At 36.1% G+C, this 288,358-nt stretch overlaps 1 protein-coding gene and 1 pseudogene across 3 annotated transcripts; one reads left to right on the top strand and one right to left on the bottom strand.

Annotated features, from left to right (window-relative positions):
- The first annotated feature begins 75,422 nt into the window (after positions 1–75,422).
- Positions 75,423–254,655, top strand: SEMA3C (semaphorin 3C). 3 transcript variants are annotated; one of them, XM_027574510.2, is made up of 19 exons: positions 75,426–75,728; positions 77,745–77,885; positions 151,837–152,018; positions 161,702–161,862; positions 163,054–163,116; positions 171,441–171,560; positions 178,867–178,957; positions 182,394–182,513; positions 183,994–184,136; positions 185,403–185,517; positions 187,913–187,982; positions 189,957–190,101; positions 198,479–198,701; positions 224,514–224,602; positions 229,103–229,144; positions 232,335–232,492; positions 245,400–245,467; positions 247,769–247,899; positions 251,824–254,655. In XM_027574510.2, exons 3-19 carry the CDS (start codon positions 152,003–152,005, stop codon positions 252,232–252,234), a joined length of 2,166 nt encoding a protein of 721 aa, XP_027430311.2. In that variant the 5' UTR covers positions 75,426–75,728; positions 77,745–77,885; positions 151,837–152,002; the 3' UTR covers positions 252,235–254,655. The 3 variants fall into 3 exon arrangements, with proteins under 3 accessions (XP_027430310.2, XP_027430311.2, XP_027430312.2); XM_027574511.2 differs by having other exon boundaries at positions 151,796–152,018; XM_027574509.2 differs by lacking the exon at positions 151,837–152,018 and having other exon boundaries at positions 75,423–75,728.
- A 7,157-nt stretch (positions 254,656–261,812) lies between these two features.
- Positions 261,813–275,312, bottom strand: LOC113911115 (annotated as a pseudogene).
- Positions 275,313–288,358: the final 13,046 nt, after the last annotated feature.

The following is a 288,358-nucleotide window of genomic DNA, read 5'->3' as shown; positions in this document are numbered from 1 at the left end:
AAACAAACAGGGGTGCTTGGGTAGCTCATTGGTTAAACATCCCATTCTTGATTTTGGCTCAGGTCGTGATCTCAGGGTCATGTGATCCAGCCTGCATCTGGCTCCATGCTCAGCATGGAGTCTGCTTGAGTTTCTTTCCCTCTGCCCCTCCCCCCACTCACATGCACGCTCTCTCTCTCTCTCAAATAAATAAATACATCTTTAAAAAATTAAACATACAAAAACAAATAAAAATTGTGTAATGTGAGTTAGGTGTACAAAAGAAATTGGAAGCAGAAAATGAAGAAACACTACTTAATGTTCTTTCACTTCTTAGTTTGTCATGAGTTACACACATAAACCTAAAGTATATGTTTCTTTTTACTACTTTTATGAATAATCCCAAATGTTGGGTTGATCTTAAATTCCCATGCTCAACTGCCCCTTCCCTGTGGACTGCTCAATAAAACTACTTAAAGAGGAGGTGGATTGAGAGCCAAGGCTCCAAAATTTGAAACTGTGAAAGCACTTAAGTTGCCTTTAATATGCTAAAACATAGGTTTAACAGAAATACTTCAGGTATCTTATGTACCTGAGACTCATAGAATAATGAGTATATCCTTTGCATTAAGAAGTTATAGCTACTTAAAGTTATAAAAATTATGATACATTAACTATTGAAACAATAAAAACGAACAATAAATAACATCAATTTAGCTCTGTAAATCTTACTCTGAATGCAATTTATATGCATGTGCAAATTGTATAAAATCACAACATAGATTAGGGTTTTAGGTTATTTTTTTTTAGGAAAAAAAGATATTTGTTCATAAGACCAGATAGTAATTGAACATGGCCATTATCTTTTTTAGCAGTTAATTTATCTCTATGGAGGCTATACATTCTCATAATTTATGTAATTCTAAAATCTCATACATTTCACAGTATTGCAGTTTCAAAGGATCATCAGCAATAAAAACATATTTTGGTAGAGTAATTCAAATACATTTATCTAATGAAATAGTGTTCACGCATTTCCTAAGCCAATTAAGAACCTAAAAATTAGATTCTTATGAGATAGGACATTTCTGTTACTGTTTTTATTTATTGGTGTTTATACAACCATTAATAATAGCGCAAAACAGATGTTTTCTATATTTCATTGATTTTTTGGCAATTTTTACTTTCCTCTCACTGAACAATTATGTTTGTATCTGTTGCGTTTTACGTTTGTATGGGCTCGTAAAGCCCTGAAGAATCATTTTACAAAAGCAAGGCATAGCCACAATCTATACCCCACCCAGGGAAGGAATTTTTAATATAATGGCTTTAAAGTATTTATTAATGCTTGACTTTGTCATCACTTCTTATTGTTGATATATAAAATTTGATATGTTATTATTTTTAAGAGCTATAAGGAGCCATACAGAAAAATGAATAAACATTGATATCTCAGCATCCTCTAGAAAATGTAGCTATTGTCTCGATTACTTTTTTTTTCTTCCCTCATCCTCAAAAGCATGCGAGGGCAAACCTTAGTGAATCCTAGAACATCCAATGTGGTAACTTAGAATGAGCTAGCAATGATGGTAATTGAAATAGTTGAAAGAAAATAGCATTTAAAAAGTTATATGTAGGGCGCCTGAGTGGCTCAGATGGTTAAGCAAGCGTCTGCCTTCGGCTCAGGTCATGATCTCGGGGTCCTGGGACTGAGTCCTGCATCAGGCTCCTGCTCAGCAGGGAGTCAGCTTCTCCCTCTCCCTCTGCCTCTCCCCCTGCTTGTGCTCTCTCTGTCTCGCTCGCAAATGAATAAATAAAAAAATCTTAATAAAAGAAATAGTTTTATGTATGTGAAAAGAAAAAAACCTTGTAATCTCCTTGGCCTCCTTATTCAGAGACAATTAGAAAAATTGGACCCATAAAGGGACAAAAGAAGAAAGATACCTCAGGAAATATTGCAAAGAATCCATTTCCAAATTATGCCAGCAGTAAAACAAATGGATTCTTTGTTCTCTACTACTTGCCTGGGATGAGTAAAGCTTGTAATGGGTAATAGCTATTTCCAAAGTTAACTAGTGAGAAGGGAATCATGCATTTGTCTCATTTCCCCCTCCCTGCAACTAGGCTGGTTCCTTAAGTTAAACTCTAAAATGCAGTGTTCTTAAAAAGAGAGAGAAATGTATACTTGATTTCTGAGAAACTGCATTCTAATTGCCTTTTTAGATCTTTATAGCAAGATCCAAAGCAATTTATAGGCATATATATATGCGATTTCAAAAGTCCCTTCAAAAAAAAACTCATAGAATATTTGATAATAAATGGCAAGGGGATGGTAACAGTGTGTTTCATAGGTTATTGTGTATTTGTGGGCATTTTCTTTCAGCTATTTTTCTATGTATTTTAAGTATATTTAATGATAATATATGTGTACTTATTATTTCTTACTTAGAATTCAAATTATTTCATTTTTCTTAAATAGTCACAGGGAAACCATTTTTTAATAGTTTCATGATATTTCACTTGATAAATGTTTACTATTAAAACATTATGATGTTATTAGACAATTGCCTCATCACTTATATTTTGCTATTAGAAACACTCTGCCATAAACATTTTATGACATACAGCTTCCCCCCAGTCCTATATTTTAAGATATTTTACCATAGGTTAGTTTCTGAGAAAAAGCATTTTGGTATCAAAGGGCATGTACATATTTGGTACTACTGATATTATAATGGACTGAATTTCTTCTCACAAGATTGTACCAATTTCCTCTATCACTAGGCAATACATGAAAATGCCCATTTCAATGCATCTTCATTGGGAAAAGTGTTATAAACAGGAAAAAAATTGGCTTGAATTCACTGAACACAAAATCCAGAATGTAATATTCACATGACATGCTTTTGAAAGGATGCGTGGTTTTCCAAGTAATTAATTTTTTACAATAATAGCAACATTTAAAAAATGTTAAATGTAAGATTCCCCAATTTTTTCTTTGGTGGTAAATATCAGTCTTGACCTATATTTAGAATTTGGATCTGGAATCTAAAAGTTTAGCTCTTAGATTTTTGAAAGAGTGACTATAAGTTGACTCGTGATGGGCATTTTAGTAGTACACATTGATGTGAAATAACGTGTTTAGGATTTTAATGTTGCAATTAAGAAGCACCTCTGTTTCTGCAAGGCTAACCCCTTCACTTCCATCCAGCCCAGTTCCCTCTCATCTCACTCTGGGAAGTTGTCCTGCAATTATCCCCACACTTTCCTACTTCATAAATTTCTGTATCATGATTGGATCATCAGCACATAAAAATACCTTAAAACTGTCCCTTTAGAAACGAAGTATTGTCTTTGACAGAAATTACCCTACATTTATCCAAGGGGTTACCTTTTCTTATTTTAGTACCTTTATTTTATAACCTTCCATTTTCTTCTCTACTTAATCTGATCATACTTTTGTTCCCATACTTCACCATCATGACTCAGATTGAGGCTGTTAAAGATCTTCATATTGAGAGAAAGTGTAATTTCTCTTTTCTCATCTTTTTCAAACTTTAGTTGAAAGTGGAGTTGACAAGTTAAAAACAAACAAAAAAAGCTCTATGCTGATAATTCTGAAATACCAAGCTCTTTTCTGTGTCTTTTTCTACCACACATAGCAGACAGTGATCTTTTAAATACATAAGTAAGGCGATATTGTTCATTTGCTTTAAAAAAAATCCCAGTGGCTTGATTTTGAAATTAGAATGAAATCTTAAATCTTTGAAGATCTCCAACCAAGATGCTGGTCTGCAGCATCATCTCCTAATCCCTCTGACCAATTCACCCTCCTCTTGGGTTTAAGAGTATGCCTTCTTTCTGACCTCTATCATGCCACCTATGGCAGAAACCACTGCAACTACACTGTCTAATGTTCACCCAACCACATACACAGAAAATGTCTGGTCCCTCCAGCAGGTGCCTACAAAGGGCAGGGAAGATAAGGGAGGTAAAACCTCATGTGGCAAACTTTGACCACTGAAAGACAGAATATGAAAGGAGCGGAGAAATAGTTTTTGCTTTCTTCTATCTTCCCTAATAGACTGTTATGAGATTCCATATGAACCCTACAGCAACGTACACCCTGAATGAGCAACAATTTTTAATTAGCTTAATAAGGCTCTCCTTGTATTTTAATTTACTCCCCTGCCTCATTTCCTTTCCGCCCTCACATTTCCTACCCTGAGAGTATACTCTTCCTAATACAGTGTTAGTACATAAGCTTGCCTCAGGCTCTGTTTTCCAAGGAAACCAGGCTATGCAGTGTGCAAGGTCAACAAGATCAACCCACAGCTGACCTACCCTTTTTCGTTCTCCACCAGTATGCCTGATCCATTATATTCTAGCTGCACTGGCTAATTCCTATTCTGGAACCGTTTCTTCTTCTTCTACCACTCTTCTATATCTTCATCTGGCTGCCTCCTGTTCATCATTTATGTCTCAGCTCAAATATGAGCTCCTCAAAGAGGCTTTGCCAGCCCACCCTGCCTAAAGAAGCACCCTCCTGCCATTCTGGCACTTCTCATATCCTGTTTTATTTTTTTCATTTCCCTTGATTGACTTTAAGAAGAAGGTATCAAAATTTCCTTCTGCCAATAGTAGAACATACTACCCACAATCTCACCAAATGGTTGTTATGTGTCTTCTAGTCAAGTCATTTGACTTACTGTCATTTCTTGCTTTGCCTGAAATAGTCTTAGCAGCCTTTTCTTCTCTTTATGCTGCATGGACCCAATCATAGGATATTTTCTTTTCTTTTATTCTTCAGTTGCATTTATACAAGGTATTTTTAATTGAATTTTATGAGAAAGGAGTAGAGGTTGAAGAGTATGTAAAATGGAGGGTTACTTTTAAGTGTACAAAGCAGAGCACAGCACAACTATCTACCACACTTACATTAAAAATTGGACACATGTGTCCAAAATATTTGGGCTACACCCACAGCTGTGACTATCTCACTCTTTTTCTTAGGCCCCACATCCCTACCATCTTGCTGGACCTTCTCCTTACCTGTGCTTCTCACCAGTTCCAACTGCTTCAGGTCCTCGGGTGATGTCATTCCTTTATGAGCAGCCTTGGGAAATCTTGAATTATTCTAACTTTATTACGGAGAGATATTTGGTGAGTTTGTTTGTTTGTTTGTTTGTTTGTTTGTTTTAGTCAATCCAGCACACCTCACCCTTGTGAGAGGCCTAGAGTCTATCTTTTCCTAACTGAACAGGACTCATAGAAGTACTACTCAGGAAAAGACAGATCCTTCCCTGAATAATTCTGTCACTAGTTCTCAAATGGACTATTTCTCACAGCTACACCCACAAGCATCTTTTTTGTTACTGATGTTTATGAGATAAAGATTGGTTCAAATAAATGATGGAGCAAGAATGCCCCTGTAGAATAAGCACTATGTTCCAGAAGAAAAGACTGTTTACAGAATTTAGAGTCAATCTGTTTTATCAGGTCACATCACCACGAAAGCATAAGTTATCCAAAAAAGCTAATGTTTGCCACTGATCCAAAGATGCATTTATTCCATCCTCTACCTCTGCCTCCCTTCCCCTAGATGGTGTTTAGACATAAAAGAGCCTTTCAGTGCTTTTTGGGTTGAAATTGTGCTGGCAATTTTTGTTCCTTGCCGTGGTTAAAAATGTAGCTCACTTGTTTATTTTTTTCCTGTGTATCATGCTTGTATGTGTAACAAGTTCCAGACCTCAGATCTGGCAGAAGCTTCTAAAACAACATTCAGGAGTGATATTACTATGAGACACTCTTAGATTTAGACTCTATGGAATGTGTGGTTTGTCTTTTAATCTAGGTGTATACTCTGAGTAATTCTGCACCATTATGAATCCCTTAGCAGTTATAGAATTTAAAATTGGAAAAATGTATGTGTGTAGGTATGTATTTATATAAGTTTAAATGTGTATCCAGTGGTCTTGATGATATATTACTATACAAACATAATTCTTGTCTTAATGCTGAATAAGCACTCTAGGAAAAAATGAACGGGACTAAGACACTGTTCCTTTGAGGACAAGATAATTCCAAGGGAAATTGGGAAATGTTCGTACAAATCCTCAACATTTTTTTATCTATTTTTTAATTTCCTGTTAGTGTGTTAGGTTTCAACTGTTTAATAAACTTGATAATTAAATTCACCTCTAGCCAACTCTACTGAATTTTTGTGTTCAGTCTCATTTGGACAATTGCAATGTGTTCTCCATAACAACAAATTTACAGTCAATATTGGTATGAACTGATTTTTTGTAAAGTGGCATATTTAAAGAAAACCAAGTTGAGTTATTTACTTTGCAATGCAGTGAAGTGAATTGAAATGAAAACAAGTAGAGTCTGGTTACCTGGGTCTGGTCCTGTTTCTTACTGGATCTTGTTTCAATCTGAGAAAATTCACATAAACTGTCTGGTCCATTTTAAATTACATATTAATTAAAGGAGTTAGATGAAATGATTTCTCTGTCTGTATATCTAGTTGAGGTAACAAAAAGATTATATTTAAGGTCAGAATTAGGCTATCTTGTTGGGTTTTTTTTGAGGTATAACTGATATATTAGTTTCAGGTATACAACATAGTGATTTAATGTTTGTATATATTGTTAAATGATCACCTTAAGTCTAGTTAACACCCAACACCATATATAGTTAACAATTTTTTTTCTTTTAATGAGAACTTTCAAGATCTGCTCTTTCATTTTTGTTATTTTTTAATTTAATTCCATTATAGTTAACATACAGTGTTATATTAGTTTCAGGTGTACAATATAGTGATTCAACAATTCCACACATCACTCAGTGTTCATCATGATAAGTGTGCTCTTAGTCCCCTTCACCTATTTCACTCTCTCCCCACCAACCTACCCTCTAGTAATTATGTTTTTTCTCTATAGTTAAGAATCGGGGGGCTCCTGGGAGGCTCAGTCATTAAGCGTCTGCCTTTGGTTCAGGTCATGATCTCAGGGTCCTGGGATTGAGCCCCACGTCGGGCTCCCTGCTCGGCGGGAAGCCTGCTTCTCCCTCTGCCACTCCCCCTGCTTGTGTTCCCTCTCTCGCTGTGTCTCCCTCTGTCAAATAGATAAATAAAATCTTAAAAAAAAAAAAAAAAAAGAATCGGCTTCTTGGTTTGTCTTTTTTTTTTTTCCTTAGTTTGTTTCTTTTTTTTTTTTTTTCTTAAAGATTTTATTTATTTATTGGACAGAGAGAGACAGCGAGAGCAGGAACACAAGCAGGGGGAGTGGGAGAGGGAGAAGCAGGCTTCCTGCTGAGCAGGGAGCCCGATGTGGGACTCGATCCCAGGACCCTGGGATCATGACCTGAGCCGAAGGCAGACGCTTAACGACTGAGCCACCCAGGCACCCTCCTTAGTTTGTTTCTTAAATTGCACATATGAGTGAAACCATATGGGTTTTGTCTTTCTCTGACTGACTTATGTCACTTAACATAATATACTCTAACTCCATCCACATCACTGCAAAGGGCAAGACTTCATTCTTTTTTATGGCTGAATAATATATATATGTCATCTATCAATGGACACTTGGGTTGCTTCCATAATTTGGCTATTGTAAATAATGCTGCAGTGAACATAAGAGTTCATATATCTCTTTGAATTAGTGTTTTTATATTCTATGGGTAAATACCCAGTAGTGCAATTACTAGATCGTTAGGGTAGTTCTATTTTTTTAATTTTGAGGAACCTCCATACTCTATTCCACAATGGCTGCACCAGTTTGCATTCCCACCAACAGAGCACAATGTGACATCCTTGCCAACACTGTTGTTTCTTTTGTTTTTGATTTTAGCCATTCTGACAAGTGTTAGGTGGTACCTCATTGTGGTTTTGATTTGTATTTCCATAATGATTAGTGATGTTGAACATCTTTTTATGTGTTTGTTGGCCATCTGTATGTATTCTTTGGAGGAATGTCTGTTCATGCAAGATCTACTCTTATAGCAACTTCCAAATTTAGAACTAGGCTATCTTTTGACTTTTTTCAAATCCATCCCCCAATTTTTCAGTATCTCCTTCTACTTGTTTGTCCTTCGCTTTCCTTTGGACTAGACATACAATACCTCCCTTCCAACCTTCTATATAACTAAAACCTTTACTTTGCTAGATTTCTTCCCAAGATCATATCTATAGGCCTGTTTTTCTAACTCATCTTTTATTTACATTAACTAAAAGGAATAATAATGACTCATAAAGGCATAAGTAATTATATATTACCTTTTCCAGGCTGTTTTCAATGTAAAACAACCAAAAATCTTAACTCAAAGAAATGAATCGCTAGTAGAGATTTTTAAAGAACTTAGTGAAACATAATTGAGAGGGATTCTTCCCAGTATTCCTTAAAATATGAGACAAATTTTTGTCTAATGATGGCAAATCATGTACCCTTTCATATTTTTTTTTCTCCAGGTGAAATGCAAAACTCAATAAGAAAACACAATTCCTTCCACCAAAACAAGTATTATAAAATTAACATTCAAATTGATACTATAACATGCTATTTTCTTTAATACCTAAAAAGTTAAAATCCCATTTATTTGAAAATGAACTATTTTCATTGGTAGAAACCCACTCCTGATAAAAAGTATTTTATAAAATTTATGTAATTTTTTATAAAATTATATAAAAGAATGGTCTGTCTCAGAAGCAAAGAAGAATATTATACTGCAATGTCAAATTTTTGGAAAGAAGCAAGTGGGTACATTCATCTGTGCCACTCTTTAAAGTTAAACAGCAAAATATTTTACATATTTTATGATATATATAAAATATTTTATATTTTACAGTATATAGTAGTATTTTTTTCAAATTTTTATTTAAATTCTAGTTAGTTTACATACAGTGTAATATTGGTTTCAGGAGTAGAATTTAGTGATTCATCACTTACATATAATACCCAGTATTCAACTCAACTGCCCTCCGTAATACCCATTATCCATTTAGCCCATACCCCACCCAACTCAGTTTGTTCTCTATAGTTAAAAGTCTTATATGGTTTGCTTCCCTCTCTTCTTTTTTTTCCTTTCCCCTATGTTCATCTCTTTCATTTCTTAAATTCCACATATGAATGAAATCATATGGTATTTGTCTTTCTCTGACTGACTTATTTTGCTTAGCATAATACACTCTAACTCCAACCACATCATTGCAAAGGGCAAGATTTCATTCTTTTTTGAGAGCTGAGTAATATTCCATTATACACACACACACACACACACACACACACACCATGTTTTCTTTACCCATTCATCACTTGATGGATATTTGGGCTCTTTCTATAGTTTGCCTACTATTGATAATGCTGCTATAAACATCAGGATGCACATGCCCCTTCAAATCAGCATTTTTGTATCCTTTGGGTAAATACCTAGTAGTACAATTGCTGGGTTGTAGGGCTGTACTATTTTTAACTTTTTGAGGAACCTCCATACTGTGTTCCAGAATGGCTGCACCAGTCTGTATGCCCACCAACAATGTAAGAGGGTACCCCTTTCTCTGCATCCTCACCAGCAACTGCTGTTTCCTGTGTTGTTAATTTTAGCCATTCTGACAGGTGTGAGGAGATATCTGATGGTGCTTTGGATTTGTATTTCCCTCATGATGAATGATGTTGAGCATCTTTTCGTGTGTCTGTTGGCCAACTAGATATCTTCTTTGGAAAAATGTCTATTCATGTCTTCTGCCCATTTCTTGACTGGATTATTTGTTTTTTTGGATGTTGAGTTTGGTAAGGTCTTTATAGATTTTGGATACTAACCCTTTATCAGATAAAGTTATTTGCAAATATTTTCTCCCATTCCATAGGCTTTTTCAAAGTTTTGTTGATTGTTTTCTTTGCTGTGTAGAAATATTTTATCTTGATGAAATCCCAATATTTCATTTTTCTTTTGTTTCCCTTGCCTCCAGCAATGTGTCTAGTAAGAAATTGCTACGGCCAAGGTCAAAGAGGTTGCTGTGTTCCACATTAGGATTTTGATAGTTTCTTGTCTTACATTTATTTAGGTATTTCATCCATTTTGAATTTATTTTTGTGTATGGCTTAAGAAAGTGGTCCAGTTTCATTTTTCTGCATGTAGCTGTCCAGTTTTCCCAACACCATTTGTTGAAGAGACTGTCTTGTTTCCACTGGATATTCTTTCCTGCTTTGTTCCAGATCAGTTGACAATATAGTTGTGTGTTCATTTCTGGATTTTCTTCTGTTCCATTGATCTATGTGTTTGTTTTTGTGCCTGTACCATACTGTCTTGATGATTACAGCTTTGTAATATAGCTTGAAGTCTGAAATAGTGATGCCTCCTGCTTTGCTTCGCTTTTTCAAGATTGCTTTGGCTATTCATAAAATAGCCATAAAAATTTGTGGTTCCATAAAAATTTTAGGATTGTTTGTTCTAGCTCTATGAAAAATGCTGTTGGTATTTTGATAGGTATTGAATTCAATGTGTAGATTGCTTTGGGTAGTAGAGACATTTTAACAATATTTGTTCTTCCAATCCATGAGCATGAAATATTTTTCCATTTCTTTGTTTCTTCTACAATTTCTTTCATAAGTGTTTTATACTTCTTAGAGTACAGATCTTTTTCCTCTTTGGTTAAGTATATTCCTAAGTATCTTACAGTGTTTGGTGTAATTGTAAATGGGATCAATTCCTTGATTTCTCTTTCTGCTGCTTTATTATTGGTATATAGAAATGCAACAGATTTCTGTACATTGATTTTTTTTCCTGCAACTTTGCTGAATTTGTGTATCAGTTCTAGCAAATTTTTGGTGGTCTTCGGTTTTTCTACATAGAGTATCATGTTGTCTGTGGAAAAGTGAAAGTTTGACCTCTTCCTTGCCAATTTGGATGCCTTTTGTTTCTTTTTGTTGTCTGATTACTGAGGCTAGGACTTCCAGTACTATCTTAAATAGCAGTGGTGAAAGTGGACATCCCTGTCTTATTCCTGACCATAGAGAAAATGCTCTCAGTTTTTCCCCATTGAAGATGATATTAACTGTGGGTCTTTTGTATATGGTCTTTCTGATGTTGAGGTATGTTCCCTCTATCCCTACTTTGTTGACATATTTTATCAAAAAAGGATGCTGTATTTTGTCAAATGCTTTTTCTGCATCTATTGAAAGGATTGTATGGCTCTGATCCTTTCTTTTATTAATGTGTTGTATCACGTTGATTGATTTGTGAATATTGAACCACGTCTGTAGCCCAGGAATAAATCCCACATAATCATGGTGAATAATTCTTTAAATGTGCCATTGGATTCAGTTTGCTAGTATCTTGTTGAGAAATTTTGCATCCATGTTCATCACATTTACCTTATGAAATCAAGGTAAATCTGGCCTTGTAGAATGAGTTTAGAAATTTTCCTTCCATTTCTATTTTTTGAAACAGTTTGAGAATAGGTATTAACTCTTCTTTACATGTCTGGTAGAATTCCCCTGGGAAGTCATCTGGCCCTGGACGTTTTTGTTGGGAGATTTTTGATTACTGATTCAACTTCTTTGCTGGTTATGGGTCTGTTCAAATTTTCTATTTCTTCCTGTTTCAGTTTTGGTAGTCTCCTTGTTTCTAAGAATGTATCCATATCTTCCAGATTGCCCAATTTGTTGGCATATAATTTTTCATAATATTCTCTTAAAAATTTTGTATTTCTGTGATGTTGGTTGTGATCTCTCCTCTTGATTTTATTTATTGGGGTCCTTTCTCTTTTCTTCTCTTTTGTGTAAGTCTGACTAGGGGGTTATCAATTTTATTAATTCTTTCAAAGAACCAACTCTTAGTTTTGTTGATCCGTTCTGTTTTTTGTTTGTTTCCATATCATTTATTTCTGCTCTAGTCTTTATTATTTCCCTTATTCTGCCGGCTTTAGGCTTTTGCTGTTCCTTTTCTAGCTCCTTCAGGTTAAGATTAGGTTGTGTATTTGAGGCTTTTCTTCTTGAGGTAAGCCTGTATTGCTATACACTTCCTTCTTATGACAAACTTTGCTGCATCCCAAAGGTTCTGGACTGTTATGTTTTCATTTTCATTTGCTTCCATGTACTTTTCATTTCTTCCTTAATTTCCTGATTAACCCATTCAATCTTCAGTAGGATGTTCTTTAACCTCCATGTATTTGTGGTCTTTCCAAATTTTTTTTGTGGTTGACTTCAAGTTTCATAGCATTATAGTCTGAAAATATACATGGTATTATGATTTCAATCTTTTTGTATTTATTGAGGCTTGACCCAGTATGTGGTCTATCCTGGAGAATGCTCTGTGTGCACTCAAATGTGTATTCTGCTGCTTTAGGATGAAATGTTCTGAATATATCTGTTAAGTCTATCTGGTCCAGTGTGTCATTCAAAGCCATTGTTTCTTTGTTGATTTTCTGCTTTGATGATCTCTCCATTGCTGTAAGTGTGGAGGTAAGGTCCTCGACCATTATTGTATTATTATCAATGAGTTTCTTTATGTTTGTTATTAATTGTTTTATATATTTGGGTGCTCACATGTTGGGGGCATAAATATTTACAATTGTTAGATATTCCTGTTGGATAGACCCTTTATTATGATATAGTGCCCTTCTTCATCTCTTATTAGTCTTTGGTTTAAAATCTATTTTGTCTGATATAAATATGGCTACTCTGGCTTTCTTTTGATATCCATTAGCATGATAGATTGTTCTCTGTCCCCTCACTTTCAATCTGGAGACATCTTTAGTTCTAAAATGAGTCTCTTATAGGCAGCATATAGATGGGTCTTGTTTTTTTAACTATTCTGTTACCGTATATGTCTTTTGATTGGAGCATTTAGTCCATTTACATTCAGAGTGATTATTGATAGATATGAATTGAATGCTATTGTACAGCCTGTAAGTTCAGTGTTTCTGGTGATCTCTGGTACTTTCTAGTCTTTGTTGCTTTTGGTTTTTCTTTCTCACTCAAAGAGTCCCCTTTAACATTTTTTGAAGGGCTGATTTAGCGATCATGAACTCCTTCAGTGTTTTTGTCTGGGAAACTCTTTATCTTTCCTTCTATTCTGAGTCACAGCCTTGCTGGATAAAGTATTCTTGGCTGCATATTTTTCCCATTCAGCACACTCTTTCCCATTCATGCCACTCTCTTCCGGCCTGTCCGGTTTCTGTGGAGAGATCTGCTTCTAACCTGATTTGTCTTCCCTTATTAGGGATTTCTTTTCCCTTGCTGCTTTCAGGATTCTTTCCTTATCTCTGTATTTTGCAAATTTTACTATGATCTGTATTGGTGTTGCTGGCTTTTGATTTTGATGGGAGTTCTCTGTGCCTCCTGGATTTGGATGTCTGTTTCTTTCCCCAGATTAGGGAAGTCTTCAGCTATAATTTGCTCAAAGAAACCTTCTGTCCCTTTTTTCCTATCTTCTGGGATTCCCGTGATACAAATGTTATTATGGTTTATGGAGTCACTGCATTCCTTCAATCTACATTTGTGAGCCAATATTTTTCTTTCCCTCCTCATTTCAGCCTCATTATTTTCCATGCTTTTATCTTCTATATCACTTATTTGTTCCTCTGATTCTTCCATCCTTGTAGTCATTACATGCATACAGTTGGTTTTGCATCTTGGTTATAGCATTTTTTATTTTGGCCTGACTAGTTTTTAGGTCTTTTATTTCTGCAGTAAGGGTCTCTCTGGTTTCTTCTATGCTTTTCTCAAAGAAGCCCACAGAAGGCCAAAAAAAATCTCCCCTCTTGTGTCCTAGGATTCCTTCAGATCCCTGCCTTCACCCTGTCTGTGTCCTTGCCATCTGCCTGGCCAGCAGTGGTGCAGTGCTCCTGTGTTTTATCTCAGGTGCATAGCTGTGTTTCAAAACTCCAAATTTTAGGGACCCACAAGGTGTAGACCCATGCTGATACTCTGGGGGAGTACTCACCACACTGTCGCTGATACCGGTTTGTCCCAGAAAAGGAGTTGCCTGACTGTGCAGAGGCTTGAAATTTATAGTAAAGCATAGCAAAAAGCTGGCATCCAGGTCAGCCGCCCTCAGTGAGCATCTCTGCTCATATGATAATGAATGGGGCAGCTCAATGGCACCTGCTGGCTCTTTTGTTGCATGAGAGGAAGTGCCATCTCTCCCAAATGCACTCCAAGAAGGGGAACTAGCTCTCCCAGCATGGCCCAGGGGATTCTCAGAGCACTCTGTCCACTCCCAGGCTTCTGCCCTCCTTCTCTGCAGAAACACCACTATGCCCACCAGGCTCAACCCTAGTGATAGTGTGGATTTCTAAACTTCAGACTTTCTGTTCTGCTGCTTGTAAAACCTTGTGATAATCAGCCCCCTTGTTGACCCAGTCAGTGGTTTTGGGGTATTGTTTTTCTTGTGCAATCCCCTATGTGCTGCTTTATCTCTCTCTCCCTTTCTCTCCTCTCTCTGTGATCACCCCTCTGCAGCACCTGCAGTTCTTTTCTCCCCGCAGTCACATCACAGCCCCTCCCACTTTCCATAAGTGACCTCTTTCCCCCTCTAGTTGTGCACTTTGTTCTCTCAGTCCTCAGAATAATTTCCTGGGTGTTCAGAATGATTTGATAATTATCTAGCTGTGTTTGAGGGATAAGGCAAGTATAAGGTACTCCTACTACTCCGATATCCTAACGCCCCTATATAGTATTTACTGCTATCTTATGCAATGATGCTTAAAGTGATTATATAATAAAATAGTTATTGTATTTACTCCATAGTGACTTTATTTTAATTGTTCTTTTTTTAAAAAATATTTTATTTATTTATTTGACAGAGAGAGACACAGTGAGAGAGGGAGCACAAGCAGGGGGAGAAGCAGGCTTCCCGTGGAGCAGGGAGCCCTATGTGGGGCTCGATCCCAGGACCCTGGGATCATGACCTGAGCCGAAGGCAGATGCTTAATGACTGAGCCACCCAGGTGCCCCTTAATTGTTCTTTTTGTCATATTCTCAACTTCAGGAGATTCAAAATACTTTAATTATCCCTATTACTAGGAATCTGGAGTGAGAGGACTCTAAATAACAATTTCAGTCAAAATTTTTGATGGCCAAAAAAATATATAAATTACACACCTTAGCAAAATGTTGAAATAAAGTTACTTTTTTCTACCTGGGAGTACTACTCATTTCAGTATCATAGATGTATGAATAAAGAAGTTTGCATATAAAAAAAACAGAATAGATGAAGTTACTAAAAATTTTACCATAAACTTTATCATTAGTTATTGACTAAGGTTAAAATTCAAAGTCTGGTGCAGCACATGTCATGATATTACTCAAAATCTATTGAATAAATGGCCTGCTTTAGTGATTTCCCAAATTACTCTTAGCAGATTTTATTTTCTAAACAGAGTCTTACAAGAAACAACAATTATGAATAAAATAAGACATAAAAAAAAGAGACTGGCTTTCTGAAACAGCAATAGGAAGATGAGACTCCACCAGCCTAAATTCTCTATCATCATTTGCAGCTGTTTGTGACCTTCCCAGGGACTCCCTGTGTTTCCAAGAATGCAGTTCCAAAACTTGTCATTTTCAGTAATGTCTAATGACTTAGATGAAATTAACTCTCCTGCAAATAACAATTAAATATGGACCAATTGTATTTAAAAAAAAAATATTGAAAGCATTGGAAACTGACACAAACCAGGCAGAAACTTGAGGGAAGTTGACCCTTGAAAAAAAGAATTTCACTGGGTGAGTTAAATGCTTATATGTTGTTGTTGTTGTGTTTTTCTTGAGCCTTACCTAGTCCAACAATGTTCAGGAAAACTTTAAAGATCAAACAGAAAGCTGTGGTGTTATTGTTTTGAGGTGTAGTGTAAGAGGGACAGACTTTGGGGTTACCAGACAGCTGAAAATTGAGATTAATCCAGGAAAGTAGGGATCCACAAACATAGAAACCTGTAAATTTTCATATAACTCCCTCATATCTTTGGCTGAACTTTTAACTGCATGAGCAAGAAAGACTATAAGAAATCATGCATGGAACTAAAACTATAAAGCAGAAAATGTTAAGTGGGTGCTGCTCACTACAGGGGAGTTACAATCTGAAATTTGAAATGTACTAGATTAGAGGGGTTTCTGCTGAAACCTAAGATGGTGCACACCATCACATAATTCTGTGTCTTAGAACTGAGAATTTTCCTTAAGACTAAGGGCAAAACTTAAACTGATCCTTTCTAACAAAATGTAAAACCAAGGCTTCAGTCAGTAATTTAATTCCATGCCAGAAGATTAATTACCACTTTTCAGAGGAATATAACAGTATCCAATGTCTGTACAATGTATCACCCACAATGTTCAGTGTCCAGTAAAAAAGATTAGCGACTGTGCAAAGAAACAGGAAAACAAGTGATCCGCAATTAGGATAGAAGGCAATCAATAGATCCAGACCATGAGATCACCCAGATATTAGAATTAGCAGACTTGAACTTTAAAACAGCTAATAGATATGTTCAGTGACTAGCTTAAAGAAAATAATTATTATAAGTGAACCAGAGAGGAATCTCGGAGGATAAATTGGAACTTTTTAAAAAAGACTCAAGTTGGAAATTCTAGAACTAAAAATTACAGTATCTGAAATCTAAAAATCCATTGTGTGGTCTTAGTATTATATTGGAAAGAACAGAAGGCAAGGGCAATAAACCTGAGGGAAAATCAATAGCAACTGTCTAATATGAAGAATAGAGAGGGAAAAAAGTTTGAAAATAAAATGAACAGAAAAACTGTGATCTGTGAGACAATATAATTTTTTTTCAAATATTTTTCTTTCCCAGTCTCTTTACACTCTCTTTTTTGAACTTCAAGTACAAGTACATTAGACAAATTGATATGTTTGTTAGACTGGATTAAGAAGTGAGACCTAATATTCAAAAAAGAAACAAACAAATAAACAAGACTCTACTACATTTTGTCTACAAAAGATGTACTTGAAATATAAAGAACAGAGAAAATGTAAAATGATAGAAGCGTTCATTTTTTACAAAGATAAAGCAAAATTTGACAGAGCTAAAAGTAGAAATTGACTAATCCAAAATCATATTTAGAGATTTTAGCATCCATCTCTAAGTATATGTTTGTTCAATAACTACCTACCTAACTAAAGTATTTTAATAATACTATAAATCACTTTGACCATACCCCTATGTTGTAGAATAAACATTCTTTTAACTGCACCATAAGATGTTTCAATAAATTTGAAAAGACTTAAGTCTCATAAAGTATTTTTTTCTGCCACAGTATAATTTAATCAGTCACACAATAGGATAAATACAAAATCACATAAGTGATTTTTAAAATCATAAATCTTTCATTACAAATATGAAAGAAGAGTTTTCAATTTAATTTATTTGAGGAATGGGATTAATGATTTAAAAACTGTATATATATTCAGGATTTATATTATATGAGGAAAGTAAAATATAGAATTTCCTTAAAATGATCCTTTGTCACTCGGCTGTTTAAATAATTTTAGTGAAATATCTTTTTAGATAAAGTAATTGGTTATTTGAAAATTCAAAATATAGTAAATAGTTCTGAGTCCCCATTCAACCACCTGATTGCATGGATTGAGCTGCTGAACCAAGTTATATATTTAGTTTACTTTTGTTATTTCATATAAGATACTCAAGGTTAGGAACCATTCTCTTCTGATCCTTAGGAGCTAGTTTTGTGGCTTAAAGGTGTTCAATAAATATTTGTTGAATAGATGCATATATTTTTGGTTCAGAAAATGATAAATATTTATCAAAAGAAAATGAAACAGTAAACAGAAAGAAATTTAGAACTCATACAGTATAAGATGTAAAGTATAAGTGAGAACTACATTAGCTAGAACAGAGAAAGCTTTTGATATACAACCTTGTAATAAGTGAAATATTAGGCTTTGCTGAGATTCTTCATCCTATTTGAAGTCCCAATCTGCAACATTTTGGATGGTGGAAGAAAAAAGTTTATGATAAAAATGAGACTATATTATTTATATCTTAGGAGATTCAAATTCATAATATGAAGTTGCTTTTGGACAGTATCTATGAAATTATATTTTTTAGCATTCACCTCTTATTTTTCTTTGTACAGTGAAACGCAGAGAATAATCCTTTGTCTTTCCTGAATTGGATGAGAATTGAAGACCTTAGGATAAATGGCTGCACAAGAAAGTAGTTCTCTTTATAAATAGAAAAAAAAAGAATTATAGCATAAGCCCTTAGGACTGAAAAATTCTCCAACACACTCTATTATTCTTTATTCTTCCTTTACCTCTTCTCCACCAAGTATCTGGCTCAAATGTACTTAGTCACTATGTAGCCCAATGCTGTTACTCTTAAATTATACACCACGAAAATTCTATTTAAAACCTTTATCTCTTACCACTTTGTCTTCACATCAACAACATTTCTGTGTTTTTATCCATCTGCATCCCACTGTGATGAGGTGGGGAAAAAAAAGCAGAGTTATTAGTATGGAAACAGAAGCAGAAAGAAAAAGCAATTTATCAAGATTATGTATGTTATCAATGATAATGGAAATAAAGCCTAGATATCCGTCCTCAGATTCTCGAGATCTTCTGCTGAAAGTTGAAAATTACATTTGAAACAAAAGGAGTCTTAAGGATGTCAAATAAATTGGTTAGTCTCATGAAGCATCTAGCATATATTTAATATGGATGTCTTAATTTGGGGCTAGAAATATGTTTAGACCCAAGTAAATAAAGTCCATTGAAATTAGAATTACATAGCATGACTTTTAATTAACTCAAATTATTTTGACTATCCCTGGACTTATCATTTTGTTATTTCATGGAAATAGCATTAAATGGGAATACAGAACTCTAAGTTATAGCCAACTAAAACACCATTTGACCTTGGGGAAATAATTTCAGTTTCCTGAGACTCAATTTATTTGTAAAATAAAACTTTAGACCATTTTTAGGTATAAAATTCTGAACCTTTTACTCTCTAGATAGCAGCTAAGTGATTTGGATTGGGAATATAGGCTTGTGTTTTCAGCCTGTACCTAAGGACAGAAAGCAAAAGAATATTATTATATGTTTGGTATATAGATAGATAAGCAGAGCCCAAGTTCATTTTTGTTGTTGTCATTTCCGTTATTGTTCTGTTGTGTTATTTTGACATACTTGTACCTAAAACAAAACAAATTGTTATTTTTCTGGATCCATCTAAATGAGAGACCCAAATCATTATGTACGAGAAAAAAGGTGAAGCTACATCACTGCTGATGATATCTGCTAATTCAAGGGAATCTTTGAAAATTTTAGTGGGAAATTTTAGTTACTTATATCCCTATAATAGTTGCTGAATGTTGGTTCTTTTCTAACTACAACCATCTTTATTCCCTATTAATTAACTAGATTTTACAGGAGAGCAAAGTGATGTGTAAAGAGTTATGGAAATACAGAACAATGATAGCTCTTAACCCACAAACAAAGGACCCAATGTGGGGTTGTACCAACTACTAAGTATTTCTAGTCTATTCTAATTATACATTCAGGGACTGGGCAATAACCACTAGGTGGGTTCTGTCATCCCCTTTTTGTCATCAGTGAGCCTAGTTCTGTAGTGGCTTTTCTTTTTGTCACCCCTGGCTTACAGCCATCAATTAACCCATCTTTTGGCAAAGGTACATCATCTGTCCCCTCCACAGTGGGTTTTCTCTACTCTAGCATGGCTACTTCTCTGAGTCTAGCAGGTTTCTCAACCTCAGCACTGTTGATATTTTGGACAGATAATTGTGCAGGCTTGTGTGGAAGCTGCTGTGTGCATTGTAGGATGTTTAGCAGTATCCCTGACCTCTATCCAGTTGCTACTACTAGCACCTCTGTAGTTGTGACAACCAAAAATGTCTCCAGACATTGTCAATCCTGGGGAAGAAGGTAGTGGCAAACTTATCCTCAATTAAGAACTACTACGCTTTGGCAGTTCTGGAATTGAAAGCTGACATAGCGTGGGCCATATCTTTATGCTTACTTCTACAAATATCCAGTCTTAAATTTTGCACTCTACTATCAAATGCTAGGAGAATGTGGGAGGAACTTGATCCTGAGGGATCTTGAATGAATACAGAAGATACTAATTTTAAGTTGGACTGGATTTATTGATATGGGCATCCTTATGGGTTGTGATTCAGAGTGCTAACATATAGAACTGAGACTGATTTAAATTGTTTGCCTATTTGGTTGACTGAAAGCAGAATCCAATGGGGGACTATTCCAAATAAAGCTCAAATGCCAAACTCATGAAGCTCAGAGCAAGAGAAAGCTCTCCAAGGGATCTAGTCTGAAGTTTAAGTCGCTTTATTTCTGGGTGCCTATGAACTAATATATTCAAATGGATTTAAACCATGTAAGGCATTTTGGGATCCTCCAGTGAAAAGATCTTTGTGCAGTGTACCTGGTCATCCATTTTGTTTGAAACAAGAAGTGGCTTTAGATTAGGAGATCCATGAAATCATGGGCAGGGACAATGGCTTGCCTGGCTGATCAGGGGCCTGGAAAGAGAAAAAATAATGTCAGAGACAAGAAATTCTGGCGTAGAGATGTGTGAATGTACATACAGAAGTGGGAATGAAGTATGAAGATCTATGTAGCACACACTCATACCCACCAGAGAGTATTATTCACCAGAGAAGAGGTGCTAAACAACTCCACAGACAGAATGATTTGTCCCTTTGTAGTTTGTCAAGCCTTTCCATTGATCACTCTAATGCTGGCACAATGGGCACCTGAGTATAAAGTGGCCTTTGAGGTGGAGATGAAACTTATACATGGGACCCTGAATACAATCGTCCAGAAACAAAGACTAATGTTGAGTTCCTTATTTAGTACAATCCCTTAAGGATTGTATAACAAGACAATGAATGGCAAGTTGACCACATTGGACCTCTTCTACCCAGGTAGGGACAACCAGAAATTCACTCTGACAGGAAAAAATAGCTACCCTGGTATGTTTTTGTCTATTGTCTAGAGGATTTACTTGCATGAGGTCCCACATGATTATGACATCAGAGAAGGAAACACATTTTAGAACAAAGAAGATTCCAGAGTGGGACCATGAGCAAAGATTCTATCACATACCACACCATCCAAAAGCTGATAGCCTGACAGAACAGTGGAACAGCCTGTTAAAGTCATAGCTAAAGTGGTAGTTTGAAGATGACACATTATGGAAATGGGACACTGCAATAAAGAAGTATACACTTTAAATTAAAGACCTTTATGTGTCACTACTCCCAGTAGGAAGAATAGATGAATCCAATAGCAGTGAAACGATAGTAGCAGGAATAGTTCCACTCACCAGTGGTCACTTCCACAGACCCACTTGGGAATTTGTGCTATCTGTGCTTGCAGTTCTGCCCATTGTAGATTTAGAAGTCCTGCTTCCCAAAGGGAGTGAGGGAAATTTTCACATAAGGACACAGCAAGAATTCGATTGAATTATTTTAAAAAATGATAATATTAATAATAACATACATTCAAGACTTATTTCTCAAGCACCTATTATATGCCAGGCACTGCCTCAGTTTTGACAATACTTGGACAGCTATATCCAATGACAGATCAATGCAGGGGTGTAAAGGACCAACTATCTCAGTCCAGCTTGGGACAGATCCAAAGGAACATTCAACTCCATCTTGATTCACTGAATGAGATTCCAAAATAATGTGTTGAATTGATGTGAATAGAGACATTCAGACATCAAAATCAACAATTGAACATAGATGTATATTGCCTTTTAGCTCCAAATCCACATTTCATTACCTGTTCTGCAAAAATATAGATGAGCCCTTTGAAGATTTTACGTTTACCAGCGGGACTGATGTTAAGCTTTGTCAGTAAAAGAGGCTGGAAAGATATTGCAGGTGGGGGTTTTCCAGTGTGCTGTCTTAGAAGACTTTTACAGTGCACAGCTTCTCTGGTACCTGGTTACTACAGTGAGGGCAAGCTGATCTGATTCTAACAGTGCAGGCAGCTTCCCAAGTGCCCACCCTCTACAGTGGCGGTTGTGTATTAACCATGCCTTTTATTTTCTATACTGATGCTTTGACACACTGGGGCCTTGCTGACACTGGAGAGATTGCCCCTCCCAGGGTTAGCGAATTCCTATAGAAAGCAAACAACTTGTCTGCAAGAGCTTCTTTCATATGCATAGTGACTAATCCAGAGCCCATATCCCTAAGGATTTCCTCTACCAGGCTCACACTCTTGAGCCACTATCCACCTGCCCTAATCATCCCTGTGCCAGGTATCAGACAACTAGGGACAGACCCTCTGTCCCAGACGCTATTGAAATTATTCAAACTAGCCAATCATAAGCCTGCTTACCCTGCCTTGCCTTTACCTTCCCTTGGAAACAACAGTAAATGTTCTTACCACATTTTCTTCTCTCTCTTTGCTTCTCAACCGACACTGGTGTTCCCCCCATGATATGTCCCCTCCTCTCGGATGTATGAGTATAACAAACCATTTTTTTCGATGGCCATCATCTGATCCACTGACCTCACCATACCTGAATAATAAAACCTACATTTTTAAAATAAGTAGCTTCTCCAGCACTAGACTTCTGCAGGGCAGTAATCAGTAGCACTCAGGGATCCGAAGCTTCCCCAGCACACCCCATGGGCAGTCTCACAGTACAGTGCCTCTGGTGACACAGTTCCCCAAGAACAGCTTTCCCCAGATAATCACCAAAAGAGTGATTGCTGGCAAGTTCTGAAGGACGTATTTCCTCTAAGTTTCACCACAACAACTACCCTTCCAGTGAGCCAGGATTATTTTCTCTCCCACAAAGTCTGGATCTCAGGCGCCGCTGCAGGGGGAGACTCTTTTGTGGATACCTTATCTCAGCCTTTGGGTGCTAACTGTTCCTTATATGTTCCATTTCCAAATTTGTTAGAGTTCTTTTTAATTCTTACTAGCCAACCCCTGTTACTCCAAACCCTGTTATATTTAATAATTCTTTATATTAAATTCTTCCTGCTCAAATTCCTATGTAGTTTTATCTCCTGATTGGATTCAGATTTATACATTGTTAAAATATATACAATTATGAAGAGATGACTTTTTCCTGTTAGCAAACCCAATAGGAATTATACATTTTTTTAGCATTGGTGTTGGTATTAAGTGTTCAGCAAATGCTTAGAAAACACAGTCCCTTCCCTAATACTTATACTGATTTGCCTTTTAGTATTTAACCAATTGTCACAAAAGTAATAATAATACTCTGTGTGAATGAAGAACCAAATATTAACTTTTCACTTATATATAACTATTGCTATTTAATTTTATTAAAAATTATTCTGGACTAAGGAAAATTTAAAAATCTATGTGTCCATATAAAAAATCGAACTTGGGAAAGAAACACCATGAAATCTTCATGAACTGCATGAGAGTGTGGGATATCTGAATGAAAGTCATAGTGCTCCCAGTAATGCAAGCCAAGCAGTACCTTTTACTAAAGAAAAATCTAATTGTTCACATTATCTTTGATATGCTTTCTGGTTACCCTTAGACTTAGATGACCTGCTGCTTCCATCGATTAACTGAGTTTGGCTTCCAAACAATTCATTCTACAAACAGATTAAGAGGTCATGCCATGTGCCAGGCACCCTGTGGAAGATAAATTTTAGCGGAGTCACGCTGATAAAGCCTAAATCAAAGGAGTAATAATGTAGACTTTCAATTTTATGGCATGGTTATAAAGTTGTCTTTTTCTATTAATGTTCTTCCAACAAGTGAACAATGGGGAAGCCCCAAGGTCTGTGACCAATTTCTGTAGAAAAATTATCAGTTCTTAAATTTTCCTCTCTCTCCTTTTCTGGAAGATTCACTATTGTGAATCTGTTTAGAATTAGTATTAAATTCTATAAAGAAGTTAGAAGATAAAGATCAGGGATCAAACTTCATGAGTTTTATTAATTGTCCACATTATTTCTGCTATTGACATTCTGTTTCCCCATAGCTAATTAGTAGTAAAATCCTTCACACAAAAAGGAAAATAAAGGAGTTTATGTAAGCCAGATATATCAGAATCTGGAAAAAACAGGTGTTAGATGACCTCAAGATTGTTTTCTCCATGTGTGAAACACCAAACTGTTAAATGCTTTGTTCAACACAGAGGTTTTTTCCCCTCCTTACCACTACCCCTATAACTACAAGATTTCTTTGTCATAACTCAGAAGCGTTCCACTTGGTCTTTATATATGATTAAAAAAAAACTATAAAAGGAGAAACCTAACAGATGGTAATGGGGAAATAAGTAGGTTTTGAAAAATAAAATCCCTGAATTCTAATTCCAGATTTGCTTCTCACTTACTACACTACTGAATTTTAATTCTCTACGTAGTAAAACAAGAAATACTATAAGGTCATATTATAAGAACATGAAAAGAACACCTTTAAAAGATATCTTCTTATAATGTAAAAGAACTTATACCTACCAGTAGAAATGCTTTTTTGATAATTCCAAACACATGTTGTCTTAGTCTGTTGGGCTACTATAACAGAATACCATAGACTTGATGGCTTATAAGCAACAGATACTCATTTCTAGCAGTTCTAGAGTCTGGAAAGTCCAACATCAAGGCACCAGCATATTCAGTGTCTAGTAAGAGCCTGTTTCCTGGTTCACAGACACCTGTCTCCTCCCTGTGTTCTCACGTGGTAGAATGAGAATGGGAAGGAAGCTCTCTGGGGTCTCTTTTATAAGGGCACTAATCCCATTCATGAGGGCTCTGCTCTCATGACCTAATTACCACACAAAGTCCCCACCTCCCAATACCACCACAGTGGGAGTTAGGATTTAACATATTAATTTGGGGGTGTATAAACATTCAGTCTATAGCACATATGATAACGCCTTTCAACCACCTACATTTTAAGGTGTGGTTGTTGAGTATTTTTTTACAGTAATATACTACACTCATTCTACTAAGCCTTAAAAAATAAAACAAATAGAATATTTCATATCACAGATTCTATTTTCCTCTCCATCTTTTAATGTATTTTATTTGTTTAGAATTTATGGTGATTTTCAGTTTTCATGAATATTTGATTGTAATATCAAAAAATCATCAGGATTATGTTATGGTATTGTGGATAGCTCATAGTTACTAAAATCTGTCCCTTCTGATAAGTTTTATTCCCATATACAAGGACCACCCACTGAGGTAATTAGGCAATTGTTTTCCAGCTCATTCCTTCTTCATGACTTAAGTGAACATCTTAGTTTACTATCCAAATCCTGGGAATACAGAGAAAAAGCAGAGATTCTTTAGGATGTTTACTATGGAAGCAAAGAAGAGAACAAGGGAGGGGAAAAAGCAAAGGGTTTAGAGGTTTTATGGGGAAAGCAGAGAATTCATATCATTTGATACATTTAAATCAGACTGGGCAAAACACTTGAGGAAAAATGGTTGTGGTCTCAAGGGAAGAGGAAAAGTGACTTAAGGTGGTCTTTTCCATTTCTTATTGATGTGATTAAACAACTTGATCTCTGGCCTTTTCACTGACTTCACTGAAGAAGAAACCAATTGGTGGCAATTAGAATGTTGGCTTTACCACGTAGACACCTGCTCTAATAGTTAAGCTGAGAGTTGATGAATTTCAAATATGTCAGCAGCTGTCAGGTGGTAACAATTTCAAGTCATTTCTAACCTCAGCTGGGAGCAAACCAGGAGCATACGAGTAAAATTTAGCTTAAGAATCCATGGATATATCAAATTCCTACTACATAAACATTTTGGTCTTATCTTCAGTTCCATTGTTTTAATTAAAGACATTGGATCATTCCTAGTCTTTAATTTATGGATTATTTATAAAAGGACTCTGGGTTGCCATTTTATCAGTCATATCATTCAGTCTCCAAATGTCAGCACAAAGAACATGCTTTTGAATTATAACTTAAAGTGCTTTATATCAACAAAATAGCATAGCATTTAATGGGCCTTTTAACAATTCCCAAGTATTTACTCTTATTGTGCATGCTCTAAACTTACAAATTTTATATTCTTAATTGCCAGTGAGTATTGAGTCTTATTCTGCATATATCACTCCCCCTGTTTAAAGCCCCTCATTGGCTTCCCTGTGCTCCTAAAGTGATAAATCTCATTACAGGGGTTTAGCACAAAGCTGGCAGTTGCTTCCATCCTTTTATTCAACCTCATCTTCCATCACATTTCCCCTCCTTTTCTCTTTTCCAATCACTCTATTCTTCTTTCATGTTCTGAACCAGTCATGTACCCTTCTACTGCAAGATCTTTATACGTGCCATTCCTTCTGGTAGAACACTCCTCCCTGCCTTCTTTAACAGATTAATATCTGCTCATGCTTCAGATTTCAGAGCAAGATCACTCCCTCGAGGAAGTTCCCTGAGGTTTCTCCCTAGGTCAATGCCCTATTGTAAGCTTTCATAGTGCCTCTTTTTTTTTTTTTTAAAGATTTTATTTATTTATTTGAGAGGGAGAGAATGAGAGACAGAGAACACAAGAGGGAAGAGGGCCAGAGGGAGAAGCAGACTCCCTGCTGAGCAGGGAGCCCGATGCGGGACTCGATCCCAGGACTCCAGGATCATGACCCGAGCCGAAGGCAGTCGCTTAACCAACTGAGCCACCCAGGCGCCCCCATAGTGCCTCTTTATCCCCTGTCATATTCACTTGGGTTATTGCAGATTAGTACCTTTCTGCCCCACTATAAGCTACACTCCAGAAGGTTAAGACTGGTTCTCCTTTGTTCACCAATATATCATTAGCAGCCAGAACACTGCACAATACATATTTGTTAAACAAATGAATTACACAGAAGTATCTAATTGAACATTGTTACAGAAATCAAATGAGCTTTAATCCCCATAGAAATTGGTCATGTAAATCCAGATTACTCCAAATTTTACTAGATAAACATTAAACAATATTGTATGAAAAGATCTAAGCTAAAATGCTGTACTTCTTTTTATACATGCTCCCCATTCAAAGAAAAGTCTGACAGAAGATAAGCGAAGTACATCTGTCAAAATATTTGCCAAAATTCAACCAATCTAACAACAAATTTAATAGCCAATAGTAATTTAGAATTTGTAGAATCACACATTGATTCATGTTTTAGAATCAATATTGATTTGAATGGTTTTCAAAATGTAAACCTAAGTCTTATGGTGATGTTTGGGAGGCTCTTTAACCAATTAATTAGAATTTAAAATTTTAAAAGTACATTTTAACTTTTTAAAAGTTATAATGAGAGACAACATCCATAGCAAATGTATTTTGTATTAAGTTGCAACCCTGTAGAACCACTAACACATCAACATGTTCTTCAGTGTTAACTCATCTTGTGCAGATCTTAAAGCATCTCCAGTCATTTCTGTGCATGCACTTGAACTTCTTGTAAATGTTCTCATTAATTAAGAAAGCACTGTGTTTCTCAATTTTTAAAAAAATTCAGGCCTCTGAGCATATTCATTATTGCAAATCAGTATAAGTGAGTTTATTATTCAGGCAAATTACCTGTATCAAGCCCCATCAGCAAGGTCCAGATGCATTTGCTCAGGAGTTGCACATGTCAGGATAAAAGTGCAAATGGCTAGGAGCACCTGGGTGAGATCGAACCCCGCATCAGGCCCCGTGCTCCGCGGGAAAGCTGCTTCTCCCTCTTCCATTCCCCCTGCTTGTGTTCCCTCTCTCGCTGTGTCTCTCTCTGTCAAATAAATAAATAAAATATTTTTTTTAAAAAGTGCAAATGGCTAAATTACAAGGAAACAACATTTTATTATAGAGTATTACCACTAGTCAATTTTGGGGTTTCTTTTCTGATTTTACATTTATGATAAAGATACACTTATGATAACACTGCTTCAACTTCAGTATTTCCTACCACCTACTCATCCACCAAGTCTTAAAAGAAGATTATTCTGAAATTGCAAGGTAAAGTCTGGAAAAAATTATCTTTGCAATTACTAATCTATGTCAATCAAGATGATCCATATATGGTACAATCAAACCAAAATAAAGCAATAACAGATATTATCTACAACTGTGTTTTCAAGCCTTTGATTTCAATTTTTAACATCTTTAAGACAACCAAATTGTTCTCATTGACATACACTAAATAAGGAAAAGCTTTACATGTGAATTGAGGTTTACCTATTATTTACTTTAAAAAGAGTTTTTGCTGAAAAAAAAAAAGGATAATCTAAACACTACTAAAATATGTGCAAAGGGTTCAGTAACACACTCTTGCTTTTTGAGTTTTACATGAGAAGATGGATATGCTCAGGACTGGATATTTTTAACAAAAGATATAGAATTCTACATTTACAGAGAATTAAAGAAGATTCACGGTGAAAGCAGAAGCTGCATTGGTCTACATACTGAGTTAACCAGCCAGCATAGCTTAATACCTCGATTGCTTCTAGTTTATATCAATTTATTTTACAATACACTAGAGTGTGAGAAGCATAGATTATGGAGCTAAACTGCTTGGGTTCACAATTCCAGTTCCATCACCTAATCCCTGCATAGTCATAGGCAAGTAATCTCACCTCTCAGTGCCTTGATTTCCTCATCTGTAATTCAAATTGAATGAGGTCAAAAAGAACCATAATCCATATAATGCTTAGAACAGCACTGGACACTCAGTAATTGGTAAATAAAAGTCATCTTGTAACAGTTTTTTAAAAGACTAAGCTATGTAATAATAAATAAAATTCTAATCCCAGATTTGTGGAACTACTAATATGCCTCAGAAGACACCATGTTTTCTTTTTTTGCAACCATTGGTTGAACTCTACTTTTCTCAAAATGATTTGTGGATTTCAGAGATAACATTATCTGATTCTCAAAGAGCAAAAATGATTCTATATACCCTTCTCATCCTTATTTACATGAGCTCCAGATTTCACTCCCTGAACTGGTCTATGACAGACAGGTAAGTTGGTAGACACACTTGCATATTCTAAAGCTTAATGTTCCACATCTGACTTCATTTGAAACAAACCTTTCACTGCATATAAACAACAACCCAAAATAGTGGAAGACCACTGACTAGTATAATTGCCAGTTTGCAGAAGAAGTAAATGAGGTTTAGAAAAATGTAATGGCTTACCTGAGGTCACAAAGCTTGTGAGGGAAAACACACAAAAATCTCCTGATCTCCATATCTTTGCTTTTGCCAGTATATGATGTCACCTTTTAAAAATGCTTGATTCATGTCTCTTTTTTAAATTAATTGATAGATTTTTTTATTGAAGTATGATTAACATACAATATTGTATTTGTTTCAGATGTACAATATAATGATTCAACAATTCTATACATTTCTCAGTGCTCATCAAAGTAAGTGTCTCAATCTCCTATATCTATTTTATTCATCCCTCCACCCCCTCCCCTCTGGCAACCACCAGTTTGTTTTTTATATTTAAGAGTCTGTTTTTTTGTTTGCTTTCTTTTTTTATTTGTTTTGTTTCTTAAATTTAACATATGAGTTAAATCATCTTTCTCTGACTGACTTATTTTACTTAGTACTGCACCTTCCAGTTTCATCCATCTTCTTGCAAATGGCAAGATTTCATTCCTTTTTATGGCTGAGTAATATTCCAGTGTGTGTGTGTGTGTGTGTGTGTGTGTGTGTGTGTGTGTGTGTAGCAGAAATAATATATATATTATGGATGGAAATTTAAATTGCTTCCATATCTTGGCTCTTGTAAATAATGCTGCAATTAATAGGGGTGCATATATCTTTTTGAATTAATGTTTTGTTTTCTTTGGGTAAATGCTCAGTAGTGGAATTACTGGATCATATGGTATTTCTATTTGTAATTTTTTGAGGAACCTCCATACTGTTTTCCATAGTGGCTGCACCAATTTGCATTCCCATCAACAGTGCATGAGGGTTCTTCTTTCTCTGTATTCTTGCCAGTGATTCTAATTTCTTGTATTTTTTATTTTAGCCATTCTGACAGGTGTAAGTGATATCTCATTGTGGTTTTAATTTGCATTTCCTAATGATTAGTGATGTTGAGCATCTTTTCATGTGTCTGTTGGCCATTTGTATGTCTTCTTCAGTGAAACGTCTGTTCATGTTTTCTGCCCACTTTTAAATTGGAGTGTTTTTTCTGCATTGAGTTGTATAACTTTTTTATATATTTTGGATATTAACCCCTCATCAGATATAAAATAAATAAATAAACAAACAAACAAACGAAGGAGGAGAAATGACAACTTACATTACAGAAATACAAAGGATTATAAGAGAATATTATGAAAAATTATATGTGAACATATTGGACAACCTAGAAGAAATGCATAAATTCTGGAAACATATGACCTTCCAAAACTGAATTAGGAAGAAATCAAAAATTTGAACAGACCAATTACTAGCAATGGAATTGAATCAATAATTTAAAAATTCCCAATAAACAGAAATCCAGGATCATATGACATCACAGGTGAATTCTGCCAAACATTTAAAGAGGAGTTAATACCTATTTTTCTCAAATTATTCTAAAAAAATAGAAGAGGAAATAAAACTTCCTAATTTATTCTATGAAACCAGCATTACCTTAATACCAAAACTAGATAAAACCACTGCAAACAAACTACAGGCCAGTATCTCTGATGAACATAAATGCAAAAATCCTCAACAAAATATTAGCAAACCAAATCTAACAATACATCACTCACCACCATCAAGTGGGATTTATTCCAGGGATGAACGAGTGGTTCAAGAGAAAGGATAAGAACCATATGATTATCTCAGTAAATGCAGAAGAAGCATTTGACAAAGTATAACATCTATTCATGATAAATACTCTCAACAAAACAGGTTTAGAGGGAATGGACCTCAAAATAATAAAGGCCATATATGAAAAACCCACAGCTAATGTTATACTCAATGGTGAAAAACTGAGAGCTTTTCCTATAAGATCAGGAACAAGACAAAGATGTCCATTCTCATCACTTTTTTCCAACATAGTACTGGCAATCGTAGCCATAGCAATCAAACAAGAAAAAGGAATAAAAGACATCCAAATTGGTAAGGAAGATGTAAAACTTTCACTATTTGCAGATGACATGATACTATATGTAGAAAACCCTAAAGACTTCACCAAAAAATCTAAAAGAACTGACAAATGAATTCAGTAAAGTCACAAAATACAAAATTAATATACAGAAATATGTTGCATTTCTATACACTAAAATGAAGTAGGAGAAAGAGAAATTAAGAAAACAATCCCATTGATTTACACACAAATGATAAAATGCCTAGGAATAAACTTAACCAAGGAAGTGAAAGACCTGTACTTCAAAAACTATAAAACATTAATGAAAGAAATTGAAGATGACACAAACACATGGAAAGATATTCCATGCTTACAGATTGGAAGAAACAATATTATTAAAATGTCCATACTACCCAAAGCAATCTACAGATTTAATGCAATCCATATCAAAATACCAACAGCAGTTTTCACAGAACAAGAACAAGTCATCCTAAAATTTGTATGGGGAAACACAAAAGACCCTGAATAACCAAAGCAATTTTGAGGAAAAAAAAAACAAAACTGGAGATAACACAATCCCAGATTTCAAGATATACTACAAAGCTGTAGTAATCAAGACAGTGTGGTACTGACACAAAAACAGACACATAGATTAATGGAACAGAATAAAGAGTCCAGAAATAAACAATATTAATACAGTCAATTAATCTATGGCAAAGGAAGCAAGAATATGTAATGGGAAAAAGACAATCTCTTCAACAAATGGTGTTGGGAAAACTGGACAGCCAGATGCAAAGGAATGAAACTGGACCTTTTTCTAACCACCATACAAAAAAAATAAACTCAAAATGGATTAAGGACCAAAATGTGAGACCTGAAACCATAAAATTCCTAGAAGAAAACATAGGCAATAATTCCTTTTTTTAATACGGATTTTTTTTTTAGATTTATTTATGTATTTGAGAGAGAGAGAGAAAGGTGTGGAGGGGCAAAGGGAGAGAGAGTGTCTTAGGCACAATTCGAGCTGAGTGCAAGGTTCAATTTCACAACCCTGAGATCATGACCTGAGCTGAAACCAAGAGTCTGACACTTAACCTTCCACATCACCCAGGTGCCCCAGGCAATAATTCCTTTGACATGAGCTGTAGAAACATTTTCCTAGATCTGTCTCCCCAGGGAAGGGAAACAAAAGAAAAATCCAACTGGGACTACACCAAAATCAAATGCTTTTACACAGTGAAAGAAACCACCAAAAAAATCCAAAACAGCAACCTACTAAATGGGAAAAGATATTTACAAATGATATATCTGATAAGGAGTTAATATCAACACATCTCTTAATGTTACTATAAAATTGTAGATTTCTAGAGGGCTATTTGTGAAAATGACATAATTTTGGAAGTCTTATCAAAATGTGTTTTCCCACTGATGATGTTTAAAAAAAAAAGCTGTGTTTATCATATCCCAATTTTTCAGCTTTGACCTATATCAGTAACCTTATTGTGGGGATAAAAATATAATTGATTTGTTTCTGTTGCTCTATAGAACATGATATGTGGGTGACAATGGATTGGGTAACTACTCGCTATGGTCCCAGGGAACACTGTTTTGCAGCAGTTACTGCACATTTTCTTCAATAGTTTTGTCCAAAGGTTGATGTTGAAGCTTCATGTGCATTTTCTAAGAGCCTGTAAAATTTCTCCTATTATTTGAAATGTCATGTCAACAGCTATTCCTTTTGAATGTGTAACACTGTCAGCCACATGATTATGAAGATACCAGTTCAAATTGGTCAATTAACTTTCTAATCTATCAATTCAACTTTTGCATTATGTTTCTCTCACAGGGCAGTTAGGACTCCAAGATTTCATTAAACAATCCAACACATGTTGGCTTATTACATTTTAAAACAGTATGATATTTATTTTTTGGTTTCCTATTGGAAACCACTAAATAGTTTTCCCAGACTCTTAGCAATGTGATTTCAAGCCATATGTTGCATTTTGCTACCAAGTTCCATTGAAAAGGAAATATCTTAATTCTCTTTATTTGTATTTTCTACTTTGGATTTATAGTAAACAACTCTTTTTTTCCCCTCAGACTTACATAGCATTTTAATTTGCTCTCACTACTGTCTTCTTTGGAAATTTATGACTCATACCACATTCTGACCAATTATTTCCTGGAAGTCATTTTTATTTTTATTTTTATTGTATTTTATTTATTTATTTATTTATTTATTTATTTATTTATTTATTTATAATTATTTGAGAGAGAGAACACGAGCAGCAGGGAGGGGCAAAGGAAGAAGGAGAAGCAGACTCCCCTTTGGGCAGGGAGCCCAGCATGGGGCTCCATTGCAGGACCCTGGGATCATGACCTGAGCCTAAGGCAGACACTTAACCAACTGAGCCACCTATGTGCCCCTGGAAGTCACTTTTATATGGTTTGAGGCAAAATAATAGGTTTTACAACAATCCCTGTTATATCCAATTTGTTTTCCCATCTCTAGCCATTTTTTAAAAATCTCTAATTTTTTATTAATAAGGCAACTTGAGGTATATAGATAAATTATTTTAACAGAATCCATCCTTATCATAGACTTTAATTTTAATGCACTTTTGAAATACCAGTTATTTTTCAAGTTAGCCCTTTACCTTATAGACACTGTATATATGTATTTACTCACACACATATAATTTTTTATTGTTATGTTAACCACCATATGTTACATCATTAGTTTTTGATGTAGCGTTCCATGATTCATTGTTTGTGCATAACACCCAGTGCTCCACACAGAACGTGCCCTCTTTAATACCCATTACCAGGCTAACCCATCCCCCACCCCTCTCCCCCTAGAACCCTCAGTTTGTTTTTCATAGTCCATCATCTCTCATGGTTCGTCTCCTCCTCTGATTTCCCCCCCTTCATTCTTCCCCTCCTGCTATCTTCTTCTTTTTTTTTCTTGACATATATTGCATTATTTGTTTCAGAGGTACAGATCTATGATTCAACAGTCTTGCACAATTCACAGCACTCACCATAGCACATACCCTCCCCAATGTCTATCACCCAGCCACCCCATCCCTCCCACCCCACCCCCACTCCAGCAACCCTCAGTTTGTTTCCTGAGATTAAGAATTCCTCATATTAGTGAGGTCATATGATACATGTCTTTCTCTGATTGACTTATTTCGCTCAGCATAACACCCTCCAGTTCCATCCACGTCGTTGCAAATGGCAAGATCTCATTCCTTTTGATGGCTGCATAATATTCCATTGTATATATATACCACCTCTTCTTTATCCATTCATCTGTCGATGGACATCTTGGCTCTTTCCACAGTTTGGCTATTGTAGACATTGCTGCTATAAACATTGGGGTGCACGTACCCCTTTGGATCCCTCCATTTGTATCTTTGGGGTAAATGCCCAGTAGTGCAATTGCTGGATCATATGGTAGCTCTATTTTCAACTTTTTGAGGAAGCTCCATACTGTTTTCCAGAGCGGTTGCACCAGCTTACATTCCCACCAACAGTCACATACATATAATTTTAAAGTGTTAAAATTTCTAGTTTTTCAATAAAATGATACATATTAATACTTGTAGGAATATGAAACATAGGTGACAATAACTAAATTGTTCAAAAGTAAAAAACATCAGGTTATTTGCAACAAATTACACAACAGAAAAACTATTTTAAGCAAGAATGATTTACTGTGCACATACTACATATGGAATTAAACATATTACTGAAAAAAATGACCCTACACTTACAGTGTCACAATCTAATAGAAAACAGCTACTATCCAATATTTAGTCAGCAGACTACAAGAATTAAATATTATAATAAATATTTTAGTTAAAACTGGTACAAATACAGAATGATAATGTAAGAAAATGATCAGAATAGTATTGGTTTGGATAATCAAAGGAAATATCCTGTGAATGGTATATCAGAGATCAGGTGAGAAGGAAGAAACAAATAAAGCCATATTTTTAGAATAAAAGAAGAAGATGATCTATGAAGAATTTCAAGCATAATTACACAAATAAGATCATGGGATGGTACAAGATGTCAAGGACTGGAGAATTCTTGTGTTGCCCCAGTGCACCATGCACTGTTTCTCCTCTGTTGTGCATTTGCACATTTTTATTCATATTTACCTCCCTTCCCTACTCATTCTTTTCCCCATGATTCCTTGGCATAATTTTCACCTTTAAAAATCAAGTAAATAATGACCTCTTCTTTGACGGCTTTCCTGACCCATCTGGAAGATTGGGAATTTATTTCTCCAAATTCTAATTGGTTTCAATTAGAATCATTGTTCTGTTTAGAAACTCCTGGTTCTCAATCTCCTCACATTGAAATCAATAAAATTTTAAATGCTTCAATCTCACCCTCAGAAACTTATATTTAAGTAGTATAGGAATACCCAGGGCATTGCAACTTAAAGAAAAAAAAATTAAAAATCTGCAATCCCAAGTGATTCTGAGGCTCAGCAAACTTTGAGCACCACTGGTATGTGAGTTGGTAGTTATATTTGAGATCTACACATAAAGCTTCCCCCATACTCATGTGAGTTTACAGATTTGTGCAGAAGGGACCTCCTTATTTTTATGGTACTGGTTGGATCCTGAATTGCATACTGCTAAAAAGCAGAGGTTTTACCATGAGACCAGCTGAGTTGATATTGCAACTCCCTGACTTACTAAGGAAGTGACTTCAGGCAAATAATTTAATCTCTACAAACTTCAACTTTCTTGTGACTTTATTGGGATGATTAAATGAGATGTAATATATGTAGTATAGAGTGCCTAACACAAAGGTGGCCTTAAATAACTACTATTGTTGTAATTTATTCATTGAACATATGTTATGGGCCAAAAACCGTTCTAAGAGCTTTAATATATTTCACTAATTTTCAGACAAACATTCTAAAATAAAGTTTTAAATAAATTATAAATATTTTTTCGCTTTATTTTACATATAAGGAAATTGTCATTCAGAGAGGCCAAATAATTTGCCCTAGAATCCTGCTGAAGCAAATCAGGTTAAGAAGAAGTGAGATTTGAAACAAGTGAGTCTAACCCCTGACCCTGTGACTGATATCACTATACTTTATTAGAAAAGGATAAAACTTTTAAAATATATATATTTTTATTTATCGTATGTGATATGTGACATATGAGTGTTGGAAACAAATATTTTAGAAGTATAGGAGGAAAGAACTATTTATGTCTGAGAGCTCAAGAGAGGGTTAATGGAGGAAGTGAAATTTGAGCTAAATTGCTAGGCTGTTCCAATAATATTCATAGATATTCATGTACACACACACAAACACACACACTTGAAACACCTTATTTAAGATATGCATAACAGCTATTCATGAATTGAAGTGTTTTAGGTGAGAAGTAGCATTTCTTGGAAATATATAAAAAGCAACAATTGAATAAGAATGAATGCAGCTATATTTGGGGTCATGAAGTACAGTGGACAACTGTTATTAAAAAGCACAGGATGTGATTCTATGCTAGAATGAATATTTTAATCTTGAGAATAGACGCAGATTGTTAGATGATTTTACAGGAAGCGTTCTCTTTCAATGGGAATACCATTTTCCTGAAATCACAAATGGAGAATTATTCACCAAACACTTATAAATTACTACCCTTTAAAATTAGGACAAAGGCAAGGATGTCCACTGTTATGAAGACTGTAATATTACATTAGAAGTTCTAGAAAATGTAGTAGGATAAAAAGCAAAACAAAACAGTAAGAGATTTAGAGAAGGATAATCTATATTTTTGTTATTTGTAGGTTATACAGAAAACCCAAAAGAATCAATTTTATATCTTTTAGAATGAATAAGAGTTTGACAAATTGGAGAAAGCAGAAGGATAAATAAATAGCCAACACTAACCTATTAGAATGATAACTAGGAAAGACTACATTTGTGATAACCTCTAAAAATGTATGGTGCTAGGAAAAACTTTAACAAGAAATGTACAGAACATATAGGAAAAAATATATCAAAGAGAGAGAATACTAGGTCACTGAATGAAAAGATTGATTTTGTAAAGCAATTTTCTTGATGATTGTATAGATTTAATAGTATTCAAATCACTATCTCAATGGACTATTTTTGGTGACTTGACAAAATAATTTCAAAATGTACATTAAAAAAAAGAAAATGTAAAATAGTTAGTTCAGCTATTCAAGTTCAATATAAAATTACAAGAATTAAAACACCAAGGGGTTGGTATGAAAAACAGCACATAGATTAGAAGATTATATTGAATATCCCTGAAGTAGATCTTAACAAGTATGGGAACATGATACGTAATAAAAGATGCTTGCAGTTGATAATGGGGGTATTTATCATTCAGTAGATGGTATAGGAAAAATTGAGTCTTACTTTATGCTACGTACCAAATAAATTATATGTACTTAAATAATTAAATTTATAATTAAACCACCAAAAATGAGAAGAAATTATAGGTAAATATTTAACTGATATTAGTACATTAAACCATTTTCTTTTGACAATTCTATTATTCTTGGCCCAGATCGATTTCAAAATTAAGTGAATGATGGTTACAAAGCCTCCCTCTGGGGGGAGGAAGAGAAATATAGATATGCACTCATAGAAATTCCTGCATAGAATTATAGATAATTCATAAATATTGAAGGGTGATAAATGGGTAGAGGATAAGAAGAACTGGTAAATCATGTGCGGCTACTTTCATTCCATCCCTCAACAATCAATTTTCTTTTAATTAATCTTACCCCACTCCTGAATTAAATTGAATCTTGCTTAAGTTTGGGGATCATAAAAGATAAGGTTATGATTATGAGATGGGATGGGGGAGTGGAGAAGAGAGTGTCAAGTGTCAATGTATTCTCTTTACTTCCCTCAATAAACACTGTTGGTGGGCGTGCAAGTTGGTACAACCACTCTGGAAAACAGTATGGAGTTCCTAAAAAAACAGTTAAAAATAGAACGACCCTATGAACCAGTAATTGCACGACTAGGTATTTACCCAAAGGATACAAAAATACTAATTCAAAGGGATACAAACACCCCGATGCTTATCACGGCATCCTCAATAGCCAAATTATGGAAAAAGCCCAAATGTCCATTGTATGATGAATAAAGAAGATGTGGTATGTGTGTGTGTGTGTGTGTGTGTGTGTGTGTGTGTATGCATCCATATATATTATATATATATAAAGTGTGTATGTGTACCTATGTATATGTATATTACATTATATATATATTCCATTATATATATATATGGAATATTACTAAGCCATATAAAAGACTGAAATCTTTCCATTAGCAACAACAACGTGGATGGAGCTAGAGTGTATTATGCCCAGTAAAATAAGTCAGTCTGAGAGAGGCAAATACCATATGATTTCACTCATATGTGGAATTTAAAAAATGTAACAGATGGACATAAGGGAATAAAAAGAGAGAGACAAACCATGAAACAGACTCTTTAACTATAGAGAACAAACAGGGTTGATAGAGGGGAGGTGGGTGGGGGATAGGCTGCATGGGTGATGGGGATTAAGGAGGACACTTGTGATGAACACTAGGTGTTATATGGAAGTGATGAATCATTAAATTCTACTCCTGAAACTAATATTACACTATGTTAACTAACTGGAATTTGAATAAAAACTTGAAACTACAAAAAAAAAAAGAGAGAAGAAAAAGTGGTGCTGACTGCATGTTTGCATCCTCCCAAAATTCATATGATGAAATCCTAAGCCCCAGTGTGATGGTATTAGGAAATGGGACCTTTGGGAGGTAATTATATAATGGGGATGGAGCCCTCATGAATGGGATTAGTGTCCTGATAAAAGAGACCCTAGAGAGCTCCCTTCACCCTTCTGCCATGTGGACACAGCAAGAAAACCTGTCTGTGAACCAGGAAGCAGAGTCTCAGCAGACAGCAAATCTGCCCATGCCTTGATCTTGGACTTCTTAGCCTCCAGAATTGTGAGACCATCTAGTGTATGGTATTTTGTTATAGCAGCTTCAACAGACTAAGACAGTGGTAAGAAGACAACTGCATAGAATACAGATGAAAAATAAAGATGCCTGTAGCCTACTGATACCGCCTCCCTTCTTTGTTTATATAAATACTTTGATTCCCTCCATCTTGAGCAGAAACATCACTTCTTTTGGAAAGTGTTCCCTGACTTCCCCAAACTATGTTAAATCCTGTGTTCTTGATTCCCACTCTATCTTGTGCTTCTTATAACACTTACAAAGCACGTATAATTATTCTCCAATACCTGTCTTTTCCACAACACCGCATAGTTCCCTGAGAACAAGAAATATGTCTCTTTTAAAAAATCACTGATCCTTAGAGTCTATTCAATACGCAGCACATTCTAGGTACATGAACAGTAAATATTGAATAAAAAAGGTAGCATAAATACTAAATCATCATTTTCATAATTTTGCATAGTTTTGCTTCACTCAAAATTAGCTCAGCTACTATGGGAGGCACTGGCTCTTGGCCCTTAAAATAGGATTTAATCTCAAAAATTTAAAATCATATGAAATGTTTACAACATAGAAATAACATCCATTTTGTCATTCAAGTAAGTGCAGCAAATTCTCATGGGTAATGATATATCGCTTTGTTCTGTTTTATGATTCTTTAAGCCATATCATATGAACTAAGTGCCAAAACTATGGGGCCCTCTGGTTCTATCCTGGGAACATCATGGGCAGGCATTGGATTAGTAGATCTACAAAATCAAAGAGGGTTTTGTGATGTGATAGACACTTTGGAATTTGAGGATCAAGTTTCAAAAGCGGCAGGCATACTCTGGCAATTCTTGGCAATGAGGCACCATACTCAGAATAGGAAAGGGCAGAACCACTTATACTGGACTTTAGAAGATAACAGTATTAGAATTCTGATGGTCTGTATTATCAAACTGTCTCTCTTCTCTTATAGCTCTTTTAAGAGAGATTCTCCACAAAGTCCTCTAAAAATATCCCTGTAAAAATACTGTTTGGTAAGTGACATTTTTTATTAGCTAGTTCATTATCAGTTTAACTTAACACTACTATGATAACTTATTTTAGCGTTTTCAGTGATATAAACGGAGTAGTAATTAAAGAAGGATAAATTAATTTGCACCTGTACCCTAGCCATGAATGAATGTTTAGATCTCTAAAAATTAATAAATCATTAATCACCCAAGCCAAACACTTATAACCAGGCAGAAACCTCTAGCAATTAACTTATGAGCACTTGCTTTCATAAGTATATTCTAGAATTTGAACCTTGTTATATGTATTGGAATGAAAAGAGTTCTATTTCAAATTCTATAAAATATAGATTTAGTAGTAGTGTCTAGAAAATTGAGACAAAAACTTTTTACTGTATCTTTTTACTCTTAGTTAAGAAAGTTACTTATTGACTAAAACCATTAACAAAGCAAAAGGGATTCCAGGGGTCAGAATTCAAACGCAATACATGCTAGAGGAATTCAAAGAATAGCATTTTAAAAACAGAAAAATCCAAAATTTGTACTGTATATACTATGTGTATTATGTCAATACATGGTTGTACTGTTTCCTGCTGGGGTTTTTTTGTGTGTGTATTTTCTGAAGGTTTGATAGAATTGATCCTTACAACATTCAGAGACTGTGACTAAATATTGTGCCAGGACTGAGTAAGAATGACACTAAAATGACAGCACGATGATAAACAAGTAACATTTTGTTGAAGCCCTAGGCGAAATAAGGATTTTTGGTATGGGATTGGTAAAGGTCTTTATTTTTTTTTATTATGTTCAGTTAGCCAGCATATAGTACATCATTAGTTTTTGATGTAGTGTTCAACGATTCATTAGTTGATGACTTCCTCTTTCATAACACCCGCGGAAGCTCTTTAAAACAACAAGGAAACCATCTTGAATTGAAGTGCAGGTATTCTTAGATCAGACGATTTCAAGCTACCGACAGTTTACCAACTGGCTACCACAATTACCGAATATTTAACAACCATGTTCTCCTGGACATAACCTGTCTCCACCCTGAACTCACTAGTTAGTCGAAAGAAAGAACGAAAGAACGAGAGAGAGAGAGAGAGAGAAAGAGAAAGAAAGAAAGAAAAAGAAAGAAAGAAAGAAAAGAAAGAAAGAAAAGAAAAGAAAGAAAGAAAGAAAGAAAAAGAAAGAAAGAAAGAAAGAAGAAAGAAAGAAAGGAAAAAAAAAGAAGGAAGGAAGGAAAAGAAAAAAGGAAAGAAAAAGAAAGAAAAAGAAAAGAAAAAAATGAAAAAGAAACACATACACAGAGACAAAAAGATTCTTTAAATTATCATTATTTTGACATCAAATGCATTCTGGGAAGTCTAGTAAAAAGCCCTTGTGGTATGATGGTTACTTAACATTTTCATTATGTTCTCATGTGCCTGACTCAATGCTAACTCAAATGGCTGGGAATGTTTAAGAACCTGCTTGGTGAGGGGACCCATTTCTATAGCATATACTCCCATCACGGCTGATTGAAAATTGCCAACCTGCTGTCTATGAGCGGAGTTGAAAAGTGATGTGCAGGAATACACCATTAGATAGTATTTTTACTATAGAAAGACCATAGATTTAAAAAGCCTCAAAGCATAAATAATAGTAGTGTATAGTAAAATAATTAGGAAGTCTTAAGTTCTGGTTGGTTATTACCTTTGCTTTTAATATAATTGAATTGTAAATGTATATAATACAAATTTTAATAATGACTGTGTGGACAATTGTCTTCCAAAACTTCTGAAAATTTAACAACCCATTCTACAAGGCCGGTACAAGCCTACTCAGAATGCTACTACCTTTTACAATCCACCCGCCTCCTTGACAATCATATAAAATAATGGAAAGACCTGGAACCTCAAGCCAAACTGAGAGACCTCTACACAGAGAGATGCCAAAGGGTCACTGAATGAATCTGCCAAAACTTGGACCCAACCAACCAGGATATCCTATGATAGTTTCCTATCCCTTTCTATAAACAACAACAGCAACAAAGCTTTGGTCACCTATCATTTTAGGCCCAGAAATGTCATCAAGTTCAAATCCAAAAGTAATGATACTAGATACAGGACTAGGGATGTAAGCCAAGACCAGTCACATCAGATACATTCTGCTCTCTCTTGTCTCTCCATTTCCTGAAAGCACCTGCTGACAAATGCTAGTCCTGTGAACAGAGCCCAAGATTCAGAATGCCTAATACTCAAATGATTGGCTACAGCTAACTGGGAGCAGATTGATATCTCCTCAGCTAAGATTTTGCCCTGCTCCAGGCACTATGATAAACTCATACATAAAACAGATGTTTTCACTTAATCTCGTTACTTTTTTAAATATAAGTCTCATATTTCCATTTTTAATAAGAAGAAATTAAAGCTTAGAGAAATTATATGACTTGCCAGGACCCACAGCTAATAAATGACAGAGTAAGGTTTAAAGTTAGGCTTCAGAAACTGCTCCTCACGATTTCACTATCTTGCATAAGGTAATCAGGGTGATGTTTAATATAATAAAGACTGACATTTGTTGAGTGATACTTACATACTAAGTACTATTCTGAGCGCTTTACTTGTACTTACTCATCTAATCCTCAAGACAACTAGACATTAATTAGCACATTTCCTCAATTCTAAGATATTATCAATTGTAGACACATTATTCACCTGACACTACCATTCAAGGAAAAATAGGAGCATGACATGTACTATGTTAAATGTCATATGGATTATACTATGCATCTTATCATCTTATCTTTTTTTTTAATTTTATTTATTTGACAGAGAGAGAGACAGCGAGAGGGAACGCAAGCAGGGGGAGTGGGAGAGGAAGAAGCAGGCTTCCTACTGAGCAGAGAGCCCGATGCGGGGCTCGATCCCAGGACCCTGGGATCAAGACCTGAGCCGAAGGCAGATGCTTAACGACCCAGCCACCCAGGCGACAACTTATCTTATCTTATCTTATCTTATCTTCTTATCTTATCACCTTGTTTTTTTGAGAGTGGGTGAGAGAAAGAAAGGAGGGGCAGAGGGAGAGGAAGAGAGAGAATCTTAAGCTGGCTTCATGCCCAGCATGAAGCCCAAGGTGGAACACAGTCTCGCAACCCTGAGATCATGACCTGAGTGGAAATCAAGAGTCAGACGCTTAACCAACTGAACCACCCAGGCACCCCTATACTATGCATCTTAAATTATTAAATGTTTTTAAACATATTGCTTATGTCAGGGGACCAAAGAAATATGGTACCTTAACCCCTGTATTAACAAGGACACCAAAGGAAGACAATCTGTCTCAGGAAGCCCAAGATGTGAGGGAGAATGGGAAACTAAAATTCTAAATTACTTGAAGACCAGTCAGTTTCTCTTAAGTTTCTGAAACACTGGTATTCACTACTCTGACATCCTCTTCTGCCTTCCTCTTCCATATTCAAGTACCCCGTGATTCTGCTGAGCTCAACTGGAGACTCAGGATGATCTATTTTAACGTCGAAATACTAGCAAACTTGGGGCGCCTGGGTGGCTCAGTCGTTAAGCGTCTGCCTTCGGCTCAGGTCGTGATCCCAAGGGTCCTGGGATTGAGCCCCTCATCGGGCTCCCTGCTCCGCGGGAAGCCTGCTTCTCCCTCTCCCACTCCCCCCTGCTTGTGTTCCCTCTCTCGCTGTGTCTCTCTCTGTCAAATAAATAAATAAAATCTTAAAAAAAAGAAAGAAAGAAATATTAGCAAACTTTACTCAATCTGCAACCTTAATTTCCCCTTTGCCATGTAACCGAACATATTCACAGGCTCCATTGATTAGGACATGGACATATCTGGGGGGCTGTTATTCTGGCTACTACAATGGTCAAACTGCAGAAACACAAGCTGTCCTTCATTTTAACTTAAAAACAAATCTAGAGAAGAATTCTAATCAGCCTGGCAAAGGGCACCAGCCCATTCTTGGGGCAAGGATGGGATTGGGAGCCAGACAGTGTATTATAATTGGCAGCCCCAAAGAGAGTCACATATTTTTTAGTGAGATGTGCAGCAGACAATTGAAAAGAGAGGATTTTTTTTCTCAGAAGGAAGGAAAGGTGGTAGGGAGATCAAATGGTGGCTGGCCAGTGTGCTGCCATTTTACCCTGATCTCTAGCTACTTCCTTTTAGGTACAAGATGTTCTAGACACACCGTAATGCTAGCTGGTTCCTCCAACCCCCTTTCATTTTCATACAACCCTTCATAACTTCTTTTAGACAGTACAGCCTTCCTGTCATTCTCTGCCTATAGAAATCTTCATTCTTCTAATTATACCTCAAATGCTAGTTCTTTTAGAAGAGAAGTGAATTTCTGGAACTGCTTAGCTCTCAAACATTCAAAACATTTACTACTGTATGAAAGGTTTAACAATAATATTGCCATTATTCTGAGAGCAAATGTTGTCCTTTCTCATTCCTTGAATGTTTCCGAAACCCTCCTAACTCTTGACTTGGAAAAATTCATTGATATTTGTCTGCCTTGTTCTTGTATTGTCCTCTGCTTCAAGAGTTATTGCAAATGCTTTCCAGAAGTCCAGGGTATTTGATTTTGCTTTAGAGTGATTTATGAATGCCAAGTTTACTTTCTAGTCCACATCTCTTCTCCTATAGCACTAATAGAAAATAGTGACAATGCCACACGTCCAGGCCATTTGACTTGTTTTTGCAAAGGGAAATTTAATCCTCACAGGGTATGTTTTTTATTAGAAAGGAAGTCATTGAATCAAAATTAGATTTTACTAGGAATTACTTTCTAAAATAAATGATTAAATTCTGACATAAAAATCTAAAAAAATAGTATTTCGGCATATGCTTCATCATATGTTATTTATGTATAAAATGAAATTTGTCTTAAACATAAGAACATCAGTTCACTGCTCTAGCAGGGAGTTCTAAGACCAGCGCAATACTGTGTTTCAGAAAAAGGTGTCATCTCATTATAAGAAGGCAAATTTAAAAGCCAACTCTTATTTCTAGGCAAATGAGATGGGGTATGAAGTCAATATTTGGTAAAAAAAAAAAAAAAAAACAATTAAATTCACTGAGAACAATATAGAATGTCAAAATGGTGACAAATAGCATAAAGGTTTGACATTTTAGCCCAGAGATTTTATCCATGGGATGTTAGATCCAAGGTTAACTTTTAAAACGTTTTAACTCTTCTAATAATTGTGGGCATTTATGATTATATTATTTTTCTCAAAGATTTTATTTGTTTGACAGAAAGGTAGAGAGCACACACAAGCAGGGGCAGAGGCAGAGGGAGAAACAGGCTCCCCGCTGAGCAGGGAGCCTGATGCAGGGCTCGATCCCAGGACCCTGGCAGATGCTTAACCAACTGAGCCACCCAGGCACTCCGACTATATTATTTTTCTAATAATATAGTGTTAATAGTCACATGAATAATTTACTAGGAAAATAGTTTTGCTTCTTTTCAGAAAATGCCACCCACCCCTGTTAGATTTTATACTATTTGGACCAATATTATTTTTACAATTAGATATCTACTAACAGTTTTCTTGTTAAATTACTTAATTTGAACTTAAATTCCTTGAATGTGAAACAAAACTTTTGTTGGACCTTGACAAAATTCACTTTTGTAAAGTTCTTTGTAAAAGTAGTTGGTCCTTTTATTTTTTTTAAAGATTTTATTTATTTATTTGAGAGAGAGAATGAGAGATAGAAAGCACAAGAGGGAAGAGGGTCAGAGGGAGAAGCAGACTCCCCGCCGAGCAGGAAGCCCAATGTGGGACTCGATCCCGGGACTCCAGGATCATGACCCGAGCCGAAGGCAGTCGCCCAACCAACTGAGCCACCCAGGCGCCCCAAAAGTAGTTTGTCCTTTTAAATCACTAGCTTGCTAATAGCTGGGACACTACTTCCCATACACTTTCAGTCTGATTAACTGACACCTCCTTCTTTATTACACTTTTAAATGCTGAAGCTCCTTAGGGCTCTCTCCTAAACCTACTTTCTTTAACACTCTGCACTTTTTACTATACCATCTTCATTTATTACTTTATTATCTTCATTGATCCTCTGTATGTGGGAGATTCTAAAATAGAAATCTGAACCCTGTAACTGTCATCCAAGCTTCACACTAACGTAATCATTTGCCTACTGGACAGCTCCACCCAGATGTACTATAGCTACCTCCCATTCAGTGGACCACATTCAGTGAGCACATGACTTTCTCATAGCCAGCAGGCCTCCTCCTGTGTTCCACTGTCAAAAAGGGACTTTGACATCCACCTAGTTGCTTAAGCCAGAAAGCAGATAATAATCTTTGATACTTCCCTCTTTCTTAAACTTTCTATCCAATCGAGCTTTAACTCCTGTCAAATCTGTATCAAATATATTTCGAAAGTTTACAATTTTCATATACTAACTGGATTCCACACATCAACATTATCCATCTCCAAGCTATAATTCCTTAGTCAGAAAATCTGATGAGATCAATATTCTATTTGATTTTTTTTCCTCTTAAAGGAAAGAGAAATGCCTACCCATTGCTTCTATAATAAAATTCAAAATCCTGAATATGACCTACAAAAGTCTGATTACTCTTTATATCGCTAGACTCAGCATAACACGTTAGCCATAGGTTTCTGCTTTCCAACCATATCTGCCTTTTTCATCTCTTTGAATGCATTCTATACCATGCAACCACGGGGCATTTGTATAGACAACTCCCTAAGCCTAGAATGCTCTGTCATCCCCTCTGCACCTAACTAATTCCTGCCATTCCTCAAATCATGGCTAAGTATAAGTTCCTCACAGAAAATTTACCTGGTTAGATTGTATTGTTCTATTCTATGCTTTCTTCCCCCCAAGTCTCAAAATTATAATAACATAATTATCTGATTATTTGTAATTTATGTTATAGCACATTAGTTATTTTCTTTCTTTGCCTTGGGAATATAAACTGTATAAGAGATTATATCTGTCTGTTGTGTCAACTCTACCTACCACAATCTTTTACACAGAGAAGATCATCAATAAGCATTTGTTGAAGAAATAACAAATAAATGCATACTAAGTTGCTGTTTAATGTGTTATCCCTTCTAAAAGAATTTGCGTTATTAAGGGAATAATTCTAATGGCATAGCTTTCTTCTAAAATTATATCATAATCCACTTCTCTTAATCACCTGATGTTTCTCAGTCCTATACTAACTTTGCTCTAAAGATAATAGCCAGCTCATCCCCAGGCTGATGTACAGCAGTCACTACATTTCAATAAATTTAAAAACTTATACCTATTTGCAACTCTGGTATACCTATTTGGAACACTGGTATAAAGAAAATGTTTATCTTTAATGCACTGACCAATACTCAGCTAACAATGAGAAGGTCCCGTAATGCCCTTTCTTATGTGTACATTCTGCTGTCCTCTCAACTTTGGTTTGCTTGTGGCTTCCAGTGACTTCTGACTGAACTTCCAGACTGATGTTGACAAATTCTACAAAGAGCCCAGAGATCAGTGAGGACTGTTCAGAAATAATTAAAGTATAAGGCAAAAAAAAAAAAAAAAGAAGTTGTAATTGAAATATCTTCATAGCCCCAACAGTTCATAATCTTTCAAAGGATGGCAACCATGTCTTTTCTTTAGTAGAGCAACCTAAAACAACCTAAAACAGTTTAGACATTCAGTGTTTTTGTTGGCTTCTGAAAAGCCAAGAGAGTAAATAATTATCTCTGTCTGGGAGACTCAGGGAAGACTTCTAGATGTGATAGCATTTAAACTAAGTCCTAAAACTGGGAAGAAATGGTAGTATGAGGGAGGAAGTTATTCCAGCTAAAGGGAAAAGCAAATGCAAAGGCATAAAGACATGAAAGGGAACCATGTGTTGATAACAGTGAGTTGATTTAGAACACACTGAGCTTGGAACCCATAATGTGACAGACAGAGAAAGAGGCTGTTACAGTTACGTTGGAGAGCCTTCTTACCATGCTAAAGAGTTTATCTCTTATCTTCTAAGAAATTGTGTGCCAAACAAGACTTAAACAGGGAAGTGGAATATGCAGATTTATTTTTTTAAAAAGAAACATTATTGGTATTTTGAAGCATGGACAAAAAAGATGAATGACTACAGTTACTGGAGCAAATAGGTTTTATCTTTTTTGCCCATTCCTATAAATCACAGGCACTTAGATACATGTCTCAAGTGAAATTTCTGCAGAAAATGTTGTCAGTCCAACAGTGATGTCTACCATATGTGAGGAAAGGGCGTGGTGCGTGAGTACAGGAGCATCAACACACTGGGTAGAGGGTGAGGTTTCTGAGGGAGCAGTGCCAATAGCACAGGGACATTTGCAATGGGGACCAAATGGGGTGCTTCAACTGAAGAGATATTTTAGAAGTTAACAGCAGTATGGCATCTTGAAAAAGATAATTAAGAAACAGTGATAGGAAACAGTTTTCCTGAGTCTGAAAGAACATTTGTCCATTCTTATACTTTGGTTTTGGTACAGATGGGACTACTAATAAAATAGGGATGAAAAGAAGAGAATGCTTCTGCATTCTCTCTATATTTCACTATCTCTAACATATTCTTGTTGTATTTTATTAATTTGTTCCTTTTTTTGTTTGTTTTTAGATGACTGTCTTTCTAGATAGGCAGCAACAATTTTCTTTTGGAGGCTCTCTTGGGGCAAAAATAGAATATTGGTTGAAAGAAAAGAATATAGCATTTATAGAACCTAACTAATATATTTCATATATGAATCACCATGTTATTTATTAAAGCAGTAAATGTTCATTCAGTAACTCTTTTGAATCATTTTAATTATTAAAATCAGTAAATATTTGTTCATTGACTCTTTATTACCTGAGTACATACTCATTAATCCAAGGGAGGAAGAAAAAGAAAAAGAAGTAGTGTAGTCCCTCCCCTTGAAAGGGGTGTTTTCCATATTCTCAGAGTAAAATTAACTACTTAGAAACTCCCTCTCCCGTAGCCCTCAAAGCCAACATATTAACCACTATTTGTTCATAGGAAGGAAGTGGTTTCATCTGGGGCTAACAGCCAAGAATCCTGCATTCCATTCCATTCATTGCTTCTGTTACTGATTTATTGAGCAATATTAAATAGCAATTCCGTAGACTTTCCCTTTGTCCTTCTGAGTGGGCAATGCACTGGAAATTCCACTAATGTGGGCATGGGCTTGGGGCATGACAAATAAATAGGTGGAGACCAGAAGTATATCTCTGGCATGTCTCAGGAATGTCCCTAGAGATGGTTCATTTCTGAGTAGCTGAGCAGAGACATGACTCAGCCAGTTTCTGCAATGGGCTGTCTGGGCAGCTATGAAAGTGCTGGCAAGAGCCATGGATCAGCCAGTGTTTCCTGGATGTAGAAGAGAAAACTGAGCCTTCTATTTAGAATCGAAGCTCTTAAATTGCAATCTGATTATACAAACTTACTTGAGTTTTTTGTCAGCACTGCAATATTAATATTAATTCTATCTCCTTACAGTAACTTTTTCAAGTATTATAAATGTATTTGATGCACATTGAAAACAATTATTATGTAATCAGCAGACATTAGAACTTCTCTTTGGGATGGATTTGTTAGAAAAATACCTTGTTTTTACAGCTGAGAAGTGAAGAAAGTCTGTGTTGGCAAAGAGATAACTAAGGGATATGTAAACTTGTTTCTTAAGAAATAAACACTAAACTGGAAATGGAAAAAAAGGGGAGAGGAAAGAGAAGAGGGAGAAGGAAGGTGACCAAACAACAGAACAGAGAGGATAAAAGCTTCTATTGAACAGGAGTGTTTAAAAAATGGTGCTTATGTAAATTTTCCTTGTAAGTGATATGATATCCATATAGAAATGTATTTTGCATTGGGGTTTTGATAGTTTGATACTTGTTTTGAAATTGTGTTCAGTCTCTGATATGAAGAAATTAAAAAATTTCTCTCTTCATTATGCATCATTGTGTTTTTCAGTGCCTAATTTTTTATGACAGAAACTGGGCAATTCAGAACAAGTATAATCATTCCATTTCAACCTATTGGGCAATAGTTGCATGATCCTCTGTTTGTAGGAATTTGTATGTCAAGGCTCATGTGACAGTTTCTTTATGGCACTGAAAGAAGACTGTAATTGTCTTTGTTGTGTTCCTCCTGCCTGCCCTTGGTGTATTCCTTATAACAATGAGTTTGCATTTATGAATCAGAAAATGACTAGTTCCTAACTCCAAAGTTAAATTTAACCCCCCATGAAGGTACCAGCTGTCCCCAAGTGAGATAATTGCCATTATGCTCAGACCAAAAATTCCAGTTCTCCTTGAGACAGAGCCTTGAAATGAGAGTCCCCCAAGAGGCCACTTTTGATCCAGTGATCTCTTATCAGAGTATAAGAGAATTTCCACACGCAAGAGCAGACTCATTTTCTTTTGTGATAAAGACCAAAGATTCCCAGAGGAGGCTATTCCAGACCCATTGCTCAAATCTGGCTTACTTGTTCCTGGTTTATTATCCAGGACATAGTAGAATGGTCACAGAACAGAACACAGTGAGCAGACGGTAAATTTTATGGTAGAGTTGACTCAACATCTGAGAAATATGCAATGGACAGTGTAGGGACTCTTCACAGATCCTTTTGGACCCTTTTTACCATTCCTGCGGGAGGGGGGTAGGGTGTTAATGGTTTGTTGTGTATTCAACAATCTATCTCCTACCTCTCAACAATGACAGAAGACTGTCAGATGCTATGAAAACCAGCTCTCTTGCCTTCAGTTCAGGCACTTCTAAGGCATAGTGTATACTTCAGAGCTCCCTGTAGGCTGAAGACTTATGCTTGAGACTACATCTGCACTGTTGCTTGGCTTCCTTCCCTTCTCTCTCATGCTTCCTCCAACTCCCTAACCAGTATCCCCCTGGGGGCACTTCCTTAATAAATCATTTACACGTATGTCCTTGGCTCAGGGTGTGCTTCTTTGGAACCTGACCAAGACAAAAAAGTAAATGAACAGGGAGGAACAGGGAAAATAGGAATTTTCAAGTGTGAGATAGGAAAATAGATTACCAGAAGCCAGGATGGGAGAGAGTGAGATAATCTGGGAAAAAAGGAGTAGAAGTCGGGTGACGGAGGGGACAAAAAAGCAAGTCACTATAGTTTGGGACCACGGTATGTGGGGCCTTCACTTAGGGGTCCTGAAACATGATTAAGTATGAGCCCTGAACTCATACTGATTGGGGATAAAATCTAACTTTGCCACTTCATAACTGTGTAACCTTTGGCAAGGTGTTTTACTCTCTAAGCTTCTATTTTTCCATCTATAAAACGAATCTAAAATTTAACCCTTAGAAATACTTTTACATATGGAAAGTTTTATACCTAAAGGTATTTATTAGAGCATAATTTAAAGGTGAGATTCCCTACTGGGGGTGATTTTTTTCCCTAGGGCACATTTGGCCATATCTGGAAACCTTTTTGTTTTCACAACTTGGGGATGGGGAAGTTACTAGTTGCTAGTGGGTTAAAGGCCAAGGATGCCACTATACTCTTAGATGCAAGAGACAGCATCCCACCTTCATCCCCAACAAAGAAATATTTGGACCAAAATACCAATAGTGCCAAGATTTTGAAACTTTAGAGCAACAAAAAGTTGAAAGCTAACTATTTTAAAACAATGAAAAATAGGTAATGATTAAGTAAATTATAGCATATCTTCTAGATGATGTGCCATAACTGAAAATACATTATTTTGTTAAAGATTTTCATTGACTCCTATGATGAGACTATAATAACATAAAAAGTGCTGAGAGTCTGTAAATCATATAAGCTCATTCATTCATTCAAGTCATAATTTTTGAGAGCTACTTCATGCCAGGCACTGGACTAGGGAAATTATAGTTGTGAAAGAGACAAGTTTATTGCTATCATGAATTTACAGTCCAGTGGAGAGAAAGGACCATGAAAGATGAAAGGGATGAAAAGAAGAGAATGCTTCTGTAATAGATGATAAATAGATAGATAGATGATAGATAGATAGATAGATAGATAGATAGACAGACAATAGATAAAAAGAAGTTATGGAAAATTTACTCATTAAAAATAAGAATATAAAGTAAATGTCTGAATAATTAAAATAATGAATAAAGTATGATAAACATAAATAAATGAACAAGAAGCAATTCTCTGAAGAGCTGACATTTCAACTGAGATCTTAATGACTAGAACCATGCAAAGATGGAAGGGAGAGCATTCCCATGCAGAAGACCCCAAAGTGAGGAGAACAAATTTGGCAGTTTGAAGAACATAGATGTGAAGAGCCAAAGCAAAGTATGGTTAACAATATAGACTATGGAGAAAAATAGACTTGAACTGGAATTCCTGCTCTGTGTGATATGAAGTGAGATGTTCACTCAACATTGCTTCCTCATCTATAATTGGAGATAAGAAAACTTCTCAGAGTCATGGTGAAAATTAAATCAGATAATATATGTAAAGTGCTATGCCTTTTATGTAGTAAGTACTCAATAAATAGTTTTAATTAAATAAAAAAATCAAGATTTAAACATATGCATAAGATATAGACTGAATACAAAAAATATTCATATATTAAACCTACATAATATTAAACATAACACATACTATAAAGGTACAGAAGGTATAAGTATAATAGATTTCATGACCTCTAAGATCTTATCTGATGATACCAGGTCTGTGAATTCTTATACAACAGTAAGTGACGAATTGCTGTATAATAATTAATGACATGTTTACCTGTTCATCTCAGTTCTCTGAATCAATGAAGAATGAATATCTAGTTTACTAAAGTATGAAAGTGTAGTGAACACAAAGTGGCAATGGGAAGAGCTGTGGACCTGTGACCAACAGATATTGGTTCTATCTTAAGCTCTAATGCATATAGTTTTATTCTAACAAATCACTAACCAACTCAAGCATCAATAAAGAATACATTGGACAACATGATCTCAAAGATCCCTTCTAATTCTAGGATTCTAAATATCACAGATAATTTAGGAACAAAAGGCAGTTTGACCAGATATTAATTTAATAAAGTATAAAAGTAGTTTTATATAATAATACTATTTGTTCCAAAAAGAAAAACTAAAGAAATCTTCTGGATTAAGGAAAGTGTTTATTAACAACTTGTGTAAAGTTATATTAATTATGAGAACCAAAATACAGTGATTATAAACTTTTCTTTTATTGCATTTGCTTTTAATTTAACTTTTCAAACAGAAGTGAAGATGGCCAGGTTTTTACAATAAGTAGTTTAAAAAGACAAGGCAGTCACACAAGGAAACTCTATAAATACTCGCAGTGGAGAAAGACAAGTTGGCCTAGACATCATTGAAATAGCTGTACATTAGACAGAGGCCATTCCTAACATTGGAACACATGGAATGTTCAGCTCAGATGCACAGATCCAAATTGGTGTACCAATATTCTTTTCATGCCATAATTTAAAATAATTTTATCACTAATTCATCACATCAGTAAAAGTGATTTATAAATATTTCATCGCATAGCAAAAGAAATGAATGGAAGTGAGGAAGGTACTGGCTTTGTTTCATACAATTTAACTGAATAAAGAACATAGGTCTAATGCTTTACAGAAAGTCACATACAAATAAGATAAGGTCAGGGTCAGGATCCACTTAAAATCCATTAAAATGTCATGAAGTAACTGCTCCACTACACATGAGAAGGTAATTGTGCTGTCAGGGGATAAAGAAAAATATCCTTACAGGGAGATATAGAGACTTGCATAGTCTTCAAGACTGGAGAATACATAAACAATTTTACATACATGTGTTTAGTACATATATCCTTACTTATTATTTACATATTAATTTATTAAATTAGAGGAAATAGTGTGTAATGAAACCCTATTTAAGTTCATAGGTGAACTTAATTCACTTCAAGTGAATTAAAAGGGTGGGGGAGCTTTGTTCAAAATAGTAGATGGAACATATATATTTATGTCCTGTCCCAGTTAACTTTACTTTAAAGTGATATTGAAGGGATAACAACAGGTGAGCAGAATGGGACTATTCATGAGATTTTGACACACATCTAGAACAGAAAGCATATGATAAAGTGGTACTATTGCAAAAGGATAGAAAAACTGTGACCTAGAGAATATGGGGACAAGGCAGCAGTTGGTGAGGAGGGAGTCGATATGTGCTGCAAACTACAGGAAGGTTCAGAACTGGGGATACCAGTAACCATAAAAAGTGGAAGATAAATTTAAAGTCAGTAGTTGGAATAATTAGCCCACTCCATTTATTGCAACTGAATATAGAACACTTGGCAACAGATTTTTAACTCTGAGATCAAAAATTAACCTTTAAGTGTTGTTGTATGTCTGGAAATAATCATCTTAAGACCAGCTACCATAAGACCATCAATTTTCTGATATTTAGGGATCCCAGTATGTAGCAATCCAATTTTCTGACTTTATTCCAAATAGTCTGGAAATCGGCAAATACCTCACACATCAGAGAAACTCATAGCCATGAGTCCACATAAATGGACAACCAAAGTTCACAGGAAAGTTTAGAAAAAGATGAAATATGAAAAAGCCAAAGTGAACAAACAAATAAATGACCCCAGGGAAACAATTCACAAAAGAAAATAAAATGTAAAAAAAATGTAATAGGGTCATTAGACTTTGGTAAAGAATATACTGTACCCATCATGTAAGAATAGGATTCTGTGAGGCAGAACAAGATGGCGGAGGAGTAGGAGACCTGGATTTCGTCTGGTCTCAGGAATTCAGCTGAATAGGGATCAAACCATTCCGAACACCTACGAACTCAACAGGAGATTGAAGAGGAGAGTAGCAACAACTCTCTGAACAGAGAAGCGACCACTTACTGGAAGGTAGGACGTGCGGAGAAGTGAATCCGAGGCGATATTCGGGAGGATAGACGGCGGGGGAAGGGGCCTCCGTCCGCCGCTTCTGGCAAGTGATAGAGCCGCGGAGCACAAAATCGGAACTTTTAGAAGTCGGCTCCGCTGAGGGACGTCGCTCCAGTGGCTAAGCGGGGGGTGGAACACTCGCGGGACAGTGTGGTCTCAGGACCTCGGGGTCACAGAAAGACCGGGGGTGCCTTAGTGCGGCAGAGCTCCCAGGTATCGGAGCGGGGAAGCCGGCTGCAGAGACGGAGCCGAGGCTCGGGGTCTCAGCTCGGGGTTGCCATAAACCGTGATCCACGGCCCAGTCGGGCCACTGCTCCTCCAGCAGGGACCCAACAAGCGGCAGATCCGGGGAGACTCCCCTTCCTCCCCCGGGAGGAGCGGCGCAGGAGCGCACCGCAGGGATCTGCTGGGTTTGGAGACTCCACATGGGGTCGGGAGCCAGAGATAGAAACGCTCGGTCACAGGCCGGGTGAGCACAGAGTGCGGCTGGAAACCAGGGAGAGGGGAGTGACTGACTGCTTTGCTCTGGGGGCGCACTGAGGAGCGGGGCCCCTAGTTCTTGCCTCCTCTGGGGCGGAGATTGGGAGGCCACCATTTTCACTGTCATTCTCCAATGCTGTATAGAAAGCTTGCAGGGAACAAAAGCTCCCGAGAGCAAACCCCAGTAGCTTGCTTAGCCCGGACCGACAGGGGCGGGGCAATTCCGCCTCCAGCAAAGACATTTGGGAACCACGGCAACCACGGCAACAGGCCCCTCCCCCAGAGGATCAGCACGAACAGCCAGCAAGCCAAGACCAAGTTTACCGATCAAGGAGAACGGGAGAACTCCAGCGCTGGGGGAATACTGCACATAGAATTCATGGCATTTTTACCATGATTCATTAGGCTTTCAAAATTAATTTTTTAACTGTCTTTTTTTTTGAATTTTTCTTTTTCCCTTTTTCAAACAACATCTTATCAATCCCTTTTTTTAAAAAAAAATTTCTATTTTTCATTTTTAGAGTCATATTCTATCCCTTCATAGTAGTGACCCTTATTTTTGGAAGATAGGTATATAAGTTGTTCTCTCTTTAAAACTTTGAGATACAGTTTCTTCTAAAATATCAAAATATACCCTAAATCTCTAGTGTATGGCTTTGTTCTAGTCTCCTGCCTGATCACAGTCTCTCCCCCCCCTTTTTTTCTTTCTTTCTTTCCTTTTTTTAATCCTCTTCTTTCTTTTTCAAACATCTTCTTATCAATTCCTTTTTTAAAATTTTTTATAATTTTCGTCTTTACAGTCATATTCCATCCCTTCATCGTATCAACCCTTATTTTGTACATATATAAGTCTTTCTTGCTTTAAAATTTTAGGAGGCGCTTTCTTCTAACAGACTAAAATACACCCAAAATCTAGTGTGTGGCACTGATCTATGCACCAGCCTGATCATATTTGATCATATTCTGTTTCTTTTTTGTTTTGTTCTGTTTTTGTTTGTTTTTATCTTTTTTTTTCTCTTTCTTTCCCTTTCTTTTCTCCTGGTTTCAGGTCTTTTCTGATTTGATTAGAGTATACTTTCTGGGGATGTTGTTAACCTGTTAGCATTTTGTTCTCTCATTCATCTGTTCTCCTCTGGACAAAATGACAAGACAAAAAAAATCACCACAACAAAAAGAACAAGAGGTAGTACCGTCTGCCAGGGACCTACTCAATACGGACATTAGTGCGATGTCGGACCGAGAGTTCAGAATCATGACTTTAAAGATACTAGCTGGGCTTAAAAAAAGCATGGAAGTTATTAGAGAAACCCTTTCTGGAGAAATAAAAGAACTAAAATCTAACCAAGTCGAAATCAAAAAGGCTATTAATGAGGTGCAATCAAAAATGGGGGCACTAGCTGCTAGGATAAATGAGGCAGAAGAGAGAATCAGCGATATAGAAGACCAAATGATGGAAAATAAAGAGGCTGAGAAAAAGAGAGATAAACAACTACAGGATCACGAGGGCAGAATTCGAGAGATAAGTGATGCGATAAGATGAGACAACATTAGAATAATTGGGATCCCAGAAGAAGAAGAAAGAGAGAGAGGAGCAGAAGGTATATTGGAGCAAATTATAGCAGAGAACTTCCCTAATGTGGGGAAGGAAAAGCCATCAAAATTCAGGAGGCACAGAGAACCCCTCTCAAAATCAATAAAAATAGGTCAACAACCCGACATCTAATAGTAAAACTTACAAGTCTCAGAGACAAAGAGAAAATCCTGAAAGCAGCTCGGGAGAAGAGATACGTAACCGACGATGGTAGAAACATTAGATTGGCAACAGACCTATCCACAGAGACCTGGCAGGCCAGAAAGGACTGGCATGATATCTTCAGAGCACTAAACGAGAAAAATATGCAGCCAAGAATACTATATCCAGCTAGGCTGTCATTGAGAATAGAAGGAGAGATAAAAATCTTCCAGGACAAACAAAAACTAAAGGAATTGCAAACACAAAACCAGCCCTACAAGAAATATTGAAAGGGGTCCTCTAAGCAAAGACAGAGCCTAAAAGCAGCACGGACCAGAAAGAAATACAGACAATATACAGTAATGGTCACTTTACAGGCAATACAATGGCACTAAATTCATATCTCTCAATAGGTACCCTGAACGTAAATGGGCCAAATGCCCCAATCAAAAGATACAGGCTATCAGATTGGAATAAAAAACAAGACCCACTGATATATTGTCTGCAAGAGACTCATTTTAGACCCAAAGACACCCCCACATTGAAAGTGAAGGGGTGGAAAACCATTTACCATGCTAATGGACACCAAAAGAAAGCTCGGGTGGCAATCCTTATATCAGACAAATTAGATTTTAAAACAAAGACTGTAATAAGAGATGAGGAAGGACACTATATCCTACTTAAAGGGTCTATCCAACAAGAAGATCTAACAATTGTAAATATCTAGGCCCCTAACATGGGAGCAGCCAATTATATAAGGCAATTAATAACAAAAGCAAAGAAACACATTGACAGCAATACAATAATAGTGGGGGACTTTAACACCCCCCTGACTGAAATGGACAGATCATCTAAGCAGAAGATCAACAAGGAAATAAAGACTTTAAATGACACACTGGACCAAATGGACTTCACAGACATATTCAGAACATTCCATCCCAAAGCAACGGAATACACATTCTTCTCTAGTGCCCTTGGAACATTCTTCAGAATAGATCACATCCTAGGTCACAAATCAGGTCTCAACCGGTACCAAAAGATTGGGATTATTCCCTGCATATTTTCAGACCACAATGCTTTGAAACTAGAACTCAATCACAAGAGGAAAGTCGGAAAGAACTCAAATACATGGAGGCTAAAGAGCATCCTACTAAAGAATGAATGGGTCAACCAGGAAATTAAAGAAGAATTAAAAAAATTCATGGAAACCAATGAAAATGAAAACACAACTGTCCAAGATCTTTAGGATGTAGCAAAGGCAGTCCTGAGAGGACAGTATATAGCAATACAAGCCTTTCTCAAGAAACAAGAAAGGTCTCAAATACACAACCTAACCCTACACCTAGGGGAGCTAGAGAAAAACCAGCAAATAAAGCGTAAACCCAGCAAGAGAAGAGAAATAATAAAGATCAGAGCAGAAATCAATGAACTAGAAACCGAAAGAACAGTAGAACAGATCAACGAAACTAGGAGCTGGTTCTTTGAAAGAATTAGTAAGATTGATAAACCCCTGGCCAGACTTATCCAAAAGAAAAGAGAAATGACCCAAATCAACAACATCATGAATGAAAGAGGAGATATCACAACCAACACCAAAAAAATACAAACAATTATAAGAACATATAATGAGCAACTATATGCCAGCAAATTAGATAACCTGGAAGAAACGGATGCAATCCTAGAGATGTATCAACTACCAAAATTGAACCAGGAAGAAATAGAAATCCTGAACAGACCTATAACCACTAAGGAAATTGAAGCAGTCATTAAAAATCTCCCAACAAACAAAAGCCCGGGGCCAGATGGCTTCCCAGGGGAATTCTATCAGACATTTAAAGAAGAATTAATACCTATTCTCCTGAGACAGTTCCAAAAAATAGAAATGGAAGGAAAACTTCCAAACTCATTTTATGAGGCCACCATTACCTCGATCCCAAAACCAGACAAAGACCCCATCAAAAAGGAGAATTACAGACCAGTATCCTTGATGAACATGGATGCAAAAATTCTCACCAAAATCCTAGCCAATAGGATCCAACAGTACATTAAAAGGATTATTCACCATGGCCAAGTGAGATTTATCCCTGGGCTGCAAGGTTGGTTCAACATCCGCAAATCAATCAATGTGATACAATATATTAACAAAAGAAAGAACAAGAATCATATGATCCTCTCAATAGACGCAGAGAAAGCATTTGACAAAGTACAGCATCCTTTCTTGATCAAAACTCTTCAGAGTATAGGGATAGAAGGTACCTACCTCAATATCATATAAGCCATCTATGAAAAACCTACAGCGAATATCATTCTCAATGGGGAAAAACTGAGAGCTTTCCCCCTAAGGTCAGGAATGCAGCAGGGAATGTCCACTATCACCACTGTTATTCAACATAGTATTAGAAGTCTTAGCCACAGCAATCAGACAACAAAAAGAAATCAAAGGCATCTAAATCAGCAAGGAGGAAGTCAAACTCTCACTCTTTGCAGATGATATGATACTGTATGTGGAAAACCCAAAAGACTCCACCCCAAAACTGCTAGAACTCATACACGAAATCAGTAAAGTGGCAGGATATAAAATCAATGCACAGAAATCAGTGGCATTCCTATACACCAACAACAAGACAGAAGAGAGACAAATCAAGGCGTCGATCCCATTTACAATTGCACCCAAAACCATAAGATACCTAGGAATAAATCTAACCAAAGATGCAAAGGATCTGTACTCAGAAAACTATAAAATACTCATGAAAGAAACTGAAGAAGACACAAAGAAATGGAAAAACGTTCCATGCTCATGGATTGGACGAACCAACATTGTGAAGATGTCAATGCTACCTAGAGCAATCTACACATTCAATGCAATCCCCATCAAAATACCATCCACTTTTTTCAAAGAAATGGAACAAATAATCCTGAAATTTGTATGGAACCAGAAGAGACCCCAAATAGCCAGAGGAATATTGAAAAAGAAAAGCAAAGCTGGCGGCATCACAATTCCGGATTTCCAGCTCTATTACAAAGCCGTCATCATCAAGACAGTATAGTACTGGCACAAAAACAGATACATAGATCAATGGAACAGAATAGAGAGCCCAGAAATGGACCCTCAACTCTATGGTCAACTCATCTTTGACAAAGCAGGAAAGAATGTCCAATGGAAAAAAGACAGTCTCTTCAACAAATGGTGTTGGGAACATTGGACAGCCACATGCAGAAGAATGGAACTGGACCATTTCCTTATACCACACACAAAAATAGACTCCAAATGTTTGAAAGACCTAAATGTGAGACAGGAGTCCATCAAAATCCTAAAGGAGAACAGAGGCAGGAACCTCTTCGACCTCAGCCGCAGCAACTGCTTCCTAGAAACATCGCCAAAGGCAAGGGAAGCAAGGGCAAAAATGAACTATTGGGATTTCATCAAGATAAAGAGCTTTTGCACAGCAAAAGAAACATTCCACAAAACCAAAAGACAACTGACAGAATGGGAGAAAATATTTGCAAATGACATATCAGATAAAGGGCTAGTATCCCAAATCTATAAAGAACTTATCAAACTCAACACCCAAAGAACAAATAATCCAATCAAGAAATGGGCAGAAGGCATGAGCAGACATCTTTCCAAAGAAGACATCCAAATGGCCAACAGACACATGAAAAATTGTTCAACATTGCTCGGCATCAGGGAAATCCAAATCAAAACCTCAATGAGATACCACCTCACACCAGTCAGAATGGCTAAAATTAACAAGTCAGGAAGTGATAGATGTTGGCGGGGATGTGGAGAAAGGGGAACCCTCCTACACTGTTGGTGGGAATGCAAGCTGGTGCAACCACTCTGGAAAACATTATGGAGCTTCCTCAAAAAGTTGAAAATAGAACTACCATACAATCTAGCAATTGCAGTACTGGGTATTTACCCCAAAGATACAAATGTAGGGATCCGAAGGGGCACATGCACCCCAATGTTTATAGCAGCTATGTCCACAATAGCCAAACTGTGGAAAGTGCCAAGAGATCCATCGACAGATGAATGGATAAAGAATAAGTGGTATATATACACAATGGAATATTATGCAGCCATCAAAAGGAATGAGATCTTGCCATTTGCAATGACGTGGATGGAACTGGAGGGTGTTATGCTGAGCGAAATAAGTCAATCAGAGAAAGACATGTATCATATGACCTCACTGATATGAGGAATTCTTAATCTCAGGAAACAAACTGAGGGTTGCTGGAGTGGTGGTGGGTGGGAGGGAGGGGGTGGCTGGGTGATAGACATTGGGGAGGGTATGTGCTATGGTGAGCGCTGTGAATTGTACAAGACTGTTGAATCACAGACCTGTACTTCTGAAACAAATAATGCAGTATATGTTAAGAAAAAAAGAAGAAGAAGAAGATAGCAGGAGGGGAAGAATGAAGGGGAGTAAGTCGGAGGGGGAGATGAACCATTAGAGAGGATGGACTCTGAAAAACAAGCTGAGGGTTCTAGAGGGGAGGGGGGGGTGGGGGGATGGGTTAGCCTGGTGATAGGTATTAAAGAGGGCACATCCTGCGTGGAGCACTGGGTGTTATGCACAAACAATGAATCATGGAACACTACAAAAATTAATGATGTATGGTGATTAACATAACAATAAAAAATTATAAAAAAAAACTCACCCTGAACTCCAGTAAAAATATAAATAATGGAATGAATGACTGAATGAATAAAACTAGATGGAAAAGAAAATGTTATCACACCATAACATGGTTCCATGATAAATACTATTTAGGTTATCATGAATAAGAACCTCATACTACCTTTCAATTTTAAAAAGTAAGCTATAGATGAAGACCAGAAGCATTAATTATTGTTGTAGAACTGAATAAAACATAACCAACCTTAACAACATGTAAGAAAATGCTTACATAACTGAAGAGAGCAAGTTGGAGAACTGAAGAAAAGGTGGTGTGTGGTAGTAACATACAGATCCTACAAAATGAGAATTCAAAGCATACTGGCTATTGTTGATGGAATAACAAATAAGAGTATAAGAATATAATTTACAACAGAAACAAAACTAAAAGCAACAATAGTCATAATCTCACTCTTTTTCTTAAGATTTTATTTTTTATTAGAGAGAGAAAGCAATAGAGAGAGAGAGCATGAGCAGGGGGAGAGGGGCAGAGGGAGAAGCAGACTCCCCATGAGCAGGGAGCCCCATGCAGGGCTTGATTCCAGGACCCGGAGATCATAACCTGAGCTGGAGGCAGATGCTTAATGGACTGAGCCAGGTGCCCCTGTAATCTCATTCTTATAGAGAAAGGAGATTGAGAATAAAATATTGTATGACTTCTCTGCTTCCACCTATCATTCTATGAACACAAAAGATCACTTCTGAAATTGAGTAAGAAATATTAACATACTTTTACACATGTTTAAAAGTAGAGAGCTGGGGAGGGGGCCTGGGTGGCCCAATCAGTTGGGCACCAGACTCTTGATTTCGGCTTAGGTCATGATCTCAGGGTCATGGGATTGAACCCCATGTTGGGCTCTGCACTGGGCATGGAGTTTGCTTGGGATTCTCTCCCTCTCTCTCTGCCTCTCCTCTGCTATCTCTCTCTTTCTCTTAAAAACAAATAAATAAATAAATAAATAAATAAATAAATAAATAAATAAATAAAGCAGAGAGTGGGACAAGAGGAAAACAGGAATTAGCCAGAGAACTGTTATTTTTTTTTTTTATTATAAGTCCATCTGTACTATTTGCTTTTTAAAATTGGTGCTACTTTTAAAAAAAAGCTTTCATTTTGTAATATTTTAGATTTATAGAAAAGTGACAAAGATAGTATAGTACACTGTTCTTTCCAGTGTTAACATTTTACATTACCATGGTACATTTGTCAGAACTAAGAAATTGACATTGATACATTACTATTAACTGAACTCCAGACTTTATTTGGATTTCACTGAGTTTTTCATAATGTCCTCTTTATGTTCCAGATCTAGAATCCAGGGTCATACAATGCATTTAGTTTTCAGGCCTCCCTAGTCTTCTTTGGTCTGTAGCAGTTTCTCCGGCTTTCCTTGTTTTTCACGACCTTGACAATACTAAGGAGTACTAGACAGGTTTTTTTGCATAATGCCTTCTAATTTTATCTGTTGTTTTCTTACTATTAAGCTATGGTTATGGGTTTTGGAAAGAATACAACAGGTGGAGTGCCCTTCTCTTCACATTATCTCAGAAACATGCTATCTAAATTACATCCTTCATGATGTTAATCTTAATTACTTGGCTAAGGTAGTGTTTTCCATGGTTCTCCACTGTGTAAGTCCCTATTTTCTCTTTTGTTGCTCTTTTCTTTGGAAGTGAGTTATTAAGTCTAGGCCACAAGCATGTGTGAGGACAGGAATTAATCTTCACCTTCTGTAGGGAGTAGTGACTATACATCTTATTTGGAATTCTTCTGGGAAGGAAAAATTTTCTCTTTCAACTATTTACTCATTCAGTCATTTACATCAGTATGGCTCGTGTATACTTATTTTATACTTTAGATTATAACCTAGTATTATGTTACTTATTTTGTTGCTGAAATTTTTCCAAGTGTGGCCATTTGGGAACTCTTTTAAGTGGGGTTTCTTTGAAGTTTTTCTGTCATTTCATTTTTGAGTGTTTCCTTACTTCTTGGAAATACAAGATGATCCAGGCTCTTTTGTTGATTTATTTTTGACCTGGTCTTAGAACCAGCCATTTCTCTTAAGTACCCCTGTTCCTTTTTATTAGAGAATAGTATTCAGAAACCAAGGTCTAGATATTAGATGTGCTTGTTGTTACTGTGGTGTTATTGCTTCTAGGACTTTTCAATGTATATAGCTAGGTATTTTATGTGTATATCCTAATCTATGTATACATACTGTATTAAGGTTCTCCAGAAAAATAGAACCAGTAAGATGTGTACATTGTAGAAAGAGATTTATTTTAAGGAATTGACTCATGTTGTTTTGCAGGCTGGTAAGTACAAAATCTTCAGGATGGGCCAGCAGGTAGGAGACCCAGAGAAGAGCCCATGTTTCAGTTCAAGTTTGAAGGACATCTGGTACAAAATTCCTTTCATGCTCAAGAGAGATCAGTCTTTTATTTCACTTAGCATAATACCATATAGGTTCATCTAGGTTATTACAAATGGCAAGATCTCATTCTTTTTATGGCTTAGTAATATTCCATTATATATATGTGTGTGTGTGTGTGTGTGTGTGTGTGTGTGTGTGTGTGTATATATATATATATACACATACACAACCACATATGTATTTATATATATGTACCACATATTCTTTATCCATTCATCTACTGATGGACACCTAAATTGCTTCCATATCTTGGCTATTGTAAATAATGCTGCAATAAACATAGAGATGCATATAAAAAAAATAAGAGAGAGAGAAGGAGTCTTTTTGTTCTATTCAGTCTTTCAACTGATTGGATGAGGCCCATCCTCATTATAGAGGGTAATCTACTTTATTCAAAGCCACTAATTTAAATGTTAATTTTATCCAGAAGCATTCTCATAGAAATACCCAGAATAATGTTTGCCCAAATATCTGAGTACTGTGGCTCAGTCAAGTAGACACATAAAATTAATCATCACACATACATATCATAACTTTGTTTCCATTATAAATATATTTATATATTAAGCTAAACGTGAGTTGATATTTATGTCTCTGACTCTAATCCAGTCTCAAGGTTATTTTTATAAATATGTGTTTTTATTTTTTATTAAATATTTTAAGACATGAAACATCTTGACTTTCATTAATAAATATAAAATTGAGAATTTTAAATTATATATAATCAGAAAATGTTTGAAATTAGTGAAGCAGGGAAATAATCAATGACTCCTAATACATGTCAGATATTTCATACTTTTTATTTGGTTTAAGCTACCCAATTGTGGGAGGGAAACATCATTGGACAAGTTGGGAATCTGAAGCTGAGAGAAAATAAAGAACTTGTTCCAGTTCTTATAGAATGTTAATTTACAAGTAGTGGATCAGAGGAAAGAAAATAACAAAGTGCAGGCAGCAGGAAAAGAAAATTAATTAACACTAATTAAGTTCCTGGGGCTGCTGTAGAAAGTGCCACAAACTGGGTGTCTTAAAACATCAGAAATGTATTCTCTCACAGTTCTGAGGTTAGAAGTCCAAATTCAAGGTATCAAGCAGTGCCATGCTCCCTTTGAGTCCTCCATCAGGGAATCCTTCCTTGTCTCTTCCAGCTTTTGGTAGCCTCAAGTACTCTTGGGCTTGTGGGAGCTTAATGCCAGGCTATCACCTTATTTGCAAGGCCTTCTTCTTTTAAAGATATAACTCATATTGGATTAAGGCCTACTCTAATGACCTCCTCATTTGGTTATCTGCAAGGACTGTTTCCAAAAGGTCCATTCACAGGACTTCAACATATCTTTTTGAGGAACACAATTCAACCCACAATTCCTCCTGAGTGATGCTAATATAATTCAGAAAGCCACTGAGATTGTAGTCAAGACAATGTAGCCATGATTTGCATGGAGAGAGGACATCCCAGAGGATGCAGCGGGGCTAGATGGTGGTGTTGACCTAAAAAGGATAGGGAGGGATGGAGATTCTGTCTTTCCTATGTTTCATTCATAGGAATAAATTCCATTTATTTCCTTACCTAGTTTTCATTGTTTTCAAATCTTGATTGAGGTGTAGGAGCGTATATGCTAAGAATATAAGTTGTAAATGCTAACAGAGTTGTTCCTTGCAAAATTCCTTGGGACAATCTGGTGTAGGCTCAGTTGGTTAAGCGACTGACTTCGGCTCAGGACATGATCCTGGAGTCCTGGGATCAAGTCCCACATTGGGCTCCCCGCTCAGTGGAGAGTCTGCTTCTCCCTCTGACCCTCCCCTCTCTCATGCTCTCTCTCTATCTCATTCTCTCTCTCAAATAAATAAATAAAATGTTTAAAAAAAAAAAGAAAGAAAGAAAGTATCAGAAGTGGGGTATAATGTATTTCCCTGCACCTCCAACGTACCTTGGAATTGTACAAAGCAAAACTTTGATTCCCTAAATGTTTCAGCAGCAGGCATGGGGGTTTTTGACTCAGAGATGAGGGTGAGAAGTAGACAGTATAAAAGGAAAGAGACAGTAGGTGTAGGTGCCAGGGTAGCTGACTGTATTTATTTGTAACACCACACCATTTAAGAAACATTTCAAGAAATGCTATTATACTGTACATTATTTGGGTTAAACTATTGTACAAATTGGGAAGTTCATAAAATATGGATCATCAATGTGATCTGATTAGTCACCAGGTTGCAATGTCCAAGGAAAGTACATTTAGAAAAAAAAATATTTTATTTATTTATTTGAGAGAGTAAGAACGAGAGAGAGCACAAATAGTTGGGAGGGGTAAAAGAGAAACAGACTCCCCACTGAGCCGGGAGCCCAACGTGGGGCTCCACCCCAGGACCCTAAGATCATTACCTGAGCCGAAGGCAGATGCTTAACCGACTGAGCCACCCGGGTGCCCCGGAAAGTAGATTTATATTTAAGTTTCTGTCAGTCTGTGATATCTTAGCTTAGAAACAGTAAAACTGAACAGTGGAGAGATTATTTCTTTCAAGTCTAAATATGAGGAAAATGTTAAACTTTAAAAGCAAAGAACATTTATTTGCCCTTCCAAATCTGAAATTAAAACATGGCACATTCAAGACTCCACTGACTGTTAACAGAGCACTGTTTAATGACTCATTGTTTAAAGGTCACTTTCTCCATTAAAAGTAATTTCTTGTGTTTAATTTGTATATACTCCTACCATATTTTAGTTTGATTCAAATCATTATCCTAAATAAAATTTTTAAAAGGCTGATAAGGGAGGAATTGAAAAAAAAAAGAATAAAAACAACAGATGATTATGGGTTTAGAGAGTTTTAAATGAAAATAGATGGTAAAAAGGATCAAATATGCATATTCTGTATAAATATGTCATGTAACCAAAAGGTACCCCAGGAGATACATAAGGTATATAAAGAACATAAATCCCGTGGAGAAACAATATATTGTGACCAAAGAGTATACACACTCAAGAGATTTAAATTAAATGGAATTCAAATAATGAAGTATTTCCTAATATTTCCTTCAAAGAAATCTTTTTTTTTAAAAGATTTTATTTATTGATTTGACAGAGAGAGATGGCGAGAGCAGGAACACAGCAGGGAGGGTGGGAGAGGGAGAACAGGCTTCTTGAGGAGCAGGGAGCCCGATGTGGGACTCAGTCCCAGGACCCTGGGATCATGACCTGAGCCGAAGGCAGACGCTTAACAACTGAGCCACTCGGGTGTGCAAAGTATTTCCTAATATCGAAGACTGTTGCACTGTAGAAACCTTTCCACTGGTCTCTCTATACACATATAGACAAATGACAACAATATAATAGACAATTAATGGATGCACAAGTCTGATTTGTACTGTCAAAATTGAGGTTGTATCTTTAGTATGCCTATGTTGTAGGAGAATTACAATATATTTTTGTGTTTGTTCTTAAACACTGCAGACCTAGGGTCAGAATATTCCTAAAAACTTTTAATAGGACACTTTTTCAAAATATATGCATGTGTATTGGTGGTTGAGGGGTGAGCTTTTTAAAATCAGGAAAAAAATGTTTCATATTGAAAAGGGAAGTTTTCTAGAAGATATCTTACCCATGTAGTGAATTTTTGGAGTTACAGGTGCACACTGTATGCCTTCTAAGATATCAAGGAGAAAAATATCCAGTAGTAGCACTTGATTCTGTGGTCACAGATCAATACTTCTCAATAAGTTTTACTTTTGTAAAATTTTCATATTTTCTATAATTATGAAGTACAAATGATTTTTTCCTAGTTGATATGGATTTGCTGTAGATAAATACAAAGAATATACCATATATTCCTGAAGTAATATGCTTTAATTACAAAAGTTTTGTTATTAATTTCTTTCATTGCATTTTAAAACTGAATATTTAGTATCATTGATGATATGTATTATAACTTTATTTGAGAGAGATAGAGCTCAAGTGGGGGGTGGGGTGGCAGAGGGAGAGGGAGAGAGAGAATCTTAAGCAGGCTACATGCCCAACCTGGAGCCCGATGCAGGGCTCGATCTCTCAACCCTGAGATCATGACCTGAGCCAAAATCAAGAGTCAGACACTTAACCAACTGAACCACACAGGCACCCATGTGACTCTTCATTTAAATCATAGCTATTTTTTTTGAAAATCAGTGTATAATTTTTTTTAACTTGAATGTATTAGGGTAACATGCTGATCAAAAGAATCTTTTGGATAAACTGAAGAATCCTTTGGTAAAGCAAGTTTTTTAAAAACCATGCTGTTATTAATGTATTAGTTAACTCTAGATTTTTAATATATGAGATTATTTCAAATGATATATACCTTAAAATCCAGATTTTTAATATATGAGATTTCAAATGATATATACCTTAAAAATAAAGAAATGGAGATGGAAATCTACAAATTGATAGATTAAAATATGAAAATACAATTAGAAAATTGATTTCTTAAAAGGTGATATTCTTGTTGCTTCAGATTAAGACCTTGATAGAAGGAAGCTGGAATGAAACAAATCTAGAATGAAACATGAGAAGAAACATAATTATATCCAATTTCTAGAAACAGATTTTTTTTCTCTTCTACGCCAAGAATGGCTGCTATTAGTTTCTTTTTAATCTGCTTTTATTTTTATGTTTAATGTGACAAAATTTTCAGAGAATCCTGTTCTAAATTTTAAATGGAGAACTCAAAACATATTTTCCAGATTTTAATTTTAAAACTTAAATGAAAAAGAATTTAAGATTAATGCAGACCACCTGTTCCTATAGTATTTGATTATCAAGAATCATCCAGTTCAAATGTTCCCACAGTTTTTACAAACTCAAATTAAAATTCAAATATGGCCTAAAGGGGAAAAACACGACATAATTACCATCGAGAGTAAAGTTACGAGGCTTGGAACATGGTTACTTAAGAAGCCTGTAAGAAATTGCATGTGTTATAATGCAACACCAACAGTGACAATAAAATATGTTATTTAGGCTTTTTAAGGTCCACAGAACATCACTGAAAGAAAAGTTTAGTTTAATTAATTGAGCGACCGTTTGTCCAGCAGTCACTACGTGACAAGACTTGGCTTTGCTGCTGGCTACAAACCATCCAAGATTCCTATGTCCTGCTCTGTAGGGGTTAGCCATCAATGGACAAAAGGTTCACACAACTGTAACATTAAATGATATGGCAGAGGGATAAACAAATTTGGGGGAATACAGAAATGAAGGAATAGGTGTTAACACACCTTATGGTATCTAATTAACCAAGCACCTAACAGTAGTTGTTATAATTCTCATTTTGCAAATAACAAAACACTGGCAAACAAACAATACTCCAAATGATATAGTTAGTAAGTTAGGTATCAGAGATGTAAGTAAAAATTTATTTGACATCAAAACTGATAAAGTTACCAATCTATATATAACATCCAGGACTTGACTGCTTTTGCCTAGGATTATAGAAAAGGAATGTTCTACACAGAGGATTTATTTGAGGTGAGTTTCAGTGAATAAGAAAGAATTTGCCAGGTGGGTGAATTCGGGAAAAACAGGGAAAATAGCACGTGCAAAACCACAAAAGTGTGAGGAAGCGTGGTGTTATCAGAGAATTGTAAGGTAAGGCATTTGATACATATGAAGTTTAAGGCTCCAGAGGAAGGAATGGGTAAGAGAGAGTGAGGGATTAACACAAAACAGTGAAAGGGAATATAAGAACCATGAAAATAAGCTGGAACTTTATCCTTCAGTAAACGAACAAAAGATTTTTTGATAACCCTTGTGACAATCGGCATAACAGGTAATCAGTGACTTGTAATTTTAAAACCAGACTTGACCTTCCCCGATATTGATGAACCTCATGTTACTTAGCTTGACTCCACTGTGCAAATTCATTTCTGGATTAGCATTTACTAATGCTAAGTTTACCTAAGTAACAAACTCAGCTTTAAAAGGAATAAAAACAACTTATATAACTATAGAAGTACTTGGATGGATGATGAAAGAATTTGCATGAATTTTTGTTTTATAATTGTGTGGTCTTTTACCCAGCCAATTTATTATTGGTTCCCTCTTCCGCCTATATTCCCTAAATCCTCTTCCATCTATATGCTGATCTGTTCATTAATCATCAGAGTTCTAGCATTCTAATAGATACCAAGGAGGATTACACAGTGATTCTGCTTTCAAGCTGTCTAGAATTTCATGATGAAGATAGGATGTCCGCATTTATCATTCAGATCTCTGAGGTGAAGTGTTAAGTATCCAACAATAACAGAAAACCTTCTTCAGGACCTAAATAGCTTAGAAGAGGTGAGGGTCCTCACTCCCCTTTCCTATTTATTGGACTATTAGATTGATGCACCAAAGGCAGTGAAAAACAGGAAATATATGGACTCTGGAAGAGGCAAATCTGAATTCATTGCCTCGGGGGAGGGCCTAGGAAGGGGAATAGGGTGCCTCAAATTTCTGAATTGGCCTTCTTGTTTGCACAATGGAGATACTTATAACTACTTTTAGAGACTAAAAGAAGTACTCTTTGTAAAATATTTATTAAATAATGCGTGCTCTTTCAAGCATTATCCGCCCCCCCCCACCCCTGGTCTGAATTTCAGTGAGCCCATTGCAATGGACACAATCCCTCAGGGAAAATTATTTCATTGAAATGTATCTTGAGAGTTGCATATTTTAACTTATGTCATGTTTGTTAAAACGTAAAAATTATATATTCTTCTTTAAAGTTGTTAAATGTCACCTGAAATTTCAAAGCATTAAGTATCATGACAAAAAATAAGTAAGTAGAATAAGGAATTGATGCTTTTCAAATTTACTATACAGCTCTATATTCTGGAAATCACTGGTAATAGAAGACAACTGAATTTACCATATGATTTTCATCATGAGAATGCCTCTGCTAGGATGTGAAAGTTGCTGTTTACACAATTTAATTCTCTACTTTCTAGTCAACCATTTAAAGTCCACAAAGAGTAGAAAAATGGTAAAATCTGAAGATTACATGGAAAAGGCCTTTGACCATGTTGAAGGGCTGTAGATGGGAGTCAATTAGCCGTTACTAACAGTCCTGAAGTCATTACTCCAGCTGGTTATTATTTTTGAGCCTCATTACACACATCTGACAATCAGAGGCACTTACACAGCCCTCTCCTGGCTCTCCTGTGAGAATAAATATGGAAAGGGTTTTGTACTCTCAGGTGAAGAGAAAGAGAGCTTTAGATACAAGAGGTCTATAAAAATAGTTTGCCTTTCTTTAAAGAAATCTTATTGTGGATGCATGTATATACATTCAACTAATAAACATTATCTATTAAATAATGGTGGGTTACATTGCAACTGTAGTTGTAAGGTTCATCTTAAAGACATATATTTCCCCCATAGAGGTTTCACATGAAATATTACAATAAGGACAAAACAGAATTTTCATTTTACGCCTGTGAGGAAAGTGTGAATGATTACAACACTCTTACAACTTGGTCAGGTGCAGGTACTAAAAAAGTAAAATCACTAACAGCCTCTTCTACTGAAATTCTTTATAATTCTACTTTTACATTTGAAATATTGTAATATGTAAACATTAGAGATGATGCGCTCTTATTTTGGTTCAGTCAGAAAATACAGCACTTTATGATGTTTGAGATGTTGAAAGGTATTTAAAAAATGCTGAAGAATTAAACTTTGAATTTTGTTAAGAGCTTATACATTCACCTGGTTTAAAATTACAAAGGTAAAAAGAGGCAAACAATGAAAATTCTGTCTCTGTCCAGAGAAAACCACTGTGACTGTTTTGTTTGTTTGCTTAATGCCAGTGACCCTATAGTTTGAGAAGGCTAGTCTAGTACCTATCAACAGAGAAAGAGATCAAGGGTCAGGGATATAAATTAGCTATGTGTTAAGAACGAAAGTTGAGATACACTCATCTTACTGAAAAATAAGGAATGATTTTAATGAAGGAAATACTAAAGCCTATCAACTATGCAGAGAGTAGTTGCACACACAGATTTCTAGACCAGACCTGTTTGACCGGCTTGGTCCCAGAGCAGCTAAGGTAACCCCAGGAGAAGAAAGGCTGATGTAAACAAAGTAAATAACCATTTGAAGTAGAGACTTTGAAAGGTACAGTTCAGGAAATTTAAAGTGCTAGCATCTGGAAGTTGAGAAGCGGAGAAAGATGGAGAGGAAACACTTGCTCAGGTTCATATTCAAGGCCCTAAGGCGGTGAGTCAGCCATGCTTGAGTTTCTCTTTCTGTTCCAATATTTACTATCCATGTGTGACTTTGGACAAAGCTTCAGTGTTCTCATTTGTGAGATAGTAACATAATTAAAGAATGCTGTTCATATAATATACAAAGTGCTTGGAATATATATGGGCTATCCTCTCCTGAGACATATATTAGTTATGACAATAAGGAGACAGCTTTCAAACTCTGGAGGATTGAGATTCTCTTGTTAGATAAAGTTGACTCATATAGCTCATCTATATGATGGAGAAAAATCTGAGAAAGTCTATTTTCTTTAAATTTGAAACAAGAGAATTAGGAATAGTTGGGTACCTCGCTGAAAATCAGTCCAAGAGTTTAAGGTAAATGGCTTTTTTCAGGATCACCAAAAATGTAAAATATTAAAAATAAGGCCATTACAGAAGAGAAACCTTAGTGTATAAGATGTCACACCATTTCTTGAACATCTTAATGAAAGTGATTCTAAGTATTTTAACTTGGATGTTTTTTTTTTCCCAAGACCTTGATGAGGGCAAACTTTGTAATTAGTGGCCTCTAAATTGAATTGTGTCATTACTTCTGTGGATCTATTTAGTGTCCTCCTTTCCCAAACTAGCTTGCTGAGTTAGCTCATATTATTTCCCACCTATCAGGAAAGAGTCAAAGACTCATCCTAGAAAAGGGGCACTGGCTACCTATAAAGGTACTGTTTCGTTAAGGTGTTTTAGGTTTTTAAGTAGTTTGGAGAAATGGGGGCAGAGATTAGGGGCAACTATTGCCACTCTTAAAATTTCACTATGCGGCCCAAGTTACAGGCAAGCGTGAGCACTCATTTCATCCGTGTGCTTGCTTGAATCTGCCTTGGCTAATACTCTCATTAATTTCATGACTTATTTCAAGGTGAGGCCAATGGTAAATGTCTCAGTACTAAGCAAATACCATTAAGGGTCTCAGTATTAAGCAAAGAGCATTCAATTAAATACATTGAAAAGAAGTTTAGTTAGGCAAGGTAGAATCACAGCACAAAATGCATAGACTGCAACTAAATCTAAGCTATTTGTCATAGTTTCCAAAGCCTTGTGAATATGTGTGAAACGTTGATTTAATCCTTTGGGTTTTTGCAAATTGAGATAGGTAGTAAACTTCCTTGTAAAAACACCATTTGATATGCATTTCACTTTGCCTTTATCTTGGTTCCCTGAAACTTAAAGGTAAAATGTATAATATATTCTACCTTACATGGATTAACAGATCAATCAGTGTCTAATGGTTACACATTTCTAAATTAACAATTACATAATTTGTGTGAATGCTCACAGCAATCTTCTAATGATTTATTCTTATCCCTCCTTAATTGATAAATGCTGACTCAGACATCAGTAGGACAATAATAGTGCTCAGTATAGAGCGTCTTGATCAGTTTCAGAAGGATTTCAGAGAAATGTGCTTGGTGCTTATTCATGTTTGCATCTGCTCTTTAAAACTGTCAGATGTTTTGTGGTTAAATTCATTATTATAAACTTAAGGAGCTGCTCACATTTTTATTGCACTAATCACAAAAATAGTTTAAACTGTATTAAACTTTAAAAATAATCCATCCATTGAATTAGTAATTTCTTTCATAAACATAGACATTTGCCCTGGAATATAATTTTTAGTTTTTGAAATTTGCATTCTTTTGAACTCTTAAAATTACATTTGATGTCATCCCTTCATAGCTCATCTGTACAGAAAGAGTTAAAGACAGGTTTATGTCAACTGGACATAACAGGTGATGCTTAGGTGCATGAAAGATAGGTCTTAATCACCTGTTCACTTCCTCTCACCTGAGATTTAATTCGACTGTCCCACACCAGCAATGATTTTGCACTCTCAGAAGTATTTTCTATGATTCAGTTTATAAGAATTTAGTGATCTGCTTTATTTCATAAAGAAAATTATAAGGAACAAGGTGGAGAAATCACATTCCATATTCTTTTTGTATAGTGACATCTGTGGGCTGTTGTAGCCCACAGTGATTTTTAAACAAGTACCTGCTCATTTTATGGGGGTCAAAACTCATTTGTCCTGCTGTTCAAATATCTAGTCCATTGTGGTCCAGAAAAATAATTTTCACTTAAACATTAAAGTCAGTTCCAGAGTGTAACAAGTTTTCCTGAAAGTAGTGCTGGAAATATATCCCTAATGCCTAGATGTGTAAACTTCTGCTGGCCTAATTCAAACAGCCTTCTTCCACAGAATTGTGAAATAATTTCTTGTAATTATGTTTTGAGACTATCCTAGAGGGAAGAATTCTGAATGTGAGTCAATGTGGAGAGGTCAACAGAATTACTGCCTTTGGGATATTAAGGAAACGCAATGGGAAACAACACCCATTAAAAGGGTAAACTGCGATGAGATAGTTGGTTTATCTCTACCGGTTTTAGAAAATCTGCTGCAGGAAAAGGATAAGACTCATGCCCTTTTACAAACACATCTCTTTGCCTTAAAAGGATGCAGGGATCCTTTTCTGGCAAAAAACTGCTTTGCACTTTGATATTTACGGCTAAGCAAATCCTGAATGCCTTCCAAGAGCTGCCGGTAACAAAATCCTTGGAGCGCACCCTATGAGTTGCTCACTCCACCGCGGACCGCGAAAAGATCAGAGTTAGCGAGCTGGTTCTCTAGCCTGCAGCAGCGCATTCCTGCATCTCCGGGCAGTGTGTCCTGGGGTCGGCCCCGCCCGCCGGCCGGACGGATCGCCGACCGCCCTCGCGGCTCCCTGCCACCCTCTCGCGGGCGTGCTCTGGGTGGGGCCTCGCGGCAGCGGTGATGCGGCGGGTGTGCTGGGCGGGTGAGGCGAGCTGGCTGGGCGGCGCGCCCCGGCAGCCCGAGCCGAGCGCTGCGTCGCTGTAATCGGACACCCGAGCGCTCGCCCCCGGTGCCCGGCCACTTTCCATTCACTCCGAGGTGCTTGATTGAGCGACTCAGGGTAGGTAGGGCTCCGGGTGCCGCGGCACTGCGACGCTGAGGATTCCTTTACAAAGAAACTCAGAGGACCGGGAAGAAAGAATTTCACCGCTGGGACGCTCTAGAAATTAAGGTCTTCTGGGAAAAAGACTAGAGAGACACGCGGAGCCACACCGGTAGCAAACTGATGACTTTTACGTGCTGATCTCTTCCCATCTCGGTAAGCCGCATTCATTATTTTTGGCATTACAAGTTTAGCAAAATACAACTTTTGGTTCTCTGTGTCGACTTTTTACACATCGGTGTGCTCAAGTCTGGACATTTTCTTAAGAGCACATGCAGTTTGTCAGGAAAGTGTTTCCCTTCCTGAGAGCCCTGCTTGAGTTGTTTCTTTAGGTTATGACACCTGCGGAGAGTTTAAAGTTGAGTATTTCACTGCCTTCTAATGCAGGATTGCTCCAGAGGACGTAAGATTCCTTTTCTTACGTGTTATTAGTGTTCCATTAGTAGAAGTGAAAACAAGCAGCATGTCTAAGTGTCTCAGTTAAAGGGAAGTTATAATATACTGGGGGGGGGGGCACGTGTAAGACCCTTCCTTGGCTTTCCGTCACTTCTCATCTCTAGGTAGGCTTGAAACCACATTGCTCTGTATACTCACTTCATTTGACCTGTCATTTCATCTTCACTATTATTCTTTGCAATTTTTAGCATATGTTGCTTTTGGTGAGACATACCAGATAAAATGCTAATAATAGCAATATGTAAAAATGTGTAAATATTATCTGCCTGCTTAATAAAGAGACAAAGATTAGTCATATTTATAGCCTTTTTTTTTTTTAACTATAAAGTCAATAAAACCAGGGAGCAAATTACTAAGGGAAAGTTACCCCATAAAATCAATTTTCTTCTAAGGTAATTTAGGGATGACAAGGTGAAGAGGTTGTGGAAGCAGGAAGAAACTGTTTCGCTTGAAAATTACCAACACAAACATCTCTAGGGTTTCCTCCATCTGTGTGGTAAAAGAGGCAAACAGTTTTGTTTCTATGTCTCATACCATATTACCACCTAGGAAATCAACTGTTTAAAATGTTTAAATTGTTTAAAGTGGCATGTTCAGTTTAACTGTACTTTTTCTTCTGTATTCATGAAGCAGTCTTTTCAATTTTTTCGTGGCATTTCTTTATTGAATAAAAAATGTTAAGATTCTTAAAAGACATATAATAGTGAACATTAGCATTGTTGTAACCGGTAAAAATAAGTTTCTAGATTAAACTCTGTCATTTTATTGTATAATTACATCAGACTCAAAACAATATGATTTCTTTCATGGTCCTGGGTTTATTTTGCATATTGTGGCCACTAGAGCTACTGTAATCTCTAGTTACCCACTACCTGATCTTCCTTGATATTCAGACATTAGTTAATAGCATGTATCGATGTTATAGCTACAGTTTCAAAAGGCAATGCTTTTCTCTCTGATTTATCTTTTGGAATTTTGACAGCCTGCTTTCTGGTTGATTTATTTTAAATATGCATTGAGGGATACATGGTTCACTGGATTGTTCACCACTAAGTCATTGGTTTGAATTTGGCACTAGTCCATGGTTACCTCATCTGCATCGTTTAACAGCTGCATGGTCATCTGTATAAATTGGCAGATAACTAATTTGAGTGATTTCAGTGGTCAGGGATTGAGCACACATATTTATGTGTAGAAACCCCATTTCAGAGATGATTACTTCAAAAGAGCTAATGAGGATGTGAGTGAGTGCACATGAAAGTTCATGTGGCATTTTCCTGCTACTACTATATTTATGGTAAAAAGATAAGTTTTCATCCACTAATACATATTGATAACCATTCTCAAGTCTTTTCAATGTTATGTGATTGTTAGAAGATCAAGTTTAAATATTGGGTTTTCCTTTGGGAACCAATACCTTTTTCCTGGATGCTTTGTTCTGCTTTAATATTAGCATTATTTGCTGAAAGAACAAACAGTTTCTTTTTTCGCAAAGAAATCACAGACACAAATGAATCAAATCCAAATTTTCACATCTAAGAAACAAAGTCAGAGCACCTCCTACTGTTTGCATGACTGTAAAAGTTCAGATAAGTCTTTTGTGAATAAGGTGCTTTGTCTAGATTGCTAGTTTTGTGTGTATCTGTGTGTATGTGTGTGGGTGTGCTTCTAAAATGTTTAATGAAATATAACAAACTTGTTACCTCTCTTTTAAAGGTACTTTCCCTTGGATGTTAACTTACAAATCTGAAGAAATGGCATTCCGGGCAATTTTCGTGTTGGTTGGAGTATTTGTTTGTTCTATCTGTGTAAAAGGATCGTCCCAGCCCCAAGCAAGAGTTTATTTAACATTTGATGGTAAGAAAGTTGATAAATACTCTGGGGAAAATGTCATTTGAAGTCTTCTTTAAAATTTCACATCCGGATCCAAGCATTAATAATAAAGATAGTAAAATATTACCAACTATTGATTAATGTTGAAAATATTTACTGGACTGTTTTTTTTTATGGCATGGCTATTTTAAATTATTGGTTCATAGACAAAAGCCTTCTATTGCATTTGTTTACGAAAATGCTTGAAGTATAATCTGCCCATTTTGAAGTATCTTCTTACTAGGCACCTGGTGTTTGAGAAGCACCCTCTATATGCTAATCCTCATCAGCAGAGAAGTCTGTGAAGGTTTAATTACTTAAAATTTTTCTTAATACATTTTGGTCTTAGCCTCCAAACTGGTTTCTCCATATGTTGTTCTAATGGTGCTTCTTCCATGTCCAAAAGGAGTTCCTGAGATTGGCAAAATCTCCTAATTAATTGAAAAGAATAGTTGGAAATATATTTTTGATTGCTGTTGTGTACAAATATTATCTTCAGAAGCTTAGGAAAATGGATGTGATTTCAAATTTGCACAAACGTAAAAGGTGTAAGACCCTCTGAGGATGGTTTGCAAAATGTATGCATGAGCTTTAATGTAGATGGTTCAAACAACTTACAGATGGATGACTTTGGTCAATCCATGCTAATTGGATAAGAATAAGAAATGGATCAAGAAGATCATCTTGCCAATCAGGGTTATTTGTATTTTTATTACTTCTTTCAACTTACTTTTTGCATAAACCTTAGTATCATTGAGCATATTTTCATTTTACTTGAGAAACAGTATACTCTCAGAACTTTCTATAGCAGAATGTCTTTGAAACGCTTTATTATCTTGAATTTCTAACAGCAGGATGACTGACACTTACCAGTCAAATGGATATCTTTTTTTTTCCTTTCCTCCTTAAGTCACCAAGGGCTTTCCCCAAGGTTATCATAAGCACTGAAAGAGCTTTATTTAAATAGAACATAAAGTGTGTGAACTTCTAATTGCTTCCTTAGCTTCTAATCCAGGTATTCTCCCTTAAAACCCATGGCTGTTCAGTTAAGTTGTAAAGAAAGGAAAAAACAGACCCTTGGAAGTGTCTTTTTTTTTAATTACTGTAACATCTTGTAGTCTACTTACACCTTTTCTTTCAAGTTGAGAACTAGGAAGTATCTAATGAAATGAAAAATAAAGGCATTAGGTAGTAGTACAATTTGTCTCCTCTTTTCTATATTTCTCTCAATATATATAGGAAGATGGAGTGGTCTCATAGATTAGTTATCTAAACCTGTTTTGGTACATCAAAACTAACCAAACTTTTTTTAACCCAAACTTAACTCAAAATGTGTAAATATTAAAAACAAGTGTGTCACTAGAGATAATCCATCAAGTCCATTATTCGAAGACTTTACAGTTTATCTTTTATAGAGGAAATTAAGTAGTATAAATTTTTAAAACCAAACTTCAGTACTAAGTGGGACAGTAACTGCTATGTATAGAGTGACTAGAAGTTATGATGGGCTTTTTAAAATACTCCATGTCTAATGCTCTCAAACTCAAAACAGATTCTTGCAGGATAAGACTTACCTTAATTTATAACATATGTAGAATATAGCATAAGATAAGCTATTGATCTGAGAGTTCTATAGTATTTTATTCTTTCTAGGAAATAATCAGGTAGAATATCACTTAATTTGTTTTAAAGAGATATATCAACAGGGAGAACAAATAATGAAATTCCATAATTTCTAAATTAATAAAAAAATTTCTACAGTGAACTATATTTTAGGCATAGTATCATAGAAAAAATACCTTGGACAAAAATAATTGTTAAAATGTATAAATTTTTAACCATTAGTGCATAGTCATTTTCTTAAGAGATGTAACAGTATATTTGTTTCAGATGCCTTTCCCGAATTTATTTAAAGTTTCTCATTGATTTTATGATGACTTTTCTGTGTATCACAATGAAGAAGTAACTACATTTCTTCCAAAATTATTTAGTCTTGACATTAAAATATAGAACTTTGTACAGGGTTGACACATATATTAATATATATTAATTAAAATATGTATGATATATACTTTCATTTATTTCAAAATTTCTATCACTATTTTTCAGCCAAAACTTATGAGATGGAAAATGATTCTGAGGAAATTCAAATAATATCAGGTTACATCATACAGAAGTCATTTGCATCTTTATATTCTCTCATAATTACCTTGCCTCCTGACTCTTTTGTCTTGAATTCTTTTCCTTCACTATTACTTGGTCTTCTGCCAGTCTCTTTCTGGATGGGACTTCAGAAGAATCCCCTCAGTCTTGTCTTACAGTCTAGTTAACAATCAAAGTCAATTTAAAAATGTGTGAAATAAGAGATCTCTTTTCCCATCCAAGTTTTATCCCTCCTTTTTGTGGTGGAATGATGGAGTGATAACATTTGGGAAACAATGATTTACAGATTTGCCTCCCCTATTGATCTAGTGCAAGGTCAACCAGATGGTCATGTGTCCTATGGGAGAATGTACTTCAGATGTTATTAATTAGTTACATTTGTACAAGCTAAATCTTGCAGGTTAAAGAACTGTGATTCCTATTAGATACTACATTTTGTATTGTTATCATTCTAATTTTATGCCAAGTAGCTTTCCAAATAAATATAAAGTTCATACAAAGACTTTTTGATTAAGTTGAATGTTTACTGAAAAAAAATCCAGTAGTTTGACAGATTCACATATCATAGCATTATTGTCATTGTATTTTTTTCCTCAGAAAATCTTTAGAATCTATAAGGGTCATAAAGAAAGTCAAGGCTACTTATGTACAACAGACAAATTTGTTTTGCTTGTTAATATAGAGGGAAAGCATTGTTGAAATGATTTTGCCTTTATCCAGTAGGGATTTTAGAATGTAGTATTTTACAAAGCCAGGAATAAATACTGTACAATTTTATAAAAGGTATCAGTTGCATGTCATTTTACAAAAAGTTTTTGAGCTTGAGAAGAATGGAAATATTGTCTGTATTTTAGAAGATATAAAATGTGATTCTGAGTTAAATGTGTTAAGTATTGTTTCTGTTTTAAAATGAGGTATATTCTTATAATAAGATTACTTTTTCACTTAGTAATTCAGATTATGAATCTAAGATACTCAATTTATTGGCATGAGGTTGTCTATAATATTACCTTACTAGCCTCACTATGTCTGTAGGATCTGTAGTAATGTTCTTTACTTCATTTATGAAATTGATAATTTGTGTCTACTTCCTTTATGTTCCATGCAGAGATCAGTTTTTTCCTTTTTATTGATCTGTTAAAATAATCAGCTTTTGGTTTTGTTGTTTTTATTATTATTATTATTATTATTATTATTCTGTTTAATATTTCTTTGGTATATGCTCTAAAATGAAATTGTCTTATTTCTTCTTGCTTTGTGTTTAATTTGCTCTTCTTTTTGGAAATTCTTAACATGGAAACATAGGTCACTGATTTGAGAACTTTTTTTCTAATATAACCAGTTATGCTACAAATTTCCCTTGAAATAGTATGTAGCCGTGCTCCACATATTTTGATAAAATGTGTTCTGATTTTCAATCAGTTCAAAATGTCTTCTAATTGCTCCCCTTATTTTTTCTTTTAATCACAAGTTATTTAGAAATATGTTGTGTAATTTGAAGATATTTGTGTATCTTTTATTTATCTTTCTGTTGTAGGTCTTTGTTTCAGTCTCTTGTTGTCAAAGAACATACATAATATGCTTCAGGTTCTCTAAAAACTATTAAAACTCATTTTATGGCACTTACTATAGCCTATATAGAAATTAATGTATATTCTGCTTTTGTCACATGGACTGTTCTATTAATGCCAGTTAGAGTCAATCAGTTGATGATTTGCAATGTTTTCTATATCCTTACTGATTTTCTCTCTACTTGTTCTTTCAATTACTGACAGAAGAAATTGAACTCTCCGTCTATAATTATGGATTTGCCTATTTCTCTTTTCAAAGAGGTCTATCAGGTTTTACTTCATGTTTTTGATTTCTGTTATTAGTTACTGACATATCTCTGATTATCCCTGTAATAATTAGAGTTCTAAAATGTATTTTTGTCTGTATGTAAGATTTCTATCTTTTTGTATAATGAAAAATACCAACAAAACTTTAGTTATAATTAAGTGGGAAAAATGTTTGTCATGATTCTAATGCCCTCTGGGAAGTTTTTATTAAAATATTAGGAAATATGTTTAAACATATATTTTTGATGTTTATGAAAGTGTAAACATTTGATTGGCAGTGTAGTGTCATGAGAACAGCATTTACATGGATTATCAGGATTTTCAAACTTTGGTCCCTTGCTAATTAACCCTGAAACTTTGTTAGGGCCTCAGTTCTCCCAACCAGTTAAAAAATTTGGAGGCTAACTTAACTCTAAGACCTCTTATTACATTTGATGTTTAAACTTAGTTTTGCTTTATAGTATCATCTCCTTTGAGGAAGTCTTCTACAATAATTCCTTTCAGTGCTTTCAAAAACATTTTGTAGGAAGGATTTGGGCAAGGGAAAGAACAAAACTAAACAAACAATTTTTAAAAATTCATGGATTTTGAAGTCATACGGAGGTGGTTTTAAATCATAGTTGCCTGCTACTTTCTAGGGATGCTACATTGGGGTAGTTACCTAATCTTCCTAATGCAGAATTTTATCATCTGTAAAATGGGAATAACACATAGAACTGTTTTGAAAATGAAATGAATTAAGTTTGTAAAATGTGTTGTGTAGTATATAGTGTGCATCTTATTAAAATACACAAAGACTTGTATTAGAGTTAGTATTTATAAATTCTTTTAGGGTAAAATTATGGTCTTCTTTTGTACCATAATTACTTCCACTCCACTTAGTGTAGAGACTGCCATTTGTTATTGTTCAATAAATGTTGAATTAATATACATTTTGATCCTTCTTAACCACTATACCTCCCCAACTGATAGAGCCTTAGTACACTACAACAGTGCTTCAGTGAATCTTGGTTAATTTTTTTTTAGAGATTTTTTATTTATTTATTTGAGAGAGAGAGAATGAGAGATAGAGAGCACGAGAGGGAAGAGGGTCAGAGGGAGAAGCAAACTCCCTGCTGAGCAGGGAGCCCAATGTGGGACTCGATCATGGGACTCCAGGATCATGACCTGAGCCGAAGGCAGTCGCTTAACCAACTGAGCCACCCAGGCGCCCCGAATCTTGGTTAATTTAAAACAATGATAGTTACTAGGTAGAATGCAAAATTTCTTCATCATAGCATTAAGATACAAATACCATGAGAGAAGAATTTTTGTTAATTTTTGCACAGATAGCTTTATACTCATATCCTGGTACATAGCTGATGGTCAAATATTTTCTATCTACTTCCAAACTTTTTCCCACATTATACACTAGAGATTCAAAGTAGTCTGGGAATTCAACTTTTATATTTACTCTTTCCAGTTAATTCTCAAATCTCTTTATCTGTTTTCTTCCCTAAAAGACATTTCATCTCTATAAATTTTAGATGTTTTCTTCCAGAGAGTTTTTTGTGTGTTTTGATTGGAAGCCTAATTTTCTATATTAAAGGGAAGAGACCTCATACATACACATCCTTCCACAGTGTCTTTACTGGTGACCTGTCAAGGATGTTGCCTTAGCATGTCTAGATATGTCTAGACTTTTAAAGTAATGCACAACTGCATTATTTTTTTAAGATTCTATTTTTTAAAAGTCCAATTTTTCATGATAACCTTAATAAGAACCCTACCTGCTTAGTTAACTTCTTATGATTATCATGGCATAGTTCATGGCTTGAAATTGTAGACAACTATTTGCCACTCTTGGGACGTTTAAGAGTACCATAAAACCTCAGGAATGTGGAGGGCATGTAGGATAATTTCTCATCCACTTCTGTACGATGATATGAAATATATCTGTATAAATATACCCATAAAATAAAATACAAATATAAATATATCCATATAAATACCAAATATAGGTCATGTGAATACTCCTAAAGTAATGGCTATTAAATAGTATATTAGATTTTTTCCCCCTTTTCCTTTGATGAGTACATTGAAATTTATTCAGGAATATTTGGTCTTTGGAATACATTTTGTGTACAGAAATTAATAGATCCTAAAGTCAATATTTTAATTGAGACTTATTTATTGAACCAGTTGATCTTACATGAGCTAATGAGTGTTATTAAGTTACTGAAATAGCAAAATTCCTTGCTTGCTTATGTTTAAGATTGGATATCAGCTGCCATTCAGGAGTTAAGTTGTCCAAAATTACACAGTAGTTCCACCTCTGTCTGTTACCATAAAGGCAATAATTCAGCCATGTACATATTTTATCTCTCCAGCACAAACCTCTAAGATATCGTTTTGTTTTTTTTTAAGTAATCCTGGTAAATATTGGATTATCATTTATATTTGCATGTTTTTAGATCTAGAAACAAAATATCCTGAAATAAAGAGGTGGGATGTCCCCACATCCCTCATCACTTTTCTCTTAAATAAAGAAGCCTGGGACACACACACACACACACACACACACACACACACACACACACAACAAAACAAAACAAAATAAAATAAAATAAAGAAGTAGGGTGCACTCGATATCTCATAGACTTCAAAAAGCCTGAATATCATTTTACTGAACAGGCAGCAGTCTGGCTCTACTTCAAATTTTCCTTTGGCTCAAAACTCATAAGTTTTCAAGGTGGCCATGGAACTATATAAAGCACTTACAAAGCTCTGAAAACTCAAAAATAAATTCACCGATACTTAGATGCATGGCAGGAAAGCCTTTTATTTGTGATTGTTATTAATTCTTTGCTTGTGTTCACTAGAACAGTAAAGAGTCCCTACTACTAAACTGGCCCCCACTCCACTGAAGCCTGTGACTAATTGCCTTAAACTCGAAAGGAAAATGACAATTAAAAGATTAAAACTTTATAAAAATTTCTGCTATTTGGATACACTTTTCCTTAGCTTATATTTGCCAGTTTTCCGACTCAGGGTTGACTTTTACATTTACATGTGCATAGCACTGGCTTAAAAACATAAAAATTTCAGCTTGAGTGCTATTGGGAAACAAGTATATGAAGTGTAGAGACTAAACTTGCATAGGATTATCAGTTCTTTCAGTGATTTACTTTGTGATTCTTTTTTGCCTTCTTTCAGTGCTCAATTTTCATTAATAAAATTGTCAAAGACTCCAGGTCATCAATAGTATATAAATGAAAGATGATAGAATTTTACAAAACATCTTTTATCTTTTAATATCTGCCTCATTTGACAAGAAGCTTAATTAAACAACAAATAGAAGGACCCCTGTGAACTAGTGAGCTAAACCCGAAAGCTGATGAATTGTTGTTGGACAATAAACTCAAAATAATAAATTGTCTCTTTATGAACTCTGGTAGCATTAACATTACAAGGCACATTTGTTGAAAACAGTTTGTCTTATGGTTGCCCAAGAGATAAAAATAAAGCCAATTGTTCTTGATATCTCCATTAATCTTGGAGAATGCTCATTCTGGTTGTACTGAATTTTCTGAAATATTTAGTTCTTGGGAAAACTTGTGTTAATGCTCTTTGTTTTAATTCCCCTTCTGATAGTTTCATTTAAATGTCAGTTAAACATCTTTAATAACACCTGCATGTTTAATAAAATCAAACTCAACAAGAAATGCTGCTGTGAGTGAGAAACTCTGCATTCTTTCCCCTGTGAGAGTGTTTTTGAAATCAGGAGGGGATTGATGAATTGTGAGTGGGACATCGCCTAAATCATAAAGTTTTAAGTAGAGTAGCACTAAATTTGTGATATAAAGAGCAAGTTAAAACTGTTATAAATACAATGAGGACAGAAGATGAGAAGAAATTGCTAAGAAATTTTGTATGTCTGTTTTTCCCTGTAATGTATATTGGTATAGGATTCTAGTAGTCAAAATAAAATGAAATCTCTTTCATGGCCTTGAATTAGGGAAGTTTTAAGTAGTGCAAAGAATCTCCCTTGAGAAGTATTAGGATAGAAATACATTACAATGATGTGTTCTTTTACAGATTTTTAGAAAAAAGTTGAAAACTCTTATTTTCTTGTCATGAAAAAGTAATTCTTACCCGCCGTGAGTTTTGTCAGATTCCAATAAGCTTAGTTCTGTTGCCAAAAGATGATGCTGTGATGTTAAGCCGTTTCTAAAGGTACAAGGTTCCTGCAACTACAAAGACAGGATGCTCCAGTGATATGAAATTAAAAGAGTGAGCTTTTGTGCTATGTTTATTCAGTCATCTGACCAAAGCAATTCCTAAAAAAGTGTGTCCTATTCCATGATTATCGATAGATATGTGTAAACAATTACGATCGAACTCTCTGTTGAATGAAGATAGCTCAAGTAATGCTAGATTGCTTAACTAATTAATGTTATTGAAGTATAATTGATACACAATATTAACTTCAGGTGTACAACATAGTGATTCAATAATCCTATATGTTACTCATTGCTCACCATGATAAATGTAGTCACCATTTGTCACCATAAAACGTAATTACAGTATAATAAATATATTATACTCCCTATGCTGTACTTTTCATCTCTGTAACTTGTTTATTTTATAACTAGAAGTTTGTACCTCTTACAAACTTTTGTACCTCTTATTCTGTTTATTTTATCACTAGAAGTTTGTACCTCTTACAAACTTTTGTACCTCTTATTCTGCTGCAGTTCCCAGGCATCATATCATTTTATCTATAAATATTTCAATAAAGTGAGAATCTTTATTTTTATATATAATCACGATTCTGTGAATAATTTTAGTGTGGTGGGCATCTAATTCCTACATATTTTGCTTTCTTAATCCAACAGGGTTCATTACCTCAATTCATTATAGAATTATTTCCTATTTTTCTTTGTGGTGTTTCCTTTTACATCCTTTTTTCCTTCATCTGTTTTGCTCACCCCCCCCACCTTCCTCCTCTCTGGCAGTCACCAGTTCTCTGTATTCATGAGTCTGTTTTTTGTTTGTTTGATCATTTATTTTGTTTTATAGATTGCATGTGTAAGTGAAATAATATGGTATTTGTCTTTTCTGACTTATTTGACTTAACATAATGCCCTCTAAGTCTATTCATGTTGCAAATGGTAAGATTTCATTCCTTTTTATAGCTAAGTAATATTCTCTTGTGTGTTTGTATGTTTGCATATGTGTATGTCTATACGACATCTTCTTTATCCTTTCATTTATTGATGGACACTTAGGTAGCTTCCATATTTTGGCTATTGCAAATAATGTTGCAAGAAACATAGGGGTGCATGTATCTTTTCGAATTAGTGTTTTTGTTCTCTTTGGCTACATATCGAGAAGTGGAATTCCTGGGTCATATGGTATTTCTATTTTTAATTTTTTGATGACCCTCCATACTGTCTTCCCTAGTGGCTGTGCCAATTACAATTCCAGCAGCAGTGCATGAGGTTTCCCTTCTCCACATTCTTGCCAACAGCTGTTATTTCTTGTCTTTCTGATACTAGCCATTCTGACTGGTATAAGGTAATGGCTCATTGTGATTTTGGTTTGTATTTCTGTGATGATTAAGTAATGTTGAGCATCTTTTCGTGTGTCTGTTGGCCATCTGTATGTCTTTGGAGAAATGTCTATCCAGGTCCTCTGCTCATTTTTTATTGGATTTTTTTTTTTTTTTTGGTGTTGAGTTATATGAGTTCTTTATATATTTTGGATATTAAGGTCTTATTGGATATGTCATCCGCAAACATATTCTCCTACTCAGTAGATTGCCTTTCCATTTTGTTGATGGTTTCCTTCATTGTGCAAAAGATTTTGAGTTTGATATGGCCCTCCTTGTTTATTTTTGCTTTTGTTTCCCCTGCCTCAGGAGAAAGATCCAGAAAAATATTGTTAAAATTGATGTCCAGGAGATTACTGCCCATGGTTTCCTCTAGGAATTTTATGGTTTCAGGTCTCACATCTAGTCCTTAATCCATTTTGAGTTTATTTTTGTATATGGTATAAGATAGTGGTCCAATGTCATTCTTTTGCATGTGACTGTCTAGTTTTCCCAACACCATTTATTGAAGATACTGTCTTTTCCCCATTGTATAGTCTTGCTTCCTTTGCGCAGATTATTTGGCGCTGTAAGTATGGGTGTATTTCTATACTCTCTGTCCTGTTCCATTGATTTACGTGTCTGTTTTTGTGCCAGTACCATACTGTCTGTTTTGAAATCTAGATTGTGATACCTTCAGTTTTGTTCTTCCTTTTCAAGACTTCTCTGGTTATTCAGGGTCTTTTGTGGTTCCATACAAATTTTAGGATTATTTGTTCTAGTTCTGTGAAAAATACTATTGGTACTTGATAAGGGATTACATTGAATCTGTAGATTGCTTTAAATAGCTTATTTTAAATTTGTTCACATGTTGATCCAATATTATGTTATTCACATATGTAGATTAAAAATGTATGTTACATAGCTTTCTTTGCAATTTTGATTTTGAAGAATATACCTAGGACTAAAGATATGCATTTTTCCATTCTTTGTAGATGTATGCTACTTTGCCTTCTGTTTTTCCAAAATACTTTTGATAATTTATTTGTATTTATTATAATAATCACTAACATTAATATTGCCTCTGTGCCAGGCATTATTTTTAATTCTGTAAACAACACTGTGAATTAGGCACTATTTTTATCCTCATAAAATGGAGAATCCAAGAAAGTAACTTGCCTGAGGTCACAGGGATGGAAAAGGACACACACATACACAAAAAAAGAACACATCAGTCAGACTCCAGAGCCAGAGCCACTTTGGTAGATGATGCTAGAATTAGTTTTAAGACTCACAAAATCACAATGAAACTAACTTTATCATGTTAAAGGTGTCACAATAGACTTCTGCTTTTTCTCTTAGAATATCATTCCTTCCTGAAAATAGAGGAAATAAAATTCATTCTCTGTACCATCCCTAATTATCCCTTCAGTTTTGGATTCATCAAGGTGAGGATGAGGGAATTACTCCTGTGGCACATGCTTCTTTCATTGCGGTAGGTAAGGTCTCCCTTTGTGGCTATGGGAGCAAGTCTGAGCTCAGACAAAGGATAACTATAGGGAAATTTATTATTCATTCCCTTCAGCTGACCGTGCAAATTTATCAGAGTAGTGTCTTCATAAGTTCAATAGAGCCTACATTTTCTCTTAAAAAAATGATGCAAACGTTCTTTTTTATGGATACCATTGCAGCCTCCACTAAAGAGAGCACTGAGATGCTCAATTTTTCCGTTTCCTAAATATCTTTTATATGATAAGATATAAAAAACTATCATTTTGGTTTTAGTTCCATTACTGTCAAAAATAAAAGCATTGAGAAAGAGAACTGTAAGCTTTGGGCAATTTCCAGCACTCTTTGGCCTTCTGCACTTTCATTTATATGTCCCTGAGGATCACCATTGTTAATGAAAACAAATTTAAAAGCAAGGAACAGAAAAGTTAGACATTTTCTGCCACAGAGTATGAGTTGGCAAGAAGGGCACATAAAAGGCAGAGCTGAGTGCTGAGCCACAGTGTGCTATTTTAGGGCAGTGCTCTCCCTGAAACAATGTGCTGAGATGCAAAAGATGGAGAGTTCATCCTACATTTCCAAGGTGCATGCTTCTCCAAAACGATCACTTCAACCTTCCCTCCTTATTCAGTGGGAATTAACTGCCTTTGAGAACTCAGTTGTGAAATGTTACTGTTGCAGAGTGCTTTTCACTTTTTGGAGATTTCCACTTGTTATGTCATTTGTTACAGAATGCCTATGAAGTAGTTAGGCATGAAGGCCCAGAGAGGGTAAGGACCTCCAGCCCGATGGTGGCAGAGGCACGACTAGAGGAAATGGTATAAGAAGAGAAATATCAATTATAGCTGTGCTTGTAGAGAATTCTGCAAATGTATATTGTAAAATCTTCAGAAATACCAAGCCGTTAATAGGAATTTTAACAGATTTGCCTCATGTGATTTGCTACCCAAAGTATGTGTAACATGGTACCTTTAAGTCCCTAAATTTTCAGTTAACTACTTTTTTTTTTTGTTAGCAATAATTTGTGGATTATTATGTCAAAATTTAAATATACTTAACACTATATTAGAAATGTTTCTGAATTCTCTTTGGAAAGAATGAGGCTATACATAAATATCAAAAATTCATATTTTTATTTGTGTCTAATTCATGTTAAATTAATAAACATATTGCCTTTCCCCAATTACAACTCCCATAGTCAGGAGTTTTGATTGTTGTGCTGTGTACACCAGGATACCATTTTCCTCTTTGTCAACCCCTAGAATAGAGTATTCTACTCTTTCCATTTATGTATTACCTTAGAAGGAAAACAATCATTAAAGTAATCTTATGTCCTAGTTTGAAGTGATGTCAGTGCAAATGCCTAATATTCTTGCCTTTCTCAATTTTAGCACTTGCCAGCATTTAAGATTCTTGATTAAAAAGTGTGAAATATTCTACCTAATTAATTCCTAATTTGCTACCTCACTGAAACGATTTTTCAATGAGCAGGTGCCAGAGTTTGAATATCAGATTGTTCGTATTTAATCTTCTATATAATGTAATGGCTAGTGTCAAGTCTCTAGTTTCTATGGACTTGATAGACCAAAGGAGTCAAAGCAATATAATTTTGCAACAGATAATTGCTGTTCCTCTAGGAGGAGGGTCAGACTGCTGATCTCATCAAAACAAAACAAAACAAAACAAAACAAAACACCTTGATTCTCTGCAGGAGTAATAGCACTAAAGAAGCAGTTGCTAAATTCTTCATGAAAAACATCTTATTTCTTTATCATGGTGTTTCACTTCCTAAAGATACAATCAGTTATGGAGAGGGGATGTATGTCTGAGTAAAAATAAATGTACTATCTATATACACACACATACATGCGTACACATACCCTGTGAGTAAAGATCTGTTGTGTTTCACTACCGATTAGGTCTTTCCTGAGTGTATACTGTCTTGTAAATGCACAAAACAAAAATTGAAAAGTTAGAAGAAAAGCTCTTGCATTCCTGGTATCGTTTTTAATGTATTATTTATGTTTTCTTATGTTCAAGTTTCAAATACCGCAAATTTATATTCATATAGTAATTGGGTGATTAGCTTGGCAAACCCTTTAGTTCTTAACATATTACTGCAACCCAGATGTACATAGAGTAACAGCTCAGTGCAAGTGAGCTGAGGTGCAGAGCAAGAAACTCTAGTAACTTCTGTCTTTGAGCCTTGCCTCCTTCCCATCACTGATGGTTAGTAATGGTGAGAACAAAGGGACTTGCTGAACCTGCCAGAAGGAGGTAATCCATTGTTACTAAAGATAACAGGAACAGGAACCTAAAGGGAATGAATGGGGCAAATCGTATGGGAAGACACCGCAAATACCTAAATTTGTTCCCTACACTTGCTGCTTTTACAGCCAGTGAAGTCTTGCAGCCCAAGTTGCTCGTGTTACTATAGTTAGCATGAATTGCCAAGGAGTTAGCAGATTTCCAGTTATAGCATATGAAACATAATCTTTCTTTATGTGCTTTGTTTTCTAAAATCTTCATTTCAGAAAATTTAGATTAGAAAAGACCTCTTCTCGTCTATAAACAGACATCATTTTGTACAAACTGTGTGAGGTGCACCAAGCTGGTGCTTCATTCATTACTGAAATTTGATAGTGGACACAAGTCTGAAGATTTTGACTGTACTAACAAAATTAGAAACCGAGAGTAAAGGGAGTCCAGTACCCTGATATTACTGACCTTCCTTATTTGGCTCAGGTAGAAGGGGGTATGTGTGGCCACCGTTCTCTCAAGTGTTAGAGACCATTACATGTAAAAACACAATTCCAAAAGAACTGCCATTCTTAACACAGGGACCTTTTGTTTAATGAAAAGTGAATAGCACCAAAGTGATTATAAAATGGACTTGTATAAACTAAATAACATTTGTATTGAATTTCTTTATGAAATTAGAGTAATGTTTCTAGGTATACAAATCATTCAATACACTGGCTTGAAAAACTTTCAATAAAGAAATTTAAGAATGATAACCAGGCATGTAGAAATTCTGATAATATGATGCACTGAATATTTTGGAGCTCTTTTTATAACTTTCCAGCCTCTTAAATACACACTAGTTGTTATAATTCAAGCAAAAACAAAACCTCATAACTTATTGGACTTATTGGATAATTTATTTTGGGTCAGTTGCCAGTAAGAGCCTTAAACATTCTCTAAACATTATCAACCTAGCTCTGTTTTTACACGTAACTCTTATTAGTAATAATGACGCAAACAGTGGGAAGAAATTGGAGTCTCATTGGTATCATATACAAATCTGGGTTTAAATAGAAGCCCTCTTTCTTGCATCAAAAGCTTCCAACTTTTGCTGGTCCATCCAGCTAGATTGTTGCTACATAAATTCAGACTCATGAGCTATTTTTTTTTCTTCCCTGAACAGTAATACTCACAACATTCCAAGAGACCAGAACATTAAGCCGGAATAAAACAATGAGTGTATTGTCATCACCAAAAGGAACATTTTGAATTTTATTAGAAGAAATCAATTAAGATGTTATTTTCAAGCACAGGGCTTGGCATGGCTTCAGAAAGTTACTTCCTGGAATCGGGCAGGGGTTTAGCTGGCACAGAGAGAAGATCTTTAGCTTAACGTCTTGACAGCTTTAATGCACATGCAACTGGAATTTTTTTTCTTTAAGCTGATTCTCTTAAAAGCATGCTTCCTGCCACTGTTCAACATAATTGCACCAATTCCATTTTCCATTAGTACTCAAAACCTGCTAATATGACTGGAGTTGTAAAACCTTTGTGTGAAAATCTAATTATGCATCTTTTTTTTTTTTCTGGAGGATCTTATAATGCATATGTTGTATGCAGTTGTATGTTTTTTATTTTCATATCTAAAGTAGGATAAGCAAAGAGATCTTTATGCCAGTGTTATATATTTTGGTTATTCGTTTAATTGTATCAACAATAGTGGTGTAAACAATTTTCTATTACAGGAGGAAAAGAACATTCAATAGGCTATATTTTGTTGAAGAAGAAAGAGCACTTATATGTGTATTAATAAAATATGCTCATTTCAGGTGAAAGGAAAGGATTGCTTCTCTCCCCATTTATGCCTGTAATAGCTATGTCTCTTATAATTTATTTATTTTCAGCAGTTTGCCTTTATAGAATCTTGTATGATCATCTGCATTGGTTTAGTTCATCTCATATCTGTCTACTTTTCTGATATGTATTTGACACTTTCCTATACATGCACAGTTATGTATAGAAATTTCAGATATTACCTTAGAAATTTAAAGTGTAAAATACACTCATCCAGCAGTTTATCACCTTGTGTTTGTTTTCCTCACGTCCCCTCTTTGGTTTTTCTTCTTCCTTAATTGAAGTGAGAAAAAGATTGTCAAAGTTAACCTGAAATTATTCACAAAATGGTGAAAGCTTCAAAGCCCAGGTGCTGATGGAATGTGTAGCAGGAACGGAGTTAAAGGTGGCCTAGAGTTAAGGTGTTTCATTTATTTATGCTTTGGAAATGAAGTTCAGTGTCCTCAGCACTTAGGTGAAATGATCTTTAAAACAAATAACCATCTTTGGTTTCCAATTTTTACAATAAATTTTTGATACTAAAATAGAGTTTTAAAACGTTTTCTAAAATTGCTTTTGGGCAAAAAAAATATTGGATTTTTTTTTTATAACTAAAGATAAATTTGATGAGGTCCTTCAATAGCTTAGATCTCTTTTGAGGTATACAAGTATCTTTATTAATTGCCAACAGTACAGATTTTGTTCACTTTAAAGTGAAAGCTGGGAAATCTGGTTAGAATTGATTGTTGGCAAATTAAGGGTCAATATGAGAAAAAGCTTTTAGGCTTTTTATAAACGATGTTGTGTCCATCTGTTTCTTATTCCTTTGTTCCCCATTTATCCTCCCTACTTGAGATAGATTCCATTAATACATCATTTAAATTAAAAAAAAAAAAAGACCCAAAGAACTGCATTGAATTCCAGGAATATTTTAGAGTGCCCACCTTGTGCGATGTTGTGTGCTACCTCTTTCAGTACAAAAAGAAGGATGGCATGAATCCTGTCCTTGGTGACCACCTGTTCTAGTCAGCAGGATATGCCAACTACATAAAGAACTATTATACCAGGTGCACCAGGCCATAAAAGAGGCACAAACAACTCATAGAAGAGGTCAGTTTTGAAATAAAAACATTACCTTAAATTGGTTTAGATATTTATTGGCTTTAAACCCATTGTAGGCATTAATCATTCTGCTAACAGGGTTTAGAATTTTTATCATGGTTATAAACTAGATTGAGAGGGGAGTTCAGTTGGAATGCCAAAGAAGAGGCATTTGCACTTGAGGAAAGGTCCCCAAGCCTCTGAGGGAAAGCACTTTTGCTGGGTTTTCTTTTGTTTTGTTTTATTGAGCTCCAAATTCCCAGCAGTGTCTGTAACTATGCAGAATCATTATCATTGCTGACTGATCAATTGACTAACAACTTGACTCCAGTTTGCCAAATTGTCTTTAAATACCCTGCATTGAAAATCCTAAACTGTATATAGTGGTGGTAGCGATGGGGAACTGGTTTTATCCTCTCCGTTTCTAGATTTCCAAATCTCTTGTTTGCTTACTCTCCAACTCATGTGTGCACGCTCTCTGTGCTCTCTCTCCTTCTCTCCTTCCCTCCCTCTCCTCCCTGTCCCCCACATTCTCAGCCATATTTGAGGGATAGAGCAAAGGCATGAAGGAGCCAGACCCGAGGTTCAAAATGATTAGGTCTTCAGAAACATCTTCCATGCCCCAAAATGAATTCCATACCAGAGGTCATTCTCTGAGCTTTCATTCTCATCCCCAGTTTGCCACTACTTCATCATAAGGCTACAAGACAGAAGAAATTAAGCCAGGGGGAAAAAAAAAATCAATAATTCTGAGTTTTGGGAATGATGGCTTGGGTTAAACCTAAGACCTCAGAACAGTGATTCTCAACATTGTCTACACATTAGAGTCATCTGGGAGCTTTAAAATCCTGATGCCCAGACTACACCCAGAGCAATTATGTCAGTATATCTAGGAATGAGGCATAGTATTTTTAAGATACTCCAGGCGATTCCAGTCTTCAGTCATGTTAGGAATTACTGTCCCCAAATCCCTAAATTTCACTTTCTGTGAGAGAACATGAAATCTCGGAGGAATTTTTAACAATGAAAGAGCTGTATTCAACCTATTGCTCTAATGGTGTCCAGGATAGCGCTAAACAGTAAATTTTAGCTCCTTTACTCAGCAATTAGGATTTTCAATGCCAGAGAAATCGTCATTACTGTAGCCATAATGCAGCTTGAGTGTTGACAACCCATTAAGAGTGAACAGATACCCTTCACTTAACTTCTATGTGAAATGTGAAGATCCATTTCAAAGCCACGACCTAGAAAATTATGTTCTATTTTTATTTCCTTTATATTTTGAAATGTGGGGACATCTCAGTGAGGTTCTTGACAACCTAAGCTAGGTCTTGATTTACGTTACATCACTGGTCCGAGTCTGCTGCTAAGAAAATTAAATAAAAGTTTGTGCAATTGATACTCTTTCCTAGACAATTTCATTTGTATGTACTTTGTGTCTGATTGTGGGATAACAGACCCTCCAGAAGGTGAAGAGCTTACAGATAGTAGTGGTAGAGGTAGGGAGAGTGGGGGTAGACATAACATAGGGAAGGTTTCGTCTCAAGAAAAAAAAAAAAGTATGTCACCTATGCAGTGGGAACAGGTTCTGTTCTTTTTTCCTGTATCCTTCTTTTCCAGCCTCTTCAATACCATGATGCATAATAGATGCTTAATAAATACTTGAAAATCAAAGAACAAATGAATTATATTTGCACTAGCAATGTAGAGTACTGGAGGGGAGCAGGAGTAGGTTAAAAAGCACAAAAATAGTGAATCAAACTTTGTCTGGCTCTGAGTTCCAGGATCACAAAGGGCCAGTGATTCAGAGAGACCTTTCTTAATATGCTTTTAACCTTCTTCTTAGAGAATTACCTTGGTTTAGGTCTCTGAGCTTAGCAGTGTCATCCTATTATTGTTATGTGGGCAGAAAAGACATGGCTTTTATTAGTTAATGAAACCTGTATACTTACAAATCAGATTTCTGGAGTAAAATACCCTGTGTAAGGGTAATGCGAGAGAAATAAACAAAGCGATGTTGTAAGCAGGTGAGTAAACAGAACACAAAACCGAGTGCTTGGAGCCTTTGAAGAGTCAGTATTGACTATAAAGGATAATGTCATATTTACTTGGTTATATTAAAACAACATGAATTAAAAACTTGGCCATTCTCAAGAGCTTTATGGTGTATGTTTCAATGTACCAATATGATGTCTTTCATTAGAGGGGAAAAAACTGTTTTTGTGGAAGATAGAAGTTTAACACCTTGAAGTGCATAGTATACATAAAATGGGCAAATTCTGGAAAACACAGTTTGCTCATTGGATGCAGTTCATGAAGGAGAAGAAAATTAGCTAGTTATTGAGTGAAACAGCAAACGGTGTTCTAGGACATTGTGTGTTTTTAGGATTCCAGTCACATCAAACTAAGATTTTTTTTTTCCTAAGCTTCCATTTATAACTTTATTGACTGATCTTTAATGGAAAGATATATATTTTGCCTTTAAAAGAAATGATTAGATGTGGTGTGCTCCTATTATTTAGGACTTGGTAGCAAGTCTTGGGAAGTATATAAACAAACAAAGTAAATGAAGAACTGACAAATAACTAATAAAGGCTTAAAATATTTCCAGGAATAAAATACCAATATCTGGCTTCATAAACTTTATGACTGCAACTCAGTGTATCAAAATGCAAATTTCACAAATGGAAAATACTTTTGTAAAATACTAAATTAGCCACATTGGTTAATTTTAGTGTCATGAGTCAAAGGAATATTTCCCTTATCATGTATTTGTTTGAGAGTATCATTGATAAAACTCAAGTCATCATTTAATTCTAACATGACAAATGGAAAAATTGCTTGACTTTTAAAATAATATTCAGGTTCCTAATATATTTCTGGAGTTCATCCACTAAAATGAAGTGCAGTAATTCCTTGTACCACCCTCTTTAACAGGCAAAACTGTGACTCATTTCCCCCACCCAATTACACCAGATTGTTTAGTGCAGTGTACAAAATGAGGTGTTATAGCTCAGCATTTCCCAGCTTATTTTTAAGCCACTTAGGTAATATATCCAACATCTTCTCTTCCAGGGAACACATACTAAAATACAAATTATCCATTTTTCCATATTTCATTCTTGGGTCTGTGCTATCTCAGTAGTAAAGAGGAAAAACGTGATGGAGAATTTATAGGACAGTGCAATGAACTAGTCATGGAAGAACTATATTTTATGCACTCACTTGTTATGTAGAAGGATTTTATTTACTTAAATTTAATGGACGATTCACAGGACAATTGTGAATAGGCCCTCCTCACGATTACCTTTGCTTCGTTTAAACCAAAATGGAACAACCGTTTCTATTTTGTACACTCTATAGCTAAGGCAAATAGGTCAGGCTTAGGAGCACAGTGCCTGGGTTTGAAATATTTCTCCACCAGTTAGGAGCCATGTAACTCATGGCAATTCCCTCAACTTCCCTGGACTTCATTTACTAGGCTATAAAGTAAGGATAAATTAGTTCTTACCTAATACTTTCATCATGAATATTAAATGTGGTAATGTATGTAAAACATTTAGCAAGACATGACACAGTAAAAATACACTAAATGTTAGATGTTATTTTTATGATTTTGCATAAAGCCAAGGGAATTACAAGATGACTAGGATACACTCCATGCCCTTAAGAAATATATTGTCTGTGTATATTAAGAAACATCATTCTAGAGGTGGAAAACTTGTGGGTCACTGGCCTAAAAAAGAATGTTCTTGGCGCCATAATATTTAAAAATGAATTAGCTGCTAACATTTAAGACTCAGATTTTTGTTGATGGTGTGTATTTCTCATTGCTCTTGAGAAGTCAGAGGATCTAGGAAGGATAGATGGGGGACTGAGTAGGGCTGTCCCCTTCTAGCCTGGTTTCCTTTCATTTATATTCACCTGTCTAAACCTTGCCAGCATGAAGTTTTCTACTCTTGGTCTAGAGTTGGGCACAATGACGGATAAAAACTCATTTATGGTTAAAGCAAGAGGTCATAGAAGAATGCTGTCTCTTTGGTGGCATTAGGGCATAAAAGAGAAAAAAATAGAACTCTTTCAAGGATATGTAATTAGAAAAAAAGGAAATAAAAATAACAAAACAAGGTTTATATCGTATCTTTCTAAAAAAAATATACACCATGTTCATGATATTGAACATGAATAGAACCAAATTGAACAGAATAATACATTTACTTTTGTCCTTATGAAAATATTAGTTATGAGAAAGTAAGTTGTGAAAGAGCGTGTAAGAAAGTTTAGTGAATGGAATCAAAAACAGCACTTCTTTTTTCATAAATATGTAGGTATGTGAGCATATATTGAGGTTTGCATGAAGACACAAACTGTCCATACAATAACATAGGCTATGTTGACAGACTTTGGGATAGAATTTATCAAGGCACTAAAATCAGCAGAAGTTAGAGAAGGTTTGGTTAGGCTGTGATTAGTGATGTGATCATATAGCCTGTTATTTTGTGCCTAAAAAAAGTTCATAAAACTTTTTATTCAATCATTTCATTGAAGATCTAGTGTCAGATATCCTAGGTTCGTACGTATTTATTTAAGGAAAGAGGGATCTTACGTTAAGTATTCTGATACTCAACACAGTGTTATTATGGAAGTCTGATTCCCAAGTACTGTGAGCTGCAGGACTGATGTGATTTGGTTCTGCCCATATTTTGCTAAATATTGACAAAACATTGCCCGAAGCATATATATACTATTAGTATAATAATTCTTGTTTTATTATTATGATACATATCTATCTCTTTGTTTCTATTATTATACACTGAGCTCAATGTTACTCATCTTTAATAAGAATTGTTTCAGATTGAGTCCTTGGGTTCATATACTTTTCATTTTTTAAATCTGGGAAATTATTTAGAAAAAACAAATCTTCTGGATATGGTCTCCATAAACTACATCTAAATTCTCTCTTGTTATTCTTTGTGTCAATTCTTATTGACAATTACATCAAGAGGTAAGTACAAAGAAAAAAATATTTCCAAGTTCATAAAGAGTTTAGAAATTTTTACTGTGTATTCACTCAACATGGTTATGACCCATTGTTCTATACTATCTGACTGTTCTATCAATTAATAAAGGTACTGAATAGCAAATTAAAAAGAAAATTAATTTAAAAGTTGTAGTTAAACCAAGTAACACAGTAGCCTTAATCTTTATTTTTTTTATTATGTTATGTTAACCACCATACATTACATCGTTAGTTTTTGATGTAGTGTTCCATGATTCATTGTTTGCGCGTAACACCCAGTGCTCCACGCAGAACGTGCCCTCATTAGTACCCATCACCATAGCCTTAGTCTTTAAACTGTAAATTCAACCTTCTCCTTAATCTTCTTTGACTGAATTTCCATTCAATTCTTTGTTTTCCCCCGTATCCAATCTTCCACTCAGTTAAACAGCTTCAGACTGTATTCCAGCAGCTTTCCTCAGCTGGCTACCTTTCCGCTCTTCAAGTTCCTGACTCTCACTCTTTCCTCTTCTGCACCTCTGAGCACTCTTTTCCGTCTCTGTGCCCTGCCATGCACACCTTCTCTTGTTTTCATTTATCCTTCCCTTCAAATTGAGGCCAGAATTGACCACAGTTCTGAAGACTGTGGTCTTCACCAAGCAGCCCTTTTACTGCTAGTCATCTCCTACGGTCCCCAACCTTAAAAGAAGACATTTCTTCCCTCCAGGGATCTACTTACCCCACAAGGAGCAAAAGAAAAGAATATTGAGTTTTAATGGACTTTCTGTTCTTTGTTTTAATGGAAATTTCCCAATTTAATATTTCTGGTCACTGCCCTACAACCCCATACACTGCCCCACAGTCCAGGAGACAAGAATGAATAATTTTGTCATTCTCATTCATTTTAGATCCTTATTTTTCTAATAATTACTTGAAGAAAATTAGGGGGAGAAGAAGTGACCAGAATTGCTAACTTTCAGAACCAGTAGGCCACTGGATCAGGCAGGCCACACAAGCTGCCGGACAGTTTCCCCAGCCCCATGCTGTCCTCAGGGGTCTCTGTGACTCTCTCCCTCCCCTCTCCCTCCCAGGGTGGCGCTCCCAAGAGCCTACCACGCTGCCATACACAGTCTCATCAGCTTTCCTTTACTGGGAGGTTGATTCAAGAAGAAGCAGAATATTTAAAAAAAGCTGGCACAGAAGGAAGAGAAGCTAAGATGTAGGTTAGCCGAGTTGCAAGATGGCAAGACTAGAGTAGGGCCCAGCAGACAATCCTGCGACAGCCACTTCTGAAGGAACAACCCCTATGGTTGAACGAGGGTCATTTGAGAGCCTGTCTGACTATTGGAGCTGAGGTTTAGTTCACTATTATTAGGCTGATCTAGGTGGCTGCTAAGATGACTTTTTGTTTCCCTTTTTATCCTTTTATTTATTTATTTTATTTTTTAAATGTAGACCCTTTTACAGAAGGTAACTTGAGGTGGACCTGCTCTTGATAATAGGTGTATGATTGAGACTTGGTTAATTGACAGCATCAGGAGACAGTAAAATGAAGAATTCCCACAGTTGGAATGACTAAAGGTTAGATGACAAGAGCTTTTACTGTTACTTTGATTTGACACAAATGATGACACCAGTGGGTACCCTGAGTAATCACTTTTAGATGCTGATTTGATTGTAGTTTGAAACATTTTCAAGTTCTCTACAGTTGCATTGTTATTATGGAAGAATAAACAAATCTAATGTTTGTAGTTGTAGGGCTATTTAAAAGATAATTTAAAAATCATATAGTAATATGAATTGTAATGTGATTATGCTAAAAATTGTGTGGGAATACTGAGTATGATTGATATGAAAAACTAAACACAAATCTTACATTTACATTACTGTAGTCTCCATATTTTCTCTTTTTATTTCATAGCATTTTAGAAAATATAATGAAAAACATTAATTAGGGCGTGCCTACACACTTTATTCATATAGTAGTATCTTAAGCCTAAAGATCAGTCAGTCAGTGTTAAGGATGGATTGTGGAAAAAAACCTTAAAAATGAGAACAGTTGACATAATTAATTTATGTAGGATAAACTTTGTTTTAGACAGCCCTAAATTGAATCATCATCTTGATTTTTGCAGATCACAGAGATATTTTAGAAAATGAGGTAACTGTTTGGATGTTTCCAAAAAGATTTTTTGAAGCATTCTCCTCTGTGTGTTTTTGAGGTAATCATTGTTTCTACCTAGATAATTAATAGATTCCATATATTACTGAGACCCTTTTATGTTTAAACTTATAAATCTCTGTAATATTCTAATCCCTCTGTGCTACTGTATAATTTGATGTGCATATTAGGAATTGAATTTGTTTTATTTATCAAGGATTAGAATTTCTGCAGATTTTCATTTAACATTTTCCATACCTTGCCACTTTGTTAAGCATCATCAGGAAATATATTTTAAAAATTAAAAGATTACTGTATCTCAACATTGGATTCAGGGAACACTGCCCTGCATTGTCAGTTTACATAGGGAAAACTAATGAGGCTATAAAGAAATACTATCTGTTTTATTAGAATTTCTTTTACCAGTGAAACAGCTGGAAAAACAGAGTTAGTCGGCAGGCTTCCATTTTCCATTGCTTTCTGCCCTTTAAATTCAGATTTCCTCTTGTTCGTAACCACATGCTCACCACACACAGACTCCTTGGTTTGTACTTTAAGCCACATGGAGATTAAGCACCATTAGTAAAGACTAGGTTAGGAAAAGTTTTAACTAAAATAAATGGCACTTTCAGAGTGTGGATTTATGGAGAGTGTGTATGTGAGTGTGTGTGGGCGGGGGTGTGGGTGGCTAGAATAAATCAATTAGGAAGAAATCAGGTGGTTGGGTTGGGTGCCATTAGTGATTGAGGCATGTTTTATGTTGCAGCCCCATTTCTAACAGTCTAATTGTAGTAAAATGCCACGTGGCATTCCGGTAGCCAGAAAGAATATGCATCACTTTCCTATATTTAGAATCATATTGCTGAAAGAAAAACTAGAGGTCATTTAATCTGGCCCTTTTATATTACAGCTGAAGCCTAAGAGATTACATGTCTTGGCCACTAGGCAAGTAAATAGAACTTGGGTATATTTGTTGCTTGTCTACGGCATTCCCATATCATCATCCCTCTCTTCTCTACCTATCCATGTAAAGGGTATATGGAGAAATTAGAAAGGCAGCGTGAAGAAGAGAAAGAGTGGATCTAATCAGGCTTTAAAAAGACATAATCATGAAAGATAAATTGAGTACTGTGAACTAGGAAAGTTTTTGGACCAAAAACAAATAAAAATTTGTTGATGTTTTACACCTACTGTTTATGGTTAGTATCTAAAAAGAGAAAAAAAAGAAAGCATTTAAAGTCATCTGCCTCCACAGCTCATGAAGTGCTACTTAGTCAGTATCAGAGAGGGCCCAAATCCTTCTACTTTGGAAGCATGTTCTTTAGGGAAATAGGTGAATTTTGTTTAAAAAAAAATTTGGTAGAAACATGCATCCATAACCTCTGCATTTCAAAAGAACTTCCATAATAATTGTGATAAAAACTATTAAAAAATCATGTAAGGGTTAATTCCAGTAAACATTCTACTAAGAGGACAATGAAATAACTGTATAAGATATAAAGAACGATTTATGTTCTAGTTTTTTAGGGAGGCACAAGAAGTTTAAATTGCACATATGCAAATCTAATTCACTATGTTTTTTAATACTCTTTAGCAATAGAGGTCCCCCCATTTAAATAAGAAAAAAACATAGTATATCCTAACACACTCCCTTATGCAACTGCCACAGTTAAAACTATAATTCATAATATTCAGGAAGTAGTTTGAAGTATTTGTATTGTCTATGAAGGAAATAATTATCTCATTGCGCTATAAACTGGATATTTATATCATAACAATGACAAAAACAGTTTGGGCCATAGGGTTCGTTTTCTCAGCATTCATGTGTGACAACTGAAGCAAGTTACAGCAATATATTCAAAGTAGAGAAATGTCTTCAGTTACCTTTCAGTCATAACACAGCATTAAAATCCTTGTAACTTTAAGGTTTGTTTACATTTTTAAAATGCTTATCTGTTTCATAATGGCTGAAGGGCAATTTAAGTTAAATTTTTTATAAGGTCTGGCTGGTCTTTAGTTTTGTTTTCAGGAATTATTTGATATACCTTGGAAATATCCTTAATGTAATTCCCTGCATTATTCATGTGATCTGCAAGCTAGAATCTACATAAACACAGGATGGCAACTAACACAAAATACACAACGCTACATATCAATATGATACCCCCATCAGCCTTTCAAGATATTTCCTACTCTAAAAATTTCTGATTGAGAACCTACCACATTTAAGGCATCCTCTCCTGTATTGAGCGGAACAGTAAATGATGGACATGTTGCCTTCCAGAGATATACAGTCCCATTAAGGAGATGCAGAGAATAATAACTGTACAATATGACACTAAAGAGATAAGGAAAAAACCGAAGAGGTGGGGTAAAATCTGAGTTTTACCTGAATAAGAGTACAGTTTAAGAATATGCATCCAGGAAAGAAGGTAGAGAGTCTCTCTGATAGAGCAATGGCGTAGACATCAATTTCCTAGGTTCTGTTTGAGTCTAAGACATCATGTGATGGATTGGAGCAATGTTGATTCCAGGGGTTAGGATGATACGGGACTGCAGAAACTAACCTGGCTAATGTGTTTCCTGGATGTCGAGGTAAACCGATTGACATGACATGACAAGGCAGTTGGTTGGAGTTTAAGGTACAACATTAAGAGAAAGGGAGAGCCAGACCAGGAGACCAGTGTAAATAAACTAACAAAAGAGGATGATTATGATTTAAAAATAAGGAGAACTTCTGGATATCACATTTTCTGCCTCTCTTCCATTGATTATCCTCTCATGAAAGAGTTTAGGTTCGAGAGGTTGAAGTACAACTTTTAAGTATCTAATACAGCACCATTCCTGACTCCCATTCTTTTCTGGAAAAATAGGGAAATACTCTAGGAATAGTCAATGTCCTATATTCTTTTAGAATAAAATGACAAGAAACAAAATATTTTTGCACTAGAGAAATGAAAAATGGTGGGGAAAAAAGATCATAATACAACCACACATCCCAAATTTTAACAGAGGAGTCAGTTATTCAGAATGGGAGCTTATTTAGGAACTTGAGTAGATCCAGAGCAAAGTACTTACACCTGAATCTTTAGAAATAACTTATAGAAAAAAAAAAAAAAAAAACGAATGTTAGAGAACATGCTTTTGAAGAATCTGTGTTTGTGAAAAATGATCTACTGGCTTATATTCTTCAACTCAGAAAATATTAGAGTGTCTGTAGGATCTGTTAGCTACAGGATGCTCTTTCTCTTTTTTCCCCTTGGATTTCGGAGCTTTTTAGTACATCATTTTCCTACAATGTCTGGGGCCTACTTCTGTCTCCTTTTTTAGAAAATATACACACTGAACTTAATCACAGGTCTATAATAAAGTAGAAAGTCATATGAAAAGAAGAAAATATGATGACTATCTTTGAAGCATTGTACATAAAAGACTATATAACTGTGAGATAATAGATGACCTTGGTATTAGAATAAATTTTTTTAATTTATTTTTTATATTTTTTTATTTTTTTTAAAGTTTTTATTTATTTATTTGAGAGAGAGAGAATGAGAGAGATAGAGAGCACGAGAGGGAAGAGGGTCAGAGGGAGAAGCAGACTCCCTGCTGAGCAGGGAGCCTGATGCGGGACTCGATCCCGGGACTCCAGGATCATGACCTGAGCCGAAGGCAGTCGCTTAACCAACTGAGCCACCCAGGCGCCCTAGAATAATTTTTTTTTTAAAGACCCCCATTAACTGTTAAAGTGGAGGATGGTCTCTCTGTAAATACATTTCAGTAATCTGTGCTAAGTCTCCCATTAAAACGTTGGTATGTATTCAACATTTAACTGTGGAAGAATACAGAGGACTGCAAAATAAATCGAATGTCACAGTGATCTTAGTCAATTTGTAAAGCAATAGATTATTGTCTCTTGTAAAGAAACTCCGTACAAGCCAATGATTTTGTATGTGATCCTAAGATTTTAACATTATGCAAGGAGTAGTTACAAAGCTGTATTTCTAAATAAAGCAGCCTATAACTAATAGAAATATAAATGGAGGAATGTATGTTCTTTTAAAAGACATTGACTGTTTCAAACTTTTGCAGAGGTTATTATCCCAAGCTTATGGTATGTACTTTTAGAAGAATCAGAGGGAAAAAATAAATTTTCCTAGGTAATCATTCTTGTTTGAATTCCACGATTTCAAATGCTTTTTACATTCAAGAGTAAATGTCATAGTTATACAGTTTTCTAGTTAATGTGGGAAAAAGAATCATGATTTAGGCAAAGTATAATAGTTCAGTAGTCAAGAGAATGTGTTTTAGTTAAGTGGGTGAAATTACGAGTCCTAGTAGTTTTGTAGTTTCTAGTCTGATTTAGACTATTATATTCAGCAGAAAATGTAGACTATTTTCCCCCAGGACTCAGGAAAATAATTTGAATATTTTTGTTTGTTCTTTAAAGAAATTTGTTACTTCCCCTTCAAAAAAGTTTTTTTTTAATCAATCGATCATTCTCATGTATTTTATCATTTAAAACAAGAAAAAAAATGTGAAAAGAAGCATAGTTATGTTTTCTTGATTTTCATTGCTTTTCGGTTCTCTTTTCCTCATTCTCATTCCTCTGTATGGGTCCCAAGTTATTTGAAGATTTTATGTGTGTATGTAATACAATGGATAATGTCCATTTATCAGAATTTCGGGGGTGGGTGGAGAAGATAAACTGGCCTCATAGGCTATTTCTAGTACAGAAACCGTAGAGGTATCATGAGAAGGGGTAGATAAGGGTGGAGGGGGGTTAGACCCACTGCAGTAGATTGTGCACAGTAAGGAGGGACACATATCAGGAGTTTGGGCTCAAGAAGGGGTTTAAAGGAAAGATGGCAAACATGCTTTAATGACTGATGAGACTAATGAGTTATGGAACACTACATCAAAAACAAATGATGTACTCTACAGTGGCTAACTGAACGTGATTTAAAAAATAAATAAAATAAAAAAATAAATAGCAGTTTTTACTGCTTAACCTGAAAAAAAATAATAAAAATGACTGATGAGATACTCCTGTCTCACTCATGGACCATCTAAATTAGCTGAGCATCACAGAATGCTGAGTGTGTCTGAAATTTCTGTGGAAATCAGCAGGAAGGTGGAACATCCAAGCCCTATCTCACATGGGGTAGAAGTATACAGATGTCTCTGAACCAAGAAGTGAAACAGACTTTTAATTGTACCAGACTCAGAAATTGGGGTCTCAAGTAAGATTCATTAAATCTTGTTAGTTTAGGGAGGCTTCAGTTAACACAGATTACGTGTGCATGTGCTTTGTAAAGAAACACACTAAAATACAATACTGCAAAGGTCATAAAATAATAGCATTATACCTAGATAATGCATTTATTTGTTACACAGGATATTTGCTGTTTTGGGTTTTGGAGAAAGTGATAATATGCTATAATATATGATTCAGGACGGTATTTAGAAAACAACAACAACAACGTTGCCAGAATCTGAACTTTCTCTGTAGAGAGATTACTGAGCTCTTGATTCTTCTTTGGTATTTTTGGAACTCCATGAACTGTGTAGTTAGTTCATTATGTGCCAAGCTAGGGGGAAAGTTTAGTCACTGCTGAACGTGCGTGTTTCAGCCTTCAGACCAACAGATTTAAAAAGTAGAAAGTATATATAATAAAATAACTCTGCCAAACCTCAAGTGAAAAGCAACTTTGGTCATTTTTGAGCCTTTAGGTTTGGTTGTTATAGAAGTGGTTTCTAAAGTTTATTTTACCAAGTACTCTTTCAATATTTTAAGCTTTCTGAACTTACTTTCATATTCCTTTATACACTTTTAACCTTGTCATTAATCTTTTTATTGAGTTTTATGGTCTATGTTGAAAAGGGTGCGGCAGGTAAAGGGTACCTTTGGAACCTTGGAAGACCCTCAGCTCTTCCTTCAGGAACATTTGCCCATATCAGCCACTGAGGAGATCAAAACTAAAAATGAGCTTTCTTTTTTTCTTGTCCTTGATTGAGCCATGGTAAAATTTTATCCAAAAGTGACAGCAATAAATGTTAAAGATTTACATATTGAAAATGTGATAGATTAAATTGGACAAGCGCCCAGATTGTCAAAGACAACATACTTCTTAGCCACAATGTCAATGCCTCAATATGTTAGAGTTCTGAAAACAAATGGTTTCTCTTAACACACATCTAATCTGATTCACTTCTGCACATTTTAATTAGTGTTTCCAATTATGAGAAAAATAGACTGCATATGAGAACATCAAACATCTAAAATCTGAATAATATGGTTACTAATTTTGCTTAAAGTGCAAAGATATAATTTGAATGGGTATTCGCCCTCTCCCAACTCCATGATTGACTTGACTAAATAAATTATTTTTGACTGTGTTATTAAAAATTGTCATAGATACAAAAATATTTTTATCATTGGGTATTATTTAGGAGGGTGCTACACAAATGAATTCTTTTTTCTTTTTACACTATATGATGTGTCATCATTTCTGTCATCACATTTATGCTTAAAATAACTACATCTCTACCTTTACAACACTGCACTGTATTTGGAAATGTATACAATTACTTTGATTTGTTTTTTTATCTAAAATACACATTTTTACTAACAATGCATACTCAATTAGTAACCATACCTCTTTGAGAAGAATGTATTTTTTTTAAGATTTTGTTTGAGAGAGAGCACAAGCGGGGGGGGCAAAGGAAGAGGGAGAAGACTCCCTGCTGAGCAGGGAGCCTGATGCCCAGCTCTATCCCAGGACCCTGAGATCATGACCTGAGCAGAAGGCAGACACTTAACCGGCTGAGCCACCCAGGTTCCCAGAGAAGAATGTATTTTAAGGTTAAACTAAATTATAATGTAGAACTTATACGACCAGCATTTTAAGTCAATCACAGGGACAGGTGGTAATACAAAAAAGAAAATGACACTTTCTGTATTAGGAGGGAATCATCGATGATAAGTAATTGTTTGCAGATTTATTCATAATACGAAAAGGAGATTGTATGTATGTGATTATATGTAATTCAAATTATACAAGATTAGGAATACTGAGGCCTAGATTCTAGTTTTAATTTGACTATTCCAGTCCCTTAAACTTCAGTCTTTCTTTTTCCTTATCCAAATGAAAATATCAATAACTGTCCTCTCTCAACAGGGTTATTGTGAGATCAAATGGGAAAAAAAGACATTTATTTTTGTAATATAGAATTCCAGATATACAATTTCAAATATATGATCAAATCAAAACACTTTTTAGCATTAAACTATGAGACAAAATACAGCATACTTTGTCTCCTTAGTTGGACTTAGCATATTTCTTTAGTTATTGTGGTTATAAATATTCAAAATGTTTACTATGTCTAAGCATAATCAAAGCCAATTCGAGGATCATTATACTTATGAGACATGGAACAGAAGTAGTGGCATAGACAAAAATTCAGACACTTAAGAATGATATCAGATCTTCTGTGTTGTTCATTGCTATATAAATACATGTCCAGGATGTATCTCCTTCCTTTCAGATGTCTCTTCACTACATTAGTATTATAAACTTAGTGTTCATGTCAATACTTTCATATTAACTACAAAATTATTTCTTTTTAAATCTCCTAGAGGCCATCTCAGGAATTATCTCTGACTTTAAACGGTGTAAGGGGAAAACAATGTCAGGAGACATCTTTCTAAAACATTTTATTTTATAATGTATAAATCTGTAATCTTTAAAATATGCAGAGACTTCTTTAGACAAAGAATATTAATCTATATTTCTGTCCCCCAAACTACATTTTTTTTTTAAGATTTTATTTATTTACTTGAGAGCGAGAGAATGAGATTAAGAGAGCGTGAGAGGGGTAAGGGCAGAGGGAGAAGCAGACTCTCCGCCGAGCAGGGAGCCCGATGTGGGACTTGATCCCGGGACTCCAGGATCATGACCCGAGCTGAAGGCAGTCGCTTAACCAACTGAGGCACCCAGGCGCCCTTCGCCCAAACTGCATTCTTCATATAGACTATTTACTATTGTTAAGCTAAAATCAAATTATAGTCTTCGGGATGTCTAAGATAACATAAAAAATCAATTTATAAAGCCTTTATGCTAGACTGTGTTAAATGTTTCAATATTGCTTTAGAGAGATGTTTGGAGTCTTTAAGAGTGTTTACCAAAGGGGCACCTGGGTGGCTCAGTTGTTGGGCATCTGCCTTTGGCTCAGGTCATGGTCCCAGGGTCTTGGGATGGAGCCCCGCATCAGGCTCCCTGCTCGGCGGGAAGCCTGCTTCTCCCTCTCCCACTCCCCCTGCTTGTGTTCCCTCTCTCGCTGTGTCTCTCTCTCTCTGTCAAATAAATAAATAAAATCTTAAAAAAAAAAAACAAGAAAGGGTCTTTACCACAATATGCAACTGCAGGTTGGTATCCAGTCTCAATTACTCTGTATACTCAGGGCAGGCAGTGCTTTCAATTCACAGAACAAATCCATGTTATAATTAACTCTAAGAACCATAAAATCTGTAACCAGCATCTCAAAACTGGTTTGGCGGATTGAAGGTAATATTCTTTAACCTTTGCCTTGAGGCTACTGTATTTTTTAATGCTGTAATTTGTTAGACATACCTCCAAAGCTTTGATTTGGGAATTTGTTTCATCCATTTAATCTTGGTTTAGGGAGTTGAATCGTCAATTTAATCTTTTTACTTTATTCTAAACTTAGTGTTTACTGAAGGTAAAACCTCAGTGAGAGGTGTTCAGTGGGTCACTCTTCTCAACTTATTGACATTTGTTTTCTCAACCTATTTCTGGTATACCAAATTGAAATAATTGTTTTGGATGCTATGTACAAATTGGTAAGCTCAATCTGTTTCAACATTTAATAAGTCTTTTCATTTAAAACTTCATCAACATGTTAAGTAAGGAGTCCATGTGAGAATATGTAAACTTCCTTGATAAATCATGCCTTAAATTTTGGATCTGCTCTATAAAATTACATTAAAGCTACATTAAAATAGAAATCTTTTCATTGGATAATTTAACTATCTAGTAACTGTATGTGTAAGCTAAGCACTGAGAAGCTGCAAATATATGCCATAGTTTAATTAACATAAGCTATTAGTGATTTTACACATACATGCACACATTTAAAGATCTTAGTGGTCAGTGGTGGAATGAGAGAAAAATTGACCAATATCTGTTACCTAGAAATATCCTAATTCCTTTCTTATTGGTCTTGTTATAAGAAAATACTGACCAAATTCAACCATATTATTCAGCATTGAGGACTAGACTACATGCTGGTTACTTTTTAGCACAAAGCTGACTTCATCAATTTTAGATATTACATTAACTAGGCTCATAGAATTCTGAATCCTTGCTCACCAAGCAACTTCTAATAGTCACTTGCCCTAGGTAACCTTCTGAATGCAAGTGGCCCTTAAGACTTAATTTCTGACTGTACATACATGGTCAGCTGAGCCTTTTCTTCATAAATACATGGACATATGAATACATAATGCATAGACAGTATATGTTTATTGCACAAATGCCAACTGAGAAGCGCTTTACCAGATGTTAGAAATAAAATAAACTCACAAGAGTAAAAAAAAAAAAATGACTCGATATGTGCCAAGCTATAATTAATTAATTTGCTGACTGGTCTTTGCTGTTAGCATCTTCAACAGGGGATGCATTCGCCAGTGATTAACTATCCCTCCATTTGAATTACTTTGAATGGATAATGTTGAATATGCTCAGGGCTCGGTGGAATCTTACAAAAAAACACAGCTGCTCTCTAAAGTCTCGAGGGAGACAACTGAAACTAAAAAATCAATATGTCACCAGCAGGGTTGTTGTCATAGATGCTTAGCACAGTAGGTTTATATAAACTAATGGCTCACTAGGCAGTGACAAGACAGTTAAAGGACTGCAGAGGCAGAATCACTGAGGCGGCAAGGCACGCAAATACGTAAATGTGGGATTTGGGGCGGTGTTGGGGGGCAGTGTGGCTGGAGGTCATAGGCGCCTATGCTGGGATATAGTACTGAAAACAGATTTGAAACTTAACAAATTTATGTGGGTATAACAATCTCTTTGAAGTGACTCATGTATTTAAAACTCATCAAAAAGCTGTTACATTTTTTGCTTTATTGGAATTTATACAAATTCATCAATGGACAGGTTTTTTTTTTTTTGAAAAAGAAGGCAAAAATTATTCTTTACACAATTGACCTAGGGATTAAAGAGAGAAAAATGAGAAGAGCTATGTTCCTAATGTCTGAAAGTATATTTACATTTCAGACATCAGGTAATATTCTGCTTAAGAACTAAACTATAGGGGAAAATTCGAAGTTGCAAAATATTCAACAAGTTAACAAATTTGAACAAAGAAACACCTTCCTTCTCTCATTCTAAAGAGAAATGTTGTCACAAAACTGTAATCTTGTGAAAGTTTGCAACAGAAATGACTTCATAAGAAGAATGACTTCAACTCAACAGTAAAATATTTTACTTGTATCTGTGGGAACTAAAGATTTCCTTAGAATCCTTTTTTTTTTCTTAATTTTAAAGGACATCTAATCTATTTTTTTTGTAATTCATACACTAGCCTTAATGTTTATTATTCTTCAGGTCTTTACACAGTTTTCCTCAACAGTCAACATATTAATTACAACCTGGCTTGTGATGTGTCATCACAATCTTGTGACCTTTAGGCAGAAATTTATGATGTACATCAAAGCAGTAATAAACACATGAAGAGATTCTACAAAGAAACAGTCATTTCAGTATTTCCGCTGAACATGTGGCAGCAGCTTCTATCTCAGTCGCCTTGCACCAGCCTCCGTGAACAGCAATGCCGCAGTTTGAGAGGGCACGGCTTCTGTTCTCGATGTCCACGTTCCCTGCAAGTCAGAAGTTTCCCTCTGCCTGGCCTTTCTGTTTACACTGCTGGAAGGTATTTGCTGCTCGTCTTCACTCTGGAATTGCCCATACAGTAGTCTGTAGAACACGGGTTTCATTCATTTCTTTGCCAAATTGGAACATAGTGGTATTTTTAAGATCAGATAGTCTCACAGCCTATCTCATGTTTGAAACGTTAGTTAAGGGGGCCTCGAATTTTTGTAGCAATTAAAGAGAGGCTAGTTATGTGGTTAAAATCTTCTGTGATGGAGTCAAAAAACTTTACCTTGATTCTCTCCTTAATAGCCTTTTGATCTTGGACCAATTTCCACTTTCTACCTGTAAAATGTAGAAATTCAAAGGGATCTTTCTATCTAAAATATTTTCTTAATATTTTCAGAGAAATGGGTTTATTGCATATATGAAACTTTACTGAACTATGTTCATATATAAAATCAGGGATACATTTCTTTTGCTTAGAACTTTTTTATGACTGTAAAGTCAAGGAAACTTACTAATAGATTAATTAAGAAGTATTAACATTCAATTGAAGAGGGCAGTTTAACATAGCAGATGTTGTTTTTTTTACTGAAATGGAATTTCTGCTCACAAAGTGGCCATGATACTGACTTTAACCCAGACTAGGGTACAGCCTCTTGCATTTACCACAGTGCCTCACACTTAGTGTGGATTCTGGAAACAATTCTTGTAGGAAATCATGACTACCAAGTGAAAATGAAAGATGAGTGATGATTCTTGCAAATTATGGTTAATTGATGGTATGAATTCATTTGTAATGACATCTTTGGCCTTTTCCTCATGATTTAAGGGTATGCTTTAATACTATGAAGGACCACAGAGAGGTGAATCACCGTAAAGCTGCTTCTGAAGCATATCTTAGGGCGAACTGTGAGCCTTTATTTGTGTCCAGGGGCGGGGGCGGGGTGGGGGGGAAGGGCAAGAAGCATGCATGAGTCATGGGACAAAAAGACAAAATGTCACTCCAAGGAGAGGGTGAGAGACCTGATGTCTGAGTGTGCAAGGACTACTGGAGAAGTGAACAGCCTGTTCTCAAAAGTTCATGTAATGAGAGTAAAACCAGATTTTTCCTTTAGAAGTTTATTCCACTGGATTATACAGTTACTTTTATTTGAAAGTCCAAATGAGCTGCCTCTGATTCAGTTTGAAACTACCCCAGATCAGGCAGAGTCCAGACACAGACCTACCTGGGCCTAGTTCTGCTCTTTGTGATTTGGAACAAGAGGGCCTTAGTGCTAAGGTATGTGCTTCTGCCCTCTGAGATTTGGAACCAAATCTACATTATGTGTATGCTGTAGTGCGCTTAGGCAGACTCAACCTGTCTTTTAATTTTGGAAAGAGGCTGTTGATTTGTCAGAATTAACATTTCCTAATTTGTACATTTTGTGTTGATTGTTAACTATGAAAAGCATTACATATAGGGAGGGCTGTGGCATGTTAACAAACATTTGAGAGCAAAACATAGAGTATTATAATAGTAAAATGTGAAAGAAGTCATTTAAACGAACTTACCTGATGGACGAGAACGTCTAGTTTTCTCAGAGTCCCCTATCACGGACTGTCACGCCGTGGGGTCCTCATTCTTTTAATCCATTCCTTCTGCTCGATACATGAGTTTAGGGGAATGCCACTTTCTAGTAGGAGCCTCCTCTTCAGGACTTTTTCTTTTTTTAAATTTTCATATGTGCATATCCGTTTTTTTATGTGGAAACTGTCCAAATGAAACAGTTATGTATAAAAATTTTCCAGATAACTCTGAGACTTCTATTGGATGTCCTTACTGTATTACAGGACTTCTACAAAAAAAAAGGAACAAAGAATATATCCAATTAAAACAAGGAAAGAACTCTTGAACTCAGCCATGCATACAAGAAAAATAAATTGTTTGAAGTGAGACATGAGGTAATCGTGGCTCCTCAAGGGGGAAGCCAATACTAATCTGGCTTCTAATGTCCCTGTTGGAGATGAAATGTTTCATTGACATTAGTACTTAACAAGTCACCAAATGTTCAGTGAATGCCTACTATGAGTCAGGAGCTCTACTAGGGGCTTGTTTTTTATATGATTTCATTCAAGCCAATATGTATATTATATGAGGCATAGTTGACATGTAAAATATCAGAAAAAAATGCATTTTCTAAAAATTCCAGAGTGTACTTTGAGGTTTCACTCAATGCTCTACAGTGATTCAAAGCTCGCAACAGTCCGGCCTCTGAGAAAATAAAACTGCCAGAAGGTGTCCTGCATTTCAGGCCAATAACGTACCTCCCAGGAAATAAGGACTGTGTTCATAGATAGGATTAACACCTCTCGTTTTATAAATCAAGGTTATTTGAGTCTTGTAGGGGGACATTTTAGTGGTCTAATCCATACAGCATTTAATCATAGCATTTGGGAAACTAGGTGTAGTCATCTATACTGTCAGTTATAATGACTAAAGTCCACTGTGATTGAGGTTCCTTTTCATATGATCATTGTAAATTTTGAACTGCATACATAACGCTTAAAAGAACCCAGACCCTTCTTGTGTGGCTACATGTTTCTATATGCTACTCTTTTTCCTCTTAACTGATATATTTATGTCTTATTTAAATATAGTGCATTCCAAAATATTTATTATTAGATTAAATCAACAGAATCACATGGGTACTTTATTTCATGATTTTTCCCTCATAAATGATACTTGCATCCCTATATGGATGAACTTCCTCAGCCTTTTATGATTTTCAGTAAGCCTTCTTTGTCACTACAAACTTTATGTGGCTTGACATTTTCCCCTCACACTGTCATCATGTTAGTGCACTGGCTGATTAGAGGTTTTCAGCCGTAGTCATTGGTTATCTGCACAAGGAACAGTATGAATCTAATTCTCTAACCTTATTTCAACTCATTGCTGCTGGTGCTGTGAAGCCAATTGTAAATGCAGATAATAGTTTCCATGATTACTAAGATAAACACCACATGTTGGAGAGGTTTGATTTTTCCATACTACAAAAGATAAGCTCTGGGAAGAATGTAGCAATTGTAGCATTCAGTTTCCTAATCAATTACATATGCAAAACTCTTTCAATGGTGCCAAAATTTGTCTATTATTTCTTATAAGCACTGGATAAAACTCAGAGTGTGCTTAGAGGAAGTATCAACCTACTTTCTTGGAAGCTGGCGTTGTTGTTCGTGGTAAAAAAAAAAATTCATCATAAAGCACAGCATAAAGCATATCTTACAGGTTGGTTTCTGAATATAAAAAATGATGCAAAAGTAGCTAAGAAATTATAGATAGAACAATAGCTAAGTTTCCTTTGGAAGAAAAATCATGTTAGTCTTGTTGACTTCTTGGGTAAAATGATTGATAAACTTGAGTGAGTGAGTGTGTTTGTCTCCTTCCCCAGGAGACAAGAATAACACTCAGGAATGACATATTTGGTAGAAGATCATTCTTTTTTTTTTTTTTAAGATTTTACTTATTTATTTGACACAGAGAGAGAGAGAGAGAGAGAGAGAGAAAGATAGTGAGAGAGAGCACAAGCAGGAGGAGCAGAGACAGAGGGAGAAGCAGACTCCCAGCCGAGCAAGGAGCCCGACGTGGGACTTGATCCTAGGACCCTGGGATCATGACCTGAGCCCAAGGCAGACGTTTAACTGACTGAGCCACCCAGGCGCCCCTAGAAGATCATTCTTTATCAGAAACACCATTGTACATCCTAGCAATCAAATTAACTTTAACTATTTGTCATCAAGGTAATAGTTCCATAACAATGATTATTATTGAATATTTACAATGCAAGAGACTCCCCTAAAGGATAAGCTGATTCATTTCTTGTTGTAGTATGATCTACTTTTGGATAAGGGCATTATTTATAAGTGCAAGTAAGAGTGAGCATTTCAATTGCATTTCTCCCCCAAATACACTAAAGGACACAGATCTTTGGGAAGATTTCCATAAATTAGGTAACATGTATTTCTAAGATAAGCAGCCAGTATGATTTTTTAAACATAATAAATCACAACATCATTCAAATTCATTTATTCATGTAACAAATAGTTATTAGTGCTTATTATGTGCCAGATACTATTCTAAGTGCTCAGAATATCATTGAAAAGCACAAATGCCCCTACCATAGTGGACCTTATATCCTTGTGGAAAGAGACATAAAAAAAAAAACACTAAACATGACAAAAAAATCCGTGTCTTAGACTGTGATAAGTATTATGGAAAAGAAGACATAGAGTAGGGTAATGGTGTTCTACAGGGCTGAAGGCAGGGCAGACTGTGGTATTATGTGGCAACCAGCGTAGGCCTTCTTGAGCCTGAGTCTGAGCAGAGATTTGAAGGAGATGAGTGATAATCAAGGGGGTATCTATGGGAAGAGCATTCCAGATGGAGCAAAGAACCAAAGCAAAGGGCCAAAGCTGTGAGGGAGCATTCCTGGCATATTCCAGAAAGAAGGACAGTGTGGCTGAAGCAGAGTGAGTGAGAGAGCAGCAGGGGATAAAGTCAAAATGGTATTGGTCTGAATGCAGGGTTGGTGCAGATCTTAGCACAGTACCATGATGAACCTACTACAAAGAGAAGAATGGGATGTTCTGTAAATTGGATAGAGAAGCCTTATGGACTTTTGACTCAAGGTCATCCTGGATTCGGTTTGGCTATGTGTCCAAACTCATTTTATATAGCAGTTAACCTCTTTGTGGTTTGCCTCCTTTATTCTTATTCCACATTTGTGTTTTACATTATGGCTTTAGCTCAAAAAAAGAAAAAGTAAAAGAAAACTATATATACAAAGAGAAGAGTTCATAGCATAAGCCACGGTATGGAGTTGCTAAGATTCCATGTTCAGTACCAGGCTCTTTGGATGCATTTCTGTACTTGCTGTTTGCGTGTTGTCTCCTCCCTGTTAGGCTTCAGGTCTCTGCAGTTGGGATTCTTCCCCATTACTTCACTGAAGGGTCACCAGTCTCTACTGCTACTTTAGGCTACTTTTCACTTCTTACCTAATTGGATCTCTTTATAACATTTGACACTTTAGGCCACTTTTCTCCTTGAAAATATTCTTTAATGACACTATTCTTTCAAGTCATTTCGCACCTCCACGGTAATTTCTTTCTAATCATTTCAAATCCTTCCTTTTGTGCCTACTCTATAAACATCAGTGTCCCTGAGGTCACACTCCATACTCTAGGCAATCTCATTCCCTGGCAAGGCTTCCTATCACCATCTTCATGCTACAATCCTTTCCAGATATATCTCCAGTTGAGGTCTCCCTTGAACCCAAGGCTCTTACAGACAACTGTGTACCAGACACGTACCTGAACATCCGCATCCAATAGGTGCCTTACAACTCAAGACGTCTAACTCTGAACACCGATTCCTCTCCCCAAATTCCTTTCTCTTCCTTCTGTACCTAGTAAATGACAACCTATGTATCCCAGGGTCCGAGCTAGGAACCTGAGTCCCATTTTTATTATTATTGTTATAATTATTATTATTATTATGATCATCATTATTAGAGCAGTTTTAGGTTCACAGCAAAATTGAGAGTGAGGTATAGATTTCCCCATAAACCTTTTACCCTGACACATACACAGCCTCCTCCATTATCAACCTCCCCCACCAGGGTGGTACATTTGTACAATTGACAACCCTACATTGGCACATCATAATCACCCAGATTCCGTAGTTTATGTCAAGGTTCACTCTTGATATTGTACGTTCTAAGAGTTCGTACAAATATATAATGACATGTACTCATTACCATTGTGTCATATGGAAAATTTGCCATCATGGGCACCATTGTTGATTCCTTTTTCACTCCCTGCATTCCTCCCATATAATCGATCACCTTGTTCTTTATAGCTTACAGCATAAAATTCCCTAAATTACTTCAGTGTTTCAATGTCAATTTTTGTGAGATTATATTCATTTTTATTCTATAGAACTTGAAGGAAATATAATAAATTCCATTGTGAAGATAAAATTCACATTAATGGAAGAGGCTGTAATCATAAAAAGTTATTAAATTTGAATGAAGTTATAAATTTTAAACTTGTCATTACAGAACTCTAACCAAAAGTGTGATTTAGGTTGAAAGGAATAATTTCACCCTGAGTGGGGAATTCAGTACATAGGATCCATTGAGAGGAGTTTTGCCTTCTTTCAGTCATATTGCTTCTAACTATACTACATCAGATCTCACACATCATAAATTATCTCTTACATTCTGCAAAGTTTGCAGAAAAGTTAATTTGGGAAAATTTTTTTAAAGTGCAAAATACTCCATTATAATCAATTATCAATACAGAACAAAAGACTAGATAGGAAAATACATACTTAAATGATATATTTACTAAAACTTTTTAAGAAAAGAGGAAATTGTTGGGGTGATAATTTCTTTACTTCCATCCATCAACTAATAAGTATATTTAAGGAAAAATGTAGTTAAAATACTTTTTGAAATATCAGTGGCTGTTATCACCAAATGGCATGAAAACATTGAGACAAGATTAGGTGATGGAGTATATGATCATGAAAATCACACTTTAGATGGATATTTGCAGGGATTTAAAAAATAATCCTTCAGTATGGAAGAGCGTGTTCTGTTGAAGTTAAAGAACTTCAGCCTACAAAGAGCTTGGCAGTTGGAGGAGAATGAGGCAGAACATTCCAAATTTGAAGACTTCAGTAGGGCATGACTAACAAATATCATATCTTGGAATACATAATAAATTAGGACACTTGTGAAAAATATATGGTAACCACTGTAAAGAAAGTTTGTAGTGTAATTAAGAGGGACCTATGCATGTTTCTGGTGATACTGTGCTCCAAATTTTGTAGCTATGTATTTTCAATGTATACTCACAATCTTGCTATGATCTTTTGCCAAAATAACTCTAATTGCTTCAGACTTTACAAGGTTGGCTCAGTAGCATGTCAGAAAAGTAATCTTCATCACTTATAGCTAGCTAGTGGCCATCTAACATGACAGATGGCACCCTGCCCGTCCTCGGCAGCTTGTGGGACAAAGCTGAATGTCAACACCACTGGGATGTAATTATTGCAGTCTCTTGGGTCTAGTTTGGTGTGACCCTGAAAGCAATTCCCCAGGAACTGCTGGGAGCAATGCAGTGATGGAAAGCGCAAAGAAATGAGAGCTTTTGGAGACCAGCAGCATTTTTGTTTTACTGACAAGTGCTTTCACACTGCTTATGAATAAGTATTTTGCATGTGACAAATCACATTGACAAAGAAATTTAAAAATTTGTGGGACTTTCAGTGTGGCCTGTTTTAAATATTATCAAATGGCTTTCATTTATGTTGCAGGAAGGGGCTTTTTAATTATCAAAATGATTTTTAAAAATATTTTTAATGATTTAAAAGCAGTATCATTTTTACTTAGTTGTTTGCTAAATAATTTAATAATTCTCTCTTATATTTTGGAACATAAATCATACATTACCACCAAAACTCACTTAATCTGAAACAACCCTACAGGTTAGATATTGTTATTAGCCCCAATTTATAGATGGAGTGAATGAGGCACAAAGAGGTTAGTTATGATAGAAAGCAAGCGGTAGGTCCAGGACCCCAGCCAAGCCATCTGGTCTCAGAGTCGCTGTTCTTAATCATTTCACTTCTTCTATGCTGCCTTCTGTATTTCTTTACAACACTCAACCCACCTGTGTAGGGTGGTAGCAGCTATAAAGGTTATGGAGCTTGATACTGGAAACAGATACTGTGAAAAAATCTGAAATTCCAAAGTTAGTAAAAAAATACACCATTAGAGAAATTATTAATGTATAAATTGACTAACCATAAATTTCTCCCCAGAAAGGCATCTTTTAAGTAATGTATATTATATATATAGTAATAATATAGTAACATATATTAAGCAATGGGTAATATATATAATGCATGATTATAAAGTATATATATTCTGAGGGTGCTAAAAATTTTTTTAGTAAAAAATTGATATTGTGAAGGCATTCTTCCATATGCCATTTGGTGAGGAGGACTTTATAAAAATGTCAATATTTTTTTCTGATTTATGAATAGCACAGACATTTCTCTTACATACAAGGACAAGCATCTGGAAGCTATGCTGCTAATGATAGTTAATAAGAACTGAACATGGTGTATGTATTATCTCATTTAATCTTCATAACAGCCCATGAACGAGGTGCTATTTATTATAACTACATTTTACAGATGAGGAGACTAAAAGAGAATTTCAATGACTTGCCCATGGTCTTTTAAATAATACATAGAACAAGGGAGTACCTGTGGTATAAAAGCAGTTGCTTATAACGTAGATGTAATTCTGGTCATTTCTCAAAGTTCTGCCTATTCTGATCAGTCAACCACTGAACAAGAGATCATGGGAGCCTAGACAGCATGAGGAAAGCACCTCAGGGACTGTAAATGCCGTAAACACCATGGCTAGTTGTTGTGATTTTTCTCGGGGTTGGTAGGAGCAGTCAGTCATTTCTAGACAGTAGGAAAAGTGGAGAGGTAAGTTCAGGTCCTCAAGGAACTTACAGTCTAATTGATAAGTATGTTCTGATTGTGAAGAGGTATAAAACCACGGATTATAATGTCTTGGGGTAAACAAGGAGTACTGTAAGAGCCTCAGGAGGGGATTGTGTTCTGGGAATACCTCCCACCCACCTCTCCACTCTGAGGAAGGGGCTCTGAGGTGGATCTTGGAGGAAGAAAAGGTAAGGTGAAGTGCGAGTTGGGGGAAGGAAATTCTTGTTGGGAAAGGCAGGAGAAAAGACAGAGTTTGTGATGTACTTGAGGGCTGGAGGAGGTGCAGGTGGTGAACATTTCAACAGGAGCTTCTACTCTTGCCCCCTACAGTCTATTTTCCAGAGAACATCTGGTTATCTTTTAAAAAACATAAATGAGAGCATTTAACATACCATAATTCAAGGATTTCCCATCTCACTTGGAAGTAAAAGCCAAGTGCTACAAAGCCAGTGAGTCCTTTGTTAGAGGTCTTACACATACCACATGCCTGTGGCACGTGGAAGATAACTTTAATGAGTGAAACAGGCCTGGATGAATGGAAGCAGAGAGGGCTTCACTTTTGAGGAGGCAATAAGTTATGGTGGGGACTGTGGCTCCCTGTCATGCAGTAGAGTCCTGCCCCACGTGGAAATAGCCCTGCTATTGCCTGGTGCTCTGGTCTATTTAAGAGAACCCAGAAATACAAATTTTTATATGAAATTCCCATTTAAAAAATATTTGTCTCAATAAGAATAGTAAAAAGTCACTGTACAGACAGAGTACATCTGTGACAGATGTCCGGATCAGAACCACAAGCCACTAGTTCATGACCTCTGCCCTGTTCAGTCTGGCTGTGCCTTGCTCTGCAACCACAGTTCATAGCACCCTTTCCCCTGCTCACCACATTCTCACCGCAGTGACCTCCTTTCAGGTTCTCAATTTTTTTTTTTTTTTTTAGCTCTTCCCTACTCTGGGTTGTTTGTGTGTTTGGTTTTCTCTATGCCTACAGTTGTTTGGGGCCCTTCTCATTCTTCAAACCTCGGCTCAGCTTTCACTTCTTCGGCGTGGTATTTGCTGACCCCTATCTAAAATTCCTACGCCACTCCTTAGACCTTTGTTTCTTTCCCTTATACCAGTGGTTCTCAAAATGTGGTCCAGGGGCCCCTGAAGGCCCCAAGATCTATCAGGGGGGTTCACAAGGTCAAAATTATTTTTATTAGAGAATAAGATGTCGCTTTCTTTTTTTTCACTCTCATTATTTCATGACTGTATAGTGAAGTGTTCTAGAAATTGTATGACGTGGTATTGCAGACTGAATTCAGAAGATACGAAAATTCAGGTCTCTTCTATTAAGCCAGATACTAGAAAGATCTAAAAAAAAATGTAAAACATTGCCACTCTGATTTTTTGCTTTGAAAATATAGATATTTTCATAGAATCACATCGTTTATGTTTTTATGGGTATTTTTAATGTTAATGCATATTTAAACTTTTCCTCCATTTTAACTTCTGTTGTAACAATCAATAAACATAAGACCAAAACAGGTTCTTTGAGGTACATAATCCTTTGTAAGCGTGCAAAGGGGTCTTGAGACCCAAAATTTTGAGAGATGCTTTTCAGATAGGTGTCAAACACTGAAATTACCTCTTATTTACTTGTTTCTTTCACTAAAATAAAAGCACTGTGTGGGCAGAGACTTTGTCATATTCACCACTTTAACATCCTTCAGCACCTGGAACGGTGCCTGAAGCATTACAGACACTTAGTCAACATGAGAACAGGTGAATTAATGTATGAACAAAAGGGGTTTGAAGGAGAGTTACTCCTAGGATAGGTCTGAGCCCGCTCTGTAGGAAGCTTTGTATATAAGGCAGCATTGTAAAACTGATCATGCCGCTAAGGCAGAAAAAATTAAGCTTTCCAAATGGGAAAGTAACAGGATAAAAGCTGGGCACTGGAAAAATGATCCTATAGTGACAGTTAAATTTGTCTTCCTTTTCACATCCATCTTTACCAACTCTTCCACTGACTACCCCCTTGACTTTTTGAGGGGGCGGAAGTTTGTGAAACCCTTGTATGTTTCTTACAGCTATAAATACATTTGTGCTAATGAATGAGGTCACATCAATTTAAATGGAACATGGACAGAGAACACAATTTAGTTCGTTAGTAAGACATGACAAATTTACAGCCAGAAACTCATGTTGACTTTTATAGAGCAACATAAATTAAAGGTGGCCGGTATTAAAGTCTGAACTCACTCAGGCAAAAATACACTTATCCCTCCAAGGCAAGCAGTTAATATAAAGCAAGGAGGTGTGGTATCTGTGGTGTGATCCTAAGGGCTCTAGGGGAGGTCTTTCTCTCTCCCACCCAGGGGCACAAGTCTCTAAACTCTACCATTAAAGAGACATTCTTTAAAGTGTCTCTTTCTGTTGTGCTCTTTTAAAATACAAATCCCAAAAAGAACATTAAGAATTGGGGCTTGGGTACCAAACTCCCGTATTTAATTCTGGTTTCATGTTATAGTAGCTACATGATCCTTGCACAAGAAGTTGAACATCTCTTTGCTTCAGTTTCTGTGTTTGTAAAATAGAGATTTCTAGAGTGTCGTTGTGAGAATTAAATAACACATGTAAAAATAATTAAGACAGCCCCTGACCCATGGCACGTCCTTTGGCAGCTTTAGTGTTTATTGTTTCGGCATAGTGGGTAGCAGAGCAGGCTGGGTGTCAAGGAGGACTAGCTTTACAGCTACATGGCCAAGAAACTCTTACTAAGTCAGTTATCATGTCGAAACTTTGGTTTCCCAATCTAAAATAAGAGGAGAGAAGAAAAGCCTTGCTTTAGTTCAATTAAAAGGGAGAGAATCTATTTAACAAATGCATGTGCTGAGGGAAAGGAATAAATCATGACTTCTAAAAAATTAATAAGATCCTTAGTCTTGGTCAGGTTCCAGTCGAATGGGAAAAGAAAATATAATATAAACTCTGCAGAGAGCTTTAATGGAGGCATCTCCAGAGGTGCTATGGAATAATGGAAGAGGAAGATGACAGTTTTGATTAGTGGCATCAAACAAGACATGGAAGGGAAAGGAGCTTTCTGGGTGGACTTTGGGCACATTAGAATGGCGTTGTCATGCTATTCAGGTGGAGCAAGGTAATTCCCAGTAGGAAAAGAAGGCACTGATCGAGCCTCTTTCCATACTGAAGAGTGCACAGTGCTTCATTCCCGGTAAGAGATGGCGCAGTAATAACGTAGCCTGGGAGAAGCAGCTCAGAAACAGCATGGAGAACACAGAGCTCTCCAAGTTACAAGCTGGGCTTTGGCTCTGCAAGGAAGAGGGAGGAGGGAAATTTCTGAGCGTGGGAATTTTTGATCATCTGTTCTCTCTTCTGTAAGAAAGTCATCTTTGGTGTCAAGGTAAAGGAAGAAGTAGTGCCAAGAGAGAGTCAAGTTTGAGAAAGTAGCCGGAAAGGGAAGGAACCTGAAGTTGGAGTTTAAAGATGAGGAGATCCCAGGATTAGATCCCACAGGACACGGGCCCTTTCTGAGTTGGGGTGGGGGGGGTGGCTAAGGGGTCGGGGATGATACTGAGGTCTGAATCCCAGAAACTGGAAAGAGGCTATTAAGTGAATAGTGCTTTACGGAAAAGGAGACACTGGTTTGGGGGAGAAACTAATACATCTAGCAATAAATTCTATGACTTTTAAACACCAACAGGAGGAAAACATATTAATCAAAAGCATATCGTGGCTCCTCTGATTCACTTTCCTCCTGCCACGGTGCCTGGCACGGAGAATATCAATAAATACAAATCCAACCCTGCTGGATGGGCTCTGCTGTGGGATCTGGAAAGGCAAAGAAGAAGAATGTAGAAATGGGAATGAGAAATGGCTGTGCAGAAAAACATCACCTACTGCACATTTTTACTTCTGTGAGAGCTTTTATGTGGCTATAATGTTAAAAGTTACACGGAAAATTCGTGCTTTTAACATTTAAGAACCAATCTATAAACACGTAGGTTTATACATCAAACGCTTTCTGCTGGTCTTGTAATGAGATGCTGATTTTCTTTGCTGCTGGAAAACGTACTTTCATTAATATTTTGCTAGTTAATTACAGTTAATTATGAACATTAAATCATATGTGATTACCGACAGCATTGCCAGATCCGTGTGTGAGAGGGGGAGGGCGGCATTCTAGTTCATTCATCTAAGTTACTAAAAATTGCACTCAGTTGTAACACCAGGATTTTATATGAAAATACCCTTTTGAAAAATCTCCACTCTCCTTATTGTAGTTACAATTGTAGTTGCTCAAAATTTATCCCATTGAGATAATGCAGGGCATTTTATGCTCTTCAGAATACCATTAAGTTAGGTTTGGGGAATAGTAAATAGTCTTTCCTAATTATAAATGTCTATGTTAGTGTTATAATATAGCTTTTGCTTTGACAAGATAAGCTTGTTATGACTTTGATATGGGTAATTCCCAATTTACTGATAAATTGTCTTCCAAAATGTTGTCGGTTGTTTGTTCTAGTTCCTTTTCTGACGCCTGGACTGGTCACAACAGCAGGCTGTGGAACCACAGAGTCATCAGCTGTAGGTTCCTGCTATCTGCTTGCCGGGTGTGGAATTTCCCCAGATTATCCAGATTACAGTCACCTCGCTTCCCTCTAACCCAAATAACAGATTTTGACATATCCTATAAATGTCACGAATAGTCTTTGCCTCCAGAGAAAGGAAAGTATGTGGTCATCAGCTGGTTACAAATACATGACTAATGAATACAGATATTAATACTCAGTGTCCTGTTTTAAAATATAAGGGCGGGAGCTAGGAAGGGAAGGAGTATTTGCTGTTCCTGGTGCTGCCTCAAGTCTGTCATTTGTTTTGTTTGTCTTCACTGGAAGAGAGAAGTGCAGCGTTTTCTATTTCAGAAGTCCCAAATTGCTGCCTGCAGGCCAGATTGACCCACAGGCATGGATAGCTCAACCTACATACAGAGTGTGAGGAAAATGGAATAGCTGTCAACGTTTTTAAATTGCAAGATTTCATAATAAAAGTTAAAATATCTGCTTCTCTTGCAAAACTGGAAAATCTGGCCATACAGAGACCAGAGTAGCTGAGAAATAGCAACCCCCTTCAGACGGCGCCATGCACTTCTCACTTCCAACTGCTCTTATGTCTTCCTGTTACCCCAGCCCTGAGACCAAGGCTCAGTTCCTACTGACCATCCATTTGTAACATCTCCTGGCCCGCTTCATTCATTTGCATTACATACTTAGTCTCTAGGGGATGGAGTGCTTCTCTCTCATGATGTCTTCTACAAGGAGAAGGTTAACTTGTTTGTCTGTGTGTGTGTGTGTGTTTATATAGATAGATAGATGATAGATGATAGATAGATAGATATAATATATGTAATATATATATGTAATATAATATGTAAAGAAATGATAAATACGCTCCTAACATCATAATGCTACTTTGCGCCCTCATTTTCCTCGTTGGTTTCAGCATCACCGCATGACTCCTACCTTTACTAGCAAAATTCACAAAATTTCACAAAGCACCTGTGATAACACAAGGGAAACATGGGGAGGTCAATTGATTCAACACGTAGACAAAAGTAAGAACAGGGTTAATTTCACAAAATCATTTTTATTAGTAATTTTCCTATCATGATACTTTGAAATACTGCCACTTTTATCAGGAGGTGGGTCCCATTTAAAAATTGCCTTATGTATACACCAACATAAATGTATCTTCTCTTCGTTTGACAAGAAATATTTTATTTATTTCAAACTATTTTCCAATAACCACTAATCAGAAGGTATTATTATGGATTCCCATAATGATATGTTAAATTGGTAATTGGTTGTTTGTTTCATGTATTAACAAATAAATGCTTTCCAAACAGGCATTCCTCCAATAGGCATTCTAACAGGACTCCTTCCCTGGAATTCTCTCACTTTTTTCTGCTTATCTAAAACTTGTTCATCTTTGTTGGTTCACAAACTTCATTGTTTCCACAATTTCAGGCTCACATTGCTCTCTGCATTTTCTCTAAGCATATCTAGTTGGCAAATAGGTCAGCTTTTAAGCTATATAAGGATGAGAACGTACTTTTGTGCCAAGTTTATATTCTTGCTCGATATTTCTACCATAGAAATCTTACGTTAGAAATGCAGTGTCTACAAGTGCAAGTGAAGGTTCCATCTATTCTCATGCTTCATGTTTTGAGTATTTAAAATAAACTAAAATTACTACTGAGTTGTAAAAAGCTCTAAGAATGAGCTCCTTCAACACCAAGTTAATATTTGTTTCTTCAGAATGCACAGATAGTTTTCAGTAAAAACAAACACCTTCTCCAGCTGCCCTGGCACCTTGCAGGAGTGGTGATTATAATTATGCGTAGGCATCATGGAATTTACTGATAAACCACGCTTCAACCGGGCGACATGACTACTTCTTAAACAACTGTGAAAAGTAAGATGTAAAAATAATTGTGTTAGAAGATTTCACTCCAGATCTTTTTTTAAACCAAGAAACTTCTTTTTTTAAATTAATTAATTAATTTATTAGAGAGAGAGAGTGAGCAAGCCAGCACACAGAGGGAGAGAGAGAGGGAGAAGTAGACTCCTTGCTGAGCAGGGAGCCTGATGTGGGGCTCAATCCCAGGACCCTGGGATCATGACCTGAGCCAAAGGCAGATGCTTAACCAACTGAGCCACCCCGGTGCCCCCCAAGAAACTTCTTAAAGTGAGGTTTTCATTGTGCAAAAGAAACTTGTTTTAATTTTAATTTTGACCATAATATCATAGACAAAACACTGAACTCCTCAGAAGACAGTCTGTCTTTAATCTCGGGCCTGGATATCACCATCTAGTTATATAATCTTGACAAATTACTTAATTTGCCTGAGAATCAGTTTCCTTATATGCAAATTGAATCTGTGGTCTGCATCATAGAGTTTTATGCAAATTATTGAGGAAACATATCTGAAAACACTTTGTAATCTTTAACCCGTTATAATAATATGTAAATTATTTCATCCCAATTGTCAGGTAAATGTTATTAAAAGGATACTTACTTAGTACTTTCTATATGCAAAACACGAAATTAGGCAATCCAGGGGATAAAAAGAATAGCAAAATATAATACCTCCTCTTACTACATTTAGTCGGGAACTATAATGTGTGAAATTATCTCCTTACAGATCAGGTAAAGGAAAAGCAGTATAAACTAAGTGCTATGGACATTGAAAAGAGAGAGATCAGAAAAATCTGGATGTCTGATAGCATTCTTAAAGATAGAAAGATGAACTTCGGGGAAAGAATATTCCAGAGAACAAAGCCAAGACACGGAGATAGAATGATTGGAGTATGTTTGTGGCGTATTAAGTAGACCACCAGGACAGCATTCTGATACGTTTAGAGGTGTCATGGAGGATATGGCCAGAGAGGTTAATTAAGTATTTTAGGGTCTAAGTGTATATTTAGCATATATGGAAATGAGGTCTTTTAAAAAAATATATCTGTGTGTCTCTGTCTCTTTTAGATATCATTTAATTTCACACATTTGTTTTCAGAGAGCTTATGTGACCTGTTTAAGATCACAAAGCTAATTAAGAACAAATTTATAGACATGTGATGTAAGGAAGACTCATATTACCCCAGAGCATATGTAAATGCTACAAATGATTAAGATAGTAAAAAAACATTTAAGAAATCATTTCAATATTCAGATGATGAAAAGAAACATTCAATATGTGATGTCAGGTAGTATCAAATCCGACAGAAAGGATTCGTTAAGAGCTGGGGAAACATTAGGAGAAAAGGAAAGATATTGGGCGCCTGGGTGGCTCAGTCAGTTAAGTGCCTTCAGCTCAGGTCATGATCTCGGGGTCCTGAGATGGAGTCCCACATCGGACTCCCTGCTCAGCGGGGAGTCTGCTTCTCCCTCTCTCTCTATCTCTCTCTCTCAAATAAATAAACAATCTTTAAAAAAGAGAGAAAGTGAAAGATGTTGATGGAAAGCATCTGGGAGAATCACAGCACCTTTAACAGCAGAAAGTAGACAAGGCTGGTTTGAAGGAAAGATAATAAGTTCCGATCAACATATGCTGAGTTGGGATTATATTTACAAAGATCAGGAAGAGATGTTTAATAGACATTTGGGAAAGTGACATTTTTGTAGCTCAGGAGAGAAGTAGAATCTAGAGTGATCGACTTAAGAACCATCTACATCTATATGACTTTTAAGGGAATAAAAATTATTTTATCTGATAATATTTTGGAGTCTCTAAGGTGTTCATGGGTTTTTTGGTATGTCTTTATTATTATTTATTAATCTCCTACCTTATATCCAGTGTTTCTTGATATTTTTCTCTAATCATTGTATAATTGAAGATTACGTTAGTACCGGCTTAATAACCCTGCAGCATTAAGTTAAACATTGAATAAAATCTCCATGAGGAGAGAGACATGGTGTTTAAGTCAATATTATATTCTTGGAGCCTAATGATTGGCAAAAAATACACACTCAGGAATATTTTTGAAAGAATGAATGTAGCAATTTAATAATAGTTATATTTTTTCAACTTTGAAATCATTTTGAAAGGCTTTAACCATTTAAATTTATAGCTATTTAATTTGTATGAACAGAACTAGATTCTGGCTTGATACGTATTTGACTTGATGGATTGCCACAAATACTTCTTATAAAATTTGATGTAGCCATAAAATGAAGTAACTTATAAAGTTTGGGTATTTTATTGGATATTCAAAGTGGGCATGTAATATGGAAAACCAATGCAAGTAAATATGTGACATCATGCTATTTAGTGACAAGTTTAACTGAAAATTACGTTTATTACATTATTACAAATGACAACAGGATTATTTCTAATGTGTTTATAATAAGTTTTCAGAAGCAACTGATCTGGAAGCAATGCCTTTTAGAAACACTTGTTTTTCTTTTTAAGGATAGACTTTTGTATGGTTTAGGAATAATGGATGGATGCATAGATTTAAAAATCAAAATTTTGCTGAATATAGGAGAAAAACAACTTTTTAATGTGCCCTATATTTAAAATCTGTTCTGTAGTGTTGTCAGAAAAAAAAAATGACAAAGTAATGTTCTTATTGATATGTTCCCATTTTTTTTGTGTGTCTGGTCAACTGGATAAAGATCTTTGTTAATTAGGTGAAAATCCATATTACTTCTTCCCGTGTGCCTTTGACTTAAAGTCAACATATAAAGCTATGTCAACATTGCTGACACTAAATAAACAAACTATAATTAAAGGAGAAATGCAAAAGTATGCTTCAGAGGTACCTATGGAAGAAAAAGCACTCACCAAGCCGTGGGTCTCCCCGAACAGAATTTTTTAAGTCCCACAGCACCTGTCTTCATGGTATTCTATGAAAAGAACCAAGCAAGCCGCAAAGCTTTGTGTGGGTGGCCTCCTACTCAACTGTTCATCCCCTTTGATCGAATACACTTGCTAGTTCTGTTTCTGCCACTGCTGGAAGAATAATGACTGTGGGCCCTTGACCTCTGCAGTTTTGGATCTCCAACCTGTACTCTGGCTTTCTGCCAATTAAACTTAGATCAGGCTCTCGGATTGAGCTTATTTGCATACTATCAAATGGAAACGGAAACTGCCTCTGTAACAATCAGGGTGTTGGACAGAGCTCAGGCTATATACACAGGTTTTACCAGGCCAAGTCAGTTTTCTCTGCCATGTTGTAGCAGGGTTTTAAGGGCTGCAGTTTGGACCTGTTGTAGGACCAGAGCCCCATGTTAGCAGAAATACGATGGTACTCCATTCTGAGAAGTAGCTATAATCAAGATGGTATAGAATCTTGGGAAAGCAATAGCAGTGCTCATGTATGCCCAAAATATTAATGAAGAAGCCAGAAAATGGTTGGCCATTGGGAAGATACATAACCTTTTTAAAAAACATATTTCTATGATTATAAACTTAAGCTGCTGGGCCATAGTTATAGTTTACTTTATTTGGTAAAAACTAGACCATAGTTTATTTCCTCTAGGGAAGAGGATTGTTGCTGAATGGTAAGTGGGGTAAAAATCCTGGCCTATATGCATGTGCTGGCCATGCATTTAATCACAAGGATTATCACAGAAAAATTAAGACTTATTTGAATAAAAGCTAAGTGAGTATTATGTAAGTAGCCTGTATAAATACCTCTTCATTAAAATACTGTTTCCCAAGTTTATACATGAATTTATAGCCCAATAGATGAGACATTCTTGAGACTGATTATTTAAAACATAAATTGTGTTTGGCAGACTTACAAAGGGGCTCCTAAACCAAAGCATATGTGAAAGGTGCTGGAGATTTCTAAATTTCAGTTCGGCTCAGAAACATTTTTTGTGCCAGCCCCGGAGCTGGAAGCTGAGCTATCATCACCAAATAAGGCCTCATGCCTTGTCTCAGAGAGGAGCTTACCATCCAGTGAACCCAAGAGACACCCAAACAGAGGCTGTCAACATTCGGTGGCAATGGTTTCAGTTTCAAAAGTTGTGCCCCTCAACAGTTGTTAACATAACACTCCCAAAATCATGTCAGCTGTATATTTGATTTAAATTTCCCTTTCGGTTGTTTTCAACATATGGAATTCAGTTCATGTGTTCCCATAGCCATGATCAAGAGGGCTGGGTGATACCCTGATTTAGAACGGCCCTTCTTTGCATTTGTGAGCTTACTGGATCCACCTGAAGCTTGATGTAAATCTTTAGGATGAACTTGGAAATGACTGATCAGGTATGCCTCCTGTGGATGTGTTGGGTACTTTTCCAAAGCAACCACAAACTCTAAGACAGGCATGCCAAAACTTAGCAATATACTTGCTATAAACAACAATGGAAATGATTTCTAGACCCACAAACGTTAAGGGAAAAAAAAATCATCGAAATATGTGTCTGGGCATGTAACTAGGATAAACCATTATAATGCCTAATTTATATATTTCAAGTAAATAACAGTTTTCAAATACAGAAAAAGAATGGGGAATTACCTTGAGTTTTTTTTTTATTTTTTATTGTTATGTTAATCACCATACATTACATCATTAGTTCTTGATGTAGTGTTCCATGATTCATTGTGCATAACACCCAGTGCTCCATGCAGAACATGCCCTCCTTAATACCCATCACCAGGCTAACCCATCCCCCCACCCCCTCCCCTCTAGAAGCCTCAGTTTGTTTTTCAGAGTCCATCATCTCTCATGGTTCGTTTCCCCCTCCGACTTACTCCCCTTCATTCTTCCCCTCCTGCTATCTTCTTCTTTTTCTTTTTTCTTAACATATCTTGCATTATTTGTTTCAGAAGTACAGATCTGTGATTCAACAGTCTTACACAATTCACAGCGCTCACCATAGCACATACCCTCCCCAGTGTCTATCACCCAGCCACCCCATCCCTCCCAACCCCCACCACTCCAGCAACCCTCAGTTTGTTTCCTGAGATTAAGAATTCCTCATATCAGTGAGGTCATATGATACATGTCTTTCTCTGATTAACTTATCTCACTCAGCATAACACCCTCCAGTTCCATCCATGTCGTTGCAAATGGCAAGATCTCATTCCTTTTGATGGCTGCATAATCCATGGTGTATATACACCACTTCTTCTTTATCCATTCATCTGTCGATGGACATCTTGGCTCTTTCCACAGTTTGGCTATTGTGGACATTGCTGCTATAAACATTGGGGTGCACGTACCCCTTCGGCTCCCTACATTTGTATCTTTGTGGTAAATACTCAGTAGTGCAATTGCTGGTTCGTAGGGTAGCTCTATTTTCAACTGTTTGAGGAACCTCCATACTATTTTCCAGAGCGGTTGCACCAGCTTGCATTCCCACCAACAGTGGAGGAGGGTTCCCCTTTCTCCGCATCCCTGCCAGCATCTGTCGTTTCCTGACTTGTTAATTTTAGCCATTCTGACGGGTGTGAGGTGGTATCTCATGGAGGTTTTGATTTGGATTTCCCTGATGCCGAGCGATGTTGAGCACTTTTTCATATGTCTGTTGGCCATTGGGATGTCTTCTTTGGAAAAATGTCTGTTCATGTCTTCTGCCCATTTCTTGATTGGATTATTTGTTCTTTGGGTGTTGAGTTTGATAAGTTCTTTATAGATTTTGGATACTAGCCCTTTATCTGATATGTCATTTGCAAATATTTTCTCCCATTCTGTCGGTTGTCTTTTGGTTTTATGGACTGTTTCTTTTGCTGTGCAAAAGCTTTTTATCTTGATGAAATCCCAATAGTTCTTACCTTGAGTTTTTACCACTGTTTACTTCTCTTGGATTTATGGTTTTAGAACTTAAAGTATGACGAATGTCTGTGTTAGGAGGGAGTTTCAGACAAAAATTTCAAATGATGAAGGTTTCAAATGATGAAAGATAAAAACAAGAGAGAAAAATAAGTTTCGAAACCAAAAGCTCTTATAAAGTCCAAGTGTTGCAGTGAAGGGAACAAATAATGTAACTCTAAGGAAGGAGTCCAAACTTCATCCTTTTTAGTTACTACTCTGTTCTCACATGTCTAGGATTCAGTTATATTCCAATTTAAGTTGACGTGGCAAGATTTGTTATCTCCCTAAACTAAGACTCCTAAAATAAATGGAAAAGGAAATTGTAGAGTTACCTCTACTCTGAGGTTGGACCAACCCCATCTAGGTTAAAATGCATTTTATCTAATTAAACATCCCGGGGCTGTGTGGGAGTATAGAAGAAGAATGGTCTCTGCTTGACATCTAGCAGCTTCATGAACTTGGATGGCTCAACCAGATACAACTTAAATCTTCTTGTTTCTATTGATCTTAGGCATTTTTAAAATTTCCTATTCATTTTTTGCACCCTCATGTGAGCATGTGTGATTTGTAAACACTGATATTTAATGCCATCATCTACTTTATTCAGTGGTTTCCTCATCTATAAAAATAGGGACCGAAATTCCTCCTCAAAGTTCTGTGGTTTGATGAATTTACAACATAAAATTCATCTCAAACTATCTTAAGTACTCTAGTTTGCTACATTATTCACAGAGGTTTTCCAGTTTGGAATATATCTGGACATCTACATAACCAAACATCTGGCTGGGGTCTAGTGTCAGGCCATCAATTAAACCAGATGGAAGTCCTACAGGCAAACATCTTTGTTCTGTCATGATATAGATCAGTAGGACTCAAACCTGCTTGAGATTCAGTATTGTCAGGAAGATTTATCTGAGGTATACATTATTGAGCCCCACCCAAAGGAATTGTGATCCAGTGGTTTACAGTGGGGTCCTGGCTACATATTCTTATAAGACTCTCCTGAAAGCCTTCCTCATACACAGATGGATTTAGTAGTCTACACTATCTAGGGTAGCAAATGGCTAATGGTATTTTCAAGATGTCAGTACTTTAAGTGTCATCGAGTCCTAATTAGACATATTAAAAATAAGATGAAAGTAAAACAGTATCCAATATCCAAACACTATGGAAGTTTCAGGGGAGGAGAATAGTGTATGTCTCAATCAGGCTGTCAGATTCAGTTTCCTATTTTGTGAACATAGAATAGCCTTGGTCATATTTAGAAACACCACATTTAATGACAAGATATTAATAAACTTGTCCTGCAACTAAGACACTAGTAAATGCTTAACTGTTAAAAACGTTTGAGCTGTGCGGTGCCTGGGTCACTCAGTCGGTTAAGCGTCAGACTCTTGATTTTGGCTCGGGTCATGAGATCGAGCCAAATGTTTGAGCTGGTAAAAATTCTTAGTTTGCTTAGTTAGAAAAGAGCTTTTAGTTCCTTTATGTGTTCTTCATGCTGACTGTAAGCTATAACTGGTCTGATCAAAATATTTCCCTGAATGTTACTGTCAGGTGGTTGGGGGTCTAGAGAAAGGGAAGAGCAAACCATACTCTGGATAAAATTTTTGATAATTTTAAATGTTCATAATGATGTGATTTTAATTTTTTTTATGATGTATTCTTGGATGGAGAGAAAAAAAACCTTTGTATCAGGTTATGGCTACTAAGTTTTTTAAAAAAATTTAATACACCTTAAGTCAAAAATTAATACACCTTGAGCAAATATTTTGTCTAGTTATTACTAGGCAATTCTGAGATGTCCCATCTGATTGGGGAATGAATCATGTATTCTAAACAGTTTTTCCTCACTTTTTTTGGTCTTTACTAGCTTTTTCCTTTCCTTCTTTAACTGTCGAATATTTGTGAAATTATTTTATTGCGTAATTTGTTGGGTTTGAGAATATATGGCATGTGAGTATGTTCTGAGAGTTCAAATTCCCTTCAGTCAAGGATCCCATGTCACTGCTACCGAAGCCAGCGTCATTTGAAGCATTGATGTCCTCTTCTTGGAAGGCAGGAATTTGACTCTAATTTAAAGAAAATATGTGCATATATAAGAAGACAAAAAGAAATGAAAATGGATTAAATTCAGGAATTAATTTAATGGAAGGCGTAGGTGGAGGTGAAGAGAGGTGTTTTTCATTAACATATATTGATGATGAAATTTGTAAGGTTAGGGCCTCAGTGATTGCTGCTCCTGATCCCATTATCCAGTGGCATGTGGTTGTTAGAATGAAATAAGAGGGAGGAAAGGGAGGTTGGGGATAATGTTGATTTTTGCTTCAGGCTCAATCCCAAGGCTGTAATTTTCATTCCAAAGCACAGGGGAGGCGAAGAAAGTGACCATTTAGGTTGATAACACCCTTGAATTTCTGCCATACTTGGAGGGGGTGGGGTTCCTCTTGGTTTGCACCATGGGCCATAGGCCCAGATAAAGGATCAGGTCTGTTTTCTTTTCAGTTGACTCCTTCAGCAGTAGAGATGTGTAAGTGGACGAGTTTTACCCAGTAACAGGAGTCAGTAAGATAATAAGATAGTGTATATAACATATTTTTCTGGAAAAGAATTTATATGCACAATGCTTCTTTGTTTATTAATCCTTAAACTCTAAGCCTAAAGTACACAGTTTTTATCGGCATAAATTCTTCTGACCTACTTTCCCAAACAGGATTATGTGTCCTTTGCGAGTCTCTTGTTGGGGTGCCACCATTACTTTGAATGCTGTGCCGCGTGGCAGTGCCAACCTCTCCCTGCTTTTGCTAATCCTTGTTCCTTCCAGGTTATCATATTGTTAGTTCACCATGAATTCATGTTCATGGGTATTTTTTGTGTTTGAGTTGTTGATGTTGTACTGTGCATCACAAGCAGACACACTTGGTCTGTTCCACATAGGAGACAGCAGACAGAGAAGAGCTTAATGTGCAGCCTCAAGGGGTCACGTTTGAAATTCAGATTATCTATCAAATCCATTGTTATCTGACTCCTTTAAGAAATTGGAAGAACAGTGAATTTTTACCTTATATTCATAGAGAGCCCTTCAAGAAATAATAACAATTTTAAAACTTTAAAAAAAAATTGGTAACAGTATTTAATTAAGAATTCTTTTATTTATGAAAAACTATTTAAACCGTGTTATCTGAATATATTTAATCCAAATATCTCCTCACACACAACCTCTTTTTAAGAAGCAAGTAATAAATTCATACACACTTATGTTTTATATAAACACATGATAATGGGATTGCTTACATACATGCCAAGTCTAGCTAAAACAACCTGAGTGAGGAAAGTTTATTTTTTTTTAAAGAACTTCATGGTGAATTGAAATCTAAACACCAGCAAAACAAGTAATCTCCCCAGCTCAAACTGGTGTTAACAACCGAATATCAATGAAGGTAAATTGTTAACAGGATAATCTCCTTTTATTGCCCTTAGTTACCTTGAGTTTATGTCTGTGGATTCTAGTGCAGTCGTCCAGGCTTGTGACTAGGGTCAAGGACTCTGTGAGACTGCTCAGGGAGTCAGTCCTGATTCTGTCACTTCATAGATGCTGTGAATGTGGGCATGTGTTTTTGTTGTTGTTGCTTTTGGATTTTCTAAAAAGATTATTTATTTATTTGAGAGAGCGAGCAGGAACAGGAGGGGCAGAGGGGAAGGGAGAGAGAATCGCAAGCAGACTCCTCACTGAGCATGGAGCCCAATGCAGGTCCTAATCTCACCTCCCCAAGATCATGACCTGAGCCAAAACCAAGAGTTGATCACCTAACCAAATGAGCCACCCAGGTGTACCGTGGGCATGTGTTTGAAACATCTGTACCATAGGTTCCTCACCCATATAAGGATAAAGATAGTTCCCATCCCTAGGGTAGCCATCCCTCTTAGTTTGCCAAGGACAGCCCCCATTTATACCAGTTGTCCTGAAGTAATTATTACTAGTTCCCCCTTTCACATTCAAAAAACATTCCATTTTAGGGGCTCCAGGTCATGATCCCAGGGTCCGGAGATCCAGCCCCATGTCGGGCTCCATGTTCAGTGGGGAGCTTGTTTCTCCCTCTCCCTCCACCCCTCCCCACCCCCACTGGTGCTGTCTCTCTCCCTCTCCTCTCCCTCTTTCTCTCTCAAATAAATAAGTAAAATCTTTTTAAAAAGTTCCATTTTAAATGATAAATTGTAGTGTCTTTTCTTACACAGCTACTGTGAAGATTAAATGAGTTGATCGAGAATTATGTAAAGCACTTAGAGAAATGTTTCTTATTAATACAAGCTTATTATATTTCTTATCGATTTTAATCCCAATATAAAGAAACAGAATTGACAGCGGAAATCCAAAAGAGCTGCACATGCCCTTGTATAGTAACAGAAGAGAAAATGGAGGAACATGGCACCGTCAGCACTCTGAAAATATCTGTTTTCAAAAGATCTGGTTGTGTCTTTTCTTGACCTAAATATCAAAACAATTTGTTCTATCAGTAGGTCCACATTTTAATAATTTCAAATCACTAGAATAATGAAATACAAAATCAGGAAATAATGTTATTGGTAGAAAACATATATGGAAGTTAGTCTTGGTCTTTCAAGCAGCTATTATTTCAGGCAAATAATAGGTTATATATTAGCCATAATGTAACTGGATTTAACTGTTGGGTAAATATCCTCTCCATAAAGGTATAAAAGAGCACAAATGGCCACCCATTAATACAATGGATGCAGGCCTGATATTTAGCTGATAAGTAGCAATATGCCTGTACTGCTATTAAAATATTGAAAAACCCCAGGTGACTCTTTTCTACCTTGGTCACCTCAGCCCTACCCAAAATCTTGGTCTCACCCAGGATCCAACAACTAAGAGGTTCCTTTCTGGCCCAACAGTGGGTCCAGCTATAGGCTGTGACCTTTCTAGTGGGAGATACCTATGCTGATCCCTTAAAACTCTCCAAGTGGGGGGTGCCTGGGTGGCTCAGTTGGTTAAGTGACTGCCTTCGGCTCAGGTCATGATCCTGGAGTCCCGGGATCGAGTCCCACATTGGGCTCCCTGCTCAGTGGGGGGTCTGCTTCTCCCTCTGACCCTCTTCCTTCTACGTGCTCTCTGTCTCTCATTCTCTCTCTCTCAAATAAATAAATAAAAAATCTTTAAAAAAAATTCTCCAAGTGGATGGCAGGGAATATTGTTCCAAAGCATGATCAAGTAGAGTACATCTCCTCTCTCCATGTAGACTCATAAGCTGCCTTCTTGTGTGGAGTCTGTTCTAAAGTTCACTTCAAACAGAGAAAAACAGATGGGAATCCTTGGAAAGGCTTTCTGTCATCTTCTTTGACAGCATTTTTTGGTGGAGCAGATGATTTTCCAAAATTATAAGAATAACCTCAGTAACTTCACTTAAAACACATAACCTTCTTTTCTGGATCATCTTGATATCTAATTTGTAATCATACTCTATCAGTTAGAGAAAAACCATTTTTTGTAAATCGCATAACCTGAATTTTCATTGTGGAGAGTGAGACAGCGAAATTATTTTATTTCCCTTTGAAAGTGATGACAGAAAAGAATATCCTTTTCTTTTGAAGAGCTTGGTGAATAACAAGTGACACCAGGTACTGTTCCAAGGGGATACACATGCATTTCAAACCAGTGACATTGAGAAGATCAGGGCTTAAGCTGCACGTGTAACACTACTGCAACAATGATGCAGGAGTAGACATAGGATTGTTTCTTGACTCTCCACAGGATTGCTCTCAGGGACCTGACTAGGGAATGGAATGAACCGGTTCTTCTGCTTCCAAGAAATTGTGCCTGAGTCTTGGTGTAGTGCCAGAGTGATGGTGAAACGCGTGGCCCCCAGCAGCATGCTGTCAGTGTGTTTGCATCAGCAGCCTGAGTAACTGCAGAAGAGTAATAAGCACAGGCATTTAGAGATGGCAGAGGGTTGCTAAAGTGTGGGGGAAAAAAAAAACCCAACAAACTAAAGTTGCCTGTGATTTTCGCCTTCCAGTCATGTTTTTATCATACTGAATGAAGATTTTCACTGGTGCGATTTTTGATGTGTAAGAACGGCTAAAATTGATATTTTCTCTTTTGTAATAATGTACCCCATTTTAGGCACATTTCTATTTGTCTTTACCCGTAGTGGGTTATATTCTATTTTTTTTTTTCTTTATTGGCATCCTCTGTGGCCATTTTGGACTGTGACTCCCTATTCTTTACATGTTTTGATACCATTATCCATAAACATGCAGTTCTCCCTTCCTGCTAGCTTCGTGGTTACTGTCAATGACACTACGTATGATAGGCAAATGGTGGCTCCATGAAAGACAGCCACAGCCTAATCTCTGGAACCTGTGAATGTTACTTAATATGGCTAAATCGACTTCACTGGTATGGATAAATTTAAACTCTTGAGATCTGGAGATTATCCTGGATTATCCAGGTGTGCTTTAAGTTCAACCACAAATTTGCTTATAAGACAGTAACAGAGAAATTTGAAACAGAAGAGGAAGAGAGGCAATGTGATCACAGAGGGAGAGACTGAAGGGAGCTGATTTCAAAGCCAAGAAATATCAGGAGCCCCAGAACCTGAAAGAGACAAAGAACAATTATCTTCTAGAGCATGCAGAGGGAGTGTGTCCTGCCAACAGCTCCCTGCCAGCCTACTGATACTGATGGTGGACTTCTGGCCTCCAGAACTGAGAGAATACAATTCTGTTGTTTTAAACCACAAAGCCCATAGTAATTTGCTACAGCAACTCAAAAACTAACACAGCCTGATTCAGAAACTATGCATGTATAGATTTAAATGCGTCTTCTTTTTTACAATGCAATTTTCCACAAATCAAACATAGGTACCGAAAAAGTGCAAAAATCTTCCGTATAAATGAGTTATCATATGAGTTAGAGCCAAGCAACCGCACTTTCACCGAGATTGAAAAATCTCTGTGTCCTCTTTTGTCCCTTTCATTCTTCCCGAATGTGACCGCTGTCCCAACTGCTAACACCATAGTGCCATTTTGCCGGATTAATTTAAACTTTTTATAAATGGAATTGTGTATTTTATTTTTGTCTAACGTGTTTTGCTTAATATTTTGTTTGAGAGATTCATTGACACTGTTATGAGGAGAAGTAGTTCAGGGTTTTTTTATTGCTGAGTACTACCCCTTGTAGGAAAATAGAGTGTTTATCCATTTTCTGTTCGTAGACAATTATGTCTTTTCCAGTTTGGGGCTATCTTGAATAAAGCTGCTGTGAACATTCGTATACATGTGTTTTGGCACATACCTAAGAATTGAATTGCTGGGTCATATAGTATGCATATGTTCAGATGGAGCAGATAGAGCCAAATTATTTTCCAAAGTAGTTATTACGAAGTTATATTCCTTTCAGAAGTAGATGGAAATTCCATTTGTTCTATATCCTTGCCAAATCTTGGAAATTACTGTCTTTAAAATTTTTTTTTATTAAAACAAAAGATTTAGCTAATGGCATACAGTGGTATCTCATTATATTATATAGAATTTCTATTCTCTGCATGATTAATGATTTTGGATAGTTTTTCAAATGTTTGCTATTCACTTGGATATCCTCTAGGGCAGTTATTTCAAGACATTGCACATTTTGTTTTAGATTATATTTTTCTTACTGATTTTCAGGAGTTCTTTATATATTCCAGATATCAGCCCTATGTAGGTTATAAGAGTTACAAATATTCTTCCATTGGGCTTTCTTTTTAGCAGACTTGTTGTTGCATAAATGGAGATTCCAACTTTAATGTATTCCAATTCATTATTCTTTTCTTTTGGTTTATACTTGTTTGCCCTATTTAACAAATCTACCTATTCCAAGGCCATGAAGATAGTCTCTCATATTATCCTCTAAGGGAATTGTTGTCTAACTTTTCAATCTATAATTGACCAGCCTTTCAGAAACAGTATACAAATATATATTTGTACCAATTGAAGTTGAGAGTATCTGTTACTCTATACCCTCATCTATAGGGTTTATTTTCTTTTTCTTTGCAAAACTATTATGAAAAGGCACATTATTATCCACTGTACTCTGCAGCATCCCCCTTTAAGAAAATGTATTCTCATGCATATAATTTTTTATTATACATGGAGTAGAGACCTTGATAAAAGTAATATATAGTCTATAAATTTTAAAAATATATTAAGACTTTAAAATCAGAGAAAAGCATTTTTTCAACAATACTAATTTTTCTTTGTATGTGTCCATTCAGCAAAAGCATAAAAAGTTCTTTAATTGCCACCTTTAGTAAAACTTAGTCTTGCTGTTTCTCTGGTTTGAAATTTTAGGTGGAAAAGCTGTTTATAATTATATAAAATAAAGGCTAAATAAACATTCTTGTATTATTTTTCATGGAGAATAGTAACTGTAGGAGATTAAGCAATGATCTCCTCAGGGTGGAATTAGATGGACATTCTTAAGGCTAAATTTGGAAACTTATCTGCAAGATGATGTTTTGTATGACATTCAAGTGCTGGGTTAAAGAGGCAGTAAAACTTTTTAGATTAAGAAACGTGTGTTGCTGTAAAACATAGTAAGGTATGGTGCTGAAGTGGGTTTATGAGTGGTCTTATCATCTCTTCTGCAAGAGATTGTCTTCAGTTTCAAGAGGGATTCCAGAGTCAGAAAAAGAATTCCTTGATCTAGATTCCACAACAAAATCATCATGAATAGATCCATCATAGATTAAAAAATGAAAGGAAAACATGGGATGAAAATGACTACATTCTACAAACTACATAGGCTGCAGAAATGATGTGTAAGAAAGAAATGATAAATTAAAACAAGATAAAGAAAAGCCTGATAAGAAAGAAGCTTGATTTGGAAAAAAAAAAAAATTGGACTTGGAGTATTTTGCCTGTTTTCTAAATATACTTACCAGAGGAATAGAGAGAGTAGAAATCCTTTGATGAATGAAACATCAAAAACTGTAAAAAGGTTGGGACTAAGAAGTTGTTTTAGACTTATCTAATGGAGGCTTTTTTTTTTTTTTTTAATGCATTAAGAAACATTTGACAGTGACCCATGACCTGACCTTGAATGCTAGTCTATGTCCAGGCTATGGAGACATAAAAGTAGTAAAGTTATCACGTAATATATAATAATTTTTAAATTGCTTGACTTTATGCACAAGTATGTACTAGACAGGGAAAGGGATCTCTTTATAGATGGAGGATTTTAGTCAAGAGAATATATGACTTCCTAAAAAAAAAAAAAGAGAGAGAGAGAAAATGTGACTTCCTAAGGGCAAGAATTAGAGCTTTAAGTTAAGTTATGAGACTAAACAGGGGGCATAGTTCTAGTCAAAATCCAAAATATTACTTGAAATGGTTTTTTGGGACGCCTGGGTGGCTCAGCCAGCTAAGCGTCTGCCTTCAGCTCAGGTCATGATCCCTGGGTCCTGGGATGGAGCCCTGCATTAGGCTCCCTGCTGAGCAGGGAGTCTGCTTCTCCCTCTGCCCGCTGCTCCCCCTGCTTGTGTTCCCTCTCTCTCTCTCTGATTAAAAAAAAAAAAAAAAGAAATGGTTTTTTATTTTACCAAAATTTAGTTATGTTTTTATTCTCATCAAATCCGAGGAAACTAGAAATATACAAATTGAAATTTAGTTAAGTATACATGTTTGAGCAGTGTTCAGAAATTTTGTAACGGCCTCCTAGACACTGGGATTAATTGCATGTGTAGTGGTGGAAATAATACCGGGAAAGAAGAAAAAGCATATTATAGATAAAATTAGAAAGAATTCAGTTTATGTTGGGGTAGAGGTTAAGGGTAGTTTTAGAAAGTCTAAAAGTTGGAAAAGACCAATGCTAGAAAAGACCTTATTATTTGGTTCAACTTATGCAAAACTGAGGCTGAGTTAGATGATACGTGTAAGAGTAAAAAGCTGGTTATAAGCATGTGATGGTGGTTTGTCTGCTACTGATTCTCTTTCTAGTAACAGCCTTCCACAATGCCACCTGGCTGTTTGTAGCAAGAGTAGCTCTGAAGCCTGCTGCCTCAGTGAGCCCTGTGTAGATTGCTCAGTATTGGGAGCTGTGTTGACGAATTACATTGTTGACTCATTCGTTCTTTGTCCTAATTGTTGCACAGGCAAAATGAGAATGCCAAGTGAATTTGCTCTTACTACTTTTAGAAAAGGAAAAAACAAAACAAACTTGTTCGTACCAGCACTATTCAAGTGTGGTCCTCCATAACTGGCGGAGAATGCCAGGAGTTGTTACCAGTTCAGACCGTGGTAAATACAGGAAATCATAGTACAGATTTTGACAGAATAATGTCTCCTGGATCTAATGTGAAGACATCTGGGCTTTTATTTTGTATGGTGGAGTTGTTGTTAATTTTCATTTGCCTAGAAATTCACTTTTATTATATGTTAAAAAAATTTTTTTTAAAGAAACAAAAACACTTGTCCTTCACCACTGATCATTTGAAAAGGATTAGTCTAAAGCATTCTCTCCTCAAATTCCCTCTCTGGTAAATGACAAATACTAATTTAAGTCAGGCAACACCACCTGCTGGGACAAATAATCTTTTCTCTTCTCTTCTCCCTCCCCTCTCCCAAATTGGGTTGAGAACTTAAGGACTTTTACAGATCATTTCAAAGAATTTTCATTGAATAGGTACAGTTTTCCCATCTCTTTAAGGCATTCTGGAAGTTTCTAAAAGAAATAATAAAGATTTTAAAGAGTGCCTAGATTTGTGGGACAAATGAGTCTGGTTAGGTCTAATATGTGTAAGAATGGATGTGTACTCAACAGTGTTACAATGGAAAAAACTTCAGAGTCGAGCTTCCCTGGATTCTGGATTCCAGTTCTGACTCTACCACTTCATAGCTACAGTGGATCAGCCCATATTTAACTCCTCTAACAGTAGTTTCTTTATAAGACATGGAGTACGATATATAAATCTCATGGTGCAGGGATTAAATATAGGTAATTAAAACACATCTCAGTGCCAGTAAAATCATATATTATCAATAAAGGTAAGTCATTATTCTCATTTCTCACAGGAGAAAGTGAGAATTGGGAAAGACTTTATAGAAATTATATGATTAGTTAAGCCTTAAAAACATGGAAAAGTTAGCCAGGCAGATAAGACAAAGAAGACTAATATGAACATAGCTGAGAAGCATGAGGTAGTAAAATGTTTTTGTCAGACATTGCAGGAAGCTCAACTGCAGAAACAAAAAGATCAAGGAGGAAATACCAGGTGTTAAGGAAGTAAGTAAAGTAAGGGAAGGTAAGTAAGGAAGTAAGAAGGAAGTAAGAAAAGCTTAAGTCATGAAAAGCCTTGCTCAGCAAACTTGTAGACATGGAATTTTCCCTTTAGATGGGACATTTATAGCCTGGGTGCATGGACCCTCCTCATTCAAAATGGAGGGATATTGAATGAATTCCAAGGTATCAGTGACATCCTGAAGTTGTGTGCAACATTTTATGACTATAATCACATAGGAAATTTTTGAGAAAAAAGAAAGGCCCTAAGATTTGCTAGATTCTTAAAGTGCCCCACAGCTTCTAACAAGCTCAGAACAATCAGGTTAGGAAATAGAAAGTCACTGAATAGACTTAAAGTCGGACAGGAGTGCTGTGTGTGTAAAAGACATGGTCACACTTAGCTTTTGGATGGTAGTTAACTCAGGTAGAAACATTAAGCTGATGTGAGAATTCCACTTGATTTGTAGGTTAGGGTCACAGTCTTTGTATCCCTAGCACCCAGAACACAGAATCCCTCATGGTGCCCATGTTTTCCCAACGTTCAGTAAATATTTGAACAAGGGATAAGACTAATGACAGGAAGAGAAATTATCTATTTCATGCAATTATCCAGTCAGAGATGACAAGTGTATAGAATTAAAGAGTGATAATTGGGATGGAGAAGAAAGGACAGATTAGAGAGACATTTTAGAGGTAAATCAGCGACACTCGGCAACTGATTGATTGGCTGTGAGGGAGGAATTGAGAATGATATCCTGGTTTATAGGTTGGATAATAGATTCCTGTGCCATTCTGTGCCTGTCTTTAAGGACAGTTATTTTCTACTGCCTTGTATTATATTACTATGAACATACTATATCTCCTCTTGAAGACTCTAGGTTACTAGGAGACATGATTTATTTTTTAAATTTTTATGCTATTTGCAAGAGCAGTTGGTTTAGTGATGTCCAACTAAGAAGACTCAGGAAGCATATGTTTAAAAAAGTTAAAGATGCCATAAGGGATGGTGTCCAGTTTTTAGTACCTATGGGGATGATTACTTTTTGTTTCCCATTTTTAAATTTCCTGACAGTTTTTGCCTCACAATAGTTTTCAGTTTATGTGAGGGAACAGTTGTGATGCAGAAACCTCTTGTGGACTGGGAGTAAAAAGTTGAGTAGTACATCTGTGCTTTGTAAACAGTGAAGTGGGAGAGGTTGGACCCCAGGGTTCAGGAGCTCCTACTCAAGACTCAACACGAACCATTTCTCGCTGATCTGTCGTTGAGTTTCTGATTTCATTTGGTGAGTTCTGCTCCTTAAGCATGTAGGGAATGAAATTCTTTGACAAAGAGAAAGATGTTTTTACAAAACTAATACAGAGATTTAGAGTGATATTTTCATGATGTCTATATTATATATATTATATGTCTTGAAAATTGTTGCAGTGATGTGCTTAATTAGCACTTTGCATGCATTTTCTTAAAAAGACCTGGTCCGTTGGCGGTCAGGTAGAGTTCAAAGGGTGGTGCCCTGACAATGTAGAAAGATGGTATGGTGAGTTGGAAAGGACAGTGGCTCTAGGGACAGAAAGACCTAGTTTCAGTTTTCTCCCATTGGTCATTTTTCACCGTGTCACCTGGGGAAAGAAAGATGTCTGACTTTCCTGGAGGATATTGCTGTTATTCCCTGAAAATAAGAAAAGATAGCACCTACTATATTATGAGCAATATAATGTGCCTGTAACTGTTCTAACTACTTTAATATATTAATTTATCCTAACAAACCCATTAGATATATGATTTCATCATCCCCAGTTTACAGATAAGTAAACTTAGTCTCCAAAGAATTAAGTAATTTTGCTAGATAACACAAGATGTGGCAAGGAGGGTTTTTACCCTGACAACCTGACCACACACCAGATCACTACAGTCCTTGTAGGACTGTAGTGAAGATAAATGATCATTTATGTAAAATCTTAGAAAATAATATTGGACATATATTTGCTTCGATATCATTATTAGTAATATTAACATAATAGTTAGATAGACTTTTTTGCAAGGGAGAACTGTGGACTTCAGTCCCACTTATAACAATGGTTTCTCTTCTTTTTTATCTTCATATTTTTTATTGAAGTATAGTTGATACACAATGATTTACAATGTTAGTTTCAGATGTACAACATAATGACTTGACAACCTATATGTCATGCTATGCTCACCACAAATGTAGCTATTAAAGGAAAAATTAGTTTTGAATCTCAAATAATTAGCTTGCTCATGAACTTTTGGATCTTATTTATATATCAGTTAGGGATATTCTGTACCAAAAACTGGGGAGAAAGCTTTTCTGCACAGACATTTCTATCCCATGCATTTTTGGGACTCTCCAATTCTTGGTGGAAAGAGGAAAATTGGGCCAAAGTATAAATCATCTCTAATCTTCACACAAATCTTTGTGAAGAAAAACAATTTCATCTTTTGGAAGATCTTGAGTTCTTTGTGAGATGATATTTTAAAAAGTCATTGTCAAAAATTCACATGTAATGCATGGACTCTAATATTAATATTAATTCTATCCCAAACAGCCTAATATTTAAAATAAATTTGAGACTTAAGGCTGGAAAAAGTTTTAAGCACTTGAAGATAATAGAATAGAGCTACAATAGAATAGGGCTACGACATAGAGAATAATATGGAGGGACATTCTTATTTTAAGATTTATTTATTTATTTATTTGAGAAAGAGAGAGGGGGGAGAGAGAGCGAGCGAGCAGGGGTAGGTGCCCAGGGAGAGGGAGAGGCAGACTCCCCACTAAGTGGGGAGCCCAATGTGGGGCTCAATCCCAGGACCCTGAGACCATGACCTGAGGCAAAATCAGACACTTAACCAACTGAGCCACCCAGGCGCCCCTGGGAGGGCATTCTTTAGGTAAAGCGAGCACAGGTAACCCTTGGAATAGGTGCCAGTTAAAATCTGAATTGTAAGAAGGAGGCAGCCTTGGGAAGATCTTGGTTAATCTCCTTGGCAGTCACCCTGGTACTACCACAAATTTCATGTGTTCGACAGAGAGATCTGAGAAGACTCTCTGAGTAAGTATTTCTGGAAGGAACTATTTTTATTCCTATGGATTTTTATTTTTAATAAGCAATTTACACATCTCTTCTTTGTATATCAAAATTTGAAAACCACTGCTATACCCAGAGAAGAATGAAGGAGACCAAGTCCTCCAGCTGAGTATGTTCTCGTCTTCCGTGAAGGGCTAGGGACCATGGACAATAGGTCACACAGACTTACATCCAAAACTAGGGAAAGTTACCCAAGATTCATCCACAAATGTTTTCATATATTAATGCAGAAAACAGTAGGACCTAGTTAGTAGGATTGCTGTGAAGATTAAATAAGACAGTGTAGACTTTTTTAGTAAATTGATAGGTACTTCATATATTCTCAATAGGTGGAAGGTAGCATGAGTGGTAACTTAAGAGAGGCAGACTGAAAAAAGATGAAGAAAAGCTGTATTTTTAAAAAATCATTTGCTTTTGTGATGGAATTTGAGAATTATTTTTGCTAGAACTTGGAAACATCCTAACTTTTTAATCGGTACACAAATTATACTTCAGTATAAATTAGACTTTAATTCACAGACTTTTTTTAGCAGGATTAGTTCAGAAAACAATTGCAGACTAACGGCCTAAAGCTAAGACAGTGTACAAATATCCTGTTTAAACTGAAATTTTCGTCTTGGCATGGGGACCATAGTGAGAGCTACTATGCTTGAGGTGCTTCACACATTTTCTCTGTCTATTAGCATAATTGTCCCAGGAGATAGGTATTACTTCCATCATTCAGGTGGGAGTACTTAGGTACCAATAATTTAAATAACTTGCCCAAAGCCCCATAGCTAGTCAGATGCAGTGCCAAGATTTGAGCATAGATCTCTCTGTCTTTAAACATCAGACTTTATTCCAGAAATGCATTAGGTTAAAAAAAAAAAAAAAACCCAAAAACAAAACGAAAAAAAAAGTTTCATTTTAATTATCTCTGTGTTAGGTTAATAAGATTTTGGACTTGAATTGTACTAACTTGAATTAATTTTCCACTTGGATGTTAAAAGACAGTCTTGGTTATTCTTACATTCATTATTTATGAGTAATAAAACTTGCAAAGCTTTAAAATTATGGAGGTACAACCTGTGCATCTCTTTGATGCAGAAGAACCAAAGGCAAATGCCTAACTAGAAACCTACATATCCACTCTTCTGGTTTTAGGGCATAAAGTGGCTTGTTTGACTTACTCTTGCTAAGTCACTTGAACTGTGTAATGTGAAATCCCTCAAATAACACCATCCCAACTATCTGCACCTGTCGTTTTGTCTAGTAAAATATGTTTTGCTTTTTGCAATTCAGGAGAAAAACTGGCTATAAATCAGTCGAATGAAACTTCCCTCCACGTTAAAAAGATGACCGTGAGCTGTTAATACTCAGCTCAAACTTTTGGTTTCCCGTAAGCTTGTCAGTTCCTCTTTTAAGTGTGCCTTATTTCCACAAAAAGATTTTACTTGCACCCTGAAAATTAAAGAGACAGTCTTGGCTAATGCTTACCTCGTGGAGGCAATAGCATTTTGTAAAGTACATACACTCTGAGTCTGTATTCTGCTATTCTCCTTGAAGTACCTCCAGGAGTGATAAATATTTTGTTTCCAGAGCAAAAACAGAAAAGCGCAACAGTGATCTCTTTTGAAAGATTGAATGATGCCGCACCCACTCCATCTCAAATACCATCATGTGAAATTTGGAAGCAAATGGTTTCCAGGTCTAGGACGAAGAAAAAAGAAATGTGTTGCTTATGCATTGTATATGCAAGCCATTGTATACATGATGAGTCTTAGGCTTTTCAAAGCTGCAGGAAATGCGGTGGGATCCTTTGTGTTTCTCTTGAAAAGAATCAAAGGGGAGCTCTATTACTATGTAGAGGCACACTCCCAAGGACTCCCTTTAAATCTCTCCTCCAGCAGCTGAGCACTGAGAGTCACTGACCTTGTATTTTAGACAATGTCCGGGGACAGAGATACAAGAAGAACGGAGAAAATGAGGCTTTTGCACTGAATGACTGGCGAATGTGTTTAAAGTGAAATGAACATGTCTCTACTGTCCTCTTCATTTCTCCAACTTATATCTTTGTTTTGAAGCCAGAAGCAGTAACTTGGCTAAACAATGAGTCACACTGAATTAAATAATGTTTAGATAAAATAGCTGTCTCTTTAGGAAAACATCTCTGCATTTCTTTGTTCATGAAGCCCGGTTCTTTGGATGTGAGAGTTTATTGTATACAGTTTATGTTTTTCTGTGTGCAAATGAAAATGGGTTTAAGAATGCGTCAAGTGAAAGCAGAGTTCAAGAATTTTGGTTGGTGGGGGTGCTGGGTTATTAAAATCCAAATAGTCTGTCTGTGTCTGTCTTACTAAAAGTTGTGGGTGGTCCATCCTGAAAGAATCTAGAGATCAAAAAATTTTGGCAATATACAGCAGTTTTCCAGTTAGTGATAACTGGTATTTCTTCCTTTGTGTAGTTCAGCGTTTAGTTAGGTGCAGTGCATCCAGACTTCTGTATGAAAATATATTTAAATCATAAAGGTCTGTAGAGAAAGTTTGCACTGCCTGGCTCTTGATTAAAGAGTAATTATAATTCTTTAAAACTGACACAAGGTTAAATTGAGCCATCAGTACTATCAGACTCTTACTTTTAACTGAGCACATCATGAAGAAGAATGTTAACAAGTTGAGTATCTTCCAAGACTTTTATCTATGCATATGTATTTCTATGCGGACATCTTATAGTTTAGTTATGCAAATCATTTTATTCTGTACTCACTCAATATTGTATTGTAAAATAATCTTGCTCTTGAGAACTCTTTAGTAGCAGAATTTATCTAACAAACTTGTAAGTGATCATGGCCTGCACTTTCTCAGATTTTTTTTTTTCCACTGGCACCTTCAGCAACTTTGGAAAAATCAACCACTTCGGTTTGATACACGAGGAGTTTGCATCGTTGCTGTTGCTTGTGTGACATCCAAGAAGTTTGCTTTCTTGCATGTTGGTTGACTCCTTACTTGTGCTTGACAAAGCCTGCTCAAATTCTCCTCTTTATCAATGGCAGAAACTTCTCATTATCCTTGAATCTCCCATCTCAGGGTTTCTATTGAAGTTCTTTCCACTCCCTGGAAAATGTTTCTTTATTAACCCATATTTATTCTCAGGTCACGGCTTATATGACACTTGCCTACAGAGGCTTTTTCTGACTCCTGATGTAGAGCAGCTGCCCTTGCCTTAAACACTGATCCTGCCTTTACCACACTTTGTTGGCGTTTGGTAAATGTTGGCATTTATCACTGTGATTATTAGCTTAATAGACAAAGTGGCTCAACTAATATTTGTTGAATGAAGACATAAGGTCAAGCATTTCCTTCTGTTTAAGATTTCCTTGTTATTTCCAGGAAGCCTTAACCTTCCTTCAGTTCTCCCTTAATTTCCTGAGTCCTCTTTTTTCTTTCTTTCTTTCTTTTTTTTTTAAAGATTTCTTTATTTTAGAGAGAGAGAGAGAGAGAGAGAGTAAAAGGGGGAGGGGCAGGGAGAGGGAGAAAGAATCTCAAGCAGACTCCGTGCTGAATGCAGAGCCCTCAGCCGGGGGCGGGGGGGCGGTGAGGGGGGATTCAGTCTCACGACCCTGAGATCATGACCTGAGCAGAAACCCAGAGACCCACGCTTAACCGACTGCCCCGCACAAGCACCCCCTGAGTCGTCATCTTGTGCTGCAGTTGTTTGTGTGCCTCCATTCTGCACCATCCACTTTGAAGACAGCAACCAAGAATGTTTATCTTTTGACCTAGCCCTGGTTTATATACTACCTGTTGGATGACTGAATCAATATACACCACAAGGAATATTTTAACTTTGTGTAGAGCCTACTGTATGATATAAAACGTAAGCTTTGTGTCATAGAAAACTGTGGCATGAAAGTTACAGAACTTTGTGGGGATGAGAAGTGACAAGAGACCCCCCCCAGCACACGGAATCTCACCCTATCCTCCTGCCCATTGTACACATGTTGGTTTGAGGGATTGTCTTCTTGTCTTTAAATTTCTATATCTCACCGCTGAAAGACTTTCCATAAAATAGTTCCTCTTACTCTTATTTTCTGTGAAAAATTTTTAACAGTTTTCATATTGAATATGACCTGCTTTTAAAACTTAGTAGCATGAAAAATGTTTTCCATATCTTCAAATCTCTACATAAATAATTGTAATGAAAGCATAATATTATATTTGGTAGAGACATACTAATTTACACCATTCTCCAATTGTTATTATATCCCCTTTAGTTGTTTTTTGTTTTGTTTTGGTTTTGGCTTTCTGTTGTTAGGTCTCTACCTTGGACTGATTGATTTTGAATACCTTGCCCAGGGCAGCTTTTCCAGAAGTGTCAAGAGTTCTAGAAAGGAGGTGTCAGATGAAGTGTTTCCTCCTCCGCGAGTTATCTCCCTTGTTTACATCTCAAGTGGACACTCTGAAACTGAGACCTTCCTGACAGTAGGAACACCAGTGATGATAATGATGGCTCAGCTCATCCATGCTGTCCTCTACAGGTTAGCAATAGATTCAGATTTGGTGCTACTTTCCAGAAGTTACTTCCTTCCAGTTCAGAGACTCTCAAGACATCTTAGCTATTTCCCAATTGTATATTCTTCACCCTGAGATAGAATCTAGCCACCACTTCCCATACAAGGAGCCAGAGATTGACACCTAACATCCTTGAAGTGTGCTTTCATGTCTCCCAAGTGAGCTTAGAAGAAGGGAGGTCAGTCAGAGTTTGTAATTCTTCAGGTGATTGAATTACACAACACAAATCGAATATGCTTTAGGTAGGGGACATGTACACCTTAGGTTTTGGGTTAGCCTCATTTTTTCCAGAAAAGACACAGTTGTATTTCTGTGGTCATATTTCTAAGATAGGTTTTTAAACATACCCTTTCTTCCTGTGAGATTTATAGTAATGTGAAAGATTACATTAGCTTTACAGATATTCTACAACAGTAGGTAATACTTACAAACAGTGGAAAAGGAATTATTTTCATGGACATTTTTATTGCTGCAGGGAACATTGGAGATCATTCTCATTTATAAATAATCTCATTCTTCCTTTTATTTTGTAGATACAAGACCCAAGTTTGGGGCGGGTAGAAGGGAGTGATTGGGAGAAAGGGGTCAAATCAAACCCTGTATCAACAAATGGTGAGGCTAGAACTTTAGCTCCAGTTGGCTAATTCCAAAAATGATCCCCCCCTCTTCCCATCCATACACCTTACCTTTTAACAGGAATAGATTATAATCATGTAAGCCTGAATTTTTGAAATTTGATAGCATTTTTTCTCATTTTATTGGCTCATGCTCATAATTGTTTTTGTTTTTGTTTTTGTTTTGTTTTTTTAGAGAGAGAGCATGTGTTAGGGGAGAAGCAGAGGGAGAGGGAGAGAAAGAGATTCTCAAGAGGGCTCCATGCCCAGCACGGAGCCTGATGTGGCCTCAATCTCACGACCCTGAGATCATGACCTGAGCTGAAATCAAGAGCGGACACTTAACCGACTGAGCCACCTAGGCACCCCTCATTCTCATAATTCTTAGTTCATCAAGATTAAAAGATCCTAAGACTCAATATAGCAAGATAAAGGGTAGATTGTGAATGGACAAAGAACTTTGTCTTGTATTCAGAGGCAATTTCAGCTGTAAAACTATACAGAAGACAGAGAGGGTCTTAGCAAGTCATAGAGTGTAGTCCCCCACCCTCCACCATGGTATTTTAGAACATTCCAAGTGATCTTCCAGGCAGTCTTTAAGAGAAAACCACAAAGGGAAATTGAGCATATATCAACAGACCTGAGATGTGACCTCATCTAGAGGATCAAGGAAGCCTTTATGAAGCATCCAATTTAAGTTACGTCGAAACTACTGCTTGAGTTATGAGTGGGGGTTAGAAAATGGCAGGAGGAATCCTGTCAGCAGGAGGAAGAACATGTACAAAGGCCCTGAGGCAGAAAGGAGGAAGGCATGTTTGGAAATGCAAAAAGAAGGGTCAGAAGGGTGAGAACAAAAAGAAAATAGGCAAAAAATGATGATTGAGATTTTTAGTGAGGTAATCTCAAACCAGATCATGGTAAGGACACAAAGAATATTAGATGTTGTTCTAAAAGTAATGGAAAGCCATGCCAAACAAGAAAAAGGGGCTTAAAAGTGGAGTGACCATATAATTTAACATCCAAACCACGAATCCTTTCAGAGTACAGAAGCGACACTATAGATAATTTTGCTGGGAAAACAGCCACAAGCTGGACCATCTCAGGCAAACTAGAATGAGAACAATCCTCAAAGGCTTCTGTATATTGGCTAATTTTCCCTCTGACACAATTCCTGGGAGATAGTCTGTATTCACTGTTACCCTTCCATGGCCAGGCTCACTGAATAGAACTGTTTCCCTTATTCCTGTTCTCATCCACTTGGCATTTTGCCTCCACTTCGCTAATTATGCCCATCCATCAAAAAACACAGAAAAGTAGAACTTTTTACCTTTACGTGAAAGTATGTTTGACTCTTATCTCACTTTCATAGTAGCCTTTCTCAGATTTAGTATGATGGTTTAGTAAGAACGGCATCCTTGAGAATTTTTGATCATTCTCAAGTTGTTTGGAGTGTGGTCACCCCTCCCCCTTACTCTGTGACACGCTCCTCAGACTAACAAAGACAATTTGAGGGGCAGAGGCATTCCTTAGACTACATTTGATATTGCACAGACTCATGTACAGGATGAACATGCTAGAAGCCCAACAAATAGTGTTAAAGTCTGTCTGATTTGAAAAACAAGAGGGCATTCAATTGAATTCATGGATTAAGGAACTCACCTTTCCTTGAATCCTGGCTCTAGCCTCTTTTACTCATTACTGTGTGACCTTGGTTAGATTGCTCAAATTCTGTGAATTTTAGTTTCATTATGTGTGGAACAGGAATAACATTAAGGCCTAACACAAAGGCTTTGAATGCCAATTAAATGAAATAAGTTTAAAAAGCACCTATAACCATTACTCCTACTGGTAAGCCCACAAGTGGTGGCTATTTGGGGCTATTATTTTAAAGCAAATGTGGTTTTAACAACATGCCTTCTGACCTCTCTTTGCTGTAAGAATTAGGAGCTATGTTTTCATTCTGGTGAAGTTTGACTGCTCTAGTCTTTGTCTGCCTGTTTGTCCTAAGGGGACAGGTGAAGTTCAGTTTCTAACCCAGTTTCACAAAATAGTGAGCCTCAGGGAGAAGATGGGTCATTTAAGCCCACTCTACTTAAAATACTTCTGAGATAAGACATTCTGGAGAGGAAATTATCCTGTCAGTGGCAATATCTCTGAAGTAAAAGATATCCTAAGGATTTACTTTGAAATCTGTAGATGCGCATTCTGCCTGAGAGAGAGCTAGGGTTTATGTTGAGAAGGTCACGGTGGGCTAGCCAAACAGAGTAACAGAATGTAAGATAAGATTTGGAATTGTTGTGAGGGCCTGGGATCTTCATATTTGTGTCCTCGTATTTGAGCAGTGACTAGTCGGCTATGGTAAGGACTCAATATATATGTATCAAATACATAAGTTAATAGTATATCATGAACTTCAAATATAATTAATAAGTAACCATAGCATATGCTTCTAATAGAGAGACCCTGGGAATTGATTTTCACTCAAGTAATCTTCTACTTGTCATTTATAAAAGGCCAAAGATAATGTAGTGTTCTGAGTGAATGAGTTCCCCTACCTAATAGTTTAATAGCTATATATTGTTCGTGAAAGAGAAAAACTCTCCACCCTCCTCTACCAAGATCACATTTCTGAGCACACGAATGAGTTTTTATTGACTTAGTCACCACAGAAATGTTAAGATCTCCGACTAGTTCAACAGAGAACAAACGTTAATTCTTACATGGTTAGAGATAGAGTGTTATTTATAGACAATATATTACTGTATATTAAATTATGTTGTAATTGCTACAGCAATATATTGACTATATTCAAGTGAACACAGAAGCTTATATTGCTAGAGTTTATATTTGGGGGGAATGTATTGTTCTCCCAACCCTGGTTAAATTCTCAAGGCCCACAGTAGTTTCTGTTACAAAGGAAAATCCATGTCAATACATGAATTTCAGGTGAGCATATTGTGCTGCAAATTTTCCCTCAGGGAGCATTGGCATGGAAGGCAATACAGTAATTTTCCATCATAGAACTCTACAATAATGCAGATTTCAAGATAGAAGCATGCAATTTTTTTTTTTTAAATACTGTTTCCCAGGAGACTTTCCCAGGGACTTAAGAGACCTACAGTGCCCTTTGTGGGGCACTGCATTTTCTAACACTACATTCTCTCAGGCAAGGTTCCTTCTCAGTCAGTTGAGCATGTTCTGAGAAACAGCACAACGAGTGGTACCTCCAACACTTACAAAAACGGTGACATCATTGTTAAAATTTAAAGAAATAAAAAGACGGTGCTTTCTTTGACGTGTTTAGATGAAAGACCAGTAATTGTGATTTCCTTCTCTCACTAGCCAAATCATTAAATCAGTCATTTTCTCTCACTGTGACCAAATCATTGAATCATTCATTTGACTTATGTTGGATCTACATTAAACCAAAATGATGGATTGTTTAGTCATTCTTTTTATAGATAAAAATCCTCAATTCTTTGAACTCATCTCTTTATGCTAAAAGAAAGTTTGTTTTGTTTTGTTTTTTCCCAAGCTCTAGAGTTCAATTATGGCTAACTAACAGCAACTTAAATAGCATTTAAACAAAATAACCTTGTCTTCTAGGTTTCTAACAGGGCACTTCCTAAGTAGATCTTCCTTGGTTAACAGCTGTCAACTGTCGATGGGCGGTGGGTAATTAAATTTGAAGATAGCTTTATGGCTCAGAAAAATAGATAAAATCCTTGGACCAGAAAGGTCTTCAGCTAATGCGGTTATTGCTCCCTCTGGTATTTGAATTAATGCAAGAAATTGATTATTTTCTAATGAAACAGATAAAGAGGAAAACTGCCATTGTTTATTACTTGCAAGTAAAATTTGGTTGAGGCTGTTTTCCTGGCTAAGATCACACTCTTGGTTTTATTTCAGTATAGATTAGGAAGAGAAGGGAAAAAGAAAAAATGATTATTTGAAAAAATACTGGAATGAAACAAACCATGATAGAAAGAATGAGAAAGCAACAGGTAGGGGCTGTGAATACTTGGAAGATGTGGCAGTTAGGAAGGATTTCTTTTTCTTTTCTTTTCTTTTTTTTTAAAGATCTTATTTATTTATTTGAGAGAGAGAGAGGGTGCACAAGCAAGGGGGAGCAGTAAATGGAGAGGGAGAAGCAGGCTCCCCACTGAGCAGAGAGCCCTACACGGGCTCAATCCCAGGACCCCAGGATCATGACCTGAGCTGAATGAAGGCAGATGCTCAACCTCCTGAGCCACCCAGGTGCCCCTAGGAAGGGTTTCAACAACAGGAAATGCAAACCTCAGTGTGTCTAAAAAAAACATGCGTGTTTTTTTTTTTTTTAATTTTATATAACAGAAGTAGTCCAGTGATAGAGCAGTTCCAGGGTGAGTTCAGAGATTAAATCATTTCTTCAGCCAGGTTTTTTTCCTAAATTTTGCTTGCCATTCTCAGCTAGCAATCGGCTTGGTAAGCCATTCTCAGCTAGCAACTGCGGCACATATCATATCCCTCACGTACAAATGTCCAGAGGCAGAAAACGAAATCACCTCTTTTCTTGTGCCAGTCTTAAGGAGGAAGAAACCTCTTGCAGTACCCCTGCAGAAGGCTTCCCTTTAAATCTCATTGACCAGAACTCATCACATGTCCCGTGTAAACCACTCCCTGGCTGGGGGTGAGGTTGGACGACTATGTTCTATATAGACCAGCTCTGCCTACGGGGAAGACAAGGAAAATTCTGTTAGATGTAAGGTCAATAATGTCTCCTGCTCAAACGAGCACACCCTGATCCTCTACTGTGTGCTGGTGCAACATCCCTTGAGGGTATTAATATAACCGATTTATAGATGAGGAAATCAAAACTGGGCAAAGTGTGGTAGCTTTCTTAAAATAATATACTCAGTAAGTGATGAAGCTAGGATTTCAAGTCAGAACTGTCTGACTCAGATTGTATACTCTCACCCCAATACCACACTGTTGCCTATACATCATGATTTGCTTTCAGTTTCAGTTACAGAGCTGCTCTTTTTGGATGAAACAATCAATGCATCTCTATGTTTTGCTTTTCACTTTAGATATACTCCCCTCAGAGCTTCTTCTCAGGGCTTCCTCAGAGCTGTCGACTCTCAGAGACTCACATAACCCCTGAGAAGAATAGGAAAAACTCCACCTGCAGATTTGGTATTTCTAATGGCAAATTGCTATTCTAATTTTACATGTTTGTGGGACATATCTGCTTTGATTTGAATTTAATCTGTCAACACTCAAGCAATCTCTTTACCAAAGAAATTTCCTTTTCAAATCCTCCAAAACTAGTTAAGGGCATGTTCATTTCTCCTTTTTTTAGTTTACAGCTTCCTTTTACCCCCAGACCATCTTCATATAAAGTGAATGCCAAATCCTTTCTTTTAAGCATTCTGCCCATCAACTCTTCCTTTCCACTTTTAGCATATCAGCGTCTCTATCAACATACCTGGAATATCCTCATCTCTTAGTTTTCCAGGCTCACATAATTTAATATTATCCTGCCACTCAAACAAATTATTTTCCTTAAAAATGACTTATTTTATCATTTCACTCTCCTGTTCAAATACTTTGAGTACATTCTACATGTAAAAAAAAATGAAGTATTAAATATATCAATACATAAAAACCAGGCAAGCTGGTCCTCCATGTTTCCTCCATGTGTAAGGAATTATTCTTACCTTGCTGGCTGAAGTTTGATGTCTTTTCCCAAGTCATAATAATGTAACCCATGTCACTATGGGACAGGCACTCTTTTAAGTTCTTGATGTATATCAACAATTTAAACCTCACAACACCCCTGTGAGGTAGATACTATTATTATTCTGGTTTACACATGAGGACACTAGAGTGCAGAGGGATAAACGCACCTGCCAAGAACATATAGAAACGAAATGGCAGAGCTCGGATTCAGACTCCAGTGGTTGGGCCCCAGAGACCATGAACTCAGTCACATTTTCCTTCTATAGTCCATGTATTTCACTGGAGAGTTATTTATTGAAGAGGTATATGTTGAACATCTATTCTTCACCCCAAGCTATATCCTTCTCCAGATGTTTTTATAGAGAAATTATACAACCATGAGTCTCCTCCATATGATGAAAAGCAAGCTTTATGTAAATTTTAGGCAAAATCAAGGCAGCCTTTATCTTTGCAAACTCTGAGTGACATTTGTTGGATTCTATATTCTCATGTTCTGAGCTCTTGGATTTTTTTCCCCCTATTTCAGCAATAACCTCTGGTCTGGCAGGGGCTGACTTTTTTTCCTGAATGACATCCCTCTCCCCTGTCTTGCTTTCCTCATGAAAGAAGCAGTTCCAGTTTCTGGGCCAGGGGTACCACTGCTGCCAACTGCATCACCTATCTGTCTATGATGCCTACCGAGGCTCAGTAACTTAGAACTAGGTTAGCACACCACACAGCACTCTGCATCTCAAATCTCCGAGTTCAAGATCTGTCATCTAGTGCCTTGTTTAAAATCATCTTTCAGGGGCCCCTGGGTGGCTCAGATGGTTGGGCGTCTGCCTTTGGCTCAGGTCATGATCCCAGCTTCCTTGGATCAAGCCCCACATCGGGCTCCTGGCTCAGCAGGGAGCCTGCTTCTCTCTCTCCCTTTGCCTCTCCCCCCACTCATGCTCTCTCTCTCTCTCTCTGTGTGTGTCTCAAATGAATAAATAAAATCTTAAAAAAAAATAATAAAATCATCTTTCAATGTCTTTTGTTCTTGTCTTCTCTCATGATTGACTTCTCAAGACTCTTCCGAGGTATTTTTATAACTTCCACATAAAAAAATCCTACACTTTACTGTCATTGTATGGGCAAAATATCACAGGCTATGTTTTATGATCATGTGTTAGTAATTTTAGGAATCTAGTTCCTTAAAAGAAAAAGGGGAAAAAAAAAAGAAAAATGTGTATCTATTTATCTAATTCCATATGTCTTTTTGATAGTAATTCAAATTTGATAATACTATACTAATACTAATAATTATTAGAATTTATTGTATACTTTTTCTGTCATTCATTTCTAATATTTACATGTATTAATTCAATTGATTTCCATGGGAACTCTTGGTAGAGGTGATATTGTTGCTTTTTGCAAATGAGAAAATTAAAGCCCAAAGCGGTTCTGTAACTTGTTCAATGTCACAGGAAGTTTGGTACCACAGCCTGGCTTCATACTCCCATGACATTTTCAGATTCTTGGCTAGATGTAGAACTGCTTGAAGAATATAATGGCAAACATTCTGAACTGATATGCCCAGGAAATAGGTTAAATTTGTGACTCCTCTATCTTTACATATGGGATATGGCCCAAGAGTTCACAGAGTATAGTTCATGGCTTTCTATAAGAATTCTTATCATTTCAGATTTTGGTTTAAGTCACACCACAGCCTATGAGAATTTCTAGAAGTGTATTTGTGATTCAACATCTAAAATTTAGAAATATTTCAAAATTGAAACAGTAACTTATGAAAGCAAACTCCTTTGTACAGTTTGTCACTCTCTTAAGATCATAATCTCAAGAACAAAGAAATAGTGAACCATTTGAATGGGAGAGGTGTAAATTGTACAAAGGAGCATTTTGGCTGGGAAGAAAATTGAATCTGCTATACTGATTATAGATTTTATTAATTGTCATGGTGCATTCGTTGTCTTCAGAGTTCAGCTATACAGGCACAAATTTTACACATAATGTAGAAGTTAAGTGAGCATGAGTCAGTGATCATTGAGATACTGAAAATCTAAACATTCAGGTCATCTGAATATTTATGGTTTACTTTTTGATATATACATAGGTAGACTGTCATTTAAACAACATAGCCTTCTGAAAGAGGTATAATGGGCAAAGAGTAGATTTGTTTTCAAGTAATTTCTAGAAAAAGACATCAAACTAGTTAGAATTATGTTGAGAAAGTAAGGTAAATATTTAAAGTAGAAAATACCAATCCTAAAATGATGAATGTATTGATTACAACCATAAAACAGAAGAGAAGCTAAGAAGACATCACACTGTCATTACTTTTTGTTTTTTTTGCTGTTGTTCAATCTGTTCATTTGCTATATTTTGCTATAGTTTTTTTTTTAAAGATTTTATTTATTTATTTGAGAGAGAGAGAATGAGAGATAGAGAGCACGAGAGGGAAGAGGGTCAGAGGGAGGAGCAGACTCCCTGCCGAGCAGGGAGCCCGATGCGGGACTTGATCCCGGGACTCCAGGATCATGACCTGAGCCGAAGGCAGTCGCCCAACCAACTGAGCCACCCAGGCGCCCTTTTACTATAGTTTTTTGGCTGATCTATTTTAGTTTTGAGCTGATGATAGCCAGTGATAAAACTGAGTTGAGATTCTTACAAAATGTGAATAATTTTTCAATAAAATAGTATAAACTTCAACGTTGCATTTATTGATTTATGTTTTACTTCAGTATAGAGGCAATAAATAAAAACAAACCACTAACATAATTCTATTTTATTTATTTATTTTATTTTATTATGTTATGTTAGTCATCATACATTACATCATTAGTGTTTGATGTAGTGTTCCATGATTCATTGTTTGCGTATAACACCCAGTGCTCCATTCAGTCTGTGCCCTCTTTAATGCCCATCACCAGGCTAACCCATCCCCCCACCCCCTCCCCTCTAGAACCCTCAGTTTGTTTCTCAGAGTCCATAGTCTCTCATGGTTCGTCTCCCCCTCCAATTCCCCCCCCCCCCCGCTTCATTTTTCCCTTCCTGCTATCTTCTTCTTCTTCTTCTTTTTTTTTTTTTAACATATAATGTATTATTTGTTTCAGAGGTACAGGTCTGTGATTCAACAGTCTTATACAATTCACAGCGCTCACCATAGCACATACCCTCCCCCAATAATTCTATTTTTAAATGAATTTATTATTGTAGGAAGGAAAATATATCTTAACTTTTTTGGTAAATATTTCTATAAAATAGTTTTCATTAAAATAATAGAATCATGGAACCAAAATCCTCTATTTTCACTGTGCTGTTCACTATTTCAGAGCTTCGAGAAACCAAGACCTCTGAATACTTCAGCCTGTCCCACCACCCTTTAGACTACAGGATATTATTAATGGATGAAGATCAGGACCGAATATATGTGGGCAGCAAAGATCACATTCTTTCCTTGAATATTAACAATATAAGTCAAGAACCTTTGAGTGTAAGTTTGTCATTTCTATGAGAGCCATGTTGACTTTGTTAGGTTCCTTTTTCTTTAAACATTTCAAATATGATGAAAAAATTGTGTATTCCATTAGAACTATAGAAAATACAGGCCACATGTCATAAATAATTGGAAGTTCATACTTACCTCATGGACTGAAAATATAATCAATTCAGTTTTCACTGTCTGGCTTCATAGATTTTAACACTTCAAAACCTGAAACTAAATGAGAAAATACTTCCATGTATGTGTTTGCATACGAGTGTGTGTGTGTGTGTGTGTGTGTGTGTGTGTGTGTGTGTGTGTGTATGAGTGTATACAGAGAGATAGAGTGATAAACAGACAGAAAGAAGCATACAGTATAACCTGAAAAAAATGATCAGACTAAAGGAAGATCTACCTTGTCATCTGTATGTAATCCAAGAAGGCCTTAAAAGGAGCAGTTATTAAGTGCACTGTTCTGTGAACAAGTATGACCTCTATTTACCTTCTGTTTCACAAGAAGGACGTAAATTGATCTTCATTGGAGTAAAGAAACAAAAGTAAATTAGTTATAAGTTTAATATAACAAGGAGAATTCTGAATTTATTATTTTAACAAGGGTCAGTGGCTGACAATTAAAAAAAAATAATCATCACTGTCAGACTTGACCCAAGGCTACAGTGACTTAGAACACTAGCTGAATATTTCAGAGAGGGAATCTCTTGGATTCAATCCAAGTTATTTTAGCTGTTGAAGTACCTAGGGGCCTGTTTTAAGTAAATCTACCAGCCCGGCTCTGTGGTTTACCAAAAACAATATTAAACCAAAATAGCAATGTAAATGTAAATTCATTGTGATGTAAGCAGTTGAGAAAAGTATAGTAGGAAAGGAGGGAAATATACATTTTATTGTACACATGAATGACCTTATTTTAATATTATGTCATTAGGAAATGGGCACATGTTATTGAAATACTTTTGTTAAAGGAAAAATTGATGGGAGAAATAAAAACAATTATTAGAATAAAATAATAAAATTTTTATGAATTTAAGTTTATAAATTTAAGTTTATAAACTGGAAGAAAACTCTTGAAATATAAATATAGAAATGCCTTAAAGAAATGTGTTAGCATAAAGTAAATGAAGAGCACTGAGTTTTCATACGTATAAGTGAGATTATGCAACCTTTATTTTCCTTTCTGAGCAGGTTTTCTGGCCGGCATCTACAATCAAAGTCGAAGAGTGCAAGATGGCTGGCAAAGATCCCACAGTGAGTGCCTAGAAAAACTCCAAAACTTAAATATTTAGTCTTTGAATCCATGTACCTCGAGTGCAGCCAAGAGTGAGACAAAGGGTGTTGGTATTTTAAATCCTCGGCTGGACACATGGTAAAAAATGTAAATGCAAAGAAATTGGAACTCTTAAACACTGTAACTTAGGAATTCTTGACTGGGTAAAAATTTCTTGCCTTGCTTTCATTATTGCATTCTGACACTTTGCATGATGGATTTCAGTAATAACCCCTGTTCCAGTGGATCCAACCTGCAGAATTCTCAGCAGGCCACTGAAATAATGATAATGCAAGTGTCTGGAGAAGCTCCCAGATACCATGTGGGCTTTTCCAAAGAAAGGTCTCGGCAAAAGGGTACTGGTGAGCCAGCACATTCCAGAGGCATAAATCACCAATGATTACTGGTATCTTTGTTAGTTAAAAATAACCACGGAAACAAAAATCAAGACAGATATGAATATCAATAAATGTTCAGTGTGCAACATTTGTACAAATTGTGTATCTTTAGGCGGAATTCCATATAAAGAGTTAAGAAAGAAATCTGTATGGATTTCTGCAAACAACTTGCTGAAACTGACACATTCAATTATTCTCGAATATTATAAAACAAATACATGGAGCTGGTCTTTAATTTACACGTTATTTAATTTTATAATGAAGCATGTATGTCATTTTACCTTCTTGTCTCAAAATGCGAAAAATACAATGGAACCGTATATCAGAATTACCCGTTCTTACACAAATAATTTGGTAAAAGAAGGGTTTTTTTTAATGGATTTATTCACTTTTTCAGTCATTCATTCCACCAATATAGATTGAACCCCTATTATGTATCTGGCATAGTGTTTATTGCTACAGACATAATGTATACTGAAATAGACAGTCTGACTTTCCTCAACTTTATTATCTTGCTGGAGAAGTCAACATCCGATCAAATGAGCCTGGAAGTATGTGCTTATGCAGGTATGAAGTTGAAATATGGTGGCTGGGTAGAAAAACTAGTATTTGTACACACACATACACACCATCAGCTCTGAGGTCATAAGAAATAACAGGTTTGACTTCGTGTAAAAAATGTTGACTAAGCACACATTGTAAGTGTAGAGGTAAGAAATGCTATCTTCAGGGTCCAAGGGTATGCGCTGAGCTTTGATAGTGAGGGTTTCAGAGATTCATCACGGTGGTTCAAGGAAAAGAATGATCCTTGTGAAAAGAGAAAGTGTGGAAATTAAACTTTTATTTTCATTGACTCTTAACCATCCAGGTATGAGGTTCTGAAAAGGTCTGGTGCGAGACAGGGCCATGGAAGATTCTGGCGTGTAGTATCTCTGGGTCTCACTGGAGGGTGTTGTCGAGAGGTCACCAGGAGTGACTCAGTTCTGGGTCTTATGTTTTCAGTTTTAGAATTCAGCTTTTAAGAGAAATTTTCAAATGGGCAGAAGGAGCTTGCGGAGGCATATTTGCTCCCCATGGGATCTGCTGGGCCGTAGTGCATAGGAAAAAAATCCAGAAAAATGTGTAAGAAACACTCAAAAGAATACATTATGCTTGTCTTCTAGGGAACAAATAGTAGAAAGTATAATGTTGTGGAGAAGTCTTTTTTTGTCCCATGAAGCTATTATTTCAATAATTGTGCATGAATTTGATTGTTTTCTTTCATTCTCTAATGTAGAGATTTGGCCCACTGATGTGTATCCTACCATGTCTTGCCTTTTGCCACAATAATATCCTGTGGCTGTAATTACTGGATTTAGTTGTCCTCTTTGTTCAAAAAGATTTTACATTTCCCATTCATATGAAGCATCACAGACAGAATATGTAGGATTTAGATACCATTGCACATTCTCTTTTCAAAGATTGGTGCTGATTTTCTGAAGAATCTTAGCCAAGTAATTTGATGTCTTTCTCCCTTTGGCAAAATAGAAATGCTCTGTCATTTGCTTTCTTGTAATTAAGAGTCATTAGATAAAATCTTCAATACATGCTTACATTTTCCCATAGTTTTATCATGCTGTAATATCATTCATGGATATCTTTAAATTCTGCTACGCAGCCAATTAGTATACATAAGAGAAATAACTGGTGGAGGTTTCTGTTCTAATATGGCCAACATTGTTGGATCCTGGGAAATAATCAAACTAACTCTTTCAAATACATGTTCTGTCATGCAAGAGAAGAGAATGTTTGACAAATCCAGCTCATTTCATACATGTGAAGAAATAGTTACAGAGAAGTGTCCTTTAATCAGGCCACAAGAAAAAGACCAGTGGTAGGAAAAGAAGGCAAAATAGTCTTTAGAAATTCTACAGAACAACATATTTTTATTACATGCTTTAATGAAATTAAATCGTTAAGCATCTCCTAATTCTGTTAGAAGAAATATCATCTAATACTCAATACTTTATTTAAAAACACTGGAATTTTAATTTGTGCAAATCAGTTACCTATTATGAAGGAACCAAAGGTGAAGAAGATGGAGTCTCTATCTTTAAGAGTCTTTATAAGATACTAGACATGATGAGACATATATGCAATAACTACCAAATAATAATAGCCAACATTTAATGGAATGGGCCAGGCACCGTTCAAAGTCTTTCTTTTAATCCTCGCAATAGTGCTACGAGACGGACAGTATCGTCACCATCCGCATTTTTAAGATAAAAAACAATCACTAAGAGAGTGAGGAACTTACCACAGCTGCCCTGCTAGCAAGTGGGAGGTGGCCCACTCTCTGTCTTGTCTGATAAAACATGCCATCTCAGTAGGAAGAATTCGGTAAATGCTAAGGATACCCACAAAAGACAAAGAAAAACACACTGCAGCTGGGATATTTAAGAAAGTTTTGATAGATTTGTTGGCAACTACATTAGGTCTATGTTAACTTTTTCTTTATTTTATTTCAATGATACTGAAATTGAAATAAGTTATACCCTTTTCCTCTTTTAGCCTTTGACCCCAAGTACATGTGACTCCCTTCTTATTCAATCATCTTCCCATCTTTTTAACCTGGGAATCATCTACTCACCCTCTCAAGTGACAGTGCAGATGTCATTTCTCTGTAAATTCTCGTCTGCCCGCCCGGGGCTAGGCTGGCTGTCCCTCTTGGTACACCGGAAACACTGGCATATATTGTATTGTGTCTGTAACTATGACTCTCCCTTACTGATTGGAAATACTGGGTAGTGTCGTTATTCACTGTGCTCAGATCCATATCTAGGCTCTTACTAAAGTTGAACAAGATCTGAAAAAATTCAAACCAAGCATGAGAATCTGTTCCAAGTGATTGTCAGAAGTTGAGGGTGGGACGCGGTAGATGGTGAGTTTATTGATGCCTTTAAATTAATAATATTTTTATGCACATATTTTAGAATTTCATTTTGATTAAATTAAAATATTTTGATGTTAAATATTATATTAATCATCTACTTAAGCAAAACATAAACTAGTGACAATTAAAATCCATACTGCTGTAGCAATTAAAAGAAAATATACAGCATGGACTCAAGCATCTCTTATTCCTTTAGATTTTTTTAATGTACCAAATTTTAATTAAAGTTAGAGAAAATAACACTTGTTAGAAAATAATTCCAGATAAACTAAAATTTGATCCCAGTAGTCATATATCATAATAAAGTAATGTTTATAAAGGAAATACATTTTCATGGTGGGAATATAGCTAATTTTCTGCCTCACTAAAGAGACTATAACCCACCTCCCATTTCCCTCTCTGTCCCTATATATTCACATTCCTCCATGCTCCATTTATTTCTAAATGTTAATATTTTATTCATACTCTAAATAAATTGAGCTTACACAGTAGCACATATGCTGTCAAACATATCCAATGAGATAGGGCATAATGAATGCACTAAGTAAATACTGTAAGAGATTGTTGGAAAATTAAGTAGGATTACATATATTTAAACACGTGCATTACATGCACACAGTGTCAAACTTTATTAATCGAGGAATATCAGTTTCCCTATTTATGTGACCAAAGGATCCCAAACTACTGGAAAATATATTTTCTTTAGAAATAATATTTATCAAAATACCCTGATTTACTGCTCACACCAAAGTAGTATAGGCCAAGAAGAAAAGAATAAGAGGGACTTTTTTCCCCATTGCATAGTCCGGGCCATGAAGAGTCAATATTTTTAAAGCCTTATGCATCTGTGCTCCAGGACATATTTTCAAAAACATCTATGTTAAAAATTACATAACAAATACATGTTCAATACAGAAATCTTTGAAGACCTAGAAGAGCATGTAAAAAGCAACGGAAAACAATTATCTTCTGAGCTCTTTCACCCTAGAGACTTAACCTCTCTGTGCTTCAGTTTCCTTGTCTGCATAATGGGCATTCTCATAGTACCTACCTTATTGGGTTGTTATGAGGATTAATGAGTTAATATTTGATGAGAGCTTAGTACAGTACATAGCACATGGTAAGTGGTATATTACTATTAAGTAAATAAAATAAATTCCATTACTCAAAAGTAATGGCTTAAAAATTGGGTGTATATTTTTGCAGCACTTTATTGTTTGAAATTTATAGGAATATAAATAAAATGGTATTATATTCTGCATAATGTTAACAGCGTGATTTTTCATTTAGCATTGTACCAGGAAGCAGTTTTAAAAAAGGACTAAGCAATTAAAAAAAAAAAATCCACAGTTGTAAACTTCACCGAAGGCTCATTCTCCAAACCTTTCGTAGATGTCTGCTATGGTCAGGACCTGTACAAAGCTCTGTTCAGGAAAAATGCCCTGTCCACTTCACCAGGCTTTTTCTGGCCACTGAAATAAAAAATACATGTGGAGGAATCCAGTATCTGACACTGTGCATATTTATTGTGTGCTAGACACGATTCCATACACAATTGCTCACAACAAATATTATCATCACCATTTACAGGTAAAAAGATTGAAGCACAGAGAGGCTAACTAAATGTCTCAGGTTCAAACAGCTACTGAAAGGTAAAGCTAGAGTTTGTACCCAGGTCAATTGGCTCTGAGATTTGTACACTTAAATCCACCTACTACTGCCCATCTGAAGACTGTGGCATGACAGACCAACTCTAATTGCCGCTCTGGTTTCATCACACAGTAATTCACTATCCCCTCTAGGCACCACTTCCCAAGTAAATCCTGTTCTGTCATGCCCCCAGTATTTTTGTTGTTGTTGTTCATGTTCTTTTTTTTCTGTCGGAAAGCTCTTTATACTTTTGCCTGTCAAAGTATCTAGCTTATTCTTCAAGTTCCAGCTCCAATGACACCCCGTTTCAAACTCTTACACCCACGTCAGCGTTATTCATTCTCTCTTCTCTCCTCCTGTAGCATATTTTTGAAAAAATATAACTCTATTATAGCATCTACACAGCCTCATATATTATGGTTTCCTTTCTCTGAAAGCGGAAATTGAATCTATTCATTTCAGTGTTGTTGGCACCATATACAGTGTTTACATAGAACGAGTTCAGTAAATATTTGTTGGATAGCATTGATATGATTGCTGTGGTCTAAATCAGAAATAATGTGGACAAAAACTATGGAAACAGAAAAGACCTAGGAAGTGATTTTCAATAATTAACTGATTTGTTTTTCCTTTGTGTTTTTCTTTGTGGGGATGGTTGGAGGGGCACACTAGGCATTATCAGGTAGTCTGGGAATCTGTTTCATGGTGAATCCACCCCTCTCTTTAGAAAAACTAGATGGTGGAGGGTAACCATGGTTCCAGACCCAGCACTTCATTTAACCTCTTTGGGACTCAGTTTCCTCATCAATAAAATGGGACTAATACTTTAATTGGAACATTGCTTTGAGGATTAAAAATACATAACATCAAAGGATTAAGAGCTCTGTAAACATTAATAACTTGTAAAAACTTTCCTCTACCCACTGTGGATTCCTCACCCAATGACAAATTATAAAGTGATTAAAAGTACAAGATTCAGTGTTAGACACATATGTGCTTGAAAATCTGTTTTACCTGTTTCTAGCTCAATGACTTCAAGCAAATTAACTAAAAAAGCTCTAAGCTCTATTTTTCTAAAAGGAGTTGAGTTGTACCAAACTGAATGAATGTGAAGTGCCCAAATGGCATAAGTAGATTCAATAAATGTGAGCTATAAGAGGAAAAATCAAACCTCCTGGGAAGTAAAACAGGTTAAATATGTAAAATGATCATTCCAAAGTCTAGTGCATGGTAAATTCCCAACAAATACTGACCATGATAAGTAGATATAAAATATGTAGAGAGATGGAAACATATACATGAAACAAGTATAATCTGTATTTGAAATATAGAACATATTAGTGCTGTCTTTGTTTTTACCAATACCAGTAATTCATGACAGTAAACTGTCCACAAAACTCAAGACGACATATAATCTATTATTAATAGAATTGAATTCATGTCTTATATGGGAAAATAGAATATACAGAATCCCAGAATGATTAAACTTTATGTGAAAAACATAAACACAAGTCGATAACCTAAACCTGGATGTATTATATAAACACCATACTTCATCTGTTCTTTTTCTACGGAGAAACACATTATCATCTACAGTTATGTAGTCAATTTCCAGGTACCTCTATAGACAGGTGTCAAGATACAGTGACACTATATATTTAACAAAAACTCTTGATGTCTTAAAAATAAAGTGTATAGTCTGGTCTGTAAGGATTAATTTCTTTGACAACAGAGCTAATGATTATTTCATAATAAAAACATGTATAAAATTACAACATATAAAAATAAGCATCTATTCGCTGGTGAGCAATAATATAAAAGGAGAATATTATGAGAAAATGTAAAATAATATTGACTTAAAATTAAACTTGACTTCTACTAAAAAAATTAACTTCTACCTTAGTAGAATTGGTTGTTTTTTTTTACTTTACTAATAATATAAATAATAAATATGCTTATAAAAAATTAGTAATATGGTACTTAAAAGAGTAAAAAAAAAAAGAAATATATGCTGTATGACTACCCATGGGAAAACCACTGTTACCTTTTAATATATCTATTTATAAAAAAATTTGTCCTGGGGCACGTGGGTGGCTCAGTTGGTTAAGTGACTGCCTTCAGCTCAGGGCATGATCCTGGAGTCCAGGGATCGAGTCCTGCATCGGGCTCCCTGTTCGGCGGGGAGTCTGCTTCTCCCTCTGACTCTCCCCCATCTCATGCTCTCTCTCTCATTCTCTCTCTCTCAAATAAATAAATGAAAATAAATAAAAAATAAAAATTTTGTCCTTATAACATCATTTTTATTTATTTTATTTTTTTAAAGATTTTATTTATTTGAGAGAGAAAGAGAGGGAGAGAACTCAAGCAGGGGGAAAGGCAGAAGGAGAGGGATAGGCAGACTCCCCGCTGAGCAGGGAGCCCACCGTGGGGCTCGATCCCAGGACCCTGAGATCATGACCTGAACCAAGGTCAGACACTTAACCAACTGAGTCACCACAGTGCCCCTTTAAAATCATTTTTATGATGTTTTTTATGAAGAAAAATGACTAAAGAAGACAACATTCAATATCAGGCTTGCTTAATTTGTAGTCAACAAGGGATAGTGAGCCTAGCAATATACAACATGCAATGATTAATTCACAGAGATCTACCTTTGATGCTGACCATGTTTATATACTTCTGCAAGGTCAGAGTCAACTTATAGTTACAATAATATTTTGCATTTCATTGAGTGAACAAATGACAACTTTTCCAATAGTGGGACGAGGAGCAGGTGAAAAGAAAACTGGGGAAGAAAGTATTTTAGGGGAATGGAGGCCCGAGAGATAATGATCGCATCACAATGTTGGCATGTGTTTACAGTCTGCTTTATTCACCCACTGTAAAAGCCAGTAGTGTTTGCCATTATGTGGTAATGATGATATGGACATTGTATAAGCACAGTTTCGTTCAAAATATGTTTATATAACGTATATGGGTGCGCACGTGTCACGTTTTGAGGAACATTTGAGGAAACAATTTGGTGTACTTTTCAATTTCTCAACTCCCTCAGATATAGAGTAAGTTCATAAAGTTTCAGAACATAAAAACTTACACAGTATATAAAATACTAAAATATGAGAGAGACATACCAATTTACTCATCCAAGTTGAACTACCTTCTCCCTGAAGTAAACCAATAGAATAAACCATGTTATTCTCTTGTTATCTCCTAACAACAACAAAAAAAGTGAGAGCAGGAAGGAAAATATATAGCAGAGTATGAGAGTACTACTTAGAAATAGCAATAAAAGTCACTGTATTACTAACTGCTTTTGTTCTTTCAGCATGGCTGTGGGAACTTCGTCCGTGTAATTCAGGCTTTCAACCGCACTCACTTGTATGTTTGTGGGAGTGGTGCTTTCAGCCCCGTGTGTACTTATTTGAATCGAGGGAGGAGATCAGAGGTAAGTGTAACAATTTTTCATTGTTAGTTTTGGTGTTAGTGTCAAAGATTTCTTAAAACTCTATTTGAATCTATAAAAGCTGTAATCAATCAAAGGTTCAAGCCCTTTTATTTATTTATTTATTTATTTATTTTTATTTATTGATTTAAGACACAGAGATACAGAGAGAGAGAGAGAGAGAGAGCATGAGCAGGGGGAGAGGGAGAAGCAGGCTCCCCGCTGAGCCAGGAGCCCAAGGTGGGGCTCCATCCCAGGACCCTGGGATCATGACCTGAGCCGAAGGCAGACGCTTAATGACTGAGCCACCCAGGCGCCCCCATTCAAGCCCTTTTAACTCAAAATATATTTCGTTTGGTTACTGTCCTCCAAGTTACTTAAAGTGTAGCTTTTGCCTTCAACTAAATATATATATTTCTGAATAAAAAAGCTGCAAAAGATAAAGGAAAGAAAAATGGTGTAATTTTATAATTATTTAGAAAAGGTCTTGGTACTATTTGCTCCAAATTATAGAAATATTGTAGTATAACCTCACTTTCTTAAAGCTATTTTAAATAATTTCTTATTTAACTTTCAAATTTGGTAAACTTTTATGAGAGAACTGTACGAGATCTATAAAGAAGGATGCCAAGTGCCTTTGCTGAAAAGAACTTTCTATAATTGATAGATCATACTTCCATTTTAGACCAACATTAGTCTACCCTAGACTTTTTTAGCTTTATTTTTACATTAGTTAAAATGATTTGGGGTTCTATGAACAAACATATTTGCTAAACACTAAGTATATACCTAATATGTATAGACAAATAAAGGCTGGTTGAACTTCACCAATGATATTTAAAACTGTGTTCTCTCAATTTGACTAAGGAAAGTATGCATTAGACCAAAAAGTTTTTCCTCCTTCCTTTAATCGAACATGTTGTTTTACTAAGTAGAAGCATTTTAAAAACTTAATTATTTCAAATTATCTTGCTTTGTTTTCCTTATGCAACTTAAATCTAGAATGTCCAGTTCTTAAAGAATGTCAATTCAATCTTAGAGATTAGAACTGTAAAAAAGATTAAATATTGCTACTGATATACCTTCTTAAGTTTATTTTCCTTTAACAGAGATTAATGTACTCTAGTACAAATATAATTGAACAATGATTCTCTTTATATTACTTTATTATTAATTTTTTTCAGACATGTAATTTATACACATATGTCTTTGGGTAAATAAAAAGTCATTTAAAAATAGCTGAATAATTATAAGTTGACCCCAAAATGAGGCATTTCCAAGTGGTTCAAGATGATATGAAATATTACAAGTCTTAAAGAAAAGGAAAGCTATGCTTCTTGGAAGAGTACAGTTGGCGGTATTGAGCTTGTCATTAGAACCACATGCCTGTGATCAATTGATTAAATAAACTCCTGCCCCAGACGTCTGCAATCTGTCAGACACTCCACTGAAGGCTGTGCAGTTCTTGTACAGGCCAACAATAGCATAGCAGTTTTCAGAGCACAGATTTCAAATAAAATCATTTTCCCATGTACAAATGGCCCACGATGTACTTCGAGGCTTAATTGGAAAGTTGGTCCAAAAAATAATCTCCTTTGGAAAACCAGCATGGAATAAAATTTAATCACTTTACTAAATATGAACTACTTTAGTCTCACTTCAAAAGATATATTTCAAAGGGGAAGCATTTCCATTAATTAATCTCTTTAAATAATACGTGAACATCTTAAGAGCCAATTTAAGTATGAAAAGCATTATGAATTTTAAGCTTTGTATGTAGTCGATTCAAGTCAAAGCGTTTCACCATAACATCATTTTTTATATATCTATAGTATATAAAAACATAAATATAGAATGCATAATCTCTCAAGCATCTACTATATTTGTTTTCTTTAGTTTAGGATAAAAGATCCCTGAGCATAAAATGACCGCATGATACAGAGAGTTATATTTTGAGAGAATTTTCCTTCTTATGAATCACTAACACTCTATTTTTTTTAAGATTTGTTTTTAAAGATTTTATTTATTTATTTGACAGAGAGAGAAAAAGCACAAGTAGACAGAGTGGCAGGCAGAGGGAGAGGGAGAAGAAGGCTCCCTGCTGATCAGGGAGCCGGACGCGGGGCTCGACCCCAGGACCCTGGGATCATAACCTGAGCCGAAGGCAGCTGCCTAGCCGACTGAGCCACCCAGACGCCCCTTACTAATGCTCTATTTTGTAATGACCAGAGGTAGTACTCACTGGTAACACCATGTGCTGGTGCTAAGATATGGCCTTTTTCCTGTATTTCAAACCAGTTTGAGAGTGAACCAAATTAGGGTGGCACAATCATTACTTATTCTCTTTTATTTCTGAGACACTATCTACCACCTTCTATCTGCCTGTCAAATAACAATTCATTGGTTCTCAGAGGTTATTTTATGAGCCTACTTCACATTTGGAACATCACACACTTTCATTATATCCTATGAGTCTTTCATTATTCTGTGAGACCGAGTCAGAGCTTTTCCAGACCATTTCAATGGTGCCCATCCAAAGAGCCTACGAATCCTTGCTACCTCAATTCCTAACCATGGTACTTCTCTTCTGTCCACTGTCTTCATTCTCTGTCTTCTGTTCCTAAAAACAGATAAAGCAACACAAGGATATAATGACTTGAAATAATGACTAAAACATTAATTTAAAAGCTATAATTGGTTAATTTTGCTGCACATTCTTGGAATAGTACTACATCTCATTTCTGGTTAATTTTATCAGATGTCTCCATACATTGGTTCCAGCAGTTGAATACTGTTTAAGCCCCTCAGTTATCAAGCAGATAACCTTACCTTTGAATGTCCAAGAATATCACAGGCATTCAAATTATTCCCCGAGCCTTTTGAAGCACATTAGTCACCAAACTTTTCTGCTTATGCATCTTTTCGTAGCTTTCCTTTTGTCAGAAGAAAAGTTGTGCATTTTCCTTATCAATAAAGTTCTTTGATCAATAACCTTCATTATTCTGTTTAATATCTTCATTTTCTTTCTCCCGTTATTTACTGTTTTTCCTGTTTTAAAATAGGATGTTTCTTTTCCTTAAAATCATTCTCAGATCTTTGACTTTTTTCAACTCTTTTTCTTTTTCTCTCTTTTACTTACCACAAAACTTCTCAGACTAGTAGGCTATATTTTCAGCTTTTATATTCCTGTTTTTCATGTAATTATTAAAGCTTTCTGATCTGACTTTCATTACCATCCATAAACTAAAACTACTTCCTAGTGACCAAGATTCCTCAGTGATCAGATTGATTCCCCTAATCAGCATCCTTTCTCCTAGACCAATCTATAACATGTTGGTCATGCCCTCTATTTTTCAATGCCTTTATTGACATCTATAACCATGACATCTATAACATTTTGCTATGCCTTCTTTCCTAATTTTCACCACCTACTCTCTTTCTGGTCCTACTTGTTTCTCTCACTGATCCAATCTACAAATTTGTATTTATTTGATGAGAATAATGGCAGAAACAAAATTATATCAGAACTTGTAAGCTACCTTTAAGATGTTGGTCTTTATCCTGTGTCAAAGGAAGAACAACTGTAATGATCTTAAGCAGAAAATGGCATGGAAAGGCATGTGTTTTCACTTGTGTGTTATGTTGCAAATGATTTAGGGTGGAGAGGGAATGAGGGTTGTAGTGAGATCAGTTAGAGAGTGGATGTAATAGGCCAAGAAAGAAATTATTTTAAAAGGTCAAGAAAGAAAGAGAGTGGCAATAAAGACAGAAAAATAGGCATTAAGTATAAAATAGTATAGTTGATATTTGTGGATTTGGCTATGTAAAAGAAAATTTACAATGACACAGATACTGATATTTTTGTTGTTTGTTTGTTTGTTTTAAAGATTCTATTTATTTGACAGAGACACAGCGAGAGAGGGAACACAAGCAGGGGGAGTGGGAGAGGGAGAAGCAGGCTTTCTGTGGAGCAGGGAGCCCGATGTGGAGCTCGATCCCAGGACCCTGGGACCATGACCTGAGCTGAAGGCAGACACTTAACGACTGAGCCACCCAGGCACCCCTGTTGTTTGTTTTGTATTTTTGGCCTTTTCAATTAAATATTTGACATGCGCTGAGTGAGAAACAACAAAGAGAATCATGTTTGAGTTTAAATTTTAAGCCTGGGCTTTGTTCTCTTGAGTTTGAGTTGCTGTTGAAAGATCCGAGTAGAAATATCAAGTAGGCAGTTGAATATATGGTTGGCTATATAAATGTTTGAGTCATTGTTTTATAAGAGTAATTGAAACCCAGGCAACGCATGGGTTTAATCATGCAGAGAGGGTATAGTGTGAAAAGAGAAGTGTGACTGTGGTTGACACTTGAGGGTCTCTTAATTTAATGGCAAGATGGAGGAAAAGGGACCTTCGAACATGACTAAGAAGAAACAGCCAGGAAAGAAGAAACCCCCAAGTAGAGGGCAAGAGACAAAAATGTGTTCATTCTGGGACTGAAAATAAGGCTTTTAAAAAAGGTAGAAATGGGCAACAATCTCAAATATCATTGAGAATCCAAGTAAAATGAAGTCTAAAAAATAAACACTGAATTGTGTAGCATGGTTGCCTTTAGGATATAACAAAGGGTTTCAATAGAACAATTGATGTTGAATACCCAATTGAAATGGATTGAGAAGAAAGTGAGAAGTTAGGAAATGGTGATATATATATAATTCTTTAAGAAATGTGATTCTCAAGGAGAGTAATGTGTAGGAGCTGAATGGGTTGTATTAATGATGATGTAAAGATTCTAGGTAATAAGATCCAAGAGAGAGGGGGGATAATGAAAAGTGTTAAGTTGCCTAAGAAGGCTGGATATGATCAGATCCAAAACATTGGTGGAATGATTGACCTTAAAGTAAGAGGAAGAGTTCCTCTCATGTGCTAGTGGAATGTATTAGTGTATATTCATTTATGTGTTTGGTAGTGAGAAATTGAAGATGTCTCATTTAAAGGCTTCACTTATTCTGCAATCATATGATCAATCATTTGTTAATCATATGATCTGAGAACAAGTTAGGTGATTTGACACTATATAGTGACAATGGTTTGAAATTATTAATGGAAGAACCAGCTGATAAGAGTGTCCTTGAAAGTTTACTAAGCAGTACAGAAGATCCATTTTGTGTTGGTGATCACAAATCTATATAACATTGCATTTACCTTGTTGGATCACCCTCTGCAAAATGCTTAGATGTTTGGATACAAGTATGGAGAATGTATAGATAGACATGCCCTTCTGGGTTGTGGTTTCGGTGAACAAAAATCACAGATTCAACCTATTTCTGAATTAAAAAAAAATCACAAATTCAAGGAACTTAATATTTCTGCAAAATTAGTGGAACTAAATAGCACAGAATCTAAACAGGTTAACAAAGAAAGTCAAGAAGAGAGAAGGCTGATGAAGTAGGTTCCTAGGAGATGGAATTGGAGAATTGTTGCTGTGTGCTTGAATTAGTGATTATTCAGGTAGACCACAGTCTTCCTTGTGACAAGATCTAGACTCGAATTGTGTGAGAAAGGATGCTGTACAATGGAGGAGTAGTTCAGTGGAGAGCAAGAGGTACCGAAGCAACTTAATCAGTTTCCTGCAGTGCCAACGCTCACATTTTTAGTAAAATATATGTTCCTCTCTGGCTAAACAATCACAACTGGCCTTACCAAATTTTATTGTTTTTCCTCAGTTATTTGTTTAGTTTAGTCATTGTATAAATATTGATTTTTTGGAAAGCACATAGTGAGGAGTCAGGAGACTGAATTCTAATTTTACTTTTGTCATTATTTAGCTACATGATCTTGGGCAAGTTATATTTTCCTCATCTAAAGAGTTAATTCATCGAAGAGGATCATTTTGTAAGACCTTTCCAAGCTAGAGGACTGTGATTCTTCTTAAGCTCTATAATTTCCTAAAATCTCAGGGATGTCCTGCCAACATATCAAATTCAATGTAAAAAAATGAACTAGTTTTATTTTCTTTAAGGAGTCAAAAGTTCAGAAGCATCTTTATTTTCTTCATCTTCTTTAACTACATCTGATTTGTAATTGATTGCTAAGCTCTGTTGATTTTTACTTTACAACTTCTCTTGTATCTTTACTGCTCTTACCATGATCTCTGAGATCCTGACATGTCAGATTATTATTACCTAATTCCTGGACTATTGCAATTGAAAGCAAATCTATTTCTTCAATCCACTGTCTGTTTTTAAAACTGCCATTCTCAATTTTCTTAAAACACCAAGGTAAGGCCCAATCTTCTTAAAGCAGTGTTTTGATCCTTTCATTTCCATACACAAAAATACTTTCCATACAGGAAAATTTTGAAAAACCTTAGCTTGATAATTAAGATCCTCCATCATCTAATGCAACCTACAAAAGTGAAAAATTTTGTCTTTGAATTTTAGTAGTAGCTTTTGCTAACTTTATTTAAGAAAAAGGTAAATATACCAACAAAATATTCCCTCTCCATTAGGCTACACTGACCATCATATTCCAAATTGAATCATTGCCTCTAATCCCTGGGTTTCCCAAGTTCCATTTTCTGCTTAATTTTTCTCCTAAACACTGAGCACCATCTAGCATATTCTACATTTTCTGTATTTATTCTTTTTATATTTATATTCTCCATCATTATATTACAAATTACTTGAGGATAAAGATTTTTGTCTATCTCATTTACTGTATTCCTAATGTTTTGTTGGTACGTGGCATATAGTAAATGCTCAATATATTCTTGTTAAATAAATATATGAATGAGTAAAAAACATTTTTATCTAAATTATGAATTCAACTTTGTTGAATCTAGCATAATGCTTACATAACAAAATTAACTGGTAATATAAATTTTATAAATGTCTTGATTATTTTGGAAATATTATAATCCTTGTATACATTATTTCTCTGTGGACAATTCTCTTCTTTTGGACAACTTTCAACATATCCAGTTTAGGTTTACAATGATCCTTGATTCCCAGGTGGTTTTTGCTGATATTGATTTTTTTTTTTTCCTGGTATTGATTTGAGAAGAACTTACTGGATCAGCTTTATGGGGATGGTAGTAGGATGAGAACTTTAACCTGCCGAAGTTTTCTTCTAATTTCCAGATGTTTTCTTCATATAGGCCAAGAAAGTCTTAATAAAGTAAATTGAGGAGGCATAAGGAAACAAATGGAAAGCATATTATTTACGATGATGCTCTGTTTTACTAAAGAACAAATTGGTTAACTAAATATAAAGTTATTTACTGTTGCTGTATTTGTATTTTTTCCATAATAAAGGACCAAGTTTTTGTGATTGACTCCAAGTGTGAATCTGGAAAAGGACGCTGCTCCTTCAACCCCAATGTGAACACAGTGTCTGTTATGATCAGTAAGTGGAAGATAAAAGAGGGAGGGGGAAGTACCAAATGAAAAGGAAATTAAAGAAAATAAATTCATGACATGGTATGCCCGTCAAGATAATAGCATGAATGATAGTCCATGAGTGAGGTAACAGGAAGTTGTAAGCTGAGAAATTGTAGTTTCTTGGTTGCAAGAATTCATGATTAAGTGATAAGCATGTATTTTTTTTTCATTCACTATGGTGCTGTCATTTCTAGAGCAGGTCAACCATTTACAGAAAAGTTTGTGTTCATATACACGTAATGATATATATTATAAAATAAATTTCAATAATTTCTGTAGTTTTTTTCTAGTATTTAAGTATACCCATTTTTCCTCATATTTTAGTAATATTTTGCAAATGATTAAAATGGTATTTCTTTCAAATGAAAGCATAACAAAATGCATGTGTATATCATTGGGACCAAAAATTAGAAAGCGAAATTACAAGATATTCAATTATGTCTGATGCAGAAACTTTTCAGATAAGCTTCTGAATATTATTTAATAAAAGCAGTGTCTTGGAAAGTCTTTCCATTAGGAAGAAAATTGTATTCATCTATTGAAATGATCTGATATATACATATATATATGGATAAATATATAGAGTTTTCATTTATTTCAAGTTAAATGCTATGAAAATAAACCTCAAAGATCTGTGAACACTAATAGTCATCAAATATCATTTAGAACAAAAGAGGTTTAAAACAGGACATTTTAAATTTTCCTGTTAAACTGTGATAAGTCATTTAATAGTTTTGTCCTTAGAGAATTGGATTTGTTTACAAAATTGAAGTTAGTGACTTTCATTTTTCAAGGATTTGAGACTTCAATTTCAAAAAAAAAGATTTCAATTTCTATTCTTGTATTCTTTTTTTAAGATTTTATTTATTTATGTATTTATGTATTTATTTATGTATTTATGAGAGAGAAAAGAGAAAGAGTGAGCAGAGGAGCAGGAGGAGAGGGGCAAGCAGACTCCGCGCTGAGCACAGAGTCCGACGTGGGGCTTGATCCCACCGCCCTGATCCTGACCTGAGCCGACATCAAGAGTCCGATGGTCAACCGACTGAGCTACTCACGTGCCCTTATCTTTTAATATTTTGATTAACATTAGAATGTAAGCTAGCAGAGTCATTAAACTATTTGCTTACCTTAAAAACTGAAACAAAAAGGAGGAATAAGTTTTGTAGCTTGTATTTGTCATTTTCTTTGTTCTACTGATTACCCCTCTAAAATTATCTCCAATATTGTCTCCAATATTGTGGAGTAAATTTGTGTAGTCATGTCACTTTGCCATATGGGGCTTGATCATTTCTGTTCTAGTGCAAGGCACTAAATAACACAGATTGTTTTAAAGTATTTCCATATATTAAAGTACGAAGAAACATTGAGAATTGAAGAATTCCAAATTTCATAATATAGTTGTGGTATCTAAGCCAATGTTCAAATTTAGAGGGTTTTTTTTTTTTTTTTGCTATTTTTCATGTCGTTGTAACACAGCAAGAAGTTAGGTGATATCTCTTAAAAAACTTATCAAGAGCCTCATGAGGTTCTTCAGTGGAAGTAAAATTGGAAAGCAAAGGATTTTTGGATTAAAGTTAAAAGGCACAGTTTATCTTTGCATAAACCAACACAGATATTCTGAAAAAAAATCCCTACTCAAAAAATTTTTTAAAGTGATATTAATAATTTCTTATACAAAATAAAGCAGAAGCTTCATTATTCCTAACTTCCTTTTAAAATTAATAAGTGGGGTGCCTGGGTGGCTCATCAGTTAAGTGTCTGCCTTTGGCTCAGTTGCGCTCCCTGCTCAGTGGTGAGTCTGCTTCTCCATCCCCCTGCTCTTGCACTCCTGCTCTCTCTCTGTCTCTCTCTCTCTCTCTCTCAGACAAATAAATAAAATCTTAAAAAAAATAAAATTAGTAAGAATTTAAGACAGGATGTGAAGCCAGTTAGGCAGGTAGGCTTTTATAATAGTTAAGACATAACTAATAAAGAGGTGTGCAGTAGGATTAGAATCAGCCCTCTCTGCCACACATCATCCTCTGAGTGTCCTTTTTCCTTTTCTTCTTGGAAACAGGTATGATAATTGATGCTGTGCTAATCAATCTGTTGAATAGCAGGAATTTATAACCCACCATTTTGGTGGTAATCCTGTATGATCTGTTCTCATGGGCTTCAGACCCCTACTAGGAAGCAGAACTGGGCAACACAATGCCTGCCATATCCACTTGCTAACTGGTAGGGGTCCAGTTCATGACCTGGTGAGCACATATTAAAAACATTTCATTCTCCATTCTATCCTGGGTTAACTGGTAATGCTTATTACTAAGCAGTAAGTTTGGAGTGCTTCAAAATGTTCCAGTCCTGCCAAAATGACCATGATCTGAAGAGAGCCAGGGGAGTAATTCTAAAACATCAGTCCGAGAAAAAAGCTGCACAGTGGTTCAGTAGGTCAGACCTGATACATTTTATTCTTTTTTAAATAGACATTTAACTACTTTTTTTATTCTAGGGTCACACATACTCATTCAATGCTTACTGTCCTTACTAGAAATTAATATGAACCTTAACGAATAAGCTCAATGTCTAATGTTAGGCAAACACAGATTAAAATATCTGATTTTACCATTAATGATGATAATTTAATTTTAAAATATATTTTCTTTCTTATCTCTGCATTCTGGTTTTTATGGCTTAATATGTTAAACCACATGTGGCTTATTAACATAATATTTTTGGTATAATGTTAATAATATATTGTGTATTACAATTGAAAAAGTAACACTTTGTTTACCTTATAGAAAACTTCTAGCACTAAAAATTAAAACATATACTTTTAATGATAAAATAAGTTTACCATTAATAATATTTTGACAATGAAAACTAATATTTTCAATCTATTTAGTGAAATCATGGAATTTTTAATACATGGTAAAAAATTTTGAGACCATAAGCCAATTCCTGTATTTTACAGATAGAAGGTAGAGATTCAGGGTACTAAATGACTTAGCCCTAATTCCCACTTGGTTAATTCCTGCCAAAATTAGAAACTGAGTGTTCTCTTACAGTATTTTTTACTTATTAAAAGAAAGTAATAATTAAGCCATTTTGTTATCATTTATACATATATTATTTCTGGTATTTTTGATACACACTGTATAAACTTAGGTTTTTAGTATAATTAAGTATAGGCAGAGGAATTTTTATTTCTGTGTAGAATAAAATTGTTTTGGTAATCATACAGGCAATAATGAGACCAGATTAAGTTTAATCCAATTTTTTGATTTAATGGACAATGGAAACCAACAAATAAACACTCTGTAATGTGGGTGGCTACCTAATAAGTGAGTTCTCCTTGATTTTTAAAATAACCTTAAAAACATTTAAAATTGTGTTGACATTTTCTTACTTTTTCATAGATGAGGAGCTTTTCTCTGGGATGTATATAGATTTCATGGGCACAGATGCTGCTATTTTTCGAAGTTTAACCAAGAGGAATGCAGTCAGAACTGATCAGCACAATTCCAAATGGCTAAGTGGTAAAAAACATTTTCTGCATTTTGAGAATCATGCTTTAAACTAATTTAATTCTGTAATGAAGAAAGGTTAAAATGGTTAAAAAACCAGCCGTGATGTAACAATTTCTGTACTCTCTGACTTTAAATATTTAGGATAAATAAATAATTGAAGTAGTCCATAGTTCATATTCTAACTCTTTATTAACTATCATACAATTATCATAAGATATATTAATAAATACAAATGACAGTGATCTTTATTTTATAGGCTCATATGCAAGAATCTTCTCCAGTTGTTTAATTGTAGCATATCACAATTAAATATGCTATTTATTCATTTAGTCTGCTTGAATATTTTAATAATGTCAAATCTAAAAATTTTCCTAAATTTGTGACAGATATAATGACTAAGGTATTTTCAGGAACTCCTATTTGTTTTATACTTAGATCCTTAACTTATAAAACTGGTATATATAATTTTTAATAATTTATTTAGTACTTAACAGAAATCATAGGTATGATAACTTGATGATTATCACTATTCATTTGTTTCTAATTTTGGGTGGAGTCGCATGAAATTCACATATGAAAGATGCTCATTTGACTTTAATGTACAATTTCAATCATGAACACTGGGTGTTAACTAATGAATCATTGAATACTACATCAAAAACTAATTATGTACTATACAGTGGCTAACTGAACATAATAATAAAAAAAAAAGAAGAAGGAGAAGAAACCGCTAAGATTTGTGTCATTTCACCCTGGGGATGATTTCTAGCTGACCCTAAATTTGGCAATTCACTTAACATAGCACAGTGAAGCATGAATCACCACAGTTAAGCATCTTAATTCACTGATAGGCCGGCACAAGAAAGCATCAATTGTCCATTTACTTCTTCAATTTATGACTCCAGTACATCTGGAAATACAGCATTCTAAAACTTGTTTTGTTCTTGAAATAAGGAATCCCTCTATGTCTTCAAATGACTGCATTTTTTTCCTTGAAAAATTTCCCCTTCATTTCATATGCGTCTTTTAAGAGAAAAACGTTTCTCAGATCTTGGACTCCTGGCTCCACATTCTGCTTCAATGAATTTGAGTTTTTATGAACTAGATTGAAAACTATAGAAAAACAAACTTCTTTTTTTCTATAAAATGATCATTCGATTCCATGGGAAATACCTGGTAGAAAAGCCTTTTTATTGTTTAGAACTCATCAGTGCACAAAAATTTTTGCATTTACTGAACTTCTAGAATGTATTGCAGATAGGGAAAAAATTGATTAAGCTCTTATGTTACAGATATATTTTGTGGCACTTGATATTCCAAATACAGTATGTTGTGTGAATATAATTACTGCTGTTAGACGGTGCCTATAAACATGGAAGTGTTCTTCTATACCAAAGATGGAGAAGCCATATGCCTGTGGTCTACTTGGATGAACAGGTGATGGATTTCCATCATGAGTATATATATAGTCTTTGTATTTTTTTTCCAGAACCTATGTTTGTGGATGCACATGTCATCCCAGATGGCACAGATCCAAACGATGCTAAGGTGTACTTCTTCTTCAAAGAGAAACTGACTGACAATAGCAGAAGCACAAAACAGATTCATTCCATGATTGCTAGAATATGTCCTGTAAGTATTAATCTTTTCCTAATTTGAAGAAAGACACAAATTCAAATCATATAAGTATGTTTCCTTTGCCAGTAGTTTATTTTCCTACTTTTATCTACGGTTACAGATTAATGAAATATTGAGAGGAGACATTTTAATTTATTGTTTATTCACATCAGTCGTACGAGATAAAAAAGCTTAATTCAAGGAAATACTGTGGTCCTGGTTTTACACAAATAAACAGTTTTGTTTAATTTTTGTTTTTCCATTTAATGCATTTGTATTAAAAACAAATAGCTAAATTGTATGTTACAGAAAGAAACAGAACAGTTCTTGTGAATAAAATACAGTAGAACCTCATTAAAGACAATTATTGAGGAACTGTCTTACAACAATGAAAAGAAATACATTCGTAAAATATAGTCTTAATTCAAAACAGTAAACAAAATGTTCTTGTGTATAAACAGTAAGTATACATAGCAACTCAACAAAACTCATGATGGCCTCTCATATAAGAGTTTTATAGGTTTGCCTTGACTTATTTATGATTAGCATACTTTGTGCAAAAGTGTTTCTTAAAGAGTTCAGTGTTTAAAATAGTTTACTTTTAAATATTACAGTATTTCACTGATTGTGGAGCTCATCTGCTTTCCAGTCATTTAGAACAAGGCAGTAAAGCCTGCAGAAGGGATGAAAGGCTTCTGGTTATACAGAAAAAAAATCAGTAGAGACTATTTGTGAATGATCCAAATGCCATTTCCCTTCCCTGGCTGGAGAAATATATATATTAAAGCATCTGATTAGAAATACTCAGGATTAAATGATAACACAGAGAAATGAGGGAGAGAAAAGAGAACTACTGAAGACCAGTTGGTATAAGTATAAACCCACTTTCCTGACCACAGTAGACTCTACAAGCTTCACTGTATACAATAATTTATGTTCATATTGAAGACAGTGAGTTATTAAGGCAAATTAAATTATGTGTTCTCCATACATTTTCCAGGTATTTTCATCATACACTGTTAAATTTAGAAAGCTTGGGCATATGTATATTGAAACATTTTCAATTGATACCATATTATAGAAGATTAATAGTATAGCTATGGGCATTTTATAAAACACTATAGATGTTAAATATTCATCTTTGCTGGTATGCAGATGTAGTTAGCATTTCCACCCTTCAGATTATAACAAATCCTCAAGTAATACAAATCTAAGCTGAATTTTTAATGCCCTTTAATATTTATTTAAGCAGTCTTAAGTGTGTTTTCAAAATGGTTTCAGAATGACACTGGGGGACTGCGTAGCCTTGTCAACAAGTGGACGACCTTCTTGAAAGCGAGACTGGTGTGCTCTGTAACTGATGAAGACGGCCCAGAGACACACTTCGATGAATTAGGTACATGAATGTGATATTGAAAAATGGTTTTTGAAAAAAAGAATTTGTAAAGTTTATTTTAATAACCTCTCAGAAGAGGGTCTATTTTCCACGAATGTTTTTAGCATAAATAATCTGCCAATTTGAATGAATGACCCAGATACTGTTCATAAATTTCCTTAAGTGTTTCTTAAATCTGTTTTGGCCCTGAGTGCACTACTGAAACATTTAGTTCATTGAATTCACCATGATATATGAATGTGTATGTGTGTGTGTGTGTATGCGTGTGTGTGTGTGTGTGTGTGTGTGTGTGTGTGTGTGTGTGTGAGAGAGAGAGAGAGACAGAAACAGAGGTACTTGCATAATTTACATATGAATAATGATATATTTGTGTTTATCTAAAAGAATGTGCATTTCATACATATTTAAATTCTAATATTCTGATTTGAAATCAGTTTGTATGAGAATACAGCTATATATTTTTACTGTTAATAGTTGATGAGCAGAATGGAGGTTGGATGGGAAAGTGTCAGTTAGAAATTAGACTTGTGCTCCAGTCTTAGTCCTCCTTGGTGACCCTGGGATTAAGTATTCTCAGCATGTGTGACATGAGGAGGGTTATACTTTCTAGGTCAAATGAGGACTAACAATCTGATTCCTTTCTACCATGGAAGAGTTATCTTTTTAATCAGAGTAACTTGATACACACCATAGTGTCATGTTTACTAAGTGCCATTTAGAAATGACTTTTACAAACTGAGGGTTCTAGAGGGGAGGGGGTGGGGGGATGGGTTACCCTGGTGATGGGTATTAAGGAGGGCACGTACTGCATGGAGCACTGGGTGTTACACGCAAACAATGAATCATGGAACACTACATCAAAAACTAATGATGTAATGTATGGTGAGTAACATAACATAATAAAAAAAAAAGAAATGACTTTTATTTTGCTTTAATCCATTAAAATGTAAACTGCTGGCTGTTTTCAGATTTTGAGGCAGGTGATGACATAAGCAATACAAATGCATTACAATATAGAAAAATCTACTGGTTCTAGCAGTCATAGAAACTGAAATAGGTAGTTGAACTCTTCAAAAGCCAGCCAGTGTGTTGATTGTAGAAACAAAAGTTTTTGTATCAGATTTTCTAGAAGAAAGTTCCAAGTATGATTTTTGTGTTATAACCTAGTCACACATTATTTCCCCCAAATTCTTTGCAAGTATGTTTATGTTTTAAAGATTTAGGATATTTCAGTCTTTCTTGATTTTTAGGGAAAGCCAGACAGCTCAGCCTTTTGCTCACATATGGAAAGCCTGCTCATTACTAATTTATTGCTTAAGAGGTCCTAAATTCATTGTGAATTTAAAATAAATGCATCTTTCTTTGTATTTCCCAGAAAGAATCTTATTTGCGAAAATGTCACTAAATGCAGATTTTTCTTGTAACTGTAACAATTGATATTTAACTGGGGTTTCCTACCAGAAATCTACTTCCAGGTTCTGTTATGTATTACTGAACCTCACTACCTATTCCTTTGTCTTTGCCTTAAAAACCTTGAAACTTTTTGTCATTGGGGGAATTATTGATTAAATAAAAATATCACTAGCAATTTTGACCATAAGCCAAAAAGTCTTATTTTATATAAAGGAAAAAAAGTCACTTTGAAAGAGTTTCCGTCTACATTCCAACTTCTAACCCTAGGTCAAAAAGAAATTGTGATTTGTAATACTTTTTAAATTTAAAAAAGAGGCATATTATCATTAAAGGATATTTAGGAAATGCAGAGAAAAGGGGCTCCTGGTGGCTCAGTAGGGTAAATGTCCAACTTGTGATTTTGGCTCAGCTCATGGTCTCATGGGTCGTGGTCGTGATCTCATGGGTGGTGAGATGGAGCTCCCATTGGGCTCCACAGTCAACGGAGAGTCTGCTTGAGATTCTCTCTCTCCCTCTCCTTCTGCTCCCACTCCCTACCTGCACTCTCTCTCTAAAATAAATAAATAAATCTTAAAAAAAAAAAAGAAAGTGCAGAGAAAAGAAGACATATTTCTATAGCTCTGCTAAGCAAAGACACTCATTGGTAATCCTATTATATCCTGGTATATAATTTTATGGTTTATGTGGTTCTAGTCTATATTGTATACCACTGTGCCTTTTCCACTTAATATTACTTCATTAGCATGGTTTCCATAAGTTTGCAGTCTTTATAAACCCTTTTGTGTTTGTATAATATTTTATTTAATTTACTCTACCATGTGCCTATCATTGAGTTCATTTAGTTGTTTCCAGATTACAATGATGCTGCCAAAATATCTTGCTCAATAATACTTTGCATAGTTAAAATTATTTGCTTAGGGTTAAATTTTAAAATACAGTTAATATTTGGGAACTTTAAGAGAATGATGTTTTCCTTTTATAGAGGATGTGTTTCTGCTGGAAACTGATAACCCAAGGACAACACTAATATATGGCATTTTTACAACATCAAGGTAATTATTAAACAATTATAGCTAATGGGTTAAACAGTAAACTTTATCAAGTAATAGTAATTATTACAAAACATTCTTTTCAACTTTTAATTTTACATAGCATTCAGGATGTAATCATCCTGTTTTATTACTTTTGCCTGATTACTGAAATACATTTAAGCTGAACTAACGCTTTCAAAATAGTTTTGAACAGAATGTTTATAATGACTATATGCTATTTTTTTCAAAGAAAGGAAAATATTAATTATAATGCAGGAATAAAGTATATAAGATTTTTTTTTAAGGAAGTAACTCAAAGACTCATGTTTCACCTAAAACTTTTGGTATATCTATTAAAATAAATTTTTTTTAAGTTTTTTTTAATTTTTTTTGAGAGAGAGGTAGAGAGAGAGCCAGAGAAAGCACAAGCAGGGGGAGGGGCAGAGGCACAGGGAGAAGCAGGCTCCCCGCCGAGCAGGGAGCCCGATGCAGGCCTCTATCCCAGGACCCTGGGATCATGACCTGAGCCGAAGGCAGATGCTTAACCGACTGAGCCACACAGGCGCCCCTCTATTAAAATAAGTTTTACTTCTGGAGCGATCTAAAATGATGACTATTCAGAAACTAATAAAATACTGCACCAGTTTTCATGTTCCATATGACAGTATTTCATATATTTGAATGTAGGTTTAATGTTTTCTAACTTCTCCGGGATGTCTAATCCCAATTGTCATCTATTTCAAGACAATTGCCATATTCTCACCCTTTCCTAGACATACTTCTGTTTACTCATTTTACACTGGGAATGTTACTCAGAATGCAGCACAATACTCCAGCTGTGGCATGGCTAATACAGAATGTCATGGGTCCCTTTTATTAGACAATCAATTATAAAGCAAAAACTTGAAGATTTTAGCATGCTCTTCCAGTGGGGCAAGCACAGCATAATTGTAAACTGTAATGGGCCATTCAAAGTAAAAGAAAATCAAAGGGATTTAATTATAAGTCATATTTACTCTTGCCCTATAAAATGTGTAAAAAGATGTCTTTCAGGATTAACAGTTTAACTCCTGTTCTAATAGAGAAAGTAGTCTTGGTTTAACTTACAAGGAATTGGACAAAGTGAAAAGAACCAAATTCTTAAGAAGAAAATGTTTGTTTCAAAAAAATATTTCTACAGTGTTTGTTTTTCCCAATAGCTTTTTGGAAAATTCAAAATTGTCATTTCTGACCAGTGATGCTAATGATTAATAATGTATCTTGTTTTTTTCAATGGGCATCTAAGTTTTCCATTAGACATCTAATTTAAGAGATATATGTAAATCAGAAATGTTTGTTTCAGTCAATCTGCCTTAGTGACAACAGAAATAGTTTTCAGTAAGGATCCAAACAAATTCTATGAGATTTTACTGATTAAAAGTTAATATAATGGATCTCTTTTGGACCCTATTGTTTTTTTCTGTTACTAACAGGGAAAATACATGAACTATGACAACAGACTTTTCTAGCTACTATTTAGGTTACATGTAAGATCATTCTCACTTTAATCTTCAGACAAAGAGATACTGTTTTCCCTTAATGAGATTTATTTCTCAGAGTTAAATTATGATAGATTGTATTGACAGTGACTTAGAATTCAAATTCATATTTTTGAATAAATCATCAATTTATTTTTTGTTGTTAAGATAAAGTAGTTAGAAACTTCTTTGACGTGTCCCATATTTTAGAAACATTAATAACTCTTTTATAACTTATTATTGTCTACTACCTCCATGGATGAATTAAATATTTTAATGCTTTATGTATCTATGGCTTATTTTAAAATAATAGAAATTTTTTAGCGTTAATGTGTACTGTAGCATTCAACTTTTCCATGATGAATTATATCAATTTTTTATCACAAACTTTACCATCTATTTTTTTAAATTGTATTTAAAAGTCAAAAAAAGTAAGAAAATGGATCTCTTTCTGTTTTTTGTTTTTTTCTTTTTTTAGCTCAGTTTTTAAAGGATCAGCAGTGTGTGTGTATCATTTATCTGATATACAGACTGTGTTTAATGGGCCCTTTGCGCACAAAGAAGGGCCCAATCATCAGCTGATTTCCTATCAGGGTAGAATTCCGTATCCTCGCCCTGGAACTGTAAGTACATAGGAAAGTTTCTTTCTTATTTTGCTTTTTAAAAAATATAATTTAACAAGATATGAATATCATGTTAATGTTTATTAAATACAACCATAGACCTACTGATACACTCATTATATTTTTTCAGGTCATTTGGGATTTTACAAATATATTATAGCACCCTCTACAATTTTTTCTAAGTACTGTTATTAATATAATCTCTTTTAGACTTCAAGACAACTGGGTATGTGATACAGGGCAGAGATATTTCCTAATTCTATTGACATAAAAGCCATAGCTTGGGAAGTGTTAACATTTTGGTGGCAGCCTAAAAGAATTTGAATGCAAGTTGCTTTTTAACAACCCTTTCTGATATTAATGAATCTCACCTATTTTAATAAAGGAATAGCCATACAAGAATTAATTTAGAGGTATAACATGTAGATTTTTGAATTTTAAGGGATATATTTAGGGATATATGAAAAATTATATGCTATATATTTCTCAAAGAAAGAAAACAGTATGTGTAAACAAACACAATGAAAGTGATGTTATAACTCAATAAGATATTTATAAGCTATAAAGTTTTGAGGTATACAGGTATATTAGCAGTATTAAGAAGTACACTGAAAACTAACGTTTCTAGCTGAAGCTATAGACAGTGCACTGACAGACTGGAATTGAACTTTTTCTAAGACAACAGTGATCATTGTCCTACTATTTGTTTTTCATTTGGCCCTTTATAAGGCTTTATTGAATTCTAGAATATTGATTAGTTTTTGTCTCTATAAAATGTCGTAGAGTACACTGAAAAGAGACAATCAAGAGGAATATAATTTTCAATTGACTATCAAGAAGAATATAATTTTCTTATTATTTTTGCATTTCATAAAATATGGTTATATTTATTTTATATGTGAGTAAAGAAGAATGGTTTCATGGAAAATAATCAAAAGATAGCTGTTAAAATATTATTTTCTTGAAATGTTTCTTTTTCCTTTTTACTTGAATATGAAATTCTCTCCACCAGTGTGCTTTCAGATATTCATCCCACGTAATTTTTACTGATTGTTGATTCACTTTATTTTTTGTCTTATTATTAGAGTTTATTTGCAGTGTATTATTCAGTCCTTTATTTTCTCATCATTCTAAATTATACTGCTGTTAAATTTCTTTGAAAAATAGGAAGAATAGTTTGCTAAGCCTTTAAACCTATTTATTCAAAATTAAAAGAGCTCAAATTTGGTTCCCTGGCTAAGAAGCTCAAAGATTAATCATTGATACATCTTTTATAGGAACAATTAACCTTTAATTAACTGGAAAGATTATCATCATTACTCTTTAGCTATGAAACAATTAAATTTTAAAAAGCCACACTTAATCATGGCTGGGGACAAAGTCCTATCATACAATTCACAGTCTCCTTTTACATGATCTGTCTTTGATGCTCATAGCTCAACAGAAAGTGAAAAAATAATTATTTTGTGTAACACAAGGAAGATATCAATAGATATATTGATCTTAGGGTACCTCAGCTTGAGGTGTGTTGGATAAGAAGCAGAGATTATTACATAAGAGGAGGCAAAGTGAAGGGGAAGGTGAACAACTTTCAGATTCCATTATAACTCACAGCTTTCATTATTTCATTCAGTGCATTTCATGCGTTCCCAGGTGACTCACTGATAACCTGTTCAAAGATAAATCTTCTTTTTGAGAATTACTTGCTATTTGAAGTTGACCAAGTCATTGCTTTATCTTAATACAGAAAATTAACAGGTGATTGTGATTGTATATGCTTTCATTAATTATTCTTTTTAACAACATACATATGGGATTCATACAGGAACAGTTGGTTTGCAAACTCAACAAAATTCCATTTTCCCCCAAGTATTACCTTAAGAGAAATTTCCCAGGTAAACAAACAAAACAGATAAGAGAGAGCCATGCTCACTGAATCAGGTTTGAGGCCTCAGAGCCTCAGTGAGTGTATGTGGGAGCTAGTTTATACCCAGTTTTTAGGAGTAGATTGTATGCACTTTATCTCAAGTAAGGATTCACAGTACTAACTTGAGATCAGCGTGGTGAGAGTAGTTACAGTCTGGAAACTGACAAGTATTAAAATTCAGGGATTTTTCTTCCTGAAGAAAAGCCACCCGTTCCCACCCCTTGTCAAGACTCTTCACCCAAATGACAGTTCAAAAAGACTCGTAGGAATCATATTGAGAAAACCACTTATGTCAAATAGCAATTATTCTAAATAAAATGTGGGAATAGATAAACCCCTTTTAGTACAACAAAATAAACCAATGCTAAATTAGAAAATTCTGCTAACAGTCCTACTTTTCACTATTTCCCCAGCTCCTAAGAATAATCATGTATTTTTTCTGTTGTAAAACAGTGTGGTATAAGCCAGGGCTTAGTAACACACATCTGGAGCTGACGCCGTGAAAAAAAGGGAGTAGTCAGTCCTTGAGACATATTTCTATAATGTGGTTTCTTACATCTGGTGCTGAGACCAGAGCAGCTCCCTTAAATAAAAAAATAGTCAGATGAGTGATCCTTAGGGAGTGAAACAGGCAGGGTGGGGGAAGACCTCTGGAATTCCTTCTGGAAAGAGTACCTCCCAGAAGATCTGGTCCCTCCACCCTTCCCTGAGCAACACACCAGGAAGTTTCAGCTGTCTGACTCAGAGTGGCCAGTGTCTGCCTTTTTCCTAAGCTTCCAGGGTTTAATAACCCACTGATGTAGCAGGAAGACCTACAGCCAAGTGACCCAGAGTAGTCCCTCTTCTCTGGGGCTAAAAATGTTGCTTCTGAAGTCCTCCCATGAAGCATCAACTATGATTGCTCTACTTTATTTCCCTACCCAGTAGTCCAGTTGCTGGGTCAACCTCATAAATACATGACTGTATTCTTAAAGAAATGACAGGGGCAGGAATTGTATACCCTCATTCTAATGTTCCCTGTAGGTGATTCTTTTAAAGCCGGGTTGATGGCTATGTTAGCAAACTGCCCCAGTCAGTGGGAAAAAGCCTGCCAATTGTGTCATAATGTTTTTCCATAAGTAATTCAAGTTTGTGGAAGAAACAAGACACCTTTGGTATGTTGCAAAGGGCAGCCAAAGACTGCAGATTCTCTCTGTGGTTGAGCTAACACATTACATTATTCTGTTGCAACATGTATAAAGCTTCCATAGAAAATTGTTTTTGCTTATACTCTTCTGTTTAAAGCAGAACCTAATAAAAGTGTTCTGTTTTAATACCTATTTATAAGTGGACCAGAACCATCTGCTTTCATCATCGTGCCTGGTACCTGGTGCAGCAAAAGAACACAAAAAAATTCATGATCCACATAGTTAGTGGTGGCCAGAAAAAGAGAACTTTATTGCTGGTACTTTTGTTGATTCCATGCATCTTTGGGTGGTTCTTACTTCTAGTCTTCATAGATGTTTAAAACATTGTTAGGGAACTTTACAATAAATTTAAGTACAAAAGGTGTGTAGACATGAAAAATTCATTATATGTTTTTTCATATCATTATTCAAGACACATGAATAAAATAGACAATAAATACTATTGAAGTCTAGGTGAGAGAGAGACTGTTGTGGGACAGCCTTATGTAGAGAAGGCATATAAAAAATAGGAGATTGAGCTGGCCCCGAAGGCAGTCAGATTTGGATAACTTGGGTGGGGAAAGAATGGTAGTCCAGACAAAGGTTATAGCTTACATTACAAGGCAAAGATAGAAATTAATAAGAGTTCTAGAAGCTCTGCCTGAGCTAGTAGGACTGGAACAGAACACTCCTGTCAGCAATGGGGGATGAATGGAGGTGACATGAGGACCAACTGGTGCATAAGTACAAGTCTTCAGCTATGTAAATCTTTGGGCTTTAAATAAAGGGCCTAGATTACCAAGGGTTTAAGCATGAGATCAGTTTCTCTCAGAATACAAGTTTCAAAGTCCAGTGCCAGAAACTACCCCAGATTCTGGAATGCCATTTATTTATGTCCATGTATTTATCCATATACCACTCATCTTTCAAGTGTTTAGGTCAAGCTCCCCTTGACCATGCCAGTCACTCCTTCTCTGACTAGTTTTGCTTTTATTTTCTGTATTCTTTAACCTCAGCTCCTACCTCTTTCTTCCACTTTGTGCTCTGTGATCCAGCAATGCCCCAGGAATTATAGTTTCCTAAATATTCCAATTTTTTTCTATCTCTAAACCTTTTCACCAACCCTGAGAACCTTAAGTTCTCTACTATTCTGAATTCTTTTAAAAAATATTGGCTCTTACACACATATGGCAATTGATCATGAACAAGATTTATTATTTATTTTATATTTGTCTTAAATTATTATTATATGCCTTGTTATTTTGCTTTGAAGATGCCCATCTTCCATACTAGAATACTTATGTCTAGAAGATAATGGTGGCTTTTCCTTTGTCCCCCACTGGGCACATCAAAATGCTTTTGAATAAAAAGTGTCCAAAGAATAGCTACATGAATTAAGATATGAATATGTTAATATTGAAAACTAGGATCATGGATGTGAGATTTAGGAGCATCAGAGGATGGCAGATGTCAAGAATACCTAAAAATAGGAAAGAAATTAGGTTGAGGGCAACAATTGCTGATATTTCCTTAACATGGCACTGTTATTGTTCCTAGCATTTCACCCAACACTTTAGTAATCAAAACACTTAAAATGTCTTTACTCAAAAAAGGAGTCCTTATCACTGCTCGATAAACAGAAAGCTAGAACTGGGGGAAAAAAAAAAAAAAAAAAAAAACAGCTCAAAGGAGAAGTTTAACCCAAACTACTTAATGACTATTTGTAGAGCTCAATCAGCCTTCCGAAGAATGAGACACCAGCCTCATTCATAGACAGAGGCTTTATTTTATGGCAGCATGTGGATGTTATATTATCTTGAGATTTCAGTGCACATGCTTTCACATATCACAAGGTGAGGGATAAGTTAATCGCATCTTATTTATACTTGGTAGCGTTACACTGAGCAAACTCACAAGTCCAGATAGAGAATCTACAAAGGGTAATCCATTTTTCTTCTTGTCACAATCATTGTCACTCATCCTGTGTCTTATCTGCAAAGTTTATGCCACGAATCAATGGAAAAAATTAATTATTGGCAAAAAGACTTCTTTTGTAATTTTGAAAATACTCCTACCATGAAACACTGGTTTCGAAGCAAGAAGTTCATAAAACCAAAGTCCCAAATGGGGGACATTTGAATGAATATAAAATAACTGATTTGAGTTGATTTGTTTGGTTACCTATTTAATAAGTACACTTTTGGGTACATGGGACATAATTTTTAACTGAATTTAAATTAGGTAAAACCCAGAAACTAGACACTTACAATTTAATAACCTTATCACACATGAAAATAATTGCTAACTGGAAATTATATAAATTGCCTAGTAATATATGCTAACTTTGGTTCTTTCTGGAACTTACAAATGAGAATGTTTGCAAATATTTAAGGAGACATCTCAGCTTAGCAAACCATAATTAGTGGTGTTTTATGAGGACCTGGATTGCCCGTGCATTTGTTCTTTCCATTTTTTCATTCAGTGAGCAATGCATTTCCCTTTTTCCACTTTGTGTGAGGAATGAGGGTAGAGAACACCCATAATTTTACACTCTGCAGAAGTATGGAACACTTCCATCATTTTAGAATACCCTCAGATGAAATTCTTTGTCCCCATTTGGTCTTTTTTGTGGGCAATTTATAAACATGTATATTTAAATATAATGCTTTTTCCTAAAAGAAAAACATATGAACCGTAGATGAAAGACACTTGATGGGATAATGAATCAGAGGCTTACTTTTATTACTTGTCTCATTATCTCTCCTTAGTGAAGTCATTTAATTGCTCCCTGTGCCTTTCTATAAAAAAAGAATTATATTTACTGGTCCTGTAAAAAGTTCTAGTAATGTTAACTGGTCAAAGTGAGTCTAAAAATTGCATTCAGTATAATACCGTCTAAGTGAGTGAGGCAACATCAGTAATTTGCTGAAAGTTACTTGCAAATGTGGGTCGGCCCAACGATACTGGTCCAGAGGCACTAACATTGTGGGATAGCTGTTGCAAGGGCTTAACCTAGAGGTCGCCATGTTTTTGGGGTCCCTAAAGTTGTTTTTCTTTTCTTACATTGAGTTAGCATTACAATTTTGGCAGATTTCACATAAAATTCCACATTTCTCTTTTCTGTTGAAATCTGGCCACACCAGGCTTATATTCCTGCACGGGAGCAATCAGTTAGAAATGAGGGTTCATTGCCACTTTTGAATAAGGTACAACTTTCCAGTTCATTACTGTCCCCATTACATCCTACAGTTTGCCTAGATGCTGTACCCATTGCTATTGATCAGAACTTTTGCTTTGTTGCCTTCCTCTACCTTCTACCTCTCTCAAGAGAATAAATGAAAACTGTAACAGAAGTGCTTTTCTTTCAAGAAAATATGACAAAGTATTTTTGTTTTGGAAAGTAGAAATATTGTCAAGTATTTAATAGGATTACACAAATAATGTGTATATGTGTTAAAGATTATACCTAACAGTTTTGTTTGTATAACTTAGCACTTGGATCCTATTAATGGATAAGTTTGAGTTCCAAGCTTTAGCACCTCCCAGCCTACCCCTGAGCTTGGCCTCAGATGCCCTATAAATGGAATCTTCTCCCCAGAAGCCCTTGTCATGCCTTCTTTTCAGAACTGCTGAAGCTGTCCAGCAGTCCTTTTTCAGATCTTATTATTGCTTTCTAGCTGCCTCTTTGAACTTGATGCTCTGAATCTTTCCTCTCCTGGCCGAGATTGAGGCTCTTGTTTCATACAGCCCCTGCCCCAAAATTGAATGCCAGATATAATAGAGTAATTCACTCATTAAATTACTCTTTGTTGAATATCTACTATTTGTCAGCTTTGGTATAGGTGTAAGAGTGAAACAATAAACAAAACATACCCAGTTAAGGTCAACGCGTAGCTTACATTCTGGAGAGAGAAACAGACAGACAAGCAACTAATAAATACATAATATACAGTTAGGTAAATAGAGCTGTGAAGAAAAATAAAGCAGGTTAAGGAGATGGAGAGTGGAGACAGAGATGAGGAACTATGTTTTGATGTGTCACCACCTTTAAAGAAGTAACTTTTGAACTGAGAACTGAAGGAGGTAACAGGGAAAACCCTGGAATTGTCTGGAGAAGCACATTTCAAATGGGGAATAGCAGGTGCCAAGGTCCTGGAAGGGGAGCGTGCTTGAGCCCCAAGAACAGCGAGAACTACTGTGGGAATGGTAGATGCAGACCAGATATACAGGGGTTTGTAGGCCATGGTAAGCTGTTGGAATTTTATTCTGAGAGTAATGGAAGTCACAGGAGTCTTTTCTACAGGGGAATTATCAAGTCTAATGTACCACACCCAATCCGAGCTCCAACTTCAGCGATCCCTCTTTTGGGAGGTGGGAAACAGGTGGAATACAACTCTTGCACATTAGAGTTCTGATTGAATTTGATAATGATAATCTGTTTTGGCCAGTAACAGCATTAGATTATATCCACAATATTTTTTTTCTTTTTTTCCCTAACAACACTGTCACTGGCACAGAATAAGAATAGAAAAGTGATGGGTGGGAAGGGTAAAAAGTTATATACAAAGTGGCATCAACTGCTCTCTGAAAACAAATGGATTAGGACCAGTGGACTTAGCCTTGCTCAAATGGTCAAATTGTGTATCTTTTTAATTCATTTTCTATAGATAGTTGTATATGTAGTCATGCTGTTTTCTCATCAACGGATAGCAAGTACAGATGGTCCCCACTTATGATGGTTCATCTTATGGTTTTTTGACTTTATGACGGTGCAAAAACAATATACATTCAGCAGAAACTGTACTTTGAATACTTAATCTTGATCTTTTCCCAGGCTAATGATTTGTGATGTGATCCTCTCTCATGATGCTGGGTTGGGCAGCGATGTGATCACAAAGGTCAACAAACCATACACTTACAACCATCCTGGTTTTCACTGTTAATACAGTATTCAATAAATTACATGAGTTCTTCAACACTTTATTATAAAATAGGCTTTATGTTACATGATTTTTGTCTAACTGCAGGCTAATACAAGTGTTCTGAGCATGTTTAAGGTGGGCTCGGCTAAGCTATGATGTTCGGTAGGTTAACTTGCATTTTTAACTCTCAATATTTCCAATTTATGATGAGTTTATCAAGATTATTACCCATCATAAGTCGAGGAGAATCTGTACTTACAACAACTTAAGCTTCTAAGTATTTTGAAAAGTAGAGGCATTTGGTTATCACTCAAATGAAGTAAGTATTTACTAACTTGGTTCTTTTTAAAATATTTTATTAGTGCCCAGGAGGAGCATTTACACCCAATATGCGGACAACTAAGGAATTCCCAGATGATGTTGTCACTTTTATCCGGAACCATCCTCTCATGTACAATTCTGTCTACCCAATCCACAGAAGGCCTTTGATTGTTCGTATAGGCACTGACTACAAGTACACAAAGATAGCTGTGGATCGAGTAAATGCTGCTGATGGTAGATACCATGTCCTGTTTCTCGGCACAGGTAAGTATTTGAGCTCAAACTATACTCTAATGTGTAGCAGAAAAGCATAATAGGTAAGGACCATAATATTGAAACCAGAGAGACTCCAATGTTGATGTCTGTTGGACCCTCACTGAGGTATTTAATGTCTCTATGCCTGTTACCACATCTGTAAAATGGAGTTAATGAAATAAATTACTTCCGAGGGTTATTGTGAGGAACAAATGGGTTAATATATATAAAGCATCTAGAACAGTCCCTGGCACATATTATAGTGAAATATAATAATTATGAGCCGAATGAAAGGATGGGAAGAAATTTTAAGCATGGGTAGTGTTTCTCTCAACTGAAGCAAATATGTGGAGCCATTTTCCAGTGATAATGATAATGATAGATAGTTCTAGATAACATTTAAAAGTGAATTTAATAACAAATACAGATAGCTTTTTTGAAAATGTTAATGGTAGTATTTTAATACATTTACAATTGTAGTTTGCCAATTTACTTTAATACACAAGTTGAGTGAAAAATACTCTTGTTTATAGATCTACATGAATGTGGAATGGCTGGCTTTATAGCAGTGGTTCTTAAAGTGTGTTCCCCAGACTTAGAAAATCAGTGTCACCCAAGAAGTTGTTAGAAATGCAAAGTTTAGGGCTCCAATCCAGGAATTCTAGGGATAAGACCCAGCCATCTGTGTTTTAACAAGCCCTCCAGGCAACTCGATATACACTAAAGTTTGAGAACCACTACTCAAGAGAAAAAAACTCTAGTTTGCCAGTCAGGCAGTAATTAACATCTTTCAAACATTCCTGACCACCTTGCAGGAAGTGATGAAATCTCTTTACTTGCAATATCAGAACTACTCCATGAAATTAGGTAATTCCTCTACTAGCTTAAGAAAGAGATAGAAGATGTGTCTGTAAACCTCATTATAAGATATGCAATGGTGCCATAAGTATTCTGAGCTAAGAAATGAATTTGCACTCAAACCTCAATTTAAGATGTGGATATCTTTTCTTGGCTAAATAGTAATTTCAAAGTGTACCTTTCTTATGAAATTCTTATTTTGTTCTTTCTTAAAACCCCAGATCTGAATCTTTCACTCTCATAGAATTTCAGCTTGTATTGGTCTGAGGTTGAGAATCCGCTGACATGTACGACTTGGCATCCTCTTTCACACTTGGACATATCGGTGGTTTCACTGGTGCTCTCTTTGTTGGCCCCACACCTGAGAAATCATCCTTCCTTCCCAGACTAACCATTCTCTAGTCTGTTCTCAGTTTTATTCTTTCCCGCCATTTCCAGGACCTTTTTTTATCGGCTATCTTTTTATTTGCTTTATTTGTTCATTTCATTCTCTACTGTATCCTTGGCTTAGAAACCTTACGCCAGGATACAAAACTAAACTACACCTCAGCCCATTGCTCACCCTCTGCTAGCCTGCTGATTTTGCCAAGGTCTTCAAAGTCCTCATGATAAGAACATCCAATGACCTTTAACCATGAGGTACTTCCATCTCTTCTTTGCATCATTTGCTATTGTAGAATGTCTCTTTGCCGGTCGCTTCAGCCACAAGTAATTTAAATTCCTTCTCAGTTTCCCTCATGAGCTTCACTTCCTCCTGCTTGTGAGCATAGGTATCCCCCGAGATTCTGTCCACAGTCCTCTTCTTTTTACATATTCTTTGGCCATCTCATTTATTGATTTGGTTTTAATTATCTATTATATACAAATAAATCCCAAATCCCTAGTCCTTGTCATTTCCTGAACTCAGTATTTGCATTTACGTCTTACTTGTTTTTTTGTATTTTATTTTATTATTTAAAAAAATTTTTTACATTTTTATTTTAATTCCAGTTAGTTAACAGACAGTGTTATATTAGTTTCAGGTGTATAATATAGTGACTCAATGCTTGCATACATCACCCTGTGCTCATCACAAGTATTTGTCTGAGTTACTTCACTTAGCATGATACTCTAGCTCCATCCACATCATTGCAAATGGCAAGATTGCATCCTTTTCTATAGCTGAGTAATATTCCATTGTATATATACCATCTCTTCTTCATCCATTCATCATTCGATGGACACTTGGGCTGCTTCCATATCTTGGCTGTTTTAAATAGTGCTGCTATTAACATGGAGGGGGGATATATATCCCTTTGAACTAGTGTTTTGTATTCTTTAGTAAATATCCTGTAGTGCAATTGCTGGATCGTAAGGTGGTTCTATTTTTAACTTTTTGAGGAAACTCCACACTGTTTTCCACAGTGGCTACATCAGTGTGCTTTCTCACCCAACAGTGCCCTGAGTGTTCCTTTCTCTCCACATCCCAGGCAACATCTGTGTTGTTGATTTACATCTTACTTTTAGATAACACAAATTGTGTAACTCCTTAACATTTCAGACATCATGCTTCAAACTCAGTTTATCCACTCCGAAGACTCTGGAATCAGTGCTTAATCCAGTCTCCCATATTTGTATTCTTACTGCACGTTCCTTTCAACGTTCCATTTCTCCATGATATGTAATTTCTCTCTAGGCATATCACTGTGCCTGGTAAGCTCAATAAATATTTGTCAAGATGAATTGAATATCATGACCATATCCATTGCTACTCATATAATGAAGGGAATTCATAACTATTTGCAAAAGCTCATCTTCATTTTGCGAATAAACTGTGTTCTCCAAAGATGTAACCTCCATATGGATGACTTCGAAGAGTTGCTGTTAGCTTTAGCTCAGATTATCTGGCATGGAGTTTGCATTTTTAAAAAAATTCCTGAAGTGAAGTGGTAATTTTAGAGTCATACTTCCCCCTAATATCTCATATTACTCATAAAAAAATGACTGTTTTCTTTCTTTCTTTTTTTTTCTTCCTTTTGGAACTTGTGTTAAATGTGAACTCTGATGTCACAGTCGGGTTGTTGTCTTGTGAAGGTTTGCATAAAATATGTAGATTTGGTGGATGGAATTTTCAAATCTTTATAAACCGTGTAGAAGGCAATAAGAAACACTTTTGCACAAATTCTTTGGCTTTTCTTACCATATAAGTATCTGGCACCTTTACATAGACTTTTTATGTTGGTATTTAAATATTTGAAAAACAGTATTTAAGCATATGTTTTTAACTGTACTGGGAAGCCTCCCTAATGATTGCTTACAAAGCCACATGAGTCTCTGAAAGACTCTACTGTAATGGGAAACTACATGCTATGACAATACCTCTGCCAACAGTGCCTTTCTGAAGAGATGATAACTCACTGAACCATTGAATCTTAGCCTCATGGTCATATCAGACTGCACTAGAATTTAGAAGCAAGGATTTCAATTTACCTGAAACTCTAACAGCCAGTATATTGGTGTAAAATATGTATTGCCCAAGTAGTTCTTGGCTTGCTGGTGAAATTTCTTCAAAAGAGAGTTCTCGGTGCTTGTTTGCTACTAAAAGTGAATAGAATAGCCTTTTCTGAAATGGAACTTGGGAAAATTACAGGTCACCACTCCCCAGGATTTCTAAATGTCTTAGGAAGGGTGTAATATGTCATGGTGTTGCCAAATTCCTCACTGCCAGAGAGCTTTTCAGCTGTTATAAGTAAATAATAATGTTCCAATTATCGTCATGAGGCAAGCTTCTCTCATGGCTTTCTTCTCTCTTTACCATTATTGGAAAATTCAGAGGAATTCAATGAAGACATTAGTTGTCAAAGAAGATGTCATAAAAAAAAAACTTACATGACAGTTAATTGGAATACAAATAGGATATTATGTAACTATATTCACTTTGAATATTATGAATAATTTTGTCACACCCAGAATCTCCATGGTAGTTATATAGGCCCAATGCCTGCTAACCATTACAATTAGCTCCTTACAGTGTACTACTATATCAGCTGAGTTTGAGAGGCTAGTAATCTGACCCTCCAGTCCCCTGGTACTACTTCATTGTATTTTGTGTATTGCCAGATGGAAAGTTATAGATAGATAGATAGATGATAGATAGATAGATAGATAGATAGATAGATAGATAGATAGATAGATAGATAATAAATAAGAGAAAGAGAGAGGGGGAAGGGAGGGAAGAAAGAAGAAAGAGAAGAAAGAAGGGAAGAAAGAAAGATAATTTGAGCTTTGTCTTCTCATCTTTTATTTCTTACAGTTTGCGTTAATTAATGTCTAACCTAGGGTTCAGCAGACTACAACCTGGACCAGATCTAGTCCACTGCATGTATGGTACATAAGCTAAGAATGTTGTTTCACATTTTTACATGATTCAAGAAAAATAACAAGAAGAATATTTTATGAGCACTGAAAATAACAAGATTTGTAGATTACCATGTCCATAAATAAAGTTTTATTAGAATAGATGGCCACATTCATTCTTTGACATTTTTTCTGTGCCTGCTTTTGAGCTACAATGCCAGAGTTGAGTAGTTGCCACAGAGACGTTTAGCTCACAGAGCCTAAAATATTTGTTATTTGGCCTTTTAGAGAAAAAGTTTGCTGACCTTGTTTTGTCTGATAGTTGGATAATTTTAGAAAAATGAAGACTTCTTAAAGAAACTATTTTCTAATATGTAGATATAATACAGGAATTCATAATGTTGCCCAAAATAAATATTTCTCCTTTTATCTTGAGTAAAAACATATTCTGCTGTTCTATGAAAACTTTAAGTAAACTTAGTTTCTAGTTTATTATGTTCCCATTCATTCCTGCTACTACCCCTCTAAAAAAGATCTCATGTTGAAAAAAAAATGTATTTTCAGGTCAGTGCTTTGTTTTATTCTGTAGCATTTGTTGATGTTTTGTAGTATCTTTGTTTTGTTCTGTTTTGTGTGTGTTGCTTTGTTCTGTGGTTTTAGTTCTTGGTATTAGTGCTGTGGGTATCTGTGTGATCCTTACTCCCCTGCCCCCTTTTTTTCTGAATCTTTAGGAAAGGCTGTAAACCAGCAGGCCAGAGCTCACATAGGATTAACATTTCTATTTTAACTTTGCCACCTACTGCTTACATCCAGGCCATTTGTTCAGAGCTGACTGTATTGCACAGTGAAGACGTTTTTGCCTGTTTTCCTTTTGCCTCTGGAGTTATGAAAATATTTAAGTGTCTGGGTCAGGTTTAGACACATTCTATCAAATTTATATTTTTAGCACTATATATGAATCAGAATGACATGCGGTTTCTGATGAAAGAACGATAGCATTCTTGTGAATGGGTGTTAGCGGTTTGGGATGATTTAATGCCATTATGATTTTTTAATGTAAGGTTGATACATGCGGTGTTCTGCCAAGGTTCTTATATAGTGTGTACTATTTCATGCTTCTTATTAGCTTCCGTTTCACTGGATGAGTACTAAGTTGGAATGTTGGCTCCAGTAAGTCCTTTGAAAGTGTGGAGTTTTGAAGTTTGTGCCACATATGTGACTAAAGCCTTAATATGTTTGCCTTGCAGCATTACAGGATAACTACCTTCATAGTAACGACCCAGTTTTGGCAGTCACATCTCTTGGAATGGCACACTTAATGAACCGCAGAGCCAGGCGTTTTGATTTTTAAAGAGCTCCCTAAAATACTCTGTGTAAAATTTGATAGCTGGAGCAGTGCTTTTGAGCTCAGAAAAGACTCCCATCAGTTGGAAGCTGTGCATGAATGTCACTCTGAGGATAATGTCTAGACTTCCCCTTTGCTTACGAATAAGGAACAAATCCCTTTATAAGTCATTGGTTTTTAATAACATTGTGGTTCACTGCTTTCCAAAGCAGAATCTGGAAACTTCTGAGAGTTTACCAAGGATTCTACTGGGATTTTCACAGTGGGAAAAATGGAACAGAGTGGAATGATGGCTGAATTGACAGGAGAAGATGATAAATCATGGTGTGATGACTGCTTGATCATGGTAGAAGAGTAGCAGAAAGGGTGTATGTGGAGAGAGAGAGAGAGGAAAAAAAAAAAAGGAGGGCAGCCCATAGAGTGATTGCTAATCCAGAGATAAGTGTTCTCGTTTAAATTTTACTTCCAAAAGACAGCTTATTAAAAATACATACATGGCTAATTGCTGAAAATTTTTTATGCCAAAAAGCAGATTTTTTTCTTTAAGCTACTCTTCAGAGATATATTCTTTTAAAGACAGCATACCATCTCATGTAATGATTATGTAAATTTTTGTGTTCTTAGTTTACCTGAACAACCCATTTGCTTATTCAGCATTCTGCTTATTATGCAAAAAAGTATACTTTTCAAGTTTCTAAAATGTTTTATTACTATTTTTTATGCTAATTACATTTATTTCCAGTACTTACCTTTTCCAGACATGTTATTGACTCTCATCCAGCCCTTATCATTTACTCTGTGAGGAATTGTGAGAATGCAGACTCCATGGGAGACAAGCATATTTGCGGGATTTATTCATCGCTGTATCTTCAATACTTAGAATAGTGCATCACTCAAAGTTGCCAGTCAATGGATATTATTTGAATGAATGAGTGAATGAGTTGCACTTATCCTCCATCATGTTTAGCAGAAGCTCAGATGAGTTAAGATCACATAGATATTTGGTATATGATACAACTAGAATATCAACTCTTGCTGTCTGAATTTACACCCTGAGCATTTATTCTCTTCACATTACTACCTCATTGACCGCCACCACTTTATATTATTTACCTTTTATGAGGTTAAGGTAGTTTCATTTATACTTACTTCTCATTTTACTGTGAAATAAATGTTTCATCCACATAAGTCAAGATGATGTCATTGATGTGCTGACACACATCAGCATTGTTTTGTTTGAGTGATATCACTCACTTTTGCCCACCCACATGTTGTCACCAAGTCTTACACGTTAACAAGATAACATCTTGCAAGGTGACAGAGAAGACTTGAAACGGACTGGATTTGTGTGTGAATTAACTCTGCTAGAATTTAACCTGTGAATCTGATATCTTTCTATGTCAGTTACCATATATTCAAGAAGGAAGGAGATTCTATTTTGGGAGAGAGGGGAGGTTGCAGAAATGGAGTAGGTCTTCACCTTCATTTTTGATTTATCACTAAATCTTTGCACATTTCCAATTTTTTTTTTAAATGGGGCTTATCTCTGTCTTCAGTATGTCTTACAAACTCACCAAAACACATGCAAATCTCTTTGGCATGGTTCTATTACTTAATTAAAATGGATTCTGCATATTCAAATGATATATTTGTAGGATTTCAGAATATCATGCAAGGAGACAGTGCCTCTCAACTGGAGAGAGGGTGATGATTTGCTCTGTGACACTGACTCTTTTACTATTTAATCACTGATATTTTCCTAGATGACCTCAAAACAACTACAGCCAAACCTCGTTCCTGTATGTTGCCTTCATTTAACCCTTTACTCATAAATGAATGTAAGAAAATTTTCTAGCATAAAGACAGTTTAAAATCTTTTGTCTGTGTATTAAGAAGAAATAACCACACTATGTTTTTGTTCTTGATGTGCTGCCAAGTTTCTCTGAGGCAGACTTGGCAGCTTTTGTCCCTAGGAGAATTCACAGCCTTAGACTCAGCGAGGCCAAGCCTTCTCAATGTGATTACCCAAAGAAGGGCTATAGCTGGCTCTCAGGTGTGGGGGTGGTTTCTGTGGAAAGCCAGATTTATAAGTTTTTTGTTGTTGTCGGTTTTTTATTGACCTGAGAAGAATTCAAATTTTGTAGAAAATGGAAAGAAAGGTTTCATTTTAGAATATGAAATATAGTATAAATTGGAATAAAAAAATTTGAAATTGGATTTTCTGAGGTGAATCTCTGGTACTAGAGTCATAAATGTTTTATTTAGTTGTACGCTATTTTCCTCTTTCACTCATGTGGCAGGTAGAATAATAGCCCCCCAAAGGTTCCATCCTAAGATCTGGAACCTGTGGATATGTTACCTTACATGTCAGACTTTGTTATAGACCTTGTGATGAGGAGATTTTTCTGAATTGTCTGGGTGTGCTCAATCTAATTACATGACTATGTAAAAGCAGAAAAACTTTCCTGGCTATCATCAGGGGGAAATGTGACAATGGAAGTTGTTTCAGAAAGATGTGATTCTGCTGGCCTTGAAGATGGAGGAAGCAGGACCATGTGCCAAAGAATTTGGTTGGGTTCTAGAAGCTGGAAAACTCAAGGGAGCAGATGGTCCTTACAGTATCCAGAAAGGAATGCAATTCTCCTGACACCTTGTTAGCCCAGTGGGACCCGTGTTAGACTTCTAGCCTACAGAACTATAAGACAATAAATATGTGTAGTTTTAAGGCATGAAACTGGTGGGAATTTGTTATAGCAGCAACAGGAAAGTACTGCAAATGGTTTTGACCCCTAGCTTCATTGAAAGATGAAAGATGAAAATTCTCTTAAGAATTTCTAAAATAAAAATAATCAATCTGATGTTTTGAAACTCCAGCAAAGCCTTTGCTCATCAATGCAGAAATATATGTTTTTTTTTAAAGATTTTATTTATTTATTTGAGAGAGAGAGAGAGAGAGAGAGCACATGAGAGTGGGGAGGGTCAGAGGGAGAAGCAGACTCCCTGCCGAGCAGGGAGCCCGATGCGGGACCCGATCCCGGGACTCCAGGATCATGACCTGAGCCAAAGGCAGTCGCTTAACCAACTGAGCCACCCAGGCGCCTTAATATGTTTTGTTTTATAGCTGCTTTTCAACTAGTAAAGAATAACGTAGTGATACATCACAAAGATACCATTTATTCACTCATTAGAATTTATTGAGCCTATTGCATACCAGGGCTTATGGTATATAAAGAAAAATAGCAACAGCACTTACCTTTAAGGAACTCATGGCCCAATGGAGGAGGCAATTCAATCTAATTTAATAAATATTATGGAGCCAGTTATGTGGCAGGCACTCTCACAGGTGCTTGGGAATCACTAGTGAACCAAAGAGACTAAGATATCTCTGTCCTTCTGGAGCTTACATTCTACTGGTAGAGAAAATGACCATAATGCATAAACAGATTATATAACCTGTTTGAATTTGATCAGTGCTATGAAACACACACACACACACACACACACACACATACACACACACACACACACACACACACCCATGGTGAAAGATTTTAGGGTTTGTCTCATTGAGATGGTTATAGAGTTTAGCAAAGACTTGAAAAAATAAGAGAATATTTAGGGAAAGAGCACTGTAAACTCTTCATAGAGACCAGTGTGTTAAGATCTATAATGTAAGGATGTGTAGAATACAGGAAGGAAGTGGCTACCTGATTCACATTTGAGATAGCTTTCTGTTGCTGCTTATCAAATTACCAGGCTACATTACTTTCTGGAGTTCAGTGTCTTCTTCCAAACTCACATGATTTTGAAAAAAATTATTTAATTTTGATGCAGAAATGAGGCCAAAGCAGTTCCCTCCCACATGGATCTCTGTTGGTCATTCAAATCATAGTGGTTTGCTCCTTCAAAATTAGCAGTCTTTCCCTTCAGTCTGCTAAAATGGGGTTTCATATAATGTGGCATAGTCATGGGATTGACATGCTATCAATTTAGCATTTTTCTTTTGGTTAGAAGCAAGTCACACGTTCCACCTGCACTCAAAGGGAGAGGATATACAAAGACCTGGGAGTCACCTAGGAGTGGGTCAGCCGCTGCCTATATGCATTTTAGATAAATCACTTTGGCAATGATGTGGAGCATGTATTACAGACAGAGAAAAGGAAACCAGTTAGGAGACTTTTTGTTTATTATAGGCAAGAGAGGATGAAAGCCTAAATTAAGACAGGTGTTAGAAGTTGGAGGTTGAGAGGGATTACCAGGTTAAAGAGAGATTTTGGAAGAGGTAAGGACTTAATGGTAACAAATTGATTTGGGAAAGGTGGAAGGGTGAAAACTGTGTTGAGAGTGCTTTACAGATTTTTGACTTGGCACATAGATGGGAAGAAGGACCATTCACTGGTCAAGGGAGTATGGAATCAGCAAGCAGATTTGGAGAGTAACAAATTCCTTTTTGAAGGGCACACCTACACTTTCCTGTGACCTCTTCTGCATCACAGACTGAGTTTATCACCGAAAATACAGTACCTTATCAAAATCTCACAATGACCCTATGAGTTAGAATCAGTACCCTCCTTTTACAGTTATGTAAACTGAAGCTTTGAGAAGTTAAATGGCTTTCTTAAGGTTGTGATACTATTGGGAACAGTAATTAAATTCAAACCCAAGTCTGCCCCACACTGAGTTAAAGATTTGGTGACCATCCGGAGGAATCAGTTAGAGAGTGTTGTTAGAGATACACTTCAGCAGAGAGGGCTGTGCTAGAGATGTAGATACGGGAGTCACAGCGATGTAGGTGTTAGCTGAATCCATGACAATCCTTGAGGCCCCACTAGGAGACTATTCAGATAAGAATTTAACTCTGGGAGCTCATTTAAGGTTAGGAAAATCAAGAGCGTTTGTTTACCAAGGACATGGAGAAGGAGCGATCATGAGAGTTAAGCGAAGAGGAGGAAGTAGCATCCTGGCGGCCTGGAGCAAAGAGAGCCACAGGCAGGAAAGAAGTGGTGGAGAGCATCAGAGGTGGCACGGCTGTATCTCAGTGACCTAGTCACCCATTCCTTTCCGCATTACCCTGTCTCCTTTCATACCAGCAAGGTTTGAGAGGGGAATGGCCATTCCAGTTGAAAAGAATGAAACATGAACAGGAGGAAGTAGGAAGAGGTCAAGAAGTGCAAGTAAACAGCAGGTTGAGAGAGGACCCAATGAAGAGGGGAAAGCTCCTTTCTGTATCCGAGCCCACCCAGAAACTTAGGTTGGTGTTCCAGGCCACGGAGCATCCATATGCAGTTTAAACTGGGACAATGAATGCGCGCAGCAGCCTATCTTCCAGTCAAAATGGTGCAGGAAAGTAGGTTAATTAATGACCATAAAATTTATTAATCTCAGATGAGTAATTCTTTCCCCAGATGTTGAAGGGTTAAAGTAGAAAGAGCCCCAATTTTGCATCTTTGGAAATTTAGTTGCTGCATCCTGTGTAGGACTAGTTATTCCTGCATAGAATGTACCCCTGCATTATTCAAAGTAAGTCTATTTGGTTTAAGTTAAATGTAAATAAATTATTCATGATATAATCCAATAAGGATACTAAAATGTGATGTGTATGTTTATGTTTTACAACATCCTCAAACGTTAATTTTAAGTGATTTCTGAGACAGTATTTGAGAATTTGGTTGTATCACTAGGAAACTATAATAATGCAGATGTTGATGGGTTATCACATGGTCTAATACTAAAGTAAAATTTTTTTCTAACCCTCGCAGAGAAAATTAGCTTCTAGAATCAGAATAAACAAGCATATTATATTGTAAACTTATTAAACACATTTTGATACATTGGATATAGCAGATATTTTTCATGAAAACACACACCTTAGTTGAATAAATAAGTCAAATTTTAAAAAATTGGCACATTTTTCTGCTTTCTGATTTTTTGCCAAGCCTCAACCAAATCAAAACTCATAATTTAGTACTTCTTATAGAATTGCTAATTTAATAAAATTGTTGGCATTAAGATTTCTCTTTCAACTTTGCCCCAGAAGACTACTTTTCAATCAACTTACCCAAGTGTATAACTTTGAAACTTGACACAGCAGTAATGGATGCAAGCATGAGTGTGCTTACCTGTGATATTGTAGATCTACATGTGGCAGCATGATACGGCAAATGAAAATTTCCAGAGACTCCTCATAAAGACCAATTCTAATTTTGGATGGGATTTTCCAAAACCTTGTTAAATACAGAATAACTTGTTAAGAATAAGCATAATAAGTTATCCTTCTGATGTAGTTTTTTTGGAGTAGTGTTGTTGGGGACCGGAGCCATCGGCCAAGAAAGAATTCTTGACGTCTTTGGTTCAAAAAGTGGTTTTATTAAAGCACAGGGATAGGACCTGGGCAGAGAGAGCAGCTGCCCCGGGATTGTGAGGGGCAACTGATTATATATACCTTGGGGTTGGGGGGAGTAAAGATAAGGGAAATTGCTAAAGGACTTTCATATGCTAAAGAAGACTCACAGGATCCTAGAGGCCTTGCTATTGTCAAACTAAGGTAGTTTTCCCTCTAGCAAAGCATTAACATTAAGACAGTTGGGGGTTTCCCAGAGGAATGTTATAATCTGCCTATTTCAACTATTTGTCAACGGGCTGCAGGTTATAAGGACATTTAATTTTATCTACATTTCCTTCTGCCTTTGTGTCCCACCTCACTAGGATGATTCTAGACTAAGAATTAGGGAACAGGCTTTGACTTCAAAGGACCTAGGTTTAAATCCCGCCCTCTTATCACTTGTCAGTGTTAACGACCTCAAGCAAATTATATAACATCCCTAAGCCTTAGTCTTAATTTTACCTACTTTTTGAACATATTTCAAAGATTGGATGAGATGATATATGTAAAACCCTGAAGGTACTGCCTAGAAGTTAGTAAATACTCAGCAGGTACATGTGTACTTATATCTACATAGTGGATATATATTTATTGAAATCAATCGTATATCTCTATGAATATAAATATACAAGTATATATGTACACACATAAATATTCTTGAATTCCTACTTTGAATCCTGATACTATCCTATTCACTAGACATAAGCAGTGAACAAAATACAAAAATGCCTCTCCTTTCATAGACTTAATGTCCTTGTGGGAGGAAACAGGCAATGAATAACGTGTGTAGAATTGTTTTCAGTATTACATTTGAGTACACTGCATTAGAAAAAACAGAGCGAGAAAAAAACCTAACTACAGGTGGTAGGTAAATCTGCTGGTCATGTAGGAGGCATTTCTTTTGTCTGGAAATTATAGATAAAAGTAAAACACTAGTATATGAGAATAGTAAATAACATATGTAACTAAGACTGGGAATAAAGAAAGATAATTTCAGACTATGGAGAGTAAAATTAGTTATAGTCTCTGTAGAGTTTACAAGGAAGGTTCACATGGGCTCTCTCCTTTGATCTTGAACAGCCTTGTCAGGTATATAAGGTATATCCACATTTTATAGAGAAATAAAAAGATTACAGGAAGTAGGTTTGCTCAAGTTGATCCCAATTGCAAGTGTAAAACCAGAATGGGTACAGTGGAAATAGAGGACACTATTGCACGTTGGTGGAAGCAGGTGTATTTTCTTTTTCAGTAGTGATGTAGGAACTGCCACTAAATGGGCTGTTAAGAGCAATGCTTACCTACTCCTGAGAGCTCACTGCAAAAAGAGAACCATCAGGGAGCTCAGTTACACACAGTGTTCAGCCTGTGGGGGAACAGCGCAAATTGGTTTTATCCCTTCTAATGTATCTGCTATTAGGTGATCTCAAGAGCAGTGTCCTGAATTTAGTAGAGTAGCTCTACTAGGTCTCCTTTGGAATATTTACATTCTACTTTATCATTTTAGTGACAACTGGAACATAATTTCAGTCTACAGCTTTACTTAATTATATCTATTAAATTATTTTTTAATTTCTCAACTTACATATGCCTATTTGTTATCAAGAAAGAGATGAACAAAAAAAGAAAGAAAAGCCATCCTAGTTTATATTCCCTATTTGAAACCAAATGTATTTTAGCGTTCAAAAGTATTTGAATAGAAAAAGGTAATTTGTGCCTAAATATTAGGTAAAATGGCTTGCAGAACCTTGGACCACACCCTGTGAAATACACAGTGCTATTTCTGCAGTGAGACAGAAATCTTCAAACCAAGTATAATAAATAAAAAACCGTAAGTAGCCCTCAGTAAGTGCAGGTCAGGTTTTGTGACCAAATTAGTTCAAGTCAGGACGGATTTTACCACCAAAGACACTTAAAAACAAAAACAAAAAGACAACAAAAAAAGTTTTTGAAAATTAGAGTTGCAGGAAAAAGATAATGGGCCTCCATTAAAAATAGAGTGTAATCTGCTGCTGATGTAGAGGGATTATACTATAAGTAGTAATTATGTTTTCACTCTGTAAGATAATTACAAATGGCTCTGCTTGGCTTTTGGGGGGGGCATTTTATTTTACTGGCACTTAAGATTCTAAGAAATATTGTTTGCTTTTTAGTAAAGATGTATTGGTTCACAAAACTGAAAAACAATGGTAGGGTGGCTTTAGATGTGGTTTGACTAGGGCTCTAGCTTCTTTCTTTGGAGTTTGGGGCTCTGTTCTCCTTAGTAGGGAGCAGGAATCAGTTTTGTCCTTCTGTCAACTATTGGGCTGTTAACAAAGGGTGGTAAGGTTCGAAAAGATATTTGCACCTCATCAGCTCTGCTAGAAAGAGGGTCGTATCTGGTTCTCTTTGTTCTTCCTATAAACCTGAGTTTCCATTTTGCATTATTTCCCTTTAGACTAAAATACTAAAATACATTTCTTCAAATGCAGGAGGTCTGCAGGCGACAACTTTTCCCATATTTTATTTATCTAAAGAATGGCTGATTTCATCTTCATTTTTAAAGAATATTATCACTGGATGTGGAACGCTGGGTTAACTCCTTTTTTATTTTTTTTTCTTTTGACATTTAAAAAAGTCATCCCATTATTTTCTGGCCTCCATTATTTCTAATAAAATGTCATCAATAATGATATCCCTTGTTCTCATGACATAATGTCTTTTTTCTGTTTTTTTTTTCTCTAAGATTTTTTTTCTATAGCTTTTGTTGTCAACAGTTTAAATATAATGTGCCTAGCAGTGGCTCTTTTTGTCTCTATTCAGCTTCAGTCTCACTGCACTCCTAGATTTGCAACATAATATTTTTTATCAAACTTGGGGCCCCCCACCGGGCTCCCTGCTCAGCGGGAAGCCTGCTTCTCCCTCTCCCTCTGCCTTCCACTTCTCTCTCTGTCAAATAAATAAATAAAATCTTAAAAAATAAATAAACAAACAAACAAACTTGGGAAATTTTCAGCCATTATTTCTTCACATGTGTTTTCTTCCCCAATCTCTCCCTGCTGTCCTTTCAGAGCTCTACTTGCCCATATATTAGACCATTTGATAATGTCACACATGCCTGAAAGGTTCTGTTCACTTTTCTCAATTTTTTTTTTTCTGTGTTCTTGCCAGTGGATAATTTCTATTGATCTGGCTTCAAGTCATGGACTGTCTTCTTTCAACTCCAGTCGGCTACTAAATCTATGGAGTTTAGATTTTATTTCAGTTATTTTATTTTAGTTATTTTAGTTATTTTAGTTATCATTGTCAACTATCTGACTTTATATAGTTTTTATTTCTTTGCTGAGTTTTTCTGTCTATTAATTCATTAAGACCATGTCTTCCTTTCATTTCTGAATTTCTTTTCAGTATTTTCAACATATTTATGTAGCTGTAATAGCTGCTTTAAAGTTGTCATTTGCTAAGTTTAACATCTGGATAATTTTAACTTCTTTTTCTTCTTGACTATTAGCCACACATTTTCTCACAGTCTCTCTCTCTCTCTCTCCATGTATAACAATTTTTGTTGTTGAATACTGGACATTACAGATAATATCTTGGCTTTAGGTTCTGTTATCTTCCCCTGAAGAGTGTTCATTCTTGTTATAGCAGACAGTCAGTTATCAGCCGATCATGTAGAATGTATTTAGACTTGTTTTACTCTTTGTTAAAAATCTTGTGTTCAAGGTAAGTCACTCTAATTTAGCAGGATGCAAACTCTAAATCCTCTCCCTTGTATGTCCTATCAGGTCTTGGTTACAAGTTTTGTTAGGACAGCCCTAAAGTTAAGTCTTACTCTAAAATGTGGTACTAACTCTTACAGGCTCAGGCTTTTCATGTCAGCTGGATGCCAGGAGTTTTAACAAGGTGTTAATGAGATGTGTGTACTCTGGTTGGGCCAGAACTCCCACCTCACCTAGGATTGTTCTTCCCCAGAACTGCTGAAACTATCATTTATCCATCCCATTCTCCCCATAGCAGCTGCAATTGGTTAAGCTTTGGGTGGTCCTATTCTGCAAATATAAATCCCAGGAATCAGCAACAGACTCACAGGGGATTTCCACATGGACTTCTTCTGGAACCCCTTTTCTGCACAGCTTTGTCTCTGTGATACCATGTGCCCAGAATTAATTTGCTTCTGTTGCCCCAAATTCTCACATCTGTCTCCTCAGCTCAGTGGGACCACCATGCACTACTTGGACAGCAGCTCTTTCCACCTCTGTTGGGAAATTGTTCCCAGGCAGAAAGTGGGGTGATCATGGAGATTATCTTGTGAGGTTTTCTTCTTTTAGTCATGTGCTGTCTATTATCCCTTACCTAGAAAGAATTACCTCATGTAGTTTGTCAGTTTTATAGTTGTTCACTGCAGGAAGGCTCTTCCGGTATTAGCTACTTCATCATGGCCAACTGCCATATTGCCCTCCAGAAAGATGTTTTGGAATGTGTTTTCCACTAAGTGTTTGAAAACAGCTATTTCCTTATATCCATGCCAACTAGGTTTTATTATTATTTTAAGATATGCAGATTAAGTGGGTATTTTTATAATTTCATACATATATATACAGTTTTAAAAATGGATGTACTTTTTCATTATACACAGTTTATATACAAATCATATATTTATATGTATATAATTATATAATATAATTTCCAAATGTCTGAAACTTTTGCTTGGAGACTCTCCCAAAGTATTTTAGTACCTCCCAAATAAGTCATTGATTTTATATATTAGTAGAAAATATATTATCTTAGCTAAACTTAAGCAGAAAGAAAATTAAAAATTAATAGGCATATAAAAAACTAATTTTGTAGTCTCTTCTTTGACAAATACAGGCAACTACCAAGAAACAGTATAGTTTACAAAGAATTGTATTGTTCATCTTCTGTGATACTTAGATGCTTGAGCAGATATATATTTCTTCTGTAAAGTTTGTTTAAAATCAACCCTTCTAAAAATTTTAAGTCTGTGGTCTGACATGGGAACCAACACCCAAATTTTCTAAGAAACTCCCAAGGTGATTTTGAGTGAGATAGTTTGAACACCACATTTTGAGAAACTATTTGTTCAATAGTTTCTTGCGTGATATATAATCACTTGCGTGATTATATATGGTCTCTAAATGAGCATGGATGGTAGGTCCTTGAGAGTGAAATGAAATTAATGGTATCAGCAAATAAACTTGAAAGTCACTGAATTCTGTATTTTCTTCACAGTGCAGAAAAGTATTTTAACAACTCTGAAAGGTTCTTCAGCAAGAAGTAAAGAAACTTCTTTAACCTAGATTAACCTAGTACTATCCAAATTGACTTGACCCTACAAACTTTTTAACACCATCACACTTCAAGAGATCCTGGATAGATAGAATTTGTTGATACCATCTTCCCAAGGGCCTCCCCTCAAATAGAGACACTGAGATGCCTTTGATGGCCAAGTGGGGCTCTAACTGCCCTAAGGGGTGCCGCTGAAGGTTGTCAACATGAGGGCACTTAAATTACCTATTGAGTGTGAAAAGCTCTGTTAAGCGTGAGAAATTGTGCTAAATGACCTAATTTAGAAATATTTCTTTTGTTGTTGTTGTTGTTAAAAGAACATTCATGAATAGAATCACTACCTTTTAAAAGTGCATTTGGTAAACTATTAATAAAAATTATAAATTTATGATTCAGTTTTAGTCCCACATTTTTAAAAAATACTTTTAAAAGAATGTAGCAGCAGTTTGATAAACTAACAGGAAAAAAATCTATTTTGAATACATATTTAAACTAACATGAAACAAGGCAGCCAACTGGTAAGATCTAATTTTAGAAACTTATCATGTAGAATGTCCAATCATTCTTCCCTCATTTATCTATAAAGCTTTCATTTGTCACACAGAGTTATTGCAGAGGTTTGTTTTTTTTTTTTTTTGGCTTTAATTATTTTTTTTATTTTAATAAATTGGTCAGAAAATCAAGATGAAGGAAGAATTGTCATTTAATAAATATACTGATTTTATCCTTTATAATACTAATTTCATGAATAAACGCTACAACTGATTTTCCTGCAATAATTTGCCTCGGAAATCATACTTAGTGCTGCTTAGGTTGACATCTAGGGGCACCATGGTGAAGACAGGAAAAAGAAGAATGTGTTGAGTATATGACTTTGAGATCTGTGTGTTTGTCTTTACTAAATTGAATAAGGCCGCTCATTAGCTGGTAGAAATTCCTGTTAATCACAAAAACCTAGAATCAGGTTGACTACGTAATTTGCAGAGCCTGGTGCAAACTGAAAATTCAGAGTCACTTGTTTAAAGTTATTAAGAACTTCCAGGAGGTAAGGGCAGAGCATGAAACCAAGCATGAGCCTCTGACTGCAGGAACTTGCGTGATTATATAGGTCTTAACACCCACGAAGGCGGCCCTGACTAGCGAAGCCGGCCCTGACTAGAATATTCTTACAGATGAGCAATTGGGGGAAGGGTTCTGACAAGAGATCTGATTAAGAAGGCAGTGTTCCCCCAAATCCCCAGGTGACCAGTGGCAAGCAGGCAGTTTGGCACAGCAATTTCCAGTGAAACCCCCTAAGGACTGTAGTTTAAGTGAGACTCAGCTGATAGATACACAAATGACTACTTTCATGAATGGGTGGGTGATGAGCTATGTTTGATCACCTGTTTGAGGCAGCCAACACTTACTGTGCTATAAATTCAAGCTGTTCTTTTGTCCAGAGACAGTGGAAAGGTTTAAGGATAATATTGCTATGATTCCTTGTATTAGGAAAAAAAAACTCCTAGGTGGTCTAAAATGTATAAGGCAGGAAAGAAGCTTGTCGGGGACTTTTATTTAAAGATTCAATGAAACAAAAGAAAATTAAAATGACTAATGTGGGTTGGTGAGTCTGCTATGTTATCTTTGTGTAAGGTTTATATCATGCAAGTCACTTAGAAAATGTGTCCTGCTCGGTTCATGTCACAATGCTTCAATATACTCAAGTTATGACTGTTTTCTATATCTCATAGATGAGAAAATCGGGGTTCAGAAAAAATGATGATTCCAATAATGTCAAAATTTTAGTAGGTGGTTGAGCTATAAATAAAAAAAAAAACTTGTACTTATTGAAGGTATACTATGTACCAGATATCATGCTAAGCAATTTTCACGGATTATTCATTTAGTTTTTATTAGTCAGAACTCTTTCACCTGAAAGTGAGCATACACCGTTCTTAATCTAGTTTTAAAAAAATAATGTCCTGTGTGTGTGTTCAACTGGGAAATGAAGGAGGCAGCCTCAGACATAGCTGCATTCGTGCTAAAATGATGTTGTCAGGAATTTATCTCACTGTCTTTCAGCTCTGCTTTCCTCTGTATTTATTCTCAAAGGGAGTCTCTGCATGTGGTGGGAAGGATGGTCCTGCACCTCTAGATTTACAAGCCTTTAATCGCCCTGATCTCAGAAAGAAAGAGGCTCCCAAATATCTAATTCCCAGGGAAGGCTGGGCCCTGACTTGTTTTCTGTGCCCATTCCTGCATGAATCACCAGGGCAAAGGGATACACTTATTGGACAGGCCTAAGTCATGGCATCTGCCTGGAGCTGGAAGAGAGATACACACACCATTCCTTAACTGCGTAGACTGAGAGTGAGAGACGTGTTTCCAAAAGATGTCTCAGGGTGTTATTACCCAAAGAAGGGGACGTGATTCTGGGTAGGGCTTAGGAGCAGATATCCATTACAATAGGTGTAATTATTATTTATATTTACATACAAGCAAACTGAGGCTTGAGGGAGAAAGGATACCCTGCTTCACTGTAAATATATTGTAGAGATGGAGCTTATCCCAAGGAAGTCAAAACAATACCCCAAATTCTACAAAACAATAAAAAGGATTTATGTTTTGAGTACATTCAAGGAATGCCAGTCTCACTACCCTCAGAAAGAAGACATTCGGTAACTATATTATCATCTTCAAACTAAAAGGTACAGAGATTGCTTTATGTGGACCTATGTAATTGGGAGTTTTATGGACATTCTGGAATGTGCATCTTTCAATAACTAACATTTTCATGGGAGCACCCTACTCAAAAAGCCATAAATTCTAGAATGTAAACTCTTGAGTGCTATGCCTATTTATTTTTGCATCCATACTAGATACAGTGCCCGACACACTGAAAGCACTCAGTAATTTCCTGTTGAATCAGTGAGTGAAAATGGGTGGGAGACCATGCAAGTCAACTTAGTTACTTAGTAGTGAATGAAACAGCCCCGGGATACCTCAAAGTATTTTGTATATGGGGAACTGAAGGATTTGTATGTCTTGAAAAAGAAGCTATAGGTGTCTACCATGACTGCATTTTGAGAGTAACTACCCCATTAACATGGGCGTGCTTAGGGAGCAGCGGCAAACTGTATATTTGCTCTTTCAACCGATTGAAATGACACTGACACATTGATGACTCTAAGTACTAGTTTATGCGTGCCTTAGTCATGATTAAATTGGACCAGATTAAACCCATGTCTTCAGAATCTGAACTGGAGTTTGTGGGAAACAGGCAATTTATAACAAAAGGAAAAATATAAAGACATCCAGAGTAGAGCCTTGTAAATGGTGTACACCAGAGTTAGGATATTTGTTTCTCAGCCCTTAAGTACTAGAGATCCTGACCAGTCATCTAAGTTGTTGACCAACTACCAGAACTATTTTTTTCCTAAGTTTTTTATTTTAACTCTAGTATAGTTAACATACAGTGTTATATTAGTCTCAGGTGTACAATACAGTATAGTATTCAGTAATTCTATGCATTACTCAGTGCTCATCATGGTAAGTATACTCTTTAATTCCCATCCCCTATTTCATCCATCCCCAACCCACCTTCCCTCTGGTAACCATCAGTTTGTTTTCTATAGTTAAGAGCCTGTTTTTTTGGTTTGCCTCTCTCTCTCTCTCTCTCTCTCTCTCTTTTTTTCCCCCTTTGCTTATTTGTTTTGTTTCTTAAATTCCACATATGAGTGAGATCATATGGTATTTGTTTTTCTCTGACTTTTTTGCTTAGTATTATACTCTCTAGCTCCATCTATGTTGTTGCACATGGCAAGATTTCATTCCCTTTTATGGCTGAATAATATCCCGTTGTATATATACACCACCTCATCTTTATCCATTCATCAGTGGATGGACACTTGGGCTGCTTCCATAATTTAGCCATTGTGAATAATGCTGCAATAAACATAGGGGTGCATGTATCTCTTTGAATTAGTGTTTTTGTATTTTTTGGGTAAATGCCCAGTAGTGCGATTGCTGGATCATAGGGTAGTTTTATTTTTAACTTTTTGGGAAAACTCCATACTATTTTCCAGAGTGGCTGTACCAGTTTGCACTCCTGCCAACTGCACGAGGGTTTGTTTTTTTTCCACGTGCTTGCCAACATTTGTTTCTTGTGTTTTTGATTTTAGCCATTCTGACATGTGTGAGGTCAACTACTAGAACTATTGCTGTGTCTTTTAAATAGTCCAGTTTCAGTGAGGTCTGGCATTTGGTAAAATAACAGCATAACCATCTATAATTCTATTCACATTTTAAATAGGATAATACCAAATGGCAGTGTCCAGAGAAGGGCAAGCAAAAAGGTTTGGTTTTGAATTTTATTATTTTTAATTTTTTGTTTTTTTATTTATTTGAGAGAAAGAGCACACACAAACAGGGGAGAGGGGCAGAGGGAGAGGAAGAAGCAGACTCCCAGCTGAGCAGGGATACAATGCAGGGCTCTATCGCAGGACCCTGGGGTCATGACCTGAGCCAAAAGCAGACACTCAATTGACTGAGCCATCCAGGTGCCCTGGTTTTGAATTTTAATAAGTGTACTTGAAGAGAGTGCTGATGTTTAGACCAGAGGAAGAGATTATAAAGATAAACATGGAGGGGTGTAAAAAAGAGATTGAGTGTATTCTTGGTAGCTATAGAAGAAAGACCAATCAATAAAAGAGACACAGAGATAGATTTAACTGAAGAAGAAATTTTTCAGTCTCTTGCTGACTTGTGAAAGATGATCTTGGACAATAAAATTGTAGTGATATATATGAAATTTCATTAGATAGAGATTCTTCAATGTAAAGAATATATTGTCCAGTTTTATGGACAATTTTCCTTTTTTTTTTTTTTCTTTTTTCAGAAAACTAGGCTAATTACTAGAGGTGGACTTAGCATAAAATTGAGAGTTCCTCATTTGCAATTGTTTGGGGAAGACACAAACAACTCTGTTTTTGTATTTACAAGTTATTTTCCCTAAAGAAGCCTTCCCAACTACATAAATTCAAGGTCTCATAATGACTAAATTAACTATTGTTAAAAGTGATGATTAACAATGCCACAAAGATTTAAAGCTATTGTATTCATATTTGAATCCACTCTTTTGAATGATTATTCTAATTTATGCATTAAAAACTTTAATATATGGAATTCTAAAAAGAACCAATATATTCATTTGTGATGCACTGATGAAATTGAACCAGTATAATGAAGAACTCTGCAGAAATATTAGCTCATAAAGTACTAAGCCATGCCTAAACATGGAAGAGTAAAGGAATTAAATGGATAGTTATTTTCTTGAAATCAGAATTAAATAATACATTTTTATCATAGAACCAGGCACATAGTAGGCATTCAATAATTATGTGTTTCTCTCTGGTGATCTTACATTTCTATGATTTTATTTAAACTTGATTTTCAAGTAGAAGTGTTACCAATTCTTAAAAGTTACTTATATTTTTGCAAGAGTTTCAGGTAAGTTGACATTCGGTTTTACCTGGTATAAAAATATATTTTTACCTTTAAAGGTCTTAAAATAAAAGGGAATCTACTCATCATTACCAGCAAAACAAAAAAATAACTCAAACAGGAAAACAAGCAGTAAATAAAAGTGGTTGTTCTTGCTTTTATTGCAAATGAGTCAAAAGCAAGTATTACATTATCTTTTTATTAGCCCGTTTTTATAGCCGCTTTGGGGGTAATATTTTATTAATGGCATGAATAAAGTATGTTTGTTGTGGCTTCTTTCAAAAGAAATGATGATTTATGTAAAATATTGCTCACATAGTTAAGACATTAGGTTAAAAACAGGAGCCAGTTGTCTCATTTGAGAATACTTAATTTTTTTCAGAGCTGATAGTTTTATCTTTGGGAATCCCTGTAGTCAAGATTCCCTTTCTTGCAATTTTATTTGGGACTGTGGTTATACCCAGTCTCTGCTCAAGAAAGAGGTCATTGCTGTCACAGAGAATGACAGTGATCCTTACAAACTGCAGCAGGGAACCATAAAACTCTGTAGTGACCTCTTCAAAAAAAAAAAAAAAGAAAAGAATATAATGTGTATTATAACATGACCTAAAACCAAGATGGTTTTATGCCCTCATTCTTTCCACACACACACACACACACCCTGCCCTAGCTGTTACAATTCAAAGCTTTCATTTTAGAGATTTTGGTATATTTTATTTTATATTCAAATATATAAAATATATTTATATTTTATATTTTATTCCCTCAGAAGTTTCCAAGGTTCTTGGTGATGAATTGTTAATAGAAATTGGGGAACACCTGCAACCACATTCGTCCAGTTTAATTGTGACATGTCTCTGCACAGCATCCCCAAATTGTTTTTCCCTTCAGATTTATACATGTATTACTTACCTTCCAAGAAAAATAGTACAAATTGTTACCAGGGCTGATTCTAAGGAAGCTGATAGTAAAACAGAGAAATTTCAAAGAGTTTTAATTATACCTAGAGCTTTCAAAGCTTTGAGACTGTTATGTATCTTTGAATATGGCATAAGAAATGAATTTTAAATTACAGAATATAGTTTGAAACTTCTGAGATCAGGTGCACATAATTTGTATCCTCACAGGGTTCAGGGATTGTTCTGGCAAAATCCTTAAGTCTTGTTCTTTTGTGCATTTTTATTATTATTTAGTAGGTTTTAATTTTTTAGTTGGTAGCATTTTAAAGTAGAGTTTATTTTTTTATTAAGAATTATTTTGGGGGACACCTGGCTGGATCATTCAGTAGAGCATCTGACTCTTGATCTTGGGGTCATGAGTTCAAGGCCCACGATGGGTGTAGAGGTTACTTTAAAAAAAAGTAATATTTTGAATCTTTCAATTAGGCTCATAAGATACAAAATGTAAATGAAAAATAAAAAAATTAAAAAATTTTAAAAATTAAAAAAGAAAAAAATGTAAATGTGAAATAGGATTTTTTCTTTTTTTTCTGAGAGGGGCAGGGGGTAGGGGCAGAGGGAGAGGAAGATAGAGAATCCCAAGCAGTCTCCATGCCCAGCACAGAGTCTAATGTGGGGCTCAGTCTCAGGACCCTGAGATCATGACCTGAGCTGAAATCAAGAGTCCCATGCTTAATTGCTGGAGCCACCCAGGTGCCCTGAAACGGGATCTTTTATGTCAGAGATACTCTTGCTTGTGGAAAACAGGCCAGTTTGAGATGTGGAATTTGGAAATTATGGTATTCATCACAAAATGATTCCAGTTGTAAACTTAGCCTGGTAAAACTCAGTTCAAATGAACTTTTTTTTTTTTTAAGAGAGAGAGAAAGAGAGAGAATCTCAAGCAGTTTCCATGCCCAGCGTGGAACCCAAATGGGGCTTCATCTCAGGACCCTGAGATCATGACCTGAGCGTAAATTAGGAGTCCATTACTTAACCAGCTGAGCCACCCAGGCTCCTCTCAAATGACCTCTTATTGACGTTTCTCAACAGAATTTAAAAATGTTCCAGTATCTGTTGATGATAATGTGATAATGCATCTTTCCAAATCATATACCCACAGTTACATGCTCATACTTAAAAGTAATGACTTGATATTTATGATAGAGTTCATTAATTATTATAATAGAAACATGTTTTGGTGAAGAAATATATTTTTACTTTATCAAATAATTTACAAATTTGCTTTAACCCAACATTGCCAAATCTCAACTAGCTTCCTTTAAACCTTAAAATATGTGATTAGTAGAGTGGCAAAATTGTGTGCTTAGAAGTAGAAAATTATATGTGACATGAAACTATCTTAACTAAAATATTGGCATAAATAACATTTCCTGCATGTATTACATTTATTGGGCATCTCTGTTTTTGGCAATCTCATTGGAACTATGAGTAAATTTTTTATTTGCTTAAGTTTATTTGGACCATCTAATTTCATATTTTCCCCTGAATTTTAACAATATCCGAAAAACATTTCCCAAGTATGTGTATGTGTGAAAACAATAGAATTATTCTATGAATAGGTGTCCACATCTGATCTGAGACCACAGTTATGTTTCCACTCTGAAAATTATTTCGAATTGTGAGTAAAACATTTTACTGTGTCTGAAATCTCTCCCAACTTTAGATCATATGTAAATTTCTAGTACTAGTGTTTATAATATGATTATCATAAAAATTCACTTGTAATAATCTTTTTGTCAGATAATCAAATCATTATGTGTCAAGGTTAACAAAACACGGAGTCTCACTTTTTATAAAGTTGATTTGGAGATTTAAGTAATATTCTTAAGGGCCAAACTTAAAATTATGTATTACTACTTGAAGAACACACACCACTGTGTTCAGAAACAGAACTTTTGACTTTATATTTGGACATTCTCTTCTTCTCTCATAACTATGACTATACCAAATATGTACAGAATATAAGATGTTATATTGGTTCATTTTGAATTATATAGAATCTCCATTTACACATATGAGATTTGTACTATAGCTCAATATATACAGTCTCTTTTTGATGACTAAGTAATTATATAAATAGTATTCTAAGTGCTAAGTCAGTGGTCTTATGTTTAAATTAAAGTCTTTCTTTCCTGCATCTCATTGTTTGTGTGTTTTTTCCTTTGGTTTAGATCAAGGCACTGTGCAGAAGGTGGTGGTTCTTCCTGCTAACGGCTCTGCCAGGGGTGAGCTCATTCTGGAGGAGTTAGAAGTCTTTAAGGTTTGAGCATCTCTTCTGTTAATCTCAGCACATGCATGATGGATGGAATTCTTTAATCTCAGGGCCACTTGGGAGGAAAAAAATATTTGATAAAGGATCAAATAAATATAAGTTTTTGAGGGTAGGAAACACCAGATAAAATGAGAAATATAGAACAAATATTTTTCTGAAGTATTTTTTTTTTACATTTCAAGTTATCTTAACTTTGAAAGATTCGTTTTTTCAACTCGAAGAATTTTGGTCATCATTATTTTTATAAATGGTTTCTTGTGGTCAAGGTCTAAAAGACTTGCCAGCAAAGGGCTTTTATCATTTGCTTCACAAGCCACTGAAACCCAAGTGCCTTACATTATTGATTGTTAGATAAACTTTCTCATATTTTTTTATCCAGGAATTTTAAGAAAAACTGTTTTGTTTTCTCTTGTTTTATTGCTTTCAATTCAAATGTCATTCAAGCTACATAAAACAAATGGTGTCTCTTTACCACTCAAAGCTTCATGTTCTGCTGAACTTGAGATTTCATTATTATTCTCTTTGTTCTTAAATTTGGGCTTAACAAAAAGGAAAAGAAAGAAAAACAATACACAACACCAACAAAAATGCACACAGAGGGAAGTTCAGTCTTGTAAGGCATCACCTGCTCAGGGCAGAGTGCCTATTCTTTTCTGGATCTGTGACCCGGGAGAGCAGATCTGTGGTGTCCCTTCCCTCCTTAAAATGTAAGCCACTGTAGTTCAAGTGATTTCTCTGATAAACATTTGGAAAGATGGATAAACCACAGCCAGAGGAGCTGTTAGGATTGCAAAGATACTTTGGCATGAAATCAGTCTTATTGCAGACTACTGTTTCCAACTAAATCAATCAAGAAGAAATGGCCCACAGGCAGACGCTGCCGCCCTAGAGTCGCCAGTGCCACCTGCCCTTGGTCAACCCCACCGGGTTCTTTGACATCACCTTGGACGGCAAGCTCTTGGGCTGCGTCTCCTTTAAGCTGCTTTCAGAGTTCCAAAGACAGCAGAGAACTTTTGTGCTCAGAGCACTGGGGAGAAAGGATTTAGTTATAAAGATCCCTGCTTTTACAGGATTATTCTAGGATTTCTGGGCCAGGGTGGTGACTTCATGCACCATCATGGCACTGGCCGCAAGTCCATCGATGGGGAGAAATCTGATGATGAGAATTTCATCTGAAGCCCACGGGTCCTGGCACCTTGTCTGTGGCAAATGCTGGACCAAACACAAACGGTTGGGTTTCCAGTTTTTCATCAGCACTGCCAAGACTGAGTGGTTGGATGGCAAGCATGTGGTCTTTGGCAAGGTGAGGGAGGGCAGGAATATTGTGGATGGAGTACTTTGGGTCCAGGAATGGCAAGACCAGCAAGAAGATCACCATTGCTGTCTGTGGACAAATCTAATAAATTTGAATTCTGTTTTATCTTAACTACTAGACCATTCCTTCTGTAGCTTAGGAGAGCACCCTTTCACCCCCATCTGCTCAAAATATCCTATAATATCTGTGCATTCACTGCAGTTCTATGGGTTCATATTTTCCTTACTCCCCTCCAAGTCTAGCTGGATTGCAGAGTTAAGTTTATGATGACGAAATAAAACTAAACAACAACAACAAACCAGAACAAACAAATGGTCCATGGACATCAAAAGACCAGAGTCAGCCTTTAACTGAGTAAAATTAGCACTTCAGGGCTCTCAGGAGCAGACTGTTGCTGGTTTAGTCCGTTGCTTTGCTTAGTTGAGCAGACTCAGAATATATTGACTTATTAATACATGTTCCCACAGTCACCAAAATATTGAATTTATAAGCACATAAGTGATCAAGATGCATTGTTTAGATTATGCTAATACATTTTAAATGTAAAGAAATATTTTTTAAAAAATAACCAAATGAAATCTGAGGAGCTCTGGAAAATTTTCCAGTATGTTATTGAATTTACAATTTTTAATGCTAGACTCACTTTGGAATAAGTTTCTTTGTAATTGGCGTGTTAATATTGTGCTTAGAAAATGTTAACTATGTACATTCAAGTGCTTTTTTCTATGTCTTGCTTTATAAAGGAATTGATTGTTTTGCTAGATTAACCAAAATTGCATTATATGTAAAAAATATTTTTTCCTTGTTCAATTCAATACGGACAACTTGGCTGACCAAAATGGCATAGAGTCCCTTATTTTGGAATTCACTTGAAGAGAGCAAAAATGCCATATGGCAGAACTTCATTTTTAATTCTGAAATGTCATTTTTTGATAATCAGAAAACATTAAGTGAGTTTGACACAAACCCAAACATATAAGTTATGGAAAGCTCTTAAAGAAATGTGAGTCATTCTGATCATGTGCTAACTACTTATAGTCTGTTATATGAGTTGTGCTAGTGTTATCATCATGAAGAATAAACTCTCAGTGGAAAAATAGAGTCAGTCAAAATGCATGCAGGGGACATCAGCCCAAGAGAGAGACTAAAAAAGTTTGAGCTTTCTTGTGGACGTGTGTGCCCGCGACTGGTATGGCTAAATTGAGAGACACAGTTGCCAAATACAGTTCCTTACTGTCTTCAACATGGTGTTTGTGTCATATTTTCTGAGGTGAGGTAAAAATAACTGGGTGTGTATGATATACTGTGATTAGCACGCGAGGAAATAATGCATTTGAATTGAAACAAATTCCTTAGCGAAGTGTCACACTGATATATCGCAGAAAACTTAATGTAACTTTAAAAAACCAGACACTTTGTTTTTATAGAGTGCAGAACCATAATCTCTTCTTTTAATCCTTGTTCAGAATATTTCCTGAAAATACAGCCAGCTTCCTCAAACTTAACTTGAATTGGAGTACAGCTATTAGTAGTTGCCTGGGTGGATATAAATCGCAATACATTTTTGTATGTGTATGTATATTTCTAAGCAGTGATCAAAATCTGTTGCAACTGAGTGTTTAGATTGAATGTTTAGATAATATCATCATTTTCTCTTTTATTTATTTATTTTTTAAATTTTATTATGTTATATTAGTCACCATACAATATGTCATTAGTTTTTGATGTGGTGATCCACGATCCATTGTTTTCATATAACACCCAGTGCTCCGGGCAGTACGTGCCCTCCATAATACTCATCACCGGGCTAACCCATCCCCCCTCCCCCCTCCCCTCTAAAACCCTGTTTGTTTCTCGGAGTTCATAGTCTCTCATGGTTCATCTCCCCCTCCGATTTCCCCCCCTTAATTTTTCCCTTCCTTCTCCTAGTGTCCTCCATGCTCTTCCTTATGTTCCACAAATAAGTGAAACCATATGATAATTGACTTTCTCTGCTTGACTTATTTCACTTAGCATCATCTCCTCCAGTCCCATCCATGTGGATGTAAAAGTTGGGTATTCATCCTTTCTGATGGCTGAGAAATATTCCATTGTATATATGGACCACATCTTCTTTATCCATTCATCTGTTGAAGGGCGTCTCAGCTCTTTCCACAGTTTGGCTATTGCAGACATTGCTGCTATGAACATTGGGGTGCATATGGCCCTTCTTTTCACTACATCTGTGTCTTTGGGGTAAATACCCAGTAGTGCCATTGCTTGGTCATAGGGTAGCTCTATTTTTAAATTTTTGAGGAACTCCACACTCTTTCCCAAAGTGGCTGTACCAGCTTGCATTCCCACCAACAGTTTAAGAGGGTTCCCCTTTCTCCACAACCCCTCCAACATTTGTTGTTTCTTTCCCTGTCCATTTTCTCTTTTAAACGTGTGTAAGATAGCACACTTCCAGAATGTGAAATAATTGTAGGTACAGTTAATTTTGAGAACTTGCTCTCACTTGAGTTATTGCAGTAAAACTTCACAGATATTTATCAGGTTATCACAAGTCTAATTTTTAAAAGGAACTAATAATGTTTAAGAAGGAAAGTTTATGAATAGAGTGACTTTCAAAAAGGATTACCTTTTCAGAAAATTCTTAGATGCTTTCACTAATTCACATTTATCAAAAGAGGACATTTTCTAACAGTATTTCTTCGTTTGCAACGGGAGAGGTAATAAGTACGATGCAGGCTAATACATCTTTGCAAAGCTACATTTAATGCATGGTAGCGTCTTATGCAGACTGCTTGTGTTATGAAGGAATAACATGGGGTACCATGCAACAGCATCTTACCCACCCCCGTCCAAGCCTAAGTTTTATTCATTGAATTCAGTATGCCAAGATATAATTTTTTTAACTCTTCCAAATTACTCAGATTTTGTTTTTCTAAAGACTATATTGATAATGTGTTGTAATTGCTACTTTTTTTTTTTAATTAAGCATATATTTGTAAAACACCTTACTCCCAACAGAGGAAATGTACTTTAGGGACAAGTATTGCTAAACTTTGAGCATATATAGAGAAATGATGATTTCTTGAATTTTAACAGACAAGAGACTATTTTTAATGCAAATCTTTTTAAAGGATTATTTGAACAGCTAACGATGTTTGTTTTTTTTTTTAATTTTTCAGAATCGTGCTCCTATAACAACAATGAAAATCTCATCCAAAAAGGTAAAACAACCCATTTTTATTTTCTTTATATTTAAAAAATTTTACTGTTAGGAAAAAAATATTTTGTAATTTTGGAAAAATTAATTTTAATATTAGAAAAATAATTATTATTTACAGTAACCACAAAAGCACCTTTAATTTTGATGCATAATTTCCAAGCTTTTAATGGAAGACAAAATAGGTCTGTTTTGTATAAAACCCCAGGAAAGCAGAACATATAAATATATACAGCAAGATATTCCAACATTTTGTACATCCTATATTCTCAAATATTACAGTGTGTGAAGCCAACCAAAATAAAAATAATCTTTTGAATGAAGAATTCAGTATAATGTTTGGGCTACTGTAGCATCACAAACATTCTCAGGGGCTTGGAATGAGTAATCAGTCCTTTTCCGAGTTCCTGCTGCTATCACATGTTTGAAATGTGCAATGCATTCTTTTATGCTTATTGCTAAGGAAGTGCTGTTTTTTAGAGTTTATACATGTCCTTAAAAAAATCTGAATGTCTCAAATCTAAGCCATATAAGGATTTGGGTTTGAGGGAAGAAATCTTTGACTATGATTATCAGAAATGTTTCATCTTCTAATTTGTCCCTGCACGTGCAAATACACAATGTTCACAAAAAAGGAAAAGCCCTATCCCAGTCTCTACCTGTGCAACACATACACCTCTCCAGCCCCCAAGGTGTTCTCTCTGGAAGAAAGTTCTAAAGGATGGAGTCATATAGTCAGAAATGGAGTAGGCTTCAGAGCAGGATGGACATGCATTTGAATCCCAACTTGTCCATAAATTGTGGATAAGTCGTTAAACTTCACTGACTTAAGTTTCTGCCTCTACAAGGTAATGCTTTTCTACAAACGAGTTAATTTATATAAATTGCCTAAAATAAAGCAGGTCCTTAGTAACTGCTGTTTAAAGAGCCTGAGACTTATTTTTCTTGGAATATGGAATAAAGGTTTTAAGTGTTAGCACAACTGATGACATAAGGTTAGTGTTCTTTGCCTTATTTGGTCTGTTGCAGATGAAGAAGTATTCCACAATCAGTCCTGTGCTCTTTTCACTCGACTCAATTTTATGAAGAAAAATAAATAGAGTACGATAGAGCTAAAGATCTCATCTGTAAAAACGTTTGTATGGTGCATAACAAACATTTTCCCAAGTAACAAGAAGCCATTCGTCATTTTCCCCAGTGTCCCTGGGAGCTGATCCCAAGTCAGAATTGTCTTTGAAGTCAGCAGGGAAGCCCCTTGTTTACAGTAGTTTAATGAGAAGAGAGAGTATTGGAGCAAAATTCAAAATGGACGTAGACCCATTTGTGTGGCATGGTCTAGTATACAATTACTGTGATTCACGTTACACTTCAACTTGTAATTCAGCTGGTATACTCATAGTTCACAATCCATTCCATTAAATTGCAATATGCAATACACATATACACACAGGAAAAAATGAGTATTAAATCTGTCTTCAACATCTTATATTGTAGATAATTAAAAATGTTTCTTTGAATCATTAGATTCAGGGCAGGGTAATTATTTGAGTTTTGGGGAACTCATTTGCACAACTGCCTACCTCATTATTTTTTCAGTGAGAAAGAAGTACAAATTGCCAATGGTATTTTATGTACATTTAAATACTATGAATTTAGTACCTTCCCTAGTCTTCAAATTATTTTATTTTCTATTTTATGCTTCTTTATTCTCTAATTTATTCTTGCATTCCATATAGCAAAAATAGTTGGGTTAATTTAAAAAAAGGTAATTTCTAGGACGAAACTACTTGTATTCTTTCCTTAAATAAAGCGGTTTCCTTTATTTAGCATAGCTGATGCATTCACTATATTATTTATTAATGTGCTCAACAAACACTTATTTGAAATGTTCCTATAGAAATGATTATTGCCAAAATATGCAGTTGTTTTCTTATAGTTTGCCTCAACTGGGGGTCAATCATTTTCAGCCGAATTTCTGAAAAATTAATCTGAATAGAATAATTGTTTATTAGACAGTAGACTGAGGTGTGATTCAAATGATTAATTAGAATTAACAGTGTATAAGTTGATAGTTTAACTGGCAATTTATTCTACTACATTATTTAACATTCATTCAATGCTTAGGAGTCAGAAACTATTCTAAGTATTTCATGTGGAGTTAGCCCTTACATTCAGTTCTTAAAATAACTCTGTAGGGTAGGTACTGTATTATCCCAGTTTTACCCAAGAGGGAGCTGAGATTGAGAAGAGTTACACAGCATATTTGTGGTTGAGCTGGGATTTGAATCCCAGAAGTCTGCCCCCAGAACCTGGTGGACCAATGGTGCTCCTATTGATTTAAATTTTAAATTGTATGTAGTTGAATATGTATAGATGTCTGTGTGTGTGTTGCACATGTGAATGTATTTGAGTTCCAGCTTAGAGATTCTCTGCTGATTTGAATTATACAATATCACTTCTTTAGAAAATAAGCATTGGTTAGAAACTTAACCTTTTGACTCCTGAGAACCAATTTATGCACAAATAAAAGAATTGGAGCAGTATCATCAGAAGTTCTTGACATCCCGCAAATGAAGGAGAGTGAAATCTTTATTTATGACTTAGGATGCTGAAGATCACTGGAGCATACAGAAAGTTTAAGACATGCCTAAATATAAATACTGATATTCTTCTAAGTAATTTAAATATTGTTCTAATGAGTGAAGGCATGTGAAAAAAAATTTTTTTAATTTTATCTAATACCGACAGTGTATTTTTTTTCCCTAAACTTAAAAATGCCCTTTATTTAAGACTTGACGTTTTCAAATTTACAAGGTGATGGGTTGCCAGATTTGAAGAAAAAGAAAGCTGCCTTGTGCATTCAAAAAATAAAGCAAACATCGTAATTTAAATCTGTAATATATTAGCACAAATCTCAGAGAACAATAAATCCCAATGTCTCAAATGTATGACCATTCTACATAGGGCTGTGAGCTTTTTTTTTTTTTTAAACAGGAAAGTGGTAATATTATAGGCATAGTAACGTAAGAAAACTCTATTTATTTTGGCTTTATACCCTCTGTGCTTTGCTTCTTGTTTTTAGTCTGTTTTAAAATGAATCTCAGGGTGTGTAGACATATATTATAATGTGTTCCTGCTGAAAGTTGTCTTTTAATGTCCCCATCTGAAATGAATCACAATCATTCCTCCAATAGCAACAGCTGTACGTGAGCTCCAATGAAGGGATTTCCCAGGTGTCTCTGCATCGCTGCCACATCTACGGTACAGCTTGTGCTGACTGCTGCCTGGCAAGGGACCCTTACTGTGCATGGGATGGCCATTCTTGCTCTAGGTTCTACCCAACTGGGAAGCGGTGAGTACCAAACATTCAGCTGAAAGTCAAAACTGATGTCGCCAGTCGAACAGTGTCCACATCATTAGAAAAAATTCTGTTGCCGTATTCTTTTAAAATGGCGCTAGAAGTAGTAGCTCTGTTTAGCATCTTGTATAGTCATTGAATGGAGTAAATGGCTACACTTTATAACTTGAGATTCTCCCAGGTATGTGGGAATACAGTACTTTGGAAACATTTGTTTCTCCTCTTAAAGTTCCTCTAGCAACACAATTCCCCCCTGTGACCCAGCAAATATTTCAAGCACATTTAACGTTTTTCACATTACCTGATTTTTTATATGCTTCTGTATATCATTAAATCCCACCTTCCTAGGGTTTCCCTGTGCCATTTAATTCTCCTATAATCAGATGTTTGACCTAGTTCAGGCGATAGGAACATTGCTCCAAAGTGGGTACGCTGGATTGCTTTCAGAACCTTGATGACATGCTTTTACCTCTTAGAATGGGGAGTGCATGGTTGCTGGTCCGATTGAGAGAGTAAGGTGGTCTGAGGCTGAATGCCATTTATCCCAGCAAAGACTTCGATGAGGAACTCTGAGCCAGCTTGCACCAAGTTGGAAGGAGCCACCAGTAGTGACATTGATTATAGAACAAAGAATATGCAGAATTTAGGGTCGGCCAAGATCAGGTCGGTCAGGGGAGGTCCTACTGAGGGTGTGATATTTGAACAAGGACTTGAGTGTGATGAGGAATGACACCAAGGCATTATCTGGGAGAATAGCATACCAGAGAGAAGGACCAGAAACCCTTAAAGCTGGAGTGTGTCAAGATTGTTCAAGAAACAGCACTAAGACTAATGGGGCTATCGTGGAATGAGAAAGAGGAAGGGTAGGAAGGAGTGAGGTCAGAACGCCATATGACATAGGACTTGGTAAGTCATTGAAGGCTTTTATTTAGAGTGAAATGGAAAACTACTGAGGGCCTTTGAGTGCATGAATGATATTATTTGACTTTTGGTTCGAAAAGCTCATCAGGTTGGGGTTGGCTGGGATTGCAGCCCTGGGGGCAGAGGAGATAGAAGTTGCAAGGCAATTAGAGTACTGTGCGTTCCAGGTGAGATATAATGGTGGCTCACACAGGAATGATAGAGGCAGAGGTGGCATAGGGTCTGATTCGGGATAGAGCTCAGAGAATGTGCTGGTGTATTACATGTAGGATGTTAGAGAAATAGAGGACTCAAGAATGAACCAAATTCTCAGAACTGATCATATGTAGATGTAATTTCCTGAGAAAGAGAAGACTAGGGGAGGAGCAGGTATGTGGAGGGAAAGATGATGTTAAAAGTGCCTATGAGATATTCAAGTGGAAAGGTTGAGTAGACAGTTAGAAATATGAATTTGGAGTACACAGGTGTGGCCTGGGCTGGACAATTTGAAAGTTGTTTGTTTTTAAAGGCATGAAATGTGAAGAGAACTCCCATTCTTTAAACCAGTAGTCCTTAGTATCTGTGTTCAAAGACTCGTGTTCTTCTGTGTCATTTTAAGATTTAGGCAGGAAGTCTCTAGACTCTTTTGATTTCTACATAGAATTTTTGGACCTCATTACCCTGAGATCTTCCATTTGCACTGGACTGGAGATCTGAACCTGGACAAAAAGTATGAGGAAAGCAAATTCCAAATGTACTCTCAAATACATGATTTTTGTAGCCATTGCTGGTAAATTTCAACCATACTTGTTTTATACTCCCAATTACGATAGCAGTGATATTTAAAAATTATTACCATAACTCTTTGTAAGGCAATACATTTTTCTTGGGAAAGACTTCTAAAAATTGTCATATCTAACACCTGGAATGCAGTCTTCTATTAAATAGATTTAATGCTAAAGGGAGCTGAAGCACCATACTTTCTAAGAAAGAAAGTGATATGAGGATCACAAAGTGAATCTTGCCATATCCATTTAGGTTTCTCAGCCTCTCTGGTAATGTGGAGGAATTGGAGATTGGTACTCCTTCCCTGCAAAACTTCCAGACCTTGGCTTTGGTGAACAAGCATTTTTATTTAACAAAGAATATTTCTCAAGTAAAATTCCATACTATATATAGACTATCATTGCATATTTGAGATTTTTTTTTTACATTTTAACGTTTCTGCTAAAATATGAGTTAACTCATTTGTTTTCATATTCTCCCTCTAATTACAACCCCAGTAATCCTTTCTAAGATGCATATTTAAAGGTAGTAGATTCTACATTGTCATCCTAATGCCACAAATCATGATCTTTTTAAAAAAATATTTATTTGAGAGAGACAGACTGAGATAGCACAAAGAGAGCATGAACAGGGAGGAGAGGGAGAAACAGGCTCCTGCTGAGCAGAGAGCCAGATGTGGGGCTTGATCCTAGGAGCTTGGGATCATGACCTGAGCCGAAGGCAGATGGTTAATGACTGAGCCACCCAGACACCCCCACATATCATGATCTTGATCGTGTCTTTGTAAACAACAAAGAGCTGAAACTATCTTGCAATTTTTTAATGTTACAATATCATGCCTGGTATGAAACCAAGTATCATAGGTTTGCTGTTAGAACTAATGAATGAATTCAGTAAAGTTTCAGGGTATAAACTCAACACACAAAAATCTGTTGCATTTCTATACATGAATAATGAGCCATCAGAAAGAGAATTTAAGAAAACCATCCCATTTACAATTGCATCAAAAGAATAAAATACCTAGGAATAAATTTAACCGAGAGGTGGAAGACCTATACACTGAAACCACAAGACACTGATGAAAGAAATTGAAGACACAAATAAATGGAAAGATAATTCACATTCATGGAGTGGTAGAATGAATATCATTAAAATGGCCATACTACCCAAAGCAATCTGCAGATTCAATACAATCCCTATCAAAACTCCAAAGGCATTTTTCACTGGATTGGAACAATCCTGAAATTTGTATGGAATCATGAAAGACCCAGAATATCCAAAGTAATATTGAGGAAGAAGCACAAAGCATCATGTACCTTGATTTTCAACTATATTACAAAGCCATAATAATCAAAATAGTATGTTATTGTCATAATAAAAGACACATAGATCCATAGAGCAGATTAGAGAGCCCAGAAATAAATCCATACATACATGGTTAATTAATTTACAACAAAAAAGGCAAAAATATACAACAGGGAAAAACAGTCTCTTCAATAAATGGTGCTGGGAAAACTGAATAGCCACATGCAAAAGAATGAAACTAGACTACTATCTTACATTATAGACAAAACTTAACTCAAAATGGTTTAAAGACTTGAATATAAGACCTGAAACCATAAAACTTCTAGAAGAAAACATAGGCATTAAGGCCCTTGATGTAGGTCTTGATGATGAGTTTTTAGATATGACTCCAAAGCAAAGACAACAAAAGAGAAAATAACCAAGTGGGATTATATCAAACTAAAAAGCTTCTACACAGCAAAGGACATCATCAACCAAATGAAAAGGCAACCTACTGAATGAGAAAAAATATTTGCAAACCATAAACCTACTAAGGGGTTAATATCCAAATACATAAAGAATGCATACAACTGAGTAGAAAAAAAAAACAAGCAATCTGATTAAAAAGTGGGCAGATCTGAATAGGCATGTTTCCAAAGAAGACATACAGATTGTCAGCATGTCATGAAAAGGTGATCACTGTCACTAATCGTCAGGGAAAAGCAAATGAAAACCACAGGACCTCGCTTCACACCCGTCAGAATGGCTATTATCAAAAGCACAAGAAGTAACAAGTGTTGGAGAGGATGTGGAAAAAAGTTTTGGTGGGAATATAAACTGGTGCAGCCACTATGAAAAACAGTATGGAGTTTCCTCAAAAAATTACATATAGAACTACCATATGATCCAGCAATTTCACTTCTGGGTATTTATCTGAAGAAAACAAAAACTCTAATTTGGAAAGATATATGCACCCCCATGTTCATTATTTTCAATAGCCAAGACATGGAAACAACCTAAGTGTCCTTAAGCAGATGAATGAGTAAAGATATAAGCACACACACACACAATGGAATACTGCTTAGCCATAAAACGATGCAATCTCACCATTTGTGAAAGGATGGAACTTGAGGGCATATGCTAAGTGAAATAAGTCAGAGAAAGACATATACTGTATGATCTCACTTATATATGGAACTTTAAAAATAACAACAAACCAAGCTCATGGAGATAGAGAACAGTGGTTGCCAAAGGTGGGGTAGGGGGTGAAAGAAATGAACAAAGGGCATCAAAAGGCAAAAACTTCCAGTTATAAAATAATTAAGTCATGGAGATGTAATGTACAGCATGGTGACTACAGTTAATAATACTGTATTGCCTATTTGAAAGTTGATAATAGAGTACATCTTTTTTTTTGCATTTTTTTAATTTTATTACGTTATGTTAATCACCATACATTACATCATTAGGAGCACTGGGTGTTATACACAAACAATGAATCATGGAACACTACATCAAAAACTAATGATGTAATGTATGGTGATAAAAAAACACCCAGTGCTCCATTCAGTATGTGCCCTCTTTAATACACATCACCAGGCTAACCCATCCACCCACCCCCCTCCCCTCTAGAACCCTCAGTTTGTTTCTCAGAGTCCATAGTGTCTCATGGTACATCTCCCCGTCCGATTTCCTGCCCTTCATTTTTCCCTTCCTACTATCGTCTTCTTTTTTTTTTTTAACATATAATGTATTATTTGTTTCAGAGGTACAGGTCTGCGATTCAACAGTCACACAATTCACAGCGCTCACCATAGCACATACCCTTCCCAGTGTCTATCACCCAGCCACCCCATCCCTCCCACACCCCCACCACTCCAGCAACCCTCAGTTTGTTTCCTAAGATTAAGAATTCCTCATATCAGTGAGATCATATGACCTATGTCTTTCTTTGATTGACTTATTTCACTCAGCATAATACCCTCCAGTTCCATCCACATACTTGCAAATGGCAAGATTTCATTCCTTTTGATGGCTGCATGGTATTCCATTGTATATATGTATACCACATCTTCTTTATCCATTCATCTGTCGATGGACATCTTGGCTCTTTCCATAGTTTGGCTATTGTGGACATTGCTGCTATAAACATTGGGGTGCACGTACCTCTTCGGATCACCACATTTGTATCTTTGGGGTAAATACCCAGTAGTGTAATTGCTGGGTCATAGGGTAGCTCTATTTTCAACTTTTTGAGGAACCTGCATACTGTTTTCCAGAATGGCTGCACCAGCTTACATTCCCACCAACAGTGTAGGAGGGTTCCCCTTCCTCTGCATGCCCACCAACATCTGTCATTTCTTGACTTGTTAATTTTAACCATTGGACAGCCACATGCAGAAGAATGAAACTGGACCATTTCCTTATGGTCCATAAGGAACCATGTGTGTGAGTTGGTAGCTCATTGAGGTTTTGATTTGGATTTCCCTGATGCCGAGTGATGTTGAACACTTTCTTATGTGTCTGTTGGCCATTTGGATGTCTTCTTTGGAAAAATGTCTGTTCATGTCTTCTGCCCATTTCTTGATTGGATTATTTGTTCTTTGGGTATTGAGTTTGATAAGTTCTTTATAGATTGTGGATACTAGCCCTTTATCTGATACATCATTTGCAAATATCTTCTCCCATTCTGTCAGTTGTCTTTTGGTTTTGTTGACTGTTTTGCTCTGCAAAAGTTTCTTATCTTGATGAAATCCCAATAGTTCACTTTTGCCCTTGCTTCCCTTGCCTTTGGCGATGTTTCTAGGAAGCAGTAGCTGCAGCTTAGGTCGAAGAGGTTGCTGCCTGTGTTCTCCTTTAGATTTTGATGGACTCCTGTCTCACGTTTAGGTCTTTCAACCATTTGGAGTCTATTTTTGTGCGTGGTGTAAGGAAATGGTCCAGTTTCATTCTTCTGCATGTGGCTGTCCAATTTTCCCAACACCATTTGTTGAAGAGACTGTCTTTTTTCCATTGGACATTCTTTCCTGCTTTGTCAAAGATGAGTTGACCATAGAGTTGAGGGTCCATTTCTGGGCTCTCTATTCTGTTCCGTTGATCTATGTGTCTGTTTTTGTACCAGTACCATACTGTCTTCATGATGACAGCTTTGTAATAGAGCTTGAAGTCTGGCATTGTGATGCCGCCAGCTTTGCTTTTCTTTTTCAACATTCCTCTGGCTATTCAGGGTCTTTTCTGTTTCCATACAAATTTTAGGATTAGTTGTTCCATTTCTTTGAAAAAAGTGGATGGTATTTTAATGGGGATTGCATTGAATGTGTAGATTGCTCTAGGTAGCATTGACATCTTCACAATATTTGTTCTTCCAATCCATGAGCATGGAATGTTTTTCCATTTCTTTGTGTCTTCCTCAATTTCTTTCAAGAGTATTTCATAGTTTTCTAAGTACAGATTCTTTGCCTCTTAGGTTAGATTTCTTCCTAGGTATCTTATGGTTTTGGGTGCAATTGTGAATGGGATCGACTCCTTAATTTCTCTTTCTTCTGTCTTGTTGTTGGTGTATAGGAATGCCACTGATTTCTGTGCATTGATTTTATATCCTGCCACTTCACTGAATTCCTGTATGAGTTCTAGGAGTTTTGGGGTGGAGTCTTTTGGGTTTTCCACATAAAGTATCATATCATCTGCAAAGAGTGAGAGTTTGACTTCTTTGCCAATTTGGATGCCTTTTATTTCCTTTTGATGTCTGATTTCTGTGGCTAGGACTTCCAATACTGTGTTGAATAGCAGTGGTGATAGTGGACATCCCTGCCGTGTTCCTGAGCTTAGGGAGAAAGTAGAGCCTCCAGTTTTGATCACACCTCATTAATAGTCTTTTTGATTTCGACTTGGTTAGATTTTAGTTCTTTTATTTCTCCAGAAGGAGTTTCTCTAATATCTTCCATGCTTTTTTCAAGCCCAGCTAGTATCTTTATAATCGTCATTCTGAACTCTAGTTCTGACATCTTACTAATGTCGGTATTGATTAGGTCCCTGGCAGTCAGTACTGCCTCTTGTTCTTTTTTTTGAGGTGATTTTTTCCGTCTTGTCATTTTGTCCTGAGGAGAATAGATGAATGAGAGAACAAAATGCTAACAGGGTAACAATGACCCCAGAAAAATATACACTAAACAAATCAGAAGAGACCTGAAACGGGGAGAAAAGAAAGGGAAAGAAAGAAAAAAGAAAAAGATTTAAAAAAAAATAAGAATATGACCAAATATGATCAGGCTGGTGAATAGATCAGTGCCACACACTAGATTTTGGACGTATTTTGGTCTGTTAGAAGAAACTGCCTCCCAAAATTTTAAAGAAAGAAAAGCTTATATATGTACAAAAATAAGGGTAAATATGATGAAGGGATGGAATATGACTGTAAAGATGAAAATTATAAAAGATTTTACGAAAGGAATTGATAAGAAGTGATTGAAAAAAGAAGAGAAATTAAACAAAAAAAAAAAAAAAAAGGAAGAGAATGTGATCAGGCAGGAGACTAAAACAAAGCCATCCACTAGAGATTTAGGGTATATTTTGGTCTGTTAGAAGAAACTGTATCCCAAAATTTTATTTTATTTATATATTTTTTAAGATTTTATTTATTTGACCGAGAGAGACACAGCGAGAGAGGGAACACAAGCAGGGGGAGTGGGAGAGGGAGAAGCAGACTTCCGCGGAGCAGGGAGCCTGATGCGGGGCTCGATCCCAGGACCCTGGGACTATGACTTGAGCTGAAGGCAGACGCTTAACGACTGAGCCATCCAGGCGCCCCTGTATCCCAAAATTTTAAAGAGAGAACAACATATATATATATATATATATACCAAAAATAAGGTTAACTACTATGAAGAGATAGAATATGATCTAAACATGAAAAATAAAAAAGATTTTTATAAAAGGATTGATAAGATGTTGATTGAAAAAGGAAAGAAAAATTCAAAAAAAAATTTAAAAAATTCACTTTGAAAGACTAAAGAATCAGGGGTTAAAAAGCCATGGATTCTATGTGCAGTATTCCCCTAGCGCTGGAGTTCTGCTGTGTTCATTGATCGGTAAACTTGGTCTTGGCTGGCTGTTCGTGCTGATCTTCTGGGGGAGGGGCCTGTTGCCGTGGTTCCCAAATGTCTTTGCTGGAGGCAGAATTGCCCCGCCCTTGCCGGTTGGGCTAAGTAATCTGCTCAAGTTTGCTCTTGGGAGCTTTTGTTCCCTGCAAGCTTTCCATTTGGCTTTGGAGGATGAGAGTGAAAATGGCGGCCTCCCAGTCTCCCCCCGGAGGAGCCGAGAACTCAGGGCCCCACTCCTCAGTGCGCCCCCAGAGAAAAGCAGTCAGTCACTCCCATCTCCCCGGTCTCCGGCCCTACTCCGTGCTCACCGGGCCTGTGACCGAGCGTTTCTATCTCTGGCACCCGACCCCGTGTGGAGTCTCCAAACCCAGCAGATCCCTGCGGTGCGCTCCCGCGCAGCTCCTCCTGGGGGAGGAAGGGGAGTCTCCCCGGCTCTGCCGCTTGTTGGGTCCCTGCTGGAGGAGCAGTGGCCCGACTGGGCCGCGGATCACGGTTTATGGCAACCCCGAGCTGAGAGCCCACTCGTGGGCTCCTGCAGCCGGCTTCCCCCTCCGATACCCGGGAGCTCTGCCGCACTTCAGTCACCCCCGGTCTTTCTGTGACCCCGAGGGTCCTGAGACCACACTATCCCGGGAGGGTTCCACCCCCCGCTTAGCCACTGGAGCGACGTCCCTCAGCGGAGCCGACTTCTAAAAGTTCTGATTTTGTGCTCTGTGGCTCTATCACTTGCCGGTAGCAGCTGACAGAGGCCACCTCTTCCGCCATCTACCCTCTGAATATTGCCTCGGGGATTCATTTCTTCGCATGTCCTGTCTTCCAGAAAGTGGTTGCTTTTCTGTTCAGAGAGTTGCTGCTATTCTTTTCTTCGATCTCCTGTTGAGTTCATAGGTGTTCAGAATGGTTTGATCCCTACCTAGCTGAATTCCTGAGACCAGACAAAATTTAGGTCTCCTACTCCTCTGCCATCTTGCTCTGCCACCCCCATAATAGAGTACATCTTAAAAGTACTCATCATAAGAAAAAAAATTTTGTGACTATGGGAACAGATGTTATCTAGACTTATTGTGGTCATTTCACTATATATATATCAATTATATATATGTATATATTTTTTAATTGAGAAATAATTTACATATAACATATTATTAGTTTCAGGCATACAACATAATGATTGAAATGTATACCTGAAACTAATATAATGTTATATGTCAATATTTTCTCAATTTAAAAAAAAAGTATAAGCAGGGGAAAAAAGTATCATGGGTTGAAAGAGGAGGTAGCAATCATTTAAAGAGCTATCTGAATCTCTGGCAGTGTCTTAATTTTATCATAAAAAGCTGAAAAATCTCTGTCTTTATCTATCTATCTATCATCTATCATCTATCTTATTCCTTGGCCTACTCACACCCATCTTTGGCTAGCACATTGAAAATTTCATTACAAATATCTATACTATGTAAGTTCTCCAAATTATTTTAAAACTTAAACATATAGTGGATGCTAAGCATGTTTGCTGAATTAACTATTTCCTAAATTCTCATATATAATATTTTTAAGTGATTAAACAATAATAATAAAAATGATCACTTGTATTTTCCATACTAATTTTCTTTAATAGTGTTAACTTACCTATTTTATTTCAATTGTACTGTCTATCTGGAACACAAAGATTATGTGGAGGAATTCATAGGAATGAAAACCAAAAACGTGTCCTTTGTATGGAATAAGAATTACAATGATACTTGGAAATCAATGGAGTTTATACTTTGATATAAAGAAGTTGTTAAATATCATTGGCTCAGTAGTTTCTCTTTTGTTTTGTTTTTTTAAAGATTTTATTTATTTATTTGAGAGAGAGAGAGAATGAGAGATAGAAAGCATGAGAGGGAAGAGGGTCAGAGGGAGAAGCAGACTCCCTGCTGAGCAGGAAGCCCGATGCGGGACTCGATCCCGGGACTCCAGGATCATGACCTGAGCCAAAGGCAGTCGCTTAACCAACTGAGCCACCCAGGCGCCCAGTAGTTTCTCTTTTATAAAAGTTGGCTTATGGCAAATAACACAAGCAATTTTCCTTTTCATTCTCAAGTACCTTAAATATTTGTACTAAATATTGCAATTTAATCTCAAATATTATTTATTCTGGATTCAGACATGTGCTTAGAAATTTTATCCTAAGAGAAGATAATCAGTTCAATCTTCAAGTAAATATGTGTTTTATATACAAGAACAAAAATTATTTCATTGTGTATCTGAAGGATCATACTATAAGGACGAGAATATTGGTAACTTGAGCTCAAATCCCAAACCTACATGCAAATATAATATTACTCTGCCTACCAGCTTTCACGATGCTGTACGGATATCCTAAAGGGAATCTACAAATACAAAAAATCTCAGATAGCTCTCTTGCTGATCTCATCATTTAGGCCAAGCCATAATAATGTTTTTCTGTACAGAATGTCTGGAAGCTATGTGATCCCGTAGATTCAGGTTGCCAGTGATGCGAACCATAACATAGTGCTGGTCACAGGACAATCAATTTAACCATTGTGAGTGATAGTGCTTCTCTAGATGGCTGAAAATGACTAGTTCAGCCATAAGAACTCTCACATGGTCATTTAATATAGTGCACTCACAAGTTGATTGGTAGTAAATAACACTGGCTTGAAAATATAGCAAATGTAATGCAGTAAAAACCTGATATAGGAGCTATTCTAGAGTACAACATTAATTGTATTTCCTGAGCCAAGAGTGACTTCCACTAGTTTGTGTGTGTGTTGTTGTATTAGAAATATAAAATTGAGGGGCGCCTGGGTGTCTCAGTCAGTTAAGTGTCTGCCTTCAGCTCAGGTCATGATCCTGGGGTCCTGGGATTGAGCCTTGCAGTCAGGCTCTCAGCTCAGCGGGGAGTCTGCTTCTCCCTCTCCCTCTGCCCCTCCCCACACTTGTGTGCACGTGCTCTCTTTCTCTCTCTCTCTCCTTCAAATAAATAAAATCTTAAAAAAAAAAAGAAATGTAAAATTGAATGAGGATCATCAGACATTTTTTGGGAAAAGAATACATAAATGACACAAAATTTTATACCTGTATTCCCATAGATTTATATAATCCATTGAATATACAAACTACTATTTGCTGTAACCTTAAAATGATTTTTTTCACTATTGATAACTTTGAGATTAGTTTCACTTTGTAAATTTGATAATCCCTGTGAGATTTTAATATTTCTGCTCTTCTTACTGAATGTTTTAATTTATCTTTAAGGGTAAAAATGTTGAGACTTAACAGCTGACCCAATTAGTATGCTCCTTTATATGTACTTCCTAGCCTCCTAGCCTTGATAGTAAACAATCAATGTATCCCTACATTCCCAATATTTAAAGAGAGGATCTTTTCCTTCTCTCTCTCTCTTTTTTTAAAGACTTTATTTATTTATTTAGAGAGAAGGAGAGCATGCACGAGTGGGGGGAGGGGCAGAGGGAGAGAGAATCTGAGGCAGACTCTGCGCCGTACATGCAGCCCACCACAGGGATTGATCTCACCGCTGGGAGACCATGACCTGAGCCGAAACCAAGAGTCAGACCCTCAACCAGCTGAGCCATCCATGCGCCCCACTTTTCTTTCTTCTCTCTTATAGCAATCTTCATATCCATGATTTATTGCTAAGAGAATTTCAGTTGCTCTATTTTGATTTGTTTCACTATGTGATACAATTGAAACTAATATATATATATATAGGCTCTAAGACTCTGGAAATTAATTAGCATTCAAATAATTTAAAACATTGTTTTAAATAATGGCCAACTTATAAAGAATGTAACTAAATTTTGAAGTGCTTAAGTTGATGATACATAATAACTAAAATGCATTGAGTGAACTTTGGATCCTGAACAAACTTTAAAAAAATCCATAAGGGATATTTTGGAGACAATTAAGGAAACTTTAACATAAAATGTGTATTGTATGATATTATAGAATAAATATTCATATATTTAGTATGATAATGATACTGTTGTTATGTAGGGAAATTAGAAGATTCATGCTGAAGTATTGAAAAATGAAGCATTATCATGTCTGCAACTTATTTTCTAAAGATTTTCATATATGTGCATAAAGTATATATACAACATAAAACTTGCATGTAGAGAAAAAATAAATGTGGCAAAATACAACAACTCATGAATCTAAGTATACCAGTGTTTATTGTACTCATATATCCACTCTTCTGTAGGCTTGACATTTTTCAAAGTAAAAAGTTGAAGGAAAATTCTTATTCTAGTAAATGAACAATTTTGCTTAACTTTATATTAAATGTCCATTTTCTATCTATCAACTGTTCCAGAAAAGCTTTTATATATCAGGAAAGTGTTAGAAAATGTTGACTTTTTAAAGAAAGCTATGTTTATTTAAGAACAAGACTATACGAAAGAAGATGCTAGTGAGTTTATATTCTAGAAGTTTTCATCTTGGAAAGTTTTTGATGAATGTCTCTAAACTAAAATTTACACTATTCATTTGGAATCTAGCATTACCCAGGAAATGCACATAATAAGGATTTCATAGCCATTCTATCACCAGTAGTAGATAGGGAGGGACAGAATTAATTCAGAATGAAAACAAGGTTAAGTACCCATCCTATCATGGAAGTGGTGAATAAGAAATGTCAGATAAAAAAAAAATGTCAGATAGCTGTATCAGATAATCAGACCTCTTTTCCTTATGAAAGCTTAGGCAATTAAAGGACTGTGAAATTAAAAATGCAATCTTTTAAATGCGGTGTAATTGACAATGTTAATTCTAAATTAGTTTTATGTATGTCTCTGCACTTATAGGAGGAGCCGAAGACAAGATGTGAGACATGGAAATCCATTGACTCAGTGCAGAGGATTTAATCTAAAAGGTATTAAAACTGAGCAAGGGTCAAACTTGGTAAAGAGCTGCATTGCTCCATGTCACATTTCAGGGAGGGAAACCTCGTTATAATTCATATCTTCTGGGTTTTTTTTTCAAGATTTTATTTATTTATTTGACACAGAGAGAGACAGCAAGAGAGGGAACACGAGCAAGGGGAGTGGGAAAGGAGAAGCAGGCTTCCCGCGGAGCAGGGAGCCCAATGCGGGGCTCGATCCCAGGACCCTGGGATCATGACCTGAGCCGAAGGCAGACGCTTAACGACTGAGCCACCCAGGCACCCCTCATATCTTCTGTTTTAAGGAGAGATTATGAAGATGCTTGGTGTTCATATGGAAATTAAAAATTGAACGTTATTTGTATGTATAGTAGGAAAAACAAATGTCTGTGACCACAGTTACCTTGGGTGTGTTAGTTGGTTAGGTCTTTCACATAGATGTCAGTTATAGATTTTCCAAGCTATTATTTTTTTTCTGAAGAAACAAAGCTATTGTCTTCTTTGTTAAGAAAAAAAAGGTACTTTTTTAAAAATTTGAAAATTATAAAATTTTTTAAAAAAATTTACCATTTTAACCATTTTCAAATGTATAGTTCTGTGGCATTAAATACATTCACATTGTTGTGCAACCAGCACCACATCCATCTCTAGAACTTTTTATTTTTCCCAAGTGAAACTCTATACCCATTAAATACAAACTCCCTCTTCACCAGCTTCTGGAAACCACCATTCTAACTTTCTGTCTTTATGAATTTGATTCTTCTAAATACCTCTTATAAGTGGAAACACACAATATTTATCCTTTTGTAACTGCTTATTGCACTTCTTCAGGGTTCATTCATGTTGTAACAACATGTGTCAGGATTTCTTCTCTGTTGAAAATTGAAAAAATATTTTATTTTATGTTTATATCACATTTTGTTTATTCATCTGTCGCTAGACACTTGGATTGCTTCCACTTTGGGCTATTATAAATAATCCTGCTCTGAACATGGGTGTACCAGTGCCTTGGTTTTACAATTTATAACCATTCCAATACTTCTGAGAATCCTGCGTCTGTCTTAGGATCAATCTAACTCATTTCTTCCCATCCTGACATAAAGATCCCATGTTACTATATTTTCCCCACTAACGCTCTCCCCTCCACCTGAACCTCACCAGTGACATCTCTTCAGATGGAGCTCTCTTGGTGCTACAGACCCACTGGTTGCTAACAATTAACACCAAGACTCCTGTTGCTAATATTTTTGAGTCTGGGCCTTTCTTTAGTAAAGACTGACATTTGTATTACTAACTACATGAACTATAAGGAGAAAATTGTGACACATTTTGCTTAGTGGTTCCATACATCTAATTGAGGGAATAAACCCAGGTTACCATTTCTCTATTTACTGAGTATTTTATAAATATGTGTGCCATTTCTACTAGTAGTAGTAGTTACAGTGGTAGAACTGCCAGTGGGGGTAATGATGAACACACATGGGTGTTGGCTTTGTGTCAGAAGCTGAGTCAAGTACTTTTTTAATGGATTATCACACTTAATGCTCAAGACACTGTACCAAAGTAAGGTCTATTATTATCGCCATTTTATGAATGAAGATGCTGTTCCTATTTAAGCTACCACATGATTATACTATATGGTCTTCCTGAATTAAGCATTTCAGTACAGAACCTGTATGAAAATATAATCCATGTTTTAGAGCCAAGTAAAACTGAGACACAGAAGGGTCAAGGAAGTTGTCAAAGGTTACATAGTCAGTATTGGTGAAGTCAGAATTTTACCTCCAGTACCTCTGATTCCAAAGATTGTTTTCTCAACCACTACTTCCTGCTGCAGCCACACTTGGCTTTCTGACTTTTCCTGATGCTTCTGAATTTTATCTGTACTCCACTGAGTTTGGATGAACCTGGCTTTAATGATGCCTGGCACTTACTAACTCTTCAAGTAGGATATGTTTCCTAATAATCCACAGCATTGGCTTGCTCAGCTCTGAAAAGCTGAGAAAACCTAATTTGTAAGGATATTGTAATAATTAAACAAATGTTCAGAGTGATATTAAGGACTTTCCTTGGTATAGAGTACTTCTTGAATAAACATTGATTACCTTATGCCTTTCTCTCCTTCCCTTTAGGTTAAACACAACAGGTAAACCAATGTCTAATAGTCTGCTTGTTAAATGATTAAAGATCGCCTTTTGGAGGCTTCTATAGGTGATGACAATTTTATAGAACAATAAACATTCATATAGGAGAATATGTTCCAAATTCTCTTCTTTTATTTTTGCTTTTCAGCATATAGAAATGCAGCTGAAATTGTTCAGTATGGAGTAAAAAATAACACCACTTTCCTTGAGTGTGCCCCGAAGTCTCCACAGGCATCTATCAAGTGGCTGTTACAGAAAGACAAAGACAGGAGGAAAGAGGTGAGTAACACACCCCAGCAGCAATCAATCAGGGCTTTGGAAAGACATTCGATCACCATCCCTCAGTGAGGTTCAGATCAAATGGGAAAGAAAAGGCATATGAACATCCTTTTATGTCTTTGGGATGACAAGTGCCACTTTCTTTAAAATCCTTTGTCTGTAGAGATGATGAATTAATTAGAAATTCTTGCTGCCTGTTCCCTTCTATGATACGGTGATTGAAACAAGAGTTTGAGCACTCAAGACAGGGTATTGATATGAGGAAGCATTCGTAAAAGAAACAAGATGTGTGCAAAACCAGAGGCCAAGTTCTCACACAGCAGCACCTTTGTGTGATTCACGAGATAAAAGGGGGCTTTAAAAAAAGTTCAGTGTTTCCTCAGCAAGAAATTACACTAAACTATAACTTTTATGGTAAGGAGCATTTTTCTGCTATGCGGTAATCTGTTTCCTTTGCTTTATTATCCATGACTCTAGGGTTTTGTTTTGGTAACATATGGAATCGTTGTTTATGGGACCATTGCCTTTATTTAGTGATATGGAAAAACAGTTTTTCAAAGAAAAGGACACTGACAACCTTGCACTGATTGGAAAGAGCTGTTTAAAAAGGGAAGCATTGTAAAATGGCTTAGGGTGAAATATTATAAATAATGAGCTCCAATAATATTGATGTCAGTTTGTACTGACAGCTGAGAGGAAGAAGAAGAAAAATATATATGTGTACATAAAGCCTTAGGGTAGTCTAACATGTAATGCTATTAGCAGTGTCATAAAATCTGATGGAGCAAAGGGGAAAATGGAGCCTTCTGCATTTGGATGTATCCTTCTGTTGTGGGCAGTTTCGGTACCAAGTATTAAGTTAATTGGAGGTATTTAGAATGGATACAATCCCAAGCTATAGAACACAGACACTTGCATCAAAGTTACTGAAATACATGTTGGCTCCACATGAGAAAATACTTTACAACTCAGACCTGCCTGTTCAAAGACAGTATGAGCTGTTTAGGAAATTGTGTATCCCCTGTCACTGGAATAGTAAACCATAGGCTGATGACCGGCTGATGACCACTCGCATAAGAGATTTAACTGTCTGGAGGAGAGAGGAGCTAGATGAACTCTGGGGCTCCTTCTTGCCCCAGAATTCTATGATACTAAACAAATCTTTTTAAACATTTTTATTAATAAAAAACTATTGTTTATTTGAGATCTCTTTTCTTTGCCACAAAAGTCTGTCATCAAAGACACCTTGAAATTTCTAGTCTAATTAATTTTAAATTCTTTTGAATGGATGTAAATGGTAATACTAATTGCCTTAGAAAGTAACCTGGAGTAGAAGTCATACTGTGTTATGATGATTATCATACAGAAATGGAAGTTCTTAGTCCAGAGCATGGCACATGGTCATGAACAGTCCTTCCTGAGAAGTTCTGTCTGTTCATATGTGAATTGGAAATTCGAAACTCAAACAGAGATTACCTAGTATGAATAAAATGTTTTTCTTTAATTAAGTAAAAAGTTAAATACAATAACATACAATAAGTGAATAAAATTTCTATTATGTAAATTAAAGAAAATGAGTACATGCAAGCTTGAATACATGCCACAGAAATTAATAAATGGAGTTAAAAATGGAATGAGTTAAAAGATTTAATGACTGAATCTTCTTTGTGGTATTTCTAACATTTTATTTCAGAATGCTCAAGAATGTAGACTCAATTATTACTATCTTGCTTTTTCTTCTAATCTCAAAAACATAAGAATGCTATAAGACTATGAGAAAATGAACTGTAATTGTGCAAATCTATTTTATCCAGAATTTATAGAGTGCAATTCCATTCATTCTTAATTTAGTTGAACAAATTATTACTGTCTTATTAAATTTATCCTAATTTGTCCTTAATAGTTTAGGCAAACACACACTTATTTCTCATGTTAATGATATATAAATATGGAACTTTAAAAAAAAAAGTAAGACAAATGATAAAAGCTCATGGATGAAAATGTAAATAGTTAATACCAAATAGCATAAAGTAAAAAGTAAAAGATCTCACCTCCACTTCAATATTTATTCATACTTCGTGGAGTATGAAGCTACTAAGAATTATATATTCAATCATAATGTATTCCTCCAAATGTTCCCCATCATTTCCTATTTTTGTCTTTCTCTCTCTTTGTCTCTCTTGGTGACATACACACACACACTTTAATATCAGTACATTTGGAGCTATTATTTTTTCTTGGCTACAGTATTCCACTATACGAACATATCTTTTTTTTTTTTTAAAGCTATCGCTTAAGGTTATTGTTTTGCTTCTTATCAAAAACATCATGTAAATGAATATTTGCACACTTGTGAGTATCTTTTGTACAAATTCCTAGAAATGATGAGGCACCTGGGTGGCTCAGTCGTTAAGCATCTGCCTTCAGCTCAGGTCATGATCCCAGGGTCCTGGGATCCAGCCCCACATCGGGATCCAGCCCCATATCGGGCTCCCTGCTCAGCGGGAAGCCTGCTTCTCCCTCTCCCACTCCCCCTGCTTGTGTTCCCTCTCTCGCTGTTGTCTCTCTCTGCCAAATAAATAAATAAAATCTTTAAAAAAATTCCTAGAAATGAAATTTCTGCATCAAACACTATATGCATGTTACATGGATTTATAAAATTGGCCTCCAAATTTTTTCCTAATTTTGCACACATAGAAAAGTCTTTCTTTTCCTTTTGTTTCTGAGTACACTTCTACATGATTGAGACTATTTTTGAGACACATTTAAACTTTTAAAATTAAATTAACATCTAAACTTTGCTTTATATATTTCAGTCCTTCTTCCTGATCTCCCTTTTCTAGATCTGTTCTATTATCTGTATTTTAATACTATACTTTGCCTTTTTGTGCTTTTTGAGGGGGGGGCTACTTTTTATCTAAAACTATCTTTGATTTTTATTTCATCAGTAATTAGATATGTATTTATGCAGAAATATACCATTTAGAAAAACATTTTACATACATTCCTTTATTTTGATTTGGATCAATTTCCCCCCCCCCCCTCAGTGAAAGAGCATTCCAGAGTCCCCATGTCAAGGAACTTCTTACCACTTAGCTTTTTAGTCTGTTTGTTGACAATACTATAGCTGGAACTTTAAGAAAGATGGATTTCATGCATTTAACTAATATCCAGCACATGAGAGTTTTTTCAGGATAAACCTGTAAAGTAATTAAATATTAACTTCATAGCTTTTTATTACCTTTCCTTGGAAAGTAAAACCATTTAGAAGATGCAGAAGATGACGGCATTTCAGCTTATTTTTAGTCATTCTTTAGTTTGGGATAATTGGAAAAAGCCCTTGATAGTGTTCAAAACTCTGCCTTTGTTTATATAATTTTTTTTGAGTTGTCTTACTACTCAGTAAAGTAATGAATTGTTTCCATTTTTAGTTAGGAGAACATTCATCATGGAGAAATGGTAAAATTCAACCATTTAACTGTGCCTTCATGATTTTACTAATAAGAGAGTATTTTTGTTGCAATTAAAGGCAAGAACTCCAGGACAAAAAAGATCTTTTAAATTTTTCTATGAATTTTATTTTTATCTGTTGACTGTGATTCACACTCCAAATACAACCAAAACTCTGTGCTTATATGTACAAAAGCTACTTCTGTCCCAAGGGAATGAACTTGAATCTATTTTTGGCAATATGGGTGATAACTTCACCCTCTCTTTAATAGATTCGTTGCTCATGAAACAAGATCTCCTGTGTCAAACAGGCAATGGAAGTGACCAAAACTTTGTGTTCACTAAGAAGGAAGCTAATCAGTACTTGATGCTTTTGCCAAATTTGCAAGTCCAGAGATACTCTGTATATGTTGCTCATATCTCTTTAGAAGACATAGAGTCAGGTTTGGGGTCTTTGATGATTCTCTCTTTTAGGTCAAGCTGAATGAACGAATCATAGCCACTTCACAAGGACTTCTAATCCGCTCTGTTCAAGATTCTGACCAAGGACTGTATCACTGCATTGCAACAGAGAACAGCTTCAAGCAGACCATAGCCAAGATCAACTTTAAAGTTTTAGATTCTGAAATGGTGGCTGTTGTGACAGAAAAATGGTCCCCATGGACCTGGGCGAGCTCTGTGAGGGCTTTACCCTTCCACCCAAAGGACATCATGGGGGCATTCAGCCACTCAGAAATGCAGATGATTAATCAGTACTGCAAAGACACTCGGCAGCAACATCAACAAGAAGAATCTCAGAAGATAAGGGGGGACTATGGCAAGTTAAAAGCTCTCATCAATAGCCGGAAAAGTAGAAACAGGAGGAATCAGTTGCCAGAGTCATAATGTTCTCTTACTTGGGGCTTATGCTCCCAGTAAAGAATAGTCTCTCTTCAATGATCAAGTTTTGAGCAAAGAACCTTGTGCTTTACCCATGGGAAATTCCTGAGAAAGGTGTTACTCACTCCTAAAGCGAATATTACATGAACTGAAATGAGCATGCATTTTCTTGTATGATATTGACTAGCACTAGACATGTCATGGTCCTCATGGTGCATATAAATATTTAACTTAACCCAGATTTTATTTATATCTTTATTTACTTTTCCTTCAAAATCAGTATGGCGGCTATAAAACTAAAATTCTTACATCCCTTAATTGAATGAGGGCCATAACCCCGTGATCTTCCTTCCTTGCATTACGGGTTTAGATTTGGAATTGTCAGTGATTTTATATATGGAAACAAATGCCAAGTCCACAACTTTTAGATTGTAAAAGTTGTATAAATAATGTGATAGAGTAGCTGTCAAAAGAAATGTAGAATAGATACAAGTCAAGGAAGAGGGCATCTAAAAGTTGTATAAAACATAAAATATAAAACATCAGTAATTCATACAGAAAAATGAACAGTTTATATACTTCCAGTGAAATACATTAATTTTTTTTTATTGTAAAAACGGTCAGTTGCTGATATCTGCTATTGATCTTTGTTTCCTTGTTTTAGGAAGATAAAATGAATGATCCTCACCATAAACATCTTTGATTAGAGTTATGTCAGTGAAACATTTAAGTTTATATTCTTATGCTATCATCTTCCAAACAAAAGCACTTTTTTTGGAAGTTATTTAAGTTATTAATAGACTCAGAGAATATAATCTTACACTGTTTAATTAATTACTGTATTTGTTCTAATTTTCTAGTCTGTGTGGCAAAGTAAACAATATATGAAGAAAAAAATGAAATATCAAACTTGTATATGAGAGGTGAAACTATCAAAATGGGGAAAAATAAAGTAAGAAATGCAATTTTATTAAAAGCTGTTTATAAAAAATGTGACTAGTTTTTACCATCAGTGATTAATTTCAATAATTAACTCTCACATTTTTTTGGTTTACCAACCTCAGATATCATACGATTTTTAAGTCACCAGTTCATTTTTTTTTAAATGACCTTTAGTATGTGCTGGGGAAATGCTCCTTTTGTGGACAAATGAAAAAAATTTGAATATGAACAAAAATAGACATACTTTCTTTTAAAAGAATGCTGGTGCATTAGGTTCCCTGGTATATAAATACAAATGTGGTAAGTTTTGTAATGAATAAAATAATTTTCTTCTAACTGTATGTTTGAGTCATTTCATTAGAAAAATTTATTATTGAAACTTTTATCCCAAATAACAATTAGTTGGGAGAAATATGAAAAATTTCTTTATACTCTTATATTTCCTTTAAAAACACAAACTTACCTTCTCATTTTATTTACTTTTAAAGAAATTTTCATGTTTCCAGGTGCAAATAGAAATTGCATCATAGACCTATTCAAAATCTAGTACAAAATTTTATTTGTAGTTAACAGTCCACAAAGAAGGTAAGGTAGACTTATTACCTTCTTAAGCACCACAGAATAAAAGCTTCAAGAACTAAATCATTGTCAAAATGAATGCAAACATTGATCAGAATCTAAGAATATGAGTTGTTATTTAAGTGGGGGTAAATTATGGTATTATAAGAGGAGGCCTCAGTGGGGGCAAACATAGCAGTTAAAATACACAACATAAATAATGTTCATTCAAAAATAAGCTAATAAAAGCTATTCTTCCAAATGTGTATGATTCTGAAGTATTCTGTAAAGCAGTTTATTATACAAATATTTTGCCTGCTATGTGCATAAATAGAAATGTGTGTCAATGGAAGGCCAAAACCATCTTCAGTGTTTATGGCCAATCTATTCTATGTACAGAGTTTAAAGTAAAATTGTTTTAGAGTCAGAAGATAGGGTAAACTACACAGGTCCCCTTGCTTCATGTAAACACAAACTGATAGACAATAAGGGTGTTTAGTTTTTTAATATTGTGCTATTTAATACCTTCTCCTTTGAACATTATTCAATTGTATATACTTTTAGTACTTTTGTTTTAAAATTATAGAAATTCTTCTTCAACATAACCACCAAATGTAAAGAAAATTTTCTTTCTCCAAAATAATGTCAACGTATACTGAATATTGGTGGTTAACTAGTTTTATTTTGTGTAGTTTGACATTTTGATGACTTAATATGTTTTCCATTTGTATTGTACATAAAATTTCCTAGGAATGCACTTTTTTTCAAAGTGTAGGTTTGTGGATAGATTTTAGCATGATGAAACTGTCATTACGGTGAATGTTCACTCTGTGAGAAAATAAACTAAATGTAGTTAGTACATTGATATTTAATTGGATATTGAAGAAATCATTTGCCTGCTAAAATAAAACATGTTGAATTCCCCAAGAATGTCTTCAACTTTTCTTTTTAATGTTGGATATGTAATTGCTTGTTGACATGACAGAATCTACTGAATCTTATAATTTTTTTGTTTTATTTACTTATTTATCCATTTTTATAAAAATAGTGCATCTAGATATTTCTAAATTCAAAACTTCTGGAAGAATATAATATGGAAAACTCTCCTTATACCATTATCCCTCGTTTATTCAAGTCCCAACCCCAGAAACATCCAATATTGTCAATTTCTATGTTTATTTCTGTGATATTTTACATATATGCAAGCAAATTCATATTTGTTTTCTCTTTAAGAGGCACTGTACATCCATTCACATCCATCAGTAGTTATTCAGACTGCACTGTGTATAACAGTGGAGGGAAAAAATGTATAGTTTAGGAGTGCTTGGGCTTTGGAGCCGGACTACCTGGATTTGATTCCAAGTTTACTGTCTTGGAAAAGTTATTGAATTTCTCTTTGCCTTAGTTGTCTGACCAAGTTCATACCAGTAGAGTATTAGAACAGAATTTATGATATAATAACTATTCAATAAATGTCTGAATAGTTTCCTTATTCAGAAAGTGACATCCTGCTAGAACAGGAAGGAATCTTTCTGTTGTGTTCTTTGTCAAGTTAAATGCCACTGACCCAGGTTGGGGAGCCTTCAGTCAGTGGATCACTTAACACCTTACCAGGTAAAATCAGCTTTTATAAAATTGAGGGGAAGGAAGACACAAGTTAATGCATAATTCTGCTAACACATTTGAAAGAAGTATTAGAGATTTCTTCTCTTTCTGGGCTTCAACTCTGTAGTAATGTGAGTGGAGAAAACATGAACAAAAAAATATATAAAACTTATCTCAACGAATCTTCCAACCTGATGATTCAGCACTACTCCCTAACTGCCTCATTATTTTTCAGTATCTCCCTTGCTTATATTTCATCTTAACTTAAAATAATTTTAATATATTTCTTATCATTTTAATGTTTGAGACTTTATGCCTCCTACCTAAGGGAAAAAAAATTTAAGAAAAAGATAATGTGCTATGGCGAGCACTGTGAATTGTGTAAGACTGTTGAATCACAGACCTGTACCTCTGAAACAAATAATATATGTTAAAAAAAAAAAAGAAGATAGTAGGAAGGGAAGAATGAAGGGGGGGAAATCGGAGGGGGAGACGGACCATGAGAGACGATGGACTCTGAAAAACAAACTGAGGGTTCTAGAGGGGAGGGGGGTGGCCGGATGGGTTAGCCTGGTGATGGGTATTAAAGAGGGCACATTCTGCATGGAGCACTGGGTGTTATGCACAAACAATGAATCATGGAACACTACATCCAAAACTAATGATGTAATGTATGGTGATTAACATAACATAATAAAATTAAAAAAAGAATTAAAGGAAAGGAAACAAAACAGTCTGATCAAACGGGTACATAGGAGGGACAGAGACTTTTATACTATAAAAGGAGAGCAAAGAAGAAATTCTAGAGGAATATGGGACTCAAGAAATTTCATGGTAACTCTAATACTGCTCCCAGTTCACCTACACAGTAGAGGCTTTTCCAGGATGTTGGGGAGATTAATGAATTAGTTGAAGGGAACAAGTGTTGCAAAACATGGAAAATAATACAATGAAGCCACTGGTGTTATTATATTATGATAGGGTATGAGAATGATTTGCTGATATGCTGTCATGACAAGTGGGGAAATAAAAACTGTATGCATATTTTTCTATTTATTAACATTTATGGATCTCCTTCTCTACACTGAGGACCGGAGATACCATGATGGCTGCCCTAATCTCAGGAGACTGTGAAATCCTTGGGACATTTTTCTATCTACTTTAAAACTGGTCCTGTAACTGGAGTGGAAATGAAACTTCAGAGGGATATTTTCTATAAACCACATTCTGAAGACCAAGGTAATGCAGAGTCCATGGAAATGAAGCATAATGCAACCACTTCCACATCAGATTATTGACAATCAAATAAAAGTTAAAAAATGTGCTTCTACTAAAAAAACAGAAAAGAAAAAAGATAATAGTTTCCTATATCTATTCTTGTAGCTCAAGAGAGACATTGCAGCTTTATTTTACAGTGTAGTAAAGCCTGTAAAAACCTTAAATCTGGACAAGGAAATAATCAGACTAAGTGAAAATGTTTACTTACCCAGAAGCAATGAGAATTTCATTGAATTTTATGCATGATGACAAACCTATGGAAGACTGAATTTTTATTTTTTTCCTTAAGAGTTTATCCCATGATCATTTTATCCAGTCACCTTTTGCACAAGAATACAAGCCTTTCTGCAAAATCAAAATCAATTGCTATAAATTCTGTGTATGTGCCACTCAGTGAACTTCATTGTCAATAAATTGTTTTTCCTAAGGGGCTTCTGATATATATATTTCAACTTTTAGAGTTTCATAACAATATTGCTTTCATAGTGCATAGGTATTGAGAATTGGAAGAACTAGCTTCAAGACAAGAAAATGCCATCCTCACTATAGTGACTAGTGTATTTGTCTACTCGCCTCATAAAATAATACTTGCCACACAGTTAGAATTGTGTATTTCTCAGGTCTATTATGTTGCCATGCTTGAGTGTTACTTACATGAAATGCTATTAAAGAATGGCATTGTAACAAACATATTAAAACCATTTAGTCTATGCAAGGTTACCTCTGTGTCCTGCAAGAACAAAATCAGGACAAAGTCTATTCCTTAGGAGTTTCTCTGAATTATTTATATAAAAATGTCATTCAAACATTTTATGAGACCAAAAACCATAATGATTTCTGCATGGCAGAATGGATATATGATAAAATTATTATGAAAATAAAAGTCACTCCTATTGTCCCTCTGGGTATTTTTCAATATACATGTGATCTTGGCTCATGAGGAGGTACAATGACATGAAAGGAATTTCCTATTTTCTTAGTCTTTTCAGAATGTTATTTCTATGATTCTATACAGGAAAAAAGGAGTTGAAGCTTTCTGTTTTATTTTTCCTGTTACCGATTTGAGCTTGCACGTTGGACGCAGGAGGTTATAATCATCTTCCTTTTACTGCCGCATCATGGCTTATCAAAGAAGCTGGACCTTCAGAGTATCTTCTTTTGAGTTGATGTGACTTGGCAGTTGTAAACTGTGGTTTGATGTTGGGAGTCAGCTTGACTCATGAATAGGAAAAGCAGCTATGAGAAACAAAATACTGAGGAGGTGCTACCTAAGCCATATCAGCCTGGGACAGTAAAGTTTTTATGTATGCATATGTATGTATTTGTTATAACACAGATTATGCACACAGAAATCCACAAAACAGCTATATTCAATTGATTCTTAGAATGCCTGACACATAGTGAAAGCTCAGTGAGTACATGCGATTATTTTTCTACCAGGAGAACAAAACTATTTCAAATATTTGAGCATCTGTCCCTCTTTTATCTCAGATTGCACCAGAATAATTCAACTGATATTTGATGTCATTTATCTATATCGGCATCTGTAGCAACATCGTTTTTTTGTTTGATCTTAGCCATCAGTGTACAGGTGTCCCCTGAGCTGTCCCTTGTTGCTGATACAAAGTCCTGTCAGAGCAGATGAGTTTTCCACTGCATCCAGACACTGTTGGAAGAAGAGCAGTATTTCTGCTATTCTTGCATCATTCTGGGAGACAAGCCAAGGGCCCCTCCCCACTAAAAGTACTGGGGAGTGTGTGTGTGTGTGTGTGTGTGTGTGTGTGTGCGCACACGTGTGTGTGCGCGCATGCGCGCTTCACAGGAATCCTGTACCTCTAGGATCCTGTACCTTCTCAAGACACAAACCTGGCAGTGAGGTAGAAATATAGGACCCACAACCCCTATTGTACTCATCACCCTTTTCCCTGATGCACCCTTCACTGTTATGGTCTCTGATGGCAAGAATTATTCATTAACTATTTCCCATGAGCTTCAGCAGATTTCACACTTTGGCACTCAAGTACCCTCTAAACAGATTTTGAAAAGCTATGTAGCCCCTAACACATTTCTAAGTTAACGTCTAAATTTTTATTCTAAGTTTAAGTACTTGCAAAGGATATCATTTCTGGTATGATATAAATTATGACATTTAAAAAAGTAACACTTTTTTTGTTCCATGGTTTATCTAGAGGTATGTTGATGTATTTTCAAATACTTAGGGATTTTTTTTTTCAGATATCTTATTATCAAATATCTGTCAATTTCTAAGTAAATACCACTGTGGTCAGATGATACAAACTGAATGACTTCAAGCCTTCAATATTAATTAGGATATGTTTTAGTAATCAACCTATAGTCTAGGCTAATAAATGTCCCATGTGTATTTGTTAGGTGTGGTATTCAGTGTCAACTAGATCATTTTGGTCAGTAATGTTTTTCAAATCATTTATATTTCAATTTTCACTTTTTTGGGTCTATTTTATCAAATTCTGAGAGAAGCTTGTTAAATTACAAACTATGCCTTGTATTTTATTTCCCCTTTATTTCTGCCAGTTTCCCTCATGTATTTGGAAGCTTTCAAAGTGCATACCCATTTAATACTCTTTAGTGTTCTCGATGAACTTGATCCTTTCAACATTAGGAAAGGGTTTTTTTTTTTGGTACTAGTTTTCTTAAAGTCTACTTAGTGTAATACTAGATAGCCACACCATAGCACAGACCTTTCTCAACTTACAATGGGCCTGTGTCCTGATAAACCCATCATAAGTTAAATATATCATAAGTCAGAAATGCTTTTAATACACTGAATCTACCAAACATCATAGCTTAGCCCAGCTTACCTTAAGCATGCTCAAAACACATTAGCCTATAGTTAGGCAAAGTCATCTAACACAAAGCCTCATTTATAATAAAGGTTGACTCTCTCATGTAATTTATTGAAAACTGTACTGAAAGTGACAAACCATGGCTGTAGGTGTTGGGTTGTTTACCCTCCTGATCACATGGCTGAATGGGAGTGGCAGCTCACTGCCCCTGAGAATCACAAGAGAGTATTCAACTGCATATAGCGAGCTCAGGAAAAGATCAAAATTCAAAGTGTGCTTTCTACTGAATGAATTTTGCTTTTTCATCATCCTTGAAAGACTGTAGAGTTGAAAAACCATAAGTCAAACCATCCTAAGTCATTTAGTTATATTTTTGTGCTAATTTTGATGATTGTTCTAGTGATTTATCTTTAAGTATTCATGTTCTACTTTCAAGTAATATAATACTATTTTATAGTATTTTTGTTTATATATATATAATATTACATATATATTGTTATAGTATATATAGTATCAAGTAATATAATACTATTTTAAAAACAATGTAAGAATTGTACAACTACATAATTCAACTTATCTTCCTCTCACTTTTCCTTCTTTTTATTTTCTTGTATTTTATTGTTATATATGTTATAGTTCCTACAATATATTATTATTATTATTATTACTTTCTAAAATTACAGCAATGGAATTAAAATATAGCAATTTGGCACCCACTGGCATATTTTTAAATAATAAAGAACAAGCTCTTTTTTAACAGTCAGAAATTATATATTATTCCTATTTCTCCTTATCCATATACCTATTCTTCTTGCTCTACAAAATTGTATCCTAATATAAGTATTATGTTTTAAAGACGTTGATTACTCTCAGTTTTGTAACAAAAATATATATTTTCATTTAGATATGAAAGCCTGAGCAAGTTGTACTTACATAATTTGATGGAGATAGAAGAAGTTTCATTATAGTGATGCTATTCAAATATTTAGATATCCCTTGATATCTAATGTCTCACATCATTATTGTCAGAATGTATTTACTTGTATTTATTTATTTACTTGTTTTTAATTTGAGGATAGTTGACACGAAGTGTTACGTTAGTTTCAGGTGTACAACATGGTGATGCAACTTCTCTATACGTTATGCGATGCTCACCACATATGTAACTACCATCTGTCACCATACAGCGCTATTACAATACCATTGACTATTCCCTATGCTGTGCCTTTATTCTCATGACTTAATTCATTCTATAACTGGAAGACTGTATCTCCCACTCCCCTTCACCTGTTCTGCCACGCCCCCCTCTTATCTCTGGGAACCATCAGCTTGTTCTCTATAGGTTGGATTCTGGGGGGTTTTTTGTTTATTAATTTGTTTTGTTTTTTAGTATAAGAATTTATTTTAACTAATAAGCTAACAATTTGATTATGTTCTCTTACAATTGTATTTAAAGACATTTTTGGAAACCATCATTCTTCTCAATACTTGTACCGATCCTTCAAGCCGTGCCTTTGATGGGTTCTCTGTTTCAATGGAGCCACCCCCATAGTTTTTCCAGGATAATACTTTGTAATACAGACTTCCAGCAGCCACTTGCTTACTGAATGGCCTTGGGAAAGTCACTTAACCTCTCTGTACCTCTTGTGCTCCTTACCTGAAAAAATGAGGAAAATAACATTATTCCCCTCATAGGCTTGTTGTGAAGGTTAGAGTCATGTATTATATGCATGTATGTATGTATGTGTGTATATAAAGTGTTCACAACAGTCCTGCCACATGATTAAGCTTTATTAGTTCAATTAATGCTCTAATTGCATGCTGTTATAAAACCTGTCTGTCTTATTCAAAATTTCCGGTCACAGTTTATTTTTGTTCCAATTTCCATCATCGCCCTGCCACTTGCCAGCAGACAGTCTGATGAGCACTGTTATGTTATGCGCTTTGTGGATCTTCATTTTTAATCCTCAACTTTTATTTTCCCAAATCAAGAGCAGGCTCTTGACTCACTCCATCCTCAAGCTGAATTCATTCACCCTTCGCCTGGTAACCTTGGAGTTACTGTGAGAAGCTGGCTTTCCTGGACCTTAGATTTCTTCATCCTGCATGTTAGCTGTCATCTACAGTGTTACAAACTTGACCTTTTGCATAAGGCTCCTTGCTATCTCCTTTTTACAGCCTCCTGTCTGTTAGGTCCTGGCAACCCTCCAGGCATAGTAAATCTCATCTGAATTCATACTGGGGGAGAAACTAAACTACGTGCTAAGCAATTCACAGCATCAACAGTTACAGCGGCATCAGAAGTCCATTATCATCCTCATAAAAATCACCATTTATTGAGCATTTTCTGTAAACATTCCTTTATACAGGTATGTGTTATACATCCTTATCTACTTCCTTTACAGGAATCTGTTTTGTAAATGGCAAAACTGAGAGTCTTACACATTTAGAGATTTGCCCTGAATTAAATAACTTTCTAAAGGCCCCAAAGTATGAAATACAAAGTCTAGCTCTAAGCTTTAAGCATCTTCTATATTTCACCTCACTAAGGAATATCCACTACAAAAATATTAATATACAGCAGCCTTTGTAATATGATTTATAGGACTCTAGGTAAAATTAGCTCAGGCCAAGGAGTCAGGATGCCTAGATTTGACTTTCTAGCTTACTAGTGACTAGCTTTACAGCCTGAGATTACCATGATAACAACAATCTCATGGGACTGTCAAGGCTGAGATAATTCGTGTAAAACACTTAGAACTTACATAATGTAAAAGGAATATCAAATAAATATTGGCAATTTTATTACTATGCCTCTGATGCTGGAAATACCATTTATTAATTCTTTCAACAGCTATTTATTGAGCACTTACTATGTGCCAGACAGTATTTTAGGCATTGAGGTTATGGCAAGGAATATATCAGTATCGGTCCTATTGTGAGACCTACTTTCTAGAGGGAAAGAAAAGAAAGAAATAAGGAAATAATTATGTGTTAGCTTAGGCTAAGTGCTGTGAAGAAAGCTAGAGAAAGATAAGGAAGTCATGGAAAGATCAGGAAAAAGAGCATTCCAGGAAGAAAGACAAGCCAGGAAAAGGCTTATCTAAAGTGAACAAAATTTTGGTGGGTATGAGGAAAAGGAAAGAAAACCCATGTGGCTGGATCTAATTAGAAGAGGAAAAATTCAGGGGTGCCTGGGTGGCTCAGTCAGTTAAATGGCTACCTTTGGCTCAGGTCATGATCTCTGGGTCCTGGGATCAAGCCCCACATTGGGCTTCCTGCCCAGCAGGGAGTCTGCTTCTCTCTCTCTCTCTCTCTCTCTCCCCCACTCTGTCTCTCCCCACCACTCATTCTCTCTCTCTCTCTCTCCCCCCCCCTCTGTCTCTCCCCACCACTCATTCTCTCTCTCTCTCTCTCAAATAAATAAAAATCTTAAAAAAAAAAAAGAGGAAAATCTAAGTAAAGTGTGAGATGAGATCCAAAAGGTAGAGAGATCAAGTCACGGTGTCCTGGTGACCAGGGTGAGAAATTTAGGTTTGATTCTAAGGTTTACAAAAGCTACTGGAGACCAATGATGCTATATGAGTGATTTACATTCAATCAGAATATTCCTGGCTGTATTTCAGAGAACTTTGAGAGCAAGAATACAAACAAATAAAACAAAAAGACCAACTAGGAGTCCAAGGCATATATTTTTTTTTTTTTTTAAATCACGTAACTCTGGTAGATTTAAGTACTGACTTGTATTCACATGGTGGCGTAAACAACCAGTAGTAGACCCCTCCTGGAGTGTACTTTTGAAATCGGGAGAAGGGTTCGTATGAGACAGTACTTACCCTGTGCTTGAGGAAGAATTGTTGGTATGGTGGGCCCCACAAGGGTGAAAGGGACACCAAGAGAGGTCAAGAAGTGGCTTGAAGAAAGCCCTAGAGGTGATCCTGAAGCTAGAATATGCAGAAACTGCCAGAACGAGGGATTTATGGCCAAGTAATGTCCAGAGGAGAAAATGGCTTGGGTTTCATTATAGGGAACCAAAATAGTCATGGGTAAAAATCTAAGGGTCATTAAAGACAATGTTGTATGGATGTTTTAAGACAGGCTGGAGTCTGGAGTGGCTGCGTGATAGACATTGGGGACGGTATGTGCCATGGTGAGCGCTGTGAATTGTGCAAGACTGTTGAATCACAGATCTGTACTTCTGAAACAAATAATGCAACATATGTTAAGAAAAAGGAAAAAGAAGAAGATAGCAGGAGGGGAAGAATGAAGGGGAGTAAGTCGGAGGGGGAGACAAACCATGAGAGACGATGGACTCTGAAAAACAAACTGAGGGTTCTAGAGGGGAGGAGGGTGGGGGGATGGGTTAGCCTGGTGATGGGTATTAAAGAGGGCACGTTCTGCGTGGAGCACTGGGTGTTATGCACGAACAATGAATCATGGAACCCTACATCAAAAACTAATGATGTAATGTATGGTGATTAACATAACAATTAAAAAATTAAAAAAAAAAAGACAGGCTGGAGTCACATGGACAATGGCTGTAAATAACAGGATGCAAAAGGCCATTATGGATGAGAGTCCACAGTAAATAACCTTCCTGAAGATACAATGCAACGTGATTAACAGACCAACTGGTTGCCAAGGCCGGCTGCTTTAATGGCCCCCTTACTTAATCCTGATTTTATTTACTGGGGAATGATGCACTTTCATCTTACATGTAGAAACAAGCTGTCTAAGTGAATGGGGACAGCTTTGAGAATGGAGCAGGTGGTGAAATATCATTTTTCAGAAGGGTAAAATTATCATGCAGTTTATACAGGAACACATGTCTTTAATTAGGGCACCGGGGTCAGCATTGAAATAGTGGTTCCATGACTATTACTACCCCTGACAGTAGATTCTCCCACCCCAGATTACTGCTTTCTTCTGCCCTGTAAAAAAAAAAGGGAAACAAAGTGTTTCTAGAAAGATGGTCTCTGGACTGACTGCCTTGAGATAATTTCATCAGGAGCTGGCACTGAGGTTTTGAAAATGGAGTTAGATCCAGTTTTCTTCTTGGCAACAGAATAATTATGGATGCTCATGGATAAAAATATTTATGGAAGATGAATTTGAGGAAGGGAAGAAGGAACAAGAGACTGATTCATTTCTTTACCTCTCCTTGAAGAGCATTACCCTGCACCACCCTGGTCACTACCAAAACCGCTAGCTTAGGTCAAGAAAAAAATATTTATAGCCAGAGAACAGCAAGGGGAGTGCTTAATGTGTTCTGAGATGATTAGCACTTGTTTTTCTTTAATTTATCAGGAGAAATCATAAAAATCTTTCTTCCAGGCTTCCTTGAAATACTGTCGTTTAGAGAAAAAAGCATAGCTTTGTGAAGCCTTCTCCTACTTCCCCAGGTTAGTTTATCCTTCCTTGCCATTTCTACAAGCCTTGTTCATACTATAACACTCACCCTGTTTATTATATTTAACCTCTTATTTTTGTCTCTTGCCAGCTATTTAACTCCTAGTGTCTAGGGCATTGTTGACCATATAATAGGTGCTTAGCAAACATGTGGGGCCTTCTCTTTTTAATACTATATAGTAAATCCTTTTAAACTCTTATCTCTAATGAATAGGGAATCAGTAATACTACACAGTATAATACAGATTTCAGAACACGAACAGTTGTTGGTTTGAAAGTTCATAGACGTTTCATTATGGTAGAGTACTCTCTAAAACTTACCATTGACAAACAATTAAAAATCTACCATGTACTTCCATATAGGAAATGAATAAGACCGTTGCAGTTCTCCAAGAGAAAGCAAAGACAAAGATAAAATATTTGTTAATAAAAGATGACACTTAAACAACTGTCATATGGCTTATATTCCAAGGGCAACTAGAGAACATGATTAAAATATCTGCTTTGTAGGGCGCCTGGGTGGCTCAGTTGGTTGAGCAACTGCCTTTGGTTCAGGTCATGATCCTGGAGTCCTGGGATCGAGTCCCGCATCGGGCTCCCAGGGAAGCCTGCTTCTCCCTCTGACCCTCCCCCCTCTCATGTACTCTCTCTCTCTCATTCTCGCTCTCTCAAATAAATAAATAAATCTTTTAAAAAAATCTGCTTTGCTCTATCAGTGTCTTATTCACTGTGTGAGTCCTATTGACTCAGTGGCTTATCTAATTCCCACAACGGTACTTATTTGGTAGGCATTATTGTATGAATTTTATAGATGGAAAAATGAGCTCTGAGGTTCCACAGCTCAAAAATTGGTGGACTAGGATTGAAAACCACACTTACTTTTTGCCCTATACCTCCCAGGGAGTAAGAGTTGAGAGAATGAAGATGTCAGTAATCAGGGAATGTTTCACACTCAGAGCGTCTTGGAAGAGGCTGTGCAGTACTAAATTCATAGATGAGTGAGGAGGAAGAAGGACATCGTGGTAGATTTATAGGTGGGAAACATAATAAATACACGAAAGAGAATCCACTGGTTGATTCCGATAGTTGAAGTTATGGAAAGCAGGGATGAAGTTAGATGTATGTGCAAGCAAATGGGGTAAATAATGAAATAAATGCAACCTGCTCTTTGTTTTTGAAAAGGATATATTTCAGAAGGGAGAAATGAGAGGCAAACATTTACTTTGATTGATGGATGAATGCCCCGGCTGCTTCTCTAAGGAAATCCAAGTGAGAAGATACCATTAGGAGTCAATAAGGTTAAAGTGGAGGAAGAATAATGAGCACTGATGTGTTGTCAATACCTCAGTGGGCACACTGAGAACTCGGTTTTTGTTACACATGTGTGTCAAAACATAGAAGGCCCTTGATATTTACATTTGTGTTAGTTGAATAATGAGTGGATGGATTGGAATACTGCCAACTTTGTGCTTTAGGTTTTGGTAAAAGAAGTAGTAATAATAATAATGACAGTAGAGCTAATATTAATAGGATTTTTCTAATTGCCAGGCATTGTTACATATGGGCCTTATGTTGTTTAATTCTCATTTTCAAACCTGGGAACTACATATTCTTATTATTTGCCTCTTTACAGAGGACGACATCAAGGCAGAATAAAATTCCAGAAATTTAACATTAGGGGGTGCCTGAGTGGCTCAGTTGGTTAAGCATCTGCATTCTGCTCAGGTCATGACCCCAGTCCCTAGGATCAAGCCCTGGATCTGGCTCCCTGCTCAGCGGGCAGTCTGTTTCTTCCTCTGCCTCTCCCCGTGCTCGTGCCCTCTCTCTCTCTCTCTCTCAAATAAATAAATGAAATCTTTAAAAAAAGAAAGAAAACATTAATAAGAGAGTTAGTAAGTAGAATATTCTAAACTATGACACCCAATTACATTATAATTAGTTATCCACAGGTGCCCTAAGAGACACAAGTGATTTTTAATGTTGGTGGTAAGTTTTGGTAGGAACTATTAGAGTAATTTCCATGAATGGGAACTTCTACTGTTGTCTTCCTCTTATTAGACATTTGTCTCTGCAGATAATATGATTTCATCACATCAGAATTTCAAATAACTTTCTATTGTGCCAACAATAATTATAATATCTCATAACATCCTTTTATCACAAGAAAAATCAATGATTAAGATTAGGTTAAAATATCACCCATGTGTAGAATTATTCATGATATGCACAACTTAGTTGGGAAAAATCTCTCTGACAAATTTAGCAAATGTAGGGCTTAAGAATCCAAAAAAATCTGGGGCAAGGAGCACACATTGTCAGGATATGCTGAAACAGCCGGAGATGAAGAACTGTGTTTTTAGGTGAAAGTCCCCAAGGCTGTTACATACAACCATTATACAGATTATAAAACTGAGACCCATGAAGAAGTCCACACATTGTGTAATTCAGCCAGTTCTATTTCTCAATGGGGTGCTTTTTCTGTATACATAAGTGACCTGGAGGTAGGGTTATATAGTACAGAAAAGTGAACAGAAACCCCCCAAACTTATTCTTTTTGGCTGTCAGCATAAAATAAGTAAGAGCTTGAGTTCCTGGAATTCCAGTTTATTGTCTGGTGGCTGTTTGGTTGCACTAACTAGACCAGATTTTTTTTGGTCAGTCTTATTTGGCTTTGCTCAGTTGCATGGGCCTTGGTGTAAAACGGGGCCAAAATGAAACAAGAATATGCTTTTCCTTAATCCACATTTTCTGCTTGCTGAAAAAGTGAAGAGCATTACCCTCAGGGTCACAATGACAACTTTCTTCAATTTTCTCAGCAGTAGCTGAGAATTATCTTTGTCAGTATCATTGTTTTTGTTTTGTAAACAGGTGCTGGGAGTAAGACAAACCACCACAGGTATAGGGGATAGAAAAATGATCCAAAAGCCCAAGTTTGTCCTCTCATTTGTCTCTCTTTTTTAGAGAGGCCAGCATACTATGGCCTGACAATTGATGGATGTACCTCTGACCTAACCCAACATATTCTTACCCTCCTCCCAAGCGACCTTCCTTTCCCCATCTCCCCCCATCACTCTATCTTTTCTTTCCCAGTGCTTCTCAAAATTTAATGTGTATATAAATCACTGCTGAGCCTTGTTAAATGGTAGATTTTCATTCAATAGGTCTAGGATGGATCTGGAGATTCTGTATTTCTATAAGCTTCTAGAAAATGCCCATTCTGCTGGTCTGCAGGCCATATTTTGAGTGGTAAGCCTCTATTTTACTTTTATAATTGATGGTTGAAAGGATGAAGGTAGAGTTTGGAGGGAGAAAAGAATTAATTCATTTCTCCTTTTCTTCCTATTCTTCACAGAGAAACCCATGCTCCTTTTCTTTGCAAACAATTAGAAGCAATTGTGCAAAAAGAAAAAAAAAAAGAAGAAGCAATTGTGATCACCTGGGATTTTTAAGAAGCACAGACAGTATTTTTTAAATTATGGCTATTCTATGGAGATTTCTAAGACTAAAGTGATTTCATCTAAAGTTGTGATACAGTCGTGAAACAGTCTTCCAGATTTCAGTTGGAAGAAAAGTGAGCAACAGTGTCCTGAGACAGGCAACAGGTAGTGAGGACCTATACCTTAACAGAGTTTAATCTAGTTGAGGTGGTAGAGAACAGAGAGGTCATGGGAAGCCTGCTCTGGGAGTTAAGGAAATAGAATTGTATAAGGATTTCACTTCAGGTAATTTAAGTTTATAGACAACCAAAACAAAGAATCAGTGACTGTGAAGAAGAAATCTTGAAAAAAGTGGTGTTTAACTAAGTCACAGATACAACTGAATGTATGGAATATACATAGAAGGCTGCTGGGTAAAATAATTTTAAAATTAAAGTATAAAATTATATATTAATCTTTTCTAAGCTGGATGTTTTATTGAACTCTAGACTTGTCAACGGTCTATCTATATGTAGATGCACACATGCACACGCACACAGGCACGCACTCTAATACCTCAACATTTTAAAAGGCTTCTTGAGAATGTTGTGATGTGACTGATTTATCACAGAGGTTAGCTGAAACGTTACGGAATGTTCTCTAATGTTAAGGGCAGGGCTATGATCTGGAGTCTATTTGATAACTCTACTTGATAATTTTGTTACACCAGCATATGCAGATGTCATTATTTTAGAATAATAAAGTATAGCTTTTGAATGATTTATTCTCTCCCATATTCTGCACCTCATTGGCCATCACAGGTTACAAGTAGAAAAGTAGGTTCCTGCTATTGTTTGGAAGTAGGATTATTTGCTTTGCTGTCATCACTGAGCTGTAATTACAAATACATAGATTTGCGTATTGAGCATCTGCTTCTCCAATAACGGTTACACAGAGGTGCAGGCTTAGATATTTCTTGAGATAAGGAACTAAAATATTTTCTTAACTAATGGATGGATAATGATGCTATCAATTTTGTCACTTCTGCAAGTTCATCTTTGGACACTGTATTCAGATTACCTTCGACTGTGCATTTAAGTATCAGATACCACCTAAATGTCAGAGGGGGGAAAACTAGACTAATCTTGACAGTCTGGAAGAGCAATGTTGTCAAAGGTCATCAACAAGTCTGACAAAACAGTTTTCATTAACAGTGTCTGTCAGCACCTCCATTTGGAAGTAATTTGGATATTTGCAGTGACCCCATCAGTTCTGATTGGCTGGGCAGTGACCTTGACCAGGGTGAAACCCGTTCAGTGTAGCTCATACAATGCACTGTAGGTGGAATCCAGGATGACAGATGGCAACGGGGTCAGCAAAGAGGAACTTGTCCATCACTGCTATTGAACACGAAGCCACTCAACAGCATAGTTCAACTGGCCCAGAAGCTGTGGTTTGCATATGCCACAGGAGAATTGTTCAAGTTCCTTTATTTTTAAAGAAATGCTATAGTCTCATAATCTCAGGGTTCATGAGACTGATGAATAAGTGGGGGAGAAAAGCATAGCTGTTGGAGGTTAGCAATAAACTAGACATTTCAAAACTTGCCTTTGACTCAGTAGCCAAGCCCTGAAAATTCATGTCGGCTATATCTTTATTGTGGATAAATTCCTGACCAAAAGTAGTTCCTGAAATATTTTTCTTCATTCTTATTCACAAACTGGGTTAGTAAGAATAATTACTTTGCTCTTCTGCTAGACACATCTCTTCCTTTAACCTCCCTCACACATCACAGAATCAATATGAAATGTAACTATGAGAATATATTATACTTTCTAAGTACTAGACTGTAAAAGCAATTATAACATATTCTTGAAATAATTAACTTTTGATAGAATAATATGGATCTGTTTTTTTGTAGTTACAGTCGCACTTCTTTTTAACATAAAAAATTGGGAATGGATCGGATACTGAATGCCATATAGCACAGCATTTTGATTCTGTGTCTGAGTCTGTCGTTCAAAAAACACAAGGCACATCGGTAGGCTAAGGACTAATGGAAATGCACATGTCAACTAGGGTAAAATGATGAATCAATAAGAAAACACCCATAACTTTCATTTATTCGTGAAATTTTTAACAACTAGAAAACCTTTTAGAACTTAAGACCTTTCTTCCCCATCGGCTGCATAGGAATTTCTTCCAAATCTTCATTGTTGATTTCTTCCTTGTAATGCTTTTGGGCCGAATAGCCAATCAGCGCCAACCAGAAATGAATAAAAAATGACAAATTAATTCATTTCATAGAAAAATAAATTATTAAAACTAGAAGGAAATAGATGATGTAATTAAATTGATTTCCTGCCTTGTGTATTACTCAGTGGCCACATCTAGCATTTATTTGTTTGTTTGTTTGTTTGAGGTATAAGAGACATACAACATTATATTAAGGCCAGGTATACAGTGTAATGATCTAGTATTTGCGTATATTGTGAATGAGCACTACAATAAGGTCAATTTTCTCCTGCTACCATATAAAGTTATATATTATGCAATATCATATTATTGATTATAGTCACCATATTGTACATTATGTCCTCATGATTATTTATTTCATGGCTGGAAGTTTGTACCTCTTGACCATTTTCTCCAATTTCACCTCCCCCACTCTCCTTTCCCTCTGGCAACCACCAAATTGTTCCCCGCATCTCTGTTTTGTTTTGTTTGTTCATTTGTTTTGTTTTTTAGATTCCACACATAAGTGAAATCATATGGTACTTGCCTTTCTCTGTCTGACTGATTTTGGGGTCCATCTGTGTTGTCACAACTGGCAGATTTCATTCTTCTTTATAGATGAGTCATATTCCATTAGATGTATACCACATTTTCTTTATCCATTCATACACTGATGGACGCTTAGGTTGTTTCCATATCTTTGCCATTATGAATAATGATACATTGAACATAGAGGGGTATGTATCTTTTCAAATTGGTATTTTCATTTTCTTTGGATAAATACCCAGAAAAAAAATTGCTGGATCATATGAAAGTTCTATTTTTAGTTTTTAAAGAAGCTTGCACACTGTTTTCCACAGTGGCTTTACATCCCCAAATTTACATTCCCAAAACAGCGCACAAGTGTTCCCTTTTCTCCACATTCTGTCCAACACTTGCTATTTCTGGGCTTTTTAAAATAATAGCCAATTTTTGTTATTCAGCTGTATGAGTTCTTATTTATCTTGGCTACTAACCCCTTATTGGACATATGATTTGATGTATCTTCTTCCATTCAGTAGGTTGTATTAATTTTGTTGATTTTTTTTTTCACTGTGCAGAAGCTTTTTAGTTTGATGTAATCTCATCTGCTTACTTTTGCTTTTGCTTCCACTATGTTTAGAGTCAGATCCAAAACCATACCTTCAAGAGCAATGTCAAGTTGCTTACCACCTATGTTTTCTTCTAGGAATTTTAGGGTTTCAGGTATTATGTTCAAGTTTTCAACCTATTTTGAGTTAATTTTTGTTATGGTGTAAGATGGTAATCCAGTTTCATTCTTTTGCATGCAGCTGTCCAGTGTTTCCAACACATTTTATTGAAGAGACTTCCCCTTGGATATTCTTGCCTCCTTTGTCATAAACTAATTGACCATATATATGTAGGCCTATTTCTGGGCTCTCTATTCTGTTCCATTGGTATATGTATCTGTTTTTATGCCCATGCAATACTGTTTTGATTAGTATAGCTTTTAATATAGTTTTACATTAGGGAGCATGATGCCTCCAGCTTTGTTCTTGTTTCTCAAGATTGCTTTGGCTCTTCAAGGTCTTCTGCAGTTCCCTGCAATTTTTAAGATTTTTTGCTCTATTTCTGTGAAAAATGCCATTGGAACTCTGACAGGGATTGCAGTGAATCTGTAGATTGTTTCGGATAGTGTGGACATTTTAACAATATTAATTCTTCCAATCCATGCGCATGGAATATCTTTCTCTTTTGTAATATCTTTCTCTTTATTTGTGTCTCCTTCATTTTCTTTCATTAATGTCATAATTTTCAGTGTATAGTTCTTTCACCTCATTGGTTATCCTTTTAATGCAAAATGGGATTATTTTCTTAATTTTTCTTCCTGCTAGTTTTTTATTAGTATATAGAAACACAACAGATTTCTATATAGTAATTTTGTATCTTGTAACTTTACTGAATTTATTAGTTTTAACAGTTTTTTGGTGAAGCCTTTAGGATTTTCTATATATAATATCATATCATGTCATCTGCAAATAGTGACATTTTACTTCTTTCCAATTTGGATGCCTTTTCTTCCTTTCTTTTGCCTAACTGATGTGTCTAGAACTTCCAATACTCTGTTGAATAAAAGTGGTGATAGTAACATCCATAATGGGTGTTGAATTTTGTCATATGCTTTTTCTGCATCCACTGAGATGATCATATGATTTTTATCCTTTGTTTTATTAACTTAGTGGTTCACATTGATTGATTTGTGGATATTTAACCATCCTTATATCCCTAATCTTTGCTATTTCCTTCCTTCTATTAAATTTGGGCTTTATTTTTCTTTTCCTAGTTCTTTGACATGTAATGTTAGGTGGTTTATTAGAGATATTTTTTGGTTTCTTGATGTAGGCATTTATTGCTATGAACTTCCCTCTTAAAACTTCTTTTGCTCTACCCCATATGTTTAGGTCTGTTTTATTTCCATTTTCATTTGTCTCAAGGTATTTTTTTAAATTTCTCTTTGATTTCGCCTTTGACCCATTGGCTCTTCAGTAGCATGTTGTTTAATCTTCATATATATGTGAATTTTCCAGTTTTGCTTTTTTTTCTTGTTCCTGAGTAGAATGCTAACTTTATTTTGTATCAAATTAAACTTTTATGAATTTTCAAAATGTAAAAAAAATCAAGGCTTTTACACAATATCAAATAAAAATCAGGAATGTTCACTTTCATATCAAAAAAAAGTTCAAGTAGAGTTTCAATAAGAATCATATAAAACTGAAATGGGTGGCCAAAATTTTCAATTATTGGTAGATAGCTCTTCAGTTTTAAGGATCCCTTAGTTTACTTTGGTTTGAAACAACAAAAAAGGACTATTTATTAAAGCATGAAAGACATTTCCAGAAAATTATTCAGTTTGGAAAATGAAAAATGTAACCCATGGTAAGTCAGAAATATACAAATCATATACTGAACAAAGGGGGCTGAAAAAGGCAACCAACCTTTATAGGAATCAAGACAACACCATGGACTTATATAAAAACGTCCTAAATCAGTAGCATATTCTGCATTACCAATGTGTAAAAAACTGTAATTAAAGCAAGATAGTGTTTTATTAGTTGCATAATCTACAAATATGAAGAAATTTTGGACTCTATCTCTAAAAGGACCAGAGTTGTCATTGGATACAAAGTTCCCATTTATGGAAAATATGTTCATTTTTTCACACGGTGAAACTGACAAAAATTGTATCAAACGAGTAATCTTTTTTTCCAAAGTGATCTCCTTAAATACCTCAATAATGTAGTACTTGGGAAATGTAATTTTTCAACTCAGACTTGAAACAGATTATTAAACAAATACACTCAAATCTTATTGCTTGGCACCAGATTTTTTAAAAATTAAAGAGTTGTTTAAACTATCATATTGGTGTTTTTTAATCCTATTTCAAACTTGTTTTATGTTTTTATGTAGTGCTACTTTTATTTTCTGAAGGTAGTCTGTTCAATCTAATGAAAATCTAGACTGAACCCTGCAATGTACAAGCATGTCACAGTTCACTTCACACCAAAAGAAATGACCAATCTTCTGTTTTTGTCAAAATCATAATACAATATTTATAAAAGTTAACCAGTGAAATAAGTCAAAAAGAGAAAGACAATTATCATATGGTTCTACTCATATGTGGAACATGACGAATAGTGCAGGGGACCATAGGGGAGGGGAGGAAAAACTGAATGGGAAGAAATCAGAGATGGAGACAAATCATGAGAGACTCTGGACTCTGGGAAACAAACAGGGTTACAGAAGGGATGGGGTGGGGGGATGGGTTAACTGGGTGATGGGTATTAAGGTGGGCACTGGGTGTTATATGATGAATCGCTTAACACTACATCAAAAACGAATGATGTGCTTGATGTTGGCTAATTGAACATAAAAAAAAAATTAACCTGTGAACATTTATCTTTGAACATGAGGGACCCACAGAACATCGTCTTATGGCATTTATCTGTGAACATGAGGGACGCACAGAACATTGTCTTATGGCATTCTGTGGAAAGTCTTTGTTTCTTCTTTAATTTGGACTTTCTCTTCTGAAACATCTTCTTCATCAGCCTCTTGTTAGTGCTCCACTTTTTTCAAAAGTTGAGAAGATTCTGGTAATAATTTTTTTTGGAAGGGTATGGCTTGGTCTGCACCTTTTTGAAAAGGCAATCTGCTACAAATATCATACAGAGTCCCAATGATAGTCCTGAAAGTGGAGTTGTTAAAGCATAAACTGTATATTATTCCCAAACTGGTAATCCAGGGTCTTCAAATAGTTATGGCAAGTCCTGACCCACATAGATAGCTGAAAGAGTGCTGACATACTACTCATCAGAACAGAACCTGGACCGAACCATGATGAAACAGATTCAATACTCTTCTACTCTTGCTCACTTCTAAAGTTTATGAAGTCCTTCTTGGTCCTTGATCCCTGATAGCCCCTAAATTCACCATCTTTACAATGATTAAGGAGTAAGAAGAGCAATTATGATAAATCATCCACTCAGCCCTGGCTGCTCTGTGACATCTATTTTTGCAACATTAACCTCAAGATCTTCTCCCCATTCAGTAAAACTTTCGCATTCTGGTTGAAGATTCTGACAAGTAGGACACCATGGCACCTAAAATTCTATCAACCACTCTCATTGCAGCAACTCTTTTGAGTTCTTGCCGTGGTGATGGGTACATTGCTCTGCTGTCCATGGATCTGGGGAGCCCTGCCAAGCAACAGCAACAGCTCTGACATGGGAACCATGAGACTCCTGGAGGGCATCATCTGGTGCTTGTCGACCCCCCGGCCCATTTTTACTTGCAGTTGATTTCTAGTTTTATACCATTGTGGTCAGAAAAGATGCTTGATATAATTTCGATCTTCTTAAATTTATGAAGACTTGTTTTATGGCTTATCTCCATCCTGGAGAATGTTCTGTGTGCACTTGAGAAGAATGTGTATTAGGTTGCTTTTGGATAGAATGTTCTATATATATATATCTGTTAAGTCTATCTGGCCTAATGTGTTGTTTAAGGTCAATGTTTCCTTATTGATTTTCTGTCCAAATGATCTATCTATTAGTGCAAGTGGGGTATTAAAGTCCCCTACTATTATTGTATTGCTATTTCTCTATTTAGGTCTGTTGATACTGGCTTTATAATTTTAGGTGTTACTATATTGGGTGCATAAATATTAACAAATGTTATATCCACTTGTTGGATTGACCCCTTTATCATGATGTAAATCCCTTCTTTTTCTCTTATTATGTCCTTTGTCTTAAAGTCTAGTTTGTCCGATATAAGTATGGTCAGCCCAGCTTCCTTTTGGTTTTCATTTGTGTTGGGTATCTTTTCCATATCTTCACTTTCAGTCTGTATGTATCTTTACTTCTGAGGCGAGTCTCTTGTAAGCAGCTTATACACAGTATTTTTTTTTTAATCCATTAAACACTCTCTGTCTTTTGATTGAAGAGGCAGTCCACTGATGTTTAAAATAATTATAGTTATGTATGTATTGCCATTTTGTTCATTGTTTTATGGTTGTTTTGTAGTTTCTCCCTGTTCCTTTCAATTTCTCCGTGCTCTCTTCCCTTGTGGTTGATGAATTGCTTTAGTGTTACATCTAGATTCCACTCTCATTGTCTCTTGTGTACCTACTATAGGTTTTTGCTTTGTGGTGATAATGTGTCTTACATGTATCAGCCCATATGTATACCAGTCTATTTTAAGTTGATAGCAAGTTAAGTTTGAACACCCTCTAAAATTTTACATTTTCACTGCCCCTTTCCCATGTTTCATGTTTTTGATGCCACATTTTACGTCTTTTTATTTTGTGTATGTCTTAACTAATTATTATAATTATACTTATTTCTACTACTTTTGTCTTTTAACCTTCATGCTAGCTTTGTAAGTGATGAGTCTACTAGTTTTACTATAAGTTTACTTTTATCAGTGAGATTTTAATTCCACGTGTTTTCTTGTTACTAATTAGTTCCCTTTCTTCAGCTTACAAAAGTCATTTCTTTTGAAAAGTCAACATTTTTTTTTTAAGACTGATTTAGTGATGATGAAAACCTTTAGCTTTTGCTTGTGTGGAACACTCTATCTCTCCTTCAATTCTTGCCAGGTAGAGTATTCTTGGGTGGAAGTTTTTTGTTTTGTTTTGTTTTTTTGCTTTCAACACTTTGAAAATATGTCACTCCTCCCTTCTGGCCTGTAAAGTATCTTAAAGAATCTGCTGATTGTCTTATGGGAGTTGTTAGTTTGTAACAAGTTAGTTTTCTCTTGCTAACCTTAAGATTTTCCTTTATCTTTAACTTCTGACATTTTAAGTATAATGTGCTTGGTGTGTGTTTCTTTGGGTTCATCTTAGTAAGAACTCTCTGGGTTTCCTGGATCCGGATATCTGTTTCCTTTTCCAAGTTAGCAAAGTTTTCAGCAGTTATTTTTTCAAATTAGAAGAATTCTCTCTCTTCTCCTTCTGGGACCCCTATAATGTGAATATTAGTCCACTTGATGTTGTCCCATAAGTCCCCTAAGCTATCTTTACTTTTTAAATTCTTTTTCCTTTTCTTGTTCTGATTGGCAAGTTCCATTGCCATGTCTTAGGGATCACTTTCTTTTGCTTCATTCACGGAGCTCCTCCAGTGTATTTTTCAGTTCAGTTAGTGTATGGCAAAGTCACGGGGTGGTGCTGGGCTATGGCATGCCCACCTATCAGGTTTAGTGGGGCATTGAGTCTAAGGGGTATGGGGCCAGGGTAAGCCTGTCTGGTGTGCTTAGCAGGGCTGCACCACAGGTGAGTGCTGAGCCAGTGCAAGCTTCCCCCATAGGGTTTAGTGAGGTGGGGTCATAGGGGAGTGCAAGGGTGTGGTAAGTGCTGCTAGCAACAGAGGATAGTGCAAAAGTAGCACTTACCAGTATCCCCATCTCACAAGAAAATTCCAACAAACCTTTATTCCTCTGGCAGACACTTAAAGGTGTGAATGAATCCCCTTCACATAGGGTCTAAGCACTTTCAACCTGCTGCTTTTGCACTGAGTCCTGAGGCCAGTGAGTCTGTGAATGACTCTTTAAGAACAGAGTCTTAGTTTTCTAGATCCCTTTGTGTCTCCTGAACATAAGCCCTGTTGGTTTTCAAAGCCAGATATTTTGGGGGCTTGTCTCTGGCGCAGGTCCCAAAGGTTGGCATGCCTGATATGGGGCTCAAACCCCTTACTCCTCTGGGATATTCTCCATATTTGTGAGATTCCTCCTGCTTGTGGGTTACCCCACCAGGGGAAGGGCTTTAAGCAAGACCATGTATCTGCCTCTCCTACCCCATCTTGATGTGGCCTTTTTATCCTTTGTAGGAGGATCTGTTTAGCTAGTTTTCATGTCTGTTTCAGAGAAAAGTGTTTTATCTGTAGCTGTAGATTTGGTGTGTCCACGGGAGGAGGTGACTTCAGGGTCTTCCTATGCTGTCATCTTGAACGGCCCTCCCCATATCTGGCATTTAGAATGCCTCACACATATTTAGAACAAGGTGAGAATCCTTAAACTGAATTCTGCTTAGTAATTACACAGCAGCATTCTTCCCTATCCTAGTTTGAAAAGGAGCTTGCTGCAAGGCAAAATATTACCCTGACTATCTAGATCCCCATATACAGACATTTATGGTTCAGTTATCAGTTTAATTTTTTTTCATTTGGTCATTTTATACGTAACAGATGACATCATCCAAATGGCTTTCAGGATAATGCCTCATTTTCACTGAAACATTTTGCTTAACTGAATTTGAGATACCTCCCATTTGGGTACAGCAGCTTTTATAAAAATTGCCTCAACCAGGCTCATTACAGCTAAATTTGCACCACCTGTTTTAATGTGCATATTGTCATGACCCACAGAGACTGCATTAAGTAATTAAGAGACAGACCACATAGTGTCATTTGCTGTAACTGAATCTGTGGATTCAATCAATAGTCACCTGAAAGTGCCTGGGGCTCCAGGATTAGGGCACAACCTGCTGAGTCAAGCCCTGGGGGGTCCAAATTGGGAGTGCATTAATTTGTGACACCATAGTGCTGTTTTCAGTCCCATTTTAATTAGTCATAAAACATAGCATAAGCCAAGTTGTTTAACAAAACCATCCAAGACAGATTATTCCTTTCCTTAGAAAAGATTTGAAACAGAGCTAAAGATAAAAGAAGATCACCAACTGAGGAGACATCAATCTTATCTGCCTTTTTAAGGCACAGTTTATCTCTAAAGAGCTGAATCCTGTGCTTGCTGCAGGCTTTCTTATTTTCTACAGACTAAAAGAAATAGCCATTTTGAAGTGCTAATGCAACTGTAAACACAATTCATTTTATTTGAGTTTTTATAGTTCCACTGGTGAAAGAGCTGCACAGCTGTTGTTTGCTAAATTGTCATTTGTTGGGTTAAAAGTTCGTCACACTCATCCAAAGTACGGTCACTGCTCAGGAATCAGATGACCATACCAGAGCTACATACTATATGGATCACATAATTTATTTTGGATCAGCTTCTTTCCAGATGCTAAAATCTGGTGTATTTATTAAGAATTGGCTTAAGCCTTGATTTACTCTGGAATTCAACTGAAACAGACTAATTGAATGGGACTCTTCCCAACACATATGTCTCCTCCAACCTGAAAGTGATTTAGGGTTTTGATGGCACTTAGTGACCACTGGGTAGATTTGTGCTCATTCTAGGCAGATCACATGCCAACAGTGTTTCCACCCTACAAGGAATTTTGAGGTGAATATTTCCCAGATGGCTTTTTTCAGACAAAGGTCTCTTACAAAAGAAGGAAAGAACACATTTACCAAGTCCAAAGAACAGTTCATATTTAAGAATTTTTGATGAGCAAATTCAGGAGATTCTTCAAACTCTACAGGGTGCTTTTGGAATATGTTTGGAATATAAACACATACTTGCACATTGCCCAGCTGCCACCTGGCCCAGAGTGTGACCTTTGATAGAATTTTTGTATTTTGAAACAAAAAGGCATCTTGGTGGTCATTGGGGTCAGACTGTCCCTTTACAGAAAAGAAAAATGGGGCCAAAATAAGTTAAGTTATACACTTAGATGAATGTGATCTCCATCCAAAGTTCCACATTCTCTCCCATTACAGAGGGCATCCTGGGCTCTGTGGCATGGGTGCAAATCAGTAGCATGGCACTTACTGGTGACATTCTCTCTCTTCTGCTTTTATATTTACTTCTCTCCCTTTCACTTCTGTTTCTTTTTCTTGCTTTCCCCTACATTTGCTCCTCCTCTCCCACTCCTTTTTTGCTATCTCTCCGTTTAAGAACATCTCCCAATTCTATCCCTCAGTTTTCGTTATTGTGCCGACAAGAATAGCCTGTGGAGACAACTTTTTAAAAATCCCACTAAATAATTGTTCATATAATCTCTGACTCCTTTCAACTTCCAAATGAGTGTTTATCACCTATAGCATTTGTCCGAAAACTGTACTACCTTATGACATCTGAGGTTTTATTATAATATACTTACTTTTACTTTTTATGAGTATATGTAGACACGGAGATCTCAGATTACTTTGAATCCCCCAGGGTACCTAGTACAGTGCTAGACTATCTGATTGTTTAAAGGGGTTGCTTTTCTATCTAGATCTTTTAGGTCAGTGGCTTTGATTTAGAAAATGTATCCAATTGATCAAATCGTTGCTTACGATTAGTTTAGGGGGAAAAAAAACACTTTCAAAATGCAGATGTACCTATGTACCTTGAATGGAACGGGCATTTCAATGCCCCATTTCATGATAAGGTGAGTTAATCCTGGCATTTAATTTAAGCATTTTAAATTTTTAGGGATTTAACTTCTCTATTCAATTGAGAAATTACCTCAACTCTTTCATTAAATCTTTGCTTCCACCACACACACACGTACACACACACACACACACACACACACACACCACTATACCTGGAGGGCAAATGTGCAGAAGAAATAAGAAGTTCATTTTAATCATCAAAGTTTACTCACTTAATCTTCAGGCCTATATGTTCAGAATTTGTGTGATAGCTACAGCAAAGTGAATGTTAGAAATACCATGCTAGAATTATAGAAATGTGTTGCAATCCTGATCACTCATCATAATGAAAGTCGATAAATTAAGGAAGTGAGAATAACCCAGGACAACAAAAAGAGCTTGTGAAAGAGCACCAGAAAATATTTGCAATAAGACACAGATGGGGAAATGTGTCACATGCAGCACAAGTGTGACTAACAGAAGGTGGGGTGGCCCAGAAGAGACTGAGGCTGACAGAGTAATGCAGAGGTCAGTGGGAAGGAAGCGAGGAGTACACTGGCAGGAGTGCAATGGCTCATGCAGATGGAGTGACTGGGAGACAGCACAGGAGCTAACTGACCTGTGTGAACTAATCATTGCTGCTGACTAACATGGGTCACAGGAATATGAAAGGTCAATGAGTGGCAAATTGGATGACATAGATTGTGCTATAAAACTATAGGAGTACTGATACTCCTATAGCGTGTGTGTGTGTGTATGTGTGTGTGTGTGTGTGTGTGTGTGAGAGAGAGAGAGAGAGAGAGAAATGGGCAGGACAAATCACTGAGATAATTTGTTTTGCTCTCACAGTATTTGTTTTCTTCCTATTCAGCGCTCATACTGAAAAGCAGGTAACCAGGCCATGGTATTCTCCTGCCCCTGAGGAGATTTGTGTAGCTTGAAATTTGAAAATGAAAATTGCCTTGGAAAAATTAGCTCTTTAAGATTCACTACATATTCATCATATTATGTTAATTTGCTTTATATGAATTAACATTGTTTCCTAAATAATTGCATTGAAAATTATGTTTAAAGTTTATATTTCTGTTAATTTTCCATTTTTTTGAGATATAATTGACATATAGCACCATACAAGTTTCAGGTTATAGCATAATGATTTAGCTTACATATATCACAAAATGATTAGTACAATATGTTTAATTAACATCCATCATCTCATACAAATATAAAAAAAAGAAGAAAAAAATTGTGTTTTTTCCTTTGTGGTGATAACTCTTGGGATTTACTCTTTTAACAACTTTCAGATACACCATACTCTCATACAACTTTCAGCAGTGTTAACTATAGTTAACTAGAGTTGTATCCCTAATATTTACTTTATAACTGGAAGTTTGTACTTTTGACCATTTTCATCCAATTCCCCCTCCCCCACATCCTGCCTCTAGTGGCCACAAGTCTGATCTCTTCTGAGTTTTTCTTTCTTTTCTTTTCTTTTCTTTTCTTTTCTTTCTCTCTCTCTCTTTCTTTCTTTCTTTCTTTCTTTCTTTCTTTCTTTCTTTCTTTCTTTCTTTCTTTCTTCTTCCTTCTTCTTTTTTCTTCCATTTGTTCATTCATTTGTTCTTTCTTTCTTTCTTTCTTTCTTTCTTTCTTTCTTTCTTTTTTTCTCTCCCTTCTTCTCTTTCTCTCTTTTCTTTCTTTTTTTTGATAGAACACAGGCCAAGAAATGAGTTACTATATTGTTGGACATGATCCTGAATACCATGAGGAGGGTTGCTGCACCACAGTGTGAAAGAACGGGAGTCTATCTAGACCCAGAGGTTTCCTAGAGCATCTCTTGGTGTTTTTCATGCCTACTGACGACTCAAATGGACAATGGCAATAAACCCCAAATTGGCAACATTAAAGTAGGGAGCACCAAACTCTCGTGAAACAAGCTATCTAGACTGAAATTCTAGCCAATGTTGAGAAAAGCATAAAACTGGTGATAGAGTGTGGAGCAAATAAATATCACTTGTACCTTTTGGACTCGTTGCAGTAGTGGAGACAGCATGCTGTTTATTCACTTTTGCCTATGAAATCATGGTGTGTATCCCAGAAAATTTTTGAAAAATAAACATATTATGTTTTTATTTTCTAATTGTAAATTGCTATTGTAAATTTCACATGCTTGTATATACTTGTTCTTCTATATGCATGTTCTAGACAAGCTGGTCTGCTCACTGATATGCTCTGCATATTCCTTTCTCTAAACTTTTCCACCAGTTGGCGCCATATGTCTTCCCCAGCCTCGCCTCAATGACTTTAGCCCAATTCATCCTTTGTAGCTTATTTTCCTTTTCAGCTCTAATTTTTTTCTTTCATTAATTTTCTGTATATTGATTACTTCTCTGTGCCTATTTTGCCCTGTTGATAAGATAGAAATACTAATATCAAACTCAGGCAGTGTTTGTGTACATTAAGTGAAGTCAATGTAGGGAAGCATTGAATAAGTGATTAAGCACTACAAAATATAAATAATATCATGCCTATTTTCTTATATTTTTCAATATATTGTTATATTTATTATAATTATTTCTTGTGTTATTATTTGTTGTGTGAGTGTCACTGTTATGTTACTTATCACTTTGTGTGCCTCCTGTCTGTGTACATATTGCCTTTTTACTAGATAATCAGGGCTTTAAAGAAGAATCACTGTTTATTCATGGATCTTCCACCAGCACAAAGCTGGTACCTTGTACATGACAGACCCTCAATGATGTCAATGGGGTAATAAATGCTATTACATTATTGATTCTACTATTTGGATTTTGAGTTATAAACTGTTCTATAAAGAATTTTAAAATTAGGGTCACCTGGGTGGCTCAATTGGTTAAGCATCTGCCTTTGGCTCAGGTCATGTTCCCAGGGTCCTAAGATCGAGTCCCACGTCAGGTTCCCTGCTCTGCAGAGAGCCTGCTTCTCCCTCTGCCTCTCTCTCTCTCTCTCTCTCTGTCTTTCATGAATAAATAAAATCTTTAAAAAAAAGAACTTTAAAATTAAAACAGCAGAGTATAAATTAAGGTCCAGAACTTATATATGCTTTATTAAGAGAAATGCTCAGCCAAAGGGCACATCCCTCTTGCACCGGTATGCTCCATCCAGTCCACCAGCAACTCATATAAATACACGTCTTGAAGGAGTCTGTTGAATCTACTATATATAAAACACAGTTCAAATCATAACTTCTCTAAAAGACCTCTAGACCTCTCAGACACAGTTAATGCTCTGACTTATTTCTGTGTCATCTTTTCAGCTATAGACTTTTTTCTTCACCTGTTGTCCTGCATGCAATTATTCATTTACATGGCTTTTCTTCTATTGTATGATGACTCTTCGAGGGCAGTGATCATGATTTTTCATCTTCCTATTCCCAGTCCCTACCACAGTTCTTGGCACATGTAGTGTCTACAATGTTCATTAAATTGGAATTAATTAAAATTAATTAGAGGAAATTGATCATTTATATTGCTTTATAATTACAAAAATGAAAAGGCTTGAGATGAAAATGTGATCTGGGAAAAATATATATACATACGTGTCATTATGTAAGTTTCATCATCATAATAATTTTGGTAAACTTAATGATAACAAGAACACCCAAAGATGGTATATTACTGTCAAGCATAGAGTTGAAAAGAAAAAGAACTGTATGGTATCTACTAAATATAGTTCAGTCAATATCTGTTTATGATGCCATTAGTTACTACCTACTCACTGGTGTTCATCCATAATCAGCAAATTAATAGATGGCATTTCTGATGATACTTCTATTTTTCTGCCTAATGGTGTATTAAGTATGCTTACATCGGGTATCCTGATTAGAATTAATTGGCACATTAGAACATTGTTTATTGAGCATGGCAAATGTTTGCCTAAATTATTTTGCTTTCTTATCTTAAAAAAAAAGAAGAATGCTAAGAAGGCCTACCAGGAGAAGAAAACTAAAGTGTTCTATTGAGAATAGAAGCATCCCTAGTCCCAGGGTCTTGATTTTTAGATCACCAGTGTGACACCAAGTGAAGATGAGAAGGGTCTTGGACAGAACTCTGAGTAAAACTAAATTCTAAGAGATAGGCAGAGAAAGAGAACCTGCAATAGAGACTGAGCTATGGCCAGATAGGGAAGCAAGGAGATTCTAGTGTTAAAGGAATAATCTCGAGGAAGCCAGATAAAGAGTGTTTTAAGAAGAGGGTTATCACCACAGAATCTAATGCTGGGATAAAGTTAAGTTAATTTAAAATCTAAAAAGTGTTCGTTGGTTTGGACAACAAAACGGGCATAGTTTCAGTGCAGCAGTGGGGAGAAATAAAGTGCTCCACCCGGATCCCTGCTCCAGGGTGGAAACGTCTATCCCCTTAATGCTCCACATATCTGTGGTTATTAGCTCTCAGTTGTGCCCCAGAGGGGGGATTGCAACAGTCACTGGGAACTGCCTCACCAAGAATTATATCCTCTCCCTTGGTAGATCATGACCAAACACTTCCTGATGTGAGAAAACAAAGACCTCCTGTTTCAATTTAGGATAATTCTGAAGGGCCATCTCAATTCCATAGCTCTTACAGTTTTGGCTGAGATCAAAAAATTTTCTGCTCATGATTCCTCATATGATCCTCATATCAGAGTACATTTCAGGAAATTCAGTCTAAGACAGCTAGTACCAAAAGTGGTCCTACAAAGTGGATTCTAAATTGAAATTTGGAGATGGATCTCTCATTGACCAGCTGACAATGGGGACCCCCTCACTGGGAGTGGTTGGAGTATGGATAGCCCCTGGGATGCTATGATAGTACAATTGCTGAAAATTTTACTGATGGTGAACTGGGATGGAATTCCAGTGGGCAAGCATTTGCTGACTATGGAATGCCTCTGGCATTTCTGAGGAATGGGTGAAAATACATTCTTAATTTGAGTGGCTATTGCTGATCAACATCGAAGAGAGATCAAGATGGGCTCAAGGTGATAAATAACTAATTAGAGACACAATGTGAAAGTCAGAGAGGATTCTTGGCATCGTTATTAAAGTCTTAATCTCCTGCAGCTAGAGAGCAGAAAGAGGAGAGGACTAGGGTTTACAATTTATTTGTAAGAGTAGGGGAACTATACAAGATGGGAACAACATGTACTGGCAAGAGGCAGGAGTATGTGTCAAAGATTGGAGCCCAAGGGTACTAAATCAAGGGGGAATCTAACATGAAGTGGAATGGAGAAAGCTTATCAATATGGTTTTACAACAAGCCCAACAGAGAGAGCATCTGATCCCAGACCGTCAAGTGCCTATGTGGCCAGAGTTTCCCTCCTGAGCTGTAATCACCAGGTCATAAGCAGGGAAAGGGTCAGCAGAAATCCACTGTAAGATGGAAGTGGTACATCTGGAATCAAGCAGAAGCAGAGTCGGAAAACACAAGTAAACTGCATGAGCACATGTCCCGGATACCAAGTCATCTGCCACTGTCGTCTGGAACCTCTTTCTCAGCTCACTCCTACCGCCTCAGGAAAAGCCCTTTATGGTTTCCAGAGAGGAGAAAAAAGGAGCAGGGTTAATGGGTGGGTCAGCTGGATGATTGGTGCAAGAGAAAAATGGGTGTTTCTGTACTACACGTGACAGGTTCTGGCCTCAGAAGAAATTGGTAAGAAATCCTCCCAAAGGGCAGACCTCCCTTTGGTGGACCAGTTCAGCCATTTTGTAGAAAAGAGACACTGCCCGAGATAAGTGCCACACCCCTAAGGTTGAGCGGTTCCCTTTCTCTCTCTCTCTCTTTTTTTTTTTTTTTTTTTTTAGAGAGAGAGAATGCAGGGTGGGGCAGAGGGAGAGGGAAAGAGAGACTCTTAAGCAGGCTCCACACCCGGTGTGGAGCCCAACACTGACCTATCTCAGAACCCTGAGATCACGCCCAGAGCCAAAATCAAGAGTCAGATGTTTAACTGACTGAGCCACCTAGGCACCCCATTTCCCTTAAATCTTGCACCCTAAGTCTTCACTTGCCTTATCTAGTCCCAAGATAACAAGGGATTCGCTGATCCTATCACCTTACTACACAACTCAGAACCAATCAGCCTGATAGACATGGGTTGGCCCCTTCCAGGCATAGCTGAGGTGCCAGCTTGGGGAGGATACCTTGTGAGAAAGGCGCCATCTTCCCGCATGTCAGATTGAACCTAAATCAGCGCCTATTGTATGCAGCTATGTATACGGAGGTGGAATTTGGGGCTTGGAAATGGAAGAGCTAAGGAGGAGTGGCTCTGATTGCCATCACTCACAATGACCCACTTGGAAGGAATTTGAGTTTTCCGCACATATAGTTTTAGATTAGAGATTCTGGTTCTCAGTAACAGTACCATGAAGCTTTAGACTGCCGCTGCCACCCAGTCTTCCAGGATCCTCATGCCAAGACACGAGCAGAGAAGAAAATGAGCTACTATCCCTGCAGGGGTAACTGATCAGGCGAGGCAGGACAGCTGTTATGTAATAGGGGAGGGAAGAGTATGTTTGACCCTCGGGTGATTCTCAGGGATGTCTGTTGGCAATGTCTTGTCCAGCTTTAATGATATATAGAAAAGTAGAGCAGCCACAACCTGGGAGTGGCATGTAACCAGGGGCTCCAATCCTTCAGGAATGATGCTGAGTCAGCTAACCAGGTGAATTGCCTCCACCAGCGGAGCTGTCAGCTGAGGGAAACAGCATCTAAAATTGGTGGTGGAGGGGGGAGAAGATGAGCGCCCGTCATAGTTTTGAGATCAGGTGGAGCCATAGGGGCTCTAGTTCATTCCACCAACACTTCTCTCTTAATTTGCCCCAGGAAACCAGGCTAACCAGAATCCTGGCCAAGCTTTTCCCTGACGGGGGAAGCCACTTAAGAAGCAAGTGGTTTAAAGCCCCTCAAAGAGTAGATGGAGTGGTTACCATCTTGCTTCACCCAGTCCCTTCTGGAAGGCCAAATACTCCATCCTTCAGCCAGGAATCACTCCCTGCCATGGGCAGTTGCCCTCAGTGGCAGGGCACTGTCATGCACAAGGCAGCCCAGGCCAGTGACTGTCTGTGCTGGGATTGAAAGGCCTGGTTCCCTGGTTTCAACGGGAAGAATTCTAGTGCTCCCTCACGTGAGCACTCAGTAGGAGCTACACTGTGGGTCACCTTCTCCATCTGCTTAATTCTGACTTCTCCACTTCCTTCCTAGCACATCTCCTGAGAGCATATCCTGAAAACCCTTCTGTCCAGAATTCTCTGGTTGCAGAACTTGTTCCAGAGACCCACTGTAAGACATGGGGTGCTGCGTAAGAAAAATGGAGGGGAAGCAAAGACAGTAACGGCAGAGGGTTCTTTCAAGAAGGCAAGAAATGTGGTGATAGTTGGAAGAAGCAGGTTGGGCTGAGAGTTTTTTTTGTTTGTTTAATTGGTTGGTTGGTTGTTTTAAGATAGGAAAAACTTAATTATGCTTAATTTTTTTTAATTTAAATTCAATTAATTAACATATAGTGTATAGGTTTCAGAGGTAGAGTTCAGTGATTCATCAGTCTTACACCCACTGCTTATCACATCACATGCTGTCCTTAATGCCCATCAGCCAGTTACCCACCCAACCAGCAACCCTCATTTTCTTTCCTATGATTAAGAGTCTCTTATGGTTTGTCTCCTTCTCTGATTTCATCTTTTTTTTTTTTAAAGATTTTATTTATTTACTGGAGAGATACAGAGAGAGAGCTAGAGAGCACAAGTGAGGGAGAAGGAGAAGCAGGCTCCCCACAGAACAGGGGAGCCTGATGCGGGGCTCGATCCCAGGACCCTGGGATCATGATCTGAGCCGAAGGCAGATGCTTAATGACTGAGCCACCCAGGCACCCCCTCTGATTTCATCTTGTTTGATTCTTCCCTCCCTTCCTTATGATCCTCTGTTTTGTTTCTTAAATTCCACATATGAGTGAGATCATATGATAACTGTCTTTCTCTGACTGACTTATTTCACTTAGCATAATACCCTTTAGTTCCATCCATGTTGTTGCAATGGCAAGATTT

The sequence above is a fragment of the Zalophus californianus genome, chromosome 12, assembly GCF_009762305.2.
Source record: "Zalophus californianus isolate mZalCal1 chromosome 12, mZalCal1.pri.v2, whole genome shotgun sequence".
In the NCBI taxonomy this organism is placed as follows: domain Eukaryota; kingdom Metazoa; phylum Chordata; class Mammalia; order Carnivora; family Otariidae; genus Zalophus; species Zalophus californianus.
This window is presented reverse-complemented; position numbering and strand designations above follow the sequence as displayed.

Bases quoted from the DNA above. Each gene is read 5' to 3' on its own strand.
- SEMA3C (XM_027574509.2), top strand. From the start codon at position 77,759: ATGTTAACTTACAAATCTGAAGAAATGGCATTCCGGGCAATTTTCGTG. The intron at 184,137-185,402 runs GTAAGTATTAAT...AAATGGTTTCAG, and splicing joins TGATTGCTAGAATATGTCCT to AATGACACTGGGGGACTGCG. The intron at 247,900-251,823 runs GTGAGTAACACA...TCTCTCTTTTAG, and splicing joins ACAAAGACAGGAGGAAAGAG to GTCAAGCTGAATGAACGAAT.